Below are 272,529 nucleotides of genomic sequence, written 5' to 3' on the forward strand. Positions count from 1 at the left end.
ACCTCTTCATCCAGACCACCCCCTGCCACTCACTTTAGGCCTCCAAGTGATGGGGAAGGAGGCTTGAGGCTGCCATCTATAGCTGGCAGGTAAACCCAACATGTGGATGTGGGCCTTTTCTTTTCTAAACTTGGATTTGGAGTGCATCAAATGGTTTGCCTTTTTAGAAGAGCTACAAGTGTGGGAGAAGGAAGTCCAGCTCCATGCTGGCCTCTCCTGGAAACCATTAAGCTCTCTCTCTTCTTGAAGATCCCTGCTGAGGTTCTGACATGTCTCTCCTGACTTTTATGATGAATTGTGTCCAAGAGCAATGATTAAGGAGAAAAACAAACATAAACCAACAAAAATGCACAGCCCTAGATTTGACCAGATTTGAAGATGTCTCAATTGTGTCCCATCTGGAGCTTTTCCTTGATTTTCACTGGGAGAGTGGCCGAGGTTGGTGGTCTCACTTCACAGGTGCAGATACTGATCACATCAGCAGCTAGGCACTGATGAGTGACCTGAAGACAAGCTTCTGGAAATCAGGTGCCTAGGAGGAGACTTTGGACTTCTGGGGGTGAGTCTGTAGCTCTCCAGTGCCCCAAACTTCTCCTTTGGAAATGTGGCAATTGTGATACTGTTTTCACTGTGGGTCACAATTCTCCAGTTACTATTTATAACCATCCAATACAGAAATGTCTGGTGGTCTCAGCTCTGCTTTGGGGAAAGAAGAAAAGGGTTGTTGGCCAGCGTGGGCCTGAATTTTAAGGAAAAGGAGGATAATATTAGGTTGGTCACAAGAAGCTGAGTAGGAGAAAGGTGACCCCAAGGGGGCATTAAGGGGACACATCCACCAGGAGAAAGCCCCACAATCCCTCTTCTCAGCTGAGATTGTGTGTGTTTGTGGGTATATTTGCAGGGCTTCTGTTGCTGTGCTGGGGGGTACTGTGCTGTCAGGTGGAGGCTCCTCTGGTCCTCTGAAGGACCCTCTGGCTTTGTAATATCTTGTTTCTCAGTGTAGAGAAAAATTCCTAAGCCAGGGAAGCTTAGGGTCTGAATCCCTGACCTGCCCTAATTAGGTGCCTAAAGTGGGAAAGGCACTACACCTTTCTGTGCTTTAATGTTCTTGCTCTTAAATGGGCATCATAATCCCTGTCTTAATGTCCCAGTCATGAGAACCCAATAAGACAATGGAGAATCAGCAAACACTGTGCAAGTCAGGTTTTTTCTCATTATACATCTTGGGTTTCAGTCTATGAACAAACAGAATAGAAGTGTGGCTCTTTCACCCCTTAGTGACAACACCATAGTTGAAAATATTTGCTCCCAGAATTGAGGCTAGTATATCTCAGCACCCATGGCTGGACTGGACATTCACGTGGAACTCTGGCCATATTTACTGTAGTATTAATCCTGCTCTCCCTCTCTCCCCTGTGCCTGCCCCACCCAAAGTGTCCGCCATTGGTTTTAACCTTTCAGAACAACCACCCCATGCTTCAAGATGGCATGTTGGATTGGTAGCCCTCCTCTCTCCCTGATAACTTTCCTGCTAAGTTCTTCTAGGGTGAACACTCATCAATTCTCCCTTCGCATCCATCTTGCAAAGTAGGAAGTCTTAAGCTGGGGGGTTGTGATTTGGTTTGACACTGAACTGGTATGTGTGACTAATCCCAGAAATGACAAGTGGTTTCCTTTCCCCTTTTCTTAAAATGACTAATTTGGACATAGAAGGGGAAAAAATGCAAGATTTTAAGAGTTGAAGATCTTCTCCCTGGAGGGGCCAAGGGGAGAAGAAGATTTGCTACCATCTCCTAGGTTTGATGAGAACCTGGTGTGCTGTCATGCCCCAAGTGTGCCCTGGGCTCCGCTGAGTGAACCTTGTTGGGGAAAGGGTTAGGAGAGAAGGGCCCAGAGCTATCACTATATTTGCAGCTTGGTAACTGGAAGGGTGAGTAAGTCAAAACGATATAATCTTATCTGTAAAATGGGGGCACTGAACTGGACAACTTCTGAGGTCCTTTTACTTTGATTTAGTTTATTTATTTCAGTTGTTTGACTTTAAGAGGAGAATAACAAAATTGGCCTTTTACTAAGGCATTTCTGATCCATTCCGTCTTATGTTTTATACCCATAAGATAGACCTATGAATCTTGAAGAACTTTAAAACAGCCTAGCTTTCTATATTATCTACATGTTAATGATAATCTAATACAGTCCCAGGTAAAGCCTGATGTTTTAACAATAAGAGCTACACCATATACATGAGGTCCTACTTTTCCTGTTTGCAGTGAAGTTGGAGGGGGAGGGAGAGATACATATACATAGGAAAATAACATATGGAAGGTTAATTAAGTGCCAAGTAAGAGGTAAAACTCAAGTACTGTAGAAGACCTAGAAGGCTGAATGGCAGCATTTGACTTGTGAGAATGAAGAATTACTCAGGAGATAGGCTTTAAGGAATGAGAAGTATCTAAAATAGTCAAACTCACAGAAGCAGAGACATTCTCTCCTTGCATAGTTGCATCTCAGGAAGTGCTCTCTAATGGCCACATCCACCCCCATGGGAAACCACTTCCCAGAGGTCTTCCCAGGAGTGTGGAGTCCATTGCCCAGGACAGGAGCTCGCCCCTCTGAAGAAGTAGAGTGAGGTGTAGGAAGGGGAAGCACCAAGGGGTCCCAACCCTCTCCCAGGGCCCCTGATTCCTACCTCTGGTGCAGGTTGGTCTGGCAGATTCCCCTACTGAAAGCCAGGTGGGAAAATAATTGTGAAGGAACTCAAGTTCACTGTGGGTGGACATAAGGGGACTTCTCAGGATTACCTACTATTCCCCAAGTTCCTCTTCTCTCTTCCTGTTCTCATTTGACTTTTTGTTCCTTACTACTGTTTTGGTGCCCCCTGCTTTCTGCTGGATGCTCTTTGCCCAGCAGTTCCTCAGGATGGAGGTGAAAACTAGATTCCTCAGCCTCCCCCAAACCAAATTCCTGACCTCTCAGACTCATCCAATCTATGGCCAGAACATCTATTTGAGGCAGATTTTCCAAGGCAGCTCAGATTCCAAATAGACATTTTAATTGTCTCCGTGTGTGCTTGTCACATGCTCTGATTTCAGGTTCATGAAATAAGATCCTGGAATCACAGAAGGTAGAATTGCTAGTCCTGTAGATGGGTACTGATGGATGTATTTCCATCATCCAGGCAATTTGTGCCTTTAATGGGGGCCACTTGGAAACAGATGCCCTGTACAAAAGAGGGTAGCAATTTGAAGCATGGCACTAGCTATTGCAGGAGGTAGATTCTGGCTTTTGGTGCCCCCCCCCCCCACCAATCCACAATACTGATTACAACATATTTTAGAAATAGATAGGGCTGCCTTTCTCTATGTGGATCAGGCCATTTTTACCTTCAACAGTCCCACCCTTTATGCTGCTGCTCATACCACCCTTAGGCTTTTTCATTTTCTGCCTTCTACTCTAGTTGTCTATGTATTTATCCTTTGATCTTCTTCATTAGATGTGAGCTCTTTGAGGACTTGCTGAGACTCTGATTCATTTTGTCTATAATCATCCTTTGCCTATTGATGTTTATGGAATCACAGACTCCCAGGCTATAACGGGCCATAAATATGACCCATCTTACTGATGCCATTAAACATTGTAGACCATGGCTGGATGATTTGAATGGATGGATGAATGGACAGATGGTTGGATGGTTTGTTGGAAAGGTAAGTAGATGGATGGATGGATGGATGGATGGATGGATGGATGGATGGGAGGGGAGGTGGATAGTTAGGTGGGATCATGGATGAGTAAGTAGATGGGTGGATTGGTGTGTTGGAAGATGAATGAATGGGTATGTAAGTATTATAGATGAGGATAGTGGGGCTCAGAAGGCTGTGTGTCTGGCCCACAAATAGTTATTGTGCAGTAGAGTCAGGAATCAAATGAGAAGATTTCTAAGATCATATCCTTAGTAATTATTATTAGTTATTCTTTGAAATGGGGCACTTTATTATTCAACTAATAGCTGAAGTAATCCTTTTCTTTCAACATTTAATTGGATAGCTAGTCATTACCCATGATGAAAGTTCTTCCCTATCTCTTCTCCACCCCCTCCCCCTTTCCTAAATGAAGAGAGAAGATCATAAATGATGACAAGGTCTTTTTCCTGCTGGACCCAGTTATTCTGGGAAGAAGCTATGAGAAGTGTAGTGGTAGGTGGTGACTGTCTCTAACAGAGTCAGATTTTAGGATGGTCAGGGATTCTGAGGAAGCCATCTAGATCAGAGGTTCTTATGCCATCCTAATCATCAGATTCCCCTGGAGATCCCTAAAGCTATACACAGACATTTCCAAGACTTAATCTCTAGATTTCTCTGAGATATGCCTGAGAATATTTATTTTAAAAGTTCTCCGTACACAAAGATAAACTCAAAATGGATAAAAGACCTCAACGTGAGACAGGAATCCATCAGAATCCTAGAGGAGAACATAGGCAGTAATCTCTTCGATATCAGCCACAGCAACTTCTTTCAAGATATGTCTCCAAAGGCAAAGGAAACAAAAGCAAAAATAAACTTTTGGGACTTCATCAAAATCAAAAGCTTCTGCACAGCAAAGGAAACAGTCAAGAAAACAAAGAGGCAACCCACGGAATGGGAGAAGATATTTGCAAATGACAGTACAGACAAAAGATTGATATCCAGGATCTATAAAGAACTCCTCAAACTCAACACACACAAAACAGACAATCATATCAAAAAATGGGCAGAAGATATGAACAGACACTTCTCCAATGAAGACATACAAATGGCTATCAGACACATGAAAAAATGTTCATCATCACTAGCCATCTGGGAGATTCAAATTAAAACCACATTGAGATATCACCTTACACCAGTTAGAATGGCCAAAATTAGCAAGACAGGAAATAACATGTGTTGGAGGGGATGTGGAGAAAGGGGAACCCTCTTATACTGTTGGTGAGAATGCAAGTTGGTGCAGCCACTTTGGAGAACAGTGTGGAGATTCCTCAAGAAATTAAAAATAGAACTTCTCTATGACCCTGCAATTGCACTACTGGGTATTTACCCCAAAGATACAGATGTAGTGAAAAGAAGGGCCATCTGTACCCCAATGTTTATAGCAGCAATGGCCACGGTCGCCAAACTGTGGAAAGAACCAAGATGCCCTTCAACGGACGAATGGATAAGGAAGATGTGGTCCATATACACTATGGAGTATTTTGCCTCCATCAGAAAGGATGAATACCCAACTTTTGTAGCAACATGGATGGGACTGGAAGAGATTATGCTGAGTGAAATAAGTCAAGCAGAGAGAGTCAATTATCATATGGTTTCACTGATTTGTGGAGCATAACAAATAGCATGGAGGACATGGGGAGTTAGGAGAAGGGAGTTGGGGGAAATTGGAAGGGGAGGTGAACAATGAGAGACTATGGACTCTGAAAAACAATCTGAAGGGTTTGAAGAGGTGGGGGGGTGGGAGGTTGGGGGAACCAGGTGGTGGGTATTAGAGAGGGCACGGATTGCATGGAGCACTGGGTGTGGTACAAAAACAATGAATACTGTTATGCTGAAAATAAATTTTAAAAAATGATTAAAAAATAAAAAAAGCAATAAAATAAAAAAAAAAAAGAAAAGAAACACAGAGGAAAAAAAAAAAGTTCTCCAGAAAATTTTAATCATCAGACAGGTTTTGGTTCTTTGGTCTGGATTATATGGATACGTGAACAGGATAATACTATTTGAGTCCATTAATCAATTAATTCATTTTGCAAAAATTTATTATTCACATTCTCTGTCAGCTGGGTTCCTGGAAGGGAACTAATGGCAAGTTCCCACTGGATATTTTAAGGAGACTTTAATAAATGAGTTGATTTTGAAATTTAGGATAGTGGTTAAGAAAATTGATGGAGGGATAGTGCAAACAGCTTGGGCTGAGTACCCGTAGGGAGCTGTTACAGCTCCTAGGCCCGAAGTACAAGGCAAAGAAGCTGTTACTGGTACCCAGAAGGAGAGAGAGAGATGTGGATAGGTGCCCTGACAGGAGAAATGGCCTCTACTGGACACCATCAACACCCAGCCACCTGACAAGGAGAGAGTTGTGGAATAAACACCCCAACATCACTATTGATCAAACTCAACCAGAAGTCAGATGGCAAGAGAGTACTTTGATAAAGAACACGAAGGTCAGTCTATCAGGGGCATGGAGTGAGGTGGAGCAGGGTATAGGACTGATCAGGAGAGGCAAATGAATGGTCACCAGCATATCTATAACGCACCTGACACTCTGGAAGATGTTAGGACTCCAAAGAACATTATGATACAGTCTTAGCCCTTGGGAACTCAGAGATTTGTTGCATTATTGCCCCAAAGTGCCCCCACCATGGTTTCTGGGATGCTCATCATTGGGAGTAGAGGTGAAAAGCATGTCCTCTTCATGCTTTTCATCTGATGACTGGAGCTTGTGGTCAAGCAGCCTTATTTCCATTGGCAAGACTTTTTCACTGGAAATCTTTATGCCAACTCTTGGCTTTTTCAGATGGAGAACTAAAATCAGTTACCTTGTTCCAGGGGTAGATGTTCTGGTTTCGGTCATCTGCTTCTGAATGTTTATACTGAATCTCGTCCCAAGGACAAGGACCCACACCTAAGTTGAATCAATTCTTTCTGTATCAGGAAGGAAAAAGCCACAGAATATATACATTTTGCCAACATAATTTCATTTTTTATACAAGAGAGTCTTGGAGATACTTTGGACCACTGAGTCAAATAAGGAAGTAAATTAGAAACAGGGGTGACTGAGGGACATCATTTCTATTGCTGTTCTCAAGTATCCAGGAGAAACGCTTTTGACTTTTCCAAGCACTGATAAGCCCAGGGATGTTTTCTTTGAATGAATGACATAGTGTTAAGTAATCATGGGAACTAAGGTTCTCCTCTACTGCTCACCCACAACATCTCTTTTAGCCTGACCTTGAAGAAGCGGACTTGTTTTGGTAATTTACTCTTGGTGCTGATCATTCTTTCTACCACCATAAACCTGAGCATTTATTATAAGTCATGCTTTGTACCAAATGCTCTGCATGCATCTCAGCATCTGACATACTGTATAATTTATGTTGATATTTGTTTGTTCCCTTGCCTTGTCCACTAGAGTGATAGGGATTTTTAATCCATTCTATTCACTGCTGTGACCCCAGAAGCTAGAACAGCGCAGGCATGTCACAGGCTTTCACTAAACATTTATTGAACAGATACAGGAGTTATCTCATTTTTTCTCACAAGGACCCTGGGAGGTGGATATTATGTCTTCCGCTTTAGAGATGGAGAAATTAAGATGTGGATGTTTTCATTTGGGGGATGCCACCTGAGGCTCATGGGAAATGATGCATTTCATCAGGAATATGTAAAGAAAATAAAATTCATTTAGCTCAGTGTTTCTTCTGGAAGGCAATTATCTGAGGTCTCCATCATGGACTTGTTTCCCTGAACTATATATGTAATCCTTCATTCACCAATAGCATTTGTGTTGAGGGAGGGATTACACTCTGGCTCAGCTCCTGAGAGAGAGGTGGAAGGGAGTGACCAGTTGTGAAGCACATAGCATGAGCCAGGCCTTTATGTCAACATCATCTCACTTTCCCCTCTCCAGCCTGGCATCAGCCCATCTCACAGGTGAAGACACTGAAGCTTGAAAGCAGTGACAGGATCTCCCCAGGCCACATGACCGAGATGAAGCTGCCAGTCTTTGCTTTTCCCATCTGTCTATGAGCCTCCTCACCTGTTCAGCTCATAGACAGAAAAGCCTTTGTCACCATTAAATCTCCAGCACCCAGAAGAGTGTCATATATGTAGTAGTTGCCTAATAAACACCAACTGGGTCAATGGAATTACCCAAGTAAGTCCTTGGGACGAGATTCACATGTGCCAAGTCTTCTGATATCCTATCTCCAGAACATTCTCAGTTCCTTACTCATGCCTTTCAGCTGAGACCTCATTGTACAATCCGAGCAGGTAGGCAGTTAGAGGAGATGAGGCTCTGTTTGTTGACAACAAGACACAGATGGTGACTAATTTGGCAATTATTTATTTTGATCTTATCCAGCATTTTCATTTTTCGCTAGCTCTTTGATTAATTGGGTGGCTCTGGCAGCATGTGGGTCCATTTCATGCTTCATTGATGAATCCCACAAAGTCCCATTAAATCAATTAAGTTGGGAGGGGGTGGTGCGAGGAAGGGAATCTGTGTGACTCAGCTCCTCACACAAAGCTACCCAGTCATGGGGCCTCGGTGAGAAGGGCTTCCACACACAATTTCCTGAACTGAATGCCATGTGTATCCAAGTCTGGATCCAACGTGGATTCTGCCTCCAAGGTGAGCAAGGTCCAGTAGAGAGAGCTGGGACTTCTGCACACAAAAAGGATATACCAGGGATAAGGTGCGGGGCATCCACAGGAAGTGCCGAGAAAATGCTCTGACGGCTCAGAGAAGGGAGAGAAGATTCCTATTGGAGGTGTGCTTGGAAGGTGGGCAGAGGCTGATACCCCTGATAGGGAAAGTTTTCTGGAAGAGACAGGGGTTGGCCTGGGTCTTAAAGGGTGATGGGTTAGGCTGTGCAGAGAGAAGGTGGGAAAGGCATTCCAGGAGGCAGGCTCTCCTAAGCCGAGGCCGAGCTGGGGAAGTGCAGGACGGGTATGCTAGCAGGAGCTCCTCTAGCTGAAGCAGAGCGTGCATAGAAAGGAAAAACTGAGGTAGGTAGTGAAGACTGTGGAATAGATCCCATGAAGTCCGAATGCCATGCTGGGAGGTATGCAGGTGCAGTGGCGAAAAGTCCTGGATTTGGAGTCTGACCTTCTCGGTCTGAAATTTGGCTTGCTAGCTGGGTGACCGTGGGTGACTACCCCACTGGCCAGTGCATCCAGTTTGCCCTCTCCTTGACCCTGTAATGAAGCTGCAGCAAGAATTTAGATAATCCATGTAAAGCATTTCACACAGGCACATGGTAAGCCCTCAATAAATGGCAACACCTTTTTTGTTGTTAGTTCTGTTTTTAATTATTGGGCAGTGAGATTCCATGAAAGGTTATATCGAAACATGTAAGAGAAGTGGATGGAATATACTTCAGAAAAATCTGAGATCTTTTGACTTCTCTGATGAGCATCTTTTATTAATGAGTTGTTCATGTGACCAGATACTTTATTTTTGGTGCATAAAAGGCATGACACTGTTTATCCTGAGTCAGAGTAAATCATCATGTAGAGAGTAGTATTGGATTTGACCTAAAAATAGTTTAAGGGGCACCTATGTGGCTCAGTCAGTTAAGCATCTGCCTTTGGCTCAGGTCCTGATCCATCCTGGGGTCGAGTCCCACATCGGGCTCCCTGCTCAAGGGGGAGCCTGCTTTTCCCTCTCCCTCTGCTGTTCCTCCTGCTTGTGCTCTCTCTCTGTCAAATAAATTAAATATTTTTTTAAAAACTTAAAAAATAATTTATAGGAAGATTAGCTCAATTCAGATCTCACTTAAAAGATTTCCTTAGCACTGCCTATATGCTAAATACTAAATTAAGCAGTGACTGTACAAAGATCAGCAGTCCACAGTCCCAGCTGAGGAGGGAACACTGACATGAAAATAAATACAGAATGTGATAACTTTGGTAAGAGAAGTTTGTGCGAATTTCTAAATTTAGGAAATCATTGAAAGAGCTCTAAGTAGAGTACCTGTCGCTACCTTGTGACAGCATACTGAGGCCTGTATCTTCTTTTTAAGTAATGAACATCCTTTTCACAGCTAAGTCGGTAAATTCAAAGTGATGGTGCCATGGTAAGGAAGCAACAGGACTGTTAACCTTATAGAGCAGGACACTTCAGAGTTTGGTTTATTTTATGTTCTGAGCAATGACAGTTCCATTCTGGGAATTCTGGACACACCTGAGAAGCAGTGGGACAGACAGGTTGATAAGCAGTTGAATGGTCTACCTGTGTACACCTAGACGTGATGATTCTCTTAGGAAGGAAGAGGGAGACATGGTCGTTACCTTTTTTGCTTCCTCTGAGCCTCGCTCAGTAGGCACACAGCATTTCACAAGTGCCAAGTCTTCTGACTCTCAGCAGTAACCCGGTGGAGTTAAATTTATTATCCCCATTTTATAGGCAAGGTAACAGAACCAGAGAAGTTAAGCAATTTTCCCAAGGTCAGAGAGCTGGTCATTGGCTGAGCCCGGGTTGGGGCGCAGGTGGATCAGACGCCAAAGTCCTTTGTGCATTTGCATTCCAGACTCTAATATCACACTTGCTAGGCTGACAAGGAACAATTTTTAATCAGCCTAAGGCAGATGTAGTGCATCCTCATAAAGAAACGTTCCCTTTGCGATGAGTCATTGATCACCCGCTGTACATGGGGCTGGAAGATGGAGGTGGCAATTGCTTCTCTCCTGCTGTGTGGGGTGGCGATAGCTTCCTCAGAGAGCCCGTCTCCATCCCCGCACTGTTTCTGACTCCCTGGAACTCTAACCAGAGCCCTTCTCTGATGCCGGCTGTTTCTGGAGCAGTCTCCCTCCAGCAGCACCGTGATTGGGAGTTTCAAGCTCCTCGCCCCTGGGCAGGTGAGCCTCCTCCCGGCTGCTCCAGGGCACGGGCACCTCTGACCCTCTGAGCCAGCACAGTGCAGAGCTGACCCACACAGAGCTGAACAGTCTAATGGTTGTGCCTCTTAAAATCCACACAAGTTTGACTAAACACAGAAGTGCTGGTAAGAGCAATAAAAGTCATCACATCACGCTGCACATTTACATTGCATTGTACAGTTTATGATGAGCTTTCGCACGCCGTGACAGGGGTAGCCAGGGATGGTGATGTCCTCACCCAGCTCGACAAGGAAAGTGTTTTTATCATTCCTATTGTTGCTAAGAAGAAACTGAAACGGAGAGACTGCACGGTTTACTCAAGGTCACAAGGGTAAAAGGGGGCAATGCTGGGATTTGAATGTCAGCATCCGGCTCCTGTGGCCCACACTCTTAGCCAGTAAACCACTGCCCCTCTGCTGGGTCTGGTGGTGTCGCGTGGACTCTTCCAGCTCAACTCGTCCGTGACTTTGCTGGTCTGTGAAGTGCTGTTGGGTTAGACTGTTGTGTGGACTTGTCTATACAGGCTAGAAACGGACTGGATACTTGCCAGAAGGGAGAGGGGCCTGGTGAGAAGGGGCAGGGTGAGATGGGCTAGCAGGGAGCTCTTACCTCTCTGGCGGAGAAATCACCAGGGTGTGAGCCTGCTCCGGGTGGGATTTCCAGTTGTCCTACTGGTCCCTGCGAGCTCATGGATATTCTTTTCACTCAGTGCAAAGGAAAAATGTCTGACAGGTGAGGCAGAGGAAACGACATTTCTTACAGACCCAGAGCTGAGTCCTTGAACTCTGCGCTCACGGCCTCTGCTTCAGTGTAAGGCTGTTTATTTGTGTGCTTATCAAGAGGAGGAGACAGAAAGCACAAGCCAGACTTCTTTTCCACATTGGAGCTGGGATCCTTGAAATGAAATTTATTTCCTGTCTTCCCCGGGCCATGAGCTGAATGCCAGGCACCTGGCACATTTGCTGGTGGATATAAATAGTCTGGCGGGGGCAGGGGGAGGGTCTGCTAAATTAGCACCTCCCAGCCCTTCCAAAGAGGACTCTTGGAATCAGACCTCTCTATCGGCTTTACACTAGCCTCTCTCAAGCATTCAAAAAATTTTTTTATTGTATAATTCATGAACAGCTATATGCTGAATGTTCAGAAATGTGTGGTAAAAATACAAATTGTAAGACTTGTCTCCCACCCCATAAAGGTTACCAGTTGATGAATATAAACAATTGGTAAATATTATACCCATGACCTTCTGATCCTTGTCAAGGACAAGGTCCTTATTTTAGTCTTCTTTCCATGGCTGGATTTTTTGTTTTCTTTCTTCTTTTTTTAAGATTTTATTTGTTTAATTGACAGAGAGATCACAAGCAGGCAGAGAGGCAGGCAAAGAGAGAGGGGGAAGAGACGCCCCACTGAGCAAAGAGCCCCATGCGGGGCTCGATCCCAGAACCCTGAGATCATGACCTGAGCCAAAGGCAGAGGCTTAACCAACTGAGCCACCCAGGCGTCCTTTTCTTTTTCTTACTACTTCTTCTTCTCCTTCTTCTTCTTCTTCTCCTCCTCCTTCTCCTCCTCCTCCTCCTCCTCCTCCTCCTTCTTCTTCTTTTTTTCCTTGATAATGCCGACTCTGTGGCACGTTCCTCTTTTGGCCTTCATAAGATTGTATACTCTGGTTTTCCTCTTTGCTCTCGTTTCCTTCTATCTGACTGCTCCCCTTCTGGCTCCCCAAAATAGGCTTCCAAGGGCCAGACCTTATTTCCCTTTTAATTTTCTTAATGAAGATTACTAGTTTTGTGGAGTAGCACATGACATTAATGGGCTCACTAAAACTATTATGCAATCTGGGCAAAATATTTAAAATACATATGAAAGCTTGGGGAGGGAAGCAACCCAGGAAGGGGAAGTGCCATGATCCTTGAGAGAAGGCAGTAAATGAGATGAGCTCCCCATTCACCTCAGATTATTACCTGAGGCTACTTGTCATTCTCAGCCAAGGGGATAGAGCCTGAGCAGATAGCATCACCTCGCTGTACAGAGTGGACATGGCATTTGGGGCTGCCGGAGAAGAGGACCTCAGATAAGTGAGCCCCAAAATATGCAGGCAAATCTTATTTGCCTGAAGTCATCAGATGACACCTCAGTTGCACCAGCGAGGCGTGGGATTTCAGGATGCCTACAGCAGTGGAACAGCAGAGAAACTAAAGGGCTGGGCAAAGGTTTCAGCAACTGAAGGAGATAGAGGATGGAGTTCAAATCTTGCCAAAGTTGAGGGGCCTTGGAAAGATTTTCAGTTAGGACCCCAGGAGGCCTGAATCCTAGGATAAGGACTACACCCTAAAGCATTCTCTCAGAGTCATTACTGTGCCCTCTGTGTAAGGGAAAGATTACAACAGATTGGCAGTAACTTTGCCTGAAGCCAAACCTGGACGGGCTCAAGGTGAGTACTGGTCCTTGATCTACTTGAAGAAGAGAAGACCTTAACTCTATGTGGAGAAAGACAATATTAACCAATTCAACTGTACCCAAAGAATTCATAGATTGCCACGGATTGGAGCCCACCAATTTAAAGAAAGACTCAGAATGTTGGAGGTATAAAAACTCTGCTGACTCTTTCCTTTTCCTAAATCTTGACAGAGCGCATCCAATCTTGTCATTAACCATGGTGTTTATGTAGTCCCTAAGTCCTCACCATTCCCAGAAATCCAGGCCTGATTTTCTGGCTTCCTGAGGCATACATGCACCTGTGTGTCCGGCTGAACTCTCCAGTTCCATACACCCTATACTGACTTGGTTATGATCTCTCCCAGACTTGCTTACCCTTCTTTTGGTTAAAGGTACCCCATCCTCCCTCATTTTCAGTCCTAAAATTCTAATCACATTTGGCTTTTTCCTGTTCCTGAAAATCTCTTACAATTAACTTGTCTTCTCCATGTTACCACAGCTACAGCCATAGGTAGGCCTTTGTACCTATTCCTGTGGCTAGCAATTGCATCTTTTTTTAAAAAAATTGAGATAAAGTTTACATACCATATTTAAAGATTAAAATTCAGCAGGTTTTTTTGGGTAGATTTACAAAGTTTCTGCCACCACTGTCTAATCCTAGATCTGGGCTCTGACGGAAGGGTCAGATCTGGGAAATGGGGTAAGATAGAAATAAAGTGGGGTGGGGAGAGTTAGGGCCCCTCCATTAACAGATGTCTAAGCAGCGGGGGCCAGGACAGAAGGACACAAGAGCCCTGGCACCCTTTGTATGTTGAGCTTGTGTGTCTGGGGCACTTTTCTTCTCTTTTTCTCTGAGAGCCTCGTGGCACACTGGGAGGCTGACAAGTCAGGTATTACTCCATACACTTGAGAGAAGAAGAAACAGAGGCCCGCTGAGAGGTGCCAGCCCTCGTCCAAGGTTACATAACTGGTCCCTGCAGCTCTGGGCTAGACTCCAGCCCAACCTGTTTTTACTGGGCCACATTTTTTTTTTCCAGAGTAAAGAGATTAGGTTGGACCCTATCTTAGGAGATATATGTACATAAATTAGAAAAGGATCTAGTTAGAAGTAAGAGCCTTTCTTTTAAAGTTTCCTCTGGCACAGAATAAACTCTGAACTTGAACTTGGCTATTTGAATTCTAGTTCTGCTACTTATCAGTTGAATGATCTTGAGGCTATCGCTGACTGTTTATGAGGTTCCGTTTTCTCACCTGTAAAATTGAAATGATAATAGTTATCTCAGAGATTGGCTGCCAGGATCAGATCAGGGACTGCATCCTTAGTGCTCTGAAAACTGGAACGGTAAGGTGAAGGTTAATGGAGGTGAAGGTTTTTCTTTGACTAGCATTGGACTCTGGATGGAATTCTGGAGCTGTTCCCATGCACGAGCTATCTCAAGCTGATGAAATATATTTTTTTTAAGATTTTATTTATTTATTTGACAGAGGGAGATCACAAGTAGGTAGAGAGGCAGGCAGAGAGAGAGGGGGAAGCAGGCTCCCTGCTGAGCAGAGAGCCCGATGCTGGGCTCGATCCCAGGACTCTGGGATCATGACCTGAGCTGAAGGCAGAGGCTTTAACCCACTGAGCCACCCAGGTGCCCCAGGCTGACGAGATATTTATTCACTCCCTCAGAAATAAATTTTCGTTCTTCATAAACCACCCGGTCTGTTGTGTTCTGATCCTGAATGGATTTAGACACAGGCTGATGTAACAGTGAGTGCAGGTGTGGAGACTCCTTTCAACCAAGCGTTCGGGGCAGTGAAACTCACTAAGATCCTGTTTTGTTTTTATTTTTTTTTTCCTCCATCTTCCTGCAGTTTCTCACCTGGACCAAGTCCTGCAAAATTCTGCAGAATGAGCTCCTCTCTGAGCAGGTGTCTCAGTGGGGATAGTTGGAATGATCATAAAGATGGCATGATAATTTGTTTGGAGGGCTCTGTAGCAGGTGAGGGAAGTGGGGGAGTGGAGCTTGGGCAGTGAGGGGGCTCAGTCCATGGGAGATTGGTCTCCCTCTCACTATGTCCTCACGACCCCTCCTTTTGCATCCCAGAGCAGATTGGATCTGACAAGCTGGGCCTGGTCCCTGAACCATCACTTTTTGCTTTTTGAGTCCTGTGAGCCTCTCTTTATGAGGTTTCTGGACTGAAATCCAGGGCAGCCCTTAGGAGGACAGCAAACTGGGAGGGGGCAGATGTGCCTTCAGAAGCCTCTCTTAATTTTGAGGACACTTGATACAATAAGAATCTGTGACACAATGGAAGTATAGGGACCTTTCCCTTTTCACTGCTTTACCCAGGACACAGGTTCCTTTCTTGCAGCTTTCAGCTCCCGCCAATGAGACCATAGGCTCACGTGCCCACTGTCAGGATTGACCACTGAGCTCTCCATGAAAAGACTGCAGCTCAATCAGCATGGTCCCAAGCATGCCCGATGATGGCAGGTTACAGGGCCTCACTTAGCATGTCTGTCCTCATGTCTGCCTGCACTGGGACCTGGCACTTGGCTGGAGCTCAGATACAAAGGGCTGTTTAGGTTTTTGTTTCATTCCAGTCCAATCAGTCTGATTTTTATCCCACTTCTCCCAGATGCTGGGCATGGTCCCAAGCACTAGGGAGGGAAATGGAATTCTAAGTTATTTCTCTGCTTCTCACCTGGGTAAAGCCATTACCATCTGTCTCCTGTGGTATCATGACAGCCTCCTAAATGTGAGTTATATCATGTTCTTTCCCAATGCAGAATCTCCCAGTGGCTCCCCGCTTCACCCAGAGCAAAGCTCATGTCCCCTCATGGCCCCCTGATTACCTCTCAGTCCTCCTCCCTTTCTGCTCTCCTCTGTTCACTGACTCCAGCCACTAGCCTCCTCAGAGGCCCAGGTACACACTCACCTCAGGGCCTTTGCACTGAATTGCTCTTCCAAGTCCATATTGTGCTGTATTATTCCACCGGGTCATTTCCTTCCCTCTTTCATGTCTTCATGAACAACATGATGGATCTTTGTCTGTTTTGTTCACTGAAGTGTCTTAATCACCCAGAAGAGTGAACTCGGTGAATATTTCTTCAATGAACAAGTGAATGAATGAAGAACTTTGCCGTGTAGTGTGGGAAGAGAGGAGACATGGCAAGTATGAAATCTCTTCTTCCACTATGGTCCTGTTCCCTTTATTTCCATCTCTTTCAGTGCTGACTCAAACCTATGTTGTGTGGAGGGACGATGCCCACCTGCATCTCCTGGCACCCTGAATAGGGCCCCGTGGGAGGTCTGCCTCTGTCATTTCATACCAAGTTCTGCGTGCAGCAAGGGCTTACTACATTATGGTCTGTTAGAAGGAGGATCTGAGTCTTGCGGATGCAGGTTGTAACAGTTTGTGGGCTGGTGGTGGTGATGGCTATGGGCTGTAATATCCAGGAAAACAGAACTGAACTCAGGAGCTGCGCACTGAATCTGGAAGTGAGGAACAGAGAGGGAACTCCAGGCAGGGACGGAAGGCGGCGGAGGCTTGGCGGCTGGAATGCATTTGGTGCCTTGGGATTGAGGTTGCCTCCCAAGCAGGGCAAGAACGGTGGTATCTTTGTTACCTGTGGCATGGCTGTTGTCCATCTGGAGGGTCTGGACCTGCCTTCCTTGAGCTCACACCCCTGCCCTGGGGCCTGCCCCCCGGACCGTGTCTTGAGCCAGGCAGGTGTCATATTCGTGGATTCAGCATGCTGGCAAACTGAAGGCTCACTTGATGCCTAGAGACCCCCTCCTCAGGTAGCCACGCTTTCCTGACCCTCTGTTCCATTTCTTCTCTGCTGAGGATCTGTGGGCCACTCCGTTCTTTGCTCTGGGGTGGACGGATGTTACCCCATCTGGTCCGGGGCTCCCCACTTATGAGTTTGTAGGTATCTGTTTCCTCCTTCAGTCTGTAAATCCCTGGAGAGCAGGGTTAGGTTTCAATTTGTATCTTTTATCATATCCGTACCTTTAATGTGACTCATAAATAAATTCACTTAGTAATGATGTGTTGATTTGAGGGAATTGTTGAATTAATGGATGCTGCTCTGGGAGGCAGGGATGGGCCCAGAAGAGCACTCCATTTGACTACAGAGAAACTGTGGGTGCTCCTCTGAAGGGAGAAGGTAATGATGTTCAGCATGTACTATGGCCCAGGCTGTGTGCCAGGTATCTCTCAGACCTCATCATATTTATTCCTCAGAACAATCCTGTGAGGTAGATCCATTAGAATCTCTATATTTATGCTCATGCTGAGTGCTCCCAACCCCCTAGATTAGATTGATTTAAGTTCTGTGATGAGAACCTTCACAGCCCTCTGGTCTCAGCCTATGTGCCACCTCCTTGGAGAAGCCTCCACGGACTCCTTTCTATCTAGGCACTTCCTTCCTGCCTCTGTCCTTGTTCACAGTACACAGCTATCTTTCCTTCGAGTACAAAAGAGGGAAAGAGAGAAAGCGCAAGCCTTAGTGGGGAGGGGCAGAGGAGGGAGAAGCAGGCTCCCCATTGAGCACAGAACTCTAAATGGGGCTTGACCTTGGGATCATGATCTGAGCCTAAGGCAGATGCTCAACTGACTGAGCCACTCAGGTGCCCCCCTTCAAGTACTTATTATAAGCTGTAATTATCTTATTGATTTTTTCCCCTAAGTTTCCCACGACCCATCCCTCTGATTAGTAGCTCCACAAAGGCCGTGGACCTGGTTGTGTTGTCCACCTTCAAATCTCTAGTGCTTTAGCAAAGTGCCTGGTGCAGAGTTGGCATACAACACAGGTTTACTGAAGGAATGGTTCAGACATCATCATTTTGCATTTTATTTTGTGCCTGTGAAATTGTAAGGGCTCAGTACATTTTTGATGCTTCAGGAAGATATTTTAGTATTTCTCTCCTTTTGTCTGATTCTTCTAAATTAAAAAAGGTATTTTCACAGCTCTTCTTTCCACAAAAGTTTCATGAAAATGATTTTTTTATTTAAAAGAGAAAATGTATGTAGCACCTACTAACTATATGCCAATCAGTGTTCTGAGTTTCTTACAAATATTAGCTAGTTTAATCTTCATAAGAACCCTATGAGGTAGGTAGGTACTATTACTATCTTCATTTGCAGGAGAGCAAACTGAGGCAGAGAGAGGCTACGTAATTTTCCCAAGATCACATAGTCAATAGATGGCAGGACTAGAATTTAAAGCCAGACAGGCTGGCTCCATAGTTCATGCTCTTAACTGCTCTGTTATATTTCTCTTTACTCCACGAAGGTGGAAGTGGATAAAGAAGGGATAATAGAAGATTATTATTGATCGAACTTCTGCTAGATTCCAGCTACTCTGCTAGGTTATCTCAATTAAGCCTCCAGAGTGGATATTATCTCAATTTTATAGATTGAAAAATTGTGAATCAAAGAGATTAAGTAACTTGCCCAAGGTTTTACAGACAGTGGCAGAGCTGGGATTCAAATTCTGATCAATTTGATTGTGAGGTCCAAGTATTTCCTGTCACCATGCAAAATGGCAGCTAGTAAATGGACTGTAAAAGCAGGCCCAGAATTGGTGCCCTGGCTTCCCCTGCTGAAGCATCACATTCATTGCAGGAGACCAAGATACAGTCTCTATAATTTTTGCTGTAATGGAAAAGACAGCTTTTCTCATGACAACTGTGGTTCTTCTTTGCATCTCTCTGACATTGGTGTGGCCGTGGCTCATGATGGAAGCAGCCCTCAGTTAGATATCAGAACAGGCAACTCGGTCTCTCTAAGACTCCTTCCCTTGATGGTAAGGTGGGGATACTAATATTCATGTTTCCTGCCTTCATGGACTATTGCAAAGATCTGATGACATTATGCTCATGAAAGGGATTTGAAGACTGTGTAAGTCCGTGAGAGAAACACAGAGCAGTGTGGTGCTTGAAGAACACACCCTGGGGAAGCAAGGACAAGAACCTGGCAAATTGCTGTGGCAATATACTTGCTCAATATACTTGACTTAACAGCTGTTTCAAAGTCATGGTGTTCAGGTTCATTTCTTTCCCATTGGCCCTTCTATCTAAAGATCCTTAGCAAAGCAAACATCACCATCCATCCATCCATCCATCCATCCATCCATCCATCCATTTATTCATTATAGACCAGCATCCCAGTTACTGGAGATAAGACACAATGACCAAAAGAATGGAACCCCTCAGTCCTGATAGTGAGTTTTCGTGTTTGTGTACATGTGTGTGTTCATGTACTTAAAAATGTGTCCAAGTACTTAAAAACACTTTATAAGTATCTTAGACACTTTTTAAATTTTATCTGCATAGAAAACTAATAGTAAAGGGGTTATCCTCCTATTTTACAGATGAGGAAACTGAAGCTCAGAAAAGTTAAGCAACTTGGCAAAAGGCCCAATGACTAGAAAGTGTGGAGCCAGGATTCATCCTTCATTACCACTCCAAAGCCTAAATATCACCCTGATGATTGTACTAAACTATATGAATGTAATTGCTTCAAATTTCCCCCGTTTTTCTCTTGGGTTTTATAGACTTTGTTGGTGTTTATCCACTCAAAAGCTATGGGCATCAGGCAGACAAAAAAAAAAAAAAAAAAGATTACCTGGGTCTGGCACAGGAATATATTTTAGAAGTTGGTATGTACTGAGCTAGAAATAACACAGGCTTATGATGGAACAAAGTCCATCTTAAGGCATGGATGAATGATGTTTGGAAAGTAGCATTACAAAGTGGCTGGCATGTTAATGACTTAAAAACCTAAGCTTTTAAGGCTGAGCTGACGTATACCTTCTTTGCCTGACTGTATTGTCCCATGGTCTTATCAGTGATGGTTCTATCAGGACAGCAGAGCCACCATGGCTAGTATGGAGTAAGGGATGCACCAGAGACATTAAATCTTAGGCACTTGTGGGAAATGGTGAAGAAAGCTACATAAGACTTTCTTCTACTTCTGGTGCTAGGCTCAAAGTTTCTTTAGGTCAGCAAGGCCAGCAGTTGGAAAGAAAAGTTGGATGTGAAGTGGAGAACAGTGAGAACAGTTTGGGGTGCACAAAGACAAATCAAAACCCAAAATGGCAAATTGGAGCTCAAAAGGACAGGTTGGAATCCATATCTTCTCTTGCTGCCTATAATTTGGATGATGGGAGTGAACTCCAGAAGCTGGTGCTCTTTGTTACAGACTTACACATGCTCCTGTTCCACACTCAGAGGAGGAGGGGATCTGGTGGGGCTTGAGGAGCTGCAAGCTGGCTGCCATCCTCACCAACAATGAGAGCCAACATTCATTAGAGGCACCAACATGGGTGCTGGTCCACCAGGACCTTCAGCGCATAATGGCTGCTCTTTCAAATACTGCAGATTCTTCCGGTGACCAATGCTAACTCAGAACCATCAGGGAAGGGAATTCAGGGAAATATAGTTCCAGTGTAGCCAAATTGGCACAATACAGAATGTCCTTACATCCTGATCTCTTAGGAAAGTCCACACAACTTGGCACTGAATGGGTTCTGATGACATGACACTGTCATGTCTTCTGACTTGATGGTATTTCCTTTGGTAGAGAACCCTACCTTATAGCTTTTGTTTCCCAGCAGTGCCCAGTTCTGTGCTAGCAACACAGAGACCTTTAATGAACAACAGATTGTAGTTGACCCCTCCCTGTCTGCCTCCTTTGTTTAGCAAGCTTAGATTTTAATAATAGTACCCCCTTAGAAATTACTTTATTTATAATATTCTTGACAACTGATTATCTTATTTCTTTTTGAGCCCTCAGTGACAGGTGTTATAATTCCTGGAGCCCATCCCCCAATAGCTCTGCCTTTTAGCATTGAGACAATGAAGCTTGATGAGTTTAGAATTTATTGATCTTATAGCATCCACCAGGCTGTTGGACTCATGCATAATCGATTCTAAGCACAACTAAGAACAAGAAAATCACTAATATTTTGTTTTATTATTATTATTATAATGCCCTTAGTCTCCTCTAAAGTTCATATTCTTCTTCTTTGAAAAACATTTCACTGTGGTAAAATATGCATAACATAAAATTTTCTATTTAAACTATCTCGAAGTCAGTTAAGCTTCCGACTCTTGATTTTGGTTCAGGTCATGATCTCAGCAGGGAATCTGCTTGAGATTTTCTCTTCTCTCTCTTCCTCTGGCCCTCTCTTCCACGTGTGTGTGTGTGTGTGCTCATTCTCTCTCTCTCTCTCTCTCTCTCTCTCTCTCAAATAAATAAATAAATAAATCTTAAAAAGAAAACCCTATCTTGAAGTGGCATTAAGTACATTCACTACTGTCCATTCCCATAACTCTTTTCATCCTGCACAACTAAAAGTGTGTACTTATTAAGCACTAACTTCCCATGCTCTCCTCCCACAGCCTCTGGCCCATACCATTCTATTGTCTGTCTCTGTGAGTTTGACTACTCTAATTAACCTTGTTAAGTGGAATCATACAACATTTGTCCTTTTGTAAATTGTTTATTTCACTTAACATAATGTCTTCAAGTTTCATTCATGTTATAACAGGTACCAGAATTTCTTTCCTTTTTAACATTAAATAATATTCCATCATATATATAATCACATTTTACTTAGCTGTTCATCCATGTCTTTGTATCTCTTTGATAACCTATGTTTCGTGAAGAACCCAAAGAGAGATTTACAATCTTATCTAGGAGTCTAATTTTGCTTTGATATTCTTAAATTTACACAGCAAATACAATATATATTATACTTTGAAGATCCTTAGTTACCCAAATTTAATATAATGGAAAGAGATTCCTTCAGAGAGGGAGTCTTGATGAACTGGGACTACAAAAAAGGAGAGGGAGCAGGGAACCTAAGAAAACCATTCAGCAAACATCTGATCATTCATGACTGTGCTGCCTTGAGGGGATCATGCCAAGAGAGGGCGGTCTATCTGAGTTCATACTAGTTCTGTTTCACTTAGGTTATATAAATTTATTAATATTTCACAAAAACAATTTTCACAACCACAAACAATATTTCTTTGGAAAGAATACAACTTTGGAATCAGACTCTTTCTCACTGTGTGGTTTGGGTAAAGTAACTTAATAATGGCAGGTCATATTCATTAAGGGTTTACTGTATGCTGGGCACATTGGCCAATGTCTTACTTTTACTCTCTCATTTATGAAAAGTACCATTATTATTCCCATCTTATAGAAGGGATGACTGAGGCACAGAGAAGAGATGCCCACAGTCACATGGCAAATAAGTAGCAGAGCTGGAAACCAAACCCAAGTAGTCTAACTGCAGCACCTATGGCATAACCATTACTCTGTACTTGGCCTTGGCGTTACCATGTGCAAAATGGGACAGTAACATCTAACTTTTAGTTTTGTATGAATTGGAGATAATGTTAAAAAATATTCAAAGTTCCTGGTATGTAGTAGATCCTTTATAGACGATATTTTGCAAAAAAACAAAAACAAAAAACAAAAAAACAAAAAAAAAATAACAAAAAAACACCAACAACAAAAAACACATTGCTACTTCTTTCAGGGTTTTGGTGCCCAGTTTCTTTTGGTCACTTAGGGATTCATTAAGAGAATCTATTGTCCCTGCATTCTTTAACCGATCAAGTCATTTAGCATCAGTCGTCATTTGGCTGGTAAAGTGGTTCTCAGTCACTCTGCCTGGTTCTTCCTTATGAAGGTGTTTACGAATGAGCTTGATGCCTTTGGGGGTGGGGGGATGGGAGGAGAGTGCAGTGAGGTGTCTGTATTAGTTTTCTGAACCTTGGAAAAGCACAGGAAAGTTGTGTGATTTGTGTAAAGCTATGCACATTAATCAATGAACAGAATATGCAGGAAGTGTTGGGAACCTTTGCTGTCTGCCAGTTGTGAGGTGTGTCAAAGCCACTGCCCGTCTTTGAGTGCCCTGGCCTCCCTGTCTCAGTTGCCTTCCTGTTCCATGCAGGTATGGCTCTCTGAGAAGTGCTCACTGTCATCTGCAATCTCTGCCGCAGGCAGCTGACAGCCTCAACCAGATGGACAGGGGCCAAAGTGTGGGGTACGTCCCAAGGTCATTGGGCTGTGATCAGCATCTGTCTACCAAACAGGGCATCTGCTTCTCAGTCCAGTTTCCTTTAAAATTACGAAATTGTTCAAGCATATAAAAATGAATGACTAGCAGGTCCCTCCCTGCCACCTGCTGTTATGGAGGCTTGGCTCTCCCTCCCTTCTCTGCCACAAGTGCAATAGTTCACAGGTCTCATCTCATCTTGGAGGGGCTTGTCAAACTTTAGAGTTGAGTTACCCTAGTTGTCTTGTGACTTTAGCTCTCTGACATGCTCTAAAAAAGTTATATTTATTTAGCTTATCTAGTTTTTTCTTATTGTTAGGCTGAGAGAAAGATTCCCTGTATCTTTCCACTTACTAGATGAAGTGGGACCCCTCCTCAGCTGGGCAGTTCTCACTTAGATTTCTCAAAAGCAGTTGTAATCAAATATCATCTGGGCTGTAGTCGTCTTGAGGTTTGACTCTGGATAAAGTCCGAAGAGGAACCTGCACAGGACTATCATTTAGTGCTGGTTGTTGTCTCTGAGCGTGGCTGGGGCAGCAGCTTGGGTTTAAGTATCTTGCAGCATGGTGGCTGGGCTCCAAGATGGAGCATCCAAAGAGCAAGCATCCCAAAGGAGCCAGGGGGGAGCTGCTAGGCTCCTTTAAGCCAGCTCTGACATCATGTGGCATTACTGATGCCACATGTGTTTATTTATTCACTGAGTAAGAGGGCTACACAAGGACACAAATACTATGGTTCCTGGGGTGCCATTTTGGAGATAGGCTACCAGAACTATTAATGACCCATATCTTTTCAATTCCTGTCCCTTTCTCTGCTTTTTTGCAATGATTCTCATCCGAAGGGTATCATGGTATAGTGAATTATTTTATTTTCTTGAGCCTCAGATTCCATCATTTGTAAAGGGAATAATGCTCCCTGGTTATTGTTAGGAGAGAAAGTCACTCAAAAATGGTAGTTTTTATAATTGACTCAGATATTTGGAATGCAAGGTACAGGCTCTGAACAGGGCTCTTTACACATGTTATTTCATTTAGTGTTCAGAACAACCATACAAGGGAGGTACTAGGGTTATCCCCTTGTTATAGATGAGAAATCTGAAATTTAGAAAGCTTATATAACTTGTTGAATGTCACACAGTTAGGAAGGGGAAGACCCATGCTTTTCATTACTGTTTGTATAGCTCTTATAGTTTTTTTGTGCATAATTCTTAAATTATGAACAAAATTAAAAACTTTGAGATAAAGGGTTTCATATTAATAATTTTCATATTCTTCCCAGTGCCCTATTCAGAGTTTGGCACAGGGTGGATGTGAAAACAATAATATTTGTTAAGTAGAAAAGAAACTAATTGACAGGGAAGATGGGGACCTAGGAATTCTCAGCCAGCACATTGGCTTGTTATACAATTCTCTCTGAGAGAATGTTTTACCTCTTTTGTGCCAATTTGACTAAATCCTCAAGGTCACAGAGGATGCCCCTTGATAGCTCCAGAGGTGGAGGGCTGAGATCAATTGTATTACTGTGGTGAAATCTCATCAATTTCAACCTGATACCCAACCCCAAAGAATCTCTACCCTGACATTTAGTTCAGAGAATCTTTGCAGATTTCTAAATAGCCCCAGTGCTCTGCAGCCACATTGTTTATCTTCATAGGACACATTTAGATTTATTAATACCTTAAAAACCTGTGTCTTGGTGCAAATGTCATCTCCATCCCACTTCCCCAATTCTCTGAATCCCAGCTAATTCTTAAAAGCTGCTCATCAGGAAGACAGTGATAAAGTCTTCCATGCAGTTAGAGAGATAGATACGAGGGAAAATAATTATTTACCAGGTCACTCTGTCCCCAAAGCACCCTTTGAAATTCTGTTTTTATGACCTGCCATAATTAGTTTTTTTAAATCAGTCATCTTGAAATGAAAAGAGTAATGGTTTCCTGCAGGATTATAGTTATGGAGTGGCTGGCCTAGACCAGAAATCACTGCTTTACATGTCTAATGTTAGATGTCAGGAGGAACTAACTGGGGAAAGAGATAAACAGCCCCGCAGAAAGGAGGCTATTTCCTGAAAACTCTGTCCAGAAGTGTCTAAGGCCTTAGACACTCTATGGGAACCCTGACATAGGTCACTTCCTTCGTATTCTCCAACTCAGAGTGACACAAGATGCTGTCCAGCATCAACTGGATGCTCACGGATGATTAACACCCTCCTGCCCCCCACCCCCAGGCATACCTCACATGTCTTGATTCAGAATCAAAGTGGAATGAAGTGTAACAGGAGTATCGGGGCTACTCTTCTCTTTTTTGTGGCATCAGTTGTGAGGATAGGTTTACATAAAGTCATCTAGGAAATCTGGTCTTAGGGAAGGGTCAAGGATTCTCAGAACTAGAAGGTGTCTTAGGATGGAGGTTCTCAATGTGTGGTACATGGATCCATGGGGAATCTGAAACCCTTTCTGGGAATACATGATGTCAAACCTGTTTTCACAATAACACCAAGATGTTATTTGCCCTTCAGCCATTTTTATTTATTTATCTTTATGGTGTTGACACATACATTGATGAGGCAGAAGCATTGTGGGTGGAAATGTGGCACTTTGGTGCAAACCAAGGTCTTGGGCCCAAACTACTCTGGGGGTTAGTGCATTCTTTACTTCATGTCCTGGCTGCAAAAGAAGCCCACCTGTTTCACTTAAGGATGTCCTTGATGAAGCAGTAAAAAGTATTAATTGTCTTAAATCTTGACTTTGAGTACATCTGTTTTTAATATTCCATGCAGTGAAATGGAAAGTACAGAGGACATAAAACGCTCCTGATGCGTACCAAGGTGTGTGGTTATCCAGGGGAAAGACAATCAGGCTGTCGTTGGAGTTATGAGAAGAACTTGCCACTTTTTTTTCAAGGAACACCATTTTTCCTTAAAAACAAACAAACAAACAAACAAACAAACACAAATGGCTATCAGACACATGAAAAAATGTTCATCATCACTAGCCATCAGGGAGATTCAAATTAAAACCACATTGAGATACCACCTTACACCACTTAGAATGGCCAAAATTAGCAAGACAGGAAACAACATGTGTTGGAGGGGATGTGGAGAAAAGGGAACCCTCTTACACTGTTGGTGGGAATGCAAGTTGGTACAGCCTCTTTGGAGAACAGTGTGGAGATTCCTCAAGAAATTAAAAATAGAACTTCCCTATGACCCTGCCATTGCACTACTGGGTATTTACCCCAAAGATACAGATGGAGTGAAAAGAAGGGCCATCTGTACCCCAATGTTTATAGCAGCAATGGCCACGGTTGCCAACCTGTGGAAAGAACCAAGATGCCCTTCAACGGACGAATGGATAAGGAAGATGTGGTCCATGTACACTATGGAGTATTATGCCTCCATCAGAAAGGATGAATACCCAACTTTTGTAGCAACATGGATGGGACTGAAAGAGATTATGCTGAGTGAAATAAGTCAAGCAGAGAGAGTCAATTATCATATGGTTTCACTTATTTGTGGAGCATAACAAATAGCATGGAGGACATGGGGAGTTAGGAGAAGGGAGTTAGGGAAATTGGAAGGGGAGGTGAACCATGAGAGACTATGGACTCTGAAAAAAACAATCTGAAGGGTTTGAAGAGGTGGGGAGGTGGGAGGTTGGGGGAACCAGGTGGTGGGTATTAGAGAGGGCATGGATTGCATGGAGCACTGGGTGTGGTACAAAAACAATGAATAGTGTTATGCTGAAAAAAAAAGATTATAAAAAAAAACAGACACAAAAAACTGACAAACAATGGCTATTCAGCCTTGGGTATTTGGCAAATTGTTTCTCAAAAATCAATGAAGCGAATCTGGAACTTCAGAAAAACTTACTGGCAGAATTTATGGCCATGACAAAATTCACATTTTCAAGTGAAAATTCGAATTTTAAAACTATTTTTTTTTTGGCACCATGAGCCAGATTAACATTAGGAACCTTTGCAGAACTCAGTGAACCAGTATTTTCCAAATGATCAATGCATGATGGCACAAAATCCGTACGTGGGTAAAACATTCATTTAAAGGGTGAGATAGCTCAGTGGACTTTAGTGGAACAGAGTTCAAAAAGTTCATTGATATCTCAGGTTCCATATTGTCAGTAAGCTTTAAGAAACTATCACTAGCCAAGTTAGGTGCTGTATCAGAGGGAAGTATCCATAGTTACCTGGAAAGGCCATTAAATTCTGTCTCTCCCCTGCTCTGCCTTTTCAAACTGTGTATCTCTTTGAAGCAGAATTATGTTCCCAGGCCCCAGCTAACTGGCATATCACAGCAGACTGAATGCAGAAGCATGTTTGAGAATCCAGAGGTCTTCTTTAAGCCAGATATTAGAGGATTTTGCAAACATACAAAATAATCCCACTCTTCTCACTAAATAACTTGGCTTTGGGAAACATATTTATTTTTTCATAAAAATGTGGCTTGTATTCATATGGAAAGAGCTTATTATTATTTAAATGAATTAATAAGCATTTTGAATTTTTAAGTTTTTAATCTTTAAGATGATAAAATATCAGTTAATATAACCCATGTAGTAAAAGGTCTTCAATAATTTTCAATAGTTAAAGGAGTCCTGAGATCAAAAAGTTTGAGAAACACTAGCCAAGAGAATGAAACCCTTCTTAGGTGGGCCTGTTCAATGGTGCTGCAGTAAGACGTTATAAGGACACAGTGTATGGGCCTTTGCCATATATTCAGGCTTAAGATAATTTTTATTAACACTTTTTTTAATTTATTTCTTTTCAGCGTAACAGTATTCATTGGTTTTGTACCACACCCAGTGCTCCATGCAATCCATGCCCTCTCTAATACCCACCACCTGGTTCCCCCAACCTCCCACCCCCCCACCTCTTCAAACCCTTCAGATTGTTTTTCAGAGTCCATAGTCTCTCATGGTTCACCTCCTCTTCCAATTTCCCTCAACTCCCTTCTCCTCCCCATCTCCCCTTGTCCTCCATGCTATTTGTTATGCTCCACAAATAAGTGAAACCATATGATAATTGACTCTCTCTGCTTGACTTATTTCACTCAGCATAATCTCTTCCAGTCCCGTCCATGTTGCTACAAAGTTGGGTATTCATCCTTTCTGATGGAGGCATAATACTCCATAGTGCACATGGACCACATCTTCCTTATCCATTCGTCCGTTGAAGGGCATCTTGGTTCTTTCCACAGTTTGGCGACCGTGGACATTGCTGCTATAAACATTGGGGTACAGATGGCCCTTCGTTTCACTACATCTGTATCTTTGGTGTAAATAGTGCAATTGCAGGGTCCTAGGGAAGCTCTATTTTTAATTTCTTGAGGAATCTCCACACTGTTTTCCAAAGTGGCTAGCCATCAGGGAGATTCAAATTAAAACCACATTGAGATATCACCTTACACCAGTTAGAATGGCCAAAATTAGCAAGACAGGAAACAACATGTGTTGGACAGGATGTGGAGAAAGAGGAACCCTCTTACACTGTTGGTGGGAATGCAAGCTGGTGCAGCCACTTTGGAAAACACTTTTATTTTTATCTAATCTAAGGGCTAGACATTTGTTTCCCATTGAGTGAGTTCTTACGTTACTGAAATTGCATTTTCATAGGCTAAAGGCAATTTTAACTCATAATCTAAGAAATGGTGGTGTCATATCCTGAGAAGAAGATCTCACTTTGCACATAGACGCACTGATATTTAGGGTACCACTGGAAAGTAGAAATTGAATTAACTTATATGTCATGAATTGGTTTTTTTTTTTCCTTAAATGTACGAAGTTAAAAATATCAAGAAATTTCTTATATAAAAGCAGGCAGTGTTTCATGGATCCTTAGTAAACAGCTGGGCCTGAGGTTAGATCCCAGTCCTCCATTTACTTGTTTAATTTTAGCAAAGTTAATGAACCTCTCTAATTCTAATTCTTGGTTCCCTGAGACTAACAATACTTACCTCTTAGTGTTGTCTTTGGGAGTAAAGTAAGAGCACAACTTGTTACAGAATGCTTGGTCCAAGCTGAGCCCTTGAAGATTCTTGTATAATTATCATGACTACAGGTATATGGCCTAACCCCTTGCATTACTTTCCTATTGCTACTGGAACAAATTGTCATGAATGTAATGACTTAAAACAACAGAAATTTATTTTCTTATGGTTCTGCAAGTCAGAAGTCTGAAATGGGTCTTCCAGCACTAAAACCAAGATGTAAGCAGAACTGGTTCCTTTGGGAAGCTCCAGGGGATTATCTGTGCTGTGCCTCTTCTACCTTCTGGTGGCAGCCAGCAGTCCTTGGATTGGGGATATACCTCTCTGATCTCTGCTTCAGTCACCACTGACTTCTCTTCTGTAGTCAAACCTCCCTCTTGCCTCCCTCTTACTAAGGACACTTATGATCACATTTAGGTCCACCTAGATAATCCAGGCTAATTCACCATCTCAAGATCCTTGATTTAATCACATCTGCAAAGTCCCTTTTGCCAAATAAGGTGAAATTCCCAGGTTATGGGGATTCGGACATGGTTATCTTGGGGGGAGTATATTATTTAGCCCACTATACCCTCTCATTTTATAATGAGACCACTGAGTCCCATGAAAGGTGAGGATATGCAGCAGTCATGGGGCTGGTCTAGGGTAAGAAAAGGTGAAGCTTTCTTCCTCCACTTCTACCAACTCATGCTTTGGAAACTCTGCTGAGACCTCTGACCTCATAAGAAGGGCCATTTCTCCCCTGCATCTCCCCCAGAGCTGCCATTTTATATACAAATGCAAGGTATTGGTGACATCATATTCCACAAATCCATGGAACACAATAGGCATGGTGTCCCTTTGAACATGATGTCTCTCTCTCCTCAGTGATCAGTGATGGAGAGTAATACATAACAGTTTTGAGGGCATCAAAACCACTTAACATCAAAAGTGAAGATTACATTGAAAAAAATAAAATAATTTTTTTTTTAAAAAGTGAAGATTAAACATTGCTTAGTTCATATTTAGTTCATATCCAGGTACATAAGATAAGACCAGATGATCCTAGGCTTGGCCAATTTACAGCATCCCCACTGTTATGTATAATGTGAACCAAAATTTGATGTTCTTTCTCTATTAATAGTTCCTTTGTTCCAGCGACATATCTTTAGTCCCTATAGCCTATTCCTTCTCATCCCACCATCCCACAAACTCACTCCCAGGCTATATTATATATACCATGGTTCCAGGGACCTAGTAACTATATTAGGATCTGCCATGGTCATGAGTGGGTTCCTAGAGAAACAGTAAAGGGGGTTTTGCTGCTGATAATCAAATGCTGTGAGGATTTGAGACTCTTGAACAAGAAGCAAGCAAAAGCCCTCCTTCCCAAACCCATTTTCCCTCAGGTATGTCTTCTGTAGTGGGTTTACCTGGGTAGCCTCCAGTAAAGTATGTCCCAACCCCTGGACCCTATGAATATTACCTGTATGGCAGAAGAGTGAGTACTACCTTATGTAGTAACAGATGAGATGAGGCAATGGTCTGGAATCATCTGTGTGGGTTCTATATACCTTCACAAGTGTCCTTAGAAGAAAGTGGGAAAGGGAAATAAGGCAGAGAAGAGGATAGGGACACACGGAGGAGGCGATGTGAAGACAGAGATTGGAACGATGTAGCTAGGAGCCAGGAAACCCCCAGGGATGCCCACAGCCAGGGGAGGCTACAAAGGGCAAGGAAGAGATTCTTCCCTAGAGCCTTCAGAGCAAGTGAGGCCCTGCTGACACCTCGATTTCAGATTTCTGGTCTCTAGAATACATTTTTTTAGTATTAAACCATCCAGTTTATGGTAATTTGTTCCAGCAGCCCTACAAAACTAATATATTTATGATGATCTGGGAATAGGCATGCCAGCTTCTCATTAATAATAAAAATAACAACCACAGTATTTAGAATATTTGTTGAATATCCACTCTGTGCCAAGCACTGTACTAAGGGCTTTACCACATTATCGATCCATTGCACAACCACATAAGACCGGCATCACTGTCACCCACAATTTGCAGGTGAGGAAGGTGAAACTTGGGGGTTACAGGGCTAGTAAGAGGAGGAGCTGAGATTGGACCCAGGAGCTGTTGGACATTTTCTTGTTGGCTGTCATCATTACCTCCAGAATCACTCCAAGGACAGCCCATTTCTTTGGGAGGGAGAGTCAGGGAAATGAGAACAGAGCAAAGGGGCACCAACACTGAGCAGAGAGGCCCAGCATTCCCAGGGGCACACTAGCAGTGGCCTCGGGGTGCACGGGCACTCTTGAACCAGACAGGGCAGGGCAGAGCTTGGCAGGACTGTGTGGAGAAGGGGAGAGAGAGCTGGGGTTCAGAGGTTCTCTTGGTCACTGTTCAGAGCCAAAGACTGTTTTCATGGTGGTTCTCACTTCCTGAGCTTCTGCCTAGACTGACCAGGCAGCCAGGAAGCACATATTTCACACAGGGTGTTTCAGCCAGTGTTGGGGAGCCCTCTGTCCTCTTGGACAGTCTAAAGAGAGTCTGCCCAGATCCTGGAGAAGTCCCGCTTAGGGCTTGCTTAGGGAGTCACCGCCATTCATGTCACTTAAAGGCATTCTGAAGCAATTTCCAGTCCCTTCCCTGAGGCCCAGTTTCCCTTTGATCTTATACATCTGGCTCTGGTCTATAAACTCAGTTCAACAGGTAATTAATGCAAACTCAAAGGAAGGGCAAAAGCCAACAGAGCCCTCTTCTACAGCAAGCTCAATTCAAAGTGCTTAGGGACAGCCTGAGCACATTGAGGTTTATGAGATTCCAGAGCTTGCTCTCATTACACCAGTTGTGTTGGGACCAGATAGGGCTGGGCTCCACAAGAAACTATGCATTTGCTGCTAATTACTTAGGATGAAGGATTTGTTGCATTGGGTGTAGCAGAAACCACCGGAGGATAGACTCCAGTAATTGTTATAACTAAAGGCGATTGAGAGAGCCTCAATCTTTTCCTCCAGCCCATGGCTAACGGTACTACAGGGAGCAAAGTAAATAAAGTAAAGGGCCCCGAATTTCCTGAGCAGCTACTGTGTGCCAAGTATTTAATCTTCAAAACGACTCTGAAATGAAAGTTATTTTTCACATTTTTTCAGATGAAGATGTTAAACCTCATAGAAATTCTGTCACTTTATTTGCCAAATAGAACTAGTAAAATGACAACTGAATTCCAACATATTTCCACAACCCAAGCTGTTTTCACCATACTATGCCAAATAAACAGTAAGATCAAACTATAATGTGACCACTGCGTGGACAAGAAAGATGGATTGGGGGCACCCGAACATATCCGAATGAAACACATACATTTATGAAGTTGGATGTGTAAATTCAAAACACTCCTTTTGTTATTTCTGGTAGGTCAGAGAGTATGTGCTGAATTCCAAGCCAAAATGTCCTCAAAGTAACATTCTTCAACCCATGGGAGGGTTAATGGGCAGTGGCTATTGAAGAATAACAAGTATTTCTGCAGAATACCATCTCCTTGCCTTGGGAAGGGACTCCCTTCTTCAGTCACATAGTATTTATGAGTTTGTAGATGACTCCAACTCTCAGTGACAGGGTCATGGAGAAATAAATATCAATAAGAAGCACAAAATTATAACCCAGGATACTGAGTGATAGGAGATTTGTTTGTCCACCTGCCCAAAGGCAGGGGTCTGGACCAAATGATGTCCTGAGACCAAATGATGTCCTGAGACCATCTTCTGCCCGGACCTTTCTAGATGGCCTCCACTGCCTCCCTGCCAGTTAGTGGTTCAAAATGTGGTCCATGAATCAGACCTGGTCCACCATGTGGTTTTTACCAGGCCAGGAAGAAATAAGTATAGAAATTGAGAGTGTTTGGGAACACTTACTACAATTTGATGTTCATGCTATTTTTGCTCTATTTTACAAATGTATTGAGCATGATAGACAGGAAATTTAAATATCTAGTCCTTCACCACTGTTAGAGAAGCCCATCTGAACATGAAAATCTGGTTGTGCATAAAGCCCTTTGACCAAACAAAAATAACAAAGAAAATATGTTTTGGATGTACATATATAGTTATTTGACTGTGTGTACTTAAAACCAGATCTATTCAAGCCTTCTCTGACTCATCCTTGTTGTTTTTGCCAGAGTCCCTTTTCTTATTGTTCGGCAATAGTGTTTATCTGTTTACTTTCAATGGTGTGGTGAAAATAGTATTCTATTTTCTATATTTTTCTCCAGAAAAAAAAATCCTAGATACTTAGCAGGCATACCCCCTTCTCACCATCATCTCCCATACTCTCCCTCTGCCTGGCCCAGGAAGCTTACACTGCCTGAAATGCTTCTTTCTCATTTTTGTCTGTGAGCTGTGTCTTCAGTCATCAAGTCTCAGCTCAAATATCATTTCCTTGCTAAAGACTCCTGCCAAACCTCTGGCCTGCTTGAGTCACTTCCTCTGCATGCTCTCAGAGCATGGTGCACCAGCCTGGCTCATGGTGCACGGTGCCATGAATTACACATCTGTTCCCCATTCCACATCCTGTCTCACTCTGCGCACCTGGCCTGAGACCCCTCATGCTTCAAGAATCAGACCAAAGGACAGTTCCTCCAGGAAACCTTTCTATACCACAAATAGATTGAACACTTTCTTATTATAAATCAGATACAATTAATTCATTCTTTCAACCCAAATTTATTGAGCACCTAGTATGTGCAAGATGTGTTAGGTTCTAGAGAAAGTTCCATCACTGGAAAGGACAAAGACCCCACATTCTAGAGGGAAGAGATATCACTGTGTTCTAGGGACAGTCAAAGGCCTTGAGTCTAGAGTGGAGAGCAAGGAGGAGAGTGGAAAGAGATGAAGTCAGAGAAGGAGGCAGGAGCCAGACCTCTAGGGCTTTGTTGGCTATGGTAATATTAGAGTTTAGTTAAATGCAGTGGGAATCCCTTTCTGTGCTACTCAGGGAGGGGCCCATACATTCCCATCGTAACTTAAAGGGAAAATTCCACAACTCCAGAACCCTTGACATCCTACAGATGAGGGAGGATATCCTCAAATTCCTTGCTGCTGGAACCCTCTTGGGTGGCACCAACCTTGACTTCCAAATGGAGCAATACATCTACAGAAGGAAAAGTGAAAGCATCTACAGCATGAATCTGAAGGGGACCTGGGAAAAGCTTCTGTGGGCAGCTCGTGCCATTGTCACCACTGAAAACCCAGATGATGTCAGTGTTCTATCATCCAGGAACCCTGGCGGGCGAGCTGGGCTGATGTCTGCTGCTGCCACTCGAGCCATTCCTGTTGCCGGCTGCTTCACTCCTGGAACTTCTGCTAACCAGATCCAGGCAGGCTTCTGGGAGCTGAGACGTCTGATAGTTACCAAAGCCAGGGCAGACCACTGGCCTGTCACAGAGGCATCTTAGGAGTCTACTATCACTCTGTGTAGCGCAGACTCTCCTCTGAGCTATGTGGACACTGCCATCCCTTGCAACAACAACGGAGCTCGCTCAGTGGGTCTGATGTGGTGATCCTGGACCGGGATGTTCTGCGCCTCTGTGGCACCATTTCCTGTGAACACCGATGGGTGGTCACTCCCGATCTCTACTTCAACAGAGATCCTGAAGGGATTGAAAAGGAAGAGCAGACAACTGCTCAAAAAGCTGTGACCCAGGGGGACTTTCAGGGTGAATGGGCTGCTCCAGCTCCTGAGTTCATTGTTACTCCACCTAAGGTCCCAGACTGGCTGGTCTGAAGGCATGCAGGTGCCCTCTGTGCCTAGTCAACACTGCCCTACTGGAGAGCAGGGTGCTTAGCCTGCAAGGAAGCCTGGTTGGCATCTCCCACTGTTTAGGCCACAGAATGGACAGGAACAAACCTGGGGTGGTCCAAAGCTGCTCTCCACAAAGGCAAACAAAAAGGAAATAAGGTTGATGGAAAATAAACAGTTTCTAAAAAAATTAAAAAAGAATTAAATACAGCAGAAATCCACTAGAAGGTTTAAGCAAAGAAGTGATACAATCTGGTTTATCTCTTTCAAAGAACATTCTGGCTGATACGTCGGGGGCAATGCGGAAACCCCACTTAGGAGGCAATGGCAGTGGTCCATCCATATGAGGGATGATGGTGGCCTGGAGTGGGGTGGGAGTGCTGGGAATGAGGACAAGAAGAAGGATTCAGGTTCTGTTCTGGAAGCTGGGCTGGCTACTGGTTGATGCTTTGAGAGTTCTACTGCATGTAATACTACAAAGCTTAATTGTAGGGATTTTGGAGTTTCCTTCAGCTCTGAATTTGGGATTTACTGAATGCCTCAAATAGAAAATATCCTAACTACAAAAATTTCCACTAGGGAAACAATGCAAGTTTGATGCTATGCCAGCCAGAGTGTAGGTGTTGGCATCTGAGTCTGCAGGCATCTTTTGATCCAACACTGCCCTTATGTCAGAGGAAAAAAAATTGCCAGAAAAGTGTCCACGTTTTAAGTCCAAGAAGCAGATCTGCACCTCACCCCAGAGACTGCTGTCTTGGCTGACAGTGAATCAGTGAGATGCCTTGTTTGAGCCTCATAATTCTATCCTAATATATTAACCAAGGAAAAGTGTCTGGAAGACAAAGTGACAGGTCTCTGGGCACGGAAGGGTGTGACAGCCAAGGATTCACTTTGCTGTTTGGTCCTTTGCTTTTCTCCATACTTCAGAACTCCCTAGGAATCTGGGGAAATCAAGATTCGAATCAGCAGGAGTCTAGAGTCTACACAATGGACCTCAGGGACCGAATCAGTTGTGATTATGCTCATTAGCACCCTGGAAGCAGACACTGACAAGCCAGCGGATGGCAGGCGAATCTGGGCACTAATCACATTTCTCCTGTGCTTGAGTGTATGCCCACGGAGCCATCTGATCGCAGTTCTAGCAACGGTAATAGCGTCAAAAAAAAAAAAAAATAGGCCATCCAATGGATCAAACTTAACTTTTTAAAATTGGGGCATAAGGAAAAAGAGGCTTAGCTGACGATGTTTATAATGGACAGTATGACAAATGCCTATTTTTCTCTCTTAAAGTGCTGTTTATAAAAGGCTTTGTTCATCAGAATTCATCAGCCTAGTATTCACTGCAAGAGACGTTTTTGGAATACTAATGCACACTATTTGGCGAGCATATATTGTACACCTGCTGGGAGCTAGGTCTGGGGCTGAGAAAGGGAATAGAGAGATGAATAAGATGAGTAAGTGACCTTTTCCAGGGCATTGACGGACCATTAGGTGAGGCAGATCTGGAGAAAATGATACAATACAGGGTGGGTGTGGTCAAGCCTTGAATAATTGGTATAAACAAAGGGCTCTGGAAATGAAGAAGGAAGCCAGCACTTCATCTGATACATAGTGCAGTAAAATCAACATTAACTTTGGGGCCAAATGGATTATGTGAGGAATCCCACTTAACCCACCACCCATGTTTTCATCTTGGGCAAGTCAGCCTATCCTCTCTAAGCCCCAGTTTGCCTATCCCTTAAATGGGGGAGATAATCGTCTCTAGAGTTTTAGTGAAATAGATGAGGTATATACAAAATGTCTACTGATCTAGCACATAGTTGGTGCTTAGCAAATGGCAGAAAATGTTACTACAGTAGCTCTCCTTATCCACAAGCGATACATTCCAAGACCCCCAGAGGATGCCTGAAACCACAGATAGTACTGAACCTATTTATATCCTTCTTTCCCCCCCATACATACATACCTGTGATAAAGTTTCATTGATAAATTAGACACAGTAAGAGGTTAACAACAATAAAATGGAATGATTATAACAATATACTGTAATAAAAGTTACGTGAATGTGGTCTCTGTCAAAATATCTAATTGTACTCACCCTTCTTCCTGTGATAACGGGAGATGATAAAATGCCTGCCTGATGTGATGAGGTGAGGTGAATGATGGAGGTGTTGTGAAGTAGGGCTAGGCCACTCTTGACCTTCTGGCAACATGTCAGAAGGAGCGTCATCAGCTTCCAGACTGGTTGACTGTGGGTAACTGTAGGTAAAACCACGGGTAGGGAGGACTACGGGGTAGATTCTTACTGTTCCATTCTAGAATTGCTTTACTCTTTCCGATGAAGTCACTGTATTTTGGTGTGTCTTATGACTCTTCAAGGGAAAAAAGGAGGTTTGATGTGAGTATCTGTAATAAACTAGACAAGTATACTCATGTAATGTGATGAGTGGAGGCTCATTAGCTGAGCTACTGAGCCTGGGAATGAGTCAGTAGATTCTAAACAAATAGTAGATAGAAGGGGGAACAGATTAGGTATCAGGGCTTGATACCTAGAAGAATTAGGGTAGATCTGTCTTGTAGGGGTCACAGGGACCTTTGGGACTGCCTAACTCAGCCTCCTGATAGTAGAGTACGGGAGACTGAAACCAAAGAGATTGAGTAACTGTTCTGAGATCCTTGGATGTAGAGCCTTCCATTGTTCTCTTTCCTGGAGGTTCTGAAGGCAAATGACAGTGAATGATTCAAAAACACTGAGCTTATGAAGTCAGAGAAGAATTGCGTTTCTGAGCTCAATTCCTCTCCTTAACTATAGGAAACCACTACTCATGTTCTACCTGAGAATGATTCTGTAGGGCTAAGACCCCAGTTGGAGACCCAAGGCAGAAAGAAGGAAGGGTGAGTAGCAATCCTTGGCTCACTGTGCAAGGTGGTGCGGCGGAGTCTAATCGCTTGGTTAGTTGGTTGACCGAGACTGAACTCTGTCACAAAGGTGGCCCCTATGAAATGAGGTTCAGATGCCAGAAATCTCTTGGTAGAGAAATAAATTAGAATTGTAAACATAGAAAGATGTTGGAGTGCAATTATTACATAAAAAATACCTGACTACTCCCTAAACAAATTTTCTGACAAGACCAAAAAGAAACACCTCTCACCAAGTCTTGAGTAGTGAAGAAAGAATCTGTATCTTTGAAAAATGGTCCAGTTGCAATGTGAGAAGACCAAGGATAATGACAGAAGGCACTGAAGCTAAATGGCTTTCTTGAGCCCGTGGAGGATTTGGGGGGCAGAAGTCACATAGCTGCCCTCCCCCCCACCCCGCCGCAGGCAGTGGGTATGCCGTTGAAATTAGCAGCTTGGTGGGGTGCTGCTGTAGTGGGTCTGACTTTGATCCACAGCGTGCTTAACCGCACTGTTCCTCGGTTTCTTCTTTTGTAGATAAAGCCACATCTCTCAAATTTTGCTGAGAGATGATTGGTGTGACGTGCTCAGTAAGGCGCCTGGCTCATAACAATGTCTATCTAATTGGTGCTATTATTAGCTGTAATTATGGGATTCTAGTGGCTGAACATGAAGTTAGGAGATAAAGAGAGGCTTATTTTTGCTTCCCCTTAGGTCCCTTCCATCTGCCCCCCACCTCTCCTCTTCTGCCTTGCTTTCCACTTTAAAGGACCCCTGTGATTACATCGGACCCAGCCAGATCACCAGGATAATCTCCTGATTTTAAAGTCAGCTGGTCTTGGGGTGCCTCGGTGGCTCATTGGGTTAAACATCTGACTCTTGATTTTTTTTAAAGATTTTATTTATTTATTTGACAGAGAGAGAGGTCACAAGTAGGCAGAGAGGCAGGCAGAGAGAGAGGGGGAAGCAGGCTCCCTGCTGAACAGAGAGCCCAATGCGGGGCTTGATCCCAGGACCCTGGGATCATGACCTGAGCCGAAGGCAGAGACGTAACCCACTGAGCCACCCAGGTGCCCCCTGACTCTTGATTTTGACTCAGGTCATGATCTCAGGGTCCTGGGATTGAGCCCTGTGACAGGCTCCGCACTCCACATGGGAGGCTGCTTGAGATTCTCCCTCTGCCCCTCCCCATCCACACACACACACACACACACACACACACACACACACATGCTCTCTCTCTCTCTATCTCAAATAAATAAATAAATCATTAAACTCAGCTGATCTTACTTTAATCTCATCAGCAATATAAATTCCCTTTGCCAAAGAACCTAACATTGTCATAGGTTCTGGGGGTCAGGGACATGGGGGGCGTTTTTTTGTTTACCACACCCACCAGTTGGGTGTACTACTTCAGGCAAGTCACTTAACTCTATATTCCTCAGTTTCCTCATGGGTGTGCCCAATGTGCTACAAGGGTTAAATGAGACAAATGCACGTCAAGCTCTTAGCACAGTATCTAGTGCATGATAAATGCTCAGTCTGCAGCATTCACTTTTCTTTCTCATAAACACACATGATGTAAAACTCCACAGCCCGTATCATATCCTGAACCACAATGCCCTCAAATGCTGCTTATGGCTACATCCTGGCATTCCTTTTGGGGAGGGGGAGCTCTACTCCCCAGTGTGGGGCTTGAACTCACAACCTCCAGATCTAGATCTAGATCTAGATCAAGGGCTGTAGGCTCTGAGCCAGACAGGAGCCCCTGTTCCGATCTTCCTAATGGAGGGACAGTGAAGGCAGCGAGCCTGCCTTGTGTCTGGGTCACAGCCTCCTTCGCTGGACTCTGGACAGCCCACACACTCTACCCTCGAGGTTTTGGGCACTTGGCAGTGACTGTCCTGGAGAGGAAGTGCTCTCTTGGTGTCCCCGGTGGGGGCACAAATGAGTCACTAAATGTGGGCCTGGCAACAGTTCCTTCTTCTATGAGTGGTGACAGATATTCAAAAGGAAACAGCACTCAGTGCCCAGAGACTTGCCTTGGACACAAAGGAAACTACCAGTGATATTCGCCGTTCTGGGCACCCTCATGTTCCTGATGTCCTGTCAGCCTCCGGCTCTGGGAAGCTGGCAGGGAGGCCACCCTCAGGAGGCCACTGGGAAAATTGAGGAATGGAGAGTAGATGATTCGACCACAGTGACACAGCCTGCCAGGGCCTGGCATCCCAACCTCCAGCCCCAGAGCTCTCCACCTCTGCCGGGCCTTCTCCCAGCTGCTGAACAGCGAAGGGGGGTGAGTGGCCTCACTTGGGTTACGTCCCCTTCTCCACTTGGCCTCCTCCTCTGCCCTAACCTCCAACCAGGGCAGCTGCCACAGAGTTGTTCCTGACCACATATGCAGGAGCCGTGTCTTCCTCCTTCAGCAGGGTTCTCCTGCCTGTCGCTCGCCAGCACTCCATTTGGGACTTAGTTACGCGCAGTCTCCTATGGGTGGAGGTCCCTGGTTTGCATCTGCTCTCTCCTGATTCCTTGGGTCCCGCTCAATTAGTGAAAAAAGGAGAGAGAAGTAGGTAATCCTCCATTTCAGTGGTTCTCACCTGGGACAGAATCCTCCCTGCACCCCCAAAACATGTGAAAGTCGTGGGGGCTTTTGGGGTATTACAGTGGCTAGGGGGAGTCCCTGGTGTTCCATGCATTGGGGGGGCACTGATCATTCTGCAAAGCGCAGGACAGCTCATTCCCCTTGTGTCAGCAATGAGCTGTCTCATATCCACTGCTGGTAGCACTCCACTGAGCAAGCCAGCTCTCACTGGACCATCAGCTCTCATTCGGACTGGGAGAGCTACCTCTACGCAATGATGATGACTGTAACTTACCTTAAACTCTTCCTCCGGGGACCAAAGGTGTTAAAGGTAAAGAAGAGCTCCCCCCACCCCACCCCACCCCAACCCCATGAAATGGCTGATTCCACAGCTCATTCCTAAGTAGCAAGGTGTAGCAGACAGAGGTCTGGGGTGAAAACAACTGTCAGGAGCTCAGATTCTGAAGCCATGCCTCATGGGTGACATTGTGGCTCTGCCATTTACTAGCTTTATGATCTTGGCAGGTTAGTCTCTCTGTGTCTCAGCTCTTACTTTTTGTATATTGGGGACCACTGTAGCTAGCCTGTTTTGTTATGCTTGGCACATAGTTACTAAATGTTAGATCTCATTATTAAAATCACTGTCATCTATAGGACCTGGGACAGGCTATTTCTCAGCTCTCTTTGTTTCTTCCCATGCTATCAGGGATCATAATACCTACTTCCAAGTGTTTTTGTAGGATGCAATGAGAAAACATGTATAAAGAGCAGGTATAACACAGATGATGCTCATAACAGCCTCATGTAAATATTACCCCCATTTTCCAGGTAAGGAAACTGAGTCTTACAGAGGTAAGGTAACTTGGCCAAAAACAAACCAGTATCTGGGATTTGAGCCAAGGCTGTCTGCTTCTAGATCCACTGTGCCTAACCACCATAACCCTTAGCTGCTTTACCCTAGGAAGCAGCTAGAACAACACTTGGTAGCTTGTGACTATCCCCAGCTGGCAAAGAGACAGCCCTGACCCTTAGCTGTGCCTTCCACCAGGCAGCCAGTGTCAGGATTCCCAACTCTCTTCCCCAAGCAACAGTGCTGTGTGAGAGATTGGCCGGGAATCCAGAAACCTAGAATCTGGTTCTTGCGCTGTTGTTTCCATGGGCAGGTCAGGCAACCATGCAGGGCCTTGGTGTCCTTCAGGAGAAGGAGGTAAGCGTCCAGAGATGTTACAGTGACATGGAAGCTGGAGAAGGGGTGTGCCTTGGTGTCCCACTGTCTCTGTTAGCGGGACTGGGTGTAAATAAGAGCAGGCTCCAGAAACATCAGAGAGAAGCAGTGTGATACAGGGGTGCCCTTGTGAGGACCAGGCAGCAGAGGATGAATGTTTGAAAAGGCTAGGGGAGGGTACTACCGTGGATTAAGCGCCTACTGTGTACAAGGAAGTTCACACTTGTGGTCTTACTCTGGCTTCACATCGACTATGACGAAGCGTGTTCTGGAGGGCACAGTAAAGGACAGTGGTTATAGCCAAGACTTGTTAGAGTCAGATGGACGTGAGCCAGGTCCCAACTCTGACACTTAGGAGGACATGAACGCCCTCCAACTAGATGCCTAACCTCACTGTGCCTCAGTTTCTTCTTTGGTAAAATAAAGCCACATCCCTCAATATTTGCTGAAAGATGATATGTGTAAAGTGCTCACCACAGCACCTGGCTCACGACCACATTTAGATAAATGGTAGTTATTATCGACTGTAATGATGGGATTTCAATGGCTGAACATTAAGGAGATGAGGGAGAGGCTTGTTTTCCCCTCCACTTCAGTCCTTCCCAAATACCAGTTTAATGCATCATTTTTAAGCCCACAAGTATACCCCAGGCCACAGTGACCTATCACCACAGTACAGGGATGACATGGTCCTGAGGCTGGACCCTCTCCCACCTGCTGCAGGAGCCAGGACCAGAGGGGACATGTCCCTAACAAATTGGAACTGGGTGGGGGGGAGCGAGGGGGGATTTCCCTGCTCTGGAGGGTCAGCTTGTTCCGCTGGAAAAGTGTTCTTGAACTTCAGTTGACCTCAGAGCCACCTGGAGGGCTGGTTCAAACACAGCCTGCTGGGCCCCATGCTGATTCAGGAGGCCTGGGGCGGAAGCAGAGAATTTGCCAGGGCTTTTGGTCTTCTCACTAAGCTGTGTTGACTCTTGCAAGGAGGGAAGTATATTAAATTAACATTGCTGATGTGTTGTGATGGCAATAAGATACTGATGCTCCTGGCTGGAGGGCCACACTTGCAGAATCATTGAGCTGGACAAACAGGTGGACAGACCTGGATCCTTCCTGTGGGTTTCTCTTTCTGGGAGAAAGTGGTTTGTTTTCTCCGCGTCACCTAATGAGTCTTCACGGCCTGCACTACCAACTGTCTCTGGCTGAGAGCCGAGACCGAGAACGGGGTCAGAGACAGCCCCCTGAAATAGAGCCCAGTCTCGGGTACAGAGAGCAGGGGATCTGGGCCCACTTAAGAAGTGGGTCTGTGCCCACCTTAAACCAGTTAGAATGGCCAAAATTAGCAAGACAGGAAACAACGTGTGTTGGAAAGGATGTGGAGAAAGGGGAACCCTCTTACACTGTTGGTGGGAATGCAAGTTGGTGCAGCCACTTTGGAGAACAGTGTGGAGATTCCTCAAGAAATTAAAAATAGAGCTTCCCTAGGACCCTGCAATTGCACTACTGGGTATTTACTCCAAAGATACAGATGGAGTGAAAAGAAAGGCCATCTGTACCCCGATGTTTATAGCAGCAATGGCCATGGTCGCCAAACTGTGGAAAGAACCAAGATGCCCTTCAACGGACGAATGGATAAGGAAGATGTGGTCCATATACACTATGGAGTATTATGCCTCCATCAGAAAGGATGAATACCCAACTTTTGTAGCAACATGGACGGGACTGGAAGAGATTATGCTGAGTGAAATAAGTCAAGCAGAGAGAGTCAATTATCATATGGTTTCACTGATTTGTGGAGCATAACAAATAGCATGGAGGACATGGGGAGTTAGGAGAAGGGAGTTGAGGGAAATTGGAAGAGGAGGTGAACCATGAGAGACTATGGACTCTGAAAACAACCTGAGGGTTTTGAAGGGTTGGGGGGTGGGAGGTTGGGAGAGCAAGGTGGTGGGTATTAAGGAGGGCACGTATTGCATGGAGCACTGGGTGTGGTGCAAAAACAATGAATTCTGTTACGCTGAAAAGAAGTTAAAAAACAAACAAAAAAAAGGACTGGGTCTGTGCCCGTCCACCAGTCTTGCCTGTAGCACTCTCTACCCCCAGCGCCTGCCGGGCTTTCTTCAGAGTTGGGCTGACTCGGCTCCCAGGGCAGAGCCAGGGTCATGGGCCCTCACTGGCAGCCTGGGGTAATTTGACACTGAGCTCAAATAGACACTTGGAAGGACAGACCATTTGTTCTTTTCATGGTGGCTGTTGGCAGGTTGGGGTGCCCTGCAGACACTGCTGAGGTCCGGACAGCCTGGTGATGTGGCCGGGTACTGTGCTCCCTTGGGTCTGACACGGCGTGTTGCCTCTGCACATGGCATTTGATGGCACTTGTCACTCAGCGTCAGATATCAATGTTTTTCTGATGTTCCATCCCTCAGTCACCTCCTGTCCCAGGCTCAACCACCTGACATAGCTTGGCACTTTTGGATATCTTCCGTAGAGATAACTCTGAGTAACCGTCCCCCATTACCTCCCCCCGCCCCATGCCATCCTCCTGGCCGGTGTGCCAGTCGCATGTGAGGACTGTAGTGTTTTCCCATATACCTCTCCGGGGCCTTACTGCTGGTAGGAAGCCATTTCAGCAATAGAGATTCATTTCGTGAGAGAACTACGTGATGTCTCAGTAAATGTCAGGCACAGGGGAAGATTCCAGCATATGCTGCAGGGTTGTAACCCTTCCTTTTTATGGCTGACCCTCCCCTATGGAGTCCTGGGCACAACTCTGCCATCAGCCAAAACAGTAGGGCTCTGCATCTGTCAGGATTCTTTCTGCAGAATCACAGATAAGCTGTTCCCCCTTTGCTTCCAGCATTGCAGAGAAATGACAAAATCCAGGGCCAGAGTTTGCACAGGCTAAGTAGAGCTGGCAAAGATCTGAGAACTCAGAGAGCCAAAGGTGGCAAATAAGTTTTACTTTGTACCAATGGCTACTGATTGTATGATGCTCTGCATTCAAAGCCCAATTTGAGCTCAGGGGAGAATGGTGCCCTGATCTTATAGTCATGTCTGTCTTGGGCATAGAATGAGAGGGTAGCCATTTGTGGGTCATATAATATATTGCCGTTACTGACCCCACTCAATTCTTTTCATCATTGGAACAGGAAACTCGATCCCAATAGAATGAAAGGAGCTTTCCAGTTCACGTACATAACTTGTTACTGGAATATTTTAGACAAGGACCCAGATTTTTAACAGGAATTCAATACATTTCCATTCTTATAGGAATAGAGACTTTGGAAATAAGTCAGCCTGAGTTCAAATCCCCAACCCATCATTTATCAGCTTTGTGACCTTGGGCTGTCACTTAACATCTCTGTGCTTCGGTTTCCTCCTTTGTAAATGGATAAGAAGATCCACGTCCTTACTGGGAGAATTAAATGTGACCCTAGTATGTATAGCTCAAAGTCTTATGCATCAGTGTTTAATTTCTATCCTTTTCCCAACAGAAAATGATACGCATTATTAAGATGACATCCTTGTGAGCAGTTTGTGCACCATGGCGATGATTTAATTGTGCAATTGTAGATCTGGTGTGTTCCCTTGTGAACTCAGGGTTTGGGGTCAGATTATCTTCACGATTCCTCCAACTTAAAAATTGCTATGACCATAAATAAATAATTTTAAAGGATTTTTCACGAGTTTTTTTTGTGAGTGGGTAATTGGTAAATGAGCCCTAGAGGATTTTCTGGAGTCAAACCAAGGTCTTGGCAGGTGCTGAAGCCATTTGCAGCATCCTAATGTCTTCTATGTTGTGCAACTCATGGCCTAAAAACTTGGTACGTCACACTCCATTGTACTAATGGTTTTCCTTCCCAGCTGCCTGCTGGGGTCATGAGCCTTGCAAGGACAGGAGCTGGTCTGCATCATTGCAGTGTCCTAGCACCCCACACAGGGCCTGGGTACTCAGCCCACGGTGGCTGGCTTCATCTCTATGGGTTGAGGAAATGTGTCCAAGGCTTAGCCATGGCTAGGGATTTGGAACCTGCAAAGCCCAGAACCGAGTTAGCCTGAAACTCAGGGACTCTGGCCCTATTACTTCCTTCACAATCTCTTGACTTTTCCATACACAGAACGGGAAAGCTGCTAAGTGACCGTTCTGTCCTTGAGGCAGGTGCTCAGCAGGGAATCCAAAAAGGCTACTCCTTCTTTGACAGGGAACTGGATGAAGCCACAAGACATTGGTATGAGCAGTTGTACCTTCCCCGAGAGCCATTTCAGGTTAGCCAAAGCATTCTGTTCGTAGGAGGAAGGCAGGGAGTGAGGAGATAATCAGGCCCAGATAGCTGGGCTCAAGTGAGAGTTATAAATAGGAACATGGAAACTCACGGAAGAAGCCAAGGAAGGCAAAGGAGAATGGGCAAGTCTCAGCGAGACCATTCTAAGACATAAATAACTAAGGAGAGAGAAGTCAGATTTCTTGGAGACTCCTTGAGGGCCATTATGTAACTGTTTCCCCAGACTAGGATCACAGAAGCACCAAGAGGGACAAAAGAAAGCTTTGGGGTTTACACTGTTCATTCATTTATTCAGGCGACATTACTCCATGCCCCGTGTACCCCAGACAGTGTTAGATATAGCGGAAAGAATCGTAATTAAGGTGTTGTCTCTGCTTCCAGATTGCCAGAAATTTAACCAGGGAGAAAGACACATAACGAGCTTACAGAGGCTGTTGTAATTATCCCTATGCCCTACATACCCTGCTTTGTGTTACATGTGTTTCTCATGGTGGACATCACTGCTTTTTTCTGCCTGAACTTGTCTGCACCTCCTTGGAAAGGCATCTCCTTCTCTTGGGGGGTGGGAGGCATTGTCCCCAGCCCATTCTAACCCAAATGAGAGCTCTATGTGTCCAGCTCTCTGACCCTAGTGGTCAGGCAAATGTGCCACGATTTGAGTCAGGGCTGTCAGAGTTCTTCCCTGGAGCTCCTCTAACTGGACCTGGGGGGATGAGTCGAAGCACCGTTGCTCTCTGGAAGGAATTTATGATGGGAGCCACAGCTGCAGAGACGGCCTTCCCGCCTGAGAAAGACGGGAAGCTAAGCAAATAAAAATGACACACAGGGAGAAGCAAAGACATGACACACACACACATATATATACACATGCATGAACACACACACGCACACGCTTACACAGGAAGAGAGGGAGAATGAGAAGGAGAGGTGGGCAGTTGAGGGCATTTGAGTCCCTGGTTTCACCTACTTCTCCAGGGGTTTAGAGGCCCCCACTAAGAGCTGCTCTCTTTCATTGCCATCAGCTCCAGTGCAGTTTCTATCACTTAAAAGAAAGGGACCAGACTAATCAATGTGCTCTCCCAGAAAAAAGGGAGAGAGAATTGGCAGTAAGTACCAGAGATGGCAAATAATTTCAATTCTCGAGATAACCTATGAGGGAAACCCATTTTATAGGTAAAAAGAAAGAGAGGTTAAATGATCTGCTCAGGGTCACAGAGCTCATAAGTGACCATATCTAGCAGGTGGTGCTGAGCACTGGGATATGGAGGCATCAAGGTGAACACTTTCTTCACGTTCGGGTGGCTCACAGGATGGAGCATACACTCACAGGTAAATAATTCATATGTTATTGTAACATTTAAAAAATAAAGGGGAAGATCGGGGCGCCTGGGTGGCTCAGTGGGTTGAGCCTCTGCCTTCGGCTCAGGTCATGATCTCAGGGTCCTGGGATCGAGCCTTGCATCTGGCTCTCTGCTCAGCAGGGAGCCTGCTTCCCCTCCCTCTCTCTGCCTGCCTTTCTGCCTACTTGTGATCTCTGTCTGTCAAATAAATAAATAAAATCTTTAAAAAAAATAAAAAATAAAGGGGAAGATGGTACGACAATTATTGACTTAAACCGAAGCCTGACAGACGGGAAGGAGCTGTCCACAGAAAGGAGGAGGGACTTGGCTCTCTCTCTCTCCCTGCACATGTTGCATGCGACACACGCGCACACACACACACACACACACACACACACACAATTTCACTTTTAAATTGTGTGAGAGTAAGTTGAAGACATGATGTCCTTTTATCCCTACCTACATATTTCAGTCCATATTTCCTAAAAATAAGAAATATTCTCTTACAGAGTCACAGTAAGAATGATCAATGCCTGAAAAAGTAAAATTGATACAATACTATCATCTAAAGTATAATTCTTAATTGATCTAGCTAGCTAGCTAGCTAACTCTCTAATTTCCACCAGCTGTCCCAATAACTTCCTTTATGGAGAAAGCACATCGTGGGTCATGTGTTGCACCCAGTCGTCATGTCTCCTTAGCCTCCTTTAAACTTGAACATTTAGTTCTTACTTTGTCATTCATGACACTGACATTTTTTAAGAGTACGGGCCATTTGGCATAAAGCCCCTCATGGTTGGGTGGGTTTAGCTAATGTTTCCTCAAGCTTAGATTCAGGTTATAACTTCTGGTAGAAATACACAGAAGTACATTGTGTTCTGTTTGGTGAATGATCTCAGGAGGCCCACGATGTCTATTTCTTCCATTACTGGTGACATTAATTTGGTGAAGGTGGTGTCATTTTCTCCACTATAGAGATACTCTTTTTTCCTTTAGTAATGAATAATTATCTTTTGGTGGAGATTCTTCAAGGCTATGTACATTTCCATCCATTCATCAAAATTTCCCCCACAAGTATCAACATCCCATATCAACAAATACCTAAATCAATAATTTTGATGATAGTAGCCAAACAGTGGTTTTCTATCTCCATCATTCCTCTACATTCATTAATTGGCTTTCTAGTTTGAAGAGATTCCTCTTCTTTCCTAATTTTTTGTTTAAATCAGTATGGGCCCACGGATTCTTATTTTATTCTATGGTTTAATAATACATTACTACCACTACTTGTGGTAATGTTCAAACTGTCACAGACTTGGCCAGCTCTGGCCCTTTCAAGCTGCCTCTATCATTTTGACTGATTCCCATTGCTCCTCAAAAACTTACTTTCTGGTCCGTTGAGATGTTGTAGGCTGACAACAGCCACAGCATGATAAGAACATCAGGATAGCAGGAGATTTCTCAAAACTTCTTGTTCCTCAGTCTTTCTCTGTTCCCTCCCTTTTTGCCCTGGAGCTGGATGTTTGGGACACTTGAACAGAATTTGTAAAATGGGGCTCAAGGTTTATGACTCCTTGGCCAGAGACCTATTAACCAGCTGTCTGTGTCATCCACAGACTCCTCAATCCAGGGTGAGGTCATTGTCAGGACATCAGTGAACATGTCACACACACACCACCCTCACCCTTCTGCCTGGATTTCCAAAGGTCTTCACGGTGTCTCTGCTTCAGACTTCTCTTCTCTGGGATCGTTCTCATGCCCTGGACTTGGGCTGGGTCATGGTTTGAAGAGAACTTAAAGAAATTAATTGACAAATTATTAAAAAGTGAATCTTCCTGTGGCAATGAATGTATTCCAAGCGACAGAGTAGGTGGAATGTTTGGACTGTGGAATCCTGATTCCCACATTTCCTAGCTCTTTGTCTTTGGGCAAGATGCTTAGCCTCTCTGACCCTTGATCTCTTCAACTGCAAAAAAAAGCATAATAAACACCCATCTTGAAAAGACATTATGAATTTAAAAATAGCACCTAGCAGTCTAACAATAGCAGTCTTGTTAACGTTGGTTTCTTCTCTGCCTCCTCCTTCCCCTCCTGCCCATCCTTCCTTCTCCCTTCTTGTCCTTCCCCTCCTCCTCTCCCATTTCCCTTTGTAAGCACTGTTGCCTTTTCAGATTACTAAGAGATATTTGCAAAGGAGGATTAAAGTATTTTTCCACTTGTGTCTCCAAATGCATTCATTTTTCTAGATTAGAATGTTGGAAGGACTGATTGTCCCACACCTGACAATCCTGGAGAGTCTTTCTGAGGAATTTGAGACAGGGAAGGGACAAGGTCCACCAAGCATTCTTCCACTGAAGTTAAGGATATGAGAGCCCTTTGGGATGCATGTTGTGTTTTATGACATCTTTTCTCCTTAAGGCTGACCCTGTTCCCTTGAGACCTGTGGTTCTCAGCTGGAGGAGATTTTGCCGCCCCCGCCCCCCCCCCAGGGCATCTGGCAATGCTTGGTGATATTTTTGGCCATTGTGAATGTAGGGATACTACTGGCATCTAGTCGGTAGAGATTGGGGATGCTGCTAACCATCCTATAATGTGCAGAACATCTTCCTACAACAAAGAATTACCTGGTCCCAAAGGTCACCAGGGCCACTGTTGAGAAATCTTACTTTAAACTGATTTTTACCCCAATCCCATCCTCTTCCAACAAAATGTGGAGTGGGAGAATAGAGAAACTAATATCAACTTAGCATCTACTATGTGTCAGGATATAATACAGGTCTACTTTACAGATATTATCTCACTTACCCCTTGCAACCAAGTGAGGAGGTAGAATTTACTTACCCTATTTCACCATAACTTACCCAAGATCATCCCATTGCAAGAAGGGAAGATCTGGATTTGACCCCAAGACTTTTTAAGACCTTAAGTCTTAAAAATCCCCTTAAGTGAGTTGAGGGAAATTGGAAGGGGAGGAGAACAACGAGAGACTATGGACTCTGAAAAACAATCTGAGGGTTTTGAAGGGGCAGGGGGTGGGAGGTTGGGGGATCCAGGTGGTGGGTATTGGAGAGGGCACAGATTGCATGGAGCACTGGGTGTGGTGCAAAAATAATGAATACTGTTATACTGAAAAAATAAAAAATTAAAAAAAAAATCCCCTTAAGTGTGGGGATCATACAGTGTGATTGTCTTTGTGCTATGCCCTTAAGGACAATCCCAGGCCTGAGAGATACATTCAGAAGGCATCATGCCCTGCCTGGATGTCCTTCACTGTTTGGAGTCTCCACTTGTTTGAGGAGAAAACCTCACCTTCATTTTCAATCACTACAGGCAAAGAGTACTTGGGGTTTCTCCATAAGTTTGGGTTTTCTGGTGACATCCATGTTGGGTGCTTTTCCAAGATCCCTTCACACTGTTGTACTTGTGAAGAGAGTAAATCAACTCCATAGTACATTGGACTATGTGGCCATGGCAGGGTGGACCTGAGGTGAAATCCATGGGGCTGGAATATCAAACACACCCCAAAGCCCTGGCAGTTCCAGCTCAGGTGGAACTGATGATGGGGCTGTATTGCCTCTTAGGGACTGTTCTGCTGTGCTAATGCCATGTCACAATCCTTCAGGAAACTCTGAAGTGTGGAGGACATTGAGCCTTGGGTCTGAGCTTGGTCCAGGCACTCATGGAAAGTTTGGGGTTTAATCCAAAAGAATTTGGCTTTCAGGGAGCCAGGAGTGGTAAGCAGAGACTTGCAAGTCTCTTCTCCAAAGAGAAGCAGATCTAGGAGCCAAGAGGTCAGGTCCAGTGGGTGTGGAACAGCTAAAACATTGGAAGGCATCCTGGACTGGGAGCCTGAAGGCCCAGGTATTAGCACAGCTCTTCCAGCTGTGTGATCTGGAGCACACCACTGCTCGGCTTTCTTAACTATGAAATGAGAAGGCTGGACCTTCCAACTCTATCTAATGATTTGCAGTGAGAGAAAGATTCAGGAGGCTTGAAGGTCAGGGAAAGAAGAAGATGGACAGCAAGGAGAAATCCAGCTTCAGGGATCAGAGGACAAGGCCAGTTTCCCCTGGGATCTTTGTGGTAGCCTGGATAATGGACTCCTAAAAGATATCCATGTCCTGGGGCTCCTGGGTGGCTCAGTCAGCTAAGTGTCCAGTTCTTGATATCAGCTCAAGTCATGATCTCAGACTCTGCACTCAATAGAGAGTCTGCTTGAGGATTCTTTCTCTCCCTCCCTCTATGCTTCTCCCCTCAGTCACACAAGCTTTCTCTCTCTCTCAAATAAATAAATAAATGTTAAAAAAAAAAAAAAAGAAGGCATCTGTGTCCCAATTCCTGGGTGGATCTAAAAGCAATCACATGGGTTCCTATCACCAGGCAGCAGAGGGAAATTCGACAACAGAAGAGGAGAATGCAGTGCGATGACTGTAGAGGAGATTGGGAAGGTGCCAACAAAACCCACAGGTTGTGACTGCCAGGAGCTCGGAGATGCAAAGAGCAGATTCTCCTCTGGAATCTCAAGAAAGAACCAACCTTACCGACATCTTGATTTTATCCTTGAAAGATGCATTAAATTTCTGTTGTCTTAAACCACAGAGTTTGTGGTGACTTATAATAGTAGCAGCAGGAATCTGGTAGAATGTTCCAGCTGAACTGGGCAGCCTGGGCTCCAAAACATGGGAAGGTGTGGAGGGAGTCAAGAACTAATGGAAGAATGTGAAGCCCTAACAATAATAAGATTGGAAAACAGTCATGGCAGCCACCTGGGTTGGCATTTAATCCAAAAGAGGTTGACTTTTGCTTATTCATTTTTAAAATTTGGACGTTGAGGCTCAAAATGGGAAGGTGACTTCCCTGAGGTCACAGAGTAAGTGACAAAGTAGAAGGTAGACCTCTGGGTAATTGAGCTTTAGCCCTTATGTGACAGAGTAAAGAAGATGCTCTTTTGTTTTGACTTCCAAGGCAAACCTAGCAAGGGTAGGAAGTCTGCCTTCCCTCCTTTCCTGTTTTTTAGGCCCTTTCTCTATTTCAGAGACCACTCTCTACTGCTGTCCAGGGTCCCTCTGGTGGCCCCTGTGTTAAATTCTCATGTTACAAAGGTTAGAAACCCTATCTCAAGCAAAAGAGAGACATTACTGACTTATAATTAGAGTCCGAGGGATGCTCTGGCTTTAGGTATGGCTGGATCCAGGTGTTCTACAATTCCATGTCTCTCTCCCTGTCATCACTCCTTTTCTGTTCTCAGTTTTGTTTCATTCTCAGACAAGTTCTCATCCTATGGAGAAAACTTAGACTCTAGCAATTCAGGGTTTAATTGGTCATTGTTGCTCTGAGTGATCTCAGAGAAAGAGGACCCCTTTATCAAATCAAATTGTAGGAGGACCCTCTTTGGTCTTGCATGAATCGCAGATCTCCCAGCACTGATTGCAGTGGTCTGGAGAGTGCAGTCTTCTGATTGGATGAGCCCAGGTCACCTGTCCAGTCCTTTGGGGATGGCATGGGAATGGGGTGCTGAGTACACGAATTTATTCAAACAGGAAAGAAAGATATAACAAGAAGAGGGATGGGTGGTGGATAAATAATAGCTTTTCATGCACCCACCGGTTTTGTGTTGTGTTGTTTTTGTTTTTGATGACATTCTGTCACCAACTTATTCCTGCCCTGGTTTTCCATCACCAAAGCTTCCAAGTCCAGGGTTTCATTCCAACAGATCTGATCTCTGACAGGTTGCGGGGTCTATGCCTTGTAGCTGATGTTCAATACGTATGCATTATTGAATAAATGGGTAATGGTTTTCTTTCTTATTCAATCTGGGGGAATTCTTATTTTTTCAAGATCATCTGTTACTTCTATAGTCAGTCTTTGTGGACAGGGACCAGGCCTTGCTTATCTTGGTGTTTACCCAGCATAAAGCTTTGTGCTTCTTGCAAAGTGGGTGCTGAGTGAGTGCCCTGTTGAGAACCTTTCTCTGTCTCTTCTGCTGCTGCTCTCATCCCCGCACACTGTGCTCTGTTCACACCGAAGAGGAGGCCCCACCATTCTCAAAACCCCCGAGACCCCTAATCTGTGCTAAGATGTATTCCTCCTACCCAAAATGTGCCCTATCTTCTTCAACATACATAAACTCCCTGAAAGAAGGGACCAAGCCTTTCTTGTTTATCCTGTGTATTGATCAGTATTCTTTTTTTTTTTTAAGATTTTATTTATTTATTTGACAGAGTGAGAGATCACAAGTAGAGAGGCAGGCAGAGAGAGAGAGAGAGAGGGAAGCAGGCTCCCTGCTGAGCAAAGAGCCCCATGTGGGACTCGATCCCAGGACCCTGGGATCATGACCTGAGCTGAAGGAGCGGCTTAACCCACTGAGCCACCCAGGTGCCCCTATTGATCAGTATTCTGACACTCAAATAAAATCAAATGACTTGAGGTAAGTTTAATAAAAGGACTATTTGCAAGGCATGGGCAGGATTTAGGGGAGCCAGCAAGAAATAGTGCTGTGCCCTGGGCTGGTAATAATGGGAAGCCTTTCTACCCAATTGGGCCTGAAAGGACAAGCAAAGTTTCTGGAACTCAAAAGGATAGCCAGTGGATGGGGCCACCTGGCACAAGCCATGCCTTTGGTGGAGGGATGAAATCAATCAGAGGCAACCCTATAGGAACATTGCAAGTGTTAATGTTTGTGTACCCCCCAAAACTCATATATTAAAATTCTGACCCCTAATGGGGTGATGTCAGGAGGTGGGCCTTTGGGAGGTGATTAGGCATAGATGAGGTCACGAGGGTGGGGCCTCACGATGGGGTTAGTGTCCTCATAAGAGTCAGGAGAGAGCTCACTTCCATTCTTTATTTCCACTGTGTGAGGACAACGAGAGGTGGCAACTTGCAACCAGGAGGGGGCCCTCACCAGAAGCCGATCTTGGTGGCACCCTGCTCTCAGACTTCCAGCCTCCAGAGTTGCAAGAAATACGTTTCTACCATTCATAAGCCCCCCAGTCTATGGCACTTTGTTACAGAAGCCAGAACTGATGAAAATAGCCATGCTCTAGCAGATAAATACCTGACCTCGTTCTTCTTCCACCTGCTAATCTCCTGTTGGTGCTTCTCACTGGCCAAACCCAACCAGATGCCAGAGGACAAAGCAGCCTGGTGATAACGGTCCATGTGGGTCTGCCTCCTGGGGCACAAAGCAGGTGGGAGGAGGTGGCCAGGGGATCTGCAGGAGAAAATGGAAATTATCCAGTACACTCTCTTGTCTTTAGCACTCGACACAGTGTGGCCAGTGAATTGATTAATTCATTAATTTGCCTGATTCATTTCTGAGCTGAAATGCCACCTCCTCTTAGAAGCCTTCCTTGATATCCCCAGCCAGAGCTTTCCTCTCTTTCCTCATTCGATTTGTTGTTTTTGTTTTTGTTTTTGTTTTTAGCACTTACTGCAAGTTATCACAAATCCTCTCTCACAAGTCTATCTCCCCCATGAGGCCCTACATGAGCTCTGTTAAAGCAAGACTGGCTGTTATTAATTTTATGTATTATAATTCCCAGCTTACAGGTGGGAGAGCTAAGACACAGAGTGGCTAAACAGGTTGTCCAAGGTCACACAGCCACTAGTAGTAGAGCTAGAATAGAGCCAATCAGCTCTGAGTGAACAGCTGCACCATCTGCCTAACTCCATATGTGCATGTACTTAAGGAATATTTCTAGAACTGGAGGGAAAGAGCATTGAAGGGAAAGAGAAACCATGTGAGCCTGTTCAAAACTGAAAATCCCAGGGCATGAAGAGTGAAGATGACCACATGCATGGTCAGAAAGACCCGACTGCAAGAATGTTTTAAATTCCCATTTTTCTAAGCATATTCATCTTAAACAAGATAATGTAGGTGAATCAATACTAATTAGTTCCCTTTCCTCAGACCAGCTTCCAGAAGTAAGTAAACTACCTGGAAGAAGGCCTGTATTTCCAACGTTACAGCCTTGAGGTAAGGAGACTGATAAGGATCAGGCACTGATTTTGATGGACAGGAGGGGTGGGAGGAAGAACAGCCTAAGACTTTGCTACCCAAATTCTAATCCTTAGACCAGAAGTGTAGGTATGACTGGGGAGTTTGTCAGCAATGCAGAATCTCAGGCTTTAACCCCAAACCTGGTGAATCCAAATCCACATTTTAATGAGTTTCCCAGAAAATTCAAATGCACTTTAAAGTTTGAGAAGTATTGTCATAATACTGGCACCTGGGTCCTAATCCTGCAAGTTTAAAGTAATTGGTTTGAAGAGTGGCCTGACATTAGGACTTTTCAAAGCTCTGCAAATGCTTCTAAAGAGACAAGCCCAGGAGAAGAGGCAGAGCGTACTCTTGGCATAATAGTCATTCTGACATACTGTCATGTCACTGTGCTGAGAACTTCAGACACCCAGGGTGCTCTGGTTTTAATCAGAGACATTCAGCACAGTCCTGCACTAGTCCAGCAGGAGCACCAAAGTGCCTTCTGCCACTTGCCACCGCCATTTTGTAGAACACCTGGACCACAAAGACAGCTGCCTTGAAGCACAGGCAGAGGTTTGAAGGGAAGGAGTGTTGGGACTTCTACTTTTGCCATTGTCCACTACACGCAGTCAGTAGGTCCAGTTTCTAATGATTAGAAGTTTCCTGTCGAGATCCTGAGTAGGTTGACCCAGGGGTTATGTCAGGCAGGATTTAGGTAAGTTTTAGGATCAGAGCTTATAAAACTACAAATCCTTCCAGAAGAGGTCAGAAGAAGATATACTTTCTGTTGACCAGATAAGGGATACATTTTCTCTTCTCTTTCTGTGGTAGGTTTAATTATCAATCAAACAAGGAAACACTGGACCCAGGAGAGAGAGATAGAACTCACTGAGTGGACTTTGAAGGTGTATAAGACTAAACAGCAAAGAATCAGGTGCCAACCAAATACTTGCTTCTGGAAACATTTGAGAATGGTCAACCCAAATGTTGACTCAGGGCTGACCATTGTTCTAAGGGGTTTGCAAGAATTAATCCTCACAATAGCTCTCTCGTGTAGGAACTGCTATCATACTCACCTTATAGAGGGGATCGCTGAGGCTCAGAAGAGCTCGGGCTGCTCAGCTGGTAAAGGCTGGAGCTGGCCTTCCAACCCATGCCTCCCACTGACTCCCAAGCTCGCTGCCACTGAGAAATAGCACACAGGACTCTAAGAAGCAATCATTTTCATTCTGGAAAAATGGAGTGATGGTTTTTCAAAGAGGCCAAACAGGAAGACACGCATTGAATAAGAAAGAACATGGAAATACACTATGGAGTATTATGCCTCCATCAGAAAGGATGAATACCCAACTTTTGTAGCAACATGGACGGGACTAGAAGAGATTATGCTGAGTGAAATAAGTCAGGCAGAGAGAGTCAATTATCATATAGTTTCACTTATTTGTGGAACATAACAAATAGCATGGAGGACATGGGGAGTTAGGAGAAGGGAGTTGGGGGAAATTGGAAGGGGAGGTGAACAATGAGAGACTATGGACTCTGAAAAACAATCTGAAGGGTTTGAAGAGGTGGGGGGTAGGAGGTTGGGGGAACCAGGTGGTGGGTATTAGAGAGGGCATGGATTGCATGGAGCACTGGGTGTGGTACAAAAACAATGAATACATTATGTTGAAAATAAATTTAAAAAATGATAAGGAAGAAAGAAAGAAAGAAAGAAAGAAAGAAAGAACGAACGAACGAACATGGAAGGTACTCTTCAGTTCAGGGTGCATTTGGAAGAGAACCAACTGCCACTTGATTTAGATAAGTCTTCATATGGGGACAAGGAAATGTCCTTGTGGCCATCCGTTTAGCACAATTTCATTTTAACAGGCCCAGTTCCCAAGAACAAATGCTCCACTGCTTTTCTACATTAGCGTGTAACTGCTGTTAATGTCAAAGGGGCATTCAGTGACAATGAAGTAGCAACACTTTGACATGCTTGCATGTTGCATGCAAATTTTGCAAGTTTATTCAACCAGTGTTCATGGAGTGGGTGCCTTTGTCACACCCTTCATTTATATACACTATCTCACTCATCCCTAAGGAGTGAGCAGAGTATCCCACTGTAGAGCAAAGAACACAAGTTTCAATGAAGACCTGAATTAGATCTCAGACTTCTGATTTCAGAGATTGCCCTCTTGACTGGATTTCAACTTTAGAGTCCAAGGTTCTCTCAAACTTCGGTGGACATTGGATACATTTAAGGACTTGGTTAAAAGGCAGATTCCTGGGTCCTTCCTCCCAGAGACTCTGATTCTGGAAGCAGCCTAGAATTGGGCCCCAGAATTTGCCTGTTCAATGGTAAGCCCCAAGGGACTCTAATTCCAGTGGTTCACTAAATGAAGACCACGGTTAGTGATTACTACACCAGCACTTCCCCAGGCCCAGTCCCTGCCTTGAGAAATCCACAGCCCAACTGGAGGAAGCAGACACACAACTGATGACTAGCAAACAGCACTGTGATTGCTGAGAGGGATATTTCATAGGGGATGCAGGCATCAGTGGTCCAGGGAGAAAGAAACAGCAGAGATTATGTGGCACAGGTGGGGGTGCTGTACTGGAATCAGCAGAAGAAAAGGCCTTCCCAGCAGTGGGTGGACAGCATGCACTCCCTTTCTTTCTTCTTCTTTTTTTTTTTAAGATTTTTTTTATTGATTAGAGAGAGAGAGAGAGAGAGAGCAAGCACAGGCAGACAGAGAGGCAGGCAGAGGCAGAGGTGAAGCAGGCTCCCCGCTGAGCAAGGAGCCCAATGTGGGACTTGATCCCAGGTTGCTGGGATCATGACCTGAGCCGAAAGCAGCCGCTTAACCAACTGAGCCACCCAGGCATCCCTGCACTCCCTTTCTGAATGCAGGCTTCCTGCCCTTGCCCCTAGCCTTGCCCCACTCAAACACCCTACCCACACACACACACCCTACTCAGTGGTTAAGTCCCATTGGCTGGAGCTTGCACAGGTCTCTGAAATTCATCCATTCTTCTTCCCATGCTGTTCTGCTGTTACACTAATGCAGTCCACCACCTCCCACACCGTGCATGTACATTAGCTCTCTCAAACACCCACTCTGCTTCCCTCTGGCTCATTGTCTACCTAGTATGCTCTCTGACTGAGCCAGCCAGGTGCTCTCTGACTGAGCCAGCCAGGTGCCCCTGGATCATCTCATTCAAATTTTGAGGTAACCCTTTGGGGGCTACACGAGGGCAGAGTCCAACCTTGGAGAAGAAGCTGGATAGGCAGTTCATCCAGTCATTTCTTCATTCAACTTGTAGCACCTGCCGTGAGTCTGACACCATTCCCGGCACTGGGAATACAAAGAAGAAGAAGTCCTCCAGTGCTTCGTGGTCAAATATTGGAGAAAACAAGGCAGGTTTTGGAGGCACCAACAATGCAGGCTGAATCAGGAACTTCTCATGGTGTGACCCTGGGTACCAGGAGGGGCCTCTGAATCCCCAACTTGTGGCAGGCAGACCAGGAGGGGCCTCCGAATCCCCAGCTTACAGCAGGCAAGTGAATTCTAGCCCCCACCAAGAGATTGCACTCCTCCCACCTCATTCCTTCTCATTAGTTTGGTAAAGAAAGAGAAAGAAAGGAAGAAAGAAAGAAAGAAAGAAGGAAGGAAGGAAGAAAGAAAGATGGATGGACGTGAGTCCGTAGCTGCCATCTTGGAGTCTAGTCCATTAACAAGAAGGAGGAGGAGGAAGAAAATGTAGGAGGGTGGGGGAGAAGAAGAGGAAGAAGAAAAAGAAGACAAAGGAGAAGAAGGTAACTTCCACAGAATGAACTAAGTCTTAACCATTTACCAGACATTATGTCAAACATAACATATGGATTATCTTACTCAACTTTTTTTTTTTTAAAGATTTATTCCCTTTTGGGTGTAGGTACTATGGGATGGTACAGAAAACAGAGATTTGGAATGAGATTTTGCATTTTTTTAAGTAAACTCTCCCCCCATTGTGGATCTTGGATACATGATTCCAAAATCGAGTGGCGTGCTCTCTGACTGAGCCAGCCAGGTGCCCCTGGATCATCTCATTCAAATTTTGAGGTAACCCTTTGGGGGCTACACCAAACTCTGATATCAGCAAACCTAGATCTGAATTCAGGGTGACATGTATAAGTTACTTAACCTCTCTGAGTATGGGTTTCTTCCTCGTATTTTAAACAGGATGATGATGGTACCTACCACAGGGCAAGGCACATGTCAGTAAGGGTATTTTTTTAAAGTGAAGTGAATATTGTGAGTGTCTGCATCAAGGAGACTCCCAACTACCTTTCTCTTTGGTAACTTGGTGTTACCCCAGCCCTGAAAGAAGCACTGGCTGGCTGTGTGGGGGCCCCACATTGCTTTAGTATAGGCTTTTGTGGATTTCGGGGGGCGGGGAGAAGGAATCAGACTTTTTATTTTGGAGTAATGAACAAGTTGACATTTTTCAGAATAAACCTTTACGAAGAATTCAATGCCCTGTGTGTGTGAAGAGAAATGAACATCACACTGGAAGGACTTTGGGCACAAGCTTCGAGCTCATCCAGAATGCAGGCTCTGGGAGTCATCTAATTACCTGACACGTTTTGCTCCTTTTTCTTATCTTCCCTCTGCCTTCCAGTGGAGGGACTAAGAAAAATCTTCAAGGGGGAAAGAAGGTTTAAGTTGAGATACAAGAAATCGGAAGACTAGTTTTCATCGTGGACTGTCTCACTTTCTGATAATTACAGTTTATTTAATGTTTTTCCCCAAGATTGTTATCTAAACTCCATGAGAGTAACGACTTTGGTTCAGTGCTGTCCGGGGACACCAAGCATAGTGTCAGCATGCTTGATAAATATGTGTTGAATGAATGAATGAATGGCATCCCAAAGTAGTCATTTTAAATGCTTTCACCCAACAACACTGTGGGCTTTAAAAATAAAAATTTAAGTTTTCAGATTTTCTATCCTGGAAATTCTGATATAGAAAGTCTGGCGTGGGGACTCAGAAGGGGCGCTTCTTCAAATCTATTCATATCTCTGCAAGTACCCACAAAAAAGTCTCGACATCCATTGTATCTGAGGAAGATAACGGAGTGGTTTGGGCCTATGGAGGGAGATTTTTAACTGAATTCCCCTTTGAATTTTTTTAAAAGATTTTATTTATTTGCTTGACACAGAGAGAGACACAGCGAGAGAGGGAACACAAGCAGGGCAAGTGGGAGAGGGAGCAGCAGACTCCCTGCAGAGCAGGGAGCCTGACATGGGGCTCGACGTGAGTCTGGATCCCAGGAGCCTGGGATCATGACCTGAGCCAAAAGTGACACTTAACGACTGAGCCACCCAGGCGCCCCTGATTTTTTTTTTTTTTTTTTTTTGGTGGGAATCATATGCTACCTACTCATGAAGGAAAATAAAATTTATATTAAAGTAAATAAAGCAAAAACAAAAACTACCTGCCTGGATAATCCTGATGTGCAGTCAGGGTTGAAACTCACGGACTGAAGGTAAGTTGTTGTGTTTAAAAAAGAAGCTGGGATGGAGCCATACTATTGCTTGAGTGATGCACTGTCACCAAGCAGGCCAGAAGAAGAATTCACTCCCCCAGACACAGTGAGTCCTGGAACCCACCGGGGAGAGTGAGGGTTGCTCACTGTCATGGCAGGCGCACAGGGGCCTCACAAGCCTGGATTGAATAAAATAGGAAAGAAAAGTTCCTGTGCTCTGAGATAGCCAAGCTTTCAACAAATAGCCAAAATGTCTGCCCTTATTTGGTAATCAAAAGCCTACCAAAAAATAAGATACATTTTCTTTTTTGATTTATCAATTGGCAATGTTTCAGAGTAACATCCAGGAGCACCTGGGTGGCTCAGTGGGTTAAAGCCTCTGCTTTTGGCTCAGGTCATGATCCCAGGATTCTGGGATCGAGCCCCGCATTGGGTTCTCCGCTCAACAGGAAGCCTGCTTCCTCCTCTCTCTCTCTGCCTACTTGTGATCTCTGTCAAATAAATAAATAAAATCTTAAAAAAAAAAAAGTAACATCCAGCATTGGGGAAGGTATGCAGAAATGGGGTGTCTTATGGACTGTTGGTGGGAGAAGACAGTGCCTTCCTGGAGGGCAATTTTGCAATTCAGACCCAAATCCTTAAAGGCATCATATGGTACCTTTTGACTCAGGTAGCATTTTCTGAATTTATCCTATGGAAGTATTCAGTCAAAAGAGCAAATTTATATACATAAGTTGTTTATCATGGTATTTATAAAAGCAGTTATAGTGGCTAAAACTTATAAATGATGTCCACGTAGGATTATTTAAATTATGATACATACACACAAGGGAATGGTTTGCCACCATCAAAAATGTGAAAAGAACATCATCATATGATATTGGGCACAGACATAAAACAGATTACAAAACTAAGAGTAGAATGATGCCTTTTTTGTAAAATAAATATATGTATATAGTGTATATGCTTGGAAAAGACATAAACTAGGACATAAATTGGATTACTAACAATAATTACATGGAATATTATCTTTTAAGATTGATTTGGGTATACTTTTTAATCTTTGCTTATGATTTTTGTAATAAACATGCAAAATAGGCATTAACACTTTATTCATTTATTTATTTATTTAAGATTTTATTTATTTGTCAGAGAGAGTGAGAGAGCCCACAAGCAGGGGAAATGGCAGAGGGAGAAGCAGACTCCCCACTGAGCAAGGAGCCCAATGCAGGACTCAGTCCCAGGACCTTGGGGTCATGACCTGAGCCGAAGATGGACGCTATGACCCAGGCATCCCATATGACCATTAACACTTTGAAACATAAAGTCTGGATTCCTTTTCCTTATATAAGGTAGGAGGGTTTTGCTTACAAGTTATAGAAATCCTATAAAAAGATGCTCAGCAACTAGAATATTCATTGCTTCAATTGGTAAGTCTGGAGGTGGGTGGCTCCAGCTTTGGTTCACAGGGGAGGGCTCCCGGTCAGCCTCTTAAGGGCACTTCTCCCTGAGGTCAGGGATAGCGGCCTGAGTGCCATGCACTGTATCTACAGATACTCATGTCCTAGGTAGGTGGCATGGGACGTCTATTTAATACTCTATGTTAATCAGGGGAGGATTCTTTCCCAGAAACCAGCTAACATGTTTTCCCTTGGTTCCTCTTGACCAGAATTCAGTCATATGCCCACACTCCAACTATAGGAGATGCCGCCTGCCTTTGTGGTTTGGGTAACCTCTGTCAGGAAGGAAAAGTAGGGATGTTGTTGGGGTATGAAGATAATATTGTCCGCCGTGCAGATTAATCCAAATTGCATCAGACTTGCCACCCATTCCCGTCTTCTAGCAGCAGAGGTCTTTGATTTTGCTGCTCTGTTTTACCCAGTTGGGGATGGGGGAGGGTGGGGTGATGGTGGTCATAGCCAAAAAATGTCTCTTCCCAGACACCTCTGGAGCCCAAACTAGTGGGCCAAAGAACATTCACAGCCTCCAATGCTGTTCCAAACCAGTGACGGAATGATCAAGGTCTTACCTTGTGCCTGGTTCACTCCTGTTTCTCACAGGTGTGGCTTTGCTTTACTTCTGAAGACCCCCAGAAAAGAAGATTTTACAGTTTCATCAGTTACCACTTTCTGTACTGAATAAGGTGTTGTGGATGAGTTGTGCCCTCCTAGGTTTGTACGTTGAAGTCCTAACTCCTGGAACCTCAGAATGTGAGTGTATTTGGAGATGGGGGTACTTTAAGAAGTCATGCAATTAAAAAGAGGCCTTTGGGATGGGCCTAATCCAGTAAATCTGGCATCCTCACAAGAAGAGGAAATTTGGGGGCACCTGGGTGGCTCAGTGGGTTAAAGCCCCTGCCTTCGGCTCAGGTCATGATCCCAGGGTCCTGGGATTGAGCCCCGTATCAGGCTCTCTGCTCAGTGGGGAGCCTACTTCTCCCTCTCTCTCTGCCTGACTCTCTGCCTACTTGTGATCTCTGTCTGTCAAATAAATAAATAAAATCTTAAAAAAAAAAAGAAGAGGAAATTTGGACACAGAGAGATCCCAGGGAAGAGTGTGCAGAGGCCACACGGGGATGCGGTGAGAAGGCCATCTGCAAGCCAAGGAGAGAGGCCTCAGAGGACACCAACCCTGTCAACACCTTGATTGTGGACTTCCAGCATCGGAAACTGTGAGAAAACAAATCTCTGTTGTTGAAGCCAGGCAGTGTGTGGTATCTGGTTCTGGCAGCCCTCGCAAACCAATACATGAGGTAACGGGAGAGCCTCTAGCAAAACACAGCCCTCCAACCATCCGCCATGGAATCACCTGGGGGACCTCGGTTAAATGGACTTCTGGGCCCACTTAAGACTCGCTGGATAAGGATCTTTTCATGGAAATGTACCCTGTGCAGGCTGGAGAGCCCAGTGACCACAAGCCATAGAATCAGTCTGACCTGGGTTCACCTCAGTGTTGCCACTGACGACTAAGGTGACCCTACAAATGGTCATCTAAAAGGGGAAAATTATGAGAATGAAGCAGGGTGCTTTAACTAATTACCCTGAGAAAACAGATAAAAACTAGGGCTGTCCTTATACTGGGACCTACGGTCTCCTCATTAAAACTGGAAACTGAGTGACGGAGCTGATCATTTACACGTTCGCAGTCTCCGTGAATTATTTATAAGCTGTGACTAATGGTATTCCCCTCCTAGGGGTGTGGCCAGGATAAAAGAAAGTCTCCGTGACACTCTCACATGGTGCAGAGCAATGGGTTTCTCCCAGGCCCGGTACTAGTGCATTAGACTAAAATTATTACACAGCAGAGACTTTCCTCCCGCGTCATCACTTTGGGGTCTGTGTGGATATAAATAACCATGACGTAATTGCATTTAATTTTTAAAAAGGGCGTATGAACTGAATTGCCTTTCAGAAATGAGCTGTATCGTAGCAGACCAAGGGTGTATTATTGTATACCTGTTTTATGTTTGCAGTTTAATGAATTTTTATTTTTCTGAATAACTTAACCCAGGTCTTGATTGTAGATTTGGAGCTTCTGTCCTTAGGCTATGGGAACAGTTGTTGTGTAGGACTTCATAGCTTTTTTTTTTTTTTTTAAAGTTACAGTTCTAAGTCATTGACAGACCCCTACATCAGCTCAGGAATTTCCAAATCCATGTGACCAGCCCCAGTATGCAAACGGACAGACTGTGATGTGAAGGAAGTCAACGTATTGTCCCTTCCACCTTCCTCTGTGCAAGGAGTTTGGAATCCTTTCCGTCTGGATTCCAATCCCAGTCTCACCACTTAGCTGTGTGGCTCTGGATAAGCCATAAAACCTCTCTGATCCTCAGGTTCTTAAGCTGAGAAATGAAATCACAATAGCATTCATCTCACAGGCTTATCATGGAAGTCAAATGAAATAATGCATCTGTTCCTTCTTAAGACTGGTCCCAGAATGGCGATGCTTCCAAAAGAATAATAGATGTATACTAAAACTCTTGAAGTGTTGAGAGACTTTTGGAAGGCTTTTGAAAGGTGGGGCAAAAAGCGGGGTGTTACACCAGGCAATGCCAGCAAATCCACCCCAACCCTCCTAAAGTGTCACCTTTCCCAGAGTCTCCCTCGTCATGGCACCTCTCTCACCAGCATCTCATTTCCATTGCCCTCCCTCCTGCTACCGGCCTATAATCCCCTCCTCTCCCTTTCTGTCCCTCTTCCTTCTTTTGTGCATAACTCTGAGGCACTTCTTGGCTTATTCATGAGACCTGTTCCCACATAAGGACGTAGGAGCTGAAGAGCTCAAACAAAGAACCCTCCTTGGAAAGAGGGAGGTAAGAAATGCTGTGAATACTCGTCTTAGACTCTTAGTTTTGGTTTTGTTGTTGTTTATAACATGTCCTGGCATCCAGTCGTTGCTCTGTAAATGTGTGTTCTTGTGTGGCGCCCGTCCTGATTCTGTCTGGCTTTCCACCTCTCCTGCTTCCCCCTTGTGTGATGCAGTGCCCTGCATTTTCCTGTCACCCACCCACCGCTGTCCATTCTGACAGTCGCAGGGTCCAAGCTTCTCTTCCCAGGTGCCCTCGGTTCTTTACTTTCAGTTACATATCTGCAGAAGGAGAGAGGGTGAATAAGATGTGAGTTTAAAGTGAATACTGGATGGCGGACCAAGGGAAAAAAAAAACTTTGGGAATCTGAAATCTTGGGTTGCGATTACTGTTGGTCAGGTTTTCTGTTGCAAACAGCAAAATAAGCTTTGGCTATTTCAAGCAAGAAAAGAATTTATTTAAAGATATTAGGTGGCTGGGGTGCCTGGGTGGCTTAGTTGGTCAAGCATCTGCCTTCGGCTCAGGTCCTAATCCCGGGATCCTGGGACCCCTCCGGTCCTGGGATCAAGTCCTGCATTGGGCTCTCCACTCAGTAGAGAGTCTGCTTCTCCCTCTCCCTCTGCCCCTGCTCATGGTCTCTCTCTCTCTTCCAAATAAATAAATAAAATCTCTAAAGGTATTAAGTGGGTCCCAGAACCTGGGAGCTACACAGTCTGGATCAGCACCATGGGAGTTGCCGCAGTGAAAGCACCACGACACGGCCACCCTCGCTCAGGATGAGACCCCAGAATGTCCACCATCGCAGCACCTGTACACTGGCTTCCCCAGCTCGAGGACACCTCCTTAGGGTCTGCACTTCTGATCCAGGCTTATGCGCAGCTGGTTGGTGGGACCTGAGTCCCGTGTGTACAGTGTGCTGCAAAGGAATGTGGGACTGTGAGAAGTCAGGGAATGGCAGGGCTCATGACATGAAAAATTACCAAGGGGTTGACAAGGGAGTTGGGGAGCCACAGTGACAAATGCCTATACCTAGTCCCCTCCCCTGACATTCACCAGCTGTGCCACAGTGAGGCAGATTCCGGTGAACTTACTGTCCATATCTGTAAAACCATCAACATCTGGTGAGGGAGGATGTTCTGCAACAAAGACTCTATTTCCCCCGCATCTGGGTTCTAACCATCGAAAAACAGTCCAAGGAGCCAGGCAGAGTTCCAGTGTCAGCTTTGGAAATGACAGTGATCAATAACCCATAGAGCAAAGCTCTCTGGTGGCTTCTAGGATGAAGAATGTCAGGGAAGGGGTTTGCATACCTCAGCATACTGGATTCCTTGTTTGCAGAAAGGGTACCCTGGGTCCCAGGGCTTGGCCACCTCAGTACACACCAGTCACAGATGGAACAGCCAGACCATGGCTGGCCTTGTTGGGTAAGGAATCGGGACACATGAGCTTCCACTGCACACCCAGGTGCCAGCTTTGAACAGCAGGTCCTGATGCCTTCAGGAATCTGTCAGCTGGCCCCATGCCAGCTCAGCCGCAGGGACACAGAGAAGCTGAGCAAGGGCTTGTATCATTATAGGAACACGTCTTCCCATGCTAGGGCTTGTATCATTGTAGGAAAATGTCTTCCTGTGCTAGGGCTTGTATCATTATAGGAACACACCTTCCCTTGCTGGGGCTTGTATCATTATAGGAATACCCTTTCCTGTGCTTGGCACTGGTGGTATGTGAGTGGTAAGGGAGCAACAAGGTTTGAAGCTGAGCCAGAAGCTACCAGAAGCTACTCTGTGTACAATTATTCCAGACATCAGAGTTGTAATGATACATGCGATATTCTGTTTCATTAACACTTCATCAAAATGGAACTATTTTCCCATCAAGAATCAAAATGCACTTTTTCCTTTTACTGATGGGGATTGAACAAAATCGAATTTATGAAAATTTCTGTGTGGGGAGTCCAATTCTATGGTAGAAATTCGAGGAGTGAGTGCATCTTTGTGTGAAGTCTCATGTTGTGTACCCAGCCTAGCAGACACGACCTGTTTGATGAAATCTAATGGATCCAGAGGAAACAGCCTGAAGAAGCAAGTGTGTGTTTAAAGTGCTGGGCGCTAATTATGCTGGAATGCCGGCCATCATCAGCACAGGTGTTATGCCAGAGTCTGCAGAAGTCAACTTCATGAAACGCAATTCTGTGTTTTCCAATTCAGCAAATTGAATCGGAGCAATGACATGAGGTCATCATTAATTCAGATTGTTGGCAGTGGAGCACCTGCAGAATTCTGCCTTTGAGGGCTTACAGTTAAAAACTCCTTGCAAACAGGGGTGCTTGGGTGGCGCAGTTGGTCGGGTGGCTTACTCTCGGTTTCAGCTTGGGTTGTGATCTCGGAGTTGTCAGATGGAGCACCGTGTCAGGCTCTGTGCTGGGCAAGGAGTCTGCTTGGGAGTCTCTCTCTCTCTCTCCTACCTCTCCCCGCCTCCCCCAGCTCTTGCTCTTTCTCTCTCTCAAATTAAAAACAAACAAACAAACAAACAAAAACCTTGCAAACAAATGCAGATCACTATTGTCCACATTCACTTTTCGAGCAGCAGGATGGTCAGTGGTGAAATCTAAGCCATTGCTGAGAACTGCTGTGAAGAAAGCTTTCTCTCTTTCTATCAGGCTCAACCCCTATCATCTTGCACTTGTCCTACATGACTGTCATTACAACCCGATTGTAACATAAGCTAATTATAGTCTGATAGTGACTAAGTGCAGCATGGATCAGAAGACCAGGATTAAAACAGGCCAGGGCTGTGTGTGTGTGTGTGTGTGTGTGCGTGTGTGTGCACACACACGCGTGTGCGTGCTTGCATTCATTTATATATTATAAGACCAGTAGTTATAGAACAACAATTAAATTGGGCTTTCAGTCCATTCACTGTGATGACAACTACCCATTTCCAATGGATGGCAGATGCTTCTTTAGGAAACAGCCCCAAGAATTCCTGAGAAATTAAATGACCCCTTGAATGACAGAGGAAATCTGTCATTGTGTCAGATGAAAGCTGCCCTCCTACTTCCCTATCCTCTGCCCCTCTCAGTCTGGCCTGGTCACTGGGTCCTGCCCACTGGCTGCTACACTAGTGGTGTTCCACAAACTACCATGACCTGACTCTACCTGGGGGACCCCTTCAAGTTTTCCATCTCAGGTTTCCCCATCTTTCCTCTTATTGCCTAGCAATGAGGTGCTAATAGACACCTGTATTGCTCTTGAGTCTCACAGGTAACTAAATAAATGTAATTTTTGAAATGTGATATACCATTTTTAGTTTACTGGATTACAATTAGAAAAATAATAGTGATATTGCAAGTGTGAGGGCTGCATACTCAAACAAGGTACACACAAGGTACACACAAGTACACACAACTGCATAATTTGCTACAATCTTTCTGCTCTCTAGAGAGCATCAGCTACACTTTGTAGAAGTTAACATGTGCATACCCTTTAAGTTAGCAGTGTCAGTGCTTGGAAATTTAGCCAAAGGGAATAATTAAGAATATGACAAATGTTTAGCTACTTGGTGTTATTCATAATAGAAGAAATGTGTTGGGGGAGAAGAAACACTTGCAGGTCCAACTACAGATAATTGATTTGATTAAAGCAATATATATCAGTGTCATGGAATGCACCACCATTCAAATGATAATATGAAATATATTTGCGTAAAAAGATGTTACATTGAAAGCAGGTAACAAAACAAAGAGGGTAGAATTCTGCTTCTGGGAAGATGGAATAGATCCACTTTTCTTATTCCTCCCACTAAATGCAATTAAAACCTCTGGATATGGTATATAAAACAAGCCTAGAAAGACTCTGAAAGGTGGAGAGAAGGCAGACTGGCTAGGGACCACAGCACCCAAGGAATGACCCGGTAGTGAGTCCCCTGGGGTTTTGCTTTTTGCCTCATGCATCCCAGACTTGAGCTGATGAAACCAGCAACCTGGAAACATCACTGGGCAAGACATCAAAAGGCCCAAGGAAGACCTTTGTTCTCTAGTCACCAGAGCAGGGGGAGACTTGCGAGACAGAAAACTTTTAGATAGTAAGTTCTCTATTCTGGCTAAACACCACAAAGAAAACTGCAGACCCACCCCCATCAGCAAGGACAAGTGAAATGTTTAGACTTCCACACTCATCCAGTTGTATTGAGGCACCCAGGGCCCCCACCAGGATGCCCATACTCAGAAGCATCAAGCTGTTCCCCAAGTGTCACAACTGTTACAGTCCAGTCCTGTACTGTTTTGCTGGCCTTGCTCAGCTTTAGTTCAGGGAGAGAGAGGAATGAAGTCCTCTAGGTTAGCAGCAGGATGGGGGATGGGAAAGGCTCTATGGCTTTCTCCCTCTCCCCTCCCCCAGGTGAATGTATCACCCCTCTTTGATAGCCCTCCATGCTCACATAGCTCTTCTTCTGTCTTAGAAGAGACTGCTTTCAGGAAGATATCCACCATCAGTCATTTACACCTCAGTACAGACTTGTCACTGAGCTCTCTCCTCCATGGGTCTTTGGAAAGGAAATCATAGCTATCCTTCTATTAGGAAGGACCGTGTCCCCTATTACAGGAATTGGGATCTATATGGAGAAGGAAAATTCGGAGGTATTTCTTGAATTTCTAGGATCTCTTGCCTTTATGTTGGCTTGGGTGCAGGAAACAAGCTGCCAACTGGATACAGGAAGCAATTGTCTACAGTAAGATTCGGCTGCCCCCAGGGCTTAGCAAGGAGGATAATTATTACTCCTTATGGGAGACAATGGTTCTATTAGTAATTTCTATTAGGATTAAAAATGTTTGCAGGTATAATTCCTTGCTAAAGTAAGAAGAAATGTACTCTATAGTTACACAACTAAAGGCCAAAGACAGACCCCTAAAAAAGCTGTCTTATTTTTCAAAAAATTTTCTTTAATTAAAAGAATGAAACTCTGTTAAAAATTAAATAATGGATTTCCAACTTCAGCTCCAACATATAAAAAACTTGGAGGTCATCATTCTCATCCTTATAATAAGATAAAAGCTAAACAAATTGAAATTCATGACTTTTCATGGACACACCAGAAAATTGAGGTCACAAAGCAAACAGCTCCCCTGAAATGTAGAGAGACAGGTGAATTCAGAGTCACAGCCAAGATCTGCTTACCTGAAGTGGAAACCCCTTTCAGCTAGAAACTAATGGGAACACTTAAATGGCAATTTTTGATGAATTTCTGAAGGCTGAGTACGGAGTAGTTTGAGAGTGAGAAACTCCTGGTGGCCCCAATTTGGGTGGAGTATCCCATTTCCATGGGTTTTACCTCTAGTAAACTTACCAGCTTCTCATAGGAAAAATCCAAGAGTATCTCCTTGTGGCTCTGGCAGGGAAAGGAGAAAAGTAACCATTTAGAAATATGCTAGAGTATTCTGCATAATAAAAGCCTATCCAGAAAGGGAACAGACTTTACCAGATCCTTATTCCACTTGGGGGAAGGGCACTTATTAGACCCCAGCTTGTTGCAGTCTTCCTATGTCACTCAAGGTGGTGAGGGGATGGGGGAAGGCTAAGAAGCACTTGTGGAGGTCACAGTCCAGGGACAGGGGCTCACTAAATGACTGAAATTTAAAAATAAGATTAGAATGCTTCCCCTACTTACCACATCTTACCACATCCTTACCATGTCTTACTGCCTCATCCACAGGACACCAGCATAGTGACAGAGAAGTACAGCAGAAAGAGCCACAAGGTGTGAACTCTACTGAAGAAGGAGTCTTTAGGGAAACCTAAAGACAAACACAAGGACCCTACAGGAGTTTGAAGGTTCTGGCACCTATGACCACAGCAAAAATTAAACAGAGGCCAATTCCTAGACAGATTAAAATAAAACACCACACTAACACCCTGTTTCCTTTAGTTCCTATTACTCATTACATCATGTCCAGCTTTTGACAAAAAAAATTATCAGGCATGACAAAAGTCAAGAAAAAAACACACAGTCCAAAGAGGCAAAGTAAGCATCAGAACCAGACTCAGACATGTTACAGATGTTGGAATTATCAGAGCAGTAATTTAAAAGAACTATGATTTAACATAACTAAGATTAATATGTTAGAGGCTATAAAGGAAAAAGTAGACAACATAGAAGAACAGATAGGTAATGTAAGCAGAGTGATAGAAATCCTAAGAAATAATCAAATGAAATATAAGGGAAAAAAACAATTGTAATAGTAATGAAGAATACAATTCTGATGACTTCATCAGCCAACTAGACATGGTTGAGAAAAAGATAAGTGAACTCAAAGGTAGGTAAGTAAAAACTTCCCAAACTGAAATGCAAAGAGAAAAATAATGGAAGGAAGGGGAAAAAAAATAAAAAAACACAGAATGGAACACCTAAGAACTGTGGGATATCAAAAGATATAACCTAATTGGATATGCCAGATAGCACATAATTGGAATACCAGGGGAAGAAATAAATAATGTAGTAGAAGAAATAATTGAACACTAGACAAACACTTTCCAAATTAATAACACGCCCCAAACACAGATCCAGGAAGCTGAGGGAACATCGGGTAGAATATTACCAAAAAATCTATGGTATTTATGCTACCATATTCAAACTTCAAATAACCAAAGACAAGAGAAATTCTTGAAACAAGTCAGGAGAAGGACACATCTTACTTATAAAGAGACAAGGATAAAAATTATAGCAGAATTCTTATTAGGAACCATGCAAGCAAAAAGAGAATATACCAAAATATCTAAAATCTTGAAAGAAAAACCCCACCAATCTAGAATTCTTTACCCAGTAAGATTATCCTTCAAGAGTGAAAGAGAAATAGACTTTCTCAAACAAACAAAAAACTGGAGGAATTAATCACCAGCAGAATGGCTCTGTAAAAAATAATAAAAGAAATCCTTCAGGGAGAAGAAAAATTATTTAGGAAATATTTATGAAATATATTTAGGGAATTGTTTAGAAATCTGGATCTACTTAAAGGAAGAAAGGAAGAGCATCAGAGAAGGAATAAATGAAGAGTAAATTAAAATATTTTATTATCCTTAATTGAGTTAGTGATAACTGCTTGTTTAATGTAATAATAGCAACAATGTGTTGGATGATTACAGCGTATGGATAAGTGAAATGGATAAAAGCAATATCATGAGGGATGGGCAGAAGTCATTGGCAATATTTTATTATAGGGTATCAATAGCAGTATTATGTTACTTGAAGATGGACTTAGTTATAAATGCATATTGCAATGTCTAGGGTAAAGGTAAATTTTTTAAAATTAAATAAAGGAATTGCAAAAAGTAAGAGTGAAACACTTCCTCCTCTACATTTCATAGCACTAAAGAGTAGCTGCTAGTAGTAATCCAGTGTGCATTCTCTGGGAGGCCCTGGAGCAGGATCAGCTCCCACGTATTTTTTTGGCACTTATATTTCTTCCCCCAGCATTACTAGATATCTTCTGTGCTTGTCTATTTCAGAGTGGGTTCTCCTGGAAGGACATGGTGGTACCCAGTCTAGTCTAGAAAACCCTCTTGAGAACAGTAGTGACAGATGCAGGTAGCCAGAGAAAAACTGCTTGAAGTAGAAATGACCTATGAGAAGGAGATGATCTTCACTCCCAGGTCTGGTGAGACACTGAATGAAGAACATTTGCCCAAGGCAGTAAAGCTGGGTCTGAGGGCTTTGTCCTGGCAATGTGCACTGGGGCAAATTAATCCACATCTTTGATCCTCACGGAGCAGACATTCATCACTCAATACACAATTCTCTGTGATGCTTTATGTAACATCCTCTCTGTGTGACAGCCCCTTTAAGTGGTCACCCAGTCTCCGCTCAAACTGTGCAGTGATGGGCAGTTGGTTAGTGGTAGGGGGGAATGAGGGCTTTGGTAGTTTAGTAAGTAGCTAGGGTGGTGGTAGGTTGGAAGGTGCTGGCTAGAGCAGTGAGAACAGGCAGAGGGCAAGAAGGCTGCTGTCAGACAAGAAGCACTGAGTGCTGCCGGAGACGGGGGCGGGAGCGGGGGTGGGGAGGGAACTGCACTTGAACTGACAAATGAAGGTGGGTTTTTGGAGCTAAATTACTTAAAGGAATGACCCAAGTCCTCAGTGAGTATGCAAAAGGGTCCTGCTCAGATGAGAAGAAGGCATTTGCATCTCCATCCCGCTGGCTACCAAAACTGTCTCCAGCTTTGGAAGAGGTGCTATTTTCTGTGGGAGTCACCCAGATTACAGTGAGTTTTGATTCCATGATGTTGCCAGGACAAAAACAAAGCATTCAGCTTTCTCAGCAGGAGAACCTCAATGCCCACAGCTCGCAGAAGGCAGGACACAAACATACCATGCACACGTGGTATATGCGCAAACAAGGGGTTAGGTAATTAAAGTGTCAGTTTTCCTGGAAGTTTCATGGTTTTTGATTGATTTGGTTGCCTGGGAAATAGTCCAGCTTGTTCTCTGCCAAGCTCAGAGGTGATAGAACCAGAATTAAATTTCTATTTTCTAAAGAGCTGATGGAGGCAGATTTTAAGTGAGCGTTCTGAACCATTATTTAAATCTGTATTTTAGAATTTCAAAGGGATCTGCAGAATAAATACCTTCATGCTTGAGAATGTGACATTTTTTTTTTTTAAAGAACATCAAACCCACAGTGGAGTCTTTTGTTTTAATTCTGATTCTGGAACTTTACCAACAAGCATTGGATGTGCCAACCCCAGGATGTTTTTGAACAGAGGTTTTACTTCTAAAGCATGTGGTTTTACTTGTGGCATATATTAAAATGTTGAATAATTAACAAGAATTTGGCTTTGGGAAATCTAAATTGGTTGGCTACAGGGCATTTTTAGAAAAGCATTCTGATACATTTAAAAGAAGGCACGTGTTGGGATTTTCCCAGAAAGTCCCTTCTTATCTACCAGATGGAAGAAACAATTTATTAATAAGGATTCTGCCTTGTCAATAATTTATTGAGCACCACTATAAGCCAAGCACATGAGATATATTATTTCTTATCTTCACATGACAGGTTGTTAAAAGGAGACTCCTGTTCTGTGTCTATCAACTCCCTTACCTGCTTTGAAAATATGAAAGATTGAGAGAAGATTCATGAAGAGAGTGGTGTATCACTTTCTAGCCTCAAACCTAGTGAGAGCTTGGAGGGACTCTCAGACTTTCAGAACGTTTTCCCTAATGTCTTACCTCCAGGGCTGGAGAGCAAAGTCCTGTGGTAAGTGAGGAGAACTTTCTTCTTCTCTTACCTTGATTCCACCTTCCCTTCTTTGGAACCTGGCTAGCAGATCCGAAAGAGCAGCTAAGAGCAGAAAGACAGTCTCTCCCTCCTCACTGTTCATGGAAGCAGGCCTGAGCTTAGAAAGGGAAGATGCAAAGCTAAGTCACACTCAGGGTTCCAGATCATTAAAAAGAACTGAACTGTGTCGTTGCTGAATTAGACTGTCAACTAAGTGTGAGCAGAGTAGACCTGTGGATTGTCACTCACAGGTGGGGGAGAGCACCGTCTCCCTGCCTTGCCCAACCCCTGCCCCCCAGGATTGCTTTCTTAGCACACCAGTTACACCAACAGCACCACCAACTACGCGGGATTAGGTCCTCCATCTCGTAGATAGGAAATAGGAAAATAAAGGCCAGAGAAGTTTAATAGTGGGGTTGGAAAACGGATTCAGATTTTCCCATTTGAAATATACCATACCTTTGGTTACTATACTCAGAGAGGAAAAATATTATGCTAAATATTAGAAATAAGGAAGAAATAGATCTTCAAGAAGGACAAGTTTCTCCTAATAATTGATTTTTTATATTATCTATACTTTTAAATCACTTTGACAAAGTTCACTATTAAAAAGAAGTAACCTTTTTTAAAAAAGGTAGGTGTAAAATAAAAGCGAGGGATATTTATTTATTTCATTTCAGTCTGTGTGAAACCACATAACGGATATATTTTTTCCTCTGCATCTACAACCTCCCAGGAGGACATAAAGCCCTGGGTCCCTTTCCATCTTGAAGGTCTATTATTCTATGTGAAAACTTATTTATAAATTAGAGATTTGAAGAGCCAAGTCTTTGCTTTATGGTTTTCTTTATGTATCTATTTACAAATAGCAAGAGTACCAGGTGCATTTTGCATTTCATTTGATTTACACAACTTCGAAGTAAGAAAGACTTTCCAGGAACCCATCAACTTCCAGAACCTCAGGCTATTCTCATCATCTGTTTCACCATTATCCATTGACGGGATGGATGGATGGATTGATGGATGGATGGATAGATGGATAATAGGGATGATGAGTGGGGCTCAGCTACAATCAGACCTACCCGAATAGGGGAAAACCAAGAGTTGTTTCACACTGTGAGTTTTCCTTTACTACTCAAACAGAACACTGAACATCTGACATTTCTGGTCACCAAGTATGTGACATTTTTCCCCACACCAAGCAATCCTCCATGCTGCCAATTTGGTGTCCTACAATTTAACTCAATTTAGATGCTATTTACCTGGAAATAGCATCAGACCCCACAGGTTTAGGGCTCAGGCCTACAAGACTTCTCCCACTCCACTTCAGATGCCAATCGCAAGTAGTAGGTCCCCAGGTTACCTACAGCTTCTGTGTGAAGAGCCAGATAAAAAGATATACAGGATGAGGTCTGGGAGAGTCCTGAGTACAGGTGCTTTTGTCCCTGTGAAGTTGGGGTGCATCACCTCCTAGTACATGGATGTCTTCCCCAACTGGGAAGCTCTCTGAACCCCATACTTCCAGGATTTTTTATGGAGGCTTCATCACGCAGGTATGATTGATCATTACTTCCATTTTTCAGCCCTACTTTTTGTCTCAAGAGAATGAGAGACAAGGCTGAAAATTCCAAGCCTCTACTCATGGTTTTGTCTTCCTGCCGACCAGCCCCATCCAGGAACCCACCTAGGGTCACCTCAAAGAACAAAAGACACTCCTATTACCCAGCACATGACAAGGGTTTCAGGAGTCCTGTATCAGGAAGTTGAGTCAAAGATCAAATATGAGGACAAAAGATTTTTTTAGTGCTCTGATCACTTAGGAAATGACAAGAGTTTTAGGAGTTCTGTGAACCTGGGGCAGAGACCAGTATGCATTTTCTAGGATCTCCTCCTACCCTTCTTGAAAGCCTACTTCCATAGGTGATTTACATCATGATAACCTGGAATCCTCAGGGGAACCATGAGTAGTTCCCACTTCTCAGGAAAGAACAAGAAGCAAAGAGGCTGTGACTTGCCCAATGCAAGGAGCCCACCCTCACCCTGCCCACCGCATCATACTGTTCCTGTGAGTCTTCATGGCGTTCAAGTCCAAGGCTGGCGGGCTCCAGGGGCAAAGAGGAGGGAGGAATGTCACCTCCCTGCAAGCTGTGTAACTAAAGCTTACCTGTCTGGCCCAAGTAAGCATTTGCAGGCACAGCTTTGTCTGTTCTGCCCCCTCTTAAGATGCATAATTGGGTCAGACTCTCTCCTCCCTCCACACTCCAAATTGAAGTTGTTAATGTACTAGAAATGCAAATTGAACTAAAATTAGTTTAGCTTCATTTTCCAAAGGCCATCTTTCCCCCTCTTGCAGAGAATGATTTTACATAATTTTATTCTGAGAGGAAATAATCACTCAGCTTTTTGAAAAAATGAGCCTCTTTAAATATGTATTTTTGCCCTTTTCTGTCACCTTTTGCAGACCGAATAGCAGTTCTACTTTATGATCTTTGTTCTCATTTCAACATTGGTAGACACAACACATCTCAACAAGACAGGGAGACAGGCAAAGGAGGAAGATCTGGGGAATCTGCAAGGGCACGGGAAAAGAAGGAGCCCCCACCCCCCACCCTGTCAATGGCCGCCTTGCATTCCATCCTCCAGGTGGCCTCCACATTAGACCAATAAAAATCACAGGGGACCCTAAATTTTTTTTAAGATTTTATTTATTTATTTGACAGAGATCACAAGTAGGCAGAGAGGCAGGCAGGGGGTGGGGGAGCAGACTTCCCACCGAGCAGAGAGCCCGAAGTGGGGCTCGATCCCAAGACCCTGGGATCATGACCTGAGCTGAAGGTAGAGGCTTAACCCACTGAGCCACCCAGGAGTCCCCAAAAATTATCTTTTAAGGAGTAAATCTACGCAGGCAGGAATCCTACGAGATATAAGATACTGGGATCCTATAGTAAGACGGTGAGACTCCTTTGCCCTTTTCTAGCTGTGACCTTTTTCCGTCTGGAAGGTGGGGATTATACTACAGAATCTGCTGTAGTGATCTCAAAGGATCATTGTTTTTTTGTTTTGTTTTGTTTTGGGGTTTTTTTAGGTTTGGTGTTTTTTTGTTTTGGGGTTTTTTTGTTTGTTTTGTTTTGTTTTTGTTTTTTTTTTGGTGGTGGAGGGTTTAGGGAGGGTATTGTTTGCTTGTTTTAGGACTGTGTAAGCTTGGGGACTAATTAAGAAAACCTGGTGGGCTCTCTTATGGGTTGTACTCCCTGGGTTTGTTCACCGGTTGACCTTCTCATGTGTTACTAGATCAACAGTATCTTTTTCATGATGCCTAAAACCTCATGGTGACTGGGACTGGTTTTCAGATGACAAGCCTGTGAATGGAGGGAGATTGGATACTAGCTGTTCTTTCCAAGACTGTGTTCATCCAGTTGCAGGAGTTGGCTATTTCTCAGGCCAGGCTGCAGTGGTTGCAGCGTGTGCTCTGGGATGGTTGCCTGGAGCGACCCCCTCTTCTCCAAGAGAGTGCTCAGACCTTATAGTCGGTGCCTGTGCCTTCGTCAGTACTGTGTATGTGCTCATCCTCTCCACCCCTACTGGACATGGACAATTCGTTTTTTCTAAAGGTGTCTACCTGGCCCATGCTGAACTAATTAAATTTCCTCCCTGGTATTTGGAATTTGGAAGAAAGGGACAGAGACTGGGATTCATCTACATGGCAGCACCAGCAGTGAAGGCCAGTCAGCTGGTGACACATTCTGCTGTTTTTTCTTACTTAAATGTTTGATGGAATTTACCAGTGACCCCCTCCGACTTTGTGGAGACATTTCTTTTTATTAGGAAATCAATTTTAAAGATAATATAGTATTTGAGTCATTCCTCTCTCGTTAGTTTCCGGCAGTTGTGTTGCCCAAAGAATTTGTCCAGTTGCCACAGTTACCGGCAAAGTTGTTTATGGTAATGACTTATCATCCTCCTAATATCTATAAGATATATAATTATAGCCCCTCTTTTATTCCTAATATTAGCAACTTTGTTTTCTCTGTTTTTTTTTCTTTACTATTTTTGGCTTTGTTAACTTTTCTATCATTTGTTTTCCTTGTTGTTAACTATTTCATTGATTTCTGATCTTTGATTTTCCTTCCTTGTACATTGGGTTTAATTACTTTTATTTCTTTTTACTTTTCCAGGTGGAATTGGGATGATTTACTTTAAACCCCTCTCGGTTTTTTATTGAGATGTAATTGATGTATAACATTATATAAATTTAAGTTGTACAATACTTTGATTGATACATTTATACTTTGCACTATGATTACTACCATAGCATTAGCTAACACTTCTATCACATTGCATAATTATTATTCCCTTTTTTTATGTGAGCAATTAAGTTCTAGTCTTTTAGCAACTTTACAGTTATTATAATGTGGTTATTGTTATTGTGCATTAGGTCTCCCAGGACTTATTTTTCTACTAGTTCTACTAGAACTATCTAGTTCTAGTAGAATATCTAGTTCTACTAGATATTAAATAATATCTTCCTAATTCTCTCATCCTTCCAGCCCTGGTAACCACTATTGTGGTGGTTTTTTCCAAATTTGGCTTTTTTATATTCCACCCATAGGTGATATTATACATTATATATATATATATATATATATATATATATATATATATATATACACACATTATAGATATGTTTTTTCTCTGTCTGACTTAGCTCTCCTATCATAAAGCCCTCAAGGGCCATCCTTCTTGTCACCAAGTGCAAGATTTCCTTTTTCCTCATGGTTAAAAAATATACTGTGGTATATATACATATCTCCATTCATCTGTTGATGGACACTTAAGTCGTGTTGATATCTTGGCTATTACCAATAATGTTGCAATAAACATGAGAATGCAGATATCTTTTTAATAGTGTGTTTTTATCATATGTGTGTGTGTGTGTGTGTGTGTGTGTGTGTACCTAATTCAGAGACATCATACCTTAATTGGAAATCTAACCTGTATGACTTACTGCTCTATAATTTGGTAAGTTACTGCCCTGCCCTGAGATCTGTTCTACCACTGACCAAACACTCAGAAATACCTGTTTTTCATATGTTTTGGGGGGCCTTGCAGGGGTTAACCCTGAAAAGAGTTTGTTGTTGTTGTAGTTTGTCTGATTTTGTTTCAATTCTGTGGGTGAATGTTTCATCAGTCATTATATAATTAAATTTCTGAAGCAGTTAACAATTTTTATTATCTGGAAGGGTCAATTCATTTGGTTTAATCAAAATGTGGTATCAACAGCAGAACTCAGTTCTGCTCAGAGCCCATATCTCTCCACAGATGTCATTAATTGTTTTTTCATTTATTTTTATTTTAATTTATTTTAGCATAATAAAGATTTACTCAAGCCTCTGATGACATTTCAGGACACAGTTTTAAATGTCACCTTTTATCTTGTCCCATCCACTTGTTATATTTATGTTGTTGTTTTCCCAGTGTCGGAAGGAGGGACATTCATGATTAATTGATTAATTGGTTGATTTTTGAAGAGTTTGGTTGGGGAAGCTCACACTGGACATACACAAATAATTTTTGGTTTTAATTATCCTAACCTAACTATTTATTACTTTATGGGCTAAGATTTTTATTCCCTTATAATTAAAAAAAGAAGAAGAATGTAATATGAGAAAGCTGTCAATGAGAGCAGAGCCCAGAGGGAAGGATGGAGAACAGCAGGCTGCGGGGTGGAGGGAGAGGTTGGAAGGGACTCTACTGTTGCTAAGAGAACACATCTTAAAAATTCTCGTCACAAGAATAAAAAAAGAACTTTGTAACTACGTGTGGTGGCAGATGTTAACTAGACTTCATGGGGGTCACCCCCCAATATATACAAATACTGATCATTCTATTATACCCCTGAAACTAATATAATGCGGTATGTCAATTAGACCTCAATTAAAAGGAAGAGGAGGGCCTCCTGAGTGGCTCTTCCACCTACTACCTTCCTCCTCCTCCTCCTCCTCTTTTTCAGTTGAGCGGCAAGTTGGTTGAGCCTCTGACTCTTGATTTCGGCTCAGGTCGTGATCTCAGGGTCCTGGGATTGAGCCTTGCGCTCAGCAGGGTGTCTGCTTGAGATTCTGTCTCTCCTTCTCCCTCTTCCCTCTGCCCCTCCCGTCAACCCCGCTCAAACTCTCTTTCTCTCTCTCAAATAAACAAACAAACAAGCAAATAAATAAATGTAATTTTTTTAGAAAAAGAAAATGAAGAGGAAAACACAACGGACTTTGTGGGGCAGCCCTGGTTATGGAAAGGGCAATGGGATAGAAATTCTGGTCTTAGGGATTCTCCTAAGTAGCTGTGAAGCTTGAAGTAGGTCACTTTTGCCTCCAGGAAGCTTGGGAAGGTGAAGAAATGGTATCTTTCCCCAGCTAACTCCCAGGGGCACTGCTACTCAGCAGACACCCCACTTGTTCCCGGCAGGCACTCTGAAGTCAATCTACCAGTAACTCTTTATCTCTAGTCTTCAGTTCTGTGTTTGTGAAGTGAGACCATTGAAATCAATCACCTGTAAGCCCTTCCTAAGCCCTAATATTTCAAGATTTTGAAAGGGATTTTTTTTAGGTCTAACTCAACTTTCGGAGTTCCAGGGACGTTTTGAAATTGATGCAAAATTTCATGTGTTTGTGTGCATGTGTACAGGTATGCTTTTTTTCTGGAGAAAGTGTTCTTAATGCTGTTTTCGATTCTAGGATATTCCCTAAGTGCAAAAATACTAAGAAACCAATGAATACTTAATGTAATCACATTAATTCATTTCATCATCATAATCAAACATTGAGTATATTTTATGGGTTTATATGAGCACATAGATGAACAAGACACATTTTGGAGAAATGTTTAATCAGTAAATCATCAACAAAGTTGTGTTGTTTCTCCTGGGGTGTGTTGAATTGGATTAATGTCAGGAATTCTGGTGCCTGGCTGCAACTCTGACCCCCAGTTTTCTCAAGTGGGATATAGCTTGAATCGCATGCATCCTGCTTACTTTTTCCGATTATTTATTCAGTTGATGAACAGCAATGTTGCCCTATATGTCAGACACTGTGCTAGGTTCGAGGAATACAGCTGGAAATAACACTGACAATGTGCTCCCATGGAACAACAGACTAGCTGGTAAGCTATGGATTTGATTTTCCTGAGGTGTATATGAAGCAGAAGGGTTGAGAAGTGGGAAATGCATGTTATTATTCACCGCAGTTCAGAACCGGAACAAGTGGTTTTGTTTCCCCTTATTTTCTTCTTTAAATATAAAATTGAGCCAAGGGAATAAGGAAGCATCTAGACAAGCCATATACACATTATGCTTCCTGAATTTAGAGAGATAACAGAAATGGTAACTGTTTCTCTAAAAACGAGTGATGTGTGTTTTACAAATCGATCTCTGGGCTTTTGGAGATGTTCTGGGGCTGGCCTTCTGGAACTGGAAAGGATTAGGAACACGTGCTCAGACTTCCCACCCAAGAGGATAGATTGAACATGGGGAAAAAATGCCCTCGTTTCAAAAGACATAGAAATAATAATTTTTTAAAAAACTTTAAAAATAGTTACAATCATAGAGAATTAATAAAAATATAAAAGTAAAATTATGGAACTGCATACTAAAATAAAAGAAATCTCAGCCACATCAGATGCCAGCAGACAAGAGAGCGTCAGCCTCGAAGTGTCAAGGGTATGTGCCTTTGAGCACAGAATTCTTTAGCCAAGTATACATGGGAATGGGGAACAATCTGTTTTAATAAGCCTTCCAGGTGGTTCTGAGGCAAACTGAGGTTTGAGAACCTCCAGACTTGGGCATTTTCTTTACAGGCATCCTGGAGAAAGCTTCTCCATTCTGAACAACTCACAGCTACCTCCTTTCCTTCCTGCAAATACCTAGAACTCGACTGGCCTGATTTTGCCCACATTTACCAACACCTGGTGTGGGTTGTGTAACAGGGACACTATCTTAACCTAAAAGGAAGCAGTTACAGTGAGGTGAAGTTCCAGATACCCATAAAGCAGGTTAGAGTGGGATGTGGCGTTTAGAGAGCTGGGTGACTTCCAGCAGCCACCATATTACATGGAGTGTTGCCTACCTGTGAAGCATTCTCTTCCAGGGAAAACAAGCCATCCTTGTCTTCCCTCAGCCTCAGTCCTCAGGGAGTGGGCGTTCTTCTGTCAGAGTGCATCTGCCTTTGTGTGTTTAATTACTTCCTCGCTCCAAGATAGAGCTTGAAACAGACTTTGCAATAAACTGTCATGAAGGGGCTGAGACCCACCTGTTCTGTTTTTCAAAGGGTTTATTCTCAGCCTCTCCCGTGCATGCCCCACGGAAGCTCTTTAGGGAAGATCTTTTCTCTCTGCTAATTCAAGTGTTTACTGTCTGGTTTTTCTAGGTCTGAGACCAGTCTCCTGACCCAAGGACTTTCATCATTTTTAAAGAGTTTATTTTTCCCTTCAGGCAAAAGGAAAGGAAAATGCAAGTTTCTATCAGTCACCCATGGAGAAGTGGTTGGAAGCTTTGCTTTCCAATGAGATTTGTCTCCTTATGGTCCCATTATGGTCCCATTATGGTCTCATTATGGTTGCAGAGCCCAGAACTAAAAGGGGCTTGTGGAAGGTGGTCTCGGAGCCTGCAGCAACACTGAAGACTTTAATTTTCAGCCTCTGGCCCTGGTTGGAGATGACCTTATTCATTTTGGGGTCTTCAGCTCTAAACACAGAGGTGATTAGGAAATGCTGTGAGGTTAAGTGAGTGAATGAATGATTGAATGGTTTTATTTTCCATTTGAATTGATTTCTATGGTTCCTGGTTCCTAAGGCAAAAAGGCCAATCCCTTGATATGTAGTTGTGAATCTTTGGACAGTATTGTGCAGTGTGTAGAACGGTTCCATGCTCACCGATTTTGATGGAGCCCTCCAGGGGCACTCAAGCTTGGGAGAAAGTGCCTCCCAGCTACACTTTTAGATGAAGAACCTGAGTCTGGGGATGCATAAGGCCATACTTTCAGGAAGTAGCTGAATTAAGACCAAAAATTCATCTCTTCAGATTTTCGTCTCAGGTAGGCAGACAATAGAACAAATTTGCATCTTCAGCCATCCTTGCTCAAAAGGTGGGAAATGGTATTTAAATGGAGAGCATAATGTTGAATCAGAGTTTCCACTCAGAGAAGGTATTTGGGGAGGAATAGGGTGATATAGTTTGTGTTTTGGAAGAATCCCATACTTATAGTATGATTGAGAAAGGAAGAGTAGGGGAACAGACACTTCCTAAAAATTGTGATGCCACCACTGGAAAATGTAAGGTCATCCAGGGTAGATTTGGAGCACGTGTCCCATTTTCCTTACCCATTGTTCTGCTCCGATTAATCAATGTAACTGCCTCTCAGAACATACCTTATCTGGGTGTAGGAGAAAATGATAGAAATATCACATTTTATAAATGGGTTTATTATTTAAATTACTGGCTCTCTCTTTTTATTCCTATTGCTTAACTATAATTTAGTTCTTTTTTCTTATTCCCATGCTACTAAAGGTTACTGCAGAAAGTTTGGAAAAAATAGAAATGCATAAGAACATAAAAATCACCCATAATTTCACCACATGGAGAGCAGTGCTGGCAAGGGGGTGTTGTATTTATGTCCCAAATTTCATCTCCACTCCCATACCCATCCACTAATTACACTGGTTCTCATTAGTCTAGAGGTGCTGCTGGAGCCACTGTAGGGAGAAACCCTCCTCTTCCTCTCTCCACATTGTTGTCCCTTGTTAGAGACAACACATGTGCTAAGGCTTGAGGAAGATAGAAGGGACCATCTGGTCCTTATTTGCCAGGGACTTCTTGGTTCTAGCATTAAAAAAATCCCACATCATGGCAATGCTTCGGTACCAGGCAAACCGGGATGGTAGATTTATCTCTCCTACTCCAGTGGGAGAAAGGAAGCGTGCTGACTCATCCATGGGAGAGTTGGTGAGAGGCTGACACTCAGCAGCCCCATTGCCCTTGTTGGGCAAGGTTAATGTGTTCAAGTCACTGCTCATTCATGGCAGGACTCTTGTTTCTTGTTGGATCTGTGCCCAGGCACAGTGAGCCTCATGATCTCATCATTTTTTCTCTTCCTTAGCAGAACCTAAAGCAAAGTGGTGGATTGGTTATTAAGTTTATCCTGCTCTGCTGGCCCATAGACCTTCCAGGCAGGCAGGGGAGGGGCAAGGGATGGTGACCATGACCGAAAGCAAGTTTAGGGGACATTGCTGCCTTTGATAAAACTGATTTAGTCCCTGTTTAGCTCTTTGTGTCTACTGTCGACTGATTATAGCCCAGAAGGAAGGCAGATGAGTAATTTAGAATCCTAATCTCCAACATACCAGTGCTTTGACAGACAGACCTCTTTAAAGTAAGGGAAAGTCCAGGGTTTTTTTTTTTATGTAGATACTAGGATGGGTTTTAGCATAATTTGGCTCATCGTATTACAACGTGTGGTATTCCTGAGTGTAAACAGGGTGCTTTGCTCATCGTAAAAATGAGAAATATGAGAAATATTTTTCTTCGTAGAGGAAGCCAGTTGGAAAGGCAGTGAATTAGATTAATGATTTGTGATTCTTACAACCATTTGGTGACTTTCCTACGGGCTGGTGTGACTTGAGTTGGCAGCTGTAGCTCAGTGAAGGCTGAATCAAGGTCAAGCAAAGATAAGGTCTCCAACTAGACCCAGCCTTGGCAACTGTGAAGTAGGTGTGTCAATCTTTACTGTCTTCACCTTCTACCTGCCCTTCTTTTGCATCTCCATTTCCACCATACTTCCTTTACCCTACTCTTTCTCACCATCTTTTGAGGAGCTCTTTCATGTCTGAGCAACTCTTACCATCAAGTTGACTCATTTCTGGCAGTTTTTCACAAAACTAAACATACCCTCACCATATGATTCAGCAGTCGTGTTCCTTGATATTTTCTCCTGTCCATACAAAACCCTACACACAGATGTTTATAGAGCTTTATTTGTAATTGCCAAAGCTTGGAACATCCAGATAATGAAATATTACTTGGTGCTAAAAGGAAATGAGCTATTAAGCCATGAAAAGACATGAAAGAACCTTAAAAACACATTACTAAATGAAAGAAAAGGCTGGAAAGGTAACCTACTATATTATCCCAGCCATATGATATTCTGGAAAAGGCAAAATCATGGAGACAGTAAAAAAAAAAAAAGAAAAAAGAAAAGAAAAAAAGAACAGTGGTTTTATGGGATGACTAGTGAAGCACAGAGGGTTTTCAGGGCAGGGAAGCTGTTGCATATGATACTATAGTGATGGAGATAGGTCACTATATATTTGTCTAAACCTGTAGAATATACAACACCAAGAACAAATCCTACTGTGCCCTATGGACTCTGAGTGATAATATGTCAGTGAAGGTTTGTTGGTTGTAATAAATGTGATGGGGAGTGTTGAGAGTAGGGGAGGCTGTTCATGTCTGGAGTCAAAGGTACATGAGAACTTTATTCCCCACTCCATTGTACTATGAACATAAAATTTCTCTAAAAAATAAAGTCTATGAACAACGAGCAAAACTGACCTATCCTGAAGGTCCTTCCCTCAGGGTTGTGAGACAAAAGGCAAGAATGGGTTGAACCTGCTCATCTGGGCAGGGTCAGTATCTTGACAGCTCCTTCTGCCTATACCCAGGGTTCCCACCCTCCTCTCAGAGCCTTGACACTGACATTTTCTGAGTAGTAGAGATTTCCCTGGATTCTGACTCCTACCTTACACTTCAACCCTTCTTCCTCTTTGTGGTCTCCCCACATTCCATCCTCTCATCTCCTTTTCTGTCTAGGAGCCATTCAGATTTAGGGTTCTGGTGGATGGTCTTCCTGACTTCAGTTTTGGTCCCTATCCAAATTTCTACAAGTCTACCCCCTTTGCCCCAGCCTCACATCTCCTGGTTTCTGCCCAAGCATCCGGCATCTTTGACCACCCAAGCCAATAGCCCCAGCACCACATAATGCAGCAGAAGCCCATCCCTGGCAGTTTTCTCAGTGTGCCTGTCTTCAGGGCAGACAGCAAGGAAATTGCTTAGTTCCCAAGGCAACCATCCCCAGGTCCCAAGGAGGAAGCTGTTGGGGGACAGAGCAGTAGGTCTGCTGGCAATTTCCTCCCACTGGAGATGTGGTGGGTTGAAAGGTCCCAAAGGGAGGGCACATATGGAGCCAGCCGGTAAGATGGAATAATGACCGACACTTCCTCTGCCTTTCTGCAACACAGAGAGCAGTCTCACCTCCCCTGTTTCTGTGTTCACACCAGAGCCACGTGGGAGGGACAGCATGGTCAGCCTCCTGGGGAAGAGGGAGGCACAGGCAAAAGAGCAGCAGTTTTTGAAGCCTGGAAGTTCAGGAGTCGAATCCTGCCTGAGCTCTGCACTAGCTGAGTAACCTCAGCCCTAAGTGTCTCCTCTCTACAGCAGGGAAGATGCCTTCCTTGCTGGGTTAAGAGGATCAATGACAGTGTGTCACTGCCCCCCCCCCAGGAAAGCATATGGCCCATTAAATAATAGCTTTTACTTTTATTTTTCAGAAAAAGAAATTGTAACTTTAAAAGGTGAAGTCACTTGTCCAAGGTCGCATAGCTGATTGGCAGCTAAGCTGGAATTCAAACCCTTGTCTATGTATATATTCTTAGAAAAGAAGGAAGGGAAGGAAGGAAAGAAGGAAGAAGGGAAGGAAAGAAAGAAGAAAGGAAAGTAGGATGGAAGAAAGGAAGGAAGAGAGAGAGGGAGGGAGGGAGGGAGGGAGGGAAGAAGACATGTGGGTATAAACTCCTGAAATTAGCTATCGATATCCAGAATATCATTATGTAAGACCCAAGCCACAGGTCTAGGTTTTAATATTCTTTTATTGAACGCTCACTGTGCCAAGAATTTGACTTTTTTATCACATTTGTCTTCACGACTGGCCTACAAGATTGGGACTATTGTCCCCAACTTATAATTCACAAGGAAGGCAAGTGCTTGAGTCTGGATCAGATTTCTCTGATGTAAAGTCTCACGCTTGTTCTTCATCTCCGGGCTGCCTGGCCTCTCCTCATGGGCACAGGCATGTGGGCCAGTCCCTGCAGGGCTTATGAGGCAAAATAGCCAAGTGAGACAAAACGTGGGAGGAAACAGAAGCCTGGTCCAACAGTAGAGCCAGAGGCCTGGGGAAGCGGGAAGAGCTGCTTCGGAAGGATTTGACCCTATGGAGGACTTACTCCTGACATTTGCTTGCTCTTAACTCTTTCTTTTCTGGAATCCCTGGCTGACAAGATCCAGGCCTGGGGAAAGTGCCAAAATAAGGCTACCAAGGCCGGGGACCCCATGGCTCAGGCTCCAGATGTGAGGAGGGTGACTGGAGTTGAAGCCCCACCAGATCCTTCCATGATGCCACCCGCTCCTTGATTCTGTCAGGAATCAAGATGCTCACTGCTCACTGTGGCCATCCTCACTCTCTTGTTTTCAAAGCAGCCAGTGTTTTGGTTTCCAAGCAGTCCTTCCCAATGTGAGGAGACTAGAAAGAGGAAGAAGGGTTGAAGTGTAGGGTAGGAGTCAGAATCCAGGGAAATCACTACTACTCAGAAAATGTCAGGAATGCCACCAGTGACCCCGGGGAACTGGGTGGTCATTTGCCACCTGTTTTTTGCACATTCATTTGCAGAAGCAAGAACTGCAGAACCATGACAACATAGGAGTTTTGTGGCCAGAGAAGACCAGATGCAAATGTGCATTCCCCCACCACTGACTAGCTAGGTGACTTTGTGTCATTTACCTAACCTCTCTGACCATCTGTAAAATAGGAAGAATCTGGGAAGGGTGGGGTGGGGCCAGGGAAGACCACACGAGTGGCACCACCATCATCCACTGCATCCCAGGACCTGAGTGTTGGCTTGGAAGGCTGGGACTGGGGTCGTCAGTGCTGGGTTCGTAAAGAGGCCTTGGAGACCGTCCAATGGCGATGAAAGTGCACAGTGGACCAAGGCAAACCACCAGAATTCGCAAATAGTCATTTATGATGAAAAATAGTTCTGTCACATGGACTAGAACTTTCACATTAACAAGATCAACAAGTCACTCAGGAAGCCAAACAGATCACTGGAGGGAGAGTAAAGCAGAGAAGGCAGACTTAGCACTAATGTGATAAATATGTCTGAGGGCTGACATTGTGCCTGCTATGGATTGAATCATTTCCCCCCAAAATCCCTATGTTGAAGTCCTAAGCCTCAGGACCTGAGAGTGGGATTGTATTTGGAGATAAAGCCTTTTAAGAGGTAAATAGATTAAAATGGGGCCATTAGGGTAGCCCTCGTCCAATGTGACCTGTGTGCTTGTGAGGAGATTCGGACACTGAGGGACGCGGAGGGAAGACCATAGGAGGACACAGGGACAAGACGGCCATCTGCAAGCCAAGGAGAGAGGCCTTAGAAGAAACCTGTCCTGCCAGCCGCCGCCATCGTGCTCTCAGGTGTCCAGCCTCTAGAATTGTGAGAAAATTAGTTCCCGTTGTTTAGTCTGCCTGGTCTGGGGTATTTGTCGTGCAGCGAGAGCCAACTCCCACAGTGTCAGACACTGGCGTAGAGACTGTGGGGGTCGGGTCACATTTACTCTCCTGGAGCTGCTGTTCCCTTGAGGGAGAATTGAGTCCAAAGCAAGGAAGCCAGAGAAGCTGACTTCTCTGACACAGGAGCTGAGACCAGAGAAATGAGAATGAGCCAGGCATGGGGGAGCCAGGAGACAAATATTCCAGGAGGACAGACTTGCAGTGGCAAAGGCATTGGGGCTGCAGGACCATGGGCAAGGTCCGGGAATGGTCCCAGGACCATGGGCAAGGAACAGGAAGGAAGCAGAGAAGCCCGAGCAGATGAGCAGGGGCACGAGGAACCAGGGGAAGCTCACCGAGGCTGCAAGGCCAGACTCTATAGAGCTCGTGAGCCAGACTCTACAGAGCTCGTGAGCCAGCCTGCAGAGCACAACCTTCCTTCTGAGGCCAGCGAGCAGTAACTGAACCGCTGGAAGCAGGGCAGCAGTACGACCTGGTCTACACATTTAGAAGATCACCTTGGCTGCCATGGGGACAGCAGGTGAGAGGTTTATGTAGCAGTTGGGCGGGCGTGATGGTGGCAGAAGAACTGGAGAAGAGTAGAAGGATGTGGATATTTTGGGGGTCTACCCCACATTGACAGGCACTGATCAGTGGAACTTGGAGGGTATGGGAAAGAGTAGAATCAATGACAGCTCTCAGGATTTTGGCAGATGAGTCCATCGCAGTGGCATTTATCTAACTGAGGAACCTGGGAGAAGTTCTGTATGATACATGTTAAGCATAGAAGTGATTTTGCCAGTGGGACCAGAGTATGTGAAGACAGCGAACAAGTCTTCTCTCTGAGTACCTCTGGGTACTCAGACCAGGTGTTAGATCCACCCAACTCCATCTAGCTTAACACAAAATATATTGGCTAAAGTAACCAGGAAGCTCAGGGGTAGGTATGTGCTTCAAGCATGGCTGGATCCAGTTTGAATTTCTCTCCCTCTTTCTCTCTCTCCTCTGAGGTGCTTTCTTCTGGGTTTATTTATCCTCAGGCAGGCACATACCATATATTTCCTCCCCCCCGCCACACACAAAGTGAGGGGCAGTGCTGGTCCCAGGAATGACTCTTATTCACTTGGCTTGGGTCACATGAACAACCCCAAGTGACTCACTGAATCGATGTGCCCTTGGGCTGGAGGGAACACTCACGGGCTGAGTTGGGATACATGTCTGAGGGAAAGGAGGTAAAATTATCTTCTCCACCTAAAACCATCTGGACTGCAGGTGAGAAAGAGATGGTCCCCCCCCAAAGCAAGGGATCCTGAGCTGATGAAAACAAGAGCAGGTGACCATGACCACGTTCCACCATGCCCTGGGTAAAGATGGACTTTATTTTGTTTCAGCCCAGAGATCCCACCTGTTTCTAAGCTTTAGCTGAGGCTCACCTGCTTCTCACACTGACCAGTTTCCCCAGGGGATGTCTCCTTATGTAGTTCTTGAAGGTCAATTTTATTTCCTTTATTCCTGTTTTTTCTAGAAGGAGGCCTCAGGGAACTGGGGTATATGTAAATGAAGAATCTGGCTCAGTGCAAGGCACACGGTAGGCCCTCCATAGATGGCAGTAATTACTATAGTCATTTATTGGCCAAGTGTCTACTGACGTCCTGTCACATGCAAGACATGCCCAGGGAACTTGGGATTTGTATGCTCACCTCGAGACTCAACTAGGGGTCCAGGGGTTGAGTCTGAGGCCTGTTTGGAAAGTCATGGCTCACACCTGCACAGGGTTCTTCCTAAGAGAACTTAGGATCCTCCTGAGAGAACAAACACTGGAGGAGGAGGGGCAGACAACGAGAGCCTGACCAGCATCAAAACTCCAGTATTCCAAGCAGAGGTTGTTTGCTTCTGTGCCCCACCAGGGGCTGATGCCTGAAAACTCCAGAGAGAGGGGAGGGAAAAGAGCTGCCAGACTGAGATCCCTGGAGGGCTGTGGGACAGACCCGCTCTCAGCCAGGCCCTTCTGGAACACACAGCATGGGGTGGGGGTGGGCGTACATCGTGCCTCTCAGTCCAGCCACAGCCCCGGGAATGGCAGTGGTTCCAGCTGAAAACACAAGCATTAAGTCACTTTGCTGAAAATCAATTCTCTGAAAGCTAATTCACTAAGAGCCAATTTACCGAAAGACCAAGTCACTGAATTCCTGAATTTTTATGAAGTGTTCTTTTCTCTCTTGCTCCTGCCGCTGCCCTGGCCTCTACTAATATGTGAATGGTACTGGCGGCAGGGTTGGGCAGAGACACTGTTCTTTGACAGGGACCACCACGATCTCTATTTTTGTGGACTTCTGTGCTGACTCTGCTCCTGAATCTGGCCAGTGCCTGCCTCTTGCCCTGCCCTTCTTCTACCATTTTGACTTAAATGGGTGCATTTTCCCTTAAAAGCAATTTAATATCCTCTGTAGTTTTATAGACAACGTGTCTCGCCATGCTACATCAGTTAAGATTGCTATGACTGCAAGCTACAGAAAACTGAACAGGTCCCATGTAGCAGGAAGTCTGATGGGGAGCAGGGTGGCACTAAGCCTTCTTGATGCATTTTCATAGCATTGACCTTGGCTCAGTCCTCATGTGAAGAAATGGCTGCTGTACCTCCAAGTATCACATTTACATTCCAAGAAGGAACCAAGAGACGGGATAAAGGGAAAAAAAGCTGTGCCACACATGCCAGTCAAGAGACCGCTTAATGTCTGTCATTGGCCAACATTTGTCACATGGCCACCCCCTAGTCTCTGCCTACTTATCCGTTCCTGCCCCTGTAGCTGGAGGTGAAATGATGGTGGGCGAACCGTCCTAGGTCTGATTGAAGGTTTTGCTTAAGACGTTCTGGAGCCAAGTGAGGGAATAAGACTTTTTAGGAGGTCGTGGTCCTATAGATTACATTGGATCAAGAGACTCAGTGTTGGAGTCTCATGGGGTAAATACTATGACTGTAATCCCCTTTCTATCCATCAGTTGATAGGACCTGAGGAAATTCAGCATGCAGGGATAAAAATGGCATGGTGACAAGGACATATTGATTATAGAGCCAGAGAATATGCTTTTGGGTCATGGGAGAGCTAAGGACAAAGTACATTGGGGCTTGGCAGAAAGAAAGGACCCCCCCACCCCCCGCCATCATGGGAAGGAGCTGAGCGTCATATAACTCTTGATGGTTTTTTGTTTTGTTTTGTTTTTGTTTTTTGGAAATAGAGTTGACATGCAACTTCTATTAGCTTCATGTGTACAACATAGTGATCTAACACTTCTATATATGACTCAGTGTTTACCACACTGAGTATAGTTACTATCTGTTGCCATACAATATTATTACAATATTATTAACTATACTCTCTATGCTGTACTTTTCACTTCTCTGACTTAATTATTTTCTAACTGAAAATGTATACCTCTTAATCTGCTTCAGCTATTTCACAACCATGGGGATGGACCTAGAGGGTATTATGCTAAGTGAAATGAGTTCAGACAAATACCATATAATCTCACATATATGTGGAATCTGAAAAACAAAACAGAAGAGAAAAGAACAAAGACAGAAGCAGCCTCAGAAATACAGAGAACAACTTGGCGGTGGCAGGAGAGGAGGGGTGGAGGGGATGAGGGTCATGTACTCCTAAGGCTTACTTTTAAAACTGACATCAGTGCATTGAACATTGGCATCTCTGCAAATTTACTTCTACTTCGTGGCCCCCAGCACTGCCTGTATGTGCGTGGATACTGACTGATCCAGCCAAGCTTCCTGAATACCAGAGGAAGAAAAGAGCTCCTGGGTGTCTCCTAAGAGCCCTGGGGGGACTCTTAGGAATCATAATAGTTCTGGTGAAGGAGCTCAGGAAAGCCATAGAAATGATTCTCCACAATCTGAAGCTTGTTGTTTTATTGAAAATCAGTTGGCTTACAGTTAGCAAGCAGCTTCCTTAAGTCATCATAAACATCCCAAAGACCAGTGCAGGCAGAAAAATTGGATAATTCCCTAAGGAGAAAATAGCCTATAATGTAACAGCTACTGTGTTGGGAACAGGAAGAGAAGATGGTTTTAAAGCCAAAGAGAACTGCTTGGTAATTACCTATGACATCCCAATTTCTGATCTGTGAAATGGGAATAATCATACCTGTCAGTAGAAAGCATTACTATTACTCACCAATATCTGGTTCTACTTTACTTCTGAGCACACAGGGAATTGTAGTTCTCTGCTCTCTTGAAGTTGGGTTTGTTCATGTGGCTTGTTTTTGCCAGTGAGCCATGAATGCAAGTATCCTGTGCTATTTCCAAGTGGAAAAAGCATTTACTAGTCAGTGTTGGAGTCTCATTACTCTATTTTTCCCTAATCCAGAAACTGTGGAATTAATGTTGATATAGAAGGTCCATATGGAATCCTGGGCCAGCATGTAGAGAGTTGCTCAGACCCAAAGTCATGTCTGCGAGGGAGAGAAACTATTCAGATAAAACTCTGAGATTTTGGGGGGCGTGTGTTACTATAATATATTCTAGCCTATGCTGACTGTAGACTCTTCTTGGAGTCATCACAGGGACTCAAGAAGATTATGAAAATATCTAGCTCACTGGCTATAATAAGAGCCATGACTAGGGATGGTATGTATGAATGAAGCATGGGAAAATATCCACCAGGAAGCTTTCAACACACGGTGCTGGGGAAACTGGAAATCCACACACAAAAGAACGATGCTGGTTCCTTAATTAACACTATATACAAAAACTAACTCCACATGTACCAGAGCCCTACATAAAAGAACTGCAACTATAAAACTGCTAAAAGAAAATGCAGAGGAAAAGCTTCAGGACACTGGATACGATTGTGATTTCTTGGATATGACACCAAAGCTGTAGGCCACAAAAGAAAAACAGGGCAAGTTGGGGGGGGGCACCTGGGTGGCAAGTTGGAGGGGCATCTGCCTTTGGTTCGGGTCAATGATGACAAGGTCCTGGGATTGAGCCCTGTCTCAGTTTCCTTCCTAAGTGGGGAGTCTGCTTCTCCCTCTCTCCCTGCTCCTGCTCTTTTTCTCAAATAAATATATAAAACCTTTTTAAAATATTAAGACAAGTTGGATTCCATCAAAGTGTTAAAAACAAAGGACACCATCAACAGAGTGAAAAGGTAAGCTGCAGAATGAGAGAAAATATTTGCCAATCGTGTATCTGATGAAGGTTTAGTACCTAGAATGTATACAGAACTTCTAAAACCCAACAACAACAAAAAACAAATAACCCAGCTTAAAAACGAGCATAGGACATGAGCAGATGTTTCTCCAAAGAAGATACACAAATGATCAATAAGCATGAGAAAGTGAAGCCAGTGAAGCCTGAGGGACCCCAGCTTAGAAAGGCTCTGTCTGTGCTGTTTCTCAGCTAGTCCCCGCTTACTCACATCCTATATTTTACATTGGAGTAAAAACCAAAGGAGCTATGTTCCCACTCCAAGGGGGAGGCAAGAGGGTTAATCATTCTCTTTCTCTTAGTCCCCCAGACACCTGATCACATCTACAAAGAGCCGGATCCCAAACCTGTTCCAGGTCATCAGTTTCAAACAAACCTTGGCCAACATTGGCATCAACACCCCCTACTTCAGTGATTTCTAAAAATCACACCTTTTACTCACTTGTCCCTTGCCTTTGATTGGACCTTATCCTGGATTCCTGAAGGAACACATTCCCTGATCCCTTTCCAATATATACCCCTAACCCCAAGTGATGACAAGACTCATTCTCCTTTCCTTTCCGAGTCTCCCAGACATCCTTCTGTCTACCTTCTGTACTTTATGCTACTCAATAAACTCTACTTTCACTTTCTTTGGCTTGTGTTTGATTTCTGTCCCGTGTGAAGCCCAGGACCCTCTCTCTGGGTCCCCAAATCTGGGTCCTCGGACCTGGCCTGCATGCATCAGCAAGACACTCAACATCACTAATCATTGAGGAAATGCAAATCCAAACCATGAGATATCACTTCACACCCACTAGGATGGCTATTATGAAGGAAAAAACCCACCAAAGTAACAAGTACGCTGAGGATATGGAGATTGCAGAGCCTTTGTGCACAGCTGGTGGGAACAAAAAATGGTTGCATCGTCATGGAAAACAGTACGGTAATTCCTCAAAAAATTAACCATAGCATTACTGTATGATCCAGCACTTCTGCTACTGGGTCTATCCCCGCCCCCTCCCAGAACTGGAAGTAGGGTCTCAAAGAGGTCTCAAAGGGATATTTGTACACTCACTTACAGCAGCAATTACAGTAGCTCAAAGGTGAAAGCAATCTGGGAGTCCATGAATGAATAAACAAAAGGTGGTGCACACATACGGCGGACTAGGATTCAGTCTTACAGAGGAAGGAAACCCTGACACAAACCCCAACACCGATGAACCTTGGTAGACATTGTACTAAGTGAAAGAAGCCAGCCACAAGAGGCAAACGCGGTCTGATTTCAGCCACATGCGGTGTTTAGAGTCATCAGACTCATAGAGACAGAAAGCAGAACTGTGGCTACCCGTGGCTGGGGAGGGGGCATGGGAAGCCGTCGGGAATGGGGCAGAGTTTTAGTTTTGCAAGATGAAAAATGTCCTGAAGATAGAGGACGCTGATGTTTGTAGAACAATGTGGACACACTTACTGACATACAACTGTACACTTAGCAAGGGTTAAACAGCAAATTTTATGTTATGTACATTTTGGTAAAATAAAAAATAATTTTTTTTTTAAAGTGAGATTTAACAGAAGTACAGGAAGGAGAAGAGAATACTTTCACTTGGGGATTCTAACTGCTTGGTTTGGTGCTCAAATGCAGCGGTGCCTCAAGGCATGAAATTCTCCCTCAGTTTCAGCTCCAACTTGAAGAAGGATAATATGTCTTTTCAAAGGGACTAGTGATGCCTGGCCCTTCACCGCCAGAGGTGAAGAAATTCAGATAAAGTACTGGAATAAACTGTGGCCAGTTTTGTAAGGTCCAGAAGAGCATCTCTGTATCAGTTAGGATTTGGTTCAGCTGCATATAGCAATGAAAACAACACATAGCACTTCCAAATAACTGTGGCTTTGGAAAGATAGAGGTTTGTTTTGCTTTCATGTGGAAAAGTCTGGAGATAGTCTCTGTAGGACTGGTTTGGTGACTCTACTATTAGGGATTTGTGCCGCTTTTATCTTTCTGCCCTACTACTTATGGCAGCTTCCATAGTCAAGGTTGCCTCAAGACCCAAGGTAACTGATGGAGCCCCAGCCATCACATCCACAGTTCAGGAGTGATGAAGGAGTAAGAAAAGGTGCAAAAGCTCTGGTCTGTCAGCTGTGTCAACTGCCTTTAGTAAGATTTCCTATAAACCCTACCCACTGAGCCCTGCCCACACAGCCGCGGCTATCCCCAAGAACAAGAAACGGACAGATGTGATGCTTGAGCTCAGCACACGGCTGCTCTCATACAGCTGGCCTTCTGTTACTAAGAAAAAAGGAGGAAATGGATATTTGGTATACAGCTAGCAGTTTCTACCCTGCCTGTTTCTTCACATCCTTAACTTCCAAATTTAAGATCTATGCCTGACTTAGAGAGAGCTCAGTTAAATGCATTGTTTTCTCCACTGGACGTGTGGGGATTCCCACCACAAGATAGGTCAAGATAAGGGGAGCCTGGGTGGCTCAGCGGGTTGGGCCTCTGCCTTCAGCTCAGGTCATGATCTCAGAGTCCTGGGATCCAGCCCCACATCGGGCTGTCTGCTCGGTGGGGAACGTGCTTCCCCCGCTCTCTCTGCCTGCCTCTCTGCCTGCTTGTGATCTCTCTCTCTGTCAAATACATGAATAAAATCTTAAAAAAAAAAAGAAAAGAAAATGTGATATATTTATTTTAAAAAAAAGAAGTGGCAAGATAAGAAAACATCAAAAAGATCTGGGGTAGCTTGAACGAGAGCTGCCTTTACGTTCTCTTACCATCATCAAACGCAGTGCTTCAAGTAAACAGAAGAAGAAACTCCAACCTGCATCCATGATGTTGTGTAAATATTTGGGGGGTTGTGGTTGAACCCCTGGGGCATGGATGAACCCTAAAAAAATCATCGAGGGGGGCAGGCTCACCCACCTTAAGTCAATCATTAGGCAGCCCCTCTAGGAGAACTTAGAGCAGAAGGGGCAGGAGGGAGAGCGAAGGGCTTGGAGTTAAGATGTGCTACAAAGGAGCTCAGTCATCTTAGAAGCCCCTAGAGCTGTTTTCTGGTCTCCACAATGGGATCTTTGGGAGATCGAGGGAGGAAGTAGATGTATTACTTTGTAATCTATAATAGCACTCAGCGAACATGAGTGGTTTGTTACTCAGATAGTAAGTGACCATTCATTTGGATACCATGATATGGAAGACAATACTGGACACTTAGAAAATGTTCCTCTCCCTCCATCCACAGTAGAGAGCCATCAGCCATCAACCCCCCATGCCCACACTCCCACAACCCTACAAGATGGACATCATCTTCATCTTATACATCAGAGAGATTCAGAGTTGTTGAGTAACTCGGCCAAGGTCACACAGCTACTGTCTGTGCCCTCGCTTTGTGCCACTATCTCAGCCTCCAAAGCCCATTTTCTTTCTCCTGCTAAGAGTAAGAGAAAAACAGAGTGCTCTTTTCTCAAATGGCCCTTTCTAATTGAGGGAGAGCAGAGACATGTGTTATGTCTTGATTAGGAGGAGCTAGTGCTGCCTTAAAGGAAAGCTGAATTTCAGTGGCTGGTCTGGAAACTCCTGGGGACAGAGGTACGCCTTATCCACTGTGCTTGAGAGGATTTTAATGAGTCGGGGAAGGAAGGATGGAGCACGGTCCTTCCTTTCTCCTGAGACACTTGTTACTTGAGGGGGCTGAACAACAAATGAGAACATCTTGTTCCAGAGAGAAAAGTGTTTGTGGAACCTCCTTCTTTCATGCACAGTAATGACCATGGCTTTCAGAGCTCTGCCGAATGGGCTTCCAAACTGGGCTGGATCACAGTGCCTGTGTGATACTCATGCGGCCGGCAAAATAAGGCCTCCGGTGCCCAAAACAAAGTTCACGTCCTCATCCCCAGGACCTGTGACTATGTCACTTTACAAGGTGAAAGGGTCTGTGCGGATGTGGTTAAGGATCTCGAGATAGGGAGATTTTCCTGGATTATCTGGGTGAGTCCAGTGTAATCTCATGCATCCTTAAAAGCAAGAACTTGTCCAGTTATAGTCAGAGGGGGGCGTGACTATGGAAGAAAGGCTCAGAGAGAGGGAACTTTGCTGCTTTCAAGGTGGAGGGAGGAGCCACGAGCCAAGAGATGCAGGCAGCCTCTAGAAGCTGGAGGAGGCAAGGAGACAGATGCTCCCCTAGAGCCTCCAGGAGGGAAGCCAGCCAGTATTACTGGCTGAAAAGTGTCTTAGTCCATGTGCCAGAACATTTCTACAGCGCAAGTCTGATCCTCCTCCCTCGCTTATCATATCCAATTAGACTCCGCATCCTGCTGAAAAGATGCTTGTGCCACTGGCTGCCAGTCTTTGGGAATCGGCTTCATGCCAGGCACGCGCGAAACATTTTACATACTTTTCCTGCAATCTTCACAGTTCTTGTCGAATAGTAGTAATTCCTTTGTATCAGGTGAGAAGCTTGGAACTCAGAGGTAAAGCCAATTGCCCAGATAGGAGATGTGGGACATACACACAAGGGAATATTACTCAGCCATCAGAAAGGATGAATACCCACCCTTTATATCCACTTGGATGGGACTGAAGGGGACTATGTTAATGAAGTAAGCCAAGGAGAGAAAGACAATTGTCATTTGGTTTCACTCATATGTGGAACATAAGTAATAGCACAAAGGACAATAGGGAAAGGGAGAGAAATCCAAAGGGGGAGAAATCAGAGAGAGAGGTGAACCAGGAGAGACTATGGACCCTGAGAAATAATCTGGGGTTGCAGAGGGGAGGAGGGAGGGGAGAGGGGTAACAGCATCATGGGTATTGAGAAGGGCACGTGCTATCATGAGCACTGGGGGCTATACTTAACTAGTAAATCACTGAACACTACATCAAAAACTAATTATGCACTATACAGTGGCTAACTGAACATAATTTAAAAAAAAATGAAATGGTGTGGCTAGGATTTGGACTACCCTGTCCTTACTCGCAGGTGCCTGGGCAAGGGGGGAGGCAACCTCACCAACATACTGGAATGGGCTCTTCCTCTCCAGCCCCACGGCCTTGGCTCTGGCGCAGGTTCTTATCTCCCTCCAGGGTGTTTGGCGACTGCTTCCTAAGACAATCCACCGCCCCTGGATCTCATCAATCCATCACGCGTTATAGACAGAATAACTTCTCTAATACACAGACCTGTTCTTTCCCATTCTCTGCTCAAACCCTCCCAGGGGACCCCATTTTGTGCTGCATAAAGTTCAACTTCTTAGCATGGCATTCAAACCCCTCACAATCTGGCTCGGAGGTCAATCCATCTCTTCAAGTTCTCTACAGAACAGAAGCACCAACAGGTTAATTTTGTGCCAGAATATGCTGTGGACTTCTCATCACCATATCTACCAATGCCATCATATGACAAACAAGGAAAATAAAGATCAGAGATGGAAAGTTATCTGCCTTAGGTCACATAACTTGTATGAAGCAGAGTAAATACTAGACTCCAAATTCCCCGGTAGACCACCCTGGAACTTTAAAGAGAAAATCTCTGATCTCTCTACTTCCTTTATCTGCCTTCATTACTGTGTGAAAACAACCATCCTGTCTTGTGGGGAAGGCTACAGTACTTCCAAGCTGCTCTCCCCATGGAATAGAAATCTAATCATGCCTCTCCACTGCTTAAAAATCCTTTGCCATCCATTACTTCTAAAACAAAGACCCAAACTCTAAAGGATGTGACCCTTACATGACTTTCCAGCTCCACCTCAGCACCTTCTGTCTCTCACTATAATACTGACACTCTTTCAGACTCCTTCATGTGCCTCACTCCCTGCGCCCTCAGGGCCTTTGCACACACTATCTTCTCTGTATAGAATGCTCTACTTCTTCTCTGTCTTATTCTCCTTCTCCCTCCATCCATTCCTTCCCCAGGAGGTCCTCCTCCTGACTGCCACATGAGTGGGGACCTTCCATGAGATGCTCTTTCCATTCTCAATACTTTGCGTCTGTTCAGTCCCTCAGTCAGTAGCTATCCCCATGTGTCATTATTTCATCACTGTCCTCTCTCCACCAAAATCTATGCTTCACTAGAGCAGGGACTTACGTTATAGGGTTGTGTGCTTTTGTGTATCTAATGTTGATCACAGCACCAGGAACGAGGATGGAGCTCAATAATTATCTTTTAAATGAATAAATACCAACTAGCGCCAGCTGTGAAGTCAGTAATGTAATTTCCACTTAATGTGTTTTAAGGGAAAGAGCAAGGAAGGTACCAAATGTCTCAACTACTGGAAACACAGAACTGGATAGCCTCCTGTGGGTTGTTTGGTGGTGGTATTGCTGGTACTGATTTTGTTTTGCTTAGTTTAGAGGAAAGAATTCAAATATTGTGAATAAATAAATAAATAAACAAAACTGCTGTGAAACAGATTTAAGCTGAAAGAAAAACTCTAATGTGTCAAATGAATAAATTTAGTCATTTTTAAGACCACAAATTAGTAGGGACTAATTTATGTAGGGACTTATGGTAACTTGTTGGGAAATGGGTGTTTTTGCTTTTTAATTTCTAAAATTTTTTAAAATGTCATATCTTTAGGGCCAGGGCTGCAAAATTAGACCTAGAACATTATTTTATTTATTTTTTTACATGCAGGACAGGCCATAAGTGATAACTTATGTATAGAACAGCAGACATAGCTAATTCCAAAATTATCCTAGCTTGCCACTTCTTCTCACACATTTCTTATGATGCCATCTGATCTGAAAGTGTTTCAAATACTTCTGTTAAAGGCTTTTCAGCATTTGAACATCTTTTGGCCTCATAGCCAACTTGATGAATTCTATTCAACTTTGAAAGATTTTCAATTTTTAGCTTTTTTTTTTTTGGTGAATTTGAATAATGTGCATTATTTCATCAAAAGTTAACATCATTTTACTGTTCAAAATCTAGCAGAAAGTGTAATACCTTAATTCTAACCTAAAGTAGTGGCATTCTTTTCCTTCTGAATGACATCACTGATGTATGTTGTCCTTTCTCTTAAAACTCATCCATGAAACACATCCCTTGCTCAGAGCTTTTCTTGGATGCCCCATAATTTGAAGATAAAACCAGACCTTGAGGTGCTACCAGAATGTAATACCCATGGAGAAGGAGCCAGGTTTGTCTTTTCTCAGCTGCATCCCCCCCACCCAGCACACAAGAGACACTCAGTAAATATTTTTAAATGAACACATTTAAATCTATATTTATTCATTGAATTTTTACTTTAAAAATAATATATATTTATTTTAGAAGTTCTAAAATAAACATATTTGTTTTAGAAGTTTTAGGGAAAATAGAAAAACAAGAAGAAAAAAAAAGATACTGTTACGTAAAGATAATCACTATTCACAATTTAGCCTATTCCCCTAGGCTTTATCTATGCGTGTATACGTGTTTTCTTTTTATATCATGCTGTACATACAGTTTTCTAACTTATATGCTTTTTTTTTTTAACTTACAATGCACTCAGTGTATGCATTTTATTCCATCGAGTATTTTTGACTCCACCACTCCCGGCGGCTATGTTATTCTACAGCAAGAATAAGTACAGTTTATGTAATGAATACCACCAGGAAACCTTGCCAATGCCATAAATGTTCTATTTTCAACACTTCAGGAAAATAGGGCATTATAGTTACTAGGCAGTGAGCACCTAGGAACTCAATGAACGATACTAAGTCCAAGATCACACAGCACATGCTTTAATCTTATTTCGATCAACCAGGAACATTCTAGAATGACTTTCCATGTAGAAGTAAATATCCTTCATTTTAGAAGAATTATATATGTGGAAAATGATCTATAGAAAAAAGTAGCCCAGGTGCTTCTGGTGTTGAGAGGGGAGCCCCAATCCAGCATCCTCAATACTATCAAATGGCCTCTCATGCTTGAAAGAAGGAAGATAGGGTTGCTCTATTTATTTGTGTATGAGGCCAAGCACTTCAATTCCTTTGCTTCCTTATTTTAACTCAGAACACCAGCTGCTCACTTCTACTCTCTGCTTTAGATGGGGTGGCAGATCTAGACAGTGTAGAAAAATCAAAGATTTTCTTTCAAAAGAAACTTGACCCTAGCTGGCAAGTACATAGGATATTTTTTCTGGGACTGTTTTAGAAATTGATGTGTGCTTGCGAGTCATGATAGTACTTATTACATATGGTGGTAAGACTAAGTGCTGAATAGTGCCAAGGATGGTCATTCACAGCATGGTGTATGGAAACACCATATTTGTTGGGGCTTATATATCTGGCCAAAGAGAATTCCTACTGGTATCATAGAGATAACCCCCCTACATGCATACACAAAATAATATTTCATATTTATAAAATTCCCACTTGGAAATTGCCATAGAGTGAAAATCCAAGTGGATTTCTCCAGAACTCATTTCTACCATTGAATGTATTCTATTTAAGTGTTGAATTCTATGGAAAACCAGCAACATCTCAACTCTAGATAGGAATTTCAACAACAAAGTATTTTAGGTGATAAAAAGCCTTCTTTCCAAGCCAGTTTCAGAGCCTGAGTAAGTGAATGTGTTCTATAAACTGTAAGGATTAAACAAGGTTAAGATATATGGGACAGGTTGAATGTCTAGTAATTTGCTAAAAATGCTTTCAGTTTGTTTGCTGTAAAAATTTTATTTAAAAGAAAGTGCTTCCAATAAGTCTCAGACCCAGAATAAGACCTCTCAGAATAAAACCAATTACATAAAGAAAACATTTGCCTAAGTCAATTTGAGGTCACTATTGATTACTCTGAGGCAAAGGAGTCATCATTTCATGCCATTCTTGGGCAAAAACATGGCTTCAGGCTTGTGAATTTGGAAGGTCGTGGCCAGGGTTGGAGCAGGTAGGGGAGGTTCCTTTCCCATTTCTTCCAAAAAGAGCTGATCTGTCTTTAGATAGAAAGAGTGGTTCTTGGACCCTTTGAGTTCATCCTCCTAGCACCCAGCTCAGTGCCTGCACAGAGCACATGCTCTTACATATTAGATATGAGGAAGAAGAGAGGATTAGTGGAATGAGAGGTGGCTAATCCTCCATGATTCTCTAGGGGCCCCCGACGATCTTATTGCTGATGGCTCCAGGCAAGGTGTAGATGAAGAGGACCAGGAAGATGATGAGGATGATCAGAATGAAACCGATGATAATGTACTTTTTGTAGTTCTTCCAGATGAGGTGGTACAAGCACTTGAAGGGGCTCACAAACCAGGAGAAGGAGGTATCTGGGCGGCTGCGAGGGAAGCAAGAGAAAAATCAGGAGAGGGCCATGATTCCAACACATGGGATTCTCCAAACCTCAGAAAGTATTTCTGACTCCCACTTTCTAGAGGTCCATAAGCAGATGCCTGGGAATGGGAGAAGCTCATGTTGCCTTGAAGCAGGAGTGATCCAACATTTTGGGTGATGATTCCTGCATCATTTTAAAGCTTGGTCTGGAGGAGGTCTGACAGTCCTCCATCCATCCAACCCTGATCAGCTCAGCCCCCACCTCTTCCAAGAGGCCCTCCTTGACCACCTTGGTCCACAAAGATCCCCCTCCTTCCAAATTCCTATCTCATCTATCACTTGACTTTAGCTCTTTTTGGAACTAACCTACTGGTCTTCTATACTCTGTTAACTATTTTATGAGTCTGTGTTCTCATAACTGGAAGCTCTTAGAATAGAACTTATGTCTTAGATTTCTTTGGTGTTCTTCAAAGTATTTTTTTTAAGTAAGTACACATTGTAGGGACTCAACAAATATTTATGAATTAATGAGTAAGTAAGTATCCATTATGTTTCTAACATTGTGATAGATGAAAAGTAATTACAGAGAAGGAACCACTCATCTTGAGACACAAGGGATTTCAGGAAGGATAGGATAAATACAATTTGAAAGATTAATTTGTATACATATTCCATAACCAGATATATTTACTTTTTAATTGATATGTAACCATGGATTAAATTCATTAGGGTAACCCTTCTAGTAATTCTACTTCTGGGAATTTATTTTATTTTATTATTCTTTTTAAAAGATTTTATTTATTTATTTGAGAGAGAGAAAAGACAGAGTAAGAGAGAGCATGAGAGACGACAGGGTCAGAGGGAGAAGCAGACTCCCTCCCTGTTCAGCAGGGACCCTGATGCAGGACTCAATCCTGGGACTCAGGGATCATGACCTGAGCCGAAGGCATTTGCTTAACCAACTGAGCCACCCAGGCACCCTGGGAATTTATTCTAAAGTAATAATTTATAGGGGCACCTGGGTGGCTCAGTTGGTTGGGCAGCTACCTTCAGCTCAGGTCATGATCCTGGGGTCCTGGGACTGAGCTACAGGTCGGTCTCCCTGCTCAGCAGGGGAGTCTGCTTCTCCTTCTCCCTCTGACCTCTTCCCCACTTGTTCTTTCTCTCTCTCTCACTCACTCTCTCTCTTTCAAAGAAATAAACAAAATCTTAAAAAAAATAAAGTAATAACTTATAAAAGGGAAATATTTTCATCACACTACAATGATGGAAAAAGGTAGAAGTAAATTAAATATCCAATTATGGGGTGATGATCAAGTCAATTGTGGGCACCAAGTCTATGGAATTTTCCACAGGCATTAAAAAATCCTAATTCTGACCACTATGGCAACAAAGCAAAACTCTGCAGCACAGGATAAATGAAACATTAAGAAAATTGTGAATGCTTGATCCAACAACAAGTAGAAAAAAATTCATGTAGAATTCATATTCACATAAGAAGACTAGAAAAAATATATGAAATTATTCTAGAAATGCTCATAAAGCAGTATTACAGAAAAGGACCCTCTCCATTTTCCAAACAGTCTATATTGTTTTTAGAATATTTCTCAATTATAGCAACAAAAAGCTACCTGGATTGGCGGTACCTATTGGCTGCCTCCTTGTGGCTCAGTCCTCCTAGAGGGGCCCTCTAGAGAAATGCCCTGTCCCTTGCTTTCGGGACTACAAAGGGCCTTTCCTATGCTCTAATCCCCAACCCCACTCACTTGGGCTTGGCCAGGGGCTCTGGCTCCTTCCGGGCTTTTCCGACAGGATTTTTCTCCGCTTCCTCTGCTGTCACTAAGTGGAACTCGGCTTCAACCTTGCCCTGCACAAAGACAAAAGTTTCAGTTTCTAGTCACAAAGACCTCCTGGGAGCAATGGCAACCTTCTAGCAGTGTCCAGTGTGGGAAAACGCCAGGAAGTATTTTGACTATCCTGCTGCTTTGTTTTGAGAAAAATTGTTACCTTTTCCATTCTGGGAGAAACCATTTTTATGATGAACAGTAAAAGCTCTGAAACGATGTTGCTGTTGAGTTCTGTGAAAGGAGAGGTCCCACCTGTACACACAGACACACATATCCTTGGTTGCCTGGGCTCTTTCACTTGTAAAGGTTCAGTTGACAACTGATTACAGAAACTCAATAGCAATTAGAAAGGGATCAAATTACCTGAGTGGAAGAGCCTTTTCTAATTTGACAATCTTTCTTCTCTGCCAATGATTCTCCAGAGGCAATTGGTGGGTTGGGGCCCTACATTTGCCCAACGGCTTTTCTGTTACCCTTCATTGTTTCTATTGTCTGCACACATTGTTTCAGAATTACTCTTCTCTACTTGAATTTCCTCTTTCCTTCTCCTTCGAAAAGAAGCAGCCCCTTTGGTTTGAAAATTGTGTCTAGTGCTTCTTCAGAATGCGCCATGCATTGTTAGCACTGACGTAAGTCTTGGGTCATCAAAGCGTGAGACAAGACAGCTGCAAAAGGTAAGGGTCACTCTTTCTTGTTTGTTCAGTCGTTCACTACTTTTAGGGACCCTCTGTATGCCAGGTACTGTTCTAGACACTGGGGACTTACTGATTAAGAAAAATAGGATCCTTGATTTCTTGGAACTCCAGTTCTTGGTGAAGACCCTCTCTCTTTGGTTTTGTGGATTGAGAGTCAAGGTAATAGGAAGGACACGGAACAGTGGGGGGACTAAAGCATCATGGAAATATTTTAGATCCATGATTGTCATTTTGGAATTACATGTGGATGGGGCATAACCTTATTTTCTGTCTCAGTAAAAAGATTACAGTTTCTGATGAACCAATGGGCCTGTGTTAACTTACCAGTTCACCCCCCACCCCCACCAAGAGCCAGGACTGCTTAGCAGCCAGGATGGTTGCTGGCAACCATGAAAATGTAATCATGGGAGAAATTAGAGAAGAGTAGTGTATCTAGGGTGGGGTTGAATTGGAGAAGAGAGGCAGTGGCATGGTTGTCTGAATTAGTAAAGAAATGCAGTGCGCATATTGCAAATGAAGTCATGAGTTCAAATCTAGGAGGCCTCGTTCATTCTTTAGGCTACAACCCTGGCCCAACTCAGAACACATTACATGTCCAATGATGCAGAATGTTCCTTAAAAACACAGATATATATGGTCTGTCATTCCTATTGACAAATTTTGGCCTTATAGATAATGGCTTGCATATACAGGTATTTGGGGGAACATCTGAAAACCAGGAAAGAAGGAATACAAAGCTTCTGTCCAGTCTAATCACTCCACTCCACTCCACCTCTATCAACAGTGGAGTCATAGTACTACTACTGTATCTGTAGCTGTGATTATTTATTGAATGCCACTTTGCCTATATTCCTTCAATTTATCTATCAATAAATCACAGCAACAAGCAAAGTAGGTCTTCTTTTTACTGATGGAAAAATGAAAGAGTGGAGGTCAAATAACTTTCCCAAGGTCACACAGGCAATAAGCCAACCAACTGGAAAGTGAACTGAGGTCCATATGATGCCAAAACTCAAGCTCTTTCCATGATAGGGGGCTGCCTCCCAACTTATTCATGCATTTGCTAGATAGTTGGACTAGAAGATTTGTGAGAACCTTCCTAATCCTAACATGAGATGATTGGTTTACTCTCATCATAATTATCACTTGAAGGCGTTTGTCTTCTTGTGCCTCAGATTCCATTCCTGTCAAATGGCCAGATTTGCTTTAGGGAAACTTCTGGCTCTACTTCTAGGTTTCATGAAAGACAGGAGACCCTGCAAAGCTTGAGGGGTAGAAGAAACCCAAGAGGCCAGCCTACCACTCATGGCAGAGGGCTTTGCAATATGCAAAAATTCCCAGAGGTCTTCCAGAGGTGACTTAAGTGCTACAGTGTATTTATCTGCTAGAAGCCTCATCCAAATCATCTGCATTTGAAAGAGAGTCAGCTTAAGAGCTGATAACTAGTTCCTAACTAGTTGCTAACTAACCAGTTGCTGGGCTCCAGGATGTTTGGAAGAGAGGACAAAAATCAACAGTGGATAAGTTAGGACCAGGGCAAGAGGATCACAGTTGGCTCTTTGTTTTTCACTGCTTGGTAATGAGCTCAGTCACAGGGCTGTAGAATTTGCAAGGTGCTCCACACATACATCATTCCATGTAAACCTTCTGACAACAGGTAAAGTAGACATCCTTACTCCCATCTTATAGCTGAGGAAACTAAGGCTTGATGATGTCTGATAACTTGCTTTACAAAACCAGGTTTTGTGCTGAGATACTATGACACCAAACCCCATCCCCTGTTATTCACTGTGCCCAAGAGGCCCTTCTTTATGGAAGAAAAGAAGCAAACTATATATTTAACAGCAAGGAAATGTGCCTATTTTGAAATGTTCAAGAGAAGCTTCATAATCCTTGCCATGGCCATGGCATTATATGTTTTTCGCTTCCATCTAATGGATGACCTTGGGTAGTTTAAGGATTAGGATCACATAGCATAGCATGGTGTAAGAGTTGAGTGAATGAGATTTGGTGCAGACAGATCTGCATTTGAAACTGGACTCTACCACTTACTAGCTGCGTGGCTTTGGGTGAGCTACCTGCTTCAGTCTTGCTGTCCTGGAGAGGTTAATAGCATGTACCCCACAGATTTGTTTTGACAGATATTTGAAATAACATATATACAGTGCTCAACCTAGCACCTGGTAAATAGCAAACTCTTAAGAGATTATAGTTGCTACCTTCAACACTATTTCATGGATGGAAACACATAATTTTATAGGAAGCATCTGCCCAAATAGAAAACACCCAAAGAAGACCCATATTCCCACAGGGGGGAAAAATGCAAAGAAAAGGGAAGCAGAGCATATGAAATCAATTCTGTTCTAGGCATAGAAGTCATGGGTTATTACCATGAAGGGTCTTGCCCCCACTTCACTGTCCTGCTTAAGTGCTTACAGAGTCTTTTTCTGATATCACACAGGCCCCAGGAGGAAAGTGTTTACTGACATATTCTGATAAATGCCACTCCTCATTCTGTATCTCTCCACACAGAGGGTTCCCAGTTTCATTTTAATTATCGATACTTAACCAAGCACCAAGTAGAGGTCTTAAGCTAATAATATCCTCCAAATACAATTTTAGATCAAAGCTAGGAAAAAGAAATGGACAACTTGAGAGACCATTAACCTAATGACATCTATGGATGGAAAAAAATGACCAGGAAAGGTCCGGAAAAGACTGGATTTCTTGCACTGAGTGTGTTATTTATGGGCTTTGAACTTCACTGAGCCCAGAGAGTGGATGCCTTGGGGAGGGGTGCAGGTCCTTTAGGTCAGATATGCCTTCTTCAGTGATAATTGTTGCTTATTAAAACAACTCTCAGTGGTATGAGATAAGGCATTCTCATACATTAATGTTGTGGATGTGGCAGGCAAAGTCTTTTAGGAAGAGCGACACACACATGTATACATACATGTATATACACACATATATGCATGGATACATATAATGCCCATGTATGTATGTGTATTACATTATATGGTCATACTCTCAACAAATGGAAATAAGTTATAGTCACTGCCTCCTCAAAAAAAAAAAGACAGGAAAAATGTTTAATTCTATCAATTCCCACTTTGTGGGAAATGGCATACCAGACTTAGACAGGCAGATAAATTAAGGAAATAATTCAAAACTCAGAAAAAGCATAATATGCAAAGCACAGTCATTATTCTGTCGGCTCTTCAAATTGTCCTATTTGTCACAATGATATGTCCCAGGCTCATCTTGTGTCCTTGACCTGGAATCAGCCAAATACGCCTGCCTGGTTCTTTCAGTAGAGATCGGTATTTAGAAACCAGGATCCAGATGCTTCTTGCTACTTAGTGATTTTACTTCTAGGTCCTTTCAGTGAAGAGAGCTAGAAAAAATATTTTTAAGTCCATAAGTCCATAGTGATACTGGGGAAAATGCAAGACAAAAAAAAAAAAATCCCATTTACCACCCCTGGAGATACCTCTTGTACCAATTCTTGATTCTACAGTGTGGGAATTGATAGAATTAAACATTTTTCCTTTTTTTTTTTTTTTCAGGAGGCAGTGACTATAATTTATTTCCATTTGTTGAGAGAAAGCTCTTCCTAACAGCTGAGTTCTTACTAATAAATGAAAAAATAATGATAGAATTAGATACACAGATAGATGATAGGGATATATAGATAGGTGGGTAGGTGAATAGATAGCTAGGTAATGGAAAGATAGGTGGATAGAGATGGATGGATGGAAGGAAAGAAGGAATGGGTAAAGAAGGAAGAAAGGATTAGAAAAATCATTTTGCAACACCAGTGAAATACTTAATTATAATCACATTAGGTGGAAGGTGGTGGCAGGGCAGGGATTTCCCACAGTGCCAAAGTGTTACCCACTGGTTCCTTGCTAATTGTAAAGAGGAAAATGTACTTTTACAATGAAAAGCTCTCATGGTCACCAGCATGATCACATGAGTAAACATAGCACATCACCACTAGTGGGGCCATCTGAGGCCATGTGCCTCCTGGCATAATCAGTGGGAAAAAAACAGTATCAGGTCTTAAGTATTCTTACCAAAAACGTTTAACCTGATCCTGATAATGCTCTTACACCTAAATTTCTTCTAGTTCACAAGAAATACAGGGTCTAGAGAGTAAGATAAGCTATGTCATGAGAAAACAACCGGACAAGTGAGGCCAGTTTCATCAAATAGGTATTGTCATGGGGCAAGAAATGATGGAGGACCATTCTAAAACAAATGAACCAAAAAGACAAAATAACCAAAAAGCAACACATGAACTATGACTAAATCTTGTTTTGAAAAAAGAAACAGCTGGAAAATACATCTTGAGAGTAATAGGGTATCCTTCTTGTAGATGGAGAAATGAATATGGTGTGGATATCAGACTGGGTGATCATAATTAACTTCTTATATGTGATGGTGGCATTATGGTTATGTACAAAAATGTTCATATTCTTAGGAGAGGCACGCTGAAGTATTCAGGAATGGTTAAAAAGAAAACCACAGGCCCCTGATGGAGTTACTTAGGTTAAGGCCCCATGTCAACAATCCAAGACTTAAAAACTACCCTAAATGCAATCTCCTTCCTACCCACCCCTCCACCCCCGCCCCAGGAATTTCACCTTTGGTCCGCCAATATGTAATTTCAACCTAGATATTTACTGATAGACACCCTTTCATTCCTGTAAGGAGGGCACCTTGCCCAAATAATGCATTTCTTGCTAATAAATTCCTTTATGCCCTCTCTTTGCTTTTTAAAAACCTTCCTTTTGTTTAACTTGGGGGAGTTCCCCTTTACTTGGTAGATGGGATACTGCCCTATTCACAAATTATTTAATAAAGCCAATTAGATCTTCAAATTTACTCGTTTTTGGGGGGGGGGTTAGTTTTTGTTTTTGTTTTGTTTTGTTTTGTTTTTTAAACAAGGAATAGTATTGGAATGTCTACAGATTACTCTTAAATGGTTCAGCCGATAAGTATGTGTGTGGGGTTGGGGGCAGCGAGAGACTATGTACTCACATATACAGACAAAATCAGTGCAGCAAAATAGTAACAGGTATTGAATCTAGGTGGTGGATAAATGGTTGATCATTGTCCTATGCTTTCAACTTTTCCACACTTTAATGTTTTAAAATGAATAAATATTGAGGAAATAACACAAACATTAAACGGCTGTTTCTATTTTGAGACTACTAAGAGTTGATACAACATTGATACCATAACTAGGGGAGTGCTCATTAGAACACCAAACCAAACATAAAAGGCCCTATTTTTAATATAGAATGATCCCTACTATGTAAAATCAAACAAAATCTACCTAAATTGGGCACAAACCAAACATTAACAAAAGCTTTCTTTGGGTGGTGTGCATGTGGGTGATTTCTCTTTCCTTTTACACTCTTGTGTCTTTTAATTTCCTATAAATGTGTATTACTTAATTATAATCACATTAGGTGGAAGGTGGTGGCAGGGCAGGGATTTCCTCTGTCTTAAAATAACCTTTACATGAAAATACGTACCCACTTGCTCCTAGAGAATCTGAGTTTGTCACATACTATTTAGATGATGTGTGTATGTCTACCACCTCCTCAGTTAAGCTGTGAACTTCTGGATGCCAGGAATTTGCCTCTTGCATTGTTGAACATTTACCGCCTAATGTATGAGTGTGTACCCACAGTAGCTGCTGACGAGGGTTTTTCACACGAAACCAGAAGCACAGAAACCTCCCCTTTAATTTTAGTTGTTGATGTTCTTGCGATTTAGGTGGGCTATTTAACTGTCAATTGATGGGATTCGCCTGTACAAGAAACTTCTTGATCTTCATCTTCTGAGCAGTGATTTCTTTAAAGGCTGCTTTTAGTAAGATAACATGTATGACATGCATAGTGCAATATATCTCATATAGGACCTACCTGTCCAATATACATTTCTTTTGTCCCAAGGGTACCTGTTATTTGCAAATCCTACCTGGAGCTGTTTTTCACTGACTATGAGCACAGCCACATTCCGTTGTGGGAGCTCTGTGTTCCCGAAGTCTAAATTGCACTGCCTGCGTGTACAGAGAAGTAGCTTTAAAAATAAGCCTGGGCATGTGGCAGTGGCCGTAAGCAAATCCCTACTGGCCAGCTGGTGCCTGGAACAGGACTGTGACCTCCTGAGTGCTGGCTTCAGGAGGGGGGCAGTGGGAAGCTTAGAAACAGAAGGTGTCTGTACTGGAAAGGCACCTTGGGGGCACCCAGTCCAACCCACTTTTTTTTACAGACGTGGAAACTGAGACTTGGAGATGGCATGACCTCAGAAGGTGGCAGACTGAGGTTTTCCGTGACACCTCTTGACCCCCAGCTCATCCAGCTTGCTGCCACCCTGGGAGAAGGCTACCCACTGGCTTCCTCTGTATGGGTATGCGTTCCTTTGAGGGAAAAGAGAGGCAGCTGGGTTATACCCCTGCTGCTGCAGGCCAAACCAGCAGTTGGGGGGCTGCCGGGTGGGTAGGGACAAAGTCAATTCTCACTTTCCCTTAAGGATGTGTAAGGACAAAACCAAATTAAAAACAGAGAGCTTAACATTTCCTGTGGAAAATATAGGAAGAGATTTCCCTTTCCTTTTTCTAAGAGCTGTCACTTTAGAAAATGTAATTGGAAGACCTTTGGGTGCTCTTTGAAGTGCATATAAATTCTTTTGAATAGAAGATACACCCTTTGTCTTTAATACCCAGAACCCACCTTTCCCAAAGACCCTGGAGCCATCTCTTTGCAATGTACACATCCAGGGAGAGAGCACCCGTCCCTCCCAGTTTCCGGGGGTACCTGGTTCCAAGTTGCCTATTTGAGGAGGATGCCCTAATTTTTGTGCCCACCCCCCGTATTCTCCCTTAGCCAGTCACATAGGATGCCCCCCTTCTAGTTATTTTGCCTCCCAACAACCTTGAATCAGAACAAACCTGGTATCTTCCTTTTTTTTTTTCATTATAAAGCTTCCCCACTCTCCTGCCTTTGTTTTGTGTGTGTTTGTGTGTGTGTGTTTTAATTTCTTTTCAGTGTTCCAGAATTCATTGTTTAAGCACCACACCCAGTGCTCCATGCAATACGGCCCTCCTTAATACCCACCACCAGGCTCACCCAACCTCCCACCCTCCTCCCCTCCAAAACCCTCAGTTTGTTTCTCAGAGCCCACAGTCTCTCATGGTTCCTCTACCCCTCCAGTTTCCCCCTGCCTTTCAATCTCTACCAAACCAGAAAGATGGTGGCTGACTCTCTTGTCACAGCCAACTCTGAGTAAACAGCCTGTTTACTACAGTCTTCTGTTCTTTCCATGGTTCTAAATACTTCATGTATATTAACTCATTTATTTGCTAAAACCCCATGGGTTTTATATATATATCTGTGTGTGTGTGTGTGTGTGTGTGTGTGTGTGTGTGTGTGTATAATCAATCCCCATTTTATAGATAATGAAAGTTGAGGCATAGAGAGATTAAGTAGCTTGCCTCAAGTCACACAATTAGTCAGGAGAGGACAGGATTCAAACCCAACCTGTCTGCTTCTACATTCTTTGGTCTTAATCACTACATAATACTTACTGCAGTCTAGGAAAACATACTGTCTCAGCCTAAACACCCTTCCTCCCTTCTCCACATGTCCCCAAACAACCTGTCTGGATCCTCAGAACCTCCCACCATTAAAATCTACTTGTCTTCTCTCTTATTTCTTTGGGACATTGTTCTCTAGTTTTTACTGTGACACTTAGTCTTATAAAGAAATTTGTGCTGATGTGTTTGTTCTCAAAGACTATTTGTTGAACACTTCCTACATGTTCAGTACACTGAACAAAAAGGGAAGGAAATCATATAATCTCTTTGATGGTAGCATCAATGTCTTATTTGTTGACTTGTTCAATATCAATGTACTGGGCACATACTCTGTGTGAGACACCACGTGAGACACCTCAAACTCCAAAAATGAACAAAAAAGAGACCCACTCTCTGGACTCAGGCCTCTCACAGCAGAAGAACCATGAACCATGAATACAGACAATTACAAATCAGTGTCACAAGAGGGATGGAAGCATGAAGGCAAGCAAGCCCATCCCAGCTAGGACATCAGGGAGGCTTCCCAGAGGAGGTGACTGCCGAAAAGAGTCTCAAAAGACTTAAGGAGGAGATTTCCCAGAGAAGAAGGGAATCAAGGCATTCCAGGCAGAAATACCAGTCCCTGGAAAAGCATGGGTATGGGAGGGAGCAGGGAGTGGCTGGGGAAGAGAGTAGCTGAGGAAAGCTGGTATGGTTTGGGAGGAAGAGGGAAAGATGGAATTGTGAAGGCTTTCAGCATCTGCACATGTCTCTGCTAACTTATTCCCCACTTGCTCCACAGTACATACTAGTCTACATCTGTTGTCACCATTCCAAAAGTGCTTTTTAAATATTGAGATATAATTCCCATACTGTAAAGTTCATCCTTTGAAAGTGCACAATGAATAGATTTTAGTATATTCACAAAGTTGTACAGTCACCAGCACTAATTCCAGAACATTTATCACTCTAAAAAGAAATCCTGTACTGGTTCTTAGTCACTCCCCATTTCCCTTCCCTCTAGCCCTGGCAACCACCAATTTAAATTCTATGGAGTTGCCTATTCTGGACGTTTCCTATCAATGTGGTCTTTTGTGACCGGCTTCTTTCTTTCTTTTTAAAGATTTTATTTATTTGTTTGTCAGAGAGAGAGAGAGAGAAAGCACAAGCAGGGGGAGAGCAGCAGGCAGAGAGAGAAGCAGGCTCTCTGCTGAGCAAGGAGCCTGATGTGGGACTCCATCCTAGGACCGTGAGATCATGACCTGAGCTGAAGGCAGATGCTTAACCGTCTGAGCCACCCAGGTGTCCCATGACTGGCTTCTTTCACTTAAATATTTTCAAGGTCCATCCACGTTGGAGCCTGTATCAACATTTTATTCCTTTTTATGGACAAATTATATCCCCCATTGTATGGATATAACATATTTTTTTTTATTCCTTCATTAGTTGATGGACATGCAGATGTTTCCACTTCTGGGCTCTTATGAACAGTGCTGCTATGAGCCTTTACAACACTACTTTTCAAAAGGTCATTGGTGATCTCCATGTTGCTAAATCCAATGGACACTTCTCTGCTTCTTATATGACCACTCAGGGGCATCTGACACAGTGACCCAACTGTCCTTCTCAAAAGAGAGTCTTCTCTGGGTTTATGTTTCAGGCACATTTTTATCATTTTCTTCCTATAGGTCTGCCTAGTTCTTCTCTTTCTCCCATGTGACTCTCTCCTACTCATTGTCCACCTAAGCGACAAGGGTTTGTGTTTCCTGTGTGAGTCAGATACCCTCACCTCCATGTGGGAGATCATTCATGGCTCCCCATTGCTCTGAGGATAAAATCCCAACTCTTCAACATGTGTGTGTCTGTCTTTGATGTTGGACTGTAAAGAAGCTCCATGCTGGCAGAGACCTATGACTGTTACTACTCATATTTTATTCCCAGGACCTATCATTTAATAGATGCTCAATAAAAAATGTTGCAAGAAATGAAGAAAGAAATAAGTGACAGAAAATAAAGACTCAACTAGGATCGAATGAAGTAACAGAAGTCTGAACATATTTTGCAAACTCTAAAGGGCTATAAACCTGCAATAAATTATGACAACGGCCATTATGTAATCATGCATACATCATTACTGTTGTTGATTTTATAGAAACCGGAATTATATCAAAAGACATGAATTTGGATTTTGGGATTTGGCAGTCCCTGTGTCCTAACCTCATGCTGTGCTCTGGCAACTCTGACCAGCGGGCAGTCAGCCTTCCACACAGGGATACTTCATGCCTCCATGTTGTGCTCCTCATGGTTCCTCTACTCAAGGTAGATATGCACCCTCTTCTTCTTCTAGAAAATGCCTTTTCATCAGCTTTTGTTCTTGAAAAACTGAGGTTTTGTTCTCCTTGACTCCTCAACATCCTCAGAGAGAATTACGTCCTTCCCTCCTCTCATTTCTTTACCTGTGTCTCTTATACATTGACTACTGCCTGCAGAACTGGGTTGTAGACACATCTGTCCCCATCGGACTCTGAGCTGGTTGAGGGTAGAGAACAGGCGGACTTCATTGGTGAATTTACCCATTCATCAATCAGTTCACTGACTCAGCATCAGTTATGGGCTAAGCCCGTGAGGACTGCAGCCTCATTCTCTTGACCCAACCTCATGCACCAGAGATTCAACTGAGAATGGTGGGAAGAGAAAATCTTCCAGAAAATATAATAAAACTAGATGCCATGGAGTCAGGCCAGTCAGGTGCAAAGAGAATCCTTGCCTTACACACACTGGGCCTCTACAACAGCAAGAGAGAACCAGGTGTGACCAGACTATTCCAACCCAGGTGTGCTTTTGCCACTGGGCACAGGAGCAGAGGGCAGAACATGTTCTCCACCAAGGGGAGGAGGCAGCATGGAAAGGAGTCACCAATGCACTCCCGTTTCCCAGCCTTGCCCATCACGTGAGTTATCTGCCGTCCCTCATGGAGGGACACTAAGAAGCCTGCAGAACTTCCTTCCCACTATTTGTGAAAAGCATGTGCCACATAGTATTGACCAGGCTGGCAATTCAGGGAAAGGGTGAAATGGCTCTCCCTGCTGCCACCCTCTCAAGGAAGTTTTAAAAGTCTGGATCCCTTTTAAAATTGAGTCCTGCATTTGAGGGTGAAGGGATGAGGTTGTTCCATTAAAATTGTACATTTGTCAAGACTTAATGCATAATTTCAAGAAATATTGAAAAAAAAATAATGCCCGGGGCATAAATTCAAGCTAAGAGGTTAGAAAACCACCCTGATATAGCTATTAAATCAAGTATGCTGAAATAAAGAAGCTTAATGCATTTATAAAATTGTGAAAATTCTTGCCTCTCAGCAGAACCTTTGCCCTAAAGCTCTCTGTGTCACTTCAAGGCCCTTGACGTTTACAAAGTGACTCATTTAAAGAGCATGATGGCCCCTGTCTGCCCCCCAACCCTGTATTTTACAGCTGCCACTTACTGTGAGCTCCGTGCTTTTAGCAAAAGGCCACCAGCCCCGCACACGCTTTTGCTGGAATATGGAGATCTTGCTGTCCTCGCTCGCATTTTCAAACTTGGTGAGATCGCAGGCCTTGGCCGACTTGGCTGCTCGGGGGAAACTATTGAGGTTCATTTCCAGGGAGCCTGTGAAGAGATACCTTTGATAATCATGGAAGGGCTTTAGTATCCATCACCACCAATCATTCACCCACCCACCCATTCATTCATTCACTCACTCACTCACTCGTCATTCAGCCAGCACCACCCTGCATCACTAGCATGTACTAGGTTTGCGGGATACAAGTATTACCGAGACATGTTTGGTGCCCTCGAGGCACCCAGTGTAGCAGCAGGTAGAAGACAGGGCAGAGCTGCAATGTAGAACTTCAGGTGTTGTCACTGCTGGATATCTTGCCTATTCCCTGAGTGTGTGGAGATTATGTCCCTGTCCTCTGAGCTTTCCTCTGCCTCAGCATGAATCCACCGAAGAGAACCTCCTCCCCCAACTCACCTCCCTCTGAGTCCACTCAGCTCCCCCCAGTGGAGGACTAAGTCTTACTGTCTTTGTAGCTACTGTCCAAGACCTTAGTGGGCTCTCAAGAAAGTATTTTCCATGAGTGAATATTATGGGAAATAAGATAATATTATGAGAGTATTTTATTTCTCTCTCTTCAATAACCTTTCCCTATTACAGATTATTTGTTCATTGAAAGCACTTAGAGCATGTACATAAACCAGAAATTAATAGAAAAATCTTCCATAATTCCATCCCCCAAAAGGTGATCATTGCTCTACACATTCGTTCTCATCCTATGTCAGTCCTTTTTCTTTGCCTGCCTCTGACTATCCCTGTCTCCGAGTCCATATGAACATGGTTTTGCACGTTTTTTCCTACATTCTTTTTTTCACTTAATACATCCTGTACAACTCTTCAACTCATTAAATATTCAAATATTTTAATGGCTGCTGGACTATCACTTACTGAGTGCTTACTATGGTTTTAAATTTTATTTTAAAATTACTAAATTAAATTGTATTTTATATTAAATTATATTAATTTTACATTAAATTATATTAATTATAATAATTTTTAAAATTACATTAGATTTGAAGCCATGCTTCAACTTTAGAGCTCCAAATGCTCTCTGAGGTATGTAATATTACTATCCCCATTTTATAACTGAAGGAAACTGAGGTACAGAGGGGACTAGTAACTAGCTCAAAATTTAACATCTTCTTAGTGGTAGAGCAAAGATGAATTTAAGTCTGTTTGAAAACGTATCTTCTACCATTAAGATGCGCCATAACTTACTCAGCCAAACCCCTATGAATGGCTATTTGGAGTGTTTCTAATTTTTTGCTATCATAAATAGCACTGAAATTATTATCCTTGTAGCTATATCAAGCCAAGCTCTCCAAAAACTGGGACAAAACCCTTAACATTAACGTGAACTTTACAAAGCCACTGGCTTACCCAGAAAGTCATCTGAGGACAGCCTTTCAAAATCCCAAACCTGGAGCACCAACACTACTGGTGTCTTACACTCCATCTTCTCTAAGGAAAAGATGTTCTCCCTCTTGGTAATGACCATTTGCTTCTCAGCTGGGAGATACTGAAATGGAAACAGGAAGCGCCAGTTGAAGTTCCCCTCGCCAGTCAGGGAGTTGTAATGCACATCGGTCTCCTGCTTGTCATCCTCCAGACCCTTTAGCCACCTGAATAAAGATAGAAAAAGAATTACATACTTGAGTCCCTGAGTACATTTTCCAGGCATCATTCTAATCGAGAGTGATTTAACTAGTTTCAGTGTAGTCACGGAAAATAGTTTTTAAATTATGATAGTTAGATTCAGATAGAAGTTTCCACTGAATCTGAAAGAGAAAAATAGGAATCAAAGGGTCTGAAAGAGAAGCAAGATAGAGACATCATTCTAAGCCAGGTTCAGGAGATGTCTTCAGCTATACTGGCGAGACCCTGAAGCCCCATGCAATAAAGAGGGAAGACTTGAAAAATGTGAAGGGAAAGTATAATTGGAGTTTCCTCTCCCCCTGAGGCCTCCTGTGAGGGTCCCACCTCTGCACTCACTACCCTGGTGGGCCTCTACAGTTGTTCTGGTTTAGACTCATGGTATCAGGCCTGTGATTGGCTCCCTCCTCACTGGTTCTGGGCCTCAAAAACCCAGCAGGCCTGCATCAACATGGCATGGAGGGTAGAAGCCTTCTGCACCCACCTGTATTCTAATCCTGGCTCTGCCACTACTAACTGGAAAGCCCTGGATAAGTTGTCCAACCCCCCTGTGCCTCAGTTTCATCTGCAAAATGGAAGCAATGACAGTACTTTGTTCATAGTTCAAAATGTGGTTGCTCTGAAGAATTGTAGAGGTAATAGCTGGAAGGTGCTTTGTGTACTTCAAGTTATACACAATGTTATTTCCTCTTTTCTGGTCTTCCTCTTGCATCCCCAGTATAGAGTAAGCTACCGTTAATACACTTTTCCCTAATAGCTTGTCCCTGGTGAATTATTGAGAAAATAGGTGCTTTTAATTCAAACTAATTGATAATTCCAAACCACTTGCTTTTTGAAAGCAGACATCCTGTCCCCACAGGTCAGAGAAGGATCAAGACCTCCCTTGTCCCAGAGGAGTGGTACCACTTAGAGTATGGATACAATTATTTAGGTAAAAATGGTGCTCACTCAGCCAATATATATGAGGTATCTGTTATGAGACAAGGAATGAGCTAGTTGCTAGAGGAGTAATGGGAACACACAGAGGTGGTCCTTGCCTTCATAGAGCTATAGCTACAGAGGGAAGGGGATGGAGAAATTGGGGGAGAAGAGGTAGAGGTCAGCAGCAAGAGATGTACAAGGGCCTGTAGTGTGATGGCACATTCTAATGTGGGAAGGAAGTTCAGCATGACTAGAGAGCACAAAGCAAGGAAGATTGAGATGGGCCTGGAGAGATAGGAGGGGCTAGTCAGATAGGACATTTTAGGACATATTAGGGATCTGGATCTTCAGCCAAAGAAAATAGGATGTCACTAAAAGGTTTAAAGTATAGGGCTGATTTGATCAGATTGTGTTTTGAAAAGATAACCCATGTTTCAACATAGAGAACAAGTTACAGGAGGCAAGAGTGAGTATAGACAGAGCAATCCAAATGGCACCTCAGTGGCCTCAGCAAGAAATGATGGAGGGGAAGACTATGGCAGTGGTGTGTAAAGATGGAAATGGACAGTGCTGATGGCTATTTGGGAAGCCAAATGGATAGGATTCAATGGCAAGCTAGAAATAGAGCTAATGAAGAAGAGGCTCCCCTGTTTGGGGAAGGCAAAGATATACCAAAAGGAGGCTGAGATGAGTTCGCTCCTTCTGAGATGGGTTTTATCCAAGGGGTCATGTTTGAATAAGTTTTGCTTCTGATTCTCTACCACCTCATCTGCCTCCATGACTAGGGGCTCAAAGGGCGGCATTTGTGATGAAAGAGAGAGAGAGAGAGAGAATACGTCATTTCCCGAGTCCTAGGTTGGCATCTTTCCTATCAGTAGAACTAGCAAAGAGTAAGGTGTAGCTTTGAGCTTCTCTCTTAGTCTTACAACCTTCCTAACACTGAATCTCTCATCAGTTGCATTACACCTCTCTACTTGCTTCAGGTGTAAAGGTATTTTGAATGCCACTCAAAAAGCTTAGGTACCAACATTTAATGGAAAGAGATGTTGATATAATAAAATTTTCTCACAAAAATATTTTCATAAGATAATAATCCTAGCAAAATAACCAAATAATATTTGAAAAGAAAGTGACCTTATCTACCAAGGTGAGTAAGATGGGCTCCCTCTGTAGGAGGTGGGTGGAGTGCCTTCCATGAGGCTAACTTCAATTAGGAGTTAAAGAGAGGAGGAGGGGAAGAAGAGGGGGCATGGAGTTTGTTGATGATCTTACCCTTTAACATAAATATCACTTGATTTTTGTCCTGTGAAGATATTCTCATCCTCTAAAATGACATCTTCAGTGTTCCAGATAGTCACTCTCAATTCATACCTGGGATGAAGGAAGGCAGCATTAGGCTGAAGACCTTGAAAGCGGAGTTAGCTGGTGTGTATGGCATTCTGATACTGCTGTGAGTCAGTAGGCTTCCTCAACTTTACCAAATTCAAAAATATCAACACTTAAGTTCTTGGTTCCATCAAAACCAAGTGTCCTGTTGGAATCACCAAAGACATGAAGTTCTCTGAGCAGAAATTGGTTCCATTAGCTGACATTTTTCACGTTGTTGCAGAATGCTGAAGCGCAGTGGCCCCTACATAAAACAGGGGCCAGCATTTTCAACCATCACCACTGTTACAATTACTACCACTCATCCCTGTGGTAAATGGCCAGATGGGAAGTGAGAGATGATTATCAGATGTCAACTGATTCATGTAATTGACGCTACAATGCAACAATTATTGTAATTGATTAACTGTCAAGATCTTTTAGTTGGCTACCGTAGTCATAGGCTACCTTAGGCTGCAGCTGACTTACCCTTTTGGCTGCCTTGGTGATATGTCAACAGGAGGTCCAGGTGGAGGCATGTCTTTGGGAAACATGTCCACCCACATCTGCAGGCGGCCCTGGTTAAGAAAAGAAGATCTCCTTTAACTTTGGTGGGGTATCACATGGGCAACTGATCATTCATGGTTTTAACAGATCCTTTTACTAGAAATGGATATTAGCTATATATCACATCATATCTTATCATATGGATGTTATTCATATTATACATGCTTAGGATATTGGTTGACAAAGTCAGAACTTGCGTTTTTATTAAGAATTAGTCAGGACATATGTTAAGAGCAGGTGAAAGGCAAGCAAACCCTGACTGAGCACCTACTATGTGGTAGACACAATGTGATGCACTTGAAAAAACATTATGTCAATTCTCCCAATATCCCCAATGGGTGGATGTTATTATTCCTACTACAGATGAGAAAACATCTTGCCCATGCTTATACAGACAATATGTAGCAGAGTCTGGATTCAACCCTTGTCTGCTGACTCTGCATTTTCTATAAATCCCTAAGGATTAAAAAAATAATATTATCTGTCAGAAGTATCATGCTTCATTGTTTTTAATGCACTTTAATATCATTATCTCGGTAACTGCTTAGCCCAGCTATATTTCTGTGGTACACATCAAAAGAAACGGAGGCTTAGAGCAGCCAAAGAAATGATATGAGTCTTATGGCTAATTAATGGCAGAATAAGGCCTCCCATTCATTGCTTTGGATTCCATACATGAGAATTTAACCTGCTGCAAGGGATCCAAGTGCCCATGTGGGGAGAAGGCCCAGTGGATTCAATGCTCAGCTCTGTTGTGTTCATTCTAAGTACTCCATCAGCTCAGACAAGAAGGTAAGTGATCAACAAAGCCTGTGATGGGCAGGGGAGATTTTATATGAAGGAAGTGGGGTTCCCCACCAGAGCAAAGAGGATCTGTAGGATTTGGGGGAGGGGGAGGCTTTGGCTAGAAAATAAAAGGGCTTTCACAGGGAAGGGACAATTTAATCAAAAAGTATATCATTTGGGAAGAGAAGAACCAATTAGTGGAGGATTGCAATCCTAGAGTCTCTAAAGAGATATTAACATTCACTTGTAACCAAAAAGCCACATGGTAAAATGAAGGATACCAATAACCAAAAGGTTTTAAACATTTGGTATTGAAATTCAGGAACCAGTCATAAGCTTCTACATCTGATAAAAGCTATCCTTTCAAGGCACTCTCCCACACCTGCTATCACTACTTTTATACCCCAACACCGCTGAGATAGCAGTGTGGGTATTCCTGGCCCATTGGAGTCAAGCTCATGTGTTTTGCCCAGATGACACCTTGAGTGAGTCCAGGGCTAGGACAGGACTAAAACTCAAACTCCCGGGTGAAATCCCATTCTACTACTAACAGCTGAGTAACTTTGAGCAAGTTACTTAAACTCTCTGAACCTCAATTTCTTCATCTTAAAAACAAGGATCATAATAAGTACACCATGAGGCTATGTTAGGGAGTAACAGGTGACCACACATCTCTATTTGTGTAGGAAAACCCTGGTGGTGCCCCTTGTACCATCCTAAATATTAATAGCAGTGCCTCTTATTCTCGAAATGGCCATCATTTGGATAAACAAATCTACGATCATCCTAACTAGATAATTTACATAAAGGGCTTAGTATTTAAGTACATATTAATTTATGTACATATAATTAATAAGTACATATCAAGAAGGCTCTTAATAAAGTTGATCTTCTCTTCACTTCTAACTCATAACCCGGATCTCTGGTTATTTTTTCCACACAGCTTCCTCTAGTCAGTCCTTCAAAATAAGTCACCATTACTGCTTCCCTGGGAAAACTAATGGACTGGGAAAATGAGTTTCTCTGGGAAAATTAATGGGGTTACTGATAGATTTTGGACAATGTCTTGGGCATGTCAGATGGATTTTGAAGTTTCTCAAATAACAGCATTCTTTCAAAAGAGTGTGATAACTTAGGGCGCCTGGGTGGCTCAGTCAGTTAAGCATCTGCCTTCAGCTCAGGTCATGATCCCAGGGTCCTGGGATGGAGCCCCACACTGGGCTCCTTACTCTGCAGAGAGCCTGCTTCTCCCTCTCCCTCAGCTACTCCCCCTGCTTGTGCTTTCTCTCTCTGTCAAAAAATAAATAAAATCTTTAAAAAAGAGGAGTGTGATAACTCAAATCCATTAAAAGGCAAAAAGCACTAAATTCAACTCTGTTTTGAGGGTAGAATTTCTCAACCCCAACATTGTTGATATTTGGAGCTGACTAATTCTGTTGTGGGAGGCTGGCTACACAGTGTGGGCTGTTTGGTTGCATCTCTGACCACTTTCCGCTAGATGCCAGCAGCATCCCCACACACTTAAGACAACCAAAAATATGTCCAGGCATTGCTAAAGTCTGGGACAGGGAGGCAAAACTGTCCCTGGTTGAGATCAATTACCCTAAGGCACACAAGAGTGACTTTTAGAGATAAAGTCCTATTCCTTGAGGATGAAAACTCCTATTGGGTCCAGAACAGTCTCAACCACTACCTGCTCCATTCCTGGCTTATTCCTGTGGTACAGTGGCCGAGTTTCTATGTGCTCAGGAACCAGGTTACACCCAACCTCTGGTATATTCCCCCACGAGTGTAAAACCCTGAGGGCCAGGTGCTCATAAGACTCCACCATCTCATCTGCAAGGAAGAAAGAAAAATAAAGACATTCATCAGCTATAGGTTCCCCTAATGGAACAGTGATGGGCTGTCAGGTGCACTTTTAAACACTCCCTTAAGGTTAAATTTAAATGCACTGAGGCACAGGGAGAGAGCAAAACTGCAAAAGAGAAAAAGGACAGGAAGAGAGTAAAAAGAGGTGGGGGTGGAGTTGGGGGATGGGAAAGAGACAGGAGGTTTAGAGAACAGGAAGTGAGATAGGTTGACAAGATGACCAGAGAGCAGTCAAGGTCTCAGAATCTAGGGCTCCATTTGCCCCTTGAATCAGATTCCTCTAGAGCCTGTGAATAGCAAGTGTGCTTTGAGGTACTGGAAAAGGTATTTATTTCTTAGAGATATAAGACTGTTTGCGAATGCCGTAGTGTGACAGGGCCTACTGGATCTGGATTGTCCCAAACAAGGCAGCGAAATCTGCACAGTATATGTTCAAGGAGGTTTTATCTTTCCTTATTGTTGTTCCTTCCCACCAACACACTTGCTCATAGGTTCTCAGATCTGCCATCTTACCAAAGAAGGCCATACATAATAAAAACCACTGGTAGAAAAAGTGCTTATAAACATAACACAAAAATTGTTGGAAAATATCAAATCTTTTTGATAAAGTTTAGAATGGCCAAATTTGACATAGGGATGTTGAGTTTAGTTTTAACACCCCCCTCACCCCACACAATCTCCCAATAACAATAATAACAATCAGTAAAAGTTGATGGGGATGAACACACAATCAGTGAACTAAATCTTCTGTATTGCATGGACCACTGGGTGTTGTACATAAACAATGAATCTTGGAACACTGCATCAAAAACGAATGATGTATTTTATGGTGACTAACATAACACAATAAAAATTAATTAATTAATTAATACTTTAAAAACCTAAAAAAAATAAAAGTAAATCTTCCATTATAAAGTTTAATCAGTTCTTGACTGATGGAAATGAACCTAATTTCAGATTCTTGGTGGCCAAAAAAGAAAAAAAAAAAACGGTTTCATCATAAAATGTAGAGTATTGACAAAGGAATTAAGTTGGCCTAATAGAGTATATTGTGAAAAATACTTTGTTCAAGAGAAATTCATTAATACACAATTTGAATACTAATTACTCAGCGTGCAAAAAACCTTCGAGAGGTTCTTGGGGTCAAAATAACAAGGTGGAAAGAAATTTTGGTTTCGAAGTGGTGGGATCAACATAACAGTGTGAAAACATCCAGTGATATGTCCTTAACTGGGGGGTTTGTACTGGAACCTATGAACCTATATTTTGCACATGTGTACCCCTACGCCTACTGATTTCCATCAAGTGGATGAGAGTGGCATTGCAAGAATTATTCTGTATCGTGAAAGTAAAGTAAAGGTGGCTTTTTTCTCATCCTCGATTTATGAAAGCCCCTCTGGGATCTTGTTGATATGTCCCACAAGGCTTATACGGAAAATCTGCTTCTTGGTGCTAAAATAAGAATTATTGGTATCACATCTATGGGGGATAATATGGGCTGTGTCTAATGATTTATTTTATATCATATTCATTTTAAGTTTACTGCCTATGTTGCAACACAACAATCCTATTTCTGTGATATACACTACAGAAATATCAGAAATGTGCAAATATATGTATAAGGGAGTTCACCATATCATAGTGTCACTACAAAAAACCATGAACACAATGTACATAAGTGACATGGCCATAAAAAGGAGTATTATCAATGACAGTCTCAAAGAACAAAGAAAATCATCATAATCTTTTGGAAATAGAAAAAGCAGGATACAAAACTGTATATGGCACACTTCCAATTATGTCTCTCTCTCTCACACACACACACACACACACACACACACACAGTATGGAGATATACTAGCAAGCAGCATGCTTTTCTCTGAATTTAGGGATTCTGAGTGATTTTCATTATCGTCCTTTCTTGTCCAAATTTTCTACCAGGGGCATGATTACTGTACAATAGTTGGCCACTCTCCCCCGCCACAAATACCACCAGAAGCATGCTTTTCAAAACGAGAGTAACGTCAGCAGGATGTGTTATGGGAGTTACCAGTGTCCTCCTCCGTAAAGACTGTTTTTCCAGAAAAGACCTGACTTCCTATCTGTATTTTCCCAGGATGAAAGTAGGGTCCATCCAGCTTGTTGTCTTTGCAGAGCTTTGTGAGGATTTCAGTGGGTTTGGATGTGTCTCTCCAGGCGTTGTATCCTTCTCTGAAAAGAGAGGGAAGGATGGGTAGGATGAGGCCTGCCTTCCCCTGGGAGGACACACTTAAAAGTAGCTATTAAAAGGACCACCTAAGTATGATCAGTGGTTTCCTTCAGATTTCTTGCCATTCTATGCACTTGGGGCTAATGTTTTTTTTCTTTTGTTTTCTCTCTTTTCTGGTTAATACCTCTGCATCTGCATGCCTGAATGAAAGGCAAGACTTCTGAGTAGCATGACAGAAAAATGCTTTGCTGATAGTTGTTCTGTGTGTGTGTGTCTTTTTTTTTAAGATTTTATTTATTTGTCAGAGAGAGAGAGGGAGAGAGAGCAAGCAAAGGCAGACAGAGGCAGAGGGAGAAGCAGGCTCCCCGCCGAGCAAGAAGCCCAATGTGGGACTCGATCCCAGCACGCTGGGATCATGACCTGAGCCGAAGTCAGCTGCTTAACCAACTGAGCCACCCAGGCGTCCCGTGTGTGTGTGTTTTAAAGAAATGTACCTTAAAACAAAAATTGAAATGACACCCACATAACATAAAATGAACCAATTCAGTGGCATATAGTACATTCATAATGTTGTAAAAGCACTACATCTACCTAATTCCAAAAATTGTTCATCACCCCGAAAGAAAACCCTGGACCCATTAAGTGGTTGCTCCTTATTCCTCGCACCGCCCCCCCTCAGCCTTTGGCAGTCAACCATCTGCTTTCTGTTGGTCTGGATTTCTTTGCATGCAGTTCCTCTTTAATTTCATTCTGTCCCTTGCAAAAGAGCCATCTGACTGTTATTTCTAAGAAGAAAGCCTAGATCAGGCTTTCAGTTACTCTGCTTCTTTCCTCCCCTCTCCTCCCCCACCAAAATCATATTGGAGACTCATGTCACAGGTGGAGAGTCTAGATGTGCTGTTTCTCTAATCAGTGATTTTCCTAGTGGTTCATTTCTAAATCTTTCCAACCCCTTCTTCCCTTAAACTCTAGCTGTTTGGTTAAAAAATATTAAGTTACAATGAAATGCTCCCCATGAGCCATGACCAAGACAAGCTTGGATTTCTCTGCTCACTGGGACACAGGATTCACAGAATTTAATTTATTTAAGTACTTAAATAAATCAAAACATAACTATAAAGCAGTGTTCAATGTTCCTACCTTGTGCCAGAGACATGAGGACCCTGAAATTTCATCCGAGCCATGCCCAGAGCCACACATACACAGGCTTCCCCATAAACAGGTGCTTTGGTTTTCATTTTGGTTTTGTTTGCTTGTTTGTTTGCTCTCATCTATTTTAAAAAATTTACTGAACAAAGTTTACAACTCCCTTGACTAAACTGTTCTGCTCCCTGCCAGTTCCACTGTCAGAAATTCTTCTAGGGGCCCCTGGATGGCTCAGTGGGTAAAGCCTCTGCCTTTGGCTCAGGTCATGGTCTCAGAGTCCTGGAATTAAGCCCCATATTGGGCTGTCTGCTCAGCAGAGAGCCTGCTTCCCTCTCTCTCTCTGCCTGCCTCTCTGCCTACTTGTGATCTCTCTCTCTCTGTGTTAAATAAATAAATAAAATCTTAAAGAAAGAAAGAAAGAAAGAAAGAAAGAAAGAAAGAAAGAAGAAAGGAAGGAAGGAAGGAAGGAAGGAAGGAAGGAAGGAAGAAATTCTCCTGAACAGAAGAGGCACCATCTTTGCCCGTGACTTCCTCTCCTGACTTCAGAGTGAGAACAACTCATCATTCGCTGAATGGCACTTTCTCTGTTACTTAGGAATGTAAACACCTAAGGGGGCTTATACATTCACATGAGTCCCCAAAACCAAACTGGATTTCTAGGCTACCAAAATAATGCTTTCAAAAAATACTTAAAGACACTACAGAATGCTTAAGATACAGGGATAGTTGCAAGAAGCAACTTACAAAAATGACATGGGTAGTGTGAGCCAACTTCAAGGGAAAACAGCATAGAAAAAAAAATCCAAAGGAAATAATTAAGAATTTTTTATGTAAGTTATGTCTGGGTGGAATAATTTGAGCATAATTTTGTACTTCCTGTATTTCCTCAATTTTCTGCAATGAATATATATTATTTTATATTCAAGAAAAGCATTTCTAAAATTATACCATGGAAATCTAATGAATTTTTTTTTCCTGGCTGAAATTCTTAAGATTTTTATTTTTTTCTTAAGCTACCAGATAAAATACACTTTAAAAAAAATAAAGCTAGTAGTCTATATTTTAAAATGAAGCAGAGGGGTGCCTGGGTAGCTCAGTCGGTTAAGCCACTGCCTTTGACTCAGGTCATGATCTCGGGTCCTGGAATTGAGCCCCGCATGAGGCTTCCTGCTCAGTGAGGAGTCTGCTTCTCCCTCTCTCCTCTCCCTGATCATGTGTGTGCTCTCTCTCAACTACATAAATAAAATCTTTCAAAAAAATTTTTGATGAAGCAGGATTCAAAATCATTGTAAAAAGTGAGAGCTGGTCCATTTCTTCCTGTTTGTAAGATGAGGATAACACCTCAATGGGTTTTGAGAGGACTGAATGAAGTACAGTATTCAGTATATCATAAGTACACGTGAGTGTTCATTATACTTCACTGGGATATTGGCATTTGTATACTAGTAATCATTCTTCTTCTAATACCACTCTTCACCAGGAAATTCCGCCCACCCAGCCTACCCCTTTAAGTGAATGCGTAAGAGCTCTTGACTCTTGGCAAACCTGACCTGGGTTCTAAATCAGTGCCTCCCCAGCCCCAACCACCCTGCAGGGAATAGCCCTGCTGACCTGGAAAGTCTGTGAGACATTCAAGCAGAGTCTGGGCTGGCCCGGCAGTGCTCCCCTGTCCCAGGAAGTACTTACATCTCGTACTGGCTCTGCAAGCCACAGATGGCTCGGTGTCTGCTGTAGAAACGGTTCTCCAGGTCAATCCTGGTCTCCCCAATGAGGTCATCTGTCCCGATCAGGTCATGGTCGTAGATCAGGATGGAGAGCAGGGAGTCCTTTGGGAATGTGGCCTGGATCTCAAATGACCTGTGGTCCAAGTAGAGGCATTAGGAATCTACAACATCTGGCTACATGGGGAACATCTCCCCAGCCTGCTTCTAGCTAGCCTGTAGTTCATAGGAACTCACTAAACATTCAGCAACACAGTGAATACTTAGTAGATATTTATTTGGTTTAATGTTTCATTGAGACTCTATTTCCAATTCTGCTGTCAATTTCCAGTAGCCAATAATCCCCTCTTCTGTGGACCACGTCCCATAGTCTTCATCTAGGGTGACAGCAAGGTGGGTATGAACAACCTGGGGGTTTGGTCTCCAGCAGAACTGATTTCCAATTTTGGATTTGAATCTGCACCTTCCCGGGTATAAAACTTTGGGAAAGTTATTTCATCCCGCTCAGCCTCCTTATGTGTAAATGGGGATCAATATGTCTTCTTTATAATATAGCATGATCGTTAAGTGTGAGATCACTTATACAAAGTGCACATCTAGCTTGCAAGTATTCAACTGGTGCCCAATAAATTACCATTCCCTTTCCCCTCCCTTGTTGCTTCATGGGGGGATGTCAGCTGAGTTTGTTTTAAATGGAAAGCCTTTTGAAGACAGAAAATCCCGAAAACAGAATTGCAGGACTGCAATGCCATCTCTACAAAATTCTGAGCTCCTTGACCACGAGACCTGCCTCCTTCATCTCTGCATTGCTGGAGCCCTGGCTTCCCCTGCACAGAGTAAGCAATGAATGTCTCCCTGAACTGGAAAGGATCTCAGGAATCACCATATCCAACCCTTTGATTTTGTAGTAGGGAAACTGAAATCCAGAGAGCAGAAGTGACTTGTCCTGGACCATAAATCAGGCCGAACTAGGGTAAGTACCAGGTCCCTGACCCTGCTAGTTCTGAGCTCTTTCCATGATACCACATCAGGGCAAGGTGTTGAAAGGAAAAGCAGTGCTGTGGGATTTCCTGGCACAAGGTATTATCTGTGCTGCTGAGCATTACAGAAGACAGTTAAGGAGGGCACTTGTACCGCTGAGCACTGGGTGCTGTATGTAAGGGAGGAATCACTGAATTCTACACCTGCAACTAATATTGTACTGTATGTTAACTTGCTGGAATGTAAATAAAATAATAATAATAATAACAACAACAACCAAGTAGGAGAAAAAAAAAAGAAGTAAATTCTGAGTGAATTTAGGGAAATGTCTTCTTGAAAAGAAAATAAAAAGTACACCAGTGTTCTCCAGCTCTTCGCGACTCTAGCTGCCCTGGGACAGGTGTGGTGGGCCGGCCTGTGAGCAAGGGACTGTGAAGAGGTGGGGAGAAAGGGAGAATGGAAGGCCCATGATTTCCCTCCATGTCCTCAGGCCTGCCTGGGCTGCTACCCTTGTGGTCAGACCCACTTAGCCCCGGCTCTCACTCTCCGGTGGCAGAGACTACAATTCCAGCACAGCCCCCCGGCCAAGGAAGCTTCCCGGAGAGAAAGAAGCAGAGACACCCCAGCTCCATGGACTGTAACTGACTGAGGCAGCTCTACCAGGCCAGAGATACGGCTGTGCCTCCATCAGGAGGCAGAGCATTGCCCGGGGTACCCAGATGTAAATTCCAGATGGTGCTTGGTACTCTGGAGGTCTCTCACAAGGAATCCTCCAGCCACTGTCTCTGAGCCATCAGAGCCATCACATGGCTGCTGCCACCCAGGAAGGACTTGTTATGTGCTTAACCACCCTGGCAACGGTGACAGAAGACCCAGTTGCTTTCATCCATCTTCCCAAGCAGGGTGTTCATAGATTAAGCTCTCCTGAATTTTCCCTGGAGCTGTCATTAAAGAACTACCAGAAACAGGTCACCATGGCTGGACTTCCTGTCCATCTACTCCTTCATTCACTCTCCAATTGTCAAGCATCTATCTGCTCTGTGCCAGGCCCTGTTCTGGGGATGCAGCGTTGGATGGACTAGACCAAGTCCCGGCTCAAAGGGAGCTTACCTTCTCGTGGGGAGCTGAGACATAGCCAACAAACACAGACATGTACCACGTTATGTCAGAAGCTCTGAAGGAAAGGAAAGCAGGCCAAGTGCCAGACGTCGGGGGATGGAGCCTGTGACATCCTCATACTGTGAGTTCGCAAATAGGGATTCCCCAGACCCCAGGTCAGGGATAGAAGCCCTCTACTTTTCTGGAACGTGCAGGATTGAGCCAGCAAATTCTGTCCCCGAGTAACCATTAAAAACACATCGAAGAAAGCATCTGCACATGGCGGGCTTCTGGTAGAGCCTCTGCAATGCCAGGGGCTGGCGGGAATATTCCATCATCCCCTTCTTCTGTTTACCATAGCCACAAACAGCATAATAAAGCCAGTCTAACTGACGGCGCTGTGCTGGGAGTACCTAACGAAAAAAAGACTACAAAGCACTTGGCAAAATGAAGTGCTGGTTACAAAAATAGCAAGTAATAATAAAAGTCATCTCTGGATCAGAGAAGCAAGGGCAGGCCTCCCCGGCACCGTTGTTTTAATCCTTCTCATTAATTGGAACAGGCAAGATCATTTATGGCCTCATTTCCTCTGGAGCAATAAAGTGTTAAGAGGTTCATTCTGGTCAAATGTCAGAGGGTCCACAGTGATCACAAAAGTGTAAATGAATTTAAATGAGGCTAATGGAGAGTTGCTCTCACTCTCCTTGCTACTCCAGAAAAAAAGAAGTAGAGTTAGGATGGAGCCATTGCTAAAATGATTATCACAGGAGAGACAGAGGAAGCAAATGTGTTCTGAGCGTCAACACATGCTCATGTAGATGATGTGCTATGTGCTGTATATTTAATCTTTTAGAGACCACTGAGAAACAAGTGTCATGATTGTTTGGTAGGAAAACAGGCATCAGAGAGGTTAACCTACCTGCATAAAGTTACACAGTTTATATGTGACAGAATGTTACCCATGTTTACCTGACTCCAAAGTTAACAGCAGTTAGGTACACAGACCCAAGCAAGGATATTAAATGTGTGCCACACACTGTTAGAAGACAAATGAGGCTCCATCCGCATCATTGCAAATGGCAAGAATTCGCTCATTTTGATGGCTGACACTCCATTGTATGTATAGACCACACCTTCTTATCCATCTGTCTGTCGATGGACGATCGGGTTGATTCCATAGTTTGGTTATTGTAAATAATGCTGCTATAAGCAAAGGGAGCATGTATCCCTTTGAATTAGTGTTTTTGTATTTTGGGGGGCAAATACGCAGCAGTGTGATTACTGATTGTAAGGTAACTTTTTTTTTTTTAATTTATTTTCAGCATAACAGTATTCATTGTTTTTGCACCACACCCAGTGTTCCATGCAATCCGTGCCCTCTCTAATACCCACCACCTGGTTCCCCCAGCCTCCACCCCCCCGCCCCTTCATTGTGATGAGCACCGGGTGACGTATGGACTTGATGAATCACTATATTGCGCGCCTGAAACTAGTATCACTGTTAATTGTACTGGGATTAAAGTAAAAAACTTAATAAACAAAAAATGCCACACACACACACACAAAAAGACAAATGAGGGCAGTAGGATTGCTGTGAACTGGAGAACATCTCATGCACCCAAACATGCACAAATGCAATGTGTGTTGAAACACTTTGCAGGAAAACAACATGAGCAGAGGCTGTAATTCAGTCTGTTTCTTTCAGGGGTCACCTGCAACATAATCTGATGGAAAAATCCCTTTGAGAGGAGACAAAAGACCAAAGGTATGCCCCCTTCTCCCCCACTCATGAGCTGTGTGAGCTTGAGTAAGTTTCTAAACCTCTCTGGGCTGCCCATAGCTTGTTTATAAAAGGAAACTTCTCCGTCCAAAGGCAGGAGGCTGAATCTGATGACCATTCAGGTGCCTCTTAAATTTAAGATCTAAGAAAACCATTCTTGGAAAACTATAGGCATGAAAATCACCAGGTACCACCACCTTCCTGAAGAGACCGAGGAAAGAATTTAGTGCTTCTCCATGAAGGTTAGGTTGACTGGCTATTACCACAGGCAGAGGTCAGCTCTCCACTTCCTGCCACATTCACTCAGACACACACGCATACGCACCAGCCCCCCACAGAAACACAGCAGGAGCAAACACACACAGGACAGCACGTCAGGACCCAGAAGGCCACTGACCTTCCAAATACTGGGTTCAGTTGTTTGGGGATGTATTTGTCCCGGTCTTTGATTTCCGTTTGTCCAAGCCTGACCACAATGTAGGGGTCCGCTTTGCCATCTGGATCAGTGGGGCTGAGATTAAACGCCTGGAGAGAAAGAAAATCCTTTTGGTCCAGTGGTTCCCAGCATGGGCTGCACACTCAGATCACCTGGGATTTTAAAAAATATGGATGCCCGAGTTCCATCCCCAGATTTTAATTTAATTGGCCCTGAGCTTTGGGACTTTCAGCAGCTCCCTAGATGATTCCAGTGTGCAGCCAAGGTTAAGAACCACTGCTTTAGCCCCTCATTTTGCTGCTGAAAGAAATGTTATCAGCTTTGCTCAAGTTGTACTTTCTCTGGAGTCATCTCCCCAGCGGAAAACAGCGCTAGGCACAGAGTAATGAGCACCATGCTGGACACGAGCCAGAAGGCATGACTGAGTTCTAGTCCTATGTCTTGTATGATCTTGGGCAGGCCATGTCTCCTCTCTGAGATAGATCTGTAAAATCATGGGGAGGGGACCCTGAAGGCCCATCCCATAACTGATGGGCTCGGAATCCATGACTCCATCAGGCCCACATTTAGCACAGGCTAGCTGAGTGGTGGTCTGTTTCTCAGAGTGAGGTCTGCTTCCAGACAAGCTGGGCCTTAACCTGTCGCAAGGAAACATGTTCTAAGTGAAGGCCTAGGTAGGAGGCTGGTGAGGAATCGTAAGACAGAGAAACTCTGCAGAAATGACAGCTGAGTGAGGAATGATCCCATTTTTAGGACTCCATCCTACGGATGGACTACATAAGCACACAAAGCTGTGTTTTCAAGGATGCTCATGAGAGCATTGTTTACTAGTCACATTTGTAAATGACCCGTATGTCAATTACTTAGGGAGGAACTCAACCCAAAATACCCCTTCCCCATTTGTTCTCATCACATCACCCAATTTTATGTGCTCCTCTGCTTATTTCTGTCCTTTCTTAATCTCCACATCCCCCTCAGCTAGTGTGCGATCTCCCTCAGAGCAAGGATGACATTTGTCTTATTTACTACATTATCTCTAGGACCTAGAGCAGGGTCTTAATATTTGCTGATCAAATGAATAAACAGGTACTACATTAATTCAAGGAAACACTAGGTGTCTACTACAAAGAAAAGGAATACCCAGTGATTCCTTGAATTAATGTAGTACCCATCTGGAAAATGACCAAGTTATACTAACTAAGAGAAAAACAGATCAATATGTAATGCATGAAGCAAAAGTCTGTTAAGTAAGTACTTACCTGTGGTTGTAAACAAGTATAAAGATAGTTGACTCTTGAAAATGTGAGTTTGAACTGTGCAGGCCCACCTACATGGGGGTGTTTTTCAATAAATACAATACAGCATTGTAATGTACTTTCTCTTATGATTTTCTTAATATTTTCTGGTCTCTAGGTTACTTTACTGTAAAAGTACAGTGTATAATACATAGAATACAAAAAACAAGTGTTAATCAACCAACAATGTTATCAGTAAGGCTTCAAGTCAACAGTGGGTTTATTAGTAGTTAAGTTTGGAGGGAGTGTCAAAAGTTATATGTGGATTTTCATCTGAAAGCGGGGTCGGTGCCCTCACCCCCAGATTGTTCAATGGTCAACTATAGATATGGAGGTATTTACATATTCATAAGAAAAGTAAGTTATTTCTGGGGATAGAATTGCAGAGGTAGGGAGAGTTGATCTCTTTCTTGGAACAACTTTTAAGTATTAGTATTTTTTTACATTTTTGGATGTTTTATTAAATTAAAACTTTAAAAAATTTTTTTATTTATTTATTTGACACAGAGAGAGAGTGCACAAGCAGGGGGAACAGCAGGCTGAAGGAAAGGGGGAAGCAGACTCCCTGCTTAGCTGGGAGCCTGTCTCAGGACTCCATCCCACAATCCCAGGATCGTGACCCAAGCCGAAGGCAGATTCTTAACCAACTGAGCCCCCCAAGTACCTCTAAAAGATTTTTAAGTTAACTTATTAGTATTAAAGAATAATTCATCTTTGGTTTATGCATCATTTATGTTTCTAAAAAAGGATATAGGTAATTAGAACAAGGAACTTAGTTTAAAATAAGACTACAACAATCAAATAGGATTATGAAAATCAACTCCAAGGGCAGGATATGAACAAATACATGAACTATAAAGGTTCAGCAGAGATTTGCTTTGAATGAAAATCAGATGTGGCCCCAGGCTTCCAGGCAATCAGGCCAAAAATTTCACCATTCAAGTAGAGTACTGTCAACAAAGAAATAGACTCTTAACTACAGAGAACAAACAGATGATCCCCAGAGAGGAGGTGCGTAGGGGGGTGGGGAAATAGGTAATGGGGATTAAGGAGTGCACCTGTCATGCTGAGCGCCCCAGTGATGTGTGGAAGTGTTGAATCCCTATGTTGTACACCTGAAGCAATATTACCCTATATGGTCACCAACTGGAATGTAAATAAAAACTTAAAAAATGAAAAAAAAAACTGTATTGTGGAGCATAACAAATAGCATAGAGGACATGGGGAGTTAGGAGAAGGCAGTTGGGGGAAATTGGAAGGGGAGGTGAACAATGAGAGACTATGGACTCTGAAAAACAATCTGAAGGGTTTGAAGAGGTGGGGGGTGGGTGGTTGGGGGAACCAGGTGGTGGGTATTAGAGAGGGCACGAGCTGCATGGAGCACTGGGTGTGGTACAAAAACAATGAATACTGTTATGCTGAAAATAAATTAAAAAAATGATTAAAAAAACTGTAGTGCTCTCATTATCAGAAAATAGGAAACCTAGAGCAGAAATGATATTTTTCTTGGAAATACATTTGATTTGAAATTTCTGGCTGCGACACTGCAGAGGCAGAGCCATGGGAGAGGACTTCCTAATGATAGCTGCCCTGCTCGGCCCTGGTTCTGCTCTCTTGCCTGTGAGCTTTCTGCTCCAGGCCTGTTTGGTGTCCAGCTATCAGGCAACCACAGAGCGAATGAAGCTGTCCAGAGCTGTCTTATATGCCTGCAAAGTATTTTCCCTAAGTGAAAAGCCAGCAAATGTGCATGTTACCAACCAAATTTCCTACCCCCTGTTATGGACTGCAGTGCGTGTCCGCAACATTCTGTGTCCAAGCCCTAACCCTTCATGTGTCTGTCTTTGGAGAGAGGGTCTTTAGCAAGGTAATTAAGGTTAAATGAGGTCATAAGGGTGGTGCCCTAATCCAAAAGGACAGGTGGCCTTATAAGAAGAGGAAGAGATATTAGGTCTCCTCTCCCTGTCTTTCTCTCTTTCTCATTCTCCTGCTCCTTTACTCACTCTTGTTATATGTGTGTTGTGTCTGTGCGTGTGTGTCTGTGCACGTGTGCATGTGCCTATATGCTCACAGAGGTAGGGCCATATGACGACACAGTAGGAAGGTGGCCACTGACAAGCCACGAACAGAGACCTTACCAGAAACCAACTCTGCTGGCAACTTGATCACGGACTTCCAGTCTCCAGAACAGTGAGACATAAATGTCTGTCATTTACCTCACCCAGTCTGTGGTACTTCCTTCGGGCAGGCTGAGCAGATTAAGACAATCCCCAGGGTAAACAAGGGTGGCTTACCGCAACAATGTACACCCTGATCAGGACTTTGACGGGGTGGTTGGGTGGAACCCCTTGCTGGATTCTCAGCTGCCCACTGTCCTCAATGCTGGAATCTGTGGGGCTCTTGTAGATGCAGAAGGAGCCCTGGAATGGCAAAGCTTGACCCAGTGAAACAAGATGGTCATATGCCCCACCAAAAGCCCTAAAAGGCAGAGTGCGGGGGAAATGAGCAGAGCCTGGGACCCAGTAGGACCTGGGCTGGTGCCACCCTTGTGTCTGGGTGTCCTCAGGCAGTTTACATAACCTGCTTGCATCTGAGTTTCTTCACAGTATGTCACTGAATCGGTGTTGGTACAGTAACAGCCTCCTCACAGGGCTCTTAGGTGATGAATGTGGATAGGAGCATCTGATGGGATATTGAGGACCTTTAATACACGGGGAGCTTAGCTGGTGCTTTCCCCCATGATGTCCTTCAAACCTTACAGCAGTATTCCTATTTTCAGATGCTGCCAGGGAGTGTCACAGAGTCAAGTCCAAAATCATGATGCTAGTTAGTATTACAATATCAGAGAGGGGCCAACTGCAATCCCTGTGCTATTTCCAACACACTGCCCTGCACCAAATGACCCAGTGCACAGCAGCTCAGAGTAAGTGACAACCACTGCTTGGTGATGCTGACACCAAGAGTCTGCCAGTATGAATGGTGTTGTTTGATTCGTGTAATCAACCAGTTGGTAGGTCTGCATAGATCATCTATTTGGTAGGTCAGAGGTACGAAAGCAAAATAAAATTCAGTGATCCTGTTAGATAACAGCTCTGTCTCCTTATATCCCATCAGACTGAGTTCCAACTCACTTCACTGACCACAAGCCAAATATCTCAAAAGACGAGGGAAGACCTTGTGGGGTTCAAGAGAGGCTCTTGCATAGAGACTAAGGAATTTTCTTACACACAACCCACACCACAATCTCACTAACAGAACTGAGTCATATTGAGCATTTACAGATAGGAGAACCAAATAAAAGGGTTAGCTGTGGAACTTGCCTTAAACTTCCCTATGACGCGGTCCCCATCGAGGCCATGGCCATCCTCTGTAGACTTGCCTCTGAGGAGCTCAAAGGTTTTCACCCAGTCTTCAAAATTGTTGAATTCACTTTCAAGATCACCATCATATATCTTTAGGGAGAAGGGAGAAGAGAATGCTCAGAGGAAGGAAGGCCCAGGATTGATTTAATGAGAAATGCCAAGAGTCTCCCAAACCAGCCTTGATATGCACCCCCTGGAAAAATCTATGAGGACACTGTTCACTTATTTTTGGCAAAATAAGGCATATGATTGACTCAGCATTCTTAGAACTAAGTACCACTCTGAAATTCATAACATCTTTTGCATAAACTTTGAAGTTCCAAAAAGTATAGCTAAACCAAAATTTAAACTAAATTAAACTAAACTAAAATATTTTGAGGACATTAAAATCAATAAATGTCCACTAAGCATCTCATGCTTAACACATATGAAATGATGGAATATTTGTTTTTATTATCATGCATATAGACATGAATTTTCCACATACGAAGTTATAGATGTGTGTACTTTAGAAATGCAAAATTGAATTGAGTTTTATGTTTGGTAATATAATTAAATCACTTATGCAAATTTCCTATCAAAATTACTTATCTAAATTTCTTATATGTAATTTTCATATTCCCAATTTTCATATCCATAAATATGCCTCTAGCTAATAGCCTCTAACTAATGTGAAGATGGGTCTGATGGAGCTGACTTTAGTGACAGTTAGAACTTCTGCTATTTGGGGACATCTGGGTGGCTCAGTTAGTTAACCAGCCAACTCTTGATTTTGGCTCAGGTCATGATCTCAGGGTCCTGGGATGGAGCCCCACTTTGGGCTCCATGGTCAGTAGGGAGTCTTCTTGGGGATTCCCTATCCTTCTGCCCCTCCCCCCATTCATGCGCTTCTCATTCTCTCTCTCAAATAAATAAATAAATCTTTAAAAAAAGACCTCCTGCTATTTTGATAATATTTTGAGAATGATGATGTTAAGCTCTGAGAGGTGAGCCAGGGGGAACTCATCCACTGCAAATTACCTTGCTGGATCCAGGCTGACCGATGCAAGTTATGCCCTTTCTTAATATGAGGACATAGACAATAGTAAAGTAGCAAGCTCCATTTTCTTGGCTTGCATGCTTGTTAAGGTTCATTTCTCCGCATCAACGATTATAATGAAGACAAACTAAGTTAGTTCAGACAAAGGCATTACTAGGATTGACTGAAGCACAAACAGAACCTGCTTACGTAGCTTCCCACCCCATCTGTGGCCAACATGGCAGTGTCCACATACCTGCAAGGTAGCCAGGTTGGGGATTTCGTCTTCTTTGGATTTCTTCTTGAGCATCTTGTCCTTCTTCTTTGGCCCATCTATATTTACCACCACCTCATCTGGTTTCACTTCTGTGGATATTTAGTGGAAATTGTTAGACTTTCCAGTGATGTTGAGATGAGAAGAAACAAAGTCAAGCTCCCTCTTTCCCTTTGTTCCTGCATGTGTCAGGACTTTCGTTTTCAAAAAGAAATAGTAACATGCTACTTGATGGGAGGAGATGCTACTCATGGAGCAATGAAGTAACAACAGATACCCAGGGCCAGACATTGTGCTGACCCATCCTGGTGTAGGTAAGAATTCATTAAACTAGACACAGAGATGCAAAGAAGGAAGGAAGTTGCCCATTCATCCAACTGGCTAAGAACAGGCCCAAGATGGACAGACTCCAAAACTTGGAGTTACATTTCCTCTCAGATCTGCTTAGGAACTTGAGATTCATCTAGTTCAGCAACCTGAGGCTCAGCTATGTTAAGGGTCTTGCACCAAGTCACAAATGTTATTAGAGAGATTACTCGGGAATTTTCCAGGAGCTGTCTCTAGGAAAACACTGTCTGAGACAGACCTTGGGCTCTGCTCTTTTCCAGCACATAAACTTGAACTAGCTAATCAACCTCTTTATACCTCTGTTTCATGATCTGCAAAGTGAAGATACTGTTGCTAATGTCATGAGGCTAGTCTTGGGATTAAATTTGCCAATAAGGAGGGGTCTGAGGAACTGAGTGAGCCTAGTTCTGGTTCTCCTACTTCTTTTGGTATCACCTGAGACAGCACCCACCACTTGCTGTCACTGTTGATTTTAGGTGAAAACCTACAGTTGGCCTGAATCCAGTTTGTGGTCATTTCAAATCCCTGGCCTCTTTCATTTGAACTTCTGCCAAGCCAGATCTACCTGATCCTCATAAACCGAGTTAGGAACCTAAAATCCAGGTCACCTCTATTAAATTTCACCGTGCTGGATCTGGCCCATCATGCCAGCTTTCTCCTGCTTTTGTTCTGCTCTTTCTACACCAAGACAGGAGCCAGAGTTCCAGCACTAACTGGGTTCAGAAGACCTGAGGTCTGGTCCCAGTCCAGCTCAAATCAGCTACATGACCTTTTTAGAGTGTTGTCATGTTTGTGAACTTGTTCCTCATGTGGGAAATGAGGGAGTGGAACACTAGTACACCTCCTACTGCTTCCTTTTAGTATTTTCTTGCCCCATTCTTAAATAACTTACCTGCATTGCCTCTTTTCTCCTTGGGACTGCTCTCCTTTTCCTTTGAGAAAAGAAGGAAATAAGATTATTGACCCTACCATGCCTCATTTATGAGTCCTGACAGTCAACAGTTCCAATTCCATCATCTCAGCCTTCTGCCTTCTAGGAGATGTCATTTTAAAAGACATGCAAACTGTGTCCAAGAAGCCTCCAAGCAAAGCCTCACTGATAGACCAGGGACCCGCCTGTAGCAAGATACCTTGCTATAGAATAGGCGTCCCAAGAAAAGTACCAGCAAGCAGCAGATTTCCCTGCCCTCCATGCACAACCCCCTCTCAGCCACTACCTCTCTTCCCTACTTTTCCATCTCCCTAGAACTTCACCCAATCAGCACCATGAGTTCTATCTGCTGGAACTCTGGATCATTGCACCCTGGATTGTTGGGTCTTTGGGTTGATACTAAGGTCTGGGGAGGTTAAGTAGAGCAAGGGAAAAGGACTGAGCCCTCACTGGGAGTGGTAATGTCTGCTTTAGGAGGGAGTTTAGAGGCAGAGACTGCCATTTGGTTTGTTTATGTAATTATAATACCAATATTCATGGGTAGTCCTAGGTGAAGAAACTGTGGTCTTAACAAATGAAAGAATCAGAAAAGTTTCTATGCAATTAAGTGTGATACCACATGACTAATTTTCCTTTCCTTGTTTATTCAAGGATGAGAAATTTTACCAAATTCAGTCACTAAGATTTTACCTGAATTTCTTCACCACTTTCCAGTGGTTCTCCAGTTTTGTAACTCAATCCCTTTCTTGCTCTGTGTGCATGAGGCTCTGCTCTGGCAACCTGTTCATTATTTCCATTTGCAAAGGCCAACTCCTCTGCCTTCCCATATGAACTGCTGGAGACCTGGGGCCTTTGATCTGGATATCTCCAGGTGCACTTGAAGCCCCCATTGCTACACCCATCTATCCAGAGACCCCCTTTCTCATGGTTGGACCTTTCAGAGACTGACAGAGGCCAGATCTCTAGATGCCACATTGGACCGAACATCCTTCCAGCATTTATAACAGAGTCTGTGTCCTAGGGTCCTCTCCAGCTAGAGGATGAGGATTTTTCAATTCTGGAAACTTCCAGGCTTTGAATCTTTCTGCAGTTAACAGAACCCCATCTGAGTAGGGCCTAACTATAGTAGAACCTAAAAGGGGATAATATGGGATTGCAGGGGTGGGGGACAGTGTTGTGGAGGCTGCTGTGTTTTCTCATCCAATCCCTGGACTGTCACAGCCAGGAGACACTCTACCTTCTGTGCTTTCTTCATGGAGGCATAATATTTGGACCACCAGTCAATGACGTTTTCAGCAGATTCATCCGCTATGGTCCTCTTTCTCCTTTTGGTCGACCTTCGAGTAGGTTTCCTGGCATCCTGGCAAGGGATGAAGGATGGATTATCATGGAGGCCTCAGGGATCTGTCTGCCGGTGACTGGGTGATCTCCGGAGAAGGGAGCACCCAGGTCACTTTGGAAGCAGATGAGGGTGTGAGCAGCTTTTGAAGCTGCAGCTCTCTATACCACTTCCATAAACAACACTTTAGCCATCAACCCATCCATTTGCTCATTTATTCAGCAAACATTTACTATTATATAAACACACGGATGTGAGGTGTTGTGCCTGACACTGGGGGTGTAAGGGGAATGAGAATCAATCCCCATGCTGGGGAAGTTTCATTCAGTAGAGGAGACAGGCGGGAGGCATGATACAGTGTGCTATGGCAGAAAAGGCATTAGTTGACAAGCAATTAATATAAATTTTGTGATTCTCATTTTCCTCCACCAGGGACAATCCTATCTGGCTATGTTACTGTTGTGAGGATTAAGTGATGTAATGTAGATAATTTCTTTTTAGCATTATTTCTGATCTGAATGGGTGCAAGTCAATGACACCAACAACATAAACAGGAGAGGGAGGGATTGGAGAGGCTGTGATACATGAACAGCAGAGAGGAGGCATTTGGGGAGATGACAGTGGTCCCATGACAGACTCATCATGTACTCATCATCTGTGTGCTCTCAGACAACTCTGGAGTAGCTATAACATTCCAGGTGCTCAGTCAAGAGCAAGGGCTACAGAGATCTGTAAAAAATCATCTGTGACCTGGTGGGGCCCACAACTTTATGGTGGCAACCACACTGAAGCTAGGAATTCTAACAGGAAGTGGCAGGTGCATGGCTGGTGGGATGCAGAGAAGTCCTTGAGGGGCCATAGAGGGTCATACTAATCATAGATAAGATAAGAACAGCTTACAAATATCCACTAATCTGCCTTAATCTGTGTTTTATTTCAGCCTTCACCATGTTCTGGGCAGGCAGTCCCTCAAGACTTTTTAAAAACTGACCTCTTCTTTATCAGTTGATACACCAGGATTTTGCACTGAAATTTAGGACTTAGAAAGATTCATCACATTCATGCTTTATGGTTCTTTGTGTACTTGTCCATCTTGCCTTCCAGAATCTCAGCTAAAGATAAGAAGTCCCATTTCTCTTTAGACGCCAGAGAATATGTCTCTCTCATTTTTTTTTTGTCTTATTTGTCCTCATACAAAATAGGTTCTAAATATTTGTGGAACAGGTCTAGATAAAGAAACAGTTGTCTTTCCAAGCTAATGAATTGCAAAGTGTTTCTGTTCAATTGAATATGGCTGTCATAGTTGGCTAGCACTTGAATTTCATATATGTTGGTTTATCTGATTCTATAGCGATGTTGTGAAGTGGGTATCAGTATATTCATTCTATAGATGAGGAAACGGATGCTCAGAAATGAGAAGTTGCTTGGTCACAGTCACAGAGCTGGTAGGTGGGAGGATTAATATCTAGAGCCTCCAGTGCAAAGCTTTGTAGATATGAAGAGGGGTTACATTCTGACCTTAGCTTTACCATCTTTGGGTGGCTCCTGGGCTACAGGTTTGGCTTCAGACTCAAGCACAGGAGATGAGTCAGGGATATCAACTACGCTGCTTAGTTGAGTCTGGGAAGAGTCAGTTACCACTGTGGGAGGTGGCTCAACATCCACATAGATGTGATCTGTTGGTGGTTCCTGGGAGGAGCCAAGGGATCCAGAGGGCTCGGTGGCTATTGGCAAATCTGAAAGAGTTGAAATTGGAAGTACATCAGGTTGGGAAACTGCGCTGCAAAACAGGGTGGTCACTTCAGAGACCCAGTACCGGGAATCAGACAGATCTGGATTCAGATACGGCAAGTTCTTAATATCTCCAACAAAATGATGGTGAAAAAACCCCATCTCACTAAGGGATAAGTGAGAGCATGATGTAAGCCTTCTAGCGCATAATCAGGAATCAATAAAAGCTTGTACTTATTATTGATTCTTCAGAGCCATTTTAAATTACTGTGGTCATAAGGAAAATGCGTATCAAGGTTTAGGGCACAGGTCCTCTCTGTGGATTATCTTTTCCCAGTCCCAGTTAACTCAGGGAAACGTCAGAGGCTCCTGAGGTCTCTGAGCTCCCAGCTGCAGGCTAGACTCTGGACACGTGACCTCATGTGCTCTTTGGGGAGCAGGGGTAGGTTCCTGGACTTTGTGAAATTTCTAACTGGATTTTTGATCCAGTGGAAAGGTAAAATCACTGTCCCTTCTTGCCGAGAGTCCTCTCCTCTCTATTTTGTGCTGCAGAATCCAGCCCTTAGAAACATCTCTCAGCTGGGAGACCCCATGGGGTTTTCTGTCTCAAGTTGCTGACTTTTCAACAGCAAAGTTAACTCCATAAACACTTAATAGGCATCTACTCTGTGCTGGGCACAGAGATGGAGAGATCAGCAGGTCAGAATAGAAAGCTCAGAAACAGACTAGAGCTGTATGGCTACTTGATTTATGAAAAAGCTGGCAGCATAAAACAATGGGGGATAATAAACTCTTTGGGGGAGAAATGATTCATTCTATGGAAAAAAATGTAGCCTTATCCCTATCTTAAACCATCTACAAACACAGATGACCGTAGATCTAAATGTGAAAGTTAAAAACATAACACTAATAGAACAAAATGTGAAACAACATTTTTTGTGACGAAGAATTGAGAAACAGTTTTCTAACAAAACTCTGAAAGAACAAACCATAAAGTCTGAAATTCAGATTGATATGATTACATTAAAATTAAGAATTTCTCTTCAAAAATGGGGATCACAGGCAGGTTAGCAGTTATCAGACTAGGAGAAGATATAATCTATAGGAGATAGACATCTAGAATATACAAAAAAAGAAAATTTAAAAAAACACACATAGAACTTGAGCAAGGGATGTGAGTAGGCAAATCACAGAAGGGAAATCAAGGTGGCATAAGTATATGAAGAGATGTGTAAATTCAGTAGTCATCAGAGACAACCAAGCCAAAATAAAAATGAGATACTACTTTATATACGGAAAAGTGGCAAAAACCAAACCAAAACAAAAACTCAGAAAGTTGGGTAATAGTAGGAGGTATTGAGGAAAAAGAAAATGGTACTCCACATACAGTTAATGGTAGGAATGTAAACTGGTGTAGACTGGGGTAGACTGGGGTAAACCAGTGCAGCTCTCTAGAGCGCCCTCTGGTAGTACTCTGCGGAATTACATGTGCGTGTTCTCTGGGAGCCAGTAATCTCACTCCTGGGTGTATATTACAAAGAAAATCCCATGCAGAATCCTCCCTTGGGCAGCGCTCACAAGGATATTCATAACAGCATCATTTGTGGAAGTGGGGAGGACAGCCTAGGAATACAGTATGAGGAGAAAGGAAAAGCCAAGTGGGGCAGATCTAAAGTTGGTGTTGACAAGCTAACGTGCACACAGCAATTTGGATAGATCTTGAGCGTAACTTTGAGCACAAGAGTAGGAAACCAAATGAAGATTACAGCATCATATATATGTCATTTAAACGGATTGAATTTTACAAAGAGGGGCAGTGTGGGGCCTGCAGTGGGTAAGGGGTAGGAGTAGGGACGGGGAGTAAGGTACAGGAGGGCAGTGGGTATGAGACAGAAGCCTTGACCAGACCAGAGATGAGTACACGGCATGAACAGAGAAGTGCAGTTAACTCCACTCTGCTCCTGAGATCCAAAAGGGTACAAATCGAAGTAACATCAAGCAAAGAAAAACATCAGGAAGTGGAGGCGGAAGGAAGCTGGAGTCAGATTCATGGAAGCCTTCTTAGAGGAGCTGACCCTAATGTCAGTCTTAGAGTCAGAATCCAGCAGCTAAGGAAGCTGAAGGGATTACAGGAGAAATTCTTCAGGAAAATCCACTTGACCATGGGGCACCCTCTTCCTCTGGGGTCCCCTAGCAGGCCCTGCAGGCACGACAGCTTTGTAGTCTGAAGCTCCAGAATCTAGAAGGGGCTTCCTACCCTGCTTGACTTGGGTTCCAACCACCTGGCGGGTGAGGACCAGGGGCTCCTTGGATTTGCACAAAAACTGCTTCAAGCAGTTGATGGTGTAGGTGCCCACCAGGGTGCTCCTCCCGAAAGCTCGCCAGTCCACCACACAGATGCTCAGGGGCGGGTGCAGAAGCTCATTCTCAGGCAGCTCCTGGGAAGAGAGGCCAGGGTGAAAAGGGAGCGCTGCCTGGGCTGAACCCAGCTGCTGGTACCCTGCTGACCTCTTTAGGGACAGGAGCAAAGCAAGCCAGGCACCCATCCTCCCTCTGTCCCTGCCTTGTCATTCTGTCCCTCCAGGTCACCCCTGCAGCTGGCCAGAAGTCTGGGGCATTGCCTTCCAAGCCAGGGAATAATTAGCTATAATATGAGGCATGACACTAATATATCATCCCACGTGTAAATTGCAAAAATCACAGACTCCCTATTCAACCAGACACTGATCCAAGTCCGAGACAGAAAACAGATGAAAGTGGATACATTAAAAATGAGCTGAGGGTAAGGGGCCAGTACCCTCCCTCTCATGTCTCCCAGTGGCCCCAGAGACTCAACAATGCCCAGTGTAACAGGTTTGCAAACACCGTACACATTCTTTAATTCCACTTTCTGCTAATTTAGGAGATGTAGCCATTGGATCTGACAGCGTTGCATAAAGCAAACTTTCTTTATGCAGTTAGTTCCACATCAGAACACAAAAATGTGTGTTGAAATATTGAAATAAACAGAAGCTCAGGTGTCAAAAAAAATCACTTTAGAAACATAAGGTTGCATGTAAGCCACTGACATGCTACATATAAATAATTTTTTAAAAAATCTAATCACTAAAGTAAGTTTCATTTTAGGTCAGTGGTTCACAAACTTTAGCATGCATCAGAATCACCTAGAGGTCTTGTTAAGCCAGAGGGGTCTGGGCCCCAACACCCAGCAGTTTCTGATTTGGCAGAACTGGGACAGAGCCTGAGAATCTGCATTCCTAACAAGTTCCCAGAGGAAACTAATGCTGATGAATTGGGGGCCACACTTTGGGAACCTTTGTCCACTTGCTTTGATTTACAGAACCTTTAAAAACAAGACAACCCAACAGCAATAACAAAACTCTATTTTATCCCATTCTGAAATTCTCACTTTTCACCCAATTACACTGTTCTTTGTTGTAGATAGGGGACACCCAAAACTCAAAAGCATCTCCCCAAGCCAAGTGAATGAGGGAGGGCATCTCAGCTGTGGAAATGAAGGGGATGACCGGACAAGAGAAGCAGAGTCTGTACCACTTCAAAAGCATCTGCCTGGACACTGAAGTTTGGGTTGTTCTTGTAGCTCTGGATCACACAGGACTTGACTCCCCGTCCTCCACACTCGATGAGGACCTGAGGGCGATCCACGGAGAGTAGCTGCACCTTCTTCATTTCTCGAACTCCCCAGAAGAGGACCTGATGAAAGGACCAGCAGAGCGCGATCACTCAGAGACCCAGGGAGGAGCAGACATGCGGGCCCTGGTGTGGGTGTGGCGAGTCAAAGGTACTGCCAGGGAGCTAAAGAATGTTCTTCTGGGATGGGACCATGCAGCTTCCTGAGGGCCCCATCCTATCAGCTCTGCCTCAGTTCCACCTTGCAATCCCCTCAGACAATGCAGGCAGGTGTGGCAGTGCACCACTGCCCTTAGCCCCAAAGAATAACTCAGTCCTCGCCTGCGCCATACCTCCACTCGGTATTTACTCAGCACTGGCCGAATGTTGGCAGGAACTGGGTAGATCTGGGCGACATCTGGTGGGTCAATGGGAGGGAGACCTTGCAGCCCAGATGAAGGGACCTAACAAATAGAACAAGGGCTTGTTAGAAGGTAGGGGAGAGACAAGAAAGACCAGTGCGGCCAAGCAACCACCTCATCCATAGGACATTCACTTAACAGAACTAATGTTTCCAGCTTAAATTATAGCTAAGACAGTGCATTTTACCACACTTAATGATTTATTCATTGACAAATATTGATTTACTGATACCTTCGCAAGGGTAACCAACACTTAGTGAGCACTTACAATGGGCCACAAAGTTAATAGCTTAATAAGCTTTCAGTAAGCTCACAATACAGAGGGGAGAAGAAAAGACAAGTGGATCCTCACAAGCTGAGGACTTGTGAGGTCCCCACACTGGAATGACAGCAGAGGCATGGAGAAGGGCTCTGATCTGGTTCTGAGCTCTGAGGCTTAGCTACACCCCCATTACTCACTACAACAAAAGAGATTTGTATTTATTTTTTTTAAGATTTTTTTACAATTTATTTGAAACGGAGAAAACATGAGTAGGATGGGGGGGTAGGAGCTGAGGGCGATGGATAAGCAGATTCCATGCTGAGCACAGAGTCCAATGCAGGGCTCGATCACAGGACCCTGGGATCATGACCTGAACTGAAGACAGACGCTTAACCGACTGAGCCACCCAGGTGCCCCAAAAGATTTGTGTTTATTCAAATAGAGATTACATTTTCATTAGTGAAACAGAAATGAAGTCTTTTGAAGACAGACCTCCAGGATGAAAAGGTATCATTTCCTGTGCATTTGAAGATACAGAAACAGCAGGAGGATAATTCCTGTGCCTCACTGAAATCTCATACAAAGGGCTTGGCAAGTCTACGAAGGCCATCCCACACTGCCTTCAAGGCCTGGCTCACTGTGTACATCTTCCAAAAAGCTGTCCCTGATTTGACCCCAATCACTGTGGTGGTTCTCCTACACTTTGGTCCCTGGAATGTAGTGTGTCCTCTGTTGGAAGCTTGATGCAGAAATTAGGGGTCTGAGCCCAGAAACCAGGCCCCAATGTTTGACTCTGTATGAGTCCCTTCCCCACTTTGGGCCCCAAATATTGGGCCAGATGACCTCTCAAGCCCCTTGAGAGCCAGATGCACTAGGGACGTCTGTCTGACTTAACCAAGAGGAAGCTCTGTTTACTTCATTCATTCTCTAAGCCCTCAAGCAGTGTTCCAGTCCAGTAGATTCTTTATAAATGTTTATTGGCTGACTGACACATTAGCTCCATATGCTCAAAAAAAGCTTAATTGCTCCTCAAAACAGGCAAAGCACAAACATATCACCATTTCATCTTCACAGACATCTTCTAGCAGGCAATGGCAGATGCAGTTAAGCTAATTACAGAAAAGCTCAGACAAAGAAGACAGCAGATGCTTTGGACACCAAAGATCCTGGAGACAATGAAACTGCAGAACCAGATCAGATAAAGGCTCTGGAAGCCAAGAGGACACACGCTCAGTACTGCCCTGCCTGAGCAATTCAGTCTGCCAAACCTCGCCTCTCTGAGGAAGCTAACTGCTCCTCTAGCTCTGGAGGGAAATCCACAAAACAGCTGTGGTCATGGCATAGGTTGGTGCCCTTGGCTGGACTTTTATAAAAGTACCACATATTTCTTCATTCTGGGGCCGCTAGGAAATGTCCTGAAGAAACTTTGTCCCATGGTGCCTGACAGATGCCACTGAACTCAACTCAGACCCTAAAGGGCTCTGTGTCATGGTGGAGGCTGAATGATTTCTCCCAGCCAAGAGTAGACATTTGCATAGGGAAATGGGTCAGCTGCTGGCTTACAGATATGACTGGTGTGTAGTTACTTGGCACACGGACCAGAAGAAGATTAAGAACAGTTACAAAGGCAGGAGGGTAAGCATCGAGGTGGGTCAAATAGGTTGGTCCAAAAGCCAATTGCTCTAAAATCCCAGTGGAGACAATACATCAGGACCTCAAAGGAGGTCCAGATGCAGGGCCAGGATGAGGACCTAGGGAGCAAAATTTAGAGAGGTGCCACTCTCAGGGTCATGCATGACTCTACTCCCACGCCTGCTCATCTGAAAAGTCACTAATGCTCAGAAGTCTTTTGCATCCTCTGTGTCCCTCAGCACATCACTTACATTTGTGTTACCCCTCTTCTTTGGTGCCATGGGTAGCACAACCCAGGGCTCCACTGCTTGCTAGTTGAAAATTTGAAAATTTGCTCAGTGTCTCTGAGTCTCAGTTCTGTCATTTGTAAAGTGAAGATCAAGATATCTAATTCATAGGCTGCTGTGAAGAATGGCCGAGACAGCATGCAAGGCACCTGGCACACTTTCCAGCACATGTAAGTTCCCTAGAAGTAAGTGTCTACTGGAGGCAGAAAGGTAGAAACTCCACTTCATGCCATCTTGGATTCAGGTGAGCTAGGATTGCTAGTGCCCCAAACTACCTCAGAAGCAAATTTAAATCCTCTCACAAGGAAAACATTACCACCCTACATTCAGATTTTGTCTACATATTTTTGTGAATGAGCGAGACATGTTTGAAAATACTGTATTGAGAGTCTACTATGTGTGTCTATTATTGTTGGCTTCCATGTGTGACATGGAGATGAATCTCACACCCCACTTCCAATCCATCAGCCAATCCTGTGGACTCTACCAGAATCCTTTTCCTTGGCTACACTCTTGATCCAAGTTCCAGTTCTCCAATCTGGATTACCCGAAAAGCCTCCCAGTTGACTTCCTTTTATCCCCCTTGTTTCCCCCCCTGGGCCCCTTTAGTGTATACTCAATCTATCATCCATGATTTTCAACATAAATCAGACATTAGGCTCAAAATCTTCTCTTGGCTTCTCATCTTTTATAGAATAAAAGCCAAATTCCTTACAGTGCCCCACATGATCTTTTCCCTCTGATTCAATCTACACTATGCTCTAAACACACTTGTGTCTTTGCTGGTCCTTGAACATGCCAGGCATACCTAGGCTTCAGGGCCTGGAATTTGCTGCTCCTGCTGCATCAAAAGCTCTGTGCTCAGATACCAGCATGGTCAACTCGCTTCTTCCCTTCAGGTCTTGACTTCAATACCACTTTCTCAGTGAGGCCTCCCTCAAATGTTGACCTGCCCCCTCCCCCAACACACACATGTCCACTCCACATCTCACAGGGCATTACCTTTTCTTCTTAGGGTGTATCACACCACTGTTACATTATAATTTACATAGTAGACTCTATGATCTTCTCCTCATTAGAATATAAGTTTCAGGAGGGTAGGGAGTTTTGCCTGTTTTATTTACTGATGAATTCTTTTTATTTTTTAAAAAATATATATTTTTTTATTTGAGAGAGAGAGCATGAGTGGGTGGGAAGGGTAGAAGGAGAAGCAGGTTTCCCACTGAGTAGGGAGCCCACCTTGGGACTTGATCCCAGGACTCCAGGATTGTGAACAAGCCGGAGGCAGATGCTTAACTGATTGAGCCACCCAGGCACCCCTCATTGATGAATTCTTAAGAATATGCCTCACACATAGTGTACACTCAATAATATTTGTTTGACTGCATGAATGAATGAGTGAAATAGTCCTGCCTTCAAAAAACTGCCTTCAAAAATCTTCCCTGCTGCCATATTTCTCTTCAGGATCCTTGCATTGGCCTCTTTCCTGGTCTTCTAGCTTCTTACCCTTTTCTTGTTCATGTCATCCCTCCACATTCCTTCCAGAAGATAAGCCAGCCCACTCCACTCTCTTCCTCTTCTTACCCTGCTTCTTACCTCCAGAACCATTTCTCTGCACCAGTACTAGGCAGAGAGAGGGCCCGCTGGCTTGGGTAGGAAAGGGAAGAAGAGACAATGCATTCTGTCTGGACACAGAAGAGAGGAGTTACTAAATCCTTCTGAGACAGAGAAGCATTTCGGTAATGGAGGTGGAGAGGCTAAAGCAAATCAGACACAGATGAAAACTGAGAGCAGCTGGTGACAAATGAAGGCATTTTCCAGGTCTTGTCTTCTCAGCACGTACAAGATCCACATACTAAGATTGTCACGCTGATGATCAAATTACTTTTTGAACAAGCAATCAAATGAGAAGTCCTAATGAAACCCTAATGAATTCTATCTCCTGGGCTGCTCACCTCTGACAATTAACGCTGCTGTCAGGAAGATCTCTGGGTACCCTAAGCAGTGAGGGAGGGAAAGGGGGAGGGGGGGATACTCAGCATGGAGGGTGGGGGGAGGGGGTGCTCTCAGCAGTGGAGGGAGGAGGTCAGGGGAGACCCTCAGTGTAGAAGGAAAGAGGGAGAGAGAGGAGGGGGGCCCCTCAGTATAAAGGGAGTGGGGTGGGGTACTCTCAGCTTGAAGGGAGGAAGAGGGACCCTTAGGTTGAAGGGAGGGGAGGGGTACCCTCAGCAGTGGATTGGGGGTGAGGGGGCACCTCAGCGTGGAGGGAGAGAAGACGATGGAATCCAGAGAGCCATCCATTAGGAAGCCTGTAGGCACCAGTCACCCAGCCCCTCACTGAGAGACTAGGGGACTCAGGCTCAGAGGGGGGCAGGCAGCTTCCCGTGGCTAAAGAGCAGCTGATTGAATCCCAGTCAGTCAGCCCTGAGCCCCAGCTTCCTGACGCGTGAAACGGGAGCCTTGCCCTAGACGTAGTTTTCCCAACCAGCCGCTCTTCTACTACATTGATCGTCTGTACTATTACCCAGAGAACATTTTCATTAGGTATCATTTTTTTTTTAAAAAGGGAACTTTATGTTGCCAAGTAAAGAAGGACCACTTGCCAGAAATGAAAAGCAACTTTAGAAAGAAGACCACTGAAAAGCAAATTGGATTATGGAAGGTGAAGCATTTCTTAAGCTTTCTTTGCACTCTCTTTGGACTGGTGTTCCAAGAAGCACACTTTGGGAAATGTTCCTATTGGCGATATTGATCTTCTTTAAAGGCACTCTCAGATTCCCTGCCCCATTACACTTTCCAGCCTCTCAGCCATCAGGGGAATCAGTCAGTATAGCTGGATTCTGGGCCCTGGCCTGCCGTGTTAAGCAAGTCATTACTACTCTGTTACCCGTTGGACCAGACATTTTGCTTTAATACTCTGTGGTATAGTGCCACTGCTAATAAAATAGGTAGTATTTGTTGACTGTCTATTCCATGGCAGGCACTTTCGGTAGACTGATCTCATCCCTGTTTTGCAGGTGAAACAGAGATTAGGTCGCTCATGCAAGGTCACACACTGGAAGTGGTGGAAATGAGATCCACACCCATGAGTTCTGACTCTGTCGCCTTCCTCTCCCTCCTTTCTATGTGTCAGGAGTGCTTGCCTTCTAGTTTCTCTACTGAGTGAATTTTTTTAAATGGGATATCTGAGAAACAGGCTTACCTGGAGAGATGAATTGATTGATACCCAAACGTATTGGACCCAAACATAAAGTGCCTCCTGCCTCAGTGAAGGCAGTGGTCTCTGATGCAGGCCCTACCTTGGTCACTTCTTTTCCAGATCTTCTCCATGTCCCATTTGGTTTTCCACTGGACAGTCAGACCCGAGAGTCTCAGCTTCCCTCCCCAGTATCCTATCTTTGCTTTCTAGAAAAGTCTTCTGAGGCACACGTTCAGAAATTTCCCTGTGTCTTAATGGGACTGATTAAGAGCTCCCCATCTTCAGGAGACTGCGTGATGCAGTGTAAGAAGCAAACGGCTTTAAAGGTCTCAGTTCAGCTCTTAGCTGCAGAGTGAGGTAGGTCAGTCAAGTGCACCAAACCTTGGTTTACAATCAGGAAAATGGGAATCATAATACCTCAGCAGGGTTGAGGGAGGTCGTGTGAGGAAAGTTATGTGAGCCAGCAAGCGTCATGCGTGGCATATGCCCACAAGTTTGCTCCCTTCTTTCCCCCATAGCCTCTCATGGACTGTGTGAGCTCCAGGACATGCACACAGGGCTGCTCAGGCACTGCTGACCAAACCCACAAGATCTTTCATCCTGGGGCTCTGACCTACAGCTCAGGGGCTCTAGAAATAGCCTGTGTCACCTGAACTCTGAAGTGGCAGTTCCCAGATCCCAAGAAGGAGACATCTCCAGATCCAGGGCAGCAGGGAGCGACCGCGTACAGCTCATAGAGTGTACTTCCAGTGAGGCCGCGTCTCTGGCCAGGAAGACGAGGTGGATTTTAGTGCAGATGACACTTCCGGTCTGCTTACCTGCAGCAGTTCAAACACAGCAAGGAGGTCCCCTCCAGAGAGGCTCCCACAAAAGATGGGGTGATAGGACAGCCTGGGTGGCTCATAGTCCTGGTCAGCCAGATGTACAACAGGAGCAACCACGGTGGCACCCAAATATTCTGGCTTCCCCTAGGGCAGAGAAGAAAGGAATTTGTCCCTGATGGTTACCTACCTTATACTGACCTGTGTCAGTGCACTTTTAAAAGTAATCGCGACAAAACTGTCAGCCTCAGTGTCTCCCTCTTGTTGCTAACTCCCTCTCTTCTGCCAAGCACCTTTATCCCTGACCAAGGCGGGGGGTGGAGGGGGCGTGCAGAGGAATGCATGTGGGCTCCCAGGGAAAACTTCCAGGTCCAAGGCTTTTAGGGGTTATCTCTTTTCTCAACATACAGAGCTCAATGGAATTAAGTTAAAATAATCATCTAGGGTACACTTGAAGGGAAAAAGGAAAAAAAAAAAAACGAAGAAAAAACGTGGCACTAAACATTCCAAAAGCTCTCCGGGGTAGGAGACCATTGGATCAGGGAACGCAAAAACCTTGGAGTCCAGGCAAACCGGTGTCCATGCTCCCCCATCTGCTACCTTCTAGCTCTATGGCCTTGGGCCATTGACTCAACTTTTTTGAGCCTCATGTCTTAAAAGGGATTCAAAATAATGCCTGTTACTGGGGCCATGGGGATTGACTTAATGATGTATGTGCTTTTGCACAGCGACTGGTATACAGTGAGCGCTCAATACATGGTAATATGATGATGATGGTGATGATGAAGGTCAGTATAGTCAAGTGATAGAGCAGTTCTGCCCCATTTTTCTTGGTAATAAAAGAGGCCATTAAAATATTTTTGTATGTACATATGCATATGGGTCTCAAATTTCCTTAAGAACTATGGGAGAACACCTTCTCCTGCCTCTCCCCACACCTGCCCCACGGAGCATGGAGCTGTCTTCCTCCAGGAGCAGCATGGGGCTGGAGCATGGGGCAGCCTCCCCCTTTATCTTGGGAATGGCAGCATTGCCTGTTTTACTCACTGCTATGTCCCCCAGCCTAGGGCAGGTACTCATTACATTTTATGGAGTGAAAGCTGTTGGATTAATGACTTCCAAAGTACAAGGACAGTGCCCGCAGTCAGCGGCTGGCAGGTTTTTGCAGCTGCCTTGCTTCATTGCCTTGGGACTCAAACCAGCACTCGCGTTCCTGGCTGTAGACAGAAACTTGGTTGAGGTGGAATGGGGTTTCGTTTCAAAGAATGATTATTTGGTGATTTTATTATTGTTTTAGATGATTAGTTTGACTTTAAAACAAAGCCTGCTTGCTGGTATCCGCTGGTGGGGTCAGAACTATCCCTCCCAGGATAGACATGATGTTAGACGTGGTGCAAGTGGTCTGCTGTCTAACTATTTCGTCCATGATCCTAGTCAGGAATAATTAAGTAAAATTGCCCTGGGCACATAGGAGTATAAACTTAAACCCGAGCTAATTTTCCAAATATAAACTCATTGCTTAGAGAGGCAGCAGGCCCTAACAAGGGTTACAAGCCACTGGATAATGAGAGAAAGTTCTAGACCAGAGCTATATTCCGGCACAGTCAGAGTGTAATCGTCTGATTACCACCCCAGGGCTGTGGGCCTGTCCTAGCTGCAGCCCTCAAGGGTAAACAGAACCTTCAGCATGTCTACATGTATCTCTCCAGGAAGAAAATACAAAGCTTCCATGTATTTTTTTCTCTCCGACATTTCCTTTTGGTTTTGACGTGAGAATGTAGGCTTGTTTTCCTGGGAAGGGTCTAGCTCGGGTGGGGCCCCGGAGGGCAGTCAGTAGAATGGGGATCTGGAGGAGGTCTGAAAACAAAGGGGAACCCATGTAGTACAGCAGGTGGTTTAGGAGTTCGCTAAGATGCGTGATTATTGTTACTGGTTTTCAAATACAAAAATACTTAGAATGGGAATCGTGTTGTTAGCAACACAATTTAAAGTTATTTATTTTATGGCTGTCTCTACAGAAAATCTATATGTACAACCGTAGAACTCATAATTATGTACAATTTATAGCTCTGATTTATAGCTGGAGGAACAGGGTACAGAGAGTGTGACATGGAAAAGCAGAATGAGTATGTCTAAATGGATATAGCCACACCAGCTACTCCCCCGTGTACAAGAAAGGAGGGACACAGGAGGCGAGGTTCAAGTTCTGGCTCTGCCTACAGCTACCTATGACCTCAAACAAGGCATTTGACTTTCCTGGGTCTCTGGTTCCTTCTCCAGGAAACAAGAGGGCATGTTCTCCAAGATCCCTGCTCCTCTTCTACAATTCTCCCATCCTAATTTCCTTCTGACCTTGAATTAAGGTCAGAGCTGCCAGCATGCTTGAGGAGATGAGGAGAATTTAGGAAGCCTTCTTGGAACAACTATTGTGCTTAATATATTTGTGCTTCTGCAACCTCCCATGGGGGGCACACATCAAAAAAATTAAATAAGGCTTTGCCTTTTTATCTTAGACTTATTTAATGTAAAACAGAAGGAAAAAAGTAAAATCCAAAAGAAGAAGAAGGAGGTTTATCTTAGTAATTAAACAATAAAAAAAATCCTCCCATAAGATTTTGAATGTACGTAGTATGGAATACAGACATCTTGGAGAGGAAAAGTTTTGGTTAACATCATAACAGAAATGGGCTTGGCAGCAAAACTGAGAGAAAACAAGACCCAGCTACAAGGGCTGAATTGGTGATGATACCCACCCAATTCCCTCCAGGCAAGGGAGGCCTGGACTTCTTTTTTTTAAAGATTTTATTTATTTATTTGAGAGAGAGAGAGAGAGAGAGAGAGAGAGAACGTGTATGAGCGGAGGGAGCAGTAGAGGGAGAAGCAGACTTCAAACTGAGCAGGGAGCTTGGACACGAGAGGTTGGATCCCAACACCTTCGGATCATGACCTGAACCAAAGGCAGACGCTCAACCTACAGAGCCACCCAGGTCCCTGAGGCCTGGACACTCTTAGTGAGCATTTTTACTGTGCGGCAATAGGCCAGGGCTGGAGGATGGGCACAACCGCAGGGGACGTCACACCAGTATGCTGTTCCCGAAGAAGCGTGTGCGGACTGAAGTTCTGGGACCCAGATCCTATTCTAATCACAATCTCTTGACAAGTAGAAGTGAAAACCCCCTTAGTAAAGCAAATGACCACCACTCATGTTCCCATTTCAAATCGTTGTTTTCCGAGGTCAGAACGGCATCTGGGCACCGGTCAGGTCCTGAACAGTCCCAGGCTGGTTAGACAAAGTACGTCAGTGGACTGCGGCCCAGTGGGCACCGCCTGCGACACTCACCACTGCGTCGCTGTCGTAGAGCTCCACCACCACCGAAGGCGGGGACTCCGCCAGTTCTTTCTGGTCTCCGTGCAGCACCAGGTTGTTGAACAGCAGCATCTGGTTCCAGGTGGGCGACAGGGTCTGGGAAATGACCTAGAAGGTGGGGCCGAAAGAAAAGCAAAAGATCATTAAATAGGGCTGGAGGCGGGCGGGTGGGGGGCTGCGTTCATGCCACAGTTCCTGGTGGAGGGCAAAGAGACGCCTCCTCGTTCAGCTCCTTAACATCCAGGCCACAACACAGACCGATGTACTGCCACTGTGTGCTAGATGCGAGGGGGTGCAGAATCCTTGTCCCGTAGCGCTTCGAGCTCATGAGTAGAGCCCTTGCAATGATTGACACTTTATGTCCATAATTTCAACTCAAGCCTCCCGGGAGTGCAGTGCTGGTAACTCACGCTACCCTCCATTGAGCATTACGTGCTAGCTGTTGCCCCAGGATGCACCGTCTCATCCAGACTTCACCGCCACTCTGGGAGGTAGACGGTTATCTGCTCACATCTTACAGATCAGGAAACCAGGGCTCACTTTGTTCGGAGACAGCAAGTGGCAGAACTGGGATTCGACCTGCATCCTCTGGCACCAAAGCCCAGGCTGCTAACCTTATACAACCTCACCACATGGATGCGAGTACTCTCTCCATTTTATGGAAACGCACATCGGGGGTGAGGAAGATCTAATGATTATTCACTTACGAACAAGTAAAATTTTGTCATTAAATACTCAAAAGTGGGGTTTAACTCTACTATTCTTTCTCTGGCATTCCACTGGTCTGTACATATTTATTTGACTGTGTTGAACTAACAAGAGTCTTCAAAATAACCTTCACCATTTTGCATGACATCTTTTTTCTGAGAGAGCAAACTGGCATTGATAATTGGCTGTGTCCATCCTACAGATGGAGAAACCAAAGAACAGAGGACAACAGTCTGCATTATTGGTTAAGAACCTGGATGGTCAAAATTAACAGGATGGGAAACAAGTGTTGGAAAGGATGTGGAGAAAGGAGAACCCTCTTACACTGTTGGTGGGAATGCAAGTTGGTACAGCCACTTTGGAAAACAGTGTGGGGATTCCTTAAGAAATTAAAAATAGAGCTTCCCTATGACCCTGCAGTTGCACTACTGGGTATTTACCCCAAAGATACAGATTTGGTGAAAAGACAGGCCGTATGTACCCCAATGTTCATAGCAGCAATGGCCAGTCGCCAAACTGTGGAAAGAGCCAAGATGTACTTCAACAGACAAATGGATAAAGAAGTTATAGTCCATATATACTATCAGAAAGGATGAATACCCACTTTTGTATCAACATGGATGGGACTGGAAGAGATTATGCTGAGTGAAATAAGTCAAGCAGAGAGAGTCAGTTATCTTATGGTTTCACTTACTTGTGGAGCATAAGGAATAACATGGAGGATATCAGGAGAAGGAAAGATAAAGTGAATTGGGGGAAATCGGAGGGAGAGACAAAGCATGAGAAACTGTGGACTCTGAGAAACAAATTGAGGGTTTTGGAGGGGAGGGGGTTGGGGGGATGGGTGAGCCTGGTGGTGGGTATCAAGGAGGGCACATATTGCATGGAGCACTGGGAGTGGTGCATAAACAATGAGTCTTGGAACACTGGAAAAAAAAAAAAAAGAACCTGAAAGTGGCTCACAGTTCCTCTGCCAAGCCATTCCCCTGCTACCCTCAGAAGGGGGTGTGTCATTGGTCTTTGCCTCCTCTTCTCAAGTTAATTGGATGTTTAGACACCTGCTAGTTTCACAGAGCTGAAGACTGGGGTTGTCTGCAGGAAGGGTAGACTTTGTCCCTGGGCAGAAACTGGCCTGTTAATGTGTGGGGCTAGTCCTGGGATGAGGTCAGAGTCACATTTCCCTCTCTCCCAGGCTATACAGACAAATGGGTGATGTCACAGGTGAACACAGCACCGAAGCTGCTGGGTCCTGGGGAATTTCCACACTCCCTCTGAACTACACCCTTACCTCTCACTGTGCATGCCAGAGAGGTCCCAGATGCGTCCCAGAGGGATCCAGCCTGGATTAACTTCCAGCCTCCAAAGAACAAATCAAACTGGCATCTCAGAGTTCTGCATCAGGAGGCATCTTTAGTCAGGACTTTAAACCATTGGCATTGTGGCCAGGAGAGAATTTTTCATTGTTCTTTATGTGAGTCATAAAAACACTATGCATTCCACCATTTCCTTCCTTTCTCACCTTTGCTTTTAGAGTATTATATGCTTCAGACACAGTGATGTTTTTGGCATAAATCTCAGAAAGGAGTCCTAACTTTTTGGACAAAGAAAGGATGGCTTCAACCAACCTACAAACAGGAGTTACGTAGTTGCAATGAAAAGTGTGGGTATCTGTCATCATAAAGAAACATGGGTTTTTACGTTGCTCTTTTAAAAATAGAAATGTGAACTCTGCAGCAGGTTGCGTGCAAAAATGTGATACCAAAGCGATTTATGATCCTCACATCTTTCCTATAGAAATATTTTGATGGTTTTCTTGGCACTATAAATACCAATTGATAAGATTCCAGAGGCCGGCATTCATTCATTCAACGTATATTTCTTAGCACACTCAACAAACAATGTGCCAGGCTCAGTATTAGGCACCAACAGGGCATCCTGTGCATAGCAGGTGCTCAATCATGATTTGCATGAATAAATGAATCAATAGTTACCTGTCCTCAGAGTTGTCCCCGTCGGGCCATGTCTAAAAGCTCACCCAAGCAAAAACACATTCTCCCACTTCTCTGCCAAGGTGCCCATAACCAGCTTCTCTCCTTCAGGGCTTCCTTATGGAGTTATGCACTGTGATTGTGCTTGAGGTGATCTGGGAGATTTTGGTAGCATTTAGCTGACACTTTGAAGAAGGAGTGAGATACTATGGGTGGAGCATAGCTTTCAAATCAGATATCCTTGGAATAGAACCCTAGTGCTATCCCCTGCCCCAGCTTGAGTAGGTGATTTAACCCCTGTGAAGCATCCTTCCCCTCATGTAAATGGGGTCGGTGCCAACTTTGTAGAGTTGGAATGACCGTTGTCTGAGATAAAGCATGTTAAGTGCCTGGAACAAAGTAGGTGCTCAGTAAGTGTTTGTTGCCCACCTGACTCCACCCTGCCACACTGTTTGTGAATGAGTAAGCGGTTACTGAATACCTACCACATGCCAGTCTTGGTGCACTAGGTACTCGTGTCTAACAAGGGACGATCTGAGTTCTCAGTACTCTGATTTCTTGAAATATCAGGTTCCACCTTGCCCTCCTCCAGGATGTCCTCTCCTCCAAAGCTCCTCTCCACCACTTAGTCCCTCTCCCCTCTGTCTCCAAAGCCCTTCTCTTTGGGGAACTCTCTCCCTTTTCCTTTAACCTTTGGCCACCATAAGAATTCTAAGTCCCACATCATCAGTGACCTCTGGAATAACGGAGTTCCCCTTCTGACATCTTTCTGATCATGCTGTCACTTTAGAGAGGACTGGCTGCAAGACCAGCCCTGCTCAGACTGCTCCCTCTGAACACCAGGGGGTCAGTTCAGGCAGGTGCTACCAGGTGAATGGTGGAGCTCAGATAGGACTGCAGGGGCTCCGGGCTCAGTTTCCCCATCAAGAAGAGTGTAAGAATGGGACATGTCATACACACGCTCTGAGGCAGCATAAGACTGAAGCAGCAGAGGGAAACCAGAACCATTGCTTACTAAAATGGAAACAGAGTGGTTAAGCAAAGTGGGTTCAGAACTGCACCAATGTGGGTTTCCATCTTGGCTCTACTACCTTCTACCTATCCGGTCCCTAAGCCTTACCTTCTCATCCGCAGAATGGGGACACTAATAACATCCACCTTTAGACTGCAGTGAGATGTAGTAAACAATGCATAGAAAATGCTTAGCAGGATGCCTGATGCGTAAGGAGCTTTAATAACTGGCAGCTATTAACAAAAATTAGGTACTTGGCTCAAAAGTATGGTGGCAAAGCTCAGGGCTCAACTGGAGCTGTTTTCCCTTTCAAGTGATTTTTTGATAAATGCCATTTGTTCCTTTGAGATAGGAGTCCAAGTCAAGTGAAGGTACTGGATAGAGATGCAAAATAGGAAGATGATCCCAGCCCAGTGAGATCACTCAAACCCCTTCCCCATTCAGGGCCCTGAGATCACCAGGGCCTGGAACCCTATGGTTTTGCAGCTGGTGGAGGAAGGATCCAGGGGTTCACCCCTTGAGAATCCTCCTTGCATCTGCTGGGATGCCTCAATGACAAGAATAACAAGGAGCCCCATAGAAGTTGTTACAAGCAAGGCACTGTCTTGGGTGGTTTACCCTCTAGAAAGCATACACAAAGTCATCATCATGAGGGCTTTGCTTCAAGAGCTTGGATCCGAACCCAAACAATGTGGTTCCAGAGTCCATGCTCTTAATCACTGAGCTATCACCACCTCTCAAAACACAGAGAAGATCAACTAGTCTTGAGTCTTTATGCTTCAGGGGTTTTCATGCTCCTTCACTAAGCGAGGATGCAGACAGCTTCCTTCTGAGATCTCTCTCACCTCCCCGCCTCAGACCGAAATAACCTCTCTCCACACGGCTCTTGGAAGACTTTGTCTAGCCTCGCAGTATGGGGTTTTCCATGGTGCAGCCCCCAAGCCCAGCACGGAGCTGTCACGGAGCAAGTATTCTGCAGGGGGCTGGTTGGAGAAATGCATGAGATGATGATTCACTATGAGCTAGGTCTACATGTCACAAATCACTCGATCTCCCAGGTCACGGGTCTCACTTTGGAGAGACATGTCCGCCCATGTACCATCAGCCAATGTAATGGCCACCATTCATCCATCACTTTATACACTTAACTTTGTGCTTCTTCACAGAGCCCTGTTTTTAGATGACAGATGGGGGCCTGGTGAGTAAATGCGGTCAGAGAGTAGATGAACTACTTAGCTCTCTTTGGGTCCTTGGTGTTTGTCTTAACACTTGGAGATGGACGAATTCCTTGTGACCTCTCCTCAGAGCACTGAAGCCTCAGAGAATGGAGTCCTTGGATATTATGATCTAATGGGAAAAGTGTCCTACTGGATGCCCGCAAATTAGAGACGCCTCCACTTTCCAGCACTCAGTGTATAGGAAAGCAGGAGAGCCCAGAGGAAACCAATGTAGACCCACCTGGTTTAATCCTCACAACACCCATTAGGAATTAGTGTTTTCCAGAGAGAGACACTGCATTGCACAGTTGAAAGCATGCAGAGTCCCCCAGCTGGTAAGTAGAAAGCAATGATGCAAATTCTAGGGCTCCCTGACCACAAAGCTGGAAAACGTTCCTCTGCACTGAGACCCTCACAAAGGTTGGATCATAAGCCTCCCGCGGCCATGTCTGTGTGCAGTTTTCTCATGTATTTGTTTCCCTCTGAACTTGGCCTTGTGCCCAGCACTTCAGCAGGCACTCACGTATGCCAGCATTCACTTCTCCTCTTCATCCTTCTTTCCTCACACCCTTCCTTCACCGTGGGGACTTCCTTTCTTGGCTACAAGATCTTGGATCACATTGGAACAAGAGACCTGCCCCGTGTCAGTCCTTCCTTGCACATGCGCTTTGGAGGCTGAAAACCTGCATCCCCAGAGACAACAAGCCCCTGCTTTTCCCTTTACTGGGCTCTGCTGCGCCTCAGCCGCAGGTGTGGGAAGAAGATAGGCAGGCTTCCCTGGTTACCTTTGTGGTCTGGCAGTGGGAAAGGAACGTGACCTTGGCAAAGGGGTCTGAGAGTCCATTGCTGTCGGCTGCGATGAGGCCCCGGGCTTGGTACATGTGAGCTCTCAGCTGAAAGACATGCCGGGCTGTGGACAAATAGTGGAAAAGGACAGGCATCAGTGGGCTTTTTCCAGCAGTGAGTGGGAATGAGTGTCTGTGTGCCTTGTGCACCTGCGGGTGTATCTGGAGACAGACTAGGAGCATCACCGACCTCTGAGACTGAAGTGGAAGCAGTTAGGAAAGGGGCATCTATTTATGGGGTACTTCAGGGCCATGCATTGTCCTTGGCACCTTTACTACATCATGGGTTTTAATCTTCATAACAACCCTGTGATTATATGTATAATTGTCCCCATAGATGTACGAGGCAAATGGCTATAGAAGTCTTCCAAATTTGCAGAGTTATCAAATGCCAGGGCCTGAATTTCACTTCTGTCAGATTCCAAAATCACCTTCTCTTTCCAAAACAGCACATTTTATGTTTTCATAATTTTCCTGGTTTCCACCGGCACATGCACTCATGCATGTGTGTGTGTATGTGTGTGTGTGTAAGAAAGGGGGCTGACCCACTAATACTCTTGCTTCAGCAAGCTCTTGAGTAAGCCACTCAGCCATTATTCCATTTAGCCAGCCGATGTCATCTTGAGTGCCTACTGTGTAGCAGGTGCAGTCTGGTCTACTAATTCCGAAGTGGCTAAGACAGCCCCTGCCCTTGGGGAGCTCCAGGGAGGGGGCAGCAGATAAGACAAGCAACTATATCCCAGGGACAGGAGGCCAAGGACTAGCATCCTGTGAGAAATACCAGCAGGGTACATGGACGTGAAAGGTGGGAGTGAGCACATCTGTTGACAGGACAGGAGCAGAGTAAGTGCAGGTAAGTGCAGACCAGGGTTCAGTAGGGGCAGGAGCGTCCCAAGTGAGAGCTGACTTACATATTCCTGGGCTTCTGTGTATTTGTAAGGCCCCTCTTATTTTTATAGCCCCTTACTCCTTTTTATCCCCTTCCCCACTCCTATTCCTTGTCTCCCCCAAAGGCTACATTTTACTGCATTCAGGGTATCAGTGTTTTGCACTGACATGGGGACTGGAATACAGGAACTCTCACACACCAATTTGACTAGGTCTACTTAGTTAAATTAAGGGGGCAAATACTGCCCCCCCACCCCTGCTGTGCCTCCCCTAGGCTTAGGTCACACAGGTCTATGCATAGACTCGTACAAAGTCATTACCCTTCTCTTTGCCTTATTTCCTCACCTGTAAAATGGGGGTAATGATAATTCTTCATAGGGTTGACATAGGAGATCTAAGGACTAAAAATGGTGCCTGACCCATGGGAAGAAGTGATGTGAAGATGCTGCAGAGGCTGTTACTACTGCTTATTGTCATGTGACCTGTGATGCTGGCAGCTGGGGGCCACCTGGGCATCCCTCAGAGCCCTCCGCTACAGCTTCGCAGGCAGCACACCACACAACTCTAGGGGGCGCCATTTATTTAGTTGAGGTTTTTGTTTTTCTGAAGCCTCTTACGAGCTCTGTACCTTAGACTATCTTAATAAAGTCAGCTTCCTCTTTGCTCTCACAGTTTGGTGGCCCACTTCTTGCATTTTAGCTCACTTTCCACTTGTGGTTAGTAGAGACAAGTCTTATTGCTCCCACTGGAGGGCCAGATGACCCCTCTTTCATCTCTGCATCCCCCATTAGTCTTCCCACCGTGCCTGCCATACGCAGGTGCAAATTAATTATTGGTTGATGGCTATTTTCTGAAGCACAAAATGGGTGAAGAAACGAAATTCTCCAGTGGGTGTGGAAGGCAACCAAAGCCATCAAAGCCAGTGCACAGCAGAGAAAGTTTATTAGGTCACTCCGTGAAAATAACACATCGCAGAGGATCAGAAAGCTTTGGAAAAAAATCTTTCCTCTCCTTTGAATTGTTAGTAGCTGGGACAGGAAATAGGTCCAGGTATCTTAGATCTCTAGAGATAGTATCTACAGAAATAACAAGTTAACTTGACGTGGGTGTCTTTCACTCAAAGACGAAAACTCTTTAAAGGCAGGATGGAAAGGAAAGACAATAAAGCAGGGTTTGGAGAAGCTGACTTCATCATTCAATAGTCAAGTGATCTTGGGCAATTGCTAAGCATTTCTGATACATCCCTCTTCCCTCTGTAAAATGAAGAAACTACCCAGGGCTGACTTGACAAATAAATTCAATGTAATGTATAAAGTAGAGGGCCCGATGCTTGGCACCTGGTAAGGGCTATGCATTTTCCAAAAAGACAGGGCTGAACTTTCCTTGTGCTTATGCACTGTCACTGGGCACAGCAACCATGAGCTGAACCACTGGATAAATATCCCCAGAACCATGTCTTCTCTAACTATTGAGCCACTTAGAGTCCACTGGCAGTCAAGGTCAACCAACATCAGAGGAGTCTTGTGTAACACAGAACTGTGGATAGTTCTCCTGTGCTTCCAGCACTGGCTCAATACAAAACTTATCCTCAGCTGAAGTGAAAGTGTAACTGCAGTCTACTCTGAATTCAGCAGTGAAAATCTGCAAATTGAAGCCATTTGGAAACAGAATGCAAATTGAAACTGTAAAGCATTAATATTTATAATAAAATCCTAAATTATACGAAAATGTAAATAATGGCACTCATAGAAAATATCTATATAGAAGAAAGGATTATGTAAATCATTCTGAATTTCTAAAAGTGACCATGTTAAGATCCAAGCTGAAGAAACACAAGTGACCCCAGTGATACCCAGTTCCCACTGGGTTGTTAATGGTAAATGTAAATGCCTGTCGTTTATAGGTCAAAACCCTAGCACCACACATCATATCAAAGCAAAAACTTACTGACATTTTTAAAAGACATCTTCTGCTTCCATTGCAAATTCAATCTATATAATCTGTCTACAAAGAAACTCAAACTGCATGCATTCTCTACCTTAGTAGAAAAACATAAACTTTTGCTCCAGATGTATTTAATGACTTTACTTTGTTCTTTTGAGATGGGACATTGGAAGGTGAGGAAGAAAATTCAGAAACTGTATTTTTAAAAGGCTAATAAAGTTGATCCTAAAATAATGTGCTAACAGCTCGCACATGCCACCCTGCTGGCTATTTTCTCAGAAGTCCACAGGAGCCATGTAATGACCTCTTTGCCCAGTGGGGCATCATACCTTGGTAGAACAGGTTGGTTGGGGGTTGATCAGTGCCGGCCACTTTGGAGGACTTTTCTGCTTCATAGCCTTCTGGCAAGTTGTCCAACATGGCACTGGAGTGTCGGGTGGAGCCGAGCCACAGGTACACGTCGACCTTTGCTTGCACCGTCCAACCAGCCGGCCGTTTTCCAGGAAGCTGGGAAAAGGTTACAAGGAAGACCACTTCATTAGTAGGAGCCTCACTCTTTGAGAAAAGAGGTCCAGTGGATCAAGTGTTCAGAGAGCAGGTCTCAGTACCTAATCTTATATCAAAATAACACCAATGACCCCAGTTGCCACCATGCACCATTCTAGAGGTGGATCCAGGTTTAATGGGGCCTGAAGCTTAAACAGGCACTTCCAAGCCCTGGATCATTTGAATCTACCAGGAAGGTATGATTATTGCTCCTGTTTTATGTAGAGGAAACTCAGGCTCAGAGAGGTTAAAGAAGTTCCCTAAGATCACTCAGCTCTCAAGTGACAGAGCCAGCACCAAAACCCAGGGAGCTATTTCTAGAGCTAGATGCCAGTCTCTGTACCTCCAGAGCTTGCCTCGTCCCACACTGGGTTGAAACCTCCCTTCCCTAAACTCTCAGATACCTGGAATTCCAACCACAGCTTCTACCTCTTTGCTTCATTCAGAAGGATTCAAGTGCTTCTTCCATAGTTCAGGTCTCTGTGCACTTGAAGTGACCCACCTGCTCTACTGTGTCCTTCCTTCCTAGCTAACCATCTCTAGTCCCTTCATCCCTTCTTCATGTAGCATGGTTTCAAATTCCCTTTCTACCCTGCATTCTCTTCTTTGATTTTTTTTTATTTTGTTTTGTTTACAGATTTTATTTATTTGAGAGAGAGAACATGAGAGAGAGAGTGTGTGTGTGTACAAGCGGGGGGAGCTTCAGGGCAGAGGGAGAAGCAGGCTCCCTGCTAAGCAGGGACACCCCCCTCATGCGGGTGGGGGTCTCGATCCCAGGACCCCAGGATCATGACCCGAGCCAAAGGCAGACGCTTAACTGACTGAGCCACCTAGGCCTCCCTCATTCTCTCCCTTGAATGTACTCAGATTTGGATTTCTATTCATGTTTGTTTGAATCCGTGTGTTTATGTGTGTCTTCGTGTAAGTGGTATGAGTGTGTGCATATACAGATGCCTGTGTTTTCAAGATGTGCAGGATATAGCTCAAGGCAGTGTGGCTTATTTCTTAGGATTAGGGGATTCCTTCCCCCAACTAAGGAGTCCCAAACCCCAGACTTGGCTGTGTTCAAGATTGCTGGCAAGACTTTCATTCTGAGAGTAGCTACCTCTCCAGAATTTGTTGACTCAGCTAAGTGTCTCTTAGTGTTTTTACGGATTTCCTATCAATATTTTCCCCTTCCTTCCACACCACTTCTTTTCCAGAGAGAATCATAAAATCCTACATAAGAGGCTACAGCTTGCTCTGACAGTTTCCAAGGCACCCGTGGAGAGCACCTGAGTCCAAAATTGAGCACGGTTGTTTACCTTTCTATCTTGCCCTGTGGGTCCCCTAAATGGATTTTCAGCAGCTCAATTCAGCAACCACCTGAAGTGCCATTAGGCCCTACTGAGACGGTGGGGTCAGGAGGGAATCGCGATGACCGAGGCACACTTCCGAGCCCTCCTTCATTAGCTCACATCTAGACAAGGAGGTTGCCTTTTATTCATTTATTCAAGGATAAGGTCAAGGGTAAGAGAAAAGGCTAAGGGAGCAGAGAAGTAGGAGCAGGTGTTTTCATCTTTTCTTTGTGAATCAACTATTTGGCTGGGCTTTAATGGGTACTTCCAGAGTTGGACCAGTGGAGAAGGCATCCCAGGAAGAGGGAAGGCTTGAACAGAGACACAGGGGAGGGAACTAACAGTGGAGCAGAGGCTCAGTGCTGACTCTGCGCCAGGAGGGGATTTGCTAAAAGCTTTCAAAGAAAGAGAATGACACAGACAAGGATGAGGGACCCTGCTGCTCATTGTGTGGACAAGAGACAGTAATTCATACAAACTGAAGTTGGTCAGCAGGTACTGGAAAGAGAGGGTGTGCTCGCCTTGTAGAGGTTTCAGTCTGTGGCAAGACCCAGTGCCGCCTTGTGCTGATCCTAGGGAAGCTGGATTCAAAGTTGGGGTCCTGAGAAGTGATGGGACTCAGGAGATGGGATACGGATGGAGGTGAGTTGGAGCAGGGGGACTTCACACAGGCAGAGAGGAAAGGAAGGTGGAGAGCCACCCTCCCACTGGGCTCTGAGTATGTCCAGTTCCTTGCACACATAGTTTCCTTTTGGTCATGAATGTCCTTTCCCGCCCTATGGCCCCTGGGGGTACAGTGGGGATGAGACTGAAGTGGGATGGCTCTCTTCTTTTGGTGGGTGGATCAGGTTGAGCTCAGCAAATTTTGTTCCAAAGAGTCTATCCTGTTCACTAACACATTATCATATATTTAAATTAGAAAACAAGAAAGATCATGGAACCAGAAACCATGATTTACTATTACAATTTACTATTTATTTGGGCATGTGACTTCAGATGAGGCAATTTGATTTCCTCTAGATTAATATTCCCCAAACTGGGCCCCTCGTGAAAGGAGCTTCCTAACATCTATAAATAACTATTCTAGATGAATAACATTGGCAAGCATGGGTTGTAAAGGTTAGAGATGCTTCCTGACTGCAGAACTTCTGGGAACCCTTCACTGGCTAAGGGGCACTGTGAGACCCTGGGGAGAGGAGGCACCTGCAACCTTTCAGGCAGGTTTGAACATGGAAGCTCATGGGGCCACCCAAAGGCCAGCTGTCCCACAGCATAAATTTTGAGGAATCTCCAGCCTGGAGATTTTGGAGGTTTGCATTCTCTGCTCTGTCTTGGTGCATTTTTAATTCTCAGCTAAGAAACCAGAGTGAGGGGTAGGTGGGTGCACGTTTTGCCTCCCTGGGGCTGCTCCTGCTTTTTTCAGACTCACCAAGAGAAAGGGACATAACGAGAGGTGGAGAGAGGGAAGGAAAAGCAAGGGTGACGATCAAAACTGGACTGAAAATAGTTTTGCTGAATCATCTCACCAAGATATTTCATCAAGTCAGAGCAATTGAATTCAACAAAATTTAAAAAGCCATCACCCAAAGTGATCTTGGTGGCAAAAGGAAAATACAGACAGATGTAAGCCGAGGCTAGGGACGGAGGGCCTCAATTCTCAGTTATGTCTGTCCTCGGGCTTCCTGTGACACTGTTCTTTGTTCTAATTTTAAATAAAGTCAGCATACTTCCAAATATTTAGGAAGGAGGAACTTTACACTGATTTTCTAATATTTTTAGCACAGAGCCTTCTCAAACGATTTGCTATTTTTAAGACAAATGTTTCTTGTGACCCCAGAATTCCTTGGATGGAGAAAGGTGAAGAGAAACCTTAACATTTGTGGTAAATAGCTACAGGGAACTTTTTTTTTTTGTTTTTTTCAGTTACAGCTTCACAGGGATCAGTTTAAGATTCACATTACACACTTGATAGAAAACAACACACAGAGCCGCAAATACTTCACTGGATACGAAGGGGCACACGATTCCAGAAACGGACTCCAGATATAGGATGGCCATTTGTTTGAATGCCAACATTTATTGAGTGGTTAATCTGGATGATGTCCACTCTGCCTGCTTTATGGGCAGTTATACACTTAACCCTCAGCACCGTCTCCATTTGCTGGAGGAAGAATAGGAAACACAGAGATGTTAAGTAACTTGCCCAAGGTCACACAGCTTGTAAATATTAAAGAATTCTGGAATAGGTTAAACTGTGCTCCCCTTAAATTCATACATGGAAGTCCTAACCCCCAGTACCTTAGAATATGACCTTGTTTGGAAATAGGGTCATGGCAGATGCAGTTGACATGAAGTCAAACTAGAGTATGGTTCTATTTATTTTCCTAAGATTTCATTTTTTTAAATTTAATTTTTTTTCAGTGTAACAGAATTCATTGTTTATGCACCACACCCAATGCTCCATGCAATACGTGTCCTCCATAATACCCACCACCAGGCTCCCCCAACCTCCCACCCCCTACCCCTTCAAAACCCTCAGATTATTTTTCAGAGTCCATAGTCTCTCATGGTTCATCTCCCCCTCCAATTTCCCTCAAATCCCTTCTCACTTATTTGTGGAGCATAAGAAATAACATGGAGGACATGGGGAGATGGAGAGGAGAATGGAGTGTGGTTCTTACAAAAAGGACTTCATGTGAAGAGACACACCCTAGGGAGAACACAGTGTGGAGTTTGGAGTTATGATCCCATAAGCCAAGGAACCACCAGAAGCTAGAACAGGTGTTTCCCTAGCACTTCCAGAGGGAGAATGGCTCTGCCCATACCTTAATGTCAGAATTGTAAGATAATACATTTCTGTTGTTTAAGCCACTTGTTGGTCCTTTGTTACAGCAGCCCTGATAAGCCAATACAAATTTCATTAATAGCTTCACTTCATTTCAAAGATTCACTTCATTTCAAAGCCTAAGCTTTAAATCATTATCCCCTAATCCCTCTTCTGTCTGCAATATTTAGCAATCACATCTAAGGTAGACTCTAATATTTGGATGGCACTTAGAGACTATCTAATCTAGCTGCCCACTGCCATGTTTATATCAAGGGGACAGAGAACAAATATGGATCTCTATATAGGGCGCACTTCCCTGTCACAGCTCTCACCAGGCTTGGTTCTGTCCTCTGGAAAGACACACACACATACTCAATTATCATCCATGTGCTTGTCCTACAGACACTTAAAAGCTCTATCGTGTTGTCAAGTCTTGTCAGTTAAGCATTATCTCTTCACCCATTCTTCATATGGCATGGTTAGTGAGCGTTTTCACCCTCTCTCCGAGGCAGTAGGACATAATTATGTTATAGCAAGAAATCAGAACTACAACTGCCAGGAAAGTCAATGATGAGTTGGGAAGAGTTAATCAGTCAAATTACACATTCTTGTCAGTCACTGGTGAGTGGTGAGCCTCCTCTGGACCATTCCTCCTCCAGATTTGCCTGAGTCTACTTCTGAGATATAAATTTGTAGTAGAAGTAAAATACCCAGGGTCTCTAAGAAAGGCTCAAAGTTTGATTTAGAGTCAGCAGCAGCAACCACCTGGAGATTGTTTCTATGGGTGTCCATTCATAAGGCATCAAGGGAGGCATCTGGTGACCTGTCTTCATGAAGGGTGCATGGACCCAAGATGAAATTTCACAGTTGAAGCCCCACGAGGATTCCCAAGCTACCAGTTCTGTGAAATACAGACCTTTTCTCCTGTAATTTATTTTTAAAATACAGATGAATTCATATGAAAAGATGCCTTGGACAAATTACACAGGTAGAAAGAAAACTAATAGAAAAATGTTTGTTTCTCCTAGTAATCAAAGAAATAAAAATTAAAGCAATCTTGAGGTACACCCCCTAGATTTAAAAAAAAAAAAAGAAAACCTTTATATGAGTCTATTGACATATTAATTGGAAAACTGAAAAATATTCAGTCTTAGGATGGTCTACCAAATCACAGTTAGAATCAAGAGGTGTTTCAGTGGTCTGTCCTCAGATCTTTGAAAGTTTTGGGGAAGAGTCAAAGATATGGACACACACTAGGAATGCTGAGAGACTCAGGAAAAACAGAAATTTCTTGTGTTTGAGTCAAAAATAGTGCAGACTTACTTTGAGGAAATGAGTTTTGATCTTCCCACAGTGTTTGCCCATCTGCTCCCTGTTGGGGGAATAGAGCAGGTCTTTGGAAGGGATGCGGGCATATGCCACTTTCTTGTTGTTGCTAAGCATCCAGATGAAGACATCGGGGATGGTGTGCTGTGGCTGTGGGAACAGAGGGGAATGGGTTTGATGGGTGGGTGCTTAACATGTACCCTTCCAGTGTTCTCCTATCCTGAAAGAGTCCCCCTCTGTAAAACAAATTCTGTGATTTAAACCATCTAGTCACTTAAACATCTACGAAAGTAAGCAAGTGTAGCTTCTTGGAGAAAAACTATGTCATGACACAAGTACATGTAAACCCCATATCCCCAACTGTGCTATTGTCCTTTAAGTATATGCAAGTTGGACCCACGATGTGGCATCTCTAGTGGCCTACTTATCTCCCATCTATGAAACAAAATATCTTCCCCTTTGATTTTGCTTTTTTGTAATCACGCAATGATTCATCCTCAATCATTGGTCTTCTTAACAGTCAGGTAACATTCCAGAATATTCAAATGAAAAGAAAAAAAAATCCATGCATGTCTTTGAATGTCTTTCTACTCACTTTTCAGGAAGGAAAACTATTCTACAAGGGACTTTTGACCTAAAATATGGTTGCTAAGTATCTTACCTCCATTTTAGGCGGTTATTCAGGAGAAACTCGACTAAATTGCACATAAAATTCTACTTTAAAATTGACCTAATCAAGACAGGAATTGCAGAATTCCCTGCCAAGAGGCCCATTATGTTGTGAGTGTTTGAAATGCACATTTCTGAGCCAGCATAGTTACCAAATCAAAGGGAGGTACATTGTCATAAACTATGCTTTGGTTTTCTTGGGCTCAAAGCAGGTGCTCTGTCTTTCTAACCCTATAATCCTCTGGTGTCATTTGTTCCCAAAGAGGGCATCCCTTCTCTCCTGGTATGGAAATAGAAACATCAGTAAGGAGGTTTTCCTAGCCAGAAGGTGAGTAAGTCACAGACAGATGCTTGGTTTGAAACTTCTGGGTGCTTAATAAAATTCCTGTATCTACTAACATAACTTCCTCTCTCATTGCTTATTTTGTCCTCAGGGAATGATAGCTTTGCAACAAGAAATAAAACTTTTGAGATTGACAGAAGCAGGAGATCTGTACTTTTCCTTGAAATCTTCCCACACAAAATCTGGTATCTGACCAAAGCAAATATGAGGACCTTTTTAGATCATTCTAGAAGTCACAAAACATACTAATTACAATTAACTTTAAAATGAGATGCTGTTTTGACTTTTGCTGAAGATGAGTTTAAATCCTCTTAGAGTTGAAATCTTATCAAAGTTCCCATACTTATTTTGAATTTTCTTGATTCCATTAAGGAACATGTTTTTTATTTCTGCTGAATACTCAGGCTTCATTTAAAAATCAATGAAGCTGTACATTTTTGGCTTAATTTAAGACTCTCCATTCTCACCCCTAAACTAATCATGCCTGCTCAGCTCAGCAGTGCTTGGGAGAAAGTACTGGTCTCCCTCTTCACCCTCATCAAATATTCAAACCTCACTAGGAATACAATTGATCTAATCTCCCAAGGGAAGTTTGCCTTTAGAGTTGATTACCTCATCGACAAGGAAGCGGAGTTTTTCCACCAAATTTTCTGCTTCATGAATCATTTCATCAAGAGATAATTTTTTCTTCTGTTGCTGAATGATCCCCTTGGCTTCCTTGGCCATTGCTTCCTGAAACAGGACAAGAATCAATGTAGATCTTTCTAGAAATTGAGACAAGTACTATCGGTTGCTGGAGGATCCTGAAGGTGCTTGTAAGTTCCACACTGAGCCACTCACGAGGCTGGCAGTGTCTGCCCATGTGCATGCTGCCCATTTAATAAAAATTTCATAGGCATATGGAGGCAGTAAGTATCATCTCACCTTTGTTTGATAGATGAGAAGCCAAGGCCCAGAAAAGTCAGAGGTCTGTCAGGGTCCCAAAGCTCTGGCTCTCTCATACAAAAGTAACTAAAATACATTGAGTTCTTAGTCTGTGTCAGGCAAAGTTCTAGCTCTGGAATTAATCCTTGTTGCTCCTCACAGCAGCCTTCTAGGGTGGGCACCATAGCTGAGGTGGGAGAAGAATGCAGTACAGAGAGGCAAAGCCCAAGCAGAGCCCCAGCAGAGTCCAGAACCCACATCCTTCATCGCTGCTCTTACTACCTCTTCTAGAGGTTTGGAGGAATGCTTCCAGACCAAACTGGCATTATTTGAGAAATGCTGACAGGGAGCTCAAAGTGAACATTTGGAACATCCAAAAATGTTTATTTGAATTCATTCATTCAGCCACATTTTTGTGCTCAGGAAACCCCCAAACACTTCCCTGTGATTTCCAAGACACTGCATGAATGGGCCTGGTCTACTCTCTGTTTCATCTTATTGTATCGCTTCATACACTGGCCCCGAGCACACGGGTCCTCAAGAAGGCCAAAAATATTCCATGTTCAGTCCATCCTCAAGGCCAGTGTGTGGGGCTTTCCTCCTGTTCAGATGTCCTTCTTGGACTCTGCATGGCTCTTTCCTTCTCAGGTCTCAGCTTAAATGTCATCACTGCCTCACGTACCCCCATGTTCTTCTGATCACTGTGGCCTTACAAAGTTTTCTTCATAACCATAAACTGTAATCATTTTTGTTTATTTGTTGTTTACATTTCTATCTTCTGTCTACTCCACTAAAATATAAACTTCCACTGGACAGGGACCTCCTCTGGCTTGTTCTTACTTTTTTTTTACTTATTCTCAGTGTCCTGCAGAGTTCCTGGCATATAGTAGGTGTTAAATAAATGTTTGTGGAATGAATAAGTCAATCAATACATTCCTCAGGGGCAAGTACCAAGTCTTATAGCTCTATTGTGTTCCTAGCACCTAGCACAGGGCCTGCCCATAGGAAGCCTCATGTTCATGCTGACCAGGAGGGCTGATTATCTGCTACGGACCAGGTACTGTCCTAGGCCTAGGACAAGGGGCCAAGGCCTAGGACAGGGGAAGACACAGGCTTCCTTCCCATGAGACTTCCACAGTTTGGTGAGCTGAAAGCAATATATGTGCAACACTTCAGGGAACCAGAAAGAGACAGAGCTAGGTTTTACAGATGACATGACATTTGAGCTGAGACTTAAACAACAAACAGAATTCATCAGGTGATAATGTATGGTTTCACTCATATGTGGAACATAAGGAATAATGCAGAGGACAATAGGAGTTGGGGGTGGAAACTGAATGAGAAGAAATCAGAAAGTGAGACAAACCATGAGACTCTTGACTCCAGGAAAAAAACTGATGGTTGCGGAAAAGGAGGTAGGTGGTGGTTGGGATAATTGGGTGATGAGCATTAAAAAGGGCATGTGATATGATGAGCACTAGGTGATATACTCAACTAATGAATCATTGAACATTATATCAAAAACTAATGATGTTGGGAAACAGTGTGGAGATTCCAAAAAATTAAAAATAGAGTTACCCTATGACCCTGCAATTGCACTACTGAGTATTTACCCCAAAGATACAGATGTACTGAAAAGACGGGCCATATGTACCCCAATATTCATAGCCATAATGGCCACAATCGCCAAACTGTGGAAAGAGCCAAGATGCCCTTCAACAAATGAATGGATAAGGAAGATGTGGTCCATATACACAATGGAGTATTATGCCTCCATCAGAAAGCATGAATACCCAACTTTTGTATCAATATGGATGGGACTGGAGGAGATTATGCTGAATGAAATAGGTCAAGCTGAGAAAGTCAATTATATGGTTTCACTTACTTGTGGAACATAAGGAATAACACAGAAGACATGGGGAGTTAGAGAGGAGAAGTGAACTGGGAGAAATTGGAGGGGGAAATGAACCATGCAAGAACGTGGACTCTGAGAAACAAACTGAGGGTTTTGGAGGGGAGGAGGATGTGGGGATGGGTAAGCCTGGTGGTGGGTATTAAGGAGGGCATGTATTGCATGGAGCACTGGGTGTGGTGCATAAACAGTGAGTCTTGGAACACTGAAAAAATAAAATTAAATTAAAAAAAAACTAATGAGGTACTACACCTTGGCTAATTGAATTTAAAAAATAAAATCTTAAAAAAAGAAAGAAAAGGGAAAAAAAGAAGAAAAAGGACAGTCCAGACAGAGGAACCAATTGCAGATGGAGGGTATGAAGGATTGACAAATGCCAGTGATTTTTGGAGCAATGGTGATCTAATCAGGTTTGTATTTTAGAAAGACCATTCTGGTTGTGGTATGGAAGATGGGTTGAAGAAAGCCTACTGCAATAGACTGGACCTAGTGGGTGCTAAGGAAGTCAGTTTAGGCAGCGATTCTGGAGATGAAGAAGTGGAGCGCATTCTAGAGTCTTTAAGGAGAGGAATCAATAGGGCTTACAGACGAATTGATTGCTGAGGGTTAGGGATAAAGATTCAAAGTTGAGTCCAGGCATCTGGTTGGAGCAGCAAGTATGGCTGGTGGTGCTAATACAGGATGGGGACAAGGTTTAATGGGTTTAAATGGGTATAATAGGATGGGTTTAATAGGATGGGTTTAATAAGAGTTGGAGGTATTGTGAGACAAGCAGATGACATGTCCACTGGGAAGGTGGAGATAGAGGCCCGGAGATGAGGAGGGAGAGGTGAGCCACTACAAGAGATCAAACTGGTGGACTTGTGGTCAGGCCAAGGACTATTGAATGCTAGAAGAAAACAGAGCTCTGTGGGCAATATGTGTAGTGGACGGACACTGCAGACACAGGGAAGAGCTGTCAGAGGTGCTCAGGAAGAAATGGGGTAGGACAAAGATCTTCTATAGAGTAAAAATCTGCCCTCCCTTGGAGTCCAGAGGAGGAGTACACAAACCTTTCATTCTGGAAAGAAAGATAAACCAGTTTAGAGACTTGGGTTTTAAGTGTCTAGACTACGATTAATTAGCTATGACCTTTAAAAAATCATTTAATGGGACGCCTGGGTGGCTCAGTTGGTTGGGCGGCTGCCTTCGGCTCAGGTCGTGGTCCCGGCGTCCTGGGATCGAGTCCCACATCGGGCTCCTTGCTCGGCGGGGAGCCTGATTCTCCCTCTGCCTCTGTCTGCCTGTGCTCGCTCACTCTCTCTCCCTCTGTCTCTGACAAATAAATAAATAAAATCTTTTAAAAAAAAATCATTTAATCTCTCTGGGACCCACTCACAACTTATAAATGTCCCTGACCATCAAATACTGAGTAATTTTTCTTTGCAGAATTATCATGGCCTCATTCAAAACGTCCCTCGGTGCCACTGCTGGAACTAAATTTTCGAGGCGAGATAATCCAGGGGCTGACTTGGTCTGGAATTTCTCAGCCATCACTCATGTGACAGGGACCGAGTATCTCTGAGGCATGTACTGTTACAGACACAGCACTCCTGCCCTGTTGTCAAGAAAGTTTACAACTCTTCACACAGTTCTTAATGGAAGGAAACTGAAGCAGGGAGAAGAGTTATTTTTTTGGTTTTTCAGTTTGTGAGGCAAAAGGTCAAGTCAAAGAGCTTATAGCTTTTGACAAAATACAGATGTCAAGAAAATAGGCAAGGGAGAAATCCATCAGAATATGTTGTAGGACAGGTGGGCTTCTAAATCATTCTTATAAGTGGTCAGAAAATGCTAGCTCCTTTCCAACTTGTGCACATATTCCCTTCTCACTCATTCTTCTACATCACAAAAATGTATAACCTTTAGAACCATATCCTCATCTGGTCTATGACCTATGCCTCATCTGTGAGGTTTATTTTTAAAGCACATGTTTTAATTCTGTTCAAAGTATAAATAGATTTTCACATACCAGCTCCTGCCAGCAGAGCGTAAGTCGTTTCTTATCTAAAGTGGTCTGGTTCAACATCTTGGGTTTCTTCTCTGCTTCAGAGATAAAGGCACTATAGGAGAAGAATAACAATTCTGAAACCTACTTAGTGAAAATCCATTTATGCAATTCCAGAGATTTACAGACGTGCTTTCTGCAATACAATGGGAAAGTTGATGAAGCCACAGACCTAAGATTTCTCATTTAGAGTTAAGCAATGGTGCGCTAACTTTTCTAAGAGACAAAGTGAGGGCTGGAAATGATACCCAGACCCCACATTAATTTGGGGGAATAGATGCTTGTTTTCCTATTTTCTTTTATACATATATATGATGATGGCTATCCAAGGTCATAACAAACACAAAATAATGCAGTTTTCCATCATCTTACACACTTAATACACACCAAGAGTTTCACAAAAAGTTGCATGTAAAGACTATTTTAGACTCAATACTGGGATATATCCTCACATGTTAAAAACTATACAAAAGACTAAGTGGTAACATTTTAAGGGATGATGTTAAAAATGTGCTCAATAAGAGAACGGTAGAGGTTATAAATGCAATTGAAGAGAAATACAATGACTTTAAAACTTGGGGAAGTAAGATATTGCCCTCATTAGCGATAACAAATGCAAATTAAAATCAATACCATTTCACCTATTAAAAATTGGATAATGTTCAAAGTTGGTGGAGGAAATAGTCACTCTTCTCTAATAATGTTTAAGAGACATTTTGATAGCACTTGTCAAAATTTAAATGTCTGTATAATTTGTATAATTTGATCTAAAAATTAAACTAGAATCCTGTCTTTCAAACATAACTAAAAATTTTTGCAAGAAAATGTTCACACAGTGATTCTTATCATAACATTGTTTATAGTAGGAAAATAAGTAGAAACAACTAATATATCAGGGACCAGTTAAATATGTGATACATTGAGGACTATTGTGTACTACTGTAGAAAGATGCCAGTGATAGATTGTAGAGAGGAAAAGCAACCTGCTGAGCAAAGTGTGCACCATTTCTGAAAAAAAAAAGAGTGTTTTTAGGAATGTGTGGGTTTGCAAACACACGGGAAAAAAATCCAGGAGGATAAATCACACTTGTATCTGGAGAGTGGGCTTGGAGAGAGAATTGAGAACACTTTTTTGTTATACATTTCTACACATTTTTTGTTTTGTTTTGTTTTTGGTAAGATGAGCACATAATACTGTGATTTAGAAAATCAAGGAGAAACAAAAGGAAACAAGGAAATAAAAGGGGAGGTCTAAGATACCACACCTCCTGTGAGGCGGCCGACCTCATTGCACTTAGAAACCTCACCAGAAATTCTCTGTGGATATAGCAGTCAAGTTACATTTTCTCTTAATTTTTAAAAAGAATAAAAAAGATTTTGCTTTGAGGAAGGCAACTTGTTGTCGCATGTTTATCTTTCTGAGAGCCACATAGAAATTCCATTGCAGTCCCAGGGTGGACTAGCTCAAGGAGACATGGTAGACACTTCTGAGTTCTCTCTCCCTTTCTCACAGGATGAAAAATCAGTGCTTTCCTCATCAGAATCAGAGTAAATGACCATGGCTCCTGTTCCTATTCATTCTTCATCTTTCAAACCCAGCCTGCTGTGGCCTATGGACAGCCTCCTCACTTTCACATGACAAGTGGCCTGTCTCTTCTCGGCAGAGTGGGGTGGGGGGTAGGAGGACCTTGAGGTCCAGATGCTTAACCATGAATGTGTGTTGGGGGGGTGGGCGGGCAGAAGTCCACCTTGACCTAAGGTCCATGCTGCTTTCTCAAATCCAAGTTTACCAAATATAAAACTAACATTTTGAGCTCTGACCGTCTTAAATATGTTTTTAGTTGGTTGTAACTTGAAGAGAAAGGGGAATGATTATCACCCCAAGTAACCTCCAATATAGAAAATTATTGAGCTATAATTTGCCCACAAAAATAATTTTTATTTCTAAAAATATGAGATCATGGAGCTTTTCAAAGATGCTTAAAGAGAATTCCAGGTGGCACTTAGCTCACAGCAGGAGTAGCACCAAAACATACTGCTTCTATAATGAGAAATGAAAAAGAAAGATAGAAATAAATATGTATATTTATTTGTTTGCTTCCCTTTTTTAATGCAAAAATGTGGGGTAACCGAGAGATTAGGAAAGAGAACTTACAAAGCAGAACATCAGAATTTAACAATTTAGCTACCCCCTATCTACTAAGTTTTGCCTTCCATCAAATAAATCTCTGCCCTTTCTTCATTGCTTCCATTATAACAAATTCTCATTTCTGTTCAAGTCTTGAGCTAATTAAATTCAAGTGTTAGTCCAGGTTGCTTCCTTATGTAATAGGCAGCCCCTACGATGGCCCCCAGTAATCTTCTCCCGTTTCTTCTTGCTAATGGGCAATTCCCTCCCTTTGAATGAGCACTGGACCTAGGGACTTGCTCATAGTAGAGTATGTCAAGAGTGATGGGATATCACTTCTAAGATGAGATTAAAAAGACCATGACCTCCATCTTGCTGGCATGTTCTCTCTGACTCTTCTAGCTTGGTCACTCTGATGAAGTCAGCTGCCATGTCATGAGAGGTAGCCCACATGGTAAAGAATTGAGGCTGACTTCCAACCAAGAGCCAGCAAGGAACTGAAAGTCCTCAATCCAATAGTCCATGAAGAACTGAGTTCCACAAATAACCACATGAGTGGTCTTGGCCATGAATCCTGCCCACTGAAGCCTCAAGGTAACTACAGCCTCGTTCAATGCCTTGACCATCATGTCTGAAAGGCTCTTGGCAAAGGATCTGGCCAAGCCCCACCTGGACTCCTGACCCATACAAACTGAGATCATCAAAACTGTAGCCACTAAATTGGAGAATCATTTGTTGCTCCATAATAAGCAACTAATATACTCTATTTTTAAATATTTTATTATATTGTTTGCCACCTGGAATCAGAGACCTTAAATGGTGCTTATTATGTTATGTAAAAAACTCTACTTGGGGTGCCTGGGTGGCTCAGTGGGTTAAAGCCTCTGCCTTCGTCTCAGGTTATGATCTCAGGGTCCTGGGCTCGAGCCCCGCGTTGGGCTCTCTGCTTGGCAGGGAGCCTGCCTCCCACCCACCCCCCCGCCTGCCTTTCTGCCTACTTGTGATCTCTGTCTATCAAATAAATAAATAAAATCTTTAAGAAAAAAAAACTCTATGAAGTGGTATTTGATATGACTTATCCACCTAATTGTCAAATAGTTGCTGAGTAGCTACTAAATGCAAAGAAACATGCTGGGCTCAATGTCACTAGCATTTTTCTTGTTTCATTTAAAAGTCTCTGCAGTGAGTCTTTCCTTTCTTCTCTTTTTCTTTTTTCCCTCTTTGCTTTATGCTCTAGTCAAGTGTCAGGAAGCAATAACAAGCCCAGAAATGCCAGCTCAATTACTGAACAAAATAAAGATGGATAGAACACTATAAAATGCCCATCTAAATTCATGGAAAATCAACTATTTTCTACGGTAATTAAAAGTTGATCCAGTATAAGCTCAGCAACCCATATGCCAGCTGTCTCTCCTGGTACCTGCTTTGACTGATGAAGTCACTGAGCACAGCCTTCATTTTATCTTCTGATGCTTTCTCTGAAATCTTGGTTAATTCTCTCACTTCTTCTATACTTTCTTCCTGGAAACAAACCACAGAGGTGGAGGGATGAGGGGCAGAAGGAGACACTGTAATGGAGACACTGATGGTAATATCTCAGATATGTTATTTTGCTATTTTGTGTTTTAGATATGAGGGAAGATTTCCCTCATTTTCTTGTGCCTGATCTGGGAAATGTTACTGCATTCTAATTTTGAAACTTGTTCTTCTTAACTGGAATCGGTCTAAATACAAAGTCTTCCCTTACTTTACTCAAACTCATCGTTCCAAATGGAGAACCATTTATTTAGAGTTTACCCTGTGGGGAAATCTAATGTCAGGACATACCTAACAAAGTAGAATAAATCAGATATAATTTAAAAAAAAAAAACTCCAAAAGCAATGTTTAAGTCATTTGGTTATATGGGAATACAGTAGTACTGAATAATTCTAAATTTCAGGAGTTATGAATTCTTTTGATCATAGGGGTTTGGGCAGGGACGTGAGGTGTTAGAGGGGAGGAGGATAGATTGCATATGACAATGGCCATATGTTTGTATATTTAATAATCATACTTTCCTTTTTAGGTCTAAATTCTAGTATTCCATCCAGTGGCTTGGAGGGATACAGCACTCAAAAGGCAATATACATGCTGCTTTGCTAGAATTTACAAAAACTACATTCTCTACTAGCCATCAAAGTTTGATATTTGGAGACATACGTTTCCCTCTTTCCTCTTCACTATAAGAACAAGTAAATTGTGGACTGGTTAAAAATTTAGGTATGGGGTCAATCTACCACTATTCAAATCCAGGCTCTATCCTTAAGTGAACTAACCCCCTTATGCCCAGTTTCCTGTAAAATCAGGTAATAAAAGGGCCCACCTAATGCACCACAGGGAGGTGTGGACTTCTTCAAACACAACTTAATACTTCATAAACATTCAATCATGTTAGCTGTGATATGCCAAGTATGGCAGGGATCCTGGCACTGAGAAAGGTAGAAATGAATGGTAAAGGCAGCTATGGTCTCTAGGAAAACATTCTTGTTTCGTCAAGCCTTTTAGAAATAAACTATCTCCTTGGCCTGAAGGAGAAGCAAAACCAGTCTTACAAAGCAAGTCTACAGCTTCCACATAATTTGACACTAAACCAAGCATCCTCTACCACCTTCGGAATCTACCTCCATGATGCCTGGAATCCCCAAGGCCAGAGTGGAAACTTTGTTTCACACAACTAGAGACAGGATGATAAAGCAAATGAGAGAGAGAAAGAGAGAAATTTGTTCTTTCCTTAGCACAGGTTTTCATGGAAGGAGAGGGTCACCTGGTGAGGCATGGCGGCACAGTAAGTAGAAGGCACAAAGAGAAATACAAGAGCAGGCACAGACATCAAAGAGCAGGCTCAGGAACTCAAAGAAGCAGAGATCCCAGGGCTGCCTTCTTTCCAGGGCATTGGGTGGAGCCAACCAGCAGTCACTGCATATTGGCATGGTCATAAATACATGTTCAATCCCTCAAATAACTCTTGGCCCCTTTCAAGTGCCAGGTCTTATGCCAGATGCCACTGAACAGTGAGAAATGGTTATTGAACAAATAAGCACACAAATCAATTCCAAAATACAGAGAGCTCTGAAGGTAAAGCACAGGGTATTACGAGAGAGGAGAATGGGCAGAAGCCAGAAGACTTCTCTGAGAAGTAGTTGAAACTGACATATGGAGGTTGACGGGTGACACAGGAGAAGCATGGAGGGGAAAAAGCTCAGGATGAGGTAATGGCTATGTGGCATAAAGAAACATTGTTAATTCAAGAAACTGAAAGTCCAATGTGCTTGGAACAAAGGAGAAAACATGTGAAAAGACTGGACTTAAAAAGAGGTGGCAGGACTTCACCTATAAGATATCTACCATGTTAAGGACTTAGAGTTTTATATGAGTTGAAGCCAGGATCTATCAATTATGTGAGAAAGTTGTCAACTCCCTGCCCTTTGGAGATCAGGAAAACAGCCTGTTCCTAGGTCCTATAATGTTAAGAAGCAGAGCAGGGTTTCTAATCCAGGTAGTTCTATTTAAAGTCAAAATGTATTCTCATTCCCTTGGTCCACAGGGTAGGAACTATGTGCCCTCCAATGAAGCAGCTGCAACTTACTTGTATTTAAATTGAGGTCAAGACCCTCTCCTGGATGAATAAAAAGATCCTTTTTGCCTCCAGCTGCCCAGTGTTCAAATCCATTACCTTTGAGAGTCACCTACCAGCAGGTCCGCCATTTTCTCCAGCATGTTGGACCAGTGCAGCCTAAATGTCTGGTCTCCCCAAGAACTGATGAAATAAACACAGGGCTTCTTGGCCTCAAAAGGCAAATAGTTGTAATTCCTGTGAGAACAAGTTAGGTCTGGGTGTTACTTGGCCATCAGTATTATTCATGCAATTTCAGCCACATATTTATGTTTTATACATTCTGAGTGGGGTAGGGAGGGCTGGTGACAAAACAATAAAACTATTAACTCTATTCTAATGAGGGACCCATGAAAAATAAACAAGGAACAGATAGGTAGCGACAATGGAGAGGTACTAACAGCTACAGTCATCAGGCCCAGGGCAAAGCCTAGAGCTGAGCACCAGAGGGCAGGGTTTATCAGGCAAGCCTTCTTCAAGGAGGAACTTCTCATTCCAGTTGAGAGAGGAGAGAAGGGAGAAAAACTAACATGTTAACTTTAATGTCTATAAGCTACACACTGTGTGAAAATCAACCAAGATAACAGGAGTGAATGAAATTGCTAGAGAAGTGTAAGATCTTAATACATTATTAATGAGGATGAAGCATGTGCCTATATCTAAACTATAGCAACCATGCCACCATCCATCCATCCATCCATCCAGGCATCCATGCTTCCGTCCATCCATCCATCAATCCATCCATGCATCCAGGCATCCATGAATCCATCCATCCATCTGTCCATCCATCCGTCCATCTATCCATCCATTCATCTATCCATCTGTCCATCCATCCATCCATGCATACATCCAATATTTACTGCTGCCAGGCATTGGTGTCGATAATGGACATAACCTGCCTGGTTAAGAAGGGACAAGAGGATGATGACATAGCTAGAAGGGGAGAAGAGGAGCCAAAGAAAATTTTTGAGGATGATGGTTGAATATGCTTAAATGCTGATGAGAAAAAGACAGTTAACAAGGTAAGATTGAAGACAAAAAAGAAGAAACTAACTTGTCGGTTTTGGTCCCCAGGAAAGAAAGGGATGGGGTGAGGCAAGTAAGGTGGGAGAAGTGTGGCAAAAAGTTGAAGTTCCTGTCTAGTGATAGCTATAACATTGACCAAGTTTTCCCCAAATACCCTGTAGTTTTTTCAGAAACAGCCAGGACCAAGAGAAGAGAAATGTAGAAGGAAGGCCAAGGCAACATTCTTGGAATGGGCAGGTTGAGACATGTAGCCCTAGAAACATGGGCAGTGTTTGGAGTCACACACATATAGAGGCAGAGAGAGGAGAGACCAAGGGAGCAAAAACTTTGTTTCCATTCCAAAAAACTAAAGAGAACTTCAGCCTGAAAGAATGGATGGTTGTTCTTTTTAGTTCTCCAACGCAAATTTCTTCTGGAGACCATAAAATTAGCAAAGGTGTCCTATAGTCTGTTCTGCAGAAAATGAATCGGCAGACATCCATTGAGAAAAGAAGCCAAATAAATTATTGGCAGAGCCTGAGGTTGATATCATAATAGGAGAACAAAAAATAAATAAATAAAAAAGTTAGAATCAAACTGCTCTTTCACTTCTTTTAAAATTATTGCACCAAGAATCCTACAAGATACATTCTCATCCAGTATTGTCCCTTGTTCCAAGGTTTCTATGGTTCAGATTATTTTGCACTAATGATGTTCAGGGCCTTTGTCTCTTGGATTCTCAGAGTCCTCCTAGTCTTACTGGTCCTGGGACTGGGGTGCTGTGGGTCTTAGACAAATTCAGTATAGATGGAACATGGCAGATGGGAGGGCACCATGAGGGCACCATATTGCCAGTGGGAAGAGAAGGCTGCCAGTTTGAATGGCTGCCCTGACACAAGACCAGCCTTGTGACTTTGGGCAAGGGTAGCCTTAGAGTCCTGAGAATGAAATGATCATGGGATGTCCTGTGCTCTGATCTCATTCCTGAACTCCAGCCCAATACATAAATCATATGTGAGTGCATGCATTATAAAACTAGAAAGCCCAGAACAAATTCAAGGAGGTGTTTTAATGAAGATAATACACAAATCAAGGGACTGTGTCTGTGCATGTGTGCATGAATGTACACATGTGTCTATTATAGACACAGGATCCTCCAATTCAGCTGATGCCACTCCAGTTCGCCACTATGTGGACAGAGCCTCAATATAGTGACTGAGGAATATTTCTGAGAGACAAAAAGTTCAAGAAACATAGCATGATTCATTTGGGCCTCCTTAAGCTGGCTGGCCAGCGCTAATACAAGATGGCCAAGGGTAGTTTGAGACCTCTCATTTCCTCCCAAACTGTTTCCACACTAGATCTCCTGACATTTTCACCCATTGTCAACAATGGGCTAGTCCAACAAGGTGGGGAGGTTTTCACTGCCTTTTCCCAGTGAAAGGATACACTGTGCCTCTGAGCAGTTTCAGAAAATTCTCCCTGAGTTGCAGATCCAGTCATAGAATCCATCACTGACCAACTCAGTTTTGAGACTAGACAGAAGCCATCAAAGGACTGGGGAGTTTGGGTTCCTTGTTGGATGTGTGGAAAGGAGGTCAGACAACCAAATATGACTGCCAGGAAGAAAAAAAAAAATCCCAAGGTAGGTGGCCCATGGGAGGGACAGGATTTAGAAAGTATAGGACACAGATAAGCAGATAAACAGCTAAGATTATTTTCATTTACTCCTTCATACTTTGCCCCAAATACTCTCTTTCCATTGCTTAAATCCCTTCCCATTCTTTAGGATGTTACCTTTTCTGTGACCTTTCTCAACTCCTCACTCCTTCCCCAGGGAAAGTAAGTAATCTGCCTCCTCTCTCTGCCCCCTACCCTGGGCCCAACTCAGTTATGGTAATTCCTTAACTCATTCAAAAACATTTATGAGGATCTACTACATTCCAGGCTTAGAGAGGAGCAGAAACACAGGTGAATGTGACATGGTCTATGTCCTCAGGGTACTCACAGTCTCATAGGGAGACAAAAAGTAAAAGCATCTTAATGCAGTGTGAGTGGTGCTTGGTGGAGAAATCAGACTTGGGATTCAGGGAAGGGAATGTGGGCTTAGCCTTGCAGGGTAGTGGAAACCAACAGTTCTGAAAAGGGGGCTTGTTGCCTGGCACAGGGCAGAGCATTCTCAAAGGCCTAGAGGCAGCAAACAGCAGGACACATTTGGAGAACTACCAGAGACATTGCGTGGCTGCAGGAATGGCAGTTTGGGGAGTGACTGGAGATAATGGTAGAGAAATAGATGGGGATGGAAATAACAAGGTACGGCTTCAAAATAATCCTGAAAGCTACAGGCTGCCAATGAATGATGTCAGAGTAACTGGCTCTGACAGATAGTTTGGTGAATTTCTTGAAGATCCAATCCAGGTAGGAAGTTGCTAGACTAATCCAGGACAAACATGCCAATGGCCAGAATTAAAGAAATGACCATCTATATGAGAAATACTTGAGAATCAAAACTGACCAGACTTCATTGCTGACTGGATGTGGGATGGAAGGGAACAGAGAGCAACTGACAACTTTTTGATGAGGTTCATAGGACACAGAGAATGGTAGGACTCGTCCATGAGATGGGAAAGATAGGAAGAGGAGCAAAGTTGTCTGTGAAGACAATGACCCTGCTACAACTTTGGGACACCCAAGTGGGGCTGTTTGGGTTTGCTGCTCTGGGAAGAGGGCTGTCTGGGAAAAAGATTTTGGGAGGCCTTGTTATCCTGACAGTGCTCAGCAAGCCATGGATCTGTGCCCAGAGAGAGTGTCTAGATTGGGAAGAGCAGAGAAAGCAAACAGCACCAGCAATGTTGTCCCAATCTCCTCATGTACAAAAGGGGAGAACTATGTTCTCTTATGAAAACGCAATGAGAAGATAAAGCTTTACTCATGGCACAAGGCTCAGAACACAGAAGACTCTTGCTGGGTCTGACTTTCCCTTCTTGTAAATCACATGTTTGGTGCTCAATACCACTTTCTTACAACAGAATTCTAGAATTTTACTTCTTTTTTCATCTTGAAAGTTTATGTGAGTTAAAGATCAGTGAGTGTTCACAGAAGTACCCCAGATATTTTCTGAAATGGTCTTTTTTGGTAGATGACAGTCGTTTTTTTGAGTTCTTTAGTCTGACCTCAGCAAAAACAAGATAAGAAATGATGTATCCAATAATCCCATTTACATAATGGCAGAGCTCAGATGAATATAGTAACTGTTAATAGGGTTTAGATTGAAATGTTAAATTCTGACCTTCCTACCTTGTTATGCTTCAAAGTTATATATATGGTAATAATAGCCATCATCATTGTCCTGTCCTTAGATGAATTAACTGGATGTGACATTTGGAGATTTGTCAATATGTCACTAAAGATTCAGTAGAGTGGCTAACAGACACATGGCAAAATGTTCATCTTTAGCCATCAGGGAAAGTCAAATCAAAACCACATTGAGATACCACCTTACACCAGTTAGAATGACCAAAATTAACAAGACAGTTAAACACAAGTGTTGGAGAGGATGTAGAGAAAGGGAAACCCTCTTACACTGTTGGTGGGAATGCAAGTTGGTGCAGTCATTTTAGAAAACAGTGTGGAGATTCCTTTACAAATTAAAAATAGAGCTACCCTATGACCCTTAAATTGCACTACTGAGTATTTACCCCAAATATACAGCTGTACTGAAAAGAAGGGCGATATGTACCCCAATGCTCATAACAGCAATGACCACAATTGCCAAACTGTGGAAAGAGCCAAGATGCCCTTCAACAGATGAATGGATAAAGAAGATATGGTCCATATGTACAATGGAGTATTATGCCTCCATCAGAAAGGATGAATACCCAACTTTTGTAGCAACATGGACGGGACTGGAGGAGATTATGCTGAGTGAAATAAGTCAAGCAGAGAAAGTCAATTATCATATGGTTTCATTTACTTGTGGAGCATAAGGAATAACATGGAGGACATAAGGAGAAGGAAAGGAAAAGTGAATTGGGGGAAATCAGAGGGGGAGATGAACCATGAGAGACTGTGGACTCTGAGAAACAAACTGAGGGTTTTGGAAGGGAGTGGGGTGGGAGGTTGGGTGAGCCTGGTGGTGGGTATTAAGGAGGGCATGTATTACATGGAGCACTGGATGTGGTGCATAAACAATGAGTCTTGGAACACTGAAAAAATAAAATAAAATTTTTTAAAAAGTTAAAAAAAAAAAGATTCAGTAGAGTGGTAATGACCATGATGTCCCTGTTTGTGCCTTTCTCCCATAACTAAGATTAAAAAATGATGTTTCTGGTTTTAGGGAAGAACTTCAAACAGTCCCAGGAACAGGTCAGACTCCTATTGTCAGAAACCTGGCTGATCTCCCCTACTGTGCCTCCTACCTGTTCCCTTCTGTCACAAGTGGCTTCTCTGGATGAGTGGTGGAGACCATAGGGAAGGCAACATTGTGGACTGCGTCCCCTTCTCCTTCATGCAGGAGTGGAAGGCTGTCTTCTTCAGCTGATTCAGCTGACTCCTTCTTACTCCCATGATGGGACCCTCCATCAAGCAGGTTCCCAAAATTACCTATAGAGATGGTAGCAAGGGGAGAGAGGTCAGATATCAAAAAGCAGAATCAGGTTACATGGCATAAAGATCCCAGGTCATATCCTCCCAGGACAGAGAAATAAGATCTCAGTATGAAGGTAGGAAGTGTGATGGTCAGACCAAAGAAATAAGATTAACAATGATGGTGAGTCATCATCTACATCCATCTTATGTTCTCTTATGTAAAAACTACTTAAGTCACAAACTAATTGGATTCCATCTCCACTTGCTTCTGCTCCTTGGAAGGACACCCTCCTGATGGGAATCAAGACCTTCTCTAATGGAATGCTCTTCCCTGGAAAGATTTTCCCAGCTGTACATCACCACAGGAAGATCATCGGGAGTTACAATAACAGCACCCTCAATGTGCACAGAACTTCTCATGGATTAACTCATTACACTCTTGCAATAGCTTTATGAAGAGTTATTGCTATGCCTAGTACATAGTTAAAGAAACTAAGACCCAGAGAAATCAAGAGCCTAGGAGTAATGGAACTAGGATTAGTAATCCAAGTCTTTCTAAATGCAAACTATACTCTTAATCCTTTTTTAGCATGAAAATAAATCTATCTCTTCATATTGACACTAGAGTAAACAAAGAACTATTTATTTCTTTCTGAGGTGTAAACCTCTGCCAGAATGCTACTATTTCTATGTAAGACAATAACACATTCACTCAAGAAACAGATATAAAGCCAATGTCATGTGCCAAGCACTGTGCTTGTTTTCACTTACCAATAGAAACTTCAAAGCTAATGGGTTTGTCTCCAATCTTCCGGTCAATCATGGTAGCTTCAAAAAATGCTCCAAAAAGTAAAAATTCCTCACATTTTTCGGGTATAATCTATAGAAAGAAAAAAATATTTAGACAGGTCTGGCTCTATTTTTTTTTTTTTATTACCAGGAAGCTGAATTAGTGATGTTAACTAGTCCAGAGTGATTTGTAAGCATTTGAATTTCAGTGTCAGCCTGAAAGGGAACATCATTTCCCCACTCATCAGGCAGGCAGGAACCAGGACCTACAAATTACAAATCAAAATTGAGCCATCTATCTAGAATGATGTAATCTCAACCTTCTGAGCTTCTGCCTTGCAATTAAAATCTGCTTTTTTTTTTAAATTTTAAAGACAAAGATTGGCATGTGTATCTTCTATAGTACTATTGGTAAAACACAGGTTTGGAATCACTTTCAAGTGAGCAGCCACTTAGAAAACAGAGAATTATAGGATCAAACCCTTACATTGTTTTACGAATTATACAGGTTGGTCGCATACATTATGTTTGTTCCTCAACAACCCCAAGAGGTTGGAATCTGGATCATTCCCATTTTACAGGTGAAGAAGCTGAGGAAACTAAACTTAAGGTTGAGTTTATTAAATTTCCCAAGTATTCTGACCACAGACCAGGGCTCTTTGAACTCAACCATGTGTTAACCCAACACCTTGGTGCTGCTCAAAGACTTCCTGAAATAACACGAGCCTGGATGAAAGAGACAGAAGGGCTAGGCACTTGCGTGAGCATCAGCCCACCCAGTGCATCCAGGACGAGCTATAAGCACGTGGAGGGTCCCAGGATCACATCTGCTTTTACACTGAAAAGGGCCTTGGGGTTCACCTGCTCCATCTTCCTTCTACCTGAATAAACTAAAGCTCAGAGAGATTAAGGGGCTTCTGCAGGTCACATAGCAAGTTAAAGTCAGCCAAGATTTCAGGCTTGGACTCCACCAAGTCTTCCCTCTCAAGGAAAACTACATTGTGGAAGACAGGACCATGACAGGTCACAAGACAGGAACCATCCCAACGCAACCACAACAGTTTGTAGATGACTCCTATTGATGTAGAACAGGTTGATAGTTCAGGGAGCAGATATAGCTGAGACACAGACACAGCATCACATTTCTGAACAAAGAGGTTGAATGAGCTGCCATACAGTCTGTGCTTCCTGGTTTCACAGCTGGATTGATTAAATTCCATGGAAAAAGCAATAAGGTTCATCTAAGGAAAATAAACAGTTGCAGATTTAGAGCTGAAGAGCCCCATTCAATCAAGAGCCCTGAACCCTGTCACTTCAAGAGCCAACAGGTCTCAGAAAGGTGAGCTTTCCTTCACACAGGAGCCTCCTTACTGTTGGCATCAGCAGGAGATGTTTCTATTGATCAGAAAATGTTGGAATGGGTGGGGACCCAGTTCTGGATCTTAGTCACAGAGCACACAGCCCTCCCACCTGCTGCCACTGTACACATTGGCTGTAAATAAGCCACTTATCTTGCCTTTCTGGGGTCAAGTTTACTCTCTGGGAGGAGGTTAAAAAGCATTTGAAGACCTGATGGGAATATAGGCCATGTAGCCTGGAAGAGAGATGGCAGACTTCATAGCCACATAAATTTTTGTTCAAATCCCAACTCTGCTACTTCCTAACTCATTGACTTTAGGCAAGTCATGTCCATTCTCTGGTTGTCACTTTCTCTGTCTGTGAAATAAACATTGTCATAGGGCTTACAGGGGGGAATAATGAGATCATCCACATGGAGTACCTTGTATAAAGCCTACACATAACAATGCTACAAGAATGGTATTTCAACAGGTGGAATTCATCTCTTAATCCTGTCCATCCTTCAGGTCTAACTCAAATGGCTTTCTTTTGGAAGCATACTTTGATTTCCTGAGTTTGAGAAATGATGATGGTCATGTTTACTGAGTACTTACTATATGTCAGATGTGGTATTAAGACTTTTACCTACATTATCTCATATAATTCTCATAACCACCCTAGGAGGGAGATGTTTTTATCTGTTTAAAGATGAGGACAAGTAGTCTGTGAAAGATTAAAATATCTGTCCAAAATTATTAAAAGTGCCTAATGTTTATTGAGTATTTACTATGCGCCAGGCTCTGTTCTTAGCACTTTGCATGTATTAATTCATTAAATCCTCACTGTGAGCCCATGAAGTAGAAATGATTATTGGAAATAAGTATAAGGAGCTTAAGTCATTTGCCCAAAAATTCAGAGGCAATGATTCTCCAGAGGCTGGTCAGTAACAACTACTACATCTAAAATCCAGCTGTCTTACTTGAGAGCCCAACATTTTAATTGTTATACTTCATTTACTCCATATAATATTAGTATTTTATCTGTAGCTCCCTATTGCATGTTTCACTTTTTAATTCCTGTACATTTATTTTATATGTCTTACCTCCCCTTCTATATCATAATTTCCATGGAGTTAAACTCTATTTGTATTCCTACCAATATTGAAGATGATGTTTAAAAAAAAAAGAAGCTAGTCAGTACATGTTCACAGAATTTGAAAATGAACACATCTATTAGATTAGTTATGCTCTGTGAAAGCTTGGCATAGAGAAATAACCTTTGATGGTGGTAATGAGGGTGAGCTGGAAAAGCCAATGTCATGGGATCTCATTTGTCCAGGTATGCAATGAGAGCATGGCTGCAGCAAGGGAGATAGGAGCTCAGGACCCTGGAGAGCTAAAAAAGAAGATTCTGCAAGAAGAAATATTGCCATGTCTGAAGCTATAGAGGCTCTGGAGAAGGTAGAAAATATGTCCACAAATCCTTGGACACCCTGCACTCAAAAGATGAAGCCTAATTTCTCTCCCCTTTCAGTGTGGGCTGGGCTTAGTGACTTGTTTCTAACAATTAGAATGTGTCATAAATATCAGTGTGTGACTTCTATGGGTTTGGTCATAAAAGATATTGACATTTCTGCCTTGTTCTCTCTTGGATCACCCAGTCCATTCAGGGGGATGCCAACTGCCATGAAGATACTAAGAAGCCTAGGGAAGTGTCCATGTGGAACTTTGTCTTCTAAAGGGTCCATGAGGAACCAAAACTTCCTCCTAACAGCCATGAGTGTGCCATCTTGGAAGTGGATCCCACAGTTCCAGTCAAGCTGTCAGATGACTGCAGTCCCTACCAGCATCTTGATTGAAACCTCATGAAAAATTCCGAGCCAGAACCACCAAGCTAGGTATTCCCAAATTCCTCACCCACAGAAAAACGTTGCTAAATTTAGGGGTAATAGTTATATAGCAATAGATAACTAATAAACCCAGCAAGAAATTGACCCAAATGAGAAGCCAAGACAAAGAGAGGAAGGAGAAATAAGGGTTTGATTATGACCTGAATTTTCCCTCTCCTAATACCTTTTACCCAAGAACCAAGATGGGCTCTTGGACTTGTAAAAAATGTACACTCTACATAAATTCCAAGATACCATTGCTTTCTGCTAGAATTTTTTTTTTAAGATGGCCATAACAAAATATCTTGAAGATACTGATGTGGATTAAGAAAATCTTCTATTAGGCCTCTCTTGGTAATTCCTGTCTAGAAAAGAATGGCCAGTCTCAACAGTAGGAAAGATTGCTACAGAATCAGATACAATTGGATATCAGCATAGGTGGCTACTTAAGGTACCCACAGTACCTTATATCATTTCCAAAGCTGGCATATATTCTGAAAAAAATACATATAAATACAATCACATCAAAGCAATGTCTTCTAACAAGAAACTGACAATACACATTTCCAGAGAATATTTCCAATAGACAAGTTCATAGGGGAGAGCTAGGGAGGTCCACAAAATATGCAAAGTAGGTCCAAAAAACAAGGTAGCGAGCTCTGAACAAATCATAAACACTGGTCACAGTAACAGCAAATGTACTACTGGCCTACCATAAACATGCAAAGAACCCTATCGATCATTTTATAGGCATTCCCTCATTTACCCAGGAGATGCCTATGACAAAGAGCCTATTACTACCCCATTTTGTTGATGAGTAAACTAAAACATGGAGAGGTGTTACTATCAGAACCACGAATAGAATCAACCCTCAAGATTTCCAACCCTGAGCTCCAACCTCTTCCCCACACTGCTTCTTAAGATGTATTAGATCTCAGCAGTTAAAATGAGTGGCTCTACTAAGGCCAAGGTGACCCAGACCACCATCTCCTCCTTTCTCCACCCAAAATGATTGTCTGGTTGACCTGAAAAACATACTCACAGACACAGAATCATCCAGATTGAGAGCTAGAATCCACTCACCTCTGCTACTAACAAAACACAGTCCCTTCATTTGCTTAAGTACAAAGCAGTCTTGCTACTCTAAACAGTTGGTGGGTAGTGCTTGGGTGGCTTAGTCAGTTGAACTTCTAACTCTTGATTTCAGCTCAGGCCATGATCTCAGGGTCATGAGATCGACTCCCACATCGGGCACTGAGTGTGAAGCCTGCTTGGGATTCTCTCTCCCTCTCTCTCTGCCCCTCCTCACCCCTCCACTCTTTCTTTCTCTCAAGTAAACAATCAGACAGTTAAGGGGATATTCACAGTTTGTAGTCCTCTGGGAGACCCAGATCTCTTTCCCATCATACAGAACCAGGCTAGAAAAATGCTAATGTGTTTTATGTTGAGTAATAGGCCTTCTTTGAATTGTGATTTCTTAGGCAGGGGAATAGGTTTCTCAAATTCCTTCATCCTAGCTTGGCACTCACTCTTCCTCCTCTTCATCCCTCATCCCACATCACCTCACATCCAGAGCATATGCTAGGCTAACAAAGTTCAACAAAATCAGACCACAGATAGAGCTCAGTCCATCCCCCCACCCCCACTTTCACCAGCTATCCTAGAACAATTTTATTTCCCTTTCACCTTGATTCTCATGGGATTCCGTGTTTTGGGGGGAACACTGGAGGGATTGATCATGAGCAGATGGCTGTGATGTGTCCCAAAGAGGCAGTGGATTGACCCAGAATGCAGGGCTGGGCCAACACACTTTATGAAGGGAGAGTGAGACCTGTGCATGCCTTTGGGAGCCTGTGGGAGCTGGGGTGGCAGGTGCTACCTTCATTCTGGGCTTACCTCGCAGGGGTTGTGGAGGGCTCAGACCTACCTGGGGGGGCACATCGAAAGGTTCCACCTCTACCTCTGTTGAGTTGGTCTTGTCTGAAACTTGCTGGGATTTTCCGTCATCAGTTTTGTCACCCTTCTCTTTACTGGAGCCTTTGGAAGACTTGGAGTCTTTGTCCTTTGAAGACAATTTGAGCTCCTTGAGTGCCTTGGAAAATTTAGATTCCTGCGACCCTCCTGAGAGGATCTCCACAGCAATTTCCACCAGGATTCTGCCCCTGAATGACACGCCTTCTCCAAAGCCTTCATTCAGTTCCTGGAAGTCGTCCATCAGACTGTGGTTCCTGGGTGAACCGTACAGGTTAATCCAGGCAGGTCCGAAGGTTGGTAGAAAGCCTGTAAAAGCCCCACATTTTAGTTGCCCAGTGATGTTTCCAAGTTGATTATTTCTTGCTTTATGAAAATTGTGCACATTCATTTAAAATGTAAAATATACAGAAAAGACAAGAGAAAATATTTACAGAATATCCCATCCCCAGAAGAGCCACAATTGCCACTTTGCTACATTTGCTGTATTTCTTTCTGACAAGATCTTCTGGCATGCACACGTTTACACTTTTTCACAGCTGTCATGATACTACCAGTGCCAACATGCATCCGTGTCTGTTCATTCATTCAACCCATGTTCATTGAGTCCTGACACGTGCCGGGCACTAAGCTAGACACTAAACATGGAGCCCAGTGGAGAATGAAGTAGGAACAAACATTAAACACGTAAATATTTACATTATAAGAGCTAAGCAGATTTACCTTATGCAGCAAGAACAAATAACAGGCTGAGGAGGCATGGAGAGGGGTCAGGCAGCAAGAGAGAGATTCTGCCCCAAAGGAGAGTCAATTTTAAGAAGGAGAGATACCGGGTTAAATGGGGATAAAAAGATTTTATGGCTCCTGATGTCTAATTTTCAAAAATATTTTATACATTTCTTTGAATACAATCAAGATGTTCCTGAAAAGCTGGAGTAAAACATGTTTACATCAGGTTGGGATTTTCCGAAGGTGGCGTGAGTTCTGCGTAAACCAATCCTGTGGCAAACCCTTCCACGATAGGAAGACTTAAACAGTAGGTATTTATGGAGGTCTTTTTGTGGTGTCACACTGTGAGAGGCATAAAAATACGTAAATCTTATCCTCTGCTTCAGCGAACCCTTTGGTATATACATTATATGTACACACATACACATATATATGCATAAATATATTCACCAATTAACACTGATTTGTGGTGCAGAGAAAGATTGCCTTGGGATTTTTAAGGAGGCAGGGGTTTGTTGGGATATTTAGAAAGTTATCACCTGCTAAGTTCAGTTTTGCAGGTAAAGAAAGAGTAAAGCTCTCTCCCCTGACTGGTGGATTCGCTGGGACTCCTCATTTCCTCCCTGGCTCTCTGAGTGTGCAGCCAGCAGCACCTTCCTGCAACAGTCATGTGCTTCTAACAGTGAGTTGGGGGCACAACATCTTCTGGACTATTTAAATGTGTAAAAACCATTCTTAGCTTGTGAGCCATAGACAGTATTTGGCCAGCTGGTTGTAGCCCATGGACCACAGTCTATCAATGTCTGATGTAACCTAAACTCTTCATTTTTTATTTATGAAACCTAAGGCCCAGAGATGGTGAGTGGCTACCTCAAGGACACACTGTGATGCTCATGGAACTCCTGGGACTAGGACCAAGCATTTTGGCTCCCACAGCCAGCCTTCAGCTACTGCCCTGAACCAACCCAAAGCACAAACCATACAGAACATGGAAATGCCTAATGCACTGCCTGCTCCACTCCTTTTGTTATGAAAAGGAGGGCTTCCAATCAATCGTTTTGTGACCCCATTTCCAAGTCAGACACATGAGGTTTTACCTTTGTCTCCATCCTGTTCATTGGAGATTTTCTTCAGGTCAATGAAATGGGTGGCCAGAGCTACATCATTCATGCTGCCTTCATCCCACACCTGGATTTTCACCCTCCGACACAAAGGAGGAAACATTTCCTTGAAGACTACCTGTTCGTGCCACACAGGATCAGCACAGTTCTTCTGCACTGTGGTTCGCCCCTAAAAACAAAGCCAGCAAGGTGTAAGCCATCAAAAGAAAGGAAAGAGGCCCTCTGAATTGACTGAAGAAAACTCTTCAAGTCAGGAAATATAAAGTAAGTTGCCAGAAATAATGAACCTGCTTCCACCCAACACCCATGGAAATCTGTTGCACCCAGGAACATTACAGTAGCCCCTCCCCTTTATCCACAGGGAATACATCCCAAGATCCTAGTGGATACCTGAACCTGTGGATAGTGCTGAACCTTATATATACTATGTTTTTTTCCTATACATACATACCTATGATAAAGTATATTTATGAATAAGGCACAGTAAGAGATTACCACCAATAATACAGAAAAGTTAAAACAATACTGTAATAAATATTACCATAGATCTTAGCAATCTCAGTGTACAATTTCTTTCCCTTTCTTACTGAGAACTTTTACCTTTTCACTTAAAGGAAATACTGTTTCTCTTTGGTGTATCTGAATTGCCAGGACCACTCCTCCTATGTCTAGGGGACATTATTAAGTAAAATAAGGGTGATTTGAACACAGATACTGCCATAGCGCCATAGTGTACCCGATAACCCAGGTGGCTAAGTGACTAACTGTAGTCAGGGCTGACTTGCTGGATAGAGGGATGATTCACATCTGGGTAGGATGGAACAGGATAACGCAAGATTTCATCCTGCCATTTGGAATGGTGTGCAATTTAAAACCCATCAATTGTTTATTTCTGGAATTTCCCATTTAATAATTTCAGGCCATGGTAGGCCATGAGTAACTGAAACCATGCCAAGCACAACCACAGATAAGGGAGGAATACTGTGTACTAACATCCTACTCTGCACCAGACACCATGCCAGGCTTCAGGGACAAAGAGAATAATTGATGGGTCCTGCCCTCAGGAAGTTCTCATAATCACAGGGGGCTGGGAAAAGGCCAACCTGCCCATTTTGAAAATGAATTACTCCATGCCTCTCCAGGAATGAAGCAGATATAGTTAGACCCTGAGTTTGTATCTTATAAAATTAGAACCTCATGCAAATCACTTCCCCCTTCTGGACCTCAGTTTCCTTGTCAGAAAATGGAAATGATGTCCTATATGACTTACAGGATCCAAGTAAAAAATACTACAATGTTCACCCTGCCAAGAGGAGGAGTTTGAATAGCAAATACTGTGAGGGCAGAGACAACATGTGTGTCAGCCAAAGCTTCAAAGTCCAGCCAACCAGGTTTAAGCTGTGACCATGTGCCCAGGCCCTGGTACTTTCAATGGCTCTTGAGCAGGGAACAACAGGGAACAGAGATGTCTAGGTTTATGCAGGACAAGGACTACCTGCGGAGACTGGGGAGCAGATTGGGAGGCAGGTAGCGATGTTATGGAGCCTGGGGACTAAGTAACAGCTCAGAGAATTAGCCAGAGGTAAGGAAGGAGGTCTATCTGCCTGGGTCCTAAATCGGCAATACCCCATAGCCCCTCTCCATGACCTTAAATGGACAGTGAGTGGGTCACCACCACACCCACTGTCCTGCCATGTGACTCAACACATTTTGTGACAAGCTTTCTCTCTTAAGGCACTTCCTAATTTTTATTTTAATTTATTTCATTTGAATAGAAATGTCCTAGGTAAAGAGCAGAGTTTTGGCCCTGGTTTGCTGTTGGTGATGACGACATTCCTTACCACCTGCCCAGCAAAGGACACCTTCACGAAGGGGTCCACGAGGTCCTTGTTGTCACCCACAAATGCTTTTGTGACGTTTGCCATGATGCTGGAGTTCATTTTGGGCAACCCCTCTGCTTTGTACAGTCTCACATAGAATCTGGCCCAGGGTCTCTCTGATGGAAACCCTTGAGGGATCAAAAGGTTCCTTGAGGGAGAACAAAAAACAAAAAAAAACAAAACAAACAAACAAAAACTCTCACTTAGAAGAAGAGAAAAAAGGTAGAAGCCATTTAGAGACAGAAAGAGGGACCCTGATGTAGGAGAAAAAACTGAAAAGATCGGGATTCAACGCTAAAATGAGTTTTCTTTGTGGTGTAAATGGCAGCAGAGGGTATGAACAGAATGAATGCTAATTCCTTCGAGTCTTTGAATTATAGAATAAACACCATGTCCCACTCTGCACTTTGAAAAATGACATTAAGTCTTCCCATTTCACAAACCGCTGGTTGAAATGATAATTCCTTCAAAGAAAAATCAGCCAAATTCAGATGAATAGGATAAGCTGAGGAACAGCTTATCTATTTTGGGTTATTATAGGGAGACAGGCTGTCCTTGTCCTAGAAGCTGACCTCCCAAAGGCTAGTGACACCTTGGATAAATCGCATCTTGGTGCCTCTGATGGAGCAGAATTCCAGGTAGACAAGCCATGAATTTGGCAGTTCTCATGTGCCCACAAGGAAAGGGAGGGAGAGGGAGGAAGGAGAGATGGAACCTGCGTCATATCATTTCTCTTGCATGACCCTGGATGAGCCTTGTCTCACTTTTCTATTTGCTCCTCAGCATCAGGAGTTTTGGGGTTGGTCTTCAAGACGTCGCCTTTCCCAGTCACGCTGATGTCACACTTCAGGTATCCCTTCGTGCCAGTCCTGATGTCACCAGGGTCTGTGAGTAGGGCCCACTTGTCACAGAACTGATGACCTGTAAAAGCGTCCTGACAGCTCAGATCCTCTGCACAGCCGGACTCCGCTGGTGCAGCCAGTCCTGTCCAACACCCCAGGTGGCGGCTCTTTCCAGTATTCCCAGCCTCACGCTGCCTCCTCTCCTCCCCCATTTCTTTTTGTTCCCACCCTCTTGTCTGTCTTCTCCAACCTGCCACAGGTATTTGGAAAGCCTTCCACCCAGTGCCAATTGCCTAGACAGGTTCTTAGCTTGGATAGGCTAGGAGAACATTAATGGAGTAGAGAATTCACATATTCTTTCACAGGCTGTAAATGGGGCTCATGCGTCTTTTTGTTTGGTGGACACTGTCAGTCCAAACTTTAAAAGCTCTTAGAAAATCTAGACCTCTGGCTTATCTTTTAAAAAAAGCTGTTAGGTCTTCCAATACAGAATGCACAGTTCCATGTGTTAGCAGGTGGTAAGGGAGCTGAGGGGCCACTGTGCCTTTCATGTGGGTTGTAAGTGTTCCTGTTCCCCACAGTCTGCAGCAGGCCTTATTAGCCCCACCCACTGCACTCTGGTATACCCAGAGGCTGGCCCCCTGGACTCGTGCGAGTTGGAATTGCTTTGAAAGATCTAGATCTGTTGACGGCCTTCTTACTTATCAGCTCCTGACCTTGGACAAATTACCCGCCTTCTCTGAGTTTCACTTTCCTATAAATCAGAGATAATAAGAATTATACAGCAAAACCTTATATGGCATGCCACAGCCATTTCTCTGAGCTAGGTTCTTTATGAAGCACTTTATATATCAACTTAATCTTCCAACAACCCTGGAAAGGAGGTACAACTTTATCTTCATTTTCTCTGATGAAGAAGCTGAGTTGTCAAGTCATTTGCCCAAAGTTGCACAACCAGGAAAGAGCAGGGTGGAATTTGAAGCCAAGCTATCTGGCTCCGGAGTCCACATGTGTAATTCCTACGCCACCTTTGCTGCCTGTGTCGTACATCATCACAGCTCTGAATTATAGACAGAGTTTGTTGGGAGAGGAAAACATGAAAGAGAATGTTGTCATTAGATTGTAAATGTTGCGGGAAAGGGCCAGGGTTGTTCCAGTTGTGTAATTGAGTGAGTGGGTCAGCGGATGGGCACACGAATGAGTTGACCATCAGGTGTGGCAAACTAGGAGGCAAGTAAGGGAGAGATTGGGAAGCAATGCTTCCTTACCAGGCTGGTTGTACACAGTCCCCAGGTCTACTTTGAAGGAGCCGATCAGTATGCTGCCTATCAGCTTGTGGTGAAAGACCTAAGGAGAGATGGAGCAGTGAGTCCAGCTGCAACAGATTTCTCTTTGAAGATCAATCTGTGAAATGGGTTCATGACACCTCAGTGAGGATTCTAGACCTTGACGCTCGTCTGGCCTTCACTCTTCTCTGGAGCACAATGACATTTGGTCATCAAGTGAAAAGGGCATCCAGAGCATCTCACCTGGACCTCTCCCTCCTAGCAGGTTTTCAGCTATTGAAGGATACCTAACAAATCTCACTCTCTGAAAAGTATCTTTTTAAACCAAAGTGAGCTCTGGTACAGCCTATCTTTTAACACCCATCTCTGTCTACTGAAACTCTACCCATCTTTCACTGCCTAGAAAAAATGTTGCCTCCTCCAGGCAGCCTTCCCTTATCCACCACAGCTGAAAGTCTCTTTTCTCTCCTAAACTTCCACCATACTCTGCTCACAACTTACTCAGAGAACCCGCCACATAGTGCTCTGAGAAGTTTGGGACATGTACAATAGTCAGAACAAAGGAAGGGTCATCCTCAATATTTTATCTGATCAGAAGTCAGCAGCGGAGGGCCGGGCTGGTGACAGCAACACAATTTAATGCAGGGCTATCAAGATGAAGTTCTAAAAGAAAGCCGCAGAGCTGGCACCGGATTCAGAAGGCACACTGATGAGAGACTGCTGAAGGAGCAGGAGTAGTTCAACCTTTAACTGTGAAGGAGGAGTGATTGTAACTGAAGTATTTTCCAATCTTGGAAATACCACTGTGTACAAGAGGGAGTAGGTTCCCCATGTGGATCCCAAGTCACAGTAAGAGAGACACATCTCACTACAAGGACAGGTTTTATAACAGAACTTCCCAGCAATGAGTGGGCTTTTCTAGAGATAGTGACTATCCATCACTGGATTTAACCAAGCAGTACGCCAAAAACCCCATGTCATAGAGGTGGTGACAGGGGTTCCCGTACCAGCTGTGTTACACTAGAGGGTCTCTGGGCTTCCTTCTATGACATTCTGTGAGTTCCTTGAATCAAAAACAGTTTCCTGCTTTCTTCTACCCACCCCATGCATGGCCTTGTTCATAATAGGTGTTCAGTAAACATTCAATGAATTAATGAATGATTAACTGATTGAATGATGGGTGAATGGAAGACTTTTGGGGTTTCTAAACAGCTCCTTTTGGTGGAGGCAACTAACAAAAATAAATTCAACTGACTTCAGGAAATGAAGAAATGAAGATCTTCCAGTCTCCCTTTCTACATTTACTACCTTGCCCAAACTTTGCAAGGGAGTTAAGAGAACTGAGGGCAAGTAAGGACAGCTTGGCTCAAGGGGAGGAGTTATTTAAGGCCACACATACAAAGCTCACTCCAAACCTCCCCACGATTGCAGTTGCTACCGTGGCTTCCCAAAGGCCCCAGCAAGAACATAAGCCTGACTCATGCTCTCTTCTCAGGTCAAAGGTGTCTGGGTCCCTATGGGCACAATGGGACATAAGATCCCACATGGGTCTTTAAATAACACAGGAGACCTCCTCAAATAATCCATCCACCAGTCTGAGTGCCAGGTACCCTGTTGTGGGCACACATGGGATTCTAGGGACTTCAAGGAATTCCACACACAGAGTGCTGGGGGCCCTGCATGCCTGGGGTCGCTGGCAAGGAAAGATGGTCTTTGGCACCACCATGGTCTGCTACAGCCTGGCTATCCCAATAGCATCGCTTACTGCATCCGCCCCCTTCTTCTCTCATGTTCAATTTATTTGGGGCCCATTGACTTCTAGCTCTAGGACTACCAGGATTGTATTAAACACTCCACTCTAAAGGGAGTTTTCCCTTTAAAATCTTTGATCTCTGTCCCTAAGAGTCATTTGGGGAGCCCAAAGTATTCTCTTCTTCCAAATTAGGGAAAGGAAAAAAGCAATACCAGCTTTGGTCCTCGGTCTGAAAATCCACTGTCCCACACAGAGTCATGACCCTTGTCTATGCTATGGTATAAACATCTAGCTATTAATTGTTTGTCTGAAATCTAGACAGTTCCTCAGGACCCAGCTACACTGCTGATCTCCCAAACAGGTGGTTGCCAGAGCTATACAATGTAACAAATTTTTAGGCAATGCCCTGGGGCCCGAAATATCTTCTGCACCACTTGTCATCAGGCCTGAAATTCAAATTAAGAATGTCTGGCTTGGGGCACCTGGGTGGCTCCCTCGGTCAAGCATCTGAATCTTGGTTTCAGCTCAGGTCATGATCTCAGGGTTGTGAGATCAAACTCCACAATGGGCTCCAGAGTGTGTAGTCTACTTAAGATTCTCTCCCTCTCTCCCTGCCCCTCCCTACTTGTGCTCTCCCTCTCTCTAAGAAATTTTAGATAAATAAATAAAGGCTCTTATCTTTTTTAAGAATTTTGATTCTTGATAACTTTTCATTCTTCAAGTGTCACATTCTTCAAGTGCCCCTGATCAAGAGAACATAACAATTCCACTATTACCTGACTTAATGCAGGGCCTATATATAATATGTTATATCTATATTATTATGTACATATATAATGTAAAATATATAATAAGTATAATATAATAAATATAATGTGATATATATTCTAGAGATAGGTGGATGGTAAGGACAAGGAAGGAAGTCTCCAAGACAAGTTTTGTTGTCTTCAAAATTCTAATTAGAGTTGGTGTCACTGCTGAGGAAAACATTTCCTCATTCTCCAGATGTCTTGCATTGGCACATAAAGTATGGAGTCCGTCCTTTCAGAACCATTAGGAGGAGAGCACTTACCCTTCCACCACTCACTTGGCCTCACTCAGGCATGCAGAGCCATGCTAACCTCTTCATGGGAGAAGCAGTGATTTCCCAGACTGGTGAGATAAATGCAGTCTGTCACCCACTGATCTGTCTGTCCCTTAACTGAGTGATGTGAGGTTGGCATCAATCCTTTCTGGCCCCCATTCTCTCTCTTTTGGTCTAGTACTTTCGCATGGGCACTCTCCCATCCCATTCCTGTCCTCTATGTGGTGGGCCACCTGGATAAGTTGTCTGGCTAGACCAAGAAGCTTCTCTGTCTCTACTATTCAGACATGATCTGTGGAGACAGGAATTCACCCGTGGAGCTGAGAAAGGGTCTATGCAGCAGACACAACCCCCCATGAGCATGTCCTAAGGTCTACACTCAGAGGCAGCTATGAAGAGGCCAAATGGAAACCACTTGCTCCAAATCACATTTCTGATCAGCATTACTGATATATTTGGTTCCTTCCTGATGCCTTTTCCTACTTCTCTATTCATTACCAACGAGGAGGGGGTTAGCAGTGTGATTAATTATCATTAGTGTGAATATCATCCCAAGAGAGAAATACTAACAACTCATATCATAAAAAGAAATAAATCAACTCAAAATGGCAATCTGTCAAGATGGCATTTGAAGCATATGCTGCAAACTCCCACATTAGTAAACTCTACAATTCAATTCATGGTGGCTTGAGAGTGGCTTATAACTTGTTTTCAGGAAGCACAGGCTTCCTTGAGGAGATTTTCCTTCCCAAATTCTTCCACACTAGTTATTTCATGTTCTACCTGTTGGTGTTGAACTCATCATCTCACACTCACCCTCCGAGACCTATTCACCTCTAAGCAGGCTGAGCTGTTCTAGAGAGTTCCTAATACCTAGAATTTCTCCCACCCCCCCCACCACCACCACCATTTCATCACCAATGATATACTTACTGAGATTTTGATGATCTTGTCAAAAAGATGCAGTTGGGGTCCAATGAAATCAAAGACGAAGTACTAAAAAACAGAAAGTTCATTCTGACCATAAATTCCAGGCTTGCATCTAAGAACTTTATTCTTGGACTAGTCATAGATTTCTATCATTTTAACCAAATGCTGCATGGTCCTCAGTGGCATGGATGCATCATCAACCAATGGGTCATTCCTTATTTAGGGTCACCTATGTTCCTTTCAGTTTTTTTTTCAAATGGAAAAAAAATGCTGTCATCTTCATTTTTGCACAGGATATACATGAATTTTCCTTTAAAACAGACATAAAATGTGCAATTACCAGGTCATGGCTTGTGGGCATGTAAATATCTAGTAGATAATATGAAATTTCTTTCCAAAGGGGCCAAGCCATTTTACATTCTCATTGGCAGGATACAAAAAAGCCATTTCTCCATACCCCTGACAACCCTTGATACTATCAATTCTCTTGATTTTTTGACCTATAAATAATGATGGGTGAAAATCATATCTCAGCATGGTTTTAATTTGGGGTGAATCTAGTTAAAATCTCATTTTCTCAGCATGTTTCAGTTTCAAACATCTTTGTGGCCATTCTCAAGAATGACCAGAAAGAGAATGAGAAGAAATTATGGACAAGGAGGGCTTCTAATTTTAAGAAAGTGATTGAAATTAGAGTTGAAGAAACTCTCTAGGCCCGTCTCTATAGTCTACAGATAAGAGACTGAAGACCAAAGGATTTAAAAGATATGCCTAGATTCAGACAGCTGGTTACTGCTGAGCCTGAGAGCATGGCTCTACTTCTCCAGAAGTCATCACATGAGGGCTTCAAGTACTGGATGTTTCACCATTTGAACTTTACCCAGTAACTCCCAAATGTGAGGCTATATTCTCCTAAGATACAGAACAATGGAGTGGTGTTTTGCTGTGGGTTGTCTTTTGGGGACTGCTAGGGGTGGGGGAGGCAGGACCAGGAAGTTGCTTTGTAGAATGCTTGTTTTGAGCTTCCAGGTGGAACAATAATGAAAGGACCTTAGAGATGAACAGGACAGCAACAGAAAAGGGAGAACTAACTGCTCACAGCTTGTTTTTAAAGGGCAATGCAGAAAAACCAAAATGTAGAAATCGAAAGATACCATCATACATCATAACAAAAAAACTTCAAAATGGCAGTCCCTGGAGATTAAGGACAGGCCACGTTACATTCAATGTCTTCTGTTTAAGAAAATGGGAAAATACCATGACATTTCAGGAAGTTTTTCATATATATGTTCAAACTTCTAAAGAGTTGTTCAGAATTTCTTTTATATGGAAAACACATGAAATACCTTGTTCTGATAGATGAAATGCTGTGAGTTCCTTGGACCAATAAATTAGTTCCAGTGTTTATTGTTTTCTGCTGAGTTTCACATTTCAAACTCAATTACCTCACAGAGGTTCCCTAGACCTTTGAGCCACACACATTTTTCTGGCTGGAAAATATTCCCCAGCCCCTATTAACAGGTTCCTTCAACATCTGGTGGGCCTTGGGCTTGAAAATTAGAGTCAAAAGCTATAATAAAAGTTTTCAGTTCAACTTCTATGTTTTTACTTGAGTGCTGACTGATGATACACAGGTCTAGTTTTGTGTCATTTAGATCCAAGACTTGTATGCATAAAGAAAATACTAATTATATCATTTAACAAATCTGTAGAGCTTTGCAGTTTTTTTTTTTTCATTATTTTATTTATTGGACAGAGAGAGGTCACAAGTGGCAGAGAGGCAAGCAGAGAGAGAGAGAGAGAGAGGAGGAAGCAGGCTCCCCGCAGAGCAGAGTCCCTGACGTGGGACTTGATCCCAGGACCCTGAGATCATGACCTGAGCTGAAGGCAGAGGCTTAACCACTGAGCCACCCAGGTGCCCCGGTTTTATTTTTTTTTAATCATTTTTTTAAATTTATTTTCAGCATAACAGTATTCATTGTTTTTGTACCACACCCAGTGCTCCATGCAATCTGTGCCCTCTCTAATACCTGCAACATGGTTCCCCCAACTTCCCACCCCCCCACCTCTTCAAACCCTTCAGATTGTTTTTTCAGAGTCCATAGTCTCTCATGGTTCACCTCCCCTTCCAATTTCCCTCAACTCCCTTCTCTCTAACTCCCCTTGTCCTCCATGCTATTTGTTATGCTCCACAAATAAGTGAAACCATATGATAATTGACTCTCTCTGCTTGACTTATTTCACTCAGCATAATCTCTTCCAGTCCCGTCCATGTTGCTACAAAAGTTGGGTATTCATCCTTTCTGATGGAGGCATAATACTCCATAGTGTATATGGACCACATCTTCCTTAGCCATTCGTCCGTTGCAGTTTTAAAACATTTTCATACATATTTTTTCACATCACACCCATGCTAAAATTTGTTATGGAGATGAGGGTAGGATGGGAAGGAAAAATCTCACAGTAAGAACCTCAAAGACAGGAGTGATGGATAACGAAGCAGGGAGGTAACAGCTTAAATGGGATTTGGTTATTTTCTGTTGATTTCATTTCCTATGGACTCCCTTTTCAATTATTATTCCCATTAGGGAAATAATTAAGAGTTTGCTGCATTTTTTGATAATTCACAGTGTCTAAGTGCCTATAGGGAAATAAGCATTCTTGTACACTATTAGTTGGAGTGTAAGTTGTTACCTCTTTGAAGGGCAATTTAGTGATATCAAAAATTTTAATACACATATTCTTTGCCCCAGTTATGCCATATTAATATTATTGTAAGTAGTAGCCCAAAGCTGAAAAAAATTAATATCTATCAATGGGAGAATTGACTGGTTTAGTAAAGTATGGTGTATCAATGCAATGGGAAACTAAACCAATGAGGGGAAAATGAGTTTGAACTATATGTATTGATAGAGACTAATCTCTAAGATACATTGTTTTATGAAAAGATCAAGGTCCAAGACAGTGTGGATAGACTGCTACCATTTGGTTACAGTATTTGTTTGCACATTGTATAGTGTAGGATGTCTCTGGAAGGATACACAAATGTTTGGTGAGAATGGGTTGGGAGGGATGCCGGCTTAGGGATCAAAGATCAGAGGGACATATGTTTTTCATCATATATCATTTTATACTCTTTGTATCCTTTACCATTTTTTACTATGTAATTTTTTATTTAAAAAAGAATTTAGTGTGTATAAAATTTAGAGACTTCTATTTTCCTCTCTTTGATCATCACAATTTTTGCACTCCTTAGAAAAATACATCTGCTTTACTTTCCATTGCAATGTGCCTATTTCAAAATTAATAAATAAATTTCTAGTGTCTCTTTCATGAAAAAGATGTTTATCTTCTTTATAACTGTACCCAATACATTTATTTAAAATAAAACCACAGCTTATAATGCATGGTGAGCATATGAGAAATAAGAAAAAAGGGTATATTGAAAATAGGGCAATGAATTTAAAATCAGCAGGAATTCCTCCCCACACCTTTTCATCATCTTTTTGTTGAGACTCCAGAGGGTTGTTTGTAAGGAAGCTCAGAGAGCTTGCCAGGGCTTAGATGAGTGGTGGGAAGCAGTGAGGAGGGACACAGCTTTTCTATTTAGCTACCACTGCTACAGATGACAGCAGAAGGAGCGTGGTGGAGAAGATGTTGGTCACCTCCATGACTTACTTCATTGTAAAATGGACTGTTGGTTCCTTCCTTCACTGTGCTTTGTTTCTTCTCTTCCCCCACTTCAATGATCACAACTGGATCAATGTTCTCACCCACCAGCTGGCGGGCCTCAGTGATGGTGATGGCAATCTACAACACAAAACAACATGTATGCACTCTAGACCTTGCTGTTCATTCACACAAGAAGAACTGGGGCAGGTTGGGCAGGAGGAGTCAATCACTTACTTGATAGTTTTGGGACCTGACCTCCCCATCATGGATCTTAGTCAACAGTTTTGATCTATTAAAAGAAAGTTTTAACATATTTGTTTCATTAAGTAAGAACATACTTTAAGATCCATAAGCCATGATAATATTTTCCCAGGTACATCTAAGTACTATAATTTATGCTGTATCACATATTCTTTCTCTGTCCCTGGAAGAGTAAATGTAAATAAGCAAGTGACTTAATCTCTCTATGACTCAGTTTCTCCATCCTAAAATTGGAACTAATAATAATAGTCTTTACCACATGAAGTAATTGCCACAAGTGAATGATATGACTAATTTGTTCTACTGATAGTCAGAATTCTGAGCAGAAATAGAAGGGAGTGTATGAGGAATTACCATGGGTAAGAAATCGACATAAACAAACATGGTAAACTGAAGGATTGATAGCCCCAAGTATTCGATTCCTTGGATCCATGCTCTTTTGCCTTGTACCTTGTAGTCTCTCATTCTTACATGGGCTGGACTTGTGACTTGCACTGGCCAACAGAATGCAACAGAAATGACTTTTGTTAATTCCAAGCCTAGGCTCAAGAGACTTTGTGTACTTCCACTCCATCTTCCCTATCTTGGAACTCTGCCATCACCACTATTGGAATAAACTTGGACTAGCCTGCTAGAGGAACTAATGCCATATGGAGGAGAGCTCAGTGGTCCAAGTGAAGCAATCCCAGATCATCCTACCACTAGCCAACCCTCCAACCAAAATCAACAGTGTTACCAAATGGCCACATACACATGAGTGATGGATGCCTAACTATCTAGAACCAGTAAGACCAACCAACTAACTCATAGATTCATAAACAATATTAAATTTTTGTATTAAGTCTCTGAGTTTGGGATTATTATTAACTGATAACAGCAAATCACATGCAGAAGACCAGTTTGTTCTGACTTTTTGTTGGGTAACATAAACACTGGGGACAATAACAAAGTTAAGAGATCTGACACCTTGATGTATTAAAGAACAGGTGAGGGACAGCTTCTGAGTCTGTCTCCTGTTGTTGCTGACGTTCCTGAATTATGAGGCACAGTAGGCCTTAACTCAGGGGATTGAAGGCCAGAAGTTGATAGAGCTGGGCCCCTGGCCTGCTAACAGCTGACTGGTATCAAGAGGCCAGCACTGCCATAGAGGATAAGAAGTAGAAACAGACGTCTGTCTTCCTGTCTTAGACCTTTGGCTCCTTGCAGACAGTGATCAGGTATCATTCTCTTTTTCCCAGAACCTGCAGAGGTACCTGCACACCGGAGGTGCTCAGCAAATGTGTGCTGACTGCCTGCACCAACACTGTACCTTCTCTTTGGAGGAGCAGCAGGAATAGGAATGACAGATTCATGATCATAAATCATATCTCCTCCCGGTCCTTCCTGGTTAGAAGGCCCCTCCTGTGGTGCCTCAGCTTCACTTTGGTCATCTAGAGAAGCAAACAAAGGAAGAAAACTGTCTATTAGGATACACAGTGGTGATCTGAGCCTCAACTGTCCCCGCACTATGACAATCACCATAAAGTGGACAAGTCCCTGCAGCATGAAACTTAACATAAAAGAAAGGCACATACCTTAATTTTTCTAAAAAAAGAAAATTTATATATTCATCTTCTGTTTCCAAAAAAAAAGTAGATTTATATGCATGGCATTATGGAAAGAAACCGAGATTTGAACTGAAAGACGTGATTTCAAGTCATGACCTTGTCACAGTGGACCTTCAGACAAGTCATTTATTCCCTCTGAACCTCCTCAGTAAAATTTAATGTGCATAAGAATCACCTGAGAAGCTTTGAAATGTAGATTCTGATTCGGTAGGTCTGGGGTGGAGCCCAAGACTTTGTATTTCTAATAACAATGACCCAGGAAAGTCTGCTCTTGCTGTCTGAGGGCCTATTTTGAGTAGAAAGGTGTCATAGGTTGAATTATATACTCCAAAGACCTCAAGTCCTAGTCCCCAGAACCTGTAAATGTTACTTGGAAAAAGGGACTTTGATTAAGTTAAGGATTTTGCAGTGGAGATTATCCCTTATTGTACAGGTGGGTCCTAGTTGCTATCATATGTATCATTAAAAGAAGGAGGCAGAGGGAGAACAGAAAAATGCATTGTGATCACAAGGCAGAGATGGGCCAGACGCCACCACAGCCGCCGGAAGATGGAAGAGGCAGGAATCAGATACTACCGAGGGGGTAGGGCCTTGCCAATACTTTTATTTCGGCCCCGAGATACTGATTGTGAATTTCCCGCCTCCATTACTATGAGAAAATTAGTGTGGGTTATTTTAAGCCACCCAGTGTGTGGTCATTTGTTACAGCAGCCACAGGAAATGAATCCATGAGTGTCTAGAAAATTTAAATGAATGGATAATAAACATATTTTTCAGACCGCCTCTTCCCCCACAGAGGGCTTCTGATTTAGTTGATCTGGGATGTCGCCCAGATGTCCATTTAAAAAAAAAAAAAAAACCTCTCCAGGTGATTCTCATGTGTAGCAAAGATTAAGAACCACTTCTTAGGCAAATTTTTGGCAAAAACCAAAGAGACTGCATGGTGTAGTTCAAAACCCCGACTCTAAAGGTTTGGTAGAAATCCCAGCTCTGCTAACGTCTATGATTAGAAAAAATCTCCTAACGTCATGATTTGGGGCAAGTTACTTAACTTCTCAGCCCTGTTTTCCTCATCTATAAAGCCAGGCAAGGGCAACATTACCTACCTCACAGAGGTGTTATATTTCTACTGTCTATTTTCTTTATAGCCCTCTTCTCAACCTGTAATGCGGTTACCTCCTCAGGTCTCAGTAGATAAAAGAGGCTTGCCCATCCCCCTCCCTCAGAACAGGATGATTTGAGGACTTTTTACAAAGGTGTGTGTACAGGAAAATCACAAAGAGTTTTGCAGCTATCTGGGGCTCAAGGCAGCCAAGCTGTTTGTGCTTGGAGACCCCAAAAATAAAGCAAGAGAACAGTTACCAGAACATGGAAGAAGAGGAAGTCAGACCCAGTCAGCTTCCCTACAACTGTTCAGTTTAGGGACACATCTAGCCACTGGATCCAAGCTCACACTCCCCCTTTCCTCAGTCTTCCTGCTGGGGCATCCCACTGGAAAGGGACCTGGCTTCTGCATTAATACAGGTCAGCCTCCTGGGACCCAGAACAGCTGGAGGAGGGTGGAGAATTGATTCAGAAAGGCAAACAGAAGAGTCCTACACAGGGCTATCCTCCCTCTACCCTACTCAAGTGCACCGTTCTATACCAGAATCTAGCACAGGACCCAGCACTCAGCAGACCATCCATTAGCACTTGTTGAGGAAATGAAAGAATGGCTGATCATGGGAGGGACTCGATAATTTCATTGGGTAACTAATTAATGGATAGGTTAGGATCATTGGAATTTTATGAAATTAAGACAGAGCCACTCTAGGGCCTCAAATACACAGATATGAGAGGCACTGACTTGGAGAATATTCAAACATTTCATCCAGGAAAGCCCTAACTTCCCAGACCAGGCCAAAAAAAAAAAAAGAGAGACACCAAAGTATCCTCAGTTCTATGGACTTTGTTTTATCAGTCTCCCACGGGGCAAGCCCCTGGCCAGCAGCATGAATGCTATTTGCTTTCTAGGAGGGGCCTGGTACCTCTCTGCCCTGTTTGCTTTGTGGGCTAAAGACTCTAATTAGAATGAGCCAGGGGAGCCAGCTTCTCTGGAATGGCTCAGGTTGCCTGCCCTAAATCCCCACCAGCTTGTTCTTTCCTCCCCAGTGTAGTCAGTAGTGGCCACTACCTGGAGGCTGACCCATAGAGTAGAAAAACCCAGGCTCTTGTATAAGATTGACCTCTGCTGGGGAGCCAGTTTCTCCAATTCTTAGCTGTGCAACTTTGGGCAAGTACTTAACCTCTCTGCACCTCTTGTAAAACAGATGCAAAGGAACCTACGTTTTAGACTCATGAATGATGCATGTCAGCTAAAAAGCAACAGGGACTAATTAAATGTGTCCTAAATATTATTTTTCATAAGCTCCTGAAAGTAAGGGACTGGCTTATTCAACCTTGTGCCCTGGGACCTACTGCAGGGTCCTAATTTCAAGGATACCAGAAAAGACCTAAAAGCCTTTTCTACCTACTCCCTGGTCAGCAGCTTAAAGCCGTGTCCCCACTTAAAATGCTTCTCATCCCATCCAAGGATGACTTCATTGCTATTACCAACACTTTGGTTTGAATGAGTTTCCATAGATTTCCATTGTAGGTTATATGTGAGGAAAAGAAGTGAGCTGGGAGACAGGGACATGAAGCGACAGGACACCCACAGGAGGCAGCAGTGAAAGCTGAAGGAGGCCCCCCAAGGAGGCAAGAGGGGTGAAGATAAAGCAGACCCACTGCACCATTTTGGTTTGGAAATGGTCCAGAAAGCTGGCTTTGCATTGGCTGTTGTCAGGGGCACTGGGCAGAAGCCTCTAGGAGACCACCACAGAACCGCCCATCCAATGTGCTTAATCCTTTTTGACTCAACAAACCTGTGAGTCTACCTGATGCTGGGTCTGGCCCCACTGGCACACTTCACACTGTACCTTGGGGATTCATTTGCTCTTTTGAAGAAGTGAATGGTCCATTCGGAGGACGCAATCTCAGACAGCCTGGACTGACCTCCCAATCCCACTCACTGCTTCATGGCTCTGTGTTCCCAGTCTCAGGGCAGATTCTGAGGTTTGTGCAGCCACACAGGGTCCTGTGATCTAAAGGACCTCATCACACTTAGCCCAATCCTCTGCTGTTGCCCTCCAGAAACTTCATAATTTCTTAACAATGGCTTTACATTTTCGTTTTCCACTGTGCCCTACAAACTCAGCAGCTCCCACATTTGACTTTCTCTCTCTGCATCTCTACTACCTTCTTTGTAAACCTAGGATAGCAACACCCGTTGGTAGGATGATGGCAGGGTCAAATGAGACAACAAATAAGCCTCTCCTGTAGCAGTTGCTGTCCTCACTCTTATTTTTAAATTCTCACTGGATCCTCTTCAAGGCATGTGAGGCCAGCCCGGCAACCCCCATGGTGCCCACTTCACAGAGGGAGAAACTGAGAATCACAAATGTGTTGAGATTCCTGGGCCACGGAGCAAATCAGGACAGGAATCAGGAGCTTGAACCTTGCTGCAGCCTCTCCCTGGGGTCCTCTTCCATGGCCCAGCCGGTGTCCACCGCACCCTAGTTGGCCCAGTGACCAGGTGACCAGCAGCCCTGGGATGGATGCCATCCTTGCGAGACCAGCAGGGCCTAAAGACCCAGCAGGCAGCACACTTCCCACCTTGCTCCCATGGAGGGAGAGCTCCATTCTCAGCCTGGAGGGCTCAGCTCCATGAGACCTGTAGGCTGCAGGGCAATGCATTTCCCCCACCCCCAAAAGCCTTACCTTGGGCAGCCTTATTGGCTAGGATTAGCCCCGTCTCTGCTTTTTTCTTCTTCTTCTTCAACTTGAGCCCAAACATCCCCTTTCTGAAAAGAAGAAAAACTAAATAACACTGTAATAGTAACTTCGAGTCATTCAGACATCTGAGGACACACATACACACACACACACGCACACACACACACCCTGAGTTATCCTGGAAGCTGATCACCCTTCTCTTCCACCCTGGGGATGGGGATGGGGACCAAAACACCAGTGTCAGGATGACCCAACAAGGTCTTCAGACAAGTCTACATTTGCAGAAACCATGAAACCCCACCAGAAATCATGGGTCCACCCAGAACTTAAATGGGACTATGAGGAGCCCCAGCTGGTATTTTGCTATTTCTCCTCACTTACCTGTACCAGGTACTCAAGTGAATGACATCACTTAATCATCACAGCAACCCTCTCTTACCCATCTTATAGATGAGAAGACAAGGCCCAGAGAGGGTAGTTGCTCTTTCTGAGGTCACACAGCTCTGAGCATCAGGACCACAGGAACCCAGGCTTTAACAATTGGATGGCTGAGCAGGTTACCCTGAGCAGAGTGAACACAATCTCCAGAGCCGGCGTCCCAGAACATTTCAAGGTCAAGAGACCCACAGACTCACTGGGGTCCCACCACCAGTACAGAGCTCAGCACACCCATGATGTGTTCCCAGAATATCAGCTACTATTATTGTTGGCATTATTAGCTGTGGATGGAAGCTACTTGGGGCTTCCTTCTATCCCAGGAAATGGCTTGCTCCTCTGTCTTAACAGAGAACAGAAGCATTCTGCACAGTGCTCCTGAGAGAATCCTTTTCTGGAATTGAGAGTCTGAACGCTGGATGGAACGGTTGATGGACCCAGTTCAGAAGAAAGTCCTGGTCTTGAGTCAGACAGGCTGGTGGGCCCTTGGAGGATGGGAAAGGAAGAACAAGGACAGAACAGAGGAGAAGGGAGGAGAGAGCAGCAAACCTTCCAGGAAAACCCTGCAGTCCCAGAGCTACGTGAGGGAAGTGAAGGGCCATCAAAGTTGTCCAGTGAGCTTACGGACATAGGACTCAGGAGGGGCTTAGACCAGGGACCCCACATCAGGCTGTCTGGGTTGTGGTCCCAGCATTATCTGTGCAGCCTGAAACTCTCTGCACTTCAGGTTCTTCATGCATAAGGTGAGATAAGAAATGTAAAGCATTTAGCACAGTGCCTGGAACATACCAGTTGCTCAATAAATGTTAGTTATGCTGTTACTATTGTAATGGGTAGGATTAGAACCAATGAGTGGAAGCTACTAGGTGACAGAAGTTCACTCCATTTACTTATTTCTTCATTTACTTACTTATTTGTTTACTTATTACTTTTATGTCCTGCCTTAATTCAACTGAGGAATTAAGGAGCCCTACACCTTAGTGTTGTCTGAACAGTGAAATGAACGGCACTGAGTGGGAGTGAGTTCTCTGTTCCTGGAGGTATACAAGCAAAGGTCACCAATGGCTGGAAAAGGATATTGTAGAGGACAAACATCAGAAGAGGGGGACTATGGGGTCTTGGGGGTCCTTTAAGATGCTGAGATAAAGTAGAATGGAAAGAATGGGCTCTGGAAGCCCCCAGACATGGATGGACTGGGCAAGTCACAGTATTTCTCTGAGCCTCAGCTTCCCCATGGGTACAAATTTATGGAAATAAATAATAATGTACAATAACTTTATAGAATCATGAGAATAAAAAGAAGTGAAGTAAGTAAAGCACTGAGGGCTTTCCCTGGTATACAGAAAGTGCTGGAATGTGCCCGTTTTGGAGGTAACATTTTCCCTCTTTGATTTACCATCTTCTATGATGCAAATAACTCTCAGTCTCCCAAGAATCTCAGGAGAACATACACAAGGTTGATTTCCCTCTTCTGAAATTTCTTAAAGGTAACTTCCAATAACTTTCCTGTTTTCAATAGAGAGTTACCAAGCAGAGGGTCAAAGCCGTATCTTCCAAACCCTGACTTGCCAGTGCGGTATCCAAGGGCTCAGTGCTATCATCATTTCGTGGAGGCAGAATCTGATGTCCCCTGGGACTTGGCCAATGAGTTCTGCAGACTATTTGAAAACTCCGGGTTACTTCCATCAGCAAACGGGAAGTCATTACTAATAAATGACAGTATCTACCACAGGGAGACTCGATGCTCCTGCAGGAAGCTGACATCCTCATCACAGATGGCCTGAGCATTCTGAATCCCCCATCAGGCAGCCAGTGACTGAGGCATTAAATCGTGCCTGAGGTGACTGGTGAGGGCAGAGGCAGAGAGAAAGATGGGTCCCCCTGCCCCACTGAAATCAGGCGCTCTTGGCCCTGCTAACCATCGGGGGCATCTCATGAAGTTTAAAAGAGACCAATGTCTGGAACCACTTCCAGAGATCTGTAATTGCTTTGGAGAAGAACCAGTGCCAAGAAGCCCTGCTCTACGCACAGCTCAGACCCAGCTACCAAGGAAGCCAGAGAGCCTTGCAGTAAATGCCCATTGGATTTACAACTAGTTCGGCTCTCCTGGATGGGTTGATATTTGTTCCACAAACACACAAGGTTGTTTGCCTGAAATCCTGAGTCAGTCATCAAGGGCACTCCCAGCATGACTCCCAGCATGAAATGCTTCTTGAAGAAAATTGATTTTTCCTCCTCAGCCACTTGTCATCTGCAGTAGAGAGAAGGCATGTCTTGCTTGCCCAGAATAATCATGCCTCTGGCAGACTGGGCAGCAGAGAGTGAACTGGAGACAGAAGACAGCTCACAGGCCTGCTTGCATCTCCTGTTAGCTCTCAAATTTAGAACCAGACCCTTAGCCCAGATGAGCATATCTCATTCCCACGTGGGCTTTTCTGACCCAATTCATACGGTGGTGAACAAAGCTTATACAGTGTAAAACATGCTACAAAATACTGTATTACAACACTGGAGACAAGGAAATGTGCTACAATATTCTGAGTGAGTCTAATACTTTTAAGCACAGATCAATGTTTACTTTGTGCCAGGAGCACCATTTGACACATATTATCTCCAAAGATTCTCACAACATACCACGAGGCAGATGCTACTGTTTCCCATTTTTACAGGTGAAACGTTGTCAGGGGTTTCCAGCCAGTATATAGGGATCAACCAGTAGATCAGGAAGGAAGTTCCCCAAGGCAGGAGCCATCAGCCCCCCTTCTCCTTCTCAGTGTGCCCAGGAGTCCAGCATGGGAACCTCCCACTTCACAAAAGAAGGATGGGGCTCTCTGGCTTCAGATCTACTGAATTTCCTCCCAGGGCCACCCCAAGGTAAATCAAGACATACAGAAACCCCCATACCAACCTGGTCTCCTCAGGGTGAAAGCTACCATGACTCCGCTATCTGTATCCAAACAATGAGAACGTTACACAGTGCGCTTATTAGGCTCCCTTCAGCACCTCTGTTCCAGGTGACACCACTCCAGGTGGCCCCACAGTGCCGGCACTGCCAGGAAGGCAGCCAGCCCAACACACAGGAGGAGGAGCTCAACGGCCTGAGTTTTGGTCTCATCTCTACCATTTCTAACTATGCCAGTGGGGCTGGCCACGGGACTTCTCGGAGCTCAGGCTCCACTTCTGCAGGAAGTGGCCATAAAGTTAACTCTGCTTTTTTTGTGGGGTGTTATGCATATATGACCTCACTGTGTGCTCATGCTGCACTGTTAGGAACTCTACAAATAATTAATGTCCTCTCATGTCCCTGGCTCCCTGGAGCCAGGGTTAGGATATGGCTCACAATTAGGGTCTCCATGTGGTTTTCCACTTGCCTCACAAAATTCCCCCTCTGGAATCACCTTTTCTATCTGCAATGTGGAGTAGAATCAGCTCAGGCCAAGCAGCCAAACACTAAGCTAATTGAGTCCACGGGTGTGACCAGGACTAGCCCTTGCTGCTCTTCTCCCACCTAAGAGGACACAGGATATAGGTCATCTGTGCCCCTGACCCTCCAAAACCAGAGTCATAACATCCAGCATGAAAAAAAAAAAAAAAAAACCACCTTTGATTTGTGGATTTATTTATATGGTAAACTCTTACAAACTTTAAAATTCCTTATTAAAAGAATGGGCTTCTATGTAATCAGGACTACCTTAAAAATAAAGCAAAACCAAGCTTTACCACTGTTCTGAGGTTATCCAGAGAGCCTTGGATAAATTCCCAGCTGCCTACCGAGGAATATCTGCTCCGTGTACTCATGCTTACTTTTAAAACTGGGATATATTCATTAAAGGAAAACCACCAAATATAGAAATAGCCATAATGTGGATTTTGACTGAAGATTGTTAAAATATAAATCCACGGGACCCCCTGCCTTGCCAAGACTGCAATGTTTCTTCCTCTCTCCCCATTATCTTCCTGTAATAACTTACCTGCTCTATTTCCTATTTCTTTAGGCAACGGTGCCCAACTTTGGTTGTACATTGGACTCCTATGGGGCGCTTTCGAAAATGGTCTCCCACACTGCGGCCAGATCCCATCCCAGAAGGTCTGATGTCACTGGTCAGCAGTGAGGACTATGCTCAGTACCTTTCAGATTCCCAAGGTCATTCTAATGTGCAGCAGTGCTGGAAATCCTTGTGTGTAAGTAATTAGTGCCAGAGAGCTTTCCTCCCAAAGAGAAGGTGTATGGTTTTTAAGGGAAATTCAAAGACAAATTTTCAGCCACAGGGGAGCTGTGAAACTTGGGAAATTCAGAGCACCAGCTGAATATATTTGGTAGGCTGGCCTTTATCATCCTACCTCAGCTCCTCTTTCACCCAACCCCGATCCTGGTGATTAGCCCACAGAATTGTCACCTTCTCTACTATGCATAGAATCAATCCAACCTTGGAGGAACTGACTCCTCCAGTTTCAAAGAGCGGGATCAGTCCTCTGTTTGGGTCCAAAGTGTCCCAGACAATGGCCCAAATAGACTGAGCAATGACTCCCAACCTCACGGGAACCAGCTCGCTCCGGCATACTCTGATTTGCCATCTCCCACCTCACTGCAACAGTAAAATAAACATTTCTCTGTTAGACCCTCACTTTGTCCATTCCAGCCTCAGTGGCCATCATAAGGAGATCCGAATGTTACCAACTTCACAGACAGTCACCGAGAACCTCGACATTGCCCCTGCAAGACTCAGCTGAGTCTAGGAAATGCACCTCCAAGGATGGTAATGTATCCTTCCTCCTGTGGTTTCTCTGAACCAAGGCTGACTCGGGAATGATTCAGAGCCACATGGTATAGAGCTGGCCTGGTTCAGCCAGCCCCTGACAGACCTTCAGAGGGCTTGCCAATGTTCAAGGACAAGGTGGTAGAAGGCTGGTGCTATAGGACTTCCCAGGAAAAGGGGGACTTTCCCCTCAGGTGCCTCTTGCCCAACTGGCAGCATGCCGACAGGGCTCACAACTGACACCTTTTTCAACCTGTGGCCACTGGCCTCCAACCTCTCCTGCTCCTCCTCTATAGCTAAGATCAGCCCATGACTGCTTGGTGAGTGCAAGAAAGAGAAATAAATACTGGCAGACAATAGAGTTAGGGCTGTGAAATTTTTCCCAGCCCCAAACCTTCTCTTACCTGGGCCCCTACAAAAATGTTCATTTTTCTTATTCTATCCTCTTCATATCCAGACTAATTGGAGACCTGATCTCTGTTTTCCTAAAGACAAAAAATTAAACTCTCATCCAAAAAATAGACTACAGGCAGCTTCCCAACATTTGGAACAAGCAACTCTCCCTCCCTGTGTCTCAGCATAAAGAAGTCTTCAAAGTCCTACTCTTTCCAGGCTTTCTCTTTTTCTTTACTTCCAGAACCTTCCTCTTCCCATATATTCCTTGATTATCTTTTGGCAGAATGATAATAGTATGGCATCCATTGTTTGGCTTTTCCTCCCTTGGGTTGGGTTAAGGTCCAAGGCTCCTGTTCCCATGTGGTCTTCTCTTCTTTGGGTCTACCTTGTCACAGGATATTTTATTCCACTTCATGTCGAGTGGAAGAAGTCACTGAGGCAGGGCTTCTCCTCCCTGCAGCTGTGCACTGACTTCATCTGATTCTCAGGAAAAGATTTGAAAACCAATCTGGACTCCAATCCATACAGCTTCCTCCAATCCAATACCAGCAATAGACATGATATTTTGATCCTAGTTGATGAGTAGGTCTATGTCTCAATGGGTTTTGAACATAACAAAGAAAGAGAAGGGTGTAGCTATCACCTCAGAGATGCTGATCCACTAACATATAAAGATACTGTCAAAGTGAGAGTCATTAGTTCCATGATGGGTAAAGAAAGGACCTAGGAAATTCCTTCCAAGCCTCATTTTTTGGTGTCATGGACATTGAAGATAGAAGGATGGGTGCTATATTAAATTAAGTAGCTATGTTTTCTGTAGGGCCCCAGAGCCTTTAACAATGCTGATGTACATTGTGACTCTCCAAGCGCATGACATAGCATTCAGATTTTTCTAAATTGACTTGACCACACCCTTATCACAAAACACTGGATAATATCTTAAAGAACACTAGGTGGGACACCCGGAGAAAGAGAGTCCTGGAAACCTTGCTGCTCTTTTCTCTTTTGAAACTTTTATGCGGGGAGCCGTGATTAAGTAAGAACCACTGAGGAAACAGAGAGCCCAGCATTTCCCTCCTCTGCATCCATCAACAGTGCTCCTGTTGTGGAGAAACATCTAATTGGTCTTCCTGCCTCTCCGTTCTCTCTCCTTCTCTCTCCTTGCTGCAAACTAGTCTCCATCCTGTAGCCACCTTTGCAAAGTAGAAGAGCAGAGAGCTTTCTTTACAAAACCCCCTAGAGTTCATATCCTATCAATAGTAAATATTGAAAGACTTCTCCCTAAGATTAAAAAAAAAAAATGAGACAAGGATGTTCACAAACACCCACTCTATTTAACACTGCACTAGAAGCCCTTACCAACTCAATAAAGTTTGACTATTTGAATCACTAAGTGAGTGTAGCAAGGTATCTAGAAACAAGGCCAATATACAAAAATCAAGAATACCTCTCTGGACCAAAACAAAGAATTAGAAACTAAAAACTGTAAATAAAAAATATGGTAATAGGACAAAAAAAATTAAAACTTAGGAATCATTCTAAGCTCTGTGGAATTGTTGAATCACTATATTGTATACCAGAACTAATAGTGTATGTTAAAAAAAATAAAATTAAATTTAAAAATTTTTAAATTAAGTAAAAATTAAAAAATTGACCTGTACATTAGAAGTTACCAAAAAAAAAAAAAAAAGATAAAGTAAAGGATATTTCATGCTCATGGACTGGAAAATGCAAACCTGAAAATATGTCAAACTTCCCCAACTTTATTTGGAGATTGTTATTTATTATAATAAATAATATTATCTCTGGGTTCTCCAGTTTTGCAAGGAGGAAGAAGTCATTCAGTCCTCTGGATTCCTATCACTTTGTTCTTATCCTTATTTTAGCCTTTATCCCACAGAGCATAATAGTTAACTTGAAAAAGATCATTCTCTTTTATTACATGCTGAGCTTTTGAAGCCAGTAATCATGCTTAGTTTATGTCTGTGCCTTCAGTGTCTGGCACAACGCCTGGTACAGAGCAGAGCTCAATGACGTTCGGACACACGGGTGGACAGATGGACAGATAGAGCATACACATAGAAAGCGCCACAGGATTTCACTGGAAGTTCTTCAGCTGTCTTCAAAAATGTATCACATTGGGGGCGCCTGGGTGGCTCAGTGGGTTAAGCCGCTGCCTTCGGCTCAGGTCATGATCTCAGGGTCCTGGGATTGAGCCCCGCATCAGGCTCTCTGCTCAGCAGGGAGCCTGCTTCCCTCTCTCTCTCTCTCTATCTGCCTCTCCGTCTACTTGTGATCTCTCTCTGTCAAATAAATAAATAAAATCTTTAAAAAAAATGTATCACATTGAACAGAAAGGAGTTAAGGCCATTCCAAGACTGAATACTTTTCTTTCCAGACTACATCGGGATTGAGCCAAAATTTGGTTATCCATTATACAATGTATAATGTATTCAATATATTCAATGTCTTGATTACCATCATTCCAAGTGTTCTGGAACAGTCATAATAGCCACTGTCCCTTAGGCATGTAGGATAAGCCAGGCATCGGGTTAAGGTTCTGCATACATCTTTTTAAATATAGTCATCCCAACAACCATCTGATAGAAAGGTTCAGTCTCCCTTCGGGATGTAGAAATGGAAATCTAAAAGGTTGAGTAACCTGCCTTAGATCCCACAGCCATAAGCTGCACCCAAACTCGGGCCTGGCAGACCTCCACTGTAGGCTACCTCCCAAACAGCAGTCAGAGCCACAGTTTTTCAAGAACCTAAGAGGAGCCAAATATTGTGAATCCTTACTCCCCAGATGCTGAACATCGCAGCTCAGAGATGTTTGGTAACTTGCCTACAGCCACATAGCTGTCCGTCACCAAAGCCGGGGCTCTGCGCTCTGTTTGCCACCCTCCCTCCCCAGGCAGCTCACTCTAAGAACAAGCAGAGGAAACCCAGCAGCAGCAGCAGCAGCAGCAGCAGCAGCAGCAGCAGCACTGTGGGCTTCCAGCAGCCCACCTCAAGCAGGGGGTGCAAGGAAGCTCAGCAATTAGAACCAGAGTCTCACCTTGACCAGCAGGTGTTCCTACCAGTGCCCAGACGCACTCGTGCTCGCTAACTTCTTGGACCCAAGACAGGTCAGCGGGGAACAAGGCACAGCGTCCAACACTAGTCTGGGAAAGAGGGGAGCTTCTTTCTAGAATGCAGCAGCCCAGGGGAGTGGATATCAGGAGGCAGAAGTCTGCTCCTTCGCAAGGGGCAGGTGCCTCCCAGGAAATGCCTTTCCATGTGTGTCCACCGGTAGCTCCCTATCTCTGTTTGAACTTCACATCCTCCTCAGGGCTTGGCTGCCAGATCCCAAGACTCTGATCAGCAAACACAGCAGCTCAGAGCAGGTCCTGAGAGGAGGGGCCATTGACATGTTCCATTCCAAGTCAGGTCGCCCCGGGTGGATCAGGACTCAGAAGAACCCTAGCTCCAGACGGTGCCAAAGCCCTGGGTGTTTTCCAGCCACTATCCAGCCATCCAACCTGGCCTTTTAATCCTTCACACTGTCCCCTGCTCACTTATTTACTTAAAGCTAATTCTAGATGACTTTACAAATATTAACCTATTTAAGACCCACAACAGCCCTCAGAGGTAGAAACTGTTATTGTGCCCAATGTGTGGATGGCAAAACTGAGCCATTGAGTGGTTGGTAGATGCTGGGATTTGAACTGAAGCCACCCGATCTCAGAGCCTCTGCTCTCAGGCCCTCTGGCTGCTATCTCTGTGGCATTTCACTATGACTTGGGTCCTGATGTTATTTCAAAGAGGTCAAGTTTATAAGGGAGGAAAATAAATAAAACAAAAAAGAAGAAATTTTGGTGCCAAATGCCTCAGAAACTCTGTCTATAGTGGTTTGAATGTTGGCTCCCCAAAAGATATTCCCATGTAGAAAATATGAATATACCCTTATTTGCAAAAAAGAATCTTTGCAGATGTACATTAAGTTAAAGACCTCAAGAGATCATTCTGGATTATCTAAGTGGTCCCTAAATCCAGTAAGTGCCCTCACAAGGAGCAGAAAAGGGGAAGACATGGATAAGACTAGGTGGAAACAGAGGCAGAGATTGGACCGATGTGGACATGGGCCAAGGAGCACCAGGAGCCCCCAGAAACCAGAGAAGTGAGGAAGGATGCCCCCCCCCCACCCAGAGCATTCAGAGGGAGCACAGTCCTGTGAGCTTCTTGATTTGAGACCTCTGACTTCGGGAACTGTGAGAGGATAGATTCTGTAGCTTTCAGCCTCCACATTTATGGCTATTTGTTATGGTAGCCCCAGGAAAACAGCACCTGCTCTTGGTCACTTCCTCTAGCATGTATCCGTGTCACAGGAAAGGAAGGAATGTTGGCTTCATTCACTCCACTGAGTACCTCACGGGGAAGGCCGGCAAGTTAGTGCCCATGGGCCCACCGGTGGCATAAGAGCCCCCACAGTTCAGATACCAAGCGAGGAAGGCAGTCAGTCCCCAGTGCGGGACGGGCCTGGGAGGCAGGTTTTGCAGGTAAGGACTGCGCAAGTTAAATAGGAGTTTCCCGAAGCAACCTCATTTAAAATCTACAGCTGAATGCACGTTGTCCCCAGAGAAATGAGCCTCGGCTCAGGGTTCACAGACTGAGAGCAGGTCTCCCGTGCATCCCTCCTTCCATTCTGGATCATGGGAGATTTGATCCCCCTCAGAAGCCAAGGTCATCAGTTGTCAGTGAGTCCCAGACTCAACTGTCACAGGTGGGGAAACTCATGACCACAGAGCTGACATCTCCTAAGGTGGCACAGCTCATCCTGGCCCCGTCAGAGCTGGAACCCAGTCTCCAGACCCCTAATCCTTTCAAAGGAACCAAACCTCCTCCCCTCATCTGATCTCTTCACAGAGATCCTGCGGCAACTCTTATCTGAGCTGAGCAGCCCTGAGCCCAAACCATTCTCCTGCTAAAGTTCTCATCCCTCCTCCTGAAATTTAAACTTCTTCCTCCTTGTTTGCAGAGTGATACCCTCCCCACGAGGCTTCTCAGATACTGACTCAGATACCAGTACCCATTCTGACAGCAGATGGCATCTGGCTGTACAGTAGACACTACAGCAAATGTTGGTTGCCTGCTCATTGCAGGGAAGAATCCAATGAATGACCCCATGCACAGCCTTGTTTCTCTGCTGCATCTCCTGCTACTTGCTGTCTACCCACCTCCCCGGCCACACCACCTTCCTTTAGTGACTTGATGGGACCATGCCCCTACCTTCGGGTCTCTGCACCTTCTCCTTTCCATGCCTGAATCCCCATGGCTTCACACACCTCTGCTGAGTTAACGATATCCCCTCCTCCAGGGTCACACCATCACTTTGTCAGAGGCTTTTTCCCAGGTTCAGCAGATCCCCAGATCCTCAGTGCTTTTTCTTTTCATTACTGATCCTAGCTTGTAATTTTACTTTAATGTGATTCTTTTGCATTAGCGTTTACCACCTTCATTAAACAAAAATTTCCATTAGGGTAGGAACTCAGTCTAGCTAACTCATCAGTGTCTCACCAGCACCCAGCACACAGACCACACATGTAATTCATTCATTGGTTCATTTCTCAAACATTTATTGAATAAAATACTGAGCCAGTGAAAAGAAATGTACAAAGAAGGAATAGACAAAACCACCACCCCTCAGAAGAGAAAAGTCAAATAGATGAGCTACGGTAGACGCTAAGAAATTACCCAGCAAGAAATCACCTTTGCTACCACACTTACCCTCTTTCCTGTGCTTGCCTCCGAATACTTTTAGCCCTGCCCAGTATTTCCCCCAAAGGCTGAGCTGGCAAAAACTCAAAGCAGTGACAAGTGTAACTGGTAAACAACTCTGGAAAATGAACTTCAGGGGAATGATGCTATACAATTATCTACAATGAAGTTTGGGAATTGTCTTTACAATTCAATTAACCTCAGAATTATTTTAGAAATGCAAAAGAGAGACTACATTGCCAAGCAAGGGGGTTGAGCAACACTTCTCCAGCCGTCCCCACTCTGGGAAAGAGTCCCCTTACCACAAAGCTGCTACACTGGATCCAGATACAAGCACAGATCAAATCAACAGGAATCATCCCCCACCATCCCACATGCTCTGCCTTCTGCTATGTGGTCTCCTGCCAGAGGAAATGATTGCAGCGCAGTGTCTGCAATCATTATCCCACGTACAGCCAGTGTCATGGACTGTTTCCTTGGAGAACCCACAACACTCGTTATCATGATTCAACAAACATTTACTCAGTACGTATTAGATGCCCAGCACGGTAGTAGGCTTGTGGGAAATTCAGAGCGGTGATAGCAAGACAACAGCAGTCTAGCAACTAATACACTTGAAAAGCCTACAGCTACCCTATAACAAAAACCTTCTCTATTTCTGGAATGCTCACAGAATACAAACAGCTTTCATATGTGGCTATGCATCACAGCAGCTATATGAGGCAGAAGGGTCAGATCTGCCCTCCTCTTGTTTAGTAGATTAACTTCTTGGGTGCCAGAAGCTTTGACTGACAGTCTCAAGGTTGCTTGGCTAACAAGGGGCACAGCTAGAAATTGTGGCACTCATGAAATGTGCCACTCAGATCTCCAGCTACAGAAAGCATCGTTAACTGACAGCTCCAGCTGTCACACCTCCCAACCCAACCCTGTGCCTCACTGAGGCCACACTGCCCATGAACTTCTCCCAGCTAAAGACTACTCACAGCCAGAAAACTATTTCAGGCCCTTCTGCAAGACTTAGAACTCCTTCAGTGGATGACTTGGGCCGCCAGAATCCTTATCCACTTGGAGGAGGCTTTCTTAGAAGACTCTCCCAACCCAGTTCCCCTTCCTTTCCGCTCTCTGTCATAGATGTCACTCCTGCATCATGGTCTGAAGACTCTCCTTGCTTCCTCCTGCTCTTACCTCTTGATCTTTCCCGGGTTTTTCTCCAAATAAATCTTGAGCAGACCAATGCCATCTTGGAATCTGCTTTCTGGAGGACTCACCCTAACAGAACCAGAATCCAGACCTTGTCATTCACAAAAGGACCTTCCACCAATAAAGAGATTCCATTTTAAAATACATTTGGAAAGTGAGGGGGTAAACCCAGTGTCACCAGACTTCCTAGATTCAACAAGACGCTAATATGTAATTGACCCCTCAAAGTACAGAACTACCACAGACTCTAGTGGCTCCCAAACTGAGTGGACAACAAGAACTTTTATTCAGTTCTCCTGAATTAGAGACTGGAACATTGGTTTTCCACAGACCACAATTTGGGAAATGCTATTAAGCCCCACTCTCCAACAAATAAACGCCTATTCTTTCCTTGGCATTGTTAAAGATGCTCAAAATGATGGTTTGATACTCTTCTTTTGCTATTCTCAAATATATGTATAATAATATTGTAAAAAAAAAGGGGGTCAGGAAAAGCAAGCAAGACAGGCAACCCTCAAACAATGTAATCTTCCCTAGAAGACTAGGAAATTAATTATACTTTACATTAAAGATTTATTCCTATTCTTAGAAAATGGTTTGATTTTAATTATTTAAAATAGGTTCATCTTCGAGAGAAGGGCAAACTGAAAGCTTTCAAACATAAGCAATGGATCCTAAATTGTCTACAGGCTTTAAATTTGGACCTGTTTTTCCTGCAGACATTTCTCAGTGAATTCACATTAAAATGGTTCCACTCAATGTCCAAAGTCAGTGATCAGACCTCAGGAAGTCTTCCCGATTCAACACTTGAATGAAAAGGGAACCATCTGTGATGCAAATTGTTCTACAGCTTTTCTGCAAAATTCCTGGCAAAGCCCAAGCTCGGTGTATTTGGAGCCTGGTGGGAAAATGCATTTCTGTGTACCAAGGAGGTGTTCCTTGTGTAAACAGTTAGGTGAGAGTCACCTGAGAGCGTAAACTCAGGTCATTTGAGGGTCAAGAGACAAACAAATAAGTCTATATGGGATTCAGTGTTCTTAAACTTCACCAGTTTTCCTTCTCCTCCCTCCTTGAGAGGTATAGGACATTCTTGGTAAGATGCAATGGTGGGAACCAATTGCTTTTTGGTCACCAGCTAGGTAGTAGGCAAATACCATAGCAGGCACCTTATGAATGTGTCATTTAGCCTTTCTAATCTTGGAGGTAAGTAGGACCATCACCCCAATTTCTTTTTAGATGAAGAAACAGAGGCCCAGAGAAGGCAAGCTACTGGCACAAGATCATAGACATTACAAATGACATTCCTTAACATCTCTTGGAATTATGTTTGCTTCTGTCCTCTGTCATCTCATGGTTCTTTTCTTTTTTCCCATACTTCTCTAGAACTTTTCAACAAGACCCTTAAATAACTCTGAGAGTAGAAAAAATTTTTCTACTATAGAAAATGTGAGGCACATTTATTTTTACTAAATATTTGTTGAAAGTCCAGATATATTAGTCTTGTATTACTGACCAGTTAATTATGTTAGGCCACAAGCAGACACCAAAGAACCTGAAAGAATTAAATTCCTTTCCTAAAATTGCACTATTCTATTTTGATTTTTTAAAAATTTTTCTTTATATATTTGACAGAGAGAGAGAGAGTGAGAGAGGGAACACACGCAGGGGGAGTGGGAGAGGGAGAAGCAGGCTTCCCACCGAGCAAGGAGCCCAATGCGGGGCTCAATCCCAGGACCCTGAGACCATGACCTGAGCCGAAGGCAGTCGCTTAGTGACTGAGCCACCCAGGTGCCCCTAAAGTTGTAATATTCTAGAAGGGAAAATGAAAAGCATTCATAAAGCTAATATATATATATATATATATGTAATTATAATATTATATATATTAATAATTATAACATTATTAACATATATATTAACATATCCCAACTTGGGTGTCAAGGACACTGTAAGCTTTGGTGGTCTCTGCTCATCTTTGTGCTCACAGGATTGGAAAGACAAGTCTGAGCTTGTCTGTGACCCTCACCAGCCCCCTCTCAGAGTTCAGGTCTTTCTGAAACCATGTGACCTCAGTCATTAGTCACTCAGCAGCCTGGGAGGTGACCTGTCATAAAAATGATGGTTGAAAGGATTTAAATTCAAGTCAGACAGAGTTGAGATGTTGGTAGCAGGGGCAGAACCCCAGACTCACACAGGGTAAACAGGCTGCTGTGGTCCCAAGAAGGGAAGAACAACAGGGCTTCAAAAACTATGAGTCAAGAGAAGTCACAATTTAGAGAGGGACTAGAAAGAAATTAATTTGTGGTGGTAGCAGCAGCTGATACAGAGACAGAGGGGCTGAGTCTACATATGATCAAGCAAGAAAGAATCAGAGAAAGCCTGGGGCCCAGAGGGATTTCAGGATAATCACACCTCCTGAGCAGATGTGAACCCAGAACAGTATCCCAGTTCCTGAGCGATCCTCCCATCCCTAGGAGGGGGGCTATACTGAGGTTTCTGCTCTTCCACAAGGCTGCCTGCTCAAATTCATTCCACATGTAACAATAATGATAATGATAATCACAATCATAATGGCAATTATTAATTTGAGCATTAATGACATGCCAGAAACTGAAACACTTTTATATTCTTATCCCATTTCATCCTCAAAATAACTCGGCAAGGTAGCTACTATATCCCTATTTTACAGACAAGGAAACAGATACAGAGAAGTGATTTGCCCAGAATCAACCACCCTTCAGGTGGTGGAGCCACGATGTGCCTCTGACACCTTTGCTCTTCACGTCTATGCTTCCTTGGTTCATTCTCCCATATTCAATGTACCATAGAACAAGCTTCTCTTACTAGGGGAAACCTGCATACTATTTTATTCTGTGCAATATCAAGGAACCCAAATCAACTAACACTGAAGCACACAGGGAAATCACCACCAAAACTGGCTATAGGACTAGTTTCTTTCTGGAAAGTATCATCTTGTGAAAGATCCAGGAGAAACTGGACATCCTCATGAAACTACAGCGGCACAGCAAAAAGCAGATGATTTTGATTCCACATGGTTGTAATATTCTGATAGGCTGAAGGCACATCCAAAAGTAACTACCATCACCACCACTCAATGTCTTCCCAGGCACCCAGAAAGCTCCTGGAGACAGACAAGTTACAGTTCACTTTTCTTGCCCTTGGCATACCGTTCAGTGTAAGTATCTCATTAATAATATACAGCATGCACTGAAAAAGTTTTAAAATGCAGAATGCACACTGGATAAAGCTTAGCAATTCAGTCCAATGCCTTCCCTCTGCAGGAAAGCTGAGAGCCAGATCAGCTCGCAGTCACACAGATCAAACTTGGGTCAGACTTGGAGTGGAACCCGAGACCCCTGCCTGTCAGTCTGGCCCTGCATCTACCTTGCATGTGGCCTTTCTTCTCAAATGGAACAGTATTTTTAAAAAGAATTGTTATTGTATTAGACTATTTCTCGGTTCAGTCCATTAGGATAGAGTGAACATTATCAAATGTCCTTCGACAGTTAAGAATCTTATACCAGGGTCATCACTGTAACCAACAATGAGCAGATCTAAGAAAGGTTAAGAGTGCATTGGAGCTGATCTCTGATCGGGGTTACAATAAATGTAAGCTCTCCTCAGTTGTCAGTGGCTCCCTGGAGAAGCGGTTCAGAAGGTTTTGAAGCTGTTGTAGATTACCTGTGTTTGCAACGGGCAAGGTAGAGAACAGTGGTGTGTTATTAACTGACTCAACTCCTGAATATCCCCTGGAAATTGACTTCTTGAAGCTTGACTACTACCTATCTGTTTTATTAATAATCACCCTCTTCTCTTAGCAAGTAGGAGACCAGAAAATGCTGGTGGTTGGGTGCAAGTGGAGGAGATGTCACAGGACTCTTATTTTGCCTTAGAAAACTCACTTCTGTTTATTTGAAAGGTCAGTCTTCAATCATCTTTTATCTAAAAATACCAGTACATTTTCCAAAACTCAGAGGGCAACATCTTAATTAACTCAGTAAATAATATCAAAGGACCTGGAATATCTATGGTGAGAAAGTAGGGCAATGCACTGTGGGATGGAAATCAGCTGTTCCTCATATCTTCCCCAGGATGTGGCCTTCTCATTGAACTTGCCCCAGAAGGAGCGTGGGCCCTCTTCTGGGGTTCTGTACTTAAAACAACTGGGTGAATGCGGAGCAATTTTAAAGGATGTAGATGGCTCACTAGGGACATCCCTAATGGCATTTATTGTATTGTGATATCAGGTTCCTGGTGGCATGGCCAATGGCCACCTCTGACAAAGTGGTTATTTTTTTCCCCATCCTAATACACAAATATATTTATTTATTTTCACATACACATCTGGAATTGCACGGTCGTATGAGGGACACTTGCCAAGTGAAATGCGAGCCATCTGGAAATCCCTGACCCTACGTGTCTCTGCTTTGGTGGATTATTTTCACATTTGGCTTTTTTTTTTTTTTTCATCCTACATCAGTCAGTTTGTGGGGGGGAGGGTTAAACTCATCATCTTCTCCATTTTCCTTTGTCCTCTTCTGCTGGACATCCTTATCTCTACAGATGAGAGGACAGGTGAAGTTAAAACTGATGCAAAGCAAACAGGTAATTTCATAATTGGTTTGCTGCTCTCATATTGTTCATGAAGCAAGAGTTAAAATTACTTGTGGTTCTAATTACCATATGCTTCTTGTCTTCCATTACCATGGATATACTCAAGGAGCTGTGCTGACCAGGATGTTTATGAAACTGCACTTTGCTGAGCCCGTGGGTCTGCCCATCACCAGCAGTTTCTGTACCCAGCAGCCTCTCACAGCCAGCTGCCTTTCCCACAACCCATTTCTGGAGCTTCAAGGATCAGTAAGAGTAATCTAGAACCTGCTGATTTTGTCAAAGTCCAGGGCTGTATTTGCCAGTGTTGAGATTGAGTATTGATTTTCACCCTCTTGTTTTTTCTAACATTTTAATTATAAGACATTAGATAGGCAGTTCAATTCCTCTATTACAATGAATCTGGAAAACCTTACTATGCCAGAAAGGAAAAAAGTGCTCAAAAGCTAATGGGGATATGTCAAAAGAACACAAGAACCGACCTGAAGAGGCTCCCTCTAGCAAAATATGGGACAATTTGAATATAAAATAAATAATCCAGGAATGGATTGTAACCCATTAAATAAGTAACCCATAAACCCATACTAAAGGCTAAAGAGAGGGAGGAGGTTGGAAGAGAAAAGGAGGAGGGAAATCTCCTTTTTTTTTTCTCCAAAGATTTCATTCATGTATTTGATAGAGAAATCACAAGTAGACAGAGAGGCAGGCAGAGAGAGAGGGAGAAGCAGACTCCTCACCGAGCACCGAGTGGGGCTCCATCTCAGGACCCCAAGATCTTGACCTGAGACGAAGGCAGAGGCTTAACCCACCAAGCCACCCAGGTGCCCCAGGAAATCTCTTTTTATACACAGATGTAATAATAGAAAAAAAGATCATAAATCACCATTTTGCAATCCCTATAGTGATCATTAATTAGCTAAGAACCACCCATGGAAGCTAAAACCGTTGGATGAGAGGTTGTTGGGAGGAATCTGGTAGACACCACTTAACCAGTTGATTGCTCTTACCCACAATAATGAGCCAGTGGATATCATGTGCTTTCCCCAGTGGTGTACTAAGCACACATCCATGTGCTTCTCTGAAAAAAGAAAGTTCACCCTTCCTCTAATCATGAAGAAGTAATCAAATAAGTGTAAATTGAGAAAAAGTGCAAAATAATTTGTCTTTATGAATGTCAATTTCATAAAGACAAAAAAATAGTCCAGAAAATCTTCATGACTAAGTGCAATGTGTGAGACTCCTTGCTTGGATTCTGGACCTCCCCCCTCCCCCACCAAAGGCTTTTAATAGATATAAAGGGCATTATTGGGACAACTGAAGAAATCTGAACTTGTGCAATATTAGGTAATATTATTATATCAATAGTATCAATAATACTGTATCAATTTCCTGAGTTTAGTGGTTGTATTGTTGTTGACTAAAAGATTACCTTTGATCTAAGGAAATGATGAATGATAAATTATTTGATTATGTACCATGATGTCTATGACTAACTCCCAAATGGTTCCAGGGGGAAAATGGCAGAAACTATAACAATAGAAAAAGATAAAGATAGAGAAAACACATGGAAAATTGTTAACTACCCTGTCAAGGTAAAGTGTCTGTTTGTGTTTATTACATTGTTTTTGAAACTCTTCAGTAGATTTGAAAATTTTTGAGATAAAAATTTACAGGAAAAAAACTGAAAAAAAAAAAGAAGTAAGGAAAGCAGTTGCGTTTGGGCAAGATTGAGAGAAAGGGAGGTGGGCAGAGCACACAATATTCTAGCTCTAGATCTGAGTGGTATTAACCTGACTTTGTGAACATTTATTGAATTGTTACTTTCGTTTTGTGTACTTTCCCCCATGCTGTTCTATAAAAAAGTCGATCTAAAAAAAAAGTCTTTATTCAACTATCTTCCAAATATTATGACTCCCTTTTTTGCCACCAACATGTTCATGCACACACACATATTCACATAAGATCTGGGTGTTGCCTACTATATGCCAGACACTGACAGATGTTCTAGAGAGACAGAAAGAGTGAAAACCTGGTCCCTGTGTCCTGACAGTTCATAGGCCAGTGTGAGGCTACACACACACACACACACATGCACACACAAATATGATGCGATGTGATGTGACATAACATATCATGATAGAGTGATCAAGTAATCAGAATAAACATAGAGGAGAAAGCATTCTTCTCCAAGGTTGTGGAAATTCATAATGTTTTGAAGACTGAAGGATTTTGACAAGAGGAAAAAGTACTCTCTGCTCTGGTTTGGAATCCTGTGTTTACAGGATCCATTAGCAGTTCTGGGGACAACCTTTGGTGATGGGCTCAGAGCTATACAGAGACCTTCAAAGCCAAGAGCTGGACCTATAGCTTTTGCTGAAAGATGCTCCTGCTCCCTAGAGAAAAGTCAGCCTCTGCCAAAACAGGTTTAGAAGGGCCTTTGGTTTAATCGTGAAGAAACTGGGGCTCAGAGAAGTGGAATGATGGGTTGAAAATTAGGTCATAAGTGACAGATCCAGGGCCAGAACCAGGCCATATCCTGCCTTCCTTGGTAGTTGGTTCTTTGCTGCCTCCACTAATACATCAACTTGTGTGGTGTTCCGTTTTATTCTGTAAACTTCTTGAGGGCAGGATTCATCCCATTTTCATCATAGTAGCTTCACACTCATAAGCCTGACATTTTGCAGACAACAGTTGTTTGAGGAATATGTTACAGAGACTCTAACCCACTGATTTTACAGATGGAAGCCCAGTGAAGCTGTAAGATGCCCAGGGTCCTAGTACACTTGCTGAAGGATCTAATTCTAAAAGCCAGTTCTCCTCGCACCTAGTGCTTCCATTACACCAATGCTTTCCCACTTCAGCTATTTGAAGACCACCTTCAGACAATGCCAAACCCACATCTCTCCTTTATCATTAACTGAGTTTTTTAAATTGTGTTATGTTAGTCACCATACAATCTATCATCATTAGTTTTTGATGTTAGTGTTCCATGATTCATTGTTTGTGTACAACACCCAGTGCTCCACGTAATCCGTGCCCTCCTTAATACCCATCACCAGATTCACCCATCCCCCTTCTAAAATCCTCTGTTTGTTTCCTGGAGTCCATAGTCTCTCATGTTTTTTAAGAATTAGCTCACCATTTATTAGTCAAAAGATTTATGATAAAGTAAATCTGTATGTTTTATTTCAAATTGTAAACTAATAACAGATGCCTTCACAGAAAGTAACTTTAAAAATATTTTGGTGGGTTGTTTCCATAATTTGGCTATTGTGGACATTGCTTCTATAAACATTGGAGTGCATGTGCCCCTTCGAACAATTATGTTTATATCCTTTGGATAAATACCTAATAGTGCAATTGCTGGGTTTAGTATAGCTCTACTTTTAACTTTTTGAGGAACCTCTATACTGTTTTTAAGAGTGGCTGCACCAGTTTGCATTCCCACCAACAGTGTAGGAAGGTTCCCCTTTCTCTGCATCCTCTCCAACATCTGTCGTTTCCTGAGTTGTTGATTTTAGCCATTCTGACTGGTGTGAGGTGGTATCTCACTATGGTTTTGATTTGTATTTCCCTGATGCCGAGTGATGTTGAGTATCTGTCATGTATCTGTTGGTCATTTGTATATCTTCCTTGGAGAAATATCTGTTTGTATCTTCTGCCAATTTCTTGACTGGATTTTTTGTTTTTTGCGTGTTGAGTTTGATAAATTCTACAGATAAATATAGGGGAAGGAAAGGAAAAATAAAATGAAAACAGAGAAAGGGACAAGCCATAAGAGACTCTTAACTCTAGGAAAAAAACTGAGGGGGGCTGGCGGGGAGGTGTGTAGGGGATTGGATAACTAGGTGATGGGGATTATGAAGGGCACTTGAAGTAATGAGAACAGGATGTTATCTGCAACTGATGAATCACTAAATTCTATCTCTGAAAATAGTAATGAAGTACATGCTAATTTGAAGTTTAAATAAATAAATAAATAAATTTGGTGAGGGAAACACTATTGTTAAATCATAGCTATAACTGATTCTGAATATAGAGCTTATTATCATTCAGAAAAAGAGTTGGAAAATTTTAGAGAGCTGTCAAAGACATTTCCTCTGACAAAAATGTAAATGGAAGATGATTTTAAAGAGAACAGCTTTCTTCTTCTTGACCCAATGTTATTTAATGTCGTGTCCCCATACCCCGTAAAACCATTGCCTATGTGAACAGCAGTGTTAAGTCTTGAGTCCATTAACTGGGAAACAGTTCAATATCCACCCAACACTGCACTGCCCATACTTAATGTGTTAAATCTCTGGACTGGTAAGATTATAAAAAGTTCCAAAGAAAGAGGGAGATGATAATATATGGCAGCACACATTAAATTCTGATGATGACACTACTTGAAAAGAAATCCGTGGATGACGAAACTTTGCCAGGCTCTGTTCAACCTCGGTCTTGAAAAAGAAAAGACTAGAACATCTCTGAAGCTCTCCGGACAGGACTTTGCTGTGGTGGCCCTATTGCAGGGGGTCCGACAGTTGGCAGGGGGATTTGTGAGGGTTTCTTAACTTGGATCCTGCTCTGATTGCCTTCGTCCTTGTAACCTACAGGGATTTATTTTCTCACAACAGGCATATACACAGTGGGGGAATTTCAGTGGAACCAAGAGAGGTCCAAACACAATGCCAATCTGAGCCACAGTAAACACCCCCCTTCAATCTCACAAAGAGGAAGTTGCGGGAAAGGGAAGCTGGTTCTTGTAAATGATTTCCTACATGCCTCTTAAGAAGAGCTCAGGCTGCTGTAAAACTCGTCCACTAACTGTGCAAAGTTTTGGCAGGGCTTTTGGTACATAAGACCCTGGTTATTCAGGAAAGCAGCTTTCCAGAACCTTCACTAATCCCCAGATTTATAATGGCTGACTGACCTATCATTTTGCCCACAGAATGTAATAAAAGCTGTGAAAAGTGCAAGTAGTGTTTCTGGAGCCTGCATGGGACTGACACCAGGGCAAGGATTACAGAACCACCGTGGGATGGTGGCTGGGTGTCCCCTCTCCCATAGCATCCTCATGGAGAAGGTTCAGTCCATGCCTTCTCACAAACACAGATTTAGACAGGACCTCCACCCTGGGTCACTGGAGACCCCTCTCAAACAACTAGAACTAAGACTGTTCCAAGCAGCATATGTTTATTGAGGTAAGTTTCACCACGTGCCAGACACTGGCAAAGGGGGTTACAGGCCATTGCCTTCATTCCAAGGCAACCCCTGAAGTGGGCACTAGCATCATCCCTATTTTAAAGATAAGAGAATTGGGGTGCCTGAGTGACTCAGTTGGTTAAGCGTCCAACTCGTGATTTTGGCTCAGGTCATGATCTCAGGGTTTTGAGATCGAATCTGGTATTGGGTCCATGCCAGGTGTGGAGACTGCTTATGATTCTCTCCCTCACCCTCTGCCCCTCCCCCACCTCTCTTTAAAAAAAAAAAAGGATAAGAAAACTGAGGAGGCTTAGTTGGGACTGTACATGGCAGAAGGGACATTCCAACCCAGTCAGTCCCTCTCGAGATTAGTCACAGTCCTGTCCCGCCCATATCATAAGTGCCCACTCACTGTTATGCTTGCCTCTCCTCTTTATCTCTAAGGCCCAGGTCAAATGAATTGCTCCTTCCCCTGCCCTCCAGAGGCCTTTGTTTATATACGTTAATTTCTTAGGTACTGTTAATTGATTTTTTCATATGACACAAATTTATTAAGTAACTTTATAGATACCAAGGACACATGAGCCAAAAATAAATAAAACCAGGAAGGGATGGAGGTGTGGTCATAAAATCATAAAAGGACAATACATGGGATCTTTGTGTTCTGTATGTAACTTGACTGTGGTGTTGGGTTCACAAACCAGCACTGGTGAGAAGACTTGATAGAACTAAATACACACACATACATATTCACATACACACACATACAATGAGTACAACTAAAATTCAGGAAATCTGAAAAAGATCAGTGGATTGTATCCATGTCCATAGTCTGATTGTGATATTGTCTACAGTTTTGCAAAATGTTACCATTGGGGGAAACTGGGTAAAAGGTACAGGAGATCTCTGTATTATCTCTTACAACTGTGTATTCTTTACATTTCTCTATAATCTATAATTATCTCATAAAATACTCAATTAAAAAAAGAAAGAAACTCATGCTATCTAATAGGATAAATGCAATAGAAGAGGCACAGGTCTAATGGCAGGGATGACTCAGCTGTGTACATACTTACCCTACCCACTAAACAGCGGTATCAGGTAGGGGTGGGGACCGTGTCTTTTATAAATACCACAGCCATAGGGAAAAAATAGCCAAGTAAGTAGAGCTCCCTTTCTCATACCCCCTGATCCCCAGTTCTCACACTTGACTATATTCTATGGTACCTGACCCCCATCTCGAGATGGTACCTGACTCTAATCTCAAGATGTCCAATGTCCTACTGATATTTTCCTTTCCCTGCACATCAACCAACAAGGGAAGCTCTCAATACCATGTTCCCAATTCACGTATAAATGACAGAGGTAGCCTGGGGCAGTGGAAACAAGGGACAGTAAAGGGACTCCAAGCCCTAGAAAGTGGAGACCCAATTTTTTATTTACCAGTTTAAGCCCTCCTTGACTCAGGCTTCCTTTCTAGAAATGGGAAGAAGTAGTCATATTTTGACACCTGTCTCTCAGAGTTGATATGAGCTCTGGCAGGTAGGAAGTACCTGGCACCCTGGAAAATATACATGATCTGGAATCAGAAGAATTGAGTTCAAATCTTAGTTCCACTACTTGCTACGTGTGGTTGTGGATAACTTGCTTAAGCTCTCCTGTATCCAGTGTCTTCAATTACAAATAGTGATAAAACTTGTTATCCTTCCTCATGTCTCTCTGAGAGCACTTGAAATCCCCAGATCACCAAGAAAAGATATGCCCAGCCCTGCCCAATTCATCACTGTTTCCCCAGTACTTTGCATAGACATGGTGCAGAGTACTTATTAAATATGTGTTGAGGGGCACCTAGTAGGCTCAGTCATTAAGCATTTGCCTTCAGCTCAGGTCATGATACTGGGGTCCTGGGATTGAGCCCTGCATCAGGCTCCCTGCTCGGTGGGAAGCCTATTTCTCCCTCTCTCACTCCCTCTGCTTGTGTTCCCTCTCTCGTTGTGTCTCTGTCAAATAAATAAATAAAATATTTAAATATGTATATATCTACATATATGCTGAATAGATGAATGGAAGAATTAAATCATGGGCCTCTAGTGAAATGTCTTATTGGTTCCAACCAGCTCTTAGTGCTTCTCAAGCCAAGACCCTGGGACCTTCTAGAAGATCTCTATCCAGGATCTCCTCATGGCCCATCTTTTAACTCCCTTTCTTACGGCCACAGGTAAATTCTAAACTCAGCCAGTCATTGCACTGGCATTGAGTCATCCTCCATTTCCCTCAGAAACACCCTGCCTGCATATGCATCACTCTCTACAGCTTGCTGTTCTCAAGAGTGAGTCAGTTCAAGTGAATGATGATTGCGGTAAGCAGGACCCAGCAAATTAGTCTTATTCAACAACTGAAAGGAGATACACATAAAAGAATACCATTTCCCTGTCATTATCCTCATATCCCAGATGTATCAATTACATTTCTTAGTTGCAAATTACAGAACCACCCCCACTAGATTAAATAGAAAAGGAACAACAGTTTCCAGATTTTCAGGGGCACCCAGAGAACCAGACTGGAAGACAAGAAAGCAGGAAGCAATGCCTATCTCACACCACAGACAGCCCCTAGGAGACCCCAGTTCTAAACACAGAAGCTTCAGCTTATCCAACACACTGGAAACAAGAGGATGCTGCTAGAGATCCTCTAGCACTGCCCTCCCTGAGAAAGCAGTTCTATTTGCCCTTTTCCTCACCAAAATTTTCTAGACTGCACCTGCTTATTTGTATCACTGACTTTCAATTCAGAACCTCAAATGCAAGCATCTGACTGTTGCAGCCTGGTCACATGCTTGCATCCTTGCCGCAAAAAAAGCTGGGAAGGCAAGTTTACAGTTTTTACTTGGAAAGAATTTACAGACGGGAAAGGAAGTTGAAAGATGTAGAGCAGTCAAAAAGAAAAACAAAGTTCCATTTTACCAGCACTAAAAAAAACTTGCATGAATCACTGCCCGGCTACTGTGATATTAGTTCATCCAAGAATCATTTTTGCTCCAAAAAATTAAACATCTTGGAATATTCATGCTTTTGTATATAAGAGTAAGCATTTATCAAGAATCTGTTGAGAAACTATGATGAGAAAACTTTTTTCCAAATTTTATTAAGAGGTAATTTACAAATTAACAAAATCCTTGATTCATATTCAAATGTTAATGGAGGAATTAATACTACTGTCTAACACCTATCATCATTTGTAGCAATTATATAAATAAAACCATTCGTTACTCATGATACACACATTGCCCCTATTTCCAGAAAAAAAAAGGGTAAAAAGAAATATTAGACAAAAACTTTGGGTAGAAACACAGTGATGTACAGAGGTATAAGAGAGCAGTTAATAAAGCTTCATAAAGAACAAATCCTGTCAAACGAATCTAATTCAGTTCTCTTACCAAGACAAATGTGGAACATCTAGAAGAAGCAATAAAAGTCATCTATTTTTATTTTGTCATGGTTTGGGATTCTACCTTGAATAATGTGGGCATCAGTAAAGTAATACACTATCAGTCAGCCCACCCAGCTCTTAACCAGAAATACAATTTTTTTTTATTTTTTTATTTTTTTTTATTTTTTACAAACATATATATATTTTTTCCCCAGGGGTACAGGTCTGTGAATCGCCAGGTTTACACACTTCACAGCACTCACCATAGCACATACCCTCCTCAATGTCCATAACCCCACTCCCCCTCTCCCAACCCCCTCCCCCCAGCAACCCTCAGTTTGTTTTGTGAGATTAAGAGTCACTTATGGTTTGTCTCCCTCCCAATCCCATCTTGCTTCATTTACTCTTCTCCTACCCCCTTAACCCCCCATGTTGCATCTCCTCTCCCTCATATCAGGGAGATCATATGATAGTTGTCTTTCTCTGATTGACTTATTTCACTAAGCATGATACCCTCTAGAAATACAATTTTTGAGAAAAGCATTAAAGTAAGATTTCTACTAAGACAAATGGTGCTTTCACAAAAGCCACTTTAAAGATTTTTTATTAAAATACAGATTATCTTTTACAATCAAAGCCAAAAATCCAGTTTAACAAATAAAACTTTGGTTGCCCTTTGGATATTTAAATAAAGGAGGGTTATTTCTACCCATGAGGCCTTGTCACTGAAAGGTAACTTGATTTCCCCAAAGGATTAGAACAGTTCTGACTGTCGCTGACATAGTAAAAAGAACACTTTTTCATTCAGCCTCATACCTCCCCTGACAAAATAGATTCACTATTGGAGCTGATTTGTCCAATCATTCAGCCAAGCCATTGTGCTCCAAAATGAGATTTGCTGTTGATGCTTCTTGACCTGACTCACCTCCGTGATATAAAATTAGGTCCCCCAGACACTCATCTTTTTCACTGCCTGCCATTTGCTGATTATCTAAGATCAAAGGCAAATTGCAAAACTTCTCTATGTTCCAGATTTCTTACCAGTCAAAGGGGAAAAATATGGTATCTACTTCATAAAACCCATGAATATTAAAGAAATTAAGACTTATAAAGTACTCAGAATAGTGTCTGGCACACAGTATATGTTCAACAAATGTTGGGATCCCAGTGTGGGGGGATTTATCCCCATAAATTCAAAATATTTCTGATTTTAGGAGAGGAAGTATTAAATAATTTCTCATTAGAGTTTAGGCAAGCATTCATAGCAAAACTTGTGACCATTCATATTAACTGGATAAAGACAATAAGCACCCTCATGTCAGGTTCTACAACAAAGATTGTGAGCCAAAACTGGAGAAAACTGCCAGATTTTGGAGCTGTACGGATTTAGGAATTGTGAATATGGGATTGTGGGCCAGGTAGTGACTATTTACAGCTTATATTCTGTACAATTTGCCTTATTCCATTTCTATTCTGTAGCCTAGAGTCTTCTAGATCTCTTGGGTTTCTGATCCAACCCCATATTGCCTTTTTACGGTCTTGACCTAATAGTTGGCAAGACTTCCCTCCCCAACCATAACCTGAACTTACATCCCACCAGTCTAGCCCTCCTTGTGATGATCTCCCAGAGCTGGCCCCAGCTCAGCATTCCTGCAGTGTACACTCTGGTCCCCATGCACAGAATCAGACAAAATGAATGGGCTGACAATTTCCAAGACATATGGACACAGCTCTTGTCCCAAAACCCAGAAGAAAGTAGGTCATCCAGATTACTAAACATAGTACTAACCTACCTTCAGGGGGAAGTCATGCAAAGAACATTTAATGAAGTGACAAGGCAAATTCTAACTTGCAGAAATATATGACTGGCATCCCAAGTCTGAGAACATACCCAAAGCCTCCACCAGCTGTCACCCTACCACCCTAGCAAACTCTAACACTTAGCTGTTGAAGTCCTACCCTGGGTGTTGATTTATACCATATTGTGTTATAACTGCTGACTGCCAGAACTATGTGGCAATAATAAGAAGTCAGTGGGAATTTGAACACCTTTTCGCCCCCCCGCCCCCCCGCCGTGAGAGCTGGGCTGAGGGAGCTTCATCATGGATATGTGACCTATGTAGTTGCACTGGGAGTCATACTCTTAGACAAGCCCCATGCTGACTTCATTGCTCTGGTTTTGAGCATCTTGAAATTCTTGAAATTCTCAATCATTTTTGAGCAAGGGATCTTATATTTTCTCTTGGAATAGACCCCACAAATAATGTACCTGATCCTGGAGTTTATGTTTCTAAGGATAACATTCTATTATTTTCAGAGAGGGCATTCCAGTGTGTTGGAAAACCAGACAACCCTATAGGTTAATGTTTTCCAAGGAAGAGGAGATACACTCTGGAGTTTGGGCAAAACCATCCTTTGCAATGTAGAAAAGAAATATTAAAATTTCAATTTACATATATTTTTTCTCACCATTGCTCAGCTTTATTTTTGAATACTGTCTCTGTTCCTTTACTCCTTCTATTTCATAGTAATGGAATCAATTTTTAGCTAGGCTTATAGACACAGAAGTTGCAAGATTACATTTCCCAGCATCCCTTGAAGCCTGGTGCCTTGAAGCTGAATGTGGCTATGTTATACTTAGCTAGTAAGATGGTCATGAATGTGATGTTGTAACCAAGCTCCATCCTTAAACACAAGGGTCATGCTGCGCCATCTTTTCCCCCATTCTGCCACTTGGAACATGGATAATTCAGCAGACCCTGAGATGAGTATAACACTTTCAGAATATAAGAGCTACAAGGAAGACAAACGCAGGGTCTTTGGGCACATTCATGGAGCAGAGCTATCTCAGCCCTGGACTGCCTCCTTCCTGACTATTCCATGAAACAGAAGCCCATTTCTATCTGTACAAGCCACCATTCTTAGTCTATTACACACAGACAAGCCAATATCCTAACTAATATATTAATACCTTAAAAGAAGAATGTAATTTCTTAATAACAAATAACAGTAATGGAGCATATAACTAAAACAATCTAAAGATTTCACTTCTAGAGAATTGAACTTTAGACATCCCACTGCATTTTAGATCAAAGTCAAAAGTTTATCTTATATAAACAAATAGGCATACAAAAAAACAAAGAAACAACCTAAAAAGCACATTACACAGTCCTTTCAGTTTTGACAGTAGCTGTGAGAGAACAGTTAGCAGAACTGAGAGGAAAGAACAGGTGCCTGCATTATCTAATTGCCTTTCTTGTCCAGTGTTCCTCATCAAAACCATAAGACACAGAAAATAATTCGTGTGACTTTCTCAATTCTCCTGGGGATGTCATAGAACTAGTACCATTTTGGTCACATAGCAGAAAAAATACTTTATACATGATGACTGCCTCTGAGCACCAGGTCTTCATCCTTTCATGGTAGCCTGATTGAGTGTCTTGATTAGTTGAACATTCTATTTAACTGAATGTTTTCACTTTCTTAATCTCAAATTTAAGTTTCCTCATGTGTAAAATAGGGGTGATAATAGTTCATACCTTATGGGTGGGAAAATTAAAAGAAATGGATGGGTAGTGCTCAGCATAGGACCTGGCATGCGTTAAGTGTTCCACAAGGGTTATCACCTCTCATCATCACCATCATCATCATCACCACGACCATCACCATCATCATTACCATCATCATCATCATCACCACCACCACCACAACCACCACCACCATCACCATCATCACTACCATCATCATTATTATGCCTAGATATCTGATTTTTTAAAAAATATAAAATAATAGATTAGGCTTCTCCTAATCACAATTCATCATTTTCTGCCCTTAGGAGTATTTTCAGAATTTTGCCAGACCTTAGGGAGGTCTGGTATTAAGCTGAAACAGAGGAAGTTGCCTGTATTGAATTATATTTGACTGATTCAAATGGCAACTGCTCAGCTACTCTTGAAGCAGAGCCAGTTTCTACAATTGACAGTTACCATATGCTGCCTGGACATTTTTATTTTACATAAAGAATAGATGGAAAACAAATCCTCTCTGCAAGGAAGCCCAGCCTGACCCAGTAAAGGCAGGAAGGAACTCCAGGGGATAAGACAAGGTAGATGGTGCTGGTGTGGGAAATAACCTCTAAGGACCAACATCCTTTTCCATGCTTTGTACCCTGCCGGGCTGGACCACTGTGCCCCATACCCTCTCCCAGCCCCCAGCCTCTGCACAGCTGAGACTTTCAGGGCCACTCTCTAGTTGCCTCAGGAGTCCCTGCTCATCTTTCAACCACCAGCTCTAGTGAGAAGGGTTCTCTCCACCTGCACACCCCCTCAGTCCACTCAGGGTCCTTGTGCCACCTCTTGAGCAGTATTCCATGGGAGCACATCCACTCTGAATTGCCACTCCTGTTGGTCACCATGTGTCTCCCCCTGAATGAGAGCCCCTCATAGGGATAAGCCTGAGTTTTATCCCATGTCTGGCACTGAAGGGGTACTTGTGAAATATCTGTTGAACTGAAAAGAAGCTAGTCCCGCACTCTGCTTTTAGGCAGGGCTCTCTCTAAGAGATACACTCATCATTGAGGGTGCAGCCACTCCAAAGCACGGTCACTTCACTTTCTCAGAAACTGCTTCCAACAGTCAGTAACCCCTTCACTCAACAGAGTTCATTCTTCAGCTCTCTTCTAAATACTTTCTGCTCTGTTCCCAGATTATTCCATGAGTTTTAAATGCCTCCACTTGAGCTGAACTTCCAGCTTCCACAATGTAAACTCCTCTTGGTCCTTAATAGCCCCTGACACAAATATGAATTGAAACTAGAGAGTTTTGGCCTCAGCCTTCTCATTTCTGGGATTTCGTCCTAAAGTGGGATTGCAAAAGTTTGCAAATGGGCAAAGTTGAATATAAAAGGATGTTTATTACAGAATTATTACATTAGTCAAAAATGGAAAATAACTCGACCAATGAGAGGAGTAAGATGGTGGAGGAGCAGGAGATCAAGATATCATTGGTCCCAGGAGATGGTTATCAAACCATCCCAGCTAGATGGTTATCAAACTATTCTGAACACCTACAAACTCAACAGGAGATAAAAGAGAGGAAGAGCAGCAATTCTAGGAAGAGAAAATCTAACACTTTCTAGAAGGTAGGTTGTGTGGAGAAGTGAATCCAAAGCAATGGGAAGATAGACATGGTGGGGAGGGGCTGGATCCCAGCAAGCAGTAGATCAGCAAAGCACAAAATCAGAACCTTTAGAAGTCTGCTCCACTGAGGGACATAACTCCAGAGACTAAATGGGGAGTAGAGTCCTCGCAGGGACAGTGTGGTCTCAGGACCTGCAGGGTCACAGAAAGACCAGGGGTGCCTGAGTGCAGCAGAGCTCCCAGGTATTGGAGTGGGGAAGCCAGCTTCAGAGATGGAGCCGAGGAGTGCACTCTCAGCTCAGGGTTACCTTAAACCATGATTTGAGGCATGGTCGGGCCACTGCTCTTCAAGCAGGGACCCCACAAGCAGCAGATCCAGAACACTCACCTTTCTCCTCGGGGAGGAGTGGCACGTGAGCACAGGAGGAATCTACTGGGTCTGGAGACTCCAAACAAGGTTGAGCGTCAGAGATAGAAATGCTTGGTCACAGGCTGGGTGAGCTTGGAGCATGGCCAGAGACCAGGGAGATGGAAGGGAATGACTGCTTTTTTCTGAGGGTGCACTGAGGAGTGGGGCTCTGAGCTCTCAGTTCCTCTAAGGCTGGAGATTAGGAGGCCGCCATCTTCATTCCCATCCTCCAAAGCTCTACAGAAAGTGTTCAAGAAACAAAAGCTCCTGAGACCAAAATTTAGCAGATTACTTAGCCAGGCCCCTGGTAAGGGTGTTGCAATTCTGCCTCAAGCAAAGACATTTGAGAATCAGGGCAACAGGCCCCTCCCCCAGAAGATGAGCAAGAATATCCTGCCAAGACCAATTTCATGGAGCAACAAGAACTGCGGAACTCCAGAGCTAGGGGAAAGCAACACATAGAATTCGTGGGTTTTTTCCCCATGATCCTTTAGTCTTTCAAAGTTAAGTGTTTTTAATTTTATTTTTTTCTAATTCTATTTTTTAAATTTTCTTCTTTCCTATTTTAACTTTTTAAAACTATTTTATCTTATCAATACCTTTTAAAAAAAGTTTTTAAATTTTAATTGTTATAGTCATATTTTATCCTTTCATTGTATTTCTTGTATACATATAGGGTTTTTTTTTCTTTAAAATTTTGGGATACAATTTCTTCTAATACACAAAAATATACCCTAAATCTGGCACATAGCTTTGTTCTAGTCTCCAGCCTGATCACATTCTCTCCTCTTTTTATTTCCTTTTTCAACCAACTTCTTATCCTATCAATTCCTCTTTTAGAATTTTTTTTAAATTTTCATCTTTTAGTCATATTCCATCCCTTCATCATGTTTACCCTTATTTTTTTTCAACTTAGTATTTTTTTTTTCAGCGTAACAGTATTCAATATTTTTGCACCACACCCAGTGCTCCATGCAATCCGTGCCCTCTCCAATACCCACCACCTGGTTCCCCCAACCTCCCACCCCCAGGCCCTTCAAAACCCTCAGATTGTTTTTCAGAGTCCATAGTCTCTCATGGTTCACCTCCCCTTCCAATTTCCCTCAACTCCCGTCTCCTCTCCATCTCCCCTTGTCCTCCATGTTATTTGTTATGCTCCACAAATAAGTGAAACCATATGATAATTGACTCTCTCTGCTTGACTTATTTCACTCACCATAATCTCTTCCAGTCCCGTCCATGTTGCTACAAAAGTTGGGTATTCATCCTTTCTGATGGAGGGATAATACTCCATAGTGTATATGTACCACATCTTCCTTATTCATTCATCCATTGAAGGGCATCTTGGTTCTTTCCACAGTTTGGCAACCGTGGCCATTGCTGCTATAAACATTGGGGTACAGATGGCCCTCTTTTCACTACATCTGTATCTTTGGGGAAAATACCCAGTAGTGCAATTGCAGGGTCATAGGGAAGCTCTATTTTTAATTTCTTGAGGAATCTCCACACTGTTCTCCAAAGTGGCTGCACCAACTTGCATTCCCACTAACATTGTAAGAGGGTTCCCCTTTCTCCACATCCTCTCCAACACATGTTGTTTCCTGTCTTGCTAATTTTTGGCCATTCTAACTGGTGTAAGGTGGTATCTCTATGTGGTTTTAATTTGAATCTCCCTGATGGCTACTGATGATGAACATTTTTTCATATGTCTGATAGCCATTTGTATGTCATCATTGAAGAAGTGTCTGTTCATATCTTCTGCCCATTTTTTGATATGATTATCTGTTTTGTGTGTGTTGAGTTTGAGGAGTTCTTTATAGATCCTGGATATCAACCTTTTGTCTGTACTGTCATTTGCAAATATCTTCTCCCATTCCGTGGGTTGCCTCTTTGTTTTTTTGACTGTTTCCTTTGCTGTGCAGAAGCTTTTGATTTTGATGAAGTCCCAAAAGTTCATCTTCACTTTTGTTTCCTTTGCCTTTGGAGACATATCTTGAAAGAAGTTGCTGTGGCTGATATCGAAGAGGTTACTGCCTATGTTCTCCTCTAGGATTCTGATGGATTCCTGTTTCACGTTGAGGTCTTTTATCCATTTTGAGTTTATCTTTGTGTATGGTGTAAGAGAATGGTGGAGTTTCATTCTTCTGCATATAGCTGCCCAGTTTTCCCAGCACCATTTATTGAAGAGACTGTCTTTTTTTCCACTGGATATTTTTTCCTGTTTTGTCGAAGATTAACTGACCATAGAGTTGAGGGTCCATATCTGGGCTCTCTACTCTGTTCCACTGGTCTATGTGTCTATGCCAGTACCATGCTGTCTTGGTGATCACGGCTTCGTAGTAAAGCTTGAAATCAGGTAATGTGATGCCCCCAGTTTTATTTTTGTTTTTTAACATTTCCTTAGCAATTCAGGGTCTCTTCTGATTCCATACAAATTTTAGGATTATTTGCTCCAGCTCTTTGAAAAATACTGGTGGAATTTTTATCGGAATGGCATTAAAAGTATACATTGATCTAGGCAGTATAGACATTTTAACAATGTTTATTCTTCCAATCCAAGAGCATGGAATGATCTTCCATCTTTCTGTGTCTTCTTCAATTTCTTTCATGAGTGTTCTGTAGCTCCTCGAATATAGTTCCTTTACCTCTTTGGTTAGGTTTATTCCCACTATCTTATGGTTCTTGGTGTTATAATAAATGGAATAGATTCTCTAATTTCCCTTTCTGTATTTTCATTGTTAGTGTATAAGAAAGCCACTGATTTCTGTATGTTTACCCTTATTTTTGTATATATATAAGTTTTTCTTTCTTTAAAATTTTGGGAAGTAGTTTCTTCTAACAGGCCAAAATACTCCCAAAATCAAGTGTGTGGCTTTGTTCTATTCACCAGTCTTTTATATATATATATTTTTTTTTCTTTTTTCCCCCTTTTCTCCTCCCCTTGCCCCTGGTTTTGGGTCTCTTCTGTTTGGTTAGTGCATATTTTTCTGGGGTCGTTGCTACCCTTTTAGTATTTTGTACTCTCATTTATCTATTCCTATCTGGATAAAATGATGAAGCAGAAAAATGTACCCTCCCCCCACCAAAAAAACAAGAAGCAGTACCGACGGCTAGGGACCTAATCAATATGGACATTAATAATACATCAGAACTAGAGTTCAGAATAATGATTATCAAGGTGCTAGCTGGCTCAAAAAAAGCATGGAAGGTATTAGAGAATCCCTTTCTGGAGAAATAGAAGAACTAAAATCTATCCATGTTGAACTATAAATGAGATGCAATCAAAAATGGATGCTCTTACTGTTAGCATAAATGAGGCAAAAGACAGAATTAGTGATATAGAAGACCAAGTGATAGAGAATAAAGAAATTGAGCAAAAGAGAGACAAACAACTACTAGGCCACGAGGGGAGAATTTGAGAGATAAGTAATACCATAAGATGAAACAATATTAGAATAATTGGACTTCCAGAAGAAGAAGAAAGAGAGAGAGGGGCAGAAGGTATATTGGAGAAAATTATAGCAGAGAATTTCCCTAATTTGGTGAAGGAAACAAGCATCAACATCCAGGAAGCACAGAGAATCCCCCTCAAAAGCAATAAAAATAGGTCCACACCTCGTCATCTAATAGTAAAAGTTACAACTTTCTGTGACAAAGAGAAAATCCCAAAAGCAGCTCAGGACAAGAGGTCTATAACATACAATGGTAAAAACATTTGATTGGCAGCAGACCTATCCACAGAGACCTGGCAGACCAGAAAAGACTGGCATGATATATTCAGAGCACTAAATGAGAAAAATATGCAGCCAAGAATATACTATATCCAGCTAGGCTGTCATTGGAAAATAGAAGGAGAGATAAAAGTCTTCCAGGACAAACAAAAATTAAAAGAATTTGCAAACACCAAACCAGCCCTCCAGGGAATATTGAAACGGATCCTCTAAGCAAAGAGAGAGCTTAAAAGTAACAGACCAGAAAGGAACAGAGACAATATACAGTAACAGTCACCTTACAGGCAAGACAATGGCACTAAATTCATATCTTTCAATAGTTACCCTGAATGTAAATGGGCTAAATGTCCCAATCAAAAGACACAGGGTATCAGAATGGATTAAAAAAATAAGACTCATCAATATGCTGCCTACAAGAAATTCATGTTAGACCCAAAGACACCTCCAGATTTAAATTGAGTTGGGAAAACAATTTACCATGCTAATGGACATTAAAAAAAAAAAGCTGGGGTGGCAATCCTTATATCAGATAAATTAGATTTTAGGCCAAAGACTATAATAAGAGATGAGGACAGACATTATATCACATTTAAAAGGTCTGCCCAACATGAAGAACTAACAATTGAAAATATCTATGTCCTTAAGATGGGAGCAGACAATTCTATAAACCAATTCATAACAAAATCAAAGAAACACATCGACAATAATACAATAATAGTAGGGGACTTTAATAGCCCCCTTACTGAAATGAACAGATCATCTAAGCAAAAGATCAACAAGGAAATAAAGGCTTTAAATGACACACTGGACCAGATGGACATCACAGATACATTTAAACATTCCATCCCAAAACAACAGAATATACATTCTCCTCTAGTGCACATGGAACATTCTCCAGAATAGATCACGTCCTGCGTCACAAAGCAGGTCTCAACTGGTACCAAAAGATTGGGATCATTCCCTGCATATTTTCAGACCACAATATTCTGAAACTAGAACTCAATCACAAGAGGAAAGTTGGAAAGAACTCAAATACATGGAGGCTAAAGAGTATGCTACTAAAGAATGAATAGGTCAAGCAGGAAATTAAAGAACTAAAAAAATTCATGAAAATGAAAACAGAACTGTTCAAAATCTTTGGGATACAGCAAAGGCAGTCCTGAGAGGAAGGTATATAGTTATAAAAGCCTTTCTCAAGAAACAAGAAAGGTGTCAAGTACACGACCTAACACTACACCCAAAGGAGCTGGAGAAAGAACAGCAAGGAAAGCCTAAACCCAGCAGGAGAAGAGAAATGATAAAGATCAGAGCAGAAATCAAATAAATAGAAATCAAAAGAACAGTAGAACACATCAATGAAACTAGGAGCTGGTTCTTTAAAATAATTAATAAGATTGATAAATCCCTGGCCAGACTTATCAAAAAGAAAAAAGAAAGGACCCAAATTAATAAAATCATGAATGAAAGAGGAGAGATCACTACCAACGCCAAAGAAATATAAACAATTATAAGAACACATTATGAGCAGTGCACCTGGGAGGCTCAGTATGTTAAGCCTCTGCCTTTGGCTCAGGTCATGATCTCAGGGTCCTGGGATTGAGCCCCACATTGGGCTCTCTCTTCAGCGGGGAGCCTGCTTCCCCCTCTCTCTCTCCCTGCCTCTCTGCCTACTTGTGATTTCTCTCTGTCAAATAAATAAATAAAAATCTTAAAAGAAAAGAAGAAGAAGAAGAAGAACACATTATGAGCAACCATACACTAACAAATTTGATAATCTGGAAGAAATGGATGCATCCTAGAGACATATAAACTATCAAAACTGAACCAGGAAGAAATAGAAAACCTGAACAGACCCATACCCAGTAAGGAGATTGAAACAGTCATCAAAAATATTCCAACAATCAAGAGCCCAGGGCCAGATGGCTTCCCAGAGGAATTCTACTAAACATTTAGAGAAGAACTAATATCAGTTCTCCTGAAACTCTTCCAAAAAATAGAAATGGAAGGAAAACTTCCAAACTCATTTTATGAGGCCAGCATTACCTTGATCCCCAAACCAGACAAAGACCCCATCAAAAATGAGAATTACAGACCAATATCCTTGATGAACATGGATACAAAAATTCTCACCAACATACTAGCCAATAGGATCCAACAGTACATTAAAAGGATTATTCACCACGACCAAATGGGATTTATTCCTGGGCTGCAAGGTTGGTTCAACACTTGCAAATCAATGTGATACAATACATTAATAAAAGAAAGAACAAGAACCATATGATACTCTCAGTAGATGCTGAAAAAGCATTTGACAAAGTACAGCATCCTTTCTTGATCAAAACTCTTCACAGTGTAGGGATAGAGGGTACACACCTCAATATCATCAAAGCCATCTATGAAAAACCCACAGTGAATATCATCCTCAATGGGGAAAAACTGACAGCTTTTCCCCTAAGATCAGGAACATGGCAGGGCTGCCCACTATCACCACTGCTATTCAACATAGTACTAGAAGTCCTAGCCTCATCAATCAGACAACAAAAAGAAATAAAAGGCATCCAAATCAGTAAAGAAGAAGTCAAACTCTTACTCTCTTCTGATGATGCAATACTTTATGTGGAAAACCCAGAATACTCCTCTCCAAAACTGCTAGAACTCATACAGGAATACAATAAAGTGTCAGGATATAAAATAAATGCACAGAAATCAGTTGCATTCTATACACCAAAAGCAAGACAGAAGAAAGAGAAATTAAGGAGTTGACCCTATTTATAATTACACCCAAAACCATAAGATAACTAGGGATAAACCTAGCCAAAGGAGCAAGGAAACTGTACTCAGACAACTATAAAGTATTCAGGAAAGAAATTAAGGAAGACACAAAGAAATGGAAAAATATTCCATGTTCATGGAATGGAAGAACAAATATTGTGAAAATATCTATGCTACCTAAAGCAACCTACACATTTAATGCAATCCTTATCAAAATACCATCTATTTTTTCCAAGAAATGAAACAAATAATCCTAAAATTTATATGGAACCAGAAAAGATCCTGAATAGCCAGAGGAATGTTGAAAAAGAAAATAAAAGTTGGTGGCATCACAATTCCAGACTTCAAGCTCTATTGCAAAGCTGTAATCATCAAGATAGTATGGTACTGATACAAAAACAGACACGTAGATCAATGGAACAGAATAGAGAGCCCAGAACTGGACCCTCAACTCTATGGTCAACTAATCTTTAACAAAGCAGGAAAGAATGTCCAGTGGAAAAAAGACTGTCTCTTCAACAATTGGTGTTGGGAAAATTGGACAGCCACACGCAGAAGAACGAAACTGAACCATTTCCTTACACCACACAGAAAAATGGACTCAAAATGGATGAAAGACCTCAATGTGAAACAGAAATCCATCAAAATTCTTGAGGAGAACATAGGCAGCAATCTCTTCAACCTCAGCTGCAGCAACTTCTTCATAGAAACATAGTCAAAGGCAAGGAAGCAAGGGCAAAAATGAACTATTGGGACTTCATCAAGATCAAAAGCTTTTGCACAACAAGGAAACAGTCAACAAAACCAAAAGACAACTGACAGAATGGGAGAAGATATTTGAAAATGATGTATCAGATAAAGGGCTAGTATCCAAAATCTATAAAAACTTATCAAACTCAACACCCAAAGAAAAAAAATCCAATCAAGAAATGGGCAGAAGACATGAACAGACATTTTGGCAAAGATTTCCAAATGTCCAACAGACACATGAAAAAGTGATAAACATCACTCAGCATCAGGGAAATACAAATCAAAACCACAGTGAGATACCACCTCACACCAGTCAGAATCGCTAAAATTAACAAGTTAGGAAATGACAGATTTCGGCAAGGATATGGAGAAAGGGAAACCCTCCTACACTGTTAGTGGGAACACAAGCTGGTGTAGCCACTCGGGAAAACAGTATGGAGGTTCCTCAAAAAGTTGAAAATAGAACTACCCTATGACCCAGCAATTGCACTTCTGGGTATTTACCCTAAAGATACAAATGTAGTGATCCAAAGGGGCATGTGCACCCAAATGTTCATAGCAGCAATGTCCACAATAGCCAAACTATGGAAAGAACCTAGATGTCCATCAACAGATGAATGGATAAAGAAGAGGTGGTATATATACACAGTGGAATACTATGCAGCCATGAAAAGAAACAAAATCTTGCCATTTGTGATAACATGGATAGAATGAGAGGGTATTATGTTAAGTGAAATAAATCAATCAGAGAAAGACAATTATCATATGATCTCTCTGATATGAAGAATTTCAGAGGCAGGGTGGGGTAAGGAGGGAAAAAATGAAACAAGATGGGATCAGGAGAGAGACAAACTATAAGAGACTCTTAATCTCAAGAAAAAAACTGAGGGTTGCTGGGGGTGGGGGATAGAGATAGGGTGGCAGGGTTATGGACACTGGGGAGGGTATGTGCTGTGGTGAGTGTTGTGAAATGTATAAGCCTGATGATTCACAGACCTGTACCCCTGGGGCAAATAATATATTATATGTTAATTTAAAAATGGGAAATAACTCAAAAACCTATCAGCTAGGGATGAATTAAATAAATTTTGTACATACAATGGGATCCCATGTGCTCATCAACAATGACAGTGCAAGTATGCATTTATTGAATTGAAAAAGTACCACCAGACAATACCTAAACAGAAACTTTAGTAGTTCAGAGAGAAAATGCAGGAAGAGGATTCAACACACAGGATTCTAGAATGCTGTGATGAAATGAACCACAGGGATCACAGCATTTTTTTAATGCTAAATACTTCTTTCCAACCACCCACCTGATAAGAGCACTTTCCGTATATGCTGGTAATGTTCATAGCGAAGTAGGCTGCAGCATAGCACGTATAATATGATGCAGTTTATGTTGAAAAAAATGCATAAAAAGATACCTGAAGGGATTTTTTAAAATATTTTATTTATTTATTTGACAGAGAGAGAGATCACAAGTAAGGCAGAGAGACAGGCAGAGAAAGGAGGAAGCAGGCTTCCCGCTGAGCAGGGAGCCGGATGTGGGACAGTCCCAGGACCCTGAGATCATGACCCGAGCCGAAGACAGAGGCTTAACCCACTGAGCCACCCAGGTGCCCTGAAGGGATTTTTTAAACAAAAAGATTGTCAGGTGGGATTTGGCATTAATTTTATTTATGTTTATATCCTTTTCTATATTGATTTACGTTTTTATAAAGGCTGTGTATTATTTTCCATTCACCCCCAAACTTTAAAGCTCTTTTTGTTTTGGAAAAAACTAGCATGTGGAACAAGGAGGTTCTCACCCATGTGAGAAATTCTGCTCTCCGTCTGCTCACAGCAGAGCCCTCACTCCAGGCACTATTTGTAATGCCACTTAAAACCTTCATCCTAATGAATCCAATCTGCATGAATAAACAAAATCAAATGCCATTGAAAATTATCCTGAGCCTAACTGTGGTAAAGTATCAGGGCAGATGCCTGGAGGGGGAAAAAAAATAATTGCAATGAAGGAGAAAATGCACTAAAATCTTGGAAAAAAAAAAGTGCATGAGACACAACACAACACAAAAGACCAGTTCTAGTCACAAATCCAGAATTGTCTGAATACACACATGTTGTTTAAGTACATTTTTGTTCTCAGCACCAGATAAGATTCTGAGAGGCAAGAAGACTGTCCCTGGCTTCAATCTCTTCATAGTTAAGGCAGAAAGAAAAACAACTGTAAGGAATATTATACAAAGTGTGAAGTTCAGAGAAGACAAGAGTTCTGTGGAATTCAGAGGAGAGAGAGTTTATTTCCACCAGAGGAAATCCAGGAAGACTTCCTGAGGAAGGTGGCCTTGACCCAGATCCTCTTTAGAATATCAGTGGCATTTGTATTTGGAGAGGAAGGGAAATACGCCTCCAGAGAATAACACAGGCCAGTCTTGAAGCAAACATTATTGTCCAAGATATTTGCCAGCAGAATATGCACAGTGGACATTTACTGGCGTTGTCATTTCCAAATGCATCATGGTTTCTCATGTCCCAGCTTTTACTCAAGCTGTTCCTTCTGTCTGGAAGATTCTCCCTAACCTTCACTTCTACTTCCACATTCAAGCCTGTTCTTTCCCATTCATCCTTCACTTCTCAGCTTAGACATACTTTTTCTAAGAAGCCTTCCTTGATTTCCCCAAATGCAGGTGACATATCTTTCCCTACGTGGGCTCTCACAGCACCCTGAGCAGACCTTTATCCCCATACCTATAACACCCAACTCATAATCACCTATGTTGTTATTGATCAATACTTATCTGTAAACACTCTGAGAGAATAATGTGTTTAGATGCATTTTCATGAGCCCAGGAGCTAGTAAAACACTATCCTCATAACAGAAATATTTATCAAATGATTAAAATTTTTAAAATGATTCAGCAGCAATCCTATACCAGAACCCCAAACTCATCCCCAGTCTGAGCTGATGACGTACACATGTAATTCTACCAAATCACTTTGCAGATGAAAAATACAAATGTGTCTAAACCACTTTTATCCAGCTCCAAACAAAATGAAAAGTCAAAGCCAGCTCTGAACCACATGACTAAACCCCAAGGCCACCATGGTCACAAGGGTAGAGTTTGAGTCCCAGAGGAGATTGCTCAGCAAATCTATGAATGAGGACAGTGGACATCATTCTTGCAAAACAACTGGAAAGACCACGTCTGTCGCTTACAAACCAAGATAAGAGAGTCTGAAGCAGAAGGAAATGGCCAGAGAGAAAAATGAAACCAGATTTCAGTTGGCCTAATAGGTCGTCAGTACAATTAAGTAAGGAAAGGCTCTAGTTCCAGAAAAACGAAAGCATTTAATACTAACCCTTTATAGTCCAGCTCAATGAATTAATTGTCTTAATGTTAACAACAGTTATTTCCAGTTGTATTATAAGGGTTTCTTTAAATCTCCATAGCTTCTGTGTTTTCTAAATTTTCTACAATGAATAGTATATATTTTCTCATCAGAAGGGGAACGTGTGTCTCTTAAGCACACCATCTCTCCTGGCCCATAACCTTCACCTACTAAACCCTAAGTCTTAGTTAACTTGAGGATTTTTTAAGGGGGACCCTTGCCCTCAGCTCCCAGCCCTTTAGCTCCAGCCACACCCAAAGAAGCCTTCCTATTAGGAGAAGGAAATATGTTACTTGGCTTTGGATGGTTTCTCCATTCTTCCTCTTCTTATTGGCTCCCCTGGGCTGGAAGCCAGCAAAATCCTGGTGTCTGGCTGTATCTAGATCCTGGACCCAAGCTTCTGAGTTTCAGAGTAATCTGGTGGGTAAGACTATCCACATAGTGTGGCTGAATCAACACTCATCGGTATGCACAGCTGTTCTGAGCATCATGTTACCTATTACAATCAAAGGTGCAAAGGCAGACTATCCCAAGAAGGGTGGATCAGTCTGTCAGGTTTCTTAGCTATGCCCCCTCCCACTCCCTTCAGTGACAGGACCAAGGGCTAAATGCCTTCAGTCTTCAAACTCATGCTCTTCTGAGAATTATATGGTAAGACTATCTCATCTCAAGGAAAACCCGTTAATAAAATCATTTAGTTCACTTGGCTACCTAACAGAACTTTCTGTAATGATGAAGTGTTCCATCATCTAAGCTGATCAATATGGTAGCCACTAACCCATGCGACCACTACTAAACATTTGAAATGTGACTAGTACAACTGAATGGATTATTTTTTTAATTTTATTTTTTATAAACATATATTTTTATCCCCAGGGGTACAGGTCTGTGAATTGCCAGGTTTACACACTTCACAGCACTCACCATAGCACACACCCTCCCCAATGTCCATAACCCCACCCCCCCTCCCAAACCCCCTCCCCCATCAACCCTCAGTTTGTTTTGTGAGATTAAGAGTCACTTATGGTTTGTCTTGGATTTTTTTTTTTTTTAACCACATGTGACTAATGACTACCATTTTGGACACTTTAGTTTAGAATCCCAAAATTTCAGACCTGGAAAGAACCCAAGAAATCAACTGGACATGTAATTCTCAACCTTTCCAATTGTAAGACCCATTCTTAGTATCAAAGATATATTCAGACCTTTCTCATATTGATAGAACATTTAGTATATGTTGATAAAGAACATCATAATGACCAAAATTAGCAAAACTTCAGTAACATTTTAAATCACATTTTAATTAAGAAAATCAAGATGATCAAAATAAGTGATTAGATAACAGTTTTAACTGCATTTTAACCAAGAAAAGCATAATGACCAAAATTAGTAAAAATTCAGTAACACTTTAAATTACATTTTATTACTTACAACAGCAACCTCAGATACCTATGTAATGGATGTGTGTGAGGTATGAATTTGCCCACCCCTGAGACTTGTCCAACATATGGTTCTTAGAGCCTCTCCAATAACTCACAGTCCCTGACTGCCATTTCCAAGAGAGCACAGCTTGATGTGAAACTCAATGGCTGGTTTGAGAGAGAGAGAGAAAAAACAGAGCCCAGGAAAGGAGAAGACCAGTCCAAATCACATAGCTAAGAAACAGTGGAGTCAGCCTGACAGCTCCATCAGTGCTCTTTTTACTCTGCCACAAAGCTCAAAGAAAAGCCAGACCTGAAAACTCATAAGGGAGAAACAGCTGGCTAAATTGAAAATATTTCTCTGCTTTCCTTTCTCTTGGGAACTTGAAAGACTAGAGGGAGCAGGTTTTTGCAATATCCACAATAAATTTGCTGATGAATAATTACATAAATATGTCTATGAAGGAGTTGTGAGAGAAACAGAACTAGCCCTTTTTATTTCAGTGAAATTCAATAACTTTGAGATTCTTCTGAATGTTTTATAGCTTCCCCAGTCTTTGTTAGCATCTGTGGGCATCCTTCCAGAGACAAGCAATAAAACAAAAATCACCTCTTAAAAATAAACCGTGTTTGAGAGCCCCTTTCAGTGACAGAAAGCACGACACAGAAGAAAGAGCCAACGAGTTCTCAGTTACCACCAAGTTCACTGGGAGGAAGGATGGTCTCAAACCCGGAGCTCTGACTCCCATTCTCTTTCTATTTTAATTACATCACACTGCCTCCAATTTCATGCACTGCCCTGTTCTTCAGGATCACTGTGGCTGGCAGGGAAGTTTACTGAAGTTAGTTCTAAGGATTTAAAAGTGTACTTAGCTTTCAACTTTACAGGCGTCTCCCTTTGGAGTCCCAGAGCATTTTATTTATTCATTTATTCATTCATTCATTCATTCATTTAAAACTTGACCACTGTGACTATGACTCTGGACTGAATTAAGACTCTAATACTTATTAACTATAGAAAGCTTGGTAATTTGTGACACCTCTCTTACTCTCAGTTTTCTATCTATAAAATGGGTTTGCATAGTCATGCTGAGAAATAGATTCTCAGAGCACCTGAGCATCTCAGTCAAATGTTCAACTCTTGATTTTGACTCAGGTCATGATGTCAGGGTCCCAAGATAAAGCCCTGTGTCGGGTTTGTGTTGGGTGTGGAATTTGCTTAAGATTCTTTCTCTCCCTCTCTCTCTGTCCCTCCCCACCTCACCCCCAGCCCCACTCATGAATGCTCTCTCTCTCTCTAATTAATTAACTAAAGATGATTCTCATAAACCTTTTAGCAGAGTACCTGACAGAAAGAACTCAATGCTCTCTGAGGCAGAATATTAGAATTAATCATGCGTGTGTCTCATGTTAGACTATAAACTTTGTGAAGGTCAAGACTTTGCCTTTATTTCCCACCCACCCCATCCTCCATAGGTGCAAAGTTCTATAGGTGCAGGACAGGCATGTGTGTTAGTTACAAATGTCAGTTTTGGCATCAAACATACCTGGGGATGAAACCTCTAACCTGTCCCAGGACTTTTTAAGGTTTTTTTGTTTCGTTTTGTTTTTTGTTTTGTTTGTCTTGAACATTGACAACTTTCTTCGTAACCCTGGGTCTCGATTTTCTCATCTGTTAAATGGGTTTAATCCATTAACTTGAAGCTTAATCGTGAGAATTAAAGGACCCTGGGAGGTAATGAACTCTCACAAAGGCTGGCTCTTCCCAGTATACTCATGAGTCATCCCCGCTCCCACCTAAGGAAGGCACATGTAATATGTATGCTAGAGGTAGCTAATAAACAAGAACTGAGGGACTGATTTTCAGTGAACTCCCTTATTTGCTCACTCCATAACAAAGAGCTTCCCCACTGCCAATAGAAGCCAGAGGCAAGCCACCATAAACCCAGGGTGTGTTGCAATATCAGACACCACAGTACATATGCCAGCTGTTCACCTAGGAAGGGGACATTTGACCTATAATTCTCTAGAATAAAACCAACCATCTGTTTGCAAGGGTGCACGGTTATTCAAAATGGCTGCACACCAGAGAGGCAGCCTCCTGTAGACAGCAGGGTACTGAGAGTCAGAAGACCAGAGTTTGAGAATCCAATCTCACCAGTAACTAGCTGTGTGCCCTTGGATAGGCCATTTCACTTCTCTGGGCCTCTCTCCTTTTCTCTAAAAAGGGGGGCCTACACTAGACATTCTCCAAGGATCCCTGTAGACTATTTCCCTGTTCTAAGATGACGTAATTATGCCAAGAGCAAGATGAGCACAGAATGAAGAGCCAGAAAGACCGGATTCAAATCCCTAGATGGTTGAATCTGATCAAGCTTCTTAATCTTTCTGACCCTGGTTTTCTCATGGGTAGAATGGGGATAATAACCTGGCTATTAGAACGTTGGCAATAGTGAATATCAAGTACTGGGCCATGGGAAATGTTCAGGAGGTGGTGGCTGCTGTGATTATTATTAGAGTCATTTTCACAGTCACCACCATTATTAAAACTAACTTCTTTTAAGGTGAAGGCTCCCAAACATCTTACTGCACAACAATCAGATGGAATCCGGTAGGAATGTCAACTCTTCACTAGTAATTTGTCTGAAATTAGTCCATTTCTTTCTCTAATGTATAACAGCTATTGCTTTTCGATGTTGTCACCTTAACCCTTTTCATTTCCTACCCTTTAACTTTAGTTCCTTAATAATAACAAACCATATAGCTTAGTTCATGAAGATTTCACGTGAATTTTCTCATGGATTCCTGCACCACCATCATCATTACCACCATAACCATGACATCTCCATTCATCAACACCTTGGGCCTTGCAGGGCTGAGCACCTTACCTGAGATCTCAATGCCCACCCAACCAGGAAGTCACTGGGCTTGGTCTCCTGGGTAAGGCTCCTAACTCTAAAGTCTGTGATTATTCCACTCCATCAACTTTATGAATTAATTCAACTTTTTCCCCAGTCATTGCCTGGACTAGTTGTAGAACATCTTCCTTTTTTAAAAGCAGCTGTCCCTCTTTAAGAATTTGAAATACAGCATTTCTTAAGTGTTTGACATTTAAGTGTTTGACACTAATTGCTGAGTCTGCCCAGTCACATGCCATCTAATTTAACCACTTTTTTTCCCACTAGAAGACATAAAGCAAATTTTACATGACCTCTGTTCTTAAATTCAAACACCTCAGAAAATGTCATTCTTATTTTTGGTGAATAGGGACAGTGTTTCAGGAGACTCTTTTGGTTGAAAGAATGAACAAAGTCAAGTGAAAGGTGAAGATTATTTTAAGGATCCCCACTGAATGGAATTTTATTGAACAAAATAATAAAAACTGTCATGCCTCAGGGAGGCAGGGACTAACGCATGGTTCTTGACCTAAGGAAACCCCAGCAGTGCTGTATGTAAAGGCACTGGATCTTCTCTCTAGTCATCTTCTGTCTTACCCTCTTCCATCTACCATCTTACCATGGTAAGTTTGCCCTATTATGCATCTATCCCATTGTCCTCACACCACAGACTGGGTGCCTTACTCTTTAGTTCCCCCACTGAAATTCCCTACAGAAATTACATTCCTGGCTCAACTAATTACCATTATTCCCATTTGGAAGAGTCTTTTTGACACAAGAGTGCATCTTAGACCTCTAATCAGCAGATGAATCTACTGCCTGTGGGTTGGGCATGGTTTGAGGTTTCAAACATGGCTGCCTTGGGTTAGGCCCTCCGCTAGGGTCGTGGGTTGGGCCATTTTACTTAGAAGGTGCTACAAGCCACAGCATATGTCATGATTGTCACTGCTAATAACAACAGAGTAAAAATTTCCTCTCCAGATGCTCTCGTTTCATATAAATCTTAAAACAAATTGTCACTTTCAGATAATAACTTTTCATGTCTCGCTATGTTTACAAAGTCCTAACTGATGCGGAATCCCAGAGCTGACTATCATAACACCAATAAAAGTCACTTCCACGGATACAGTCTTTTATACTGCTGGCTGCTCCTTCACGAGCTCTGCTTCTCTTGACTGCTACAGCATGCTGAGTTGGCAGGACAGTTATTATTGTCACTGTCTGATGGAAGAAAAGCTAAAGTTTAGGAGAAATGATAGACCTTGGGCCACAAAACTAGTTAGTGGTTTATCTGGGACTTGGACTTCAGTTTCCTAAATCAACCTCTGAAGAAATAGAAAGCAACCTTTACTTTTAGCCAGTCATGAATAGTTTTTGACAGTTACTGTGTCTCACCAGTCTCCTTTGGTCCAGATTCAGACGTCGCTCCATTCTCATGCTGAATTCCTGCAGCATCCTCTTAACCCATCTTGCTCTCATCAACAACTTTTCGATTCGTTCCTCCACAGGCAGCCAGAGAAGTCTTTCTAAACCAGAGTATTCAACAAATCACCTCTGGGATGACAGGCTCCTTGCTGCCCACAGAATAGGATCTGAATTCTGTCAAAGTGAATTCAGTGTCTTGGGAGGTCTCACTGCCCCTGCTCATGACCACTCATGTTCACACACATCCAGCTGTATTAGCTCCCAAACATGGCTTGCAAATCTCTCCCTCTCCACCTTTATGTAAATCACTGTCCACGCACTAGATTTAGATGGATTGGGGTCACATGATGTTATAGTGGTTGTTGTTTTATCTAATCCACTGGCAACATTAAGAAAATTCTCAGTTTCTCTTAGAAAAGTAATAGATTGGGGCGCCTGGGTGGCTCAGAGGGTTAAAGCCTCTGCCTTCGGCTCAGGTCATGATCCCGGGGTCCTGGGATCGAGCCCCGCATCGGGCTCTCTCCTTGGTGGGAAGCCTGCTTCCTCCTCTCTCTCTCTGCCTGCCTCTCTGCCTACTTGTGATCTCTCTCTGTCGAATAAATAAATAAAATCTTTAAAAAAAAAAAAAAGTAATAGATTGAGGTCACGGTTACCTGAAACTGAGAAGTGGTTAATTCCTTCAAATGGAACACACCTTCTCCAGTTGGCCACAATCCCTATTGTCTTACACCCAAGTAGCTCTAGTCTTGATTGTGATGTACTTCATTCCTTAGATATTTGAGTTTGCGACCTTTACTGTATGGGCTCACCGCCAGAAACATTCTTCCCCATACACTTCTATCAAAATATTAATCATCTTTCAAGTAATTCTGCCATGAAGTTTATATTGACTCTCTGATGGGAATTAATCTCTTCCTCCTTAAACATGTTCATTGATCCCTCCAGCACCTAAAGAACTTCACTAGATTATAACAGATTCGGGGATAAGAACGAATTCTTATTTTTCATGTACCCTCAGACTGCCTTATGCTGTATCTTACTCTTTTAGATGTTCAAAAATATCTGTTAACTTGAACTTAGTTTAATTTAGTTCAATCAGCATTTAAACTTTCCAGTACAAGTCAACTCTCCTGTGATCATATCTTCCCAATCCTCGTCTAGACTTGAGATTTCATTAGTGCCAAATAGCACCTGCTTCTCACCACAGGTCTCATCTACTGAGGAAACAAATTATTTTTCAGAGTTCTATTGATTTAAAAGTTTAAGCTCTTAAATAAATCATCTTCCAAGGAAAAACAAGAGCAGGAAATTTCCTTTGGCCCTGAGCCTGTCCTACTTCCCACTACAGAGTATTTTGCAACGTCTTCACAAGAGAAGAAATAGAGAAATACCGAATCTCAGCCCTTGGGTGAGCACTGCCATCATCCTGCATCACGGTCTACTCATAAACTTCAGGGGCACCTGGCTGGCTCAGTCGGTGGAGTGACTCTTGATCTCAGGATCATGAGTTCAAGACCCATGTTGGGTATAGAGATTACTTAAAAATAAAATCTTTCAAAACAAATCAAAAACCACAAACTTCAGTTTCCTCAAATAGTACATATATTTCTTATACGCATTTACCCATGAGAACCTATTGTCCTCTTATTTCATGCAGGTTACATTCTTAGGAGCTACTTCTTCATATTTTTGAATGTTGACTTTTAATTTTTTAATTTTTTTAAAATAATTTCTTTTATTTATTTTCAGCATAACAGTATTCATTGTTTTTGTACCACACCCAGTGCTCCATGCAGTCTGTGCCCTCCTTAATACCCACCACCTGGTTCCCCCAACCTCCCACCCCCCACCTCTTCAAACCCTTCAGATTGTTTTTCAGAGTCCATTGTCTCTCATTGTTCACCTCCCCTTCCAATTTCCCCCAACTGCCTTCTCCTAACTCCCCATGTCCTCCATGCTATTTGTTATGCTCCACAAATAAGTGAAACCATATGATAATTGACTCTCTCTGCTTGACTTATTTCACTCACCATAATCTCTTCCAGTCCCGTCCATGTTGCTACAAAAGTTGGGTATTCATCCTTTCTGATGGAAGCAAAATACTCCATAGTGTATATGGACCACATCTTCCTTATCCATTCGTCTGTTGAAGGGCATCTTGGTTCTTTCCACAGTTTGGCAACCGTGGCCATTGCTGCTACAAACATTGGGGTACAGATGGCCCTTCTTTTCTCTACATCTATATTTTTGGGGTAAATACCCAGTAGTGCAATTGCAGGGTCATAGGGAAGCTCTATTTTTAATTTCTTGAGGAATCTCCACACTGTTCTCCAAAGTGGCTGCACCAACTTGCATTCCCACTAACATTGTAAGAGGGTTCCCCTTTCTCCACATCCCCTCCAACACGTGTTGTTTCCTGTCTTGCTAATTTTGGCCATTCTAACTGGTGTAAGGTGGTATCTCTATGTGGTTTTAATTTGAATCTCCCTGATGGCTAGTGAGGATGAATATTTTTTCATGTGTCTGATAGCCATTTGTATGTCTTCATTGGAGAAGTGTCTGTTCATATCTTCTGCCCATTTTTGATATGATTGTCTGTTTTGTGTGTGTTGAGTTTGAGGAGTTCTTTATAGATCCTGGATATCAACCTTTTGTCTGTACTGTCATTTGCAAATATCTTCTCCCATTCCGTGGGTTGCCTCTTTGTTTTTTTGACTGTTTCCTTTGCTGTGCAGAAGCTTTTGATTTTGATGAAGTCAAAGGAAACACATACATTTGTTTCCTTTGCCTTTGGAGACATATCTTGAAAGAAGTTGCTGTGGCTGATATCGAAGAGATTACTGCCTATGTTCTCCTCTAGGATTCTGATGGATTCCTGTCTCACGTTGAGGTCTTTTATCCATTTTGAGTTTATCTTTGTGTACGGTGTAAGAGAATGGTCGAGTTTCATTCTTCTGCATATAGCTGCCCAGTTTTCCCAGCACCATTTATTGAAGAGACTGTCTTTTTTCCACTGGATATTTTTTCCTGTTTTGTCGAAGATTAACTGACCATAGAGTTGAGGGTCAATATCTGGGCTCTCTACTCTGTTCCACTGGTCTATGTGTCTGTTTTTATACCAGTACCATGCTGTCTTGGTGATCACAGCTTTGTAGTAAAGCTTGAAATCAGGTAACGTGATGCCCCCAGTTTTATTTTTGTTTTTCAACATTTCCTTAGTGATTCGGGGTCTCTTCTGATTCCATACAAATTTTTGGATTATTTGCTCCAGCTCTTTGAAGAATACCGGTGGAATTTTGATTGGAATGGCATTAAAAGTATAGATTGCTCTAGGCAGTATAGACATTTTAACAATGTTTATTCTTCCGATCCAAGAGCATGGAATGGTCTTCCATCTTTTTGTGTCTTCTTCAATTTCTTTCATGAGTGTTCTGTAGTTCCTTGAGTACAGATCCTTCACCTCTTTGGTTAGGTTTATTCCCAGGTATCTTATGGTTCTTGCTGCTATAGTAAATGGAATCAATTCTCTAATTTCCCTTTCTGTATTTTCATTGTTAGTGTATAAGAAAGCCACTGATTTCTGTACATTGACTTTGTATCCTGCCACGTTACTGAATTGCTGTATGAGTTCTAGTAGTTTGGGGGTGGAGTCTTTTGGGTTTTCCATATAAAGAATCATGTCATCTGCGAAGAGAGAGAGTTTGACTTCTTCATTGCCAATGTGGATACCTTTTATTTCTCTTTGTTGTCTGATTGCTGTTGCTAGGACTTCTAATACTATGTTGAACAAGAGTGGTGAGAGTGGGCATCCTTGTCATGTTCCTGATCTCAATGGGAAGGCTGCAAGCTTTTTCCCATTGAGGATGATATTTGCTGTGGGTTTTTCATAGATAGATTTGATGAAGTTCAGGAATGTTCCCTCTATCCCTATACTTTGAAGCGTTTTAATGAGGAATGTATGCTAGATTTTGTCAAATGCTTTTTCTGCATCAATTGAGAGGATCATGTGGTTCTTCTCTCTTTTCTTATTAATTTGTTCTATCACATTGATTTGCCAATGTTGAACCATCCTTGTAGCCCAGGAATGAATCCCACCTGGTCATGGTGGATAATCTTTTTAATGTGCTGTTGGATCCTGTTTGCTAGGATCTTGTTGAGAATCTTAGCATCCATGTTGACTTTTTAAATAACATTACTGTTTCATTCAACCAAGTATCTAATGATTTATCAGGCATTGTGCTTGGTTCTGGGCAAAACAGATATACCCCGTTCTGGCAGAAACACATACATTTTGTTCTCAGCTCCTGGGAGGCTCACAGCTTAGTGGGAGAAACAAACAAATCATTTAGGGACATTTTATCAAGTGCTACACATGAACAGAGCAGATCCTTGCCACCATATTTATTGTGTATGACATGTGTGTGGTGCAACCTTTGTGTGTATACTGCCGTTCTGTAGTAAGCATTTATAACCTACCTCTCTGCCCGCAGGCTTGCTGGAGGAGGCAGTTCATTAGGTTCTAACAGGAGACCTGTAGTTCATCAACAAGGGACTCATTATCAGAAGATTAGAGGCCTGTCCTGGCAACATCCGTAAGAAGTTGGGTGGAACAAGCAAACCCAAAATGGTGGATGCCATGACAGGAAACCCCTGGTCCAATTAGGAAGAAAAAGTAGGAAATCTGCTTCCCTTCTTAATTAATCAATACTTACCAACTATCAATAAAAGATAGGAATCCAACCCCCAGGGAGTGCAGCTTTCACCCTCTTGCTCGCCCCTCTCTCATATCTTGAGAGCGTACTTCCTGATTTAATAAACTTTCCCACTTGTGTCACTCATTCTCTGTGCTGCATGTCTGTCCTTGAATTCATTCTCGTGACAAGACTAAGAACCTTCAGTGACTCCCCCTGGCCTGGCTGGGTCTAGGCCCCAGGTCCCAAGGTCTCTCCAGTTCACCCAGGGAACAACGTGAACTTCTTTGCTAAGCTTTGAGTATCAAGGAGAAATAGGGGCTGTCACTTCCCAGACAGAGTAGGAACAGCATGGTTAAGACTCGGGAAGTCCCCTGGCTTCCTCTCATATAATCATGCCCTGTGAGAAAGTCGTTGGATTACCACTCCAGCCCCACACAGGCAGAATGACCGAAAGTTCATACACAATCCAGATTTGGGCCACCCCATTAGCTAATGAGCCACAACCAGTTGAGTTGCCAACTGATAAGGCGACACAGCATGGGCCCTAAAGGAGGGAAGAGACATCAGCAGCTATGACCTTACCTTACGGTCTCTAGGTCTCTAATTCCTCTCTCCTATGCCTCTACTTATTTCCTTCCTGCATTATGTACAGTATGTGAGTGTGTGTATACAGTAACAGCCCCCTGCCCCTTTATGTTGCCTGATTATTATACACAGAGTATACTGGTGAGAGCAAACTTTGTAATCTAATCCAGGGGTTGGCAAACTGCAGATGGCAGGCCACAGCCACACCCATTCATTTACATATCCTCAAAGGTTGCTGTCAGGCTACAGTGGCAGAGAAGAGTGACCCAGACAAACACAGTGGATTACTACAATTCTGACCCCAATTCCTCTGTGCCTGTTTTTCCTACACCACGAAGCAAGCTTCTGACACCAGCTAGATGTCCCACAGCTCAACTCAATCCTGACACTATCTACTTGGAAAGAGCGTCAGATCCCACAGGTTAAGGGCTTAGTCCTGTAAGACTGAACCCTGCCCCCCATCAGATGCCTGTTGCGGGTCCAGGCTGTTTCCTGAGCTTCTGATAGACTGGATGTAAATCAGAGGTTCCCATGTCTTCCACCTGGGGTTCAATTAATTTACTAGAGCAGCTCACAGAACTTAGGAAATCAGTTTACTTACTGTTTACCAGGTTATTTTCAAAGGACATGATAAAAGATACAGGTGAATATCCAGATGGAAGAGATGCACAGGGAAAGGTATGGGGAAAGGGCACAGAACTTCCATGCCCTCACCAGGCATGCCACTCTCCCTGAATCCCCACTTGTTCACCAAGCTGGAGGTTCTTTAAACCCCCTCCTTTTGGGATTTTATGGAGGCTTTGTTATATAGGCATGATTGATTAAATCATAGGCTATAGCTGATTGAAAATCTCCAGCCCCTCTCTCCTCCCTGGAGGTTGGGTTTGGGGAAATGAAAGTTCGGAACTCAAGTCACAGGACTGGTAATGAGAGGGAGGGTCCCCTCCTTAGTCACCTCATTAACACAACAAAAGACCTTCATCTGTCTCATCACTTAGGAAATTCCAAGGATTTTAAAGGCTCTGAGCCAGAAACAGGGACAAAAATCAAATACATACTAATTATAAATCACAGTACCACGATTGCAAAGCCTAAAATGTGTATTATGTGATCCTTTATAGAAAAATTTACCAACCCCTGGTCTAGTGCACAGATTGCAGTGTAGTGTTTGGTATCCCCAAAAGCGAAAGGAAGAATTAGCCTGAATCAGAACTCCAAAACTTGGAGCAGGACATTAACTCAGAACACTGGTTGCCAAGAGAGTTAAATTGTTTTCAGATGTGCCAGGAATTGTCTTATTACATTAAATGGAAACATATTTTATATTTGTTTTTGGTTTGTTATTGTTTTTGAACACTAAATACGAGGGGAAGAAGGCAGGGCACCTAAATGGATATACCATATTGGACATGAATCACTTGCCCAGATTTTTCCTATGTTTGGAAATAATCCACAACGTGGGTTTTGGTGGGAGATATAGGCCATCCTCTAGAACAGATCCTGAAAACATCAGATGCTTGCTTTTACTCAACACTTCTGGAAATTAAGGTGCTGGCACCTGACAAGGATTGACCAATTGGACATAACTGCCCAAGGCTGTGAATCTGTTACTTAGACTGCAAAGAAACAGGGACAGATAATGCATTGCAATGGTTGGGCTTGAGAAAAGCAGAAACATTGGTAGCCACAGGGCCAGCAGTAAGGCCAGTCACCCAGGACTGTCCCTGTGGCAAAATCCTGCCTGAATTTCCAGCCTCCTTCCTTCTCTCGGTTCCTGCTTCTTATCTGATCCTGGTTCTTCTGCATTTCCATCAGTCATGCAATGCAACATCCTCTCAATCACCCCTATTGCTTCATGTAAACAGGAATAGTTTTAGGAATCATTTCTGCTGTTTAAACCCAACACTGCAGCTTTTAACAATGTGTAACTTAGAAAAATGATAACAGCTACCTACTAATTTGTTGAGATTATCATGTGCCAGGAACCACGGTAACTATTGTTCATGAATTACCATATGTAATTCTCACAAAAAATCTTTTTAAATACTATTATTATCCCGCATTTTATAGATGAAGAAACCAAAGCTTAGAGAGGCCAAGTAGTTTGTCTGAGGCCATGCAGCTCGTTAGGACTAGATCTGTGTGTACACAAAGCCTGGGGGCTTAACCACTCCAATCTTCCAGGTTCCTGTACTCTTCTGCTAGAAGTGATGTGAATTAGCTTTATAGATCCTAGCTAAATTAAAATTTAATGGCTGGAACAACCAAGTGTTAAGGGGTATGCTGGTAAACCAGCCCTCCAGAGAAAAAGAACACCGAGTTACAGTGTCTGCCGATTTCCATGGTGTATGCACTCCCACCATGGCTGATTACAATGGTTTAACCATATCTCCTCAATGGCTAACCACCTCTTCTCAAACTTCCTGAATACTTAACAGTTGACTCTTGCAAGCCAAGAGGGGCTGGCTCCAGGACACCAGTATACCTATGTCCCGTGTGTTTCTTCTTTCTGCTTGATTGTTTGCTACCCCCAAACACTTAATCTTACACTCTTAGAATCTCAGAGTGCAGTGAGATCTCAGAGAATGTTTGGAGTCAACACATACCCATGGAAGGGTCGACCCCTCCAGACCATCCCTACCTTGGTATCCATCTTCTGCTCAACACTATGGTGTCTGGGAGCTCCCCACCTTTCAAGGTTCCTTGTTTTATGTTGAAACAATCACTGCTGCTCTAGACAACAGCCCTAGTTTTACGAAGCATCTGTGCACTCCACATTTTAGAGGTAGACTTTCCCTCTCAACCTAGGAGTGCTTGATCCATACTTCCTGCTGAATATGGCTCTGGTAAGCAGTCGTTGGCCCCGGCTCCACTCTCCTGCACCGTAGCAGAAGGGGCTTCAGGTGTGGAAGCTCATAAGCATGGAGCGTAGGCTGGACCTACTGTGAGATAATTATATTTCACACAGGTGCTCACTGTTTCCCAACCTTGCCTATAGACTCAAGCAAACCAAACAGACACACACACACACACACACACACACACACACACACAATTTATTAAAGATTATATGAATGCGTCTGTCACTCAAGACCAGCACCCAGCGCTGGCACAGTGAGACTCATATTGTCAAATACATGTCTTGTCTTGTGTCACTCACATCATTCCAGCCCTCAGGGCAACACTTCTACACATCTACTGGCTACATTTTTGAGACCAAAGGTGACCGCATCTACCACTTTGGAGTGTGGGGAGCATTTGAGTGGCAGAAGTGCTTAGGTAAGAGAAAAGGTAAGTTAATTAAGTTGTCAAATCCCTGCTCCCAGAGAACATGAGATTGTTGCATCAGTAAGTATCTTTTCCCAGCGGTGCCCATCATCACTGGTCTTGCTTCACTCTCTGCAATAATTCGCGGGTCCAGAAGTACTTGCTGATTAGTGCACTATTACCAACAGCAGCATGTGGCTCCTAGAGAGCATTCTGCAACATGAAACAACCCAAATGCCCTTAACTGTGTACATATCTAAGTGTAGACTCCATATACCTGACCCATTTTGCTAATACTTTACATTGGCGACCAGGCGGACACTGAGTGCGAAAATTGCCAACAGTTCCCTTTTATACAAATATTTAATAATGAGACATAATTATAGTCTCAAAAAACTAAATTAAAATCTTCAGCTTTATTTAAATAGTTTTGACTTAAAATTTAGATAGTCATTAATTATACTTGTATTCAGTTTTGTAATTTTGATAGTTTGGGATATTTTTTGAGAAAATTACTATTAAGACATCGAAAACAGGGTTTTTTTTTTCATTTTTATACTTACCTTAAACTACATTTTGATTAAAATATATTCAGATTTGTATATTTTGAATACAACTGCATATTATTTTTTTAATCTTTTAGGTTGGGCTACCACAATCTACAACCTGCAGGCCAAATCCAGCCTCCTGCTTGTTTTTTAAACAATATTTTAACAGATTTTATTTATTTATTTGACAGAGAGTGAGAGGGAGAAGAAGACTCCCCACTGAGCAAGGAGTCGGATGTGGGACTTGATCCCACAACCCTAGGATCATGACCTGAGCCAAAGGCAAATGTTTAACCCACTGAGCCACCCAGGCGCCCTTCCTGCCTGTTTTTGTAAATAATGTTTTACTAAAACAGAGTCCACCTGTTCATTTATGTTTTGCCCATGGTCCTTTCTTGCTCCAACAGCAAAGTTGAATAGTTGAGACAGAAACAAATGGCCTGTAGAGTTGAAAACATTTATTGTCAGATCCTTTACAGAAAGTTTACCAACTTGGGGCACCTGGGTGGCTCAGTGGGTTAAAGCCTCTGCCTTTGGCTCAGGTCATGATCCCAGAGTCCTGGGATGGAGCCCCGCATCGGGCTCTCTGCTCAGCAGGGAGCCTGCTTCCTCCTCTCTCTCTGCCTGCCTCTCTGCCTACTTGTGATCTTTGTCTGTCAAATAAATAAATAAATAAATTTTAAAAAAAAGAAAAGTTTACCAACTCCTACTTTACTCCCAGTTGAACACAAATTATGTGAAAATCTTGGTTATAACAATAAAGCTAGCAAGTTGCTGACACAAAGTCAAGAAAACCAACTGTTATTGAATAAATAGCTTGCTATGAGTTATACGTTCTTACATAAATTACTCACCCTAACGTGGCTGGCCGGTCAACGGAACACCTAAACATGTAAAATCAACATTAAATTTAGCCATCCTTGATATTGTGCCAATTTCAGTCCTATAAAATCAACTGTTTTAACCATATAGTTTGCTGTGAAGGCAAATGTACCAAGATAAAAAGATTTCATGTGTTTCACTAAACATTTAATGGCTTGATTTATAACTTTCAAATCTTGAGATATGTAGGATGTGGGTGTCCATTTGCCAACTGATCCCAGACCCCACATATATTACTGGCAGGTCTAGAACTTTCCAAAGTTCCTCGTTTTATTAACAGACCCTGAGGTGAACAAGATTGGCCCCATTTCAGATGGGGAAACTCCAACAGTCTAAACAGAGAAGAAATGTTGGGAGCTTTAGAGAGTCAGAAGGTGACATGAATGAACTCTTGTTTTGAAAGGAATGTTCTGGTTGGTATTTGAAGAGAATAAGGACAGAAGAAC

At 43.1% G+C, this 272,529-nt stretch overlaps 1 protein-coding gene and 1 pseudogene across 1 annotated transcript; one reads left to right on the forward strand and one right to left on the reverse strand.

Annotated features, from left to right (window-relative positions):
• The first annotated feature begins 34,074 nt into the window (after positions 1-34,074).
• Positions 34,075-46,314, forward strand: LOC116876991 (annotated as a pseudogene).
• Positions 46,315-102,726: 56,412 nt separating this feature from the next.
• Positions 102,727-226,098, reverse strand: FER1L6 (fer-1 like family member 6). The gene is made up of 41 exons (XM_032873449.1): positions 226,027-226,098; positions 214,365-214,447; positions 210,269-210,389; positions 208,933-208,987; positions 208,705-208,836; positions 205,030-205,092; positions 201,242-201,320; positions 199,896-200,052; positions 199,093-199,279; positions 197,228-197,420; positions 195,358-195,710; positions 190,187-190,295; positions 189,247-189,430; positions 183,901-184,021; positions 181,591-181,691; positions 178,007-178,097; positions 173,775-173,894; positions 172,148-172,300; positions 166,444-166,621; positions 163,223-163,347; positions 157,486-157,620; positions 154,143-154,292; positions 147,876-147,986; positions 147,445-147,606; positions 146,150-146,330; positions 143,680-143,897; positions 142,060-142,182; positions 140,784-140,823; positions 139,526-139,635; positions 138,210-138,341; positions 137,184-137,309; positions 133,559-133,686; positions 129,268-129,438; positions 126,277-126,437; positions 124,051-124,193; positions 121,494-121,582; positions 120,912-121,010; positions 118,446-118,687; positions 116,952-117,115; positions 105,101-105,201; positions 102,727-103,338 (listed from the first exon to the last, which is right to left on the reverse strand). The coding sequence occupies exons 2-41, from the start codon at positions 214,438-214,440 to the stop codon at positions 103,155-103,157; spliced, it is 5,568 nt and encodes a 1,855-aa protein (XP_032729340.1). The 5' UTR covers positions 214,441-214,447; positions 226,027-226,098; the 3' UTR covers positions 102,727-103,154.
• Positions 226,099-272,529: the final 46,431 nt, after the last annotated feature.

Source organism: Lontra canadensis, unplaced genomic scaffold (assembly GCF_010015895.1).
Source record: "Lontra canadensis isolate GAN:19392208 unplaced genomic scaffold, GSC_riverotter_1.0 scaffold49, whole genome shotgun sequence".
NCBI lineage: Eukaryota > Metazoa > Chordata > Mammalia > Carnivora > Mustelidae > Lontra > Lontra canadensis.

Excerpts from the sequence above, each read along its gene's own strand:
- FER1L6 (XM_032873449.1), bottom strand. The coding sequence starts at position 214,440 with ATGTTTGGGCTCAAGTTGAAGAAGAAGAAGAAAAAAGCAGAGACGGGG. Across the intron at positions 195,711-197,227 it reads TGAACAGGATGGAGACAAAG|GCTTTCTACCAACCTTCGGA; the intron begins GTAAAACCTCAT and ends GGGCTTTTACAG. Across the intron at positions 147,607-147,875 it reads TGAGTAAATACCGAGTGGAG|GTCCTCTTCTGGGGAGTTCG; the intron begins GTATGGCGCAGG and ends TCCTTTCATCAG.